The sequence below is a fragment of the Sorex fumeus genome, unplaced genomic scaffold, assembly GCF_029834395.1.
Source record: "Sorex fumeus unplaced genomic scaffold, SorFum_2.1 ptg000054l, whole genome shotgun sequence".
NCBI classification, from domain to species: domain Eukaryota; kingdom Metazoa; phylum Chordata; class Mammalia; order Eulipotyphla; family Soricidae; genus Sorex; species Sorex fumeus.
The window spans coordinates 23,306,126-23,594,483 of NW_026606111.1; the positions used below are offsets into that span (position 1 = coordinate 23,306,126).

Here is a 288,358-nt window from a genome sequence, read left to right on the forward strand (position 1 = left end):
CCTAGTGCTTTCACATGCTAGGCACATGCTCTACCACTGAGATACTGCCCTGCCCTCCCTCCAACCCACCTTTCTGATTCTCCTGATTCTTCTTTTTTTTTTTACTTTTTGGGTCACAGCTCAGCAATCACTCCTAGCTTTGACTCGGAAATTACTCCTGGCACTGCTCAGGGATATTGGGGTTAGAACCCAGGTCATCTATATGTAAGACAAGTGCTTTACCTACTATACTCTCTTTCCAATCCTAAATCACCTTCCTGATTCTTGATTTTTTTTAACCTCTGCTTTCAAGGATTTTCCCCAAGTTTGTTAAATACCCAACAAATTTCCAACTCCGATATCCAGTAACATCAGTGCTCTTCAGTGTTGAATATTTTTCCTGTTGGCTTTTATGTTTAACTAGCCAGCTCTCGTTTCCTTGTGCCTTGTTCTTTTAGCCTCTATCGTCTGAAGACCTCTGTCTGCTTTCCATCTGGATAAACACTGAGGGAATAAACAGTGAATTTTTAAGTTCTGTGCTATCCTAGCTACCTTATTCCCCACTTAGTTGGTCTGCAAAGCTCTTGTCATGTGTAGTCAGCAACTTGGGTGACCACAGAGAAAGGCAGCACAGCCCACTGCAAGCCCTGAGACCCTGTCAGACTTTTCACCGTCATCCAGCGCCTCACAGAACTTGGTGACAGCGACAAGTGCCAGTTAGCCTGAAGATTTTCCATAAGCTTTAGTCTCCAACACCTGGTCAGAAGCCAATGGTCTTGGACCATGAGGCTCTGGTTCCAAATGATTTTCTTAGGGGTCTTTGAAGAACTGGTCCTCATGGAGCCCCTCTACCCTGGCCAGGGAAGAGCTGTCAGGACGTTTTCTACCACATGACAGGAGATCCTTCACGAAACATGTTCTAACTAAATTCACTGTCAGCGCTTCCACAGAATTTTGTTTTCCACTGTTTGACGGTGAAAATGTGGCTACTCCCCTCCCCTCTCTGCTCCTCCCTCCGTTGTAAATTCCTGGTGGCAGAGGCCTTGCCTGGCTCTGCACTCCATTGCTCTCAGGTCTGCCTGAGTCTTGACTGAAAATGCCTGTACATCAGGCATGGGGTTGAGAATGCCTGAACATCACAAAAAAACGTTGGAAAACTGTGACTGAGAATGTGCAGATTCTTTCAGGTGTGGTACTTTGGGAGATTTGAAAATCAGTTTTGAAGTGTTTGGGATTTGCCTTTTTTTTTCTATTTCCTCTGCTATACTCTCTTCATTGTTGTTGTTGTCATTGTGGTGGCTGGAGCCGCCCCCAGGGCAGGCTGTGGTGCTCACAGGGTTTGTGTTTTGATCAGTTGTGGTGTTTGTGGAGGTGCTCACACACTGGGATGCTACCTCCATCACATGTGTTCCCCAGAGACTGAGCTTCTTAGCTATGACATTCACCTTTTTGAGCTGCAGTGCTCACCCACGGTGGCACCCCTGTTGTGTCACCTGCACTCAGCTGACAGCAGTGTGTGGGAAATTACTTTTGCCACTGGGGATCACAGAGAGCAGAGATGCCATGGCTCTCAGCACACATGTGACACCAGGAGTTTAAACTCATAATCAGACACATGCAAGTCAGGTTCTCTAAACCCACTGGTTGTTGCTCTCAGCTCCCTTTTTGAAGTTCATATGGCAAAGGGGTTTCTTTCTTTCTTTCTTTCTTTCTTTCTTTCTTTCTTTCTTTCTTTCTTTCTTTCTTTCTTTCTTTCTTTCCCACGTCCTGCAATACTCAGGGGTTACTTCTGGCTCTACATTCAGAAACTACTCCTGGTGCTGCTTGGGGGACTGGATGGGGAGACCTTAAATCTTGGGTTTGAGCTAGGGTTCAAACCTGGGTTATGCAAGGCAAAGCCCTAACCACTGTACTATCCCTCTTGCCTCATGTGCTGTCTTTTGACATCACAATTAGTGATTATTTAAAGGACTTTGTGTCTTCATCCTCTTGTCTTGACCCAAAGGCAGGAATTGATGTGGTAAACCTGAGTTACATGGTTTACTTCATTCTCAATGATCTTATTTCTCTGCTCCCCCTCCCCCCAAATTTCCCAGTTTTGGGGGGTTGAGATGAGGTTGGGGACATACCTGGTGATGTTCAGGGCTTACCCTTGTCTCTGTGCTCAGGGATCACTCCTGAAAATACTCAATATGACATACATATATGACACTGAGCTCAAACCCAGATTGACCACATGCAAGGCAAGTACCAGTCCCAAGCCTTCAGTGGAAATTTTTACTTTTAGGGGAAATATTCAGTCCTATTTCATCAGGAGAGGTGAATTATGAGCTAGGGAAACTTACAAAAAGAGGTAGGACATTCTGAAGAATGTGTTTGCTCTTTGAAATACATTAAATTACAGGTTTGCATTTCCTGACCAGAAATATCTGGTTTGGCTTGAGAGAAGATTAGGTGTGCCACAGTAGGATTCAAAGAAGGATTCAGTATTCAGCCTTTGGCATCTAATATTGGACTTCTGGGTCTGCAGAGAAGCATTCATTTGAAAGGCAAATTCTATGGAGGAGCCTCCCCTTAATTTTTTTATTTTTTGCTTTTTGGGTCACACCCGGAAATGCACAGGAGGTACTCCTGGTCTGCACTCAGGAATTACTCCTGGCAGTGCTCAAGGGACTATAGGGGATGCTGGGAATTGAACCTTTGTTGACCACGTGCAGGGCAAATGCCCTACCCACTGTGCTATTGCTCCAGCCCCCAAGGAGCCTCCCCTTTACGAGATGACCCAAAGCTGTTCTGGTGGTTAAGGCTAAGGCAAGGCAGGAGCAGAGTGAAGCCAACCGATGATCAAGGTAGGCAGGGTGTGTGAGAGGCAGAGAGAAGGAAGCAGGCAGTGATGGGAAAGGTGGGGACAAAAGCAAAGATGAAAGTAAAAGGCTCTGCCCGTCTCTGGAGCTCTAAGAAGATGGAGACAGCCACTGGTTGGTTATCCCTGGAGGAGAAGGAAGCCCGAGGCAGCTCCTGGCTCTTTGGTGCCAGCAGGAGCGGGGCAGGAAAGCAGTTGCGGCTGTTCTCTGAAGATGCAGAGGGGAGACAGGCTCTGGCACCCGGGGTTAAGATGAAAAAGCTGCAGAGTGAGAGGAAGGGGCAGCATCAGCAGCCAGCTGGTAGAAGTCCACTGTTCCCAGCACAGGAAACCAAACAGACCTTCCCTGTGTAGCAGAGAACCAAGCTCAAAGGAGGGTGAAGACAGTCAGAGAGGGAGAGAGAGAGAGAGAGAGAGAGAGAGAGAGAGAGAGAGAGAGAGAGAGAGAGAGAGAGAGAGAGAGAGAGTATAATGGGGAAGGCGCTTGCTTGAATCCTGCTGACCCTGGTTCGATCCCTGGCGCTGCATAGGGTCCCCTGAGCAGTGCTAGGGATCATTCCTGAGCGCAGAGCCCAGAGTATATCTTGAGCACTGCCAGTTGTGAGCTAACCTCTCCCTTGCAAAGGAAATAAAATCCTTACCTTTCTTAAGAAAAATGAGAATGTAAACTCAACCGAAGTTAGAATGAGTGAAGGCCTCTCATTTTAATTTTTTTTTTATTTTTGCTTTTTGGGTCACACCCGGCGATACACAGCAGTTATTCCTGGCTCTACACTCAGGAGTTACTCCTGGCGGTGCTCAGGGGACCATATGGGATGCTGGGAATTGAACCTGGGTCGGCCACATGCAAGGCAAACGCCCTACCCGCTGTGCTATTGCTTCAGCCCCCAGGCCTCTCATTTTAAAAATAAAATCTTTAGTGCAGTAATGTAATTTGAACTAAATTCAGATCTACTCAAAAATTAAAATAGGAAGACAATAGCACTGCAGAAATTCAGAAATGAGAGGAAAATCTCCTTGAGGTGCCCCCGAGACCACCCCCAAGATTCTGGTGTTGGCCCCACATCTGAATCATGGAGGAAGCTTTGTCAGAGGGCTCTTTCAGGTTTCTGCTGAGAATCTCTGCACATCTCTGTGGAGAGGTCCCATGAAGTGTGTACTTTTAACCACTACCCTCTCCCCAAAAATGACTCTGATTTGTAGCTGGAAGATTAATCTGTTCAGTTACTCAGGGGGTCATTTTATCACCAATTCTTCCCGGAAAGCCAATTGGGCTTTACCACACAGACTATTCCTGTCCACGGGCAGTGGGAAGCCACTTAAGGCTTGACACAGCAGGTGACTTGGTCTTAGTTGCTTCTTCTAAAGCTCATTCAGGATTTACTGAGCAGAGAAACTTTGAGAGGAGCAAGATTTGGAGTCAGGGATACACATGATGGAACACGGTGAGGATGGAGAGTAGTACATGGAGCTGAGGAGTATTTAGGAGGGGTAATTGGTTGAACCTGGTGTTGACTAGATTTCGGAAGGACTAATCAGGGACCAGAGAGATGGTACGGGGGTTCAGACACTTGCCTTGCATGCGGCTGAACCCAGTTTGATCCCTGGAACCACATTATTCTCCTCCATGAATTACCAGATACTCCCCTAGAGCCCCCAAGAACAGGGACAGGAGTAGCTGGAGTATTGTCAAGGGATACCACCCCTAAAAGAAGAAATAACCAAGGATTCTTCTGGGTTTATGGTACATGTAAGGGTATTGGTTGAGAGAGGACATGTAACATAATAATATTGACATTGCATATGTCAATATTATATAAAATATTGCATATGTATTTTTATAATTTGTCTATATATTTTCCAAAATGTGTTATTTTGGGGATAGGGAGGGTAGGAAAAGAGTATTAGCTACATCTGGTGGTGCTTACGGCTTACTCCTCACAGTTCTTGGAGGACCATATGCAATTGTTGGGTATTGAACCCAAATCGATCCAAAATATGGTATTTAAATATGCATTTCAATTTAGACATGATATAACCATTAAATTAGAAATCAATCGTCATGAGGGAAAAGCAGTAATTTTACAGTGTAAAAGCAGGCAGACAGCACCATAACTAACTGATCAGTTAGATTTATAGCACAGGAATATGTCCAGCAAATCGTGCAACCCTGGCTAAGAAACAACAATACATCTTGCCAAAAATACAGAGTCTCATTTAGTTATGAGAAAACATCCTACTAACTCGATATGAGGCTATTCTCCAAAGTAACATAGCAGTACTTTTCAAACGTGTCTGGGTCACTAAAAGGCCAGGAAAAAACTGAGAAATGACAAGTAAATACAAGATGGTATGTTGTATATGGAAAGGACATTTAGTGGTAACACTGACAAGCTGTAAATAAGTGTGAAATTCACTAATAGTTCTGCACCAATGATAGATTCCAAGGTTTGATAATTGTACTATGTTTGTGGAAGATAAAACCATCAGGCAAACGCAGGTAAAGGACTTAGGGGTTATTTCTGCACTGGGTTAGAAACTTTTCTGTACATCTAAATTGCAAAGGTAAAAGATACAAATTTTTTCCTTGTGCAACAATTAAAAATACTATTAAAAATGGTGGGAAAGATAGTACAAGAGGTTCAGTGTTCATCTTGCATGCAGCTAGTAGCCTGGTTCCATGCCAGCAACGCATGGTCCCCTGAGCACCACCTGGAGTGAACCAGGAGCACAGACACTGTGTGTTGCTCCCAAGCAACCCCCCCCCAAATATTAATAAAATACACCTTTTTAAAAAGACATGCAGCTTTAGGAATGAAAAGCTAGGTCCTTGGAATAGTGTGTATGCCAGGAAGATAATGTCTATGTAAACTAGTTTTCTAGGTGGGTCTTAATTTTTCTTTCAGGACCAGTTTGGTCTCATTCAGATTGCAAACTCTCTGTAGCTCTACTGCCTAATAGTTCAGTGGTAGAGCACTTGCCTTGCATGGGAAAGGTCCCAGGTTTGACCCCCCCCAGCACCCCAAAACAAACAAAAATCTACCACCTGGATCTTTGCTCTCAGTGGAGTTTGTGGAACTGTGGGGACAGCTGCATGTTAGGCTGCTCCCGATTGTCTCTCCTGAAACCATCCCTCCCGGGAGCCACCCTGCTGTTCTGTTTGTTCCCTTATCATATAATCCTTAATGCCTTCTTCCTGCTGTTTTGCTATGTAACAGGAGAGTGAGTGTAAAGTCAGAAGTCTAGGTGCTAGCAGGAAGGCAGTTTCAGGTTTTGCTATCTTCTGTCATGAAAGACAGTGGTGGAGTGCTGGAGAGATAGTGCAGTGGGTAGGGTGTTTGCCTTGCATGCGGCAGACCCGGGTTCGATCCCTGGCATCCCATATGGTCCCCCCAGCACTGCCAGGAGTAATTCCTGAGTGCAGAGCCAGGAGTAACCCCCAGCATCGCTGGGTGTGACCCAACAAGAAAACAAAGTGAAAAAAAAAGACAGTGGTGGGATTGGAGAGGTAGTACAGCAGTTAAGGTGCTTCCCTTGCACACAGCAGAGCCTGGTTTGATAACTCATAGCACAAGTGATCCTCTGTGCACCAAGCCAGGACCTATCTTTGAACACAGAACCAGGAGCATTGGCAGGTGCCATCCCCAAACAAAATAATCAAAAGACGAGTGGCATTGCACAGCTTTCTTTTTCTTCTTATTTTAGGGGGTGGGGGGTCACACCTGGTGATGCTTAGGGGTTCACTTCTGGCACTGTATTCAAGAATTACTCCTGGTGGTGGTGCTCAGGGGATCACATGGGATGCTAGGGATTGAATCTGAGTCTGTGGTGAGCAAGGCAAATCCCCTACCCACTGTACTATCACTCTGGCCCTGAACAACCGTCTTGGTTGAACTGGAGGGAATTTTACACTCTGAAGCCCGACCAGAACAGAGAAGGAGCTAGGAAGACCCAGATGTTTGTAGCATCTTTAGGTACATGCAGTCTCAGGGGATGGAGGGTGCAGAGACCCAGGCCCTGGGAAAGTGCCAAGTCACAGGTCCAGTGCTTGGGAAACAGAACAAGTGTCCCCTGTGCCAGTTTTCCCTGGAAGCTAGGGCGCTTATGTTTTGCTGCTGACCCTCATTTCAGGCTAACCTCACTTTGAGTCTCTCTGCAAAATGCCTGGAAGCTCTATGCTGTGCTATCAACCTAAGCCTTTGTTATGTTGGAACCAGAAAACAGTCTTCTATTTTCATTGCCCAATGAATGTAAATCATGTTCTAAATCTTCTATTACCATTAAGATCATTTGCTTGCAACCCCTAAGGTTATGTGATATTAAAACTGTCCACAAATGGCCACCAAGACATTCCTCTTGAATAGCAGAGAAAATGATAACTTTTTGAGCTGTTCACACAGCATTGAAAGGAGCCTGTTTTCCTTTGTGTCTCTCTGCCTGCAGCTTACTGTTGTATCCCAGAACTCCTGGACAAGAGTGAGGACAGGGAAGGCTCACGGTGTTATTCCAAGGACTTCATGTCAGCTGGCCTGAGTTTGAGTCAAAGTTGCAGACTCAGTAGAAGGAAGAGGGACAGCTGTGTCCTGAGAGGTGAAATGTGATACAAGCTCTGCAGCTCAAAATAGCCATATCTGATACACAGGCTATCACTTCAATTGCTCCCCTTCACCTGTCTTTCTTACTTGGCACTGCAATTCTCTAGGTGGCTATTCTCGGCTAGTGCTCATCCAGAAATTCAATTGCTTCTTTATTTCTTTATTTTACGATCAGACTTGATTTTGACATCTTTATTTATGTACAGTTTACCTACCATGAAATCCACTCATTGCAAGTGTACAATGGCTTTTCTGTAAATTTACTGGGTCGTACAAACACGACTATAAATTAGTGTTAGAGCAGTTTCATGGCCCTCATAAAATCTTTTATGTGCAATTAGTTAGGTCCTATTTTCATCCCCAACTCCATGTAACCCTTTATGTATGTTCTGTCCTTAAGGATTTACCTTTCCTGGCATTGCATAAATGAATTCATGCTGACATGGTTATTGGTGCCTGGCTTCTTTCACTTAGTATAATGGTTTTTGAGGTTCATTCACGAGATAGCGGGTCACAGTTATTTTTGAGATAATGTGTTCCTACTGCCAAAACCCCAAAATTCCTCAAAGGAATTTTTGCTACAACCACCTGCTATGTGAAAAATAGTCCTCCTGCTTTTCCGTCCCCACCCCCTACATCATTTTTCCTAACACTAACACTAGTATTAGACTAACACTAACTAAACTAACACTAACATGTGTTAGTCTGACCCTGTTTTATCACTTCTGGAAATACTCTTGAATTCATGTGGCCACGCTGATTTGCCTTTCTAGCTTGGGTTTTTGATCAGCTATTGTTTTCTTAAAGCAATTTGCCCTGGCCTCCTAGATATTAGCATCCTTGCATGCTTTATGGTTCTCTATGCCTATTAGCTCCTGAAATTATACATATATATATTTAAAATTTTTTATCAAGGCACTCTTGTTTATGGTTATTCATAGTTGAGTTTTATTTATTTTTTATTTTTTAATTTTATTTACTTATTTTTTTATTAAATTTTTTTTTAATAGTGAGACATCATGAGGTACAGTTGCAGACTTACACATTTTTGTGCTTGGGTTTCAATTATACAATGATCAAATACCCATCCCTCCACTGGTGCCCATTTCCCACCACCACGGATCCCAGTATCCCTCCCACCCCCCAGTCCCTCCATCCCACCCTGCCTCTGTGTCAGGGCATTCCCTTTTGTTCTCTCTCTTTCTCCTTTTGGGTTCTGTGGTCTGCAAAAGAGGCAATGGGTGACAATCATGTTTAGTCTATAGTCTACTTTCCGCATGGATCCTCCCAGGATGGGAGAAGCATGCAAAAAGTAGACTATAGACTACACCTAATAAAGATGTTGGGAGGATCCTCCCATAGTTGAGTTTTAGATATTCAATATTCTAACAACAGTTCAATCACCAGTGTCCCTCCACCAGTGTCCCAAGGTTCTCCCCACCGCCCCCACCCACCTTGTGAAAAAACAGTCATCCTGCTTTTCCTTCCCCCTGTGTCATTTTTTAAGTTTGGTTGTTAGAGTTTGGATCTCATGTTTTCAGTGTGTTGACTCTGTCATTTGGATATATAGCTCTATGAGCTTCTCTATGCTACCAATTTACCCTGTCCTGTTACATTTATTCTGCCTCCTACTATCCCCGACCAATTTCTTTTTCAAATTGAGACATTGTTACATGACACTAGTTTCAAATGTACATCATAACATGTGTGTGCTGTGAAACAACAATATGTTGAGTTAGCATCCATCACCTCACATAGGTGAAAATTGTTATTCTTGTAATGTGAATTTTCAAGATATACTCTTGGCAACTGTAAATCACATGGCAAAATAAAATTTAAGGGGGGGGGGAGACAGGCAAAAAGCACAAGAAAATCCTATCAAACCTTTATCAATAAGAAGTTTCTAATGTATTTTTAAAAGAAGGAAAATTACAATGATCTATATCATATCATATTCCAAACAAGCCAGATATTGCACCAAAAAATCCTACAACACCTCAAAACCCAATAGTTCAATCTCACAAATTCAAAAACTAGCAAGAAAAAGTCTTCTAGAACATAGAGAAAAATATGCATTGTGAATCAGGAATTCCAGAATTGAAGGGATTACAGGTGAGTCAATATAATTAAATATATTTCACCACATTAATAGGTCTAAGAAAACTCAGAGATTTTAATGTTATTTCAAAATATTTGGTATTTATACCTAACATTTATCAGCTTTAATAAATCCACCAAATATTTCAATAGATAATTAAACATTTTAATACTTATCTAACATTTTAAAGAGGCCATTTGGGACAGACGATGTTAACTCAATGGTTGGGCACATTGGATCTCTAGCACTGCCAAAAACAAGGATAAAAAGATTAATCATAACAGATCTCTCCAAACTGTGCTAAATTTATATGCAATCCTGAAGGATACAATGGAACACATAAAGATGCCTATGAGAAAATGGATTGGCATCATATACTCTTAAATTCTTCAAGATGATACACAATTTTTTACATGAATCACATCATAAAAATAAGACTGATCAATGGAATAGAATTCAAGTCTAGAAATATTCCAGAGCATACTTTGAAAGTTTTTACGATAAAATGCACATTTTTAATATATTGCTGTGAAACAACTTGCCACAAAGTTTGCTAAACATTATTATTTATTGCAGCTATCTGAAGGCTGGACCTTGATTACCTCTGTTCTCTGTTTAGTTCCAGCAGGCTGCCATGCAGGTGTCATTGAGGCTAACTAGGGTGCCACAGGGAAGTGACAGGAGAAAAGACAAGTGGTCTTGTGCATGGAGCACCCTTCCTCTATTCGCTGATGGAAACTCAGTTTCCCAATAATGCTGCAATGAACACGGGATTACAGATATTCCTTGGAGTTGGTATCTATCTTGGTTTGCGTTGTATTTTTTTGGTTTTTGTTTTTAATTAAATCACCATAAGATACACCGTTACAAAGTTGTTCATAATTGGGTTTCAGCTACACAGTCTTTTAACACCTGTGCCTTCACCAGCTTATATTTCCCACCACTAATGTCCCCAGTTTCCCTCCCCCCACCCTACTGTCTGCCTCTATGGCAGGCATTCTCATTCTCTCTCTCCCTCCCTCTCTCTCTCTCTCTCTCTCTCTCTGTCTCTCTCCCCGCCCCCTTTTGGGGATTATGTTTGCAATTGAGTTTTATGATAACCTTTTAGATACTGAAAGGTATATCCTTTTACCTACTTTCAGCACTCAGTTCTTGTCCAGAGTGAACATTTCCAAGTATCATTGTCATAGTGGTCCCTTCTCCATCCTAATCCCCACTTGTGGCAAGCTTTCAATCATGGGCCATGCTAAGCAGTGCTTGGAGTTACTCTTAGTTCCGTGCCTAAAGGTTGCTCTCAGAAGTGCTCAGGGACCATGTATTGCCAAGGACTGAACCCAGGCCTCTTGCATGTATCAACTATCTCTCTGGCCCAAGTTAGTATTTCTATTTCTTTTAAATAAATACCTAGAAGGGAAATTGCTGACTCATGGTTGTTCTGTTGTACTAAGAGTAACTCCAAGCACTGCTTAGCATGGCCCATGATTGAAAGCTTGCCACAAGTGGGGATTAGGATGGAGAAGGGACCACTATGACAATGATACTTGGAAATGTTCACTCTGGACAAGAACTGAGTGCTGAAAGTAGGTAAAAGGATATACCTTTCAGTATCTGAAAGGTTATCATAAAACTCAAACTTTATTATTATTTTTAAGGAATCTTCATACTGTATTCCACAGCAGTTGAACTAATTTATGTTTCTACCAACAATGGACCAGGGTTCCCTTTTCACCACATCCTTGTCAACACTTGTTATTTCTAGTCTTTTGGGCTATAGATGTTCCAACAGATGTGGGTTTCTTCATTGTGGTTTTGCCTTGTAGCTTCCTGATTAGTGATACTGAGCACTTATCTATTTTCCTAGTGACCACTTATATATCTTCACGGGAAAATGTCTATTTGGTTAATCCTCTGCCCATTTCAAATGATGTTATTTTATTTTTTGTGATCACTTGGCAGATGTAGAGTGGTTATTTTCCTCTACACTGAATTTCTCCTCACCATCCATTCCCTGTGTACCTTTGGGAAGGGTGTCACTGGGGGTAGCTCACATTCAAGGAGTGAGAAGTTATACCCTGCCTTCCCGGTAGCTAAGTCTCTCTATCAATTATATAAGATGATGCTCAGAGATTTCTCTTTTTCTATATTTATGCATCTATTTTCCCTCAGCCCCAGGAAATAGCTCTAAAATAGATGATACATTAATGAGAGAAGCTCCATCCCAATAATTATCAGAGAGATACCGGATGCAACCACCTGTGCTTTGAATAATGCCCAGAAAAAATATTTGTGAATGAGTATGTCATGTCTTAAAAGATGAGAGGAAGAGTACAATGTGTAGAGGTGACAAGAGGAATTCCAGGCAGAGGGCCAACCAAGGTGAAATATCACACACAAAAAGAACATGCCTGGTATGTCTGAGGTCAGTCAGGAAGGCTCGGGCAAGGCTTTGGCTGCATGGCTGAAACTGCGCATAGGGGACAGTCCAGGGCATGTAAACAGACTTGTGGGCTATTTTTAAGGATTTTCACTTTTCTTGGGGTGAAATAAAGAGCCAATGGAGGATTTCTTTGTTTGGAGGCCACATCCAGCAGTGCTCAGGGGTCATTACTAGTTTTATGCTCAGGATCACTCCTGGAGGTGCCAAGCAGATCACAATGTTTTGTGTGTGTGTGTGTGTTTTAATCATACCCGGTGATGCTCAGGGGTTACTCCTGACTGCACTCAGGAATCACTACTTGTGGTGCTTGGGAGACTATATGGGTTGCCGGGGATCGAACCTGGATCGACCACGTGCCAAGGCAAATGCCCTACCTGCATACTATTGCTCCAGCCCCACAGACCACACTGTTTTGATTATGGGGATTGAACCTGGGTAAACCGAGTGCATGGCAAGGTTCTTACCCTCTGTACTATGTCTCCAGCCTGCCAGGAGAAGATTTTAAGCAGACTTTTGACTTACTCCGGTTGCTATGCCACAAATTGGCTAAAAGGTCAAAGGCAGAAGCTAGAAGGTTAGAAGCTGGTTGTATTAGCCCAGGCCAGCTTGTCAGCAGGAGATGGTGACCCGGGAGGCTTGAGTTTCAGGTGTGTTCTTGCCAGTACACTAAGGCTCAGTTCCACAGGTGTAAAACTTTATGGTACTGAGAAGTCCTTCAATGAGAAAGTCTCGTGCTTTCTTTCATACTATGTTGTCATCATCTTGATATTCTTTTTTTCCCCACAGTTTTACTGAGATCTCATTGATAGATAATAGTAAGCTTTAATATGTACAATGTGATGTTTGCATAGATATATATTATGGAGTGATTGTCATGATTAGATTATTTAACATCTCCTATTTTTGCCATTTCTGTGAGTGTGGTTAGAACATTTTAGGTCTATGTCTCAGCTGTGTTCAAGAATATCTTACATTATGGCTAATATGGCTAGCTAAAGTTACATGATGTGGCCGCCGCTTGGGAGCTTTATGGAAAGCCAGGTATGAGCTGGTCGTGGTGGGGCGATTAAAACCTCATGGGAAGGGGGGCGTTCCTGACTCGTCCTTCACGCCCTATCGAGGTCACCAGTTGCCCTCCACAAGCAGCTCTCCGGCACAGCCATGGCTCCAGAGCACAGAAACCAATCTCTTAATTATCTGACTCTCAGCAGAAATACTTCCAGGGTTAATAAGTAAAATAGCAGAAATCCAAAACCACTCGGCCGCTATTGCGGCCATGCAACATCATTTAATTCTTGAACCCAGCTGTAGAGAGCAAATCATTTCACAATGCCTTTTCAGCATGTCTGATTTGGGGGTGTAAACTATAAATAATAATGGTGCATCTTTTATCGAAACAATGAATCTAGTCAAAGTAGATAGAGTGTTAACTAGAATTCATCTGCCTCACAGGCATTGGGAGGGTTGGGGGGGGTGAGGGTTTATTGGGGTTCTTCGTGGTGAAAAATAAGTATTGGTAAAGGGAAATGTGTTTGATATTTGCATGACTGAGACCTAAACCTGAAAGCTTTGTAACTTTTCCCACAGTGATTCAATAAATAAATAAATTAAAAAAAATAAAGTTACATGATGTGCACCCAACTCCAGTGAACTTACTCATCTTCACGTCTCTGGGAACTTTGACCAATATCTCCTCATCTGTGTCCACACCCCCACATGCCTGGGCTCTTGCAACTGCCCATTCTATTCTCTTTTTATATGAGTATGGTTCTCTTAGATAACATACACACATATAAGAAAGAAAACAGTTTTTTCAAGCTTTCCTTACATTGTTCCCCTGAGACCATCCTTGTTGTAATTGGCAGAATTTCCTTTTTCATAATGATTAAATAATATTTTATCACACATACACACACCCCTCTCCATTCATTTGTTGGTGATTTTCATATCTTGGCTATTGTGAATAATGCTGGAACGAAGAAGAATACAGATGTCTCATAAAGATTCTGATTTTGTTATTTTTTAGGAATGTGATTGCTGGATTACATGGTAGTTCTACTTTTAATTATTTTTAAGTTTTACAAGATGTTGATCTGATCACATGATACATTGCAATAGTTTCCATCATAGCATTAGCTAACATCTATCACATAAGTATAATTTCTTTCTTTTTTTTTTTTTTTGTGCCGAGAACACTTAAGAGAGCCTCTTAGTATCTTTGGAGCATATAATAGGGCTGTTATCTATGACTGGAATGTATATTAAATATTCACAAGCTATCATCTAGTTGCAAGTTTGTAATCTTTAACAATATCCCTCCACCCCCACCCAGGCCCTGGTCACCTCCAGACTGTCCTGTGTCTATGAGTTCAGCTTTTTCAGATTTCCCATCTAATGATATCATGCTCTATTGTTTTTTCTCTCTCTGGCTTATTTACAAAGCATAATACACTCAAGATTCATCATGCAATGGGAAGATTGCCTTCTTCACAGAACTGATACTTCACTGTATCTTTATCCGGTATATTCTTTATACAGTCATCCATTATGCACAAACAATGCAATTGTGAATATTTTATCTTGTGCTCCCATTCTGCAAGCTGTGTTTTAATTTTGTCGGTGGTTCTCTTTCCTGTACAGAAGAATCTTGACGTTTGCTGCAGTCCCACTTGTTTGTTTTCACTTTTGTTACCTTTGTATTTGGTCTCAAATTCCAAAATATCACCCTTGCAGACTGGTGTCACAGAACCAACTGGCTATGCTTTCTGCTAATTTTATGCTTTCAGGTCATTTTTTAAAGTCTTTTTTTTTTCTCATTTTGACTGCATTTTTGCGTATGATTTTAGAAAATGATTTAGCTTTATTGTTTTGCTTTCATTCTTTTCTCTCTTGAAAATTTTGATGCTTTTGTCATAAATTGGTTGACTCTACATGCATGAGTCTCTGTATTCTATTCCATTGTTGTGTGCTGTTTTCTGATGATACGAAACTATTTTAATTACCTGTTTTAATATAATTTATAATACAGCTTTAAACCAGGATGCTTGAGGTTTCTGTCTTTGCATTTTCTTTCCTTAAGAATACTTTGGTGGGGCCGGAGCAATAGCATAGCGGGTAGAGTGTTTGCCTTGCACGCAGCCGACCTGGGTTCGATCCCCGGCATCCCATATGGTTCCCCAAGCACCACCAGGAGTAATTCCTGAGTGCAGAGCCAGCAATAACCCCTGAGTATTGCTGGGTGTGACCCAAAAAGCAAAAAAGAAGGTAACACCGAATAAAGGTGTTGGGAGGATCCTCCCAGGATGGGAGAAGCATGCGGAAAGTAAACTATAGACTAAACATGATTGTCACCCATTGCCTCTTTTGCAAACCACAACACCCAATAAGAGAGAGAGAACAAAAGGGAATGCCCTGTCACAGAGGCAGGGTGGGATGGGAGGGATGAGGGGTGGGAGAGATACTGGGATCCGTGGTGGTGGGAAATGGGCACTGGTGGAGGGATGGGTATTTGATCATTGTATAATTGAAACCCAAGCACAGAAATGTGTAAGTCTGCAACTGTACCTCATGATGTCTCACTGTTAAAAAAATTTTTAATAAAAAATAAAGAACAAAAAAGAATACTTTGGCTATTCAAGGTCTTTTGTGGTTCTGTACAAATTTTAGTCTTGGGGCTAATGATCTTATTTCTGTGAAAAATACCAGTGGAATTTTCATAGAGATATGCTGAATCTATAATGCTTCTGGTAATAGATAGTTAAAATATGTATGTATGTCAATTTTGTTTTCTGCAACTTTACTGAATTTAAAAATGTTTGTTCTTATAGGTTTTTTTTTTAATAAAGTAAGGTTTTCTATATATACAATTTCATCTGCCAATAGTGACAGTTTTGCTTTTCTTTTCCAATCTGGACAACTTTCATTTCTTTTTCTTGCCCAATTTTTCTCATAATACCTTGTTGAATTAAAGTGGCATCAAACTCAAGTAGGAGGCATTTGAGGCAAGTACCTCACCTGCTGCTCTATCTTCCAGGCCCCTATTTCTCCTATTTTCATAGCTCTACAGCATCAAAAAGATTGAATCCACATGTGTGGAGTGTGTCCTCTTTTGTCCTCCTCACTGGGGCTCCTGCCCATGGGGGACAGTTTAGTGACTCTGGGCATCACCTAGGCCAGGGGCGTGGGTCTCTACACACTCCCCACTATCCCTTACCCACTACAGGCCTTTGAGCGGGCTGGCTGGCTGCTCCGCCAGCTTTTAAAAAAAATTATTTTAATGAATCACCATGAAGTATAGTTACAGAAATTTTTTATTGACTCACCATTGAGGTCCTTTTGGGTGTTATGGTTTGCAATACAGGTACTAAGTAGCCATCATGTTTGGTCCATAGTCTACTTTCAGCATGCACCTACCATCCTGAGCGAGCCCTTCAACCATCATTTACTTAGTGGTCTCTTGTCTATCCCAGCTGCCTTTTCCTCTAGCACATGAGACCAGCTTTCAAGCCGTGGAGCAATCCTCCTGGCCCTTATCTCTATTATCCTTAGGGGTTAGCCTCCTATTATGTTACTTTATATTCCACAAATGAGTGCAGTCATTCTATGTCCCTCTCTTTCTGACTCATTTCACTTAGCATGATACTCTCCATGTCCATCCACTTATATGCAAATTTTATGATTTCATCTTTTCTAACAGCTGCATAGTATTCCTTCGTGTAGATATTCCAAAGTTTCTTTAACCAGTCATCTGTTTTAGGGCACTCGGGTTTTTTTTTTTTTTTAATTAGTGAAACACCATGAGGTACAGTTGTAGATATACAAATTTTTGTGCTTGGATTTCGGTCATACCATGATCAAATACCCATCCCTCCACCACTGCCCATTTTCCACCACCAGGATAATATCCCTCCCCCCCATCCCCCCCATCCCCCCCTGCCACTGTGGCAGGGAATTCCCTTTTGTTCTCTCTCTCCTTTTGGGTGTTGTGTTCAGCAAAAGAGGCATTGAGTGGCAAACATGTTCAGTCCAGTCTACTTTCAACCTGCATCTCCCCTCCTGGGAGGATCCTCCAAATACCCTCCATTTGGTGCTCCCTTCTCTATCTGAACTGTCCTTTCCCTTAGAATACCCGGCTGGCCTCTAAGCTATGGAGTAATCCTCCTGGTGTTGATCTCAGCTATTCTTGGGTATTAATCTCATATTTTGTTATTTATTTCCCTTAGAATACCCGGCTGGCCTCTAAGCTATGGAGTAATCCTCCTGGTGTTGATCTCAGCTATTCTTGGGTATTAATCTCATATTTTGTTATTTTATATCCCCCAGATGAATGCAATCTTTCTATGTCTATCCCTCTTTCTGACTCATTTCGCTTAGCATGATACTTTCCATATTGTACCACTTGTATGTAAATTTCATGACTTCATCTTTTCTAAGAGCTACATAGTACTCCATTGTATAGATGTACCAAAGTTTCTTTAACCAGTCATCTGTTCTTGGGCACTCAGGTTTCTTCCTGTTTCTGGCTACTGTAAAGAGGGCACTCGGGTTTTTTTCCAGATTCTGGCTATTGTAAATAGTGCTGCCATAAATATACAAGTCCTGCCACCTTCTTTCCCCAGATCTCTGCCTGCTCTCCACTCAGCTCTGACCCACAGATGTTTGCCATTGTATTCCTTGCACAGTAACTTGAATTCCTCGTTTTGCAGGGTTTCTATTTGTTTGGGGGCCACACAACTTTATTTCTAGCTTACTTCTGGCTCTTTGCTCAGGGATCACTCCAGGCAGTGTTTGGGGGTCTAGATGCAGTGCCAGGGATTGAACTGGGATCAGCCACATGCAAGGTAAGTGCCTTACCCAGGTGCTATCCTTCCAACCCTGCAATCTTTGCTCTGTTGTTTAGGTGCTCCAGCCTTTCTGAGATGCGGAAGGATTCTCTCGATGTGTCATCCCAAGCAGTTGTTCCTCTTACGAGCAAAAGAGACACAGGTGTGTCTGTGTGGTCAGTTTACTGTGTCAGCTTTTCTCAATTATATTCTGAAGCTTTTCAATTTTATTCCCCCCTCCAGCACTGCATTTTAATCCATATTTTCATCTTAGCATCTATTATCATTTTTTGTCTTTTAACTTTTATACTAACTTTGTAAGCAATTAACTCACTATAATTATATGTTTTTAAATTTTCTATATGTTAAAGAATAGAAAAAATATATAAAGATTTTACACTTTCACATGTTTTCACATAGCTTATTAGCTCCCTCTTATTTTTGTTTGTTATTTGGGTCACACCCAGTGGAGCTCAGGATAAGCTACTCCTGGCTCTGCATTCAGGAATCAGTCCTGGCGGTGCTTGGGGGACCACATGGGATGCCGGGGACTGAACCTGGGTCGGCTGCATGATCTCTCCAGCTTGCATCCTTTCATTTTAACTTACAAAAAAATTCAGAAATCTTTTCCTGAGGCTGTAACTTTGAACATAAAATAAATAACAGACTTCGGTCAGAGAAATCCTGTGCAGGCACAGCTTGGGGTCTGTGTGGAATCCTAGGCAGGGAGGAAACTGCAAACAGTTTCTCAGATTGGAGACATAGTACAGTGGGTAGGGAGGAGGGAGAGGGAGAGGGGAGAAGTGAGAGGGATTCTCCTTTAATGGGGTTTAGGAACTTCCACCATCAGGGTGAGACAAGTGAGCTTTCACTATAGCTGTGAAAAGTTTCTCACACCGGCTGTGTACAAAGGCTCCTTCTTGGGAGATGCTGGTGATCCAGACTGAGGCAGGAGATGGGACAGGGCTCCTACAGCCCGTGTGGTCTTTGGAGAGCATGTTTAAGCCTCTAAAAATGTGTTCATTTGGAAGTCTGCCCCTCAGCCGATGCTGATAAGCAAAATTGCCTTTCACAACCACCAGGGACCTTTCAATTGGGCTGACTGAGCCCAGAAAAAAACCTGTTTCTCATTACTTAAAACTTTGTGGATCTTACGAACACAAACCCCTTCTCATTCAAAGGTAGCTAGCTATCTTGGCAACTCATCTCTCAGGCACAGGTCTTCAAAGCTGGGGTGCCAAATGGGCACCTACCCGTCACTACTCAGGGAGAAGCTCCTAGTTTCCTCCTGATTGTGGGTGACTGTGTCCAGAATGGGGTCGACTGTGAGATATGCCTGAGCCCACATCTACCCACTTTGGTGTGTTGCATCTCACTGGGCCAGTGTCACTCCAAGGACAAGAGTTCAGAAGCTTCCATGATTCTCTCGAACCAAGCCTATTTATTAACTTGTTACAAGACTAATGGGGCAAGTGTAAAGCTTCCAAGGTTCAGTTCCTGCCCAGCTCCTGGCCAGGGAAGTTCAGGCATTTGCCACAAGACAAGATTCATGCAGGGTTTGTAAAGTTTGGCCTGACGATGAACATGTCCACATGCTAAATACTTTGCAGTGCTGCAGCGTAATATATCATCTGCTTCCTCCCCAGAAAGGAGAGTTAATTTGGTTAATTCTTAGGGGCAGGATGAACACCCCCTCTCTCTCATCCCAACTCAGAACATGAAGGCATACACAGTGTTGCCAAGTGGCCTTATTCACTGGTATTGGGCCTCCAGATTCTTATGTCCGGTATAACTTTTGCTTTATTTTTTCCTCCTTTTTGGGTCACACCCGGCGATGCACAGTGCTCTCAGAAATTACTCCTGGCAGTGCTCGGGGCACCATATGGGATGTTGGGAATCGAACCCGGGTTGGCTGTGTGCAAGGCAAACGCCCTACCAGCTGTGCAATTGCTCTAGCCCCTGCTTTCTTTATTTTTAAAGCCCCGCCCAGCTTTCCCACTTGTTCTTTTGTGTCTTTGTAACTCTTCTAGGCATTCTAGTTATGTGGGCTGTGTGGAGGCTATAAAATTGTCTAATGAATGTGAGTTAGGCTTCGTTGGAATTTGGAATGATCAGTATCTGGGAAACCTTAGCAAAATTACCCAGAAACACAGTAGATTGTAAAGTCTGACTATATTCCAGATGTGCAGAGACTAAACTTCTGGGATTTACCTAACATAGTAAATGTAGCACGGCCCCATAATGAGACACTCAAACAGCTGTGTAACAGTTGTGGCAGTCATCCTATGCATGCAAGTCTGAGCAGTGGGTGCAGCTCTTGGGATACAGGGGGTGGGTTGGGGTGGTGGGGAGTGGGGGGAGTGGCACCTTGCAGGGAAGGCTCCCCAAGATTTAGGAAGGAGCCCCACCTCACCTTCCAAAGATTAAGGCTTAGTAAAAATACTTTCAGTTTGTGGGATCAGCCAGCCAGCCCAAAACTAGAAAGAAATTATCCCTGGAAATGGACCTTGTAATTGGAGGCTAATTATGTGCCTGGCCCTTATAAATGTATCATTTTGTTCATTCCTTATAATCACTAATTACAAACTGAGTTAAGGCTTTGAACCTGGGCCTGACTTCTCTGGAAACTGAGAAGCTTCAGCTTCCACGTTCAGCTGTTTAGGAGGAGGCCCTTGAGGTAATACAGTAGGGCTAGATTCTCTACAAACTTGAAAATGCTCCAGATTGAATGAGTTAACAACTCAGTTGTCTACACCTCAAATAATCCAGCTGATCCAGGAAAACTCAGCCCCTGGGTTGGTTTGTGCAAATGCATTTCATCTACTTTCAGCCAGGGTCATTAGCAGTTCAATGGCAGTGGGCTAATGTTAGTGTTTCTCTGGGTTGATGTGGTGTCACTCTCTGCGTTCACTGCTGGCTTACTTTTCTCCAGTGTGTTCGAGTGGCTCTCAGGCTCACTGGCAGCTCATTATATACAGTGCTCATCGAAACAAACAGTACTAGAAACCCCTCTAGAAGAGAGACCCCAAATCCGGCCTTTCAGCTGTAACTGGAATGTATCGAAATGTTTGCTAGTTAATGAGAGCTAAAGAGAGCTCCAAAGGAAGTAAATATTTGTGATTTGGAAAATAGGACTTGCTATAGGAAAGTAAAAGCTATGGCAATAGTAATCTTGTAAGCTATTCTTTAAGATGCTACAGGTTTGCTGTTTTAGCCTGTTTTCTCCCTTGAATATGGGAATTCCTTTCCTTCTACCCCCACTCACGTCTTTCTAAATTTTATTCAATTAAAAACTAGCTTGTTCAATTAAAAGAAACAAAGATATTTCATACCAAACAATTATTTTTTTGAATCACATCTGATGAAGCGAAACAAGGAAACTGTTTTCTTCTCAAATTTAATCAGCATTTCTTAAACCCCAAAGAATAGTGGTTTATATATGAGATGTTAAATAACTTAAAGGCTGGAGGATATTAGTGGCGGTTAAGACACTTGCCTTGTATGTGGCTGATGCTGGTTTGATTTCTGGCAGTACATATATTCACCTGATCACCATCAGGAGTGACCCCTGAGTAAGAGGCAGGAGTAAGCCCTGAGCACTGTCTTAGGTGGTCCAATTCTTAAAAAAAATTTTTTTCCTCCCACAGGCAGAAGTTTATGGTATGATATATCCTCACCTTAAAATTACACAAAGAGTTTGAAGGAAACAAATTTTTTTAATGTATGACTTTTCCCAGAAAGTGATATATGGGAGCTAAGAAAATAGCCGGGGAATTTCTGAGATTTCTGATTATTAGATGTCTGGATGGTTCAGTGAGGTCTTAAATTTTCTATCTTAGGAGCTCTAATTTCCAGAAATGCTTCGTAGCAAATTGACAGAGAAACAGGTGAACCAGTCAACATTTCTGAACCATCATCAAGACGCAATCCCACCCCCTGGGCCCAGATCAGCTATATCCTGATGGGGGTGGGGGTTCACATGTCAATCAGGAGCCACCTTGGCCAGCTTCACCCAGGGCTACTGCACACTTCACTGTTTAGAACTAAGCTGTGTGCAAGATGAGCTGCTCAGTTCCAGAGAAATGGTCCAGGATGAATCTCTTTCCACATCTGCCCCGGGGACAAAAAAAGTAACCAGAAATAAAGCCTCCCATTCTTAAATAGCATTTATTATTGTTGCAAAGAAGTCTTTCATGGGACAACTTTCAGGTTCATTGAAAGATATACTGGTTATGATTATAGGAGCAAGTTTCACCAAAGTGCTAGATACGGAGTATGCCTGACTAGGACTCTTAATTCAGCAATCTAATAATATTCACAAGGTACTGGCTGCCATTTAGCTATTTATCCGAACATGCCTTTATTTAAACATGTGACTGCCTGGGGTGGAGAAAGAGAAAACACCAAGGTCTCACTAAAAAGAAGCCTAGAAAAGAGAAAATTCTGGTGGCAGTTCTGGTCCCCTGCGGTCCACGGAGTGCAGGAATAGTGTTCACGTGGGTGGGTGGGGGAACCAGTTCACCTTAAACCCGGTTGGTTTCTTGGTTTTAACGGTGTGAAAGCCCTTGAGGTTTTCTGCGGCTGTGATAGGGGGCAGCGGGGGAAAATCCCTTTTATGGAATCCAGTCGATGTTCAGGCACCGAGCTATGAACGCAAACATATCGGACACTTCCTCTATGACTTTGGCTGTGGGCTTCCCGGCCCCGTGGCCCGCCTTGGTGTCCACGTGGATCAGCAGGGGGTTGCTTTGCTTCCGGCTGCGCCCCACGATGTACTGAAGGGTGGCGATGAACTTCAGGGAGTGAAGGGGGACCACGCGGTCGTCATGGTCGGCTGTGAGGAGCAGCATGGATGGGTACTGGACGTCCTCTGCGTCCGGTAGCTTCACGTTATGCAGGGGTGAATACCTGGAAGGTGACAAAGGGTTTTTTTTTTTTAATTTTAAAGTTTTTTATTTTTTTAAATGAATCATCATGGGATACAGTTACAGATTTACAAATTTTCGTGCTTACGCTTCAGTCATACAATAATCAAGTACCCATCCCTCCACCAGTGCCCATTCTCCACCACCAATGTTCTCAGTATCCCTCCCACATCCCCCTCCTTTCCACCTCCACCCCCTGGGTCTTGCTTGCTTGCTGGGTCTGGTCACCTGCTAGCTTTCAAGGTCCAGCAGAAAGAAACTGGCCCTGGCCAACAGAGAGGAAGTCAGTCAAGGCAGCACCATCCGCACTTCAAGGTAAGCTTCCGAGGAAGCTAACAAAAAGAAAGACTCATGCACTTAAACAGTGACTGAGAATGATTGAGAAAATATATGGACATTTTTTTCTTTCCTACTTTTTAGGGGGTGGGGGGCACACCCAGAACTGCTCAGGTTACTCCTGGCTCTACACTCAGGAACTACTCCTGGTGGTGCTAGGGGGACCGTATGGAATACTGGGGATTGAACCTGGGTCAGCCATGTGCAAATCAAACGGCCTACCTGCTGTATTATTGCTCCGGCCCCTCTATTAAACTCTTCACACTTTAAATACTTTATACTTTTTACCAGTTAGAACCAAAGAAGCTATTTGTACTTTTGAAAGGAAATGACCCATGCCACAAACAGAATGTAGTACTTTAGTAGCTAATTAAAAGTTTTTTTTTTTTTCAGACATAGAAGTTCTAAGTTTATGCCAACTCTCCATAAAAAGCACAGAAATGAGGGCCAGAGATGGCTCAGAAGGCTGGAGTGCATGAGTCCCTGGAGCACCTCCCCCCAAAAAACCCGAAATACCCCTATGTCTAGAACTGTCACTGTCACTGTCCTCCCGTTGTTCATCGATTTGCTTGAGCGGGCCCAGTAACGCCTCGATTTTGACAATTGTTACTGTGTTTGGCATATCAAATACGTCACGGGGAGCTTGCCAGGCTTTGCTGTGTGGGCGAGATACTCTTGGTAGCTTGCCGGGCTCTCCGAGAGGGGCGGAGGAATCAAACTCAGGTTGGCCATGTTGGTGGCGTGCAAGGCAAACGCCCTACCCGCTGTGCTATCGTTCCAGCCCATGTCTAGAACAGTGGGAAGGTTTCCGTGGCATGCCAAGAACCCAGGCTAGTCAGTGCTGAAAGAATGCCAAATGTGGGAAGGAAGGAGAAAAAAACAAACAAAAAGCACCTTGACATCTTGACATCAGAGATTCATAAACTCATCTGACCCTTTCCGGTGGGGGGAGGCGTAACTCAGCACCCCATAGGGTGTGGTATCACTCCTTTGGGTAATGCTGATGAAAATGTTGGCCACTGCCTCATTCTTATCACCCAAGTGGTGTTCGGGAATTAAATGGGGGACTTGCACAGGATTGCAATAATGCAAGGTTGTAGTCTCAAGTGCCTGATGAAGGTGGACTGTGCACAAAACAAGCTACTAGTCTATTCCTCCCGACTTCTCTGCTTAGAAGAGGAAACCCCTAAAGAACTGTTAGGAGATAAAAAAGATGCCTCATATGTATTAAGTTCAGTGGTTAACAAATCAGCACAAAGTTGGCAGTTTCAGAGAACATTCGGCTCTTGAGTCCACAATCTGGGCTGGCTCAGTTGAAGTCTTATGGGGAAACTCTAGGAAGTGGCTGGGACGGGGTGCTAGAGGTCCCTCGCCCTCTCGCATCAGAGCAGCAGTGGCTTTAACTCTGCTGCATCTCTGACTCTAGACAAAGGCTCTGCCTCAACTGTCATCACAAGACTGAACCCGTTCACATGATCCAGATGGATCTTGTTCTTTGAGAATTTGTCTGAAGCCACACCTGAAAGATTGAGGGCTCGCTCCTGGTACTGCTTGGGGTCACCACACATGTTGCTGGCAACAGAACTGGAGTTGGCTGTGTGTAAGTCTTACCTTCTGTTATCATCATCTCTCTGGCCCCAACTACTTTACCTGAGGGTCATACATGTCACAGTATCCCGGTATCACAGCCAAGTCCCTTGTCAGCAGGGCCTGGGTGTTTGAATAACTGGGGATGGGGTGGGGATCTGCAGGGCCTAGCAAGTGTTCTTATTAGTTAGAAAACAGATGGAGACAAGAAGAAGACAGGGGAGGGTTTTTTTTTGTTTGGTTTTTTGTTTTTGCTCTTTGGGTCACCCCCGGTGATGCATAGGAGTTACTCCTGGTTCACTCACTCAGGAATTATTCCTGGCGGTGCTCGGGGGACCATATAGGATGCTGGGAATCGAGCCTAGGTCAGCTGCGTGCAAGGCAAACGCCCTACTTGCTGTGCTATTGCTCCAGTCCCCAGGGGAGGTATTTTTATCTCTGCATCTTTGAGGTAAGTTCCGGTGAACCTCTGAATGCTGGGGGACACTGACTTCCTCTCTCCACTGGAAATCTGAGAATAACGTTCCTATTCCTAGTCTGTTGATTGCACTATAATACTGTAGCACTGTCCTGTTGTTCATGATTTGCTCGAGTGGGCCCAGTAACGTCTCCATTATGATACTTGTTGTTACTGTGTCTGGCATATTGAATACGTCACAGGTAGCTTGCCAGGTTTTGCCTTCTGGGCAAGATACTCTCGGTAGCTTGCCAGGCTCTTCGAGAGGGGCAGAGGAATCGAACCCGGCTCGGCTGGGCCGGCCATGTGCAAGGCAACTGCCCTACCGCTGTGCTATCGCTCCAGAGATAGCACAGTGAGTAGGGCGTTTGCCTTGCACGCGGACGACCCAGGTTTGATTCCCAGCATCCCATATGGTCCCCTGAGTACTTCCAGGAGTAATTCCTGAGTGCAGAGCCAGGAGTAACCCCTGTGCATCGTCAGGTGTGGCCCAAAAAGCAAGCAAGCAAACAAACAAACAAAACCCAATCACCCAAATAATCAAAGTCTGTTGATTAATAATGTATTTTTGTAATGTGTTAAATAAGTACAGAAAAAACACTAATGAAATGATACAGAAAATATATTTAAAGTATTTGTATATTCTATTTCCCAAATAGAATATATACAGGTCATATACACAGATCAACTGGCATATTCTATTATTTTTTGGCAGGATAGGAATGGGGTAGGGGGCTTGAATTATTCCTGGCTTGGTACTAAAATGATCATGTGTGGGGTCAGGAATCTGAGCGAGGGCTGTAACCACTACACGCAAGGTTATGACCTTGTCTCCTGTACTAACTCTATGGCCCTCAGTTATATGTTTACAGGAGAGGGGGAAAAAAAAGAGAGAGACGGGCTAGAGAGATAGTACTGTGGGCACAGCACTTGTTTTAGGTGCAGCCTACCTGGATCTGATCCCCAGTATCCCATATTTCCCCCCGAGCACCGTCGAGAGTGATCCCAGAGTGCCGAATGAGGAGTAACCCCTGAGCACTGCTGGGTGTGGCTTAAAAACCAACCAACCAACCAACCAACCAACCAACCCCGGCACATAAGGATCCATGTTGTGTGAGGGGAAACTGTGATTGCCAATATAAGCACTAAGGGGAACGGTCACCCTTCTGACTGCTCAACACTTACATCCACCATTATTGACAAAAGTGCATGCTAATTAAAATCTTACTTGATCAGCCATTCAAAGTGTTGTTTGCTGTCTGAGCACCCGTAGTCGGTGGTCCAGGCGTGGCCGATGGTGTATTTATGGAACTTCAACATGTCCATTACTCCGACTTGAGCGATAACACAACCAAAGAGGTCAGGACGCTGATTTGCACAAGCGGCTAAAATCCGGAAAAAAGAAAAAAGGGAGACGGTCCATGAGTGAAAATCAAAATGAAGCAAATAGCCCTGAGAAGCTTTTAGAATACTGTTTGCCTTTTTCCTTAAATCACACACCCTTTGGCACAACTCTTGGCCCAACCCGTGTTGGTTCTGGAATGGTATTCCTTTTCTCCCTCCCTCAGGTTACCAAAATAAAATTCCTTTGCTTCACTATTTTTTCTTCTCCTGAAATTCTTTTCTGTAAGAACAGGCCACGAGGCTGAGAAACCTGGGTGAGGTCAGGCCTCGATTGTCCGGGAGGTGTGAGAGCTCCCGCAGTTTTGCTTGTCCTGGTGTTCCTGGACCTCGGTGCTGAGGGTGTGGTAGTAGAAGGGTGATAGGAGTCAGGAGGACACAGTTCTCCTTGGGGGCTCTGCATTCGACACCCCTACCCCCCCCCCCCCCCCAATGCCTCTGCAGCAACCAAAGTGCACCTGGTGCTGCAATTCGTATCTGAAAGCCCCCAGTATCATCTAGGAAGGAAAAGCAATTAAAAATTAAAAACTGAAGCGGTCCTCACCCACTAAGAGGCCTCCGTTGGAACCTCCGTTAATAGTCAGCCTCTTGGGAGAGGTGTAGCCTTCCTTGATAAGATACTCAGCAGCTCGCTGGAAGTCATCAAAGCAGTTTTGTTTATTGGCCAAGATCCCACCTATGAGGCAACAGAGTCACAGACAGTTCATTACCCAAACAGATATAGTTTAGCCTTAATGGGGAATTGAAATGCTCACAGGGCAGAGTTCCAGCTTTTGACCAACTTCAACCAACTTCAAAACAAAGGGACTACGGGGACAGGCAAGAAAGCACCCTGACTTTAGAATTCAGTGTGTAGACCCAGAATCAGTCCCAATATCACCCATCAAGACGGTGGTTGTGTACTTCTTCCAAGCTCCTAGAACTTCCAAAGGCAAAGGGCCCAGCAGGAACAGGCTCTGTGTGGTCAAGAGTGAGAATGGGGCTGGAGCAATGCAGCACGCAGCTGACCTGGGTTTGATCCCTGGCAAATCACATGGTCCCCTGAGCACTGCCAGGAGTGATTCCTGAATGCAGAGCCAGGAGTGACCTCTGAGCATCGCTGGCTGTGGCCACCAAACAAAAATAGCAAAAAAAAAAAAAAAAAAAGAAAGAAAGAAAAAAAAGAAAAAACCACAAGGGAGAATGGAGGGACCAGAGCCTGTGGGCAAAGAGAACAGCTTCCCTGCAGGCAAGCTGAACCCAAGTCTAAACTCAGATCCTGAGTGAGCAGTGCTCAGTCCTGAGTTCTGCCTGTAGCACAGGGAAGCCACACCAACAGGAAGAAGTGTGTGGTGGTGATGGTGTGTGTGTGTGGGAGGGTGAGGTGGTGCATGTGCATGTGCGGAGTGTGTGTGTGTGTGTGTATGTGTGTGTGTGTACACGTGCGTGTATGTGCGTGCGCATTTCTGAGCAACCTGGGTTGGGCACGTGATGAGGGGCAGTCAGTCCTGCAACCTGCCCCCCACCCCCACACCCCCACACCCCCACACTCTGCTATCCCCTCCATCTTAGGCAGACCCGCTTGCTCTAATTAGATAGCGAAGATGAACCACTTCTTGCAGAAATTCAATTAAGGCTGAAGCAGTGCCACTGTGGATATTCCCCCTCCTCGTCTCAAAACAAATGTTATTAAGATTTTAATCAGAAATTATGTAGAGAATTAGAACAGCTAGGATTACTCGGTTTCCAGAAAAGCCATCATTTTGGGTCGACAACTGTATTTTTTTTTTCTAAAGAACATTAAATTTTAAACCCAATTAACAGGATGGAATTTAGATTTATCAGTGAGTCCCACATGCTGGACTCTCCCTGAAAAAGATGCACGTCGGGCTCTTTCCCTGCCTGATTCTGGAGAATGTCTACTTGTGGGTTTGAGCACAGTGTGCTTTAGCCTGAGTCGAGCCCCACTCCGCATCCCCGCCCTTCACCCTCCCAGACCACCCGATAATAAATGGATTCGCTGAGGAGGGTCCCTCTGTCTGCTCAAGGATCTCCTTCCTCACAGAGTGAGCCCTGAAGCCCGGAGAGGGTTTCATGGCGAATTGCAGAAAGTTCTCTGAGGAGGTGGCCACAGAAGCAGCAGCCCAGGCACTGAGGGCAGATGGAGCACCATCCCCCACACCTGATTCACACATGTGGAATCAGGTAAATCAAGGCAGGGCTAGATTTAGCCTCCAGATCTGGGATGCCAAGCAAACCTCCCACGGATGCAGAGATTTTTGCCGTTACTTATCCTCCTTTTGTCAGTCATCTTTAAAATAGTCACTCTCACAGGATGGTTGCAATGTGATTAAACTCTTAACATCAGCACAAAATAGAAGAGATGCATTGAATTCCATCGGCAATTCAAACAGGGCTGGGGCCAGAGAGACAGGACAGCAGGTGGGACATTTGCTTCTCATGCCGCCGGCCTCGATATCCCATAAGGTCCAGGAGCTGCCAGGAGTAACCCCTGAGAATCTCTGGGCGTGTGGCCCAAAACAAAACAAAAGCAAACATGGTGAGGGCTGCTAAATTTTCAGGACGGATGATGTGGAAGCAGTGGAGCTGGGCAAGGCAGGCAGGCCTGAGGTCCGTGTGCTGGAGAGTGCTAAGAGTCTCACGGAGCGCACGGTCTGAGGGTCTGAGGTCCACCCTAGGGCTGATGCCCGGGGGCCTTTACTCGAGCGCCAAACCCCAGGGGTCTTTGTGAAAAATATGTTTTCATATCTCTCTGGGTCTCTGTGAATTTGACTGGATGCAGTGAATCAGAACCAAGGGACACTGTGGTGGGAAGGCGACTATTTCAGATATAAAGAAAAGGACGAGATGGGCATTAAAATAAAGATTGCTGGACTGGGAAGCTGGCCCAGAGGGTTTCTACAAAGGTTATGCATGTGGGAGAGCCAGGTTCGATCCCTGGCATTGTTAGGTTCTCCAAGCACCACTGGGTATGGCCCCACCCTGTTCCAAATAAAGGTCACTGCTCTTGAAAAATGGGGGGAGAGGGGGGCGTGAAGCTGAGTGCAGAGAGGGTCTTCAGTCAACAAGATGGGCTTCGGGCAGAACAGACTATGGAGACTGTAGCACTGAAACCAGGAAAGGAAAACACGGGGTCCTTATGCTGAGACCTGCACGTGGCAGAAAGTGAGCGGCAATGTTAGAAGGTGTGACTTCTCCATGGTCTGGAGAAGAGCAGAGACAACAAACAGAGGGACGACCCCCCACACTGGAGATATCGGAAATACTTTCATTTCGAAAGAGTGTAGACAGTAATAAAAGCTGGGCGAACCCAGGAGGCCAGAAAGTCTCATCGAGATTCACATCTGTCAAGATAAAAATTTGTCCCAAGCTGCTGGGAGAGAGACAGCACAGCGGGTTGGGCGCTTTGCCTTGCACGAGCAGCCCTGGGTTAATCCCCGGCATCCCATATTGGTCCCCCAAGACTGTCAGGAGGATCCTTAAGTGCAGAGTTAGGAGTAAGCCCTGAGCACTGTTGGGTGTGGCTCAAAAGTCAATAACCAAATAACTAATAAAGTGTCCTATGTATTGCTATAGAAACATCTGATCATAGTGTACATGAATGTGAATGCGTCTGCTTCATTAAAAAAAAAAAGTAAAGATACTCGAAGTGAAACAGGAGAAGACTGGGGTGCCTTTTGTTTTTGCTTTTTGGGTCACACCTGGCATTGCAGAGGGGTTACTCCTGGCTCGTGGACTCAGAAATTACTCCTGGTGGTGCTTGGGGGGGATCATATGGGATGCTGGGAATCGAACCTAGGTTGGCCACGTTCAAGGCAAATGTCCTACGCACTGTGCTATCGCTCCAGCCCCGACTAGGTGCTTTTAGTGGTGGTGTGCAGCCTGCAATGGGTTTGGAAAGTTTCTGGCTTTTCTGTTGTTGAGCTGAGTGCTTTTCTGTTCCGAATCCCCTCCGCCCGGCGCATTCCAGCCCGACCCTGACTTTGTCATCATACTTGCGTGAAAGCCCCACGTGAACCTTTACCTTTGTGCCACGTCTCCCCATACTCGCCGCCACCTCTGATGTTGGCCACTGCAAGGACGCCCCCCAAGTGTCTCACGAAAATCAGCCTGGACACACTGGGAGGGAGCAGAGAGCAGAATACGTTACCAAGTGAGACCCACCCACTCCCCAGAAATACCCCAGGGACAGGGAGCTAACGAAGAGCTTCTCAGCAGTTTCATAGAACTTGATTAAAATGAAAAATAAATAACTTCTGATGGCTATTTATCTGCCTTGCTCACACTGGATGAATCTAAGCATTCAGTATGTCTTGTTTTTCGACATGGGTACATTGTGTACTCTCTAAATCAGGACTCTGATTCACAATCCAAGAGGAGAGGGAGGGAGAGGGGGAGGGAAGGATAAGGGCAGGAAGGGGGAGGGGGAAGAGGAGGGAGAATAAGGGAGAGACCCTCATTAAATACTGATTCCACTTCTACACAACTTTCCATACAAATGACTACTACGGGATCCAGCCTTTGTCTCAATGGAGCTGAGCTGGGCACAGCTCCTACTCATGTGCCCCTGTTTTAGTCCAGTCACTCTTAATTAATTATTCAAGTGGGAAAAACCACAAGGCACCCTACACACTTCCAAACAGATTCTGAATAGGTTTTCCAGGGTTTTTTTTTTTTTAAATTAAAAAAGACATTTGGATGTTACACTGGATAATAGAGAAAGAGAGGTGGGGGTCAGGGTCACAGAACCAGGAACTAAAAAATGAGTGCTTGGGGCTAGGGAAAGTTTTCTAGAAATAAATCTAAATCTAAAAATCTAAAGGCCCTCCCGTTGATCATCGATTTGCTCGAGCGGGCCCAGTAACGTCTCCATTGGAGACTTTGTTGTTATTGTGTCTGGCATATCGAATACTCTCGGTAGCTTGCCGGGCTCTCCGAGAGGGGCGGAGGAATCGAACTCGGGTCGGCCATGTTGGCCGCTTGTAAGGCGAACGCCCTACCCGCTGTGCTATCGCTCCATAAAAGTTAAAAAAAAAAAAAGCTTTTAGGAAAATGAGGACTTTTTTTTAAAAAAAAATCATTTCCCCCTTTAACTGGGGCTTCTGCAACTTGAAAGAGCACAGATCTCTTAAATTAGCTCTAGCATGGTTGCGGCACAGACCATGCTAGAGCTAATTTCCAACGAATGAAGACGAAGGGAGAGATGCGTCAGGCTGTCTGTGACCATGGTTAATCCCTTGGCCTCCAACATTTGCCTGCACCTCTGACAAGTCTCCTTTGAAACTAGAAGTGCATCTATCTACTGGATTCTAAGGATAAAAATGGTAGCGGGATTCTCCCTTACACATCTCTGGATGTCCAGCAGGGTAGGTTTGCTGGCTGCATAGATGGAAGAAAGGGGGCTTATAAACTACAGTGGAGCCCCCAGGAATCACTGTGGTCGGCCCCTTGGTCCCTGGGGGGCTGAAGGCAGGAGAGAACAGCATGTGAGTCTGACCAATTCACTGCATGAAGCTGCAGCTTGCACTTCATCACTGTGAGCAGTAAAAGGTACAAACGAGGACATCGTCCATGGTTTGCTCTGAGGGCTTTGGGGAGTTTGATGAACCAGTAGACTTTAATCAGAGACTCAATGGACAGAGAGGCCACACCGCAGCCTCAAACCCGCCAGGAAGGGCGTCCCTCTCCTGCTGGGGAATCTTGTCGGAGGTGCTGGGACGCCAAGGAGAAAGAACCCTTCGGGCTCGGTATGGACCAGTGTCCCATAGGGCAGGGGCAACAGGAAGCCCAGAGCACTGCTGCCATGTGGCCTATGAGCCACGGGCCCCATGCTCTCCTCACTGCCTTCTCTTCACCGTCCTACAGGAACACTCCATCAATCTTCTGAGAATACTGTCCTACGCAATGATTCCACAAGCACCGAGGTTTCTTACCAACCAGAGGTGAAATCAAACCCTTGCCAGATTTTCAAGGCAGGTCAGAGAATTTGGTTCTACAGCTGATGGCAGGGGCCCTGGTAAATACTCTGGCAAGTCTTGAACAATTAGCTGAGCTCTCTACAGACGTTAAAGCCAAGTGACAGTCTTCTGGGATCAAATGTGGGATGGCTGGTCCACTCCCCTCTCAGTTGATTCCCTGGGGACACATCCATTTCTTCCATAATGAGAAAGTGCACGCGTGAAGCTGGGAGCAGACAGCACGGGGGATGGCTCTGCTCAGGCAAGGGTTGTAAGCTGGTACTGTAGCCCGAGATTCTGTTTTAATCAACAATTCTCAAGGCAAATCCTACTTTCACTCACTGACATTAATAACTGACAGAAGATAATCTTTCTGTAAAAAGCAGCTATAGGATAAGTGTGAATTTCTGTTCCTGAACAAAAATTAACACTGTAGCACTGTCCTCCTCATCGATTTCAAGCGGGCACCAGTAATGTCTCCATTGGGAGACTTGTTGTTACTGTTTTTGGCATACCAAATATGCCACGGGGAGCTTGCCAGGCTCTACCGTGTGGGTGGGATATTCTTGGTAGCTTGCCAGGCTCTCCAAGAGGGACAGAGGAATCGAACCGAACCCATGTCGGTCGCATGCAAGGCAAACGCCCTACCTGCTGTGCTATTGCTCCAGCCCTAAAAATTAGCTGGGACTAATCACATACAACAGTTTAAAATGAAGTAAGACTGTAGGGAGCCGAAGAGACAGTATAGCGGGCAGAGTGCTTGCCTTGCACAGGGCCAATCCAGGTTCCATTCCTAGCATCTCATATGGTCCCCTGAGCCCACCAGGAGTGTTGTCTCAGCAGAGCTGGGCGTGACGCCCAAACCAAACTCATAACCATAATAAGGTTGTATATAAAAAGTCCATTTCTGGCTGAGAGTTAGGACGCTACTTTTAGACTCTAGGCTGCTGAGAAACATAATCTACAAGTGACCTTCTCTCTGCAGACAATACTATGGGCAGGGGGTTGGCAGCACATAACAAACTAACAGCGGACAGTGAAGCTTCCTTTTCTCCACACTTGAACTGACCCCCTGGGGCCTGGCAGCCTCAGCACTGGGTACTCAAAAAACCTACTCCACTGAGAACATGAGATCAACTAGAAACGATCCTCATACCCCCAACTGAGCCTGCACAGAGCTAACGCATAATCCTAACCCGCCACAGAAACAGCCAACAATAGTTAAATGAGTGAGAAAACATCATGGAGTCAGCCAGCCTCTGGTTTCACTGCAGTGGCAGGAGAAGTTCAGAAAGGCCCTCCAGTCCCAAGGCTGTCCGTGCTCACCTGTAGTTGGGAGTGATGGAAATGTTGAAGCCCCCGTAGCCGTAGAGAAAAGCAGGGTGAGAGCCATCCAATTTTATGCCCTTTTTATGCACAATGAACATGGGAATCTTGGTACCATCCTTGCTAGTATAGAAAATCTAGAACACAAAAGAAAAGTAGAAGAGTCAGGCCAGGCACTATTTTGTGAACATGCATCCTTTTTCATGGGAAAGATGCACAGGTTGTCAAGGGCTGAATGAAAACAAGGACCACTCTGAGAGTGCTTGCAATGAAATGGGTTCTGGTTTGCAGGGGGAGGATGCGGTGCCTTTGAAGATTTTCCCGGTCCAGCTTCAGCTCTTCATCTGCAGGCATGGCCCTCACAGCTGCCTCCCCAAACCCCCACCAGGCACAGAGAGAAACTGAATTTGTCCTTGACCTTTGACCATCCCCCCCCACCCCAACCCTCACACACACATACTGAGAACATCACCCCAGGTCCTTGTGTCAAAGGATCAATCCCAGATTTCACTTCTGGAGATCATGTTTCATATCTAACTTTATCTTTGAATGTTTTAAGACAACTGAGTCATGGCTATTTTTCATGTTCAACTATTCTATGGTAGCAACAGAAGGTATCTCTTCTGTTGAGAACAAGAGAAGTTAAAAAATAAATACTATTATTCCTGGTTAAACAGAAACAATTATTTTTCCAGTACTTGTAATAAAGGATCATCAAACTTCATTGAATCTGAGTGGCCTCAGGTGAGTTTGATCGGTGTTACTATATTCATCACATTTTTCTTTTTAAAGGTAAAAGAAATAGGGAGAAAAAGAATAAAAAAGTGAGAACATTAAATCCCAGTCAAGCCAAAAAAGGCACAGAACGAAAGGCTACCAAAAATTAGATGGCTTCTTCGCAAGACTGGAAATCTGGGAAGGATGCTGTTTTCCTTTGATGCTAGGTGGTATCTTCACCCCAGTGGACAGCTAAAAAGACTCAGCACAAAAGGGCCTTGCTCAACTCACATGATGGTCAAAGACATTAGCCTTTACAGACTGTATCACTCGTGTCACTAGAAGTCCACAGTCTACGCGAAGGGAGTGGTACACTGTACTGTAGACCCAGCCCCAAGCCCTTGGGAATGAGCAGTGGTGGGTGGGGAGTGGATCTGCAGAAAGGTACCGGGGCCACCGGAGTCCCCAGCAAGGCAGGCAGCTCGACGAAACTCGTTCCAGAAACAGCAATTGAAAAAGCATTTGTTTTTGAGTTGGGAAAGAAATACTGAGAGATGTAGAACAGTTAGGAGGACCGCAGAAGACACTGCTGAATTTTAAGTAACTGGAGAGAACACAGTCTTCGAGTTATTCAGTGCTGGTTAACAATACAACTGTGTACAATGAAACTGTGGAAATTCAGATTGTGGAGTTGGACGAACACATTCAAGTAACTGACTGGGGCTAATGGGCTCCAGCACGGCCTCCAGGATGACCGGGAAAAGTCGCCTCACCACCACCACTGAGACAATCACACTGAAGGAACAAAGCGTCTAGCACAACCATTTACTGTTCAAAACCCTGACAGCCACTTCAGCCCCTCAGCCCCCTGCAGCCCAGCTCAGTCCCTGCGAGGCCAGGCTCCCCTCAAGCACACATCCGCACCCGCTGCCTGTCATCACCTTGGACCCTCTTTTGCTAGCAAGCACCCAGCCCCTGGGGCATCCCTGACAATCTCTTCCTCTTCTGGTCTTGTGGTCCTCACTATCAGTCTTTCTAATTCTGAAGCTCTCCATGTGACTCCAGGCCAAGGATATCCTTCTAGAACACCACCAGGAGAAAGTCCTCCATATGCCTGTTGATACATATTCAAACTTGAAGGTGATGTGGTACAGTTGGGGAAAAGTACTCAAAAGTGAGTGTAAACTGTGAGAACGATTAATCATAACAACAAACCATCACAACAGCTCCATACAGAAAGGCTGACTCAGTTTTGAAATATGTATATTGGTAGCCCATACCATTTTCACTTACAGAATGGCAAGTGATATCAATTTTTTTTTTCAGTGCTCAGGGGGCCTGGGGTCACACCCAGTGACATTTGGCCTTATTGTATAGGTCAAATGGCTCAGCACTCGGATCCCATCCCGTACCCAGCAGTGTTAGGGAAAACATAAGCTACCAAGGAAGAGTTCAGAGCTCAGTGCCTGCAAGGCAAGTGCTCCAGCCCTTTGCGTTATCTCCCCAGCCCCTGGATACTAAATCCTAACTTGACTCTTCGGTAACAGAGCAGATTGAACCACGTCTTCTGATAATTATAGTAGGACTCCATGTGGGCCTTTCAGAAATAGACATTTTCCATCACACACTTTTTACTTCGATTCAGTTGAGACAGACTTCCTCATGAAGCCTCCCCCCCTTAAAAAAAAATTCTTCAAAGGACATTGGGGGGGGGGCATCTTCCTTCCTACGGCTTTGTACTCTCATGGCAGGGAGCAGAAGAAGTAAGCCAACAACTTGTTTGTATTTGCTTCCCACTCAAGGGCAACCCTGAGAGCTCCACCTCCGACTCTCCACGCACAGGGCCTGAGTGCAGCCAACGAGCTACAGTCTCTTGGGCTGGGCAGGAGCTCCAGTGGGAAGGACACATGCCCAGAGTTCGAGAGGACCCAAGTTCCATCCCCAGAACTGCGTGCCCCCAGCATCCAGGTGTAGCTCTGATGGACCAAGAGCACCCTTGGGCCGAGCACTCAGGGCAACTGTCCCCCAACCCTCCCAGCACCACTATGTACATTCCCCATTTACAAAAATACCTTCTCCCACCCGGGTTCTCTGCCAGAGAACAATCCCACAGGTGCTGGACAGAGCCTCCAAATATAAATCTCAGCTAATCTCCAAATTACTCTGGTGCAGGTGGATTAGGTCAACTAGCTCCCTGGCTGAATTTTGTTACTCCTACCACCATAGTTAATTTCAGCAACTGCAACCAGGTTCTACCCCCCCATCCCCCCATGATCCCTGAGAAGTCCATTAGGGTCTCAACTTCCTGTTAACCAGCATTCTGCAATTAATTTTTCTTTTGTGGCTTTTTGAGTCACATCTAGTGGTGCATGTGGTGTTGGGGAACCAAACTGGGGTTGGCTGCACGCAAGCTAAGTGCCACCTTAACCCTGTACTATCTTTCCAGCTCTCTTCAGTTGCTTTAAGACTGGCGTGAATGAGCAGCCGAGTGACCTTACAGATGCCCACGTGCTCCAGTATCAGGACTGTCGTGTTCTCCTGCACTGTCCACTGGGTGGGTGGACATTGGCAGTGCCTGCACTGAACTGGGCACTGCCCTGCATGCTGGAGATGAATCGATGAACAAGACTCAATCACTCCTTCCCTGATGGGACTGAATCTACAGAGACCCCCGCAGGCATTATCAACGCCTCGGCACAGAACTACAAGCCACCTTAGGACTCCAACTGGTCTTTATCCATCACATTTCCTTTCTTGTCTTACTTCCCAGGGTAAATCGCTCTCGTTTTTTTTTTTTTCAAAGCAATTAAAAAAAAAATCCTTACTATTATAACATCCAGGTCTTTATACTCTCTGGCTCTCTTGCCCCATCTGTACCCTGGACTGAGTCCTTTTTTTTTTTTTTTTTTTTTTGTGCAACAAATTCCCTAAGCATCTAATTCTGACCCACTCCTGGGATTAGGTTATCTGCGCTGTGGGATGCCTGAACTCCCGTCATCACAAACCATGAACACTGGAACCTGAGCTTTCCCTGCCACATGTATTCCTCGTTTTCCTTCCTGTCCTTCCCTTCCAATACCTTTCCCAAGAGTTTCCCTCACATTTTTAGCTCCCAAAGCCTTCTCGAGCGGCTGTTCACCACGGCTCCCAGCTTTCTCCACTTCCAACCCCACCCATCTGCACCCATACACCGTGTACTCAGCCGTGCTTGTCTCCATAGCGGCCATCTGTGTGGTGCTCTGAGAAAGCCTCCCTGCCAACTGCCTTCACCCTCCACAGCCCTGGGAGACAGGAGCACTCAGCTGTGATCCTAATTCTCATTGCCCGCACCCCAACTATGCAGTCTTCCAGCGACTACAACTTCCTTCGTGGTCCATTTGCTCCCTTTCTTAAGCAAATAAATAAGACTTAAAATTTTCTCACCCAGATAGGAAAAGTCCAGACATACCGCGGTGCCCAGCGTGCCCTGGTCCTCTCCCCTTTGCCTGGCGAGCAAATGTTATGCCATCTCCACAGTCTCCAACATCCATAGCTTGCACTCAGCCACCGCTATGTTTCTGTCCCCATCAGCATTCTCACCACGAGCATCCATGGATGCTTCTTTCTCCTTGCCCTTCCATTCCCCTCTCAGTCCCACCGTTGCCTGCTCTTCCCAACTGTTCCCTAAGTGCACCCGAGACACCAACTTATATCTATTCACACACAGGAGCTTTTATTAGTCAGCAGGACACAGAATTGTGCTGATATACCCTACATATCATAACCTCCTGCTCTTTCCTCACAAAACAAGACTTTTTTGTTTGTTTGTTTTTTGGGCCACACCGGCAATGCACAGGGGTTGTTCCTGGCTCTGCACTCAGGAATTACCCCTGGTGGTGCTCAGGGGACCATAAGGGATGCTGGGGATCGAACTCGGGTTGGCCGCGTGCAAGGCAAACACCCTATCTGCTGTACTATCACTCCAGCGCCAAGACTTGGTATTCTTTTGGGGGTAAAACACCCAGGTCTAGCTCATTAAACAACACCAATATCTGCCTAGCATTTCACTGTATCAATGCATACAGATGCATTATTTAGCCATCTTATAATAGCTGGATATTGAGACTCTATTATTTGTTATCAATAATGAGACCATGAATTCCCGTGTAAGAAATCTTTTCCACTCATGCTCCAATTTCTCTAGGATATATTCTTGGATTGTTAAACCAAAATATATGCACATATGAAAATTGAAAAGATTTTGAGAAACAACTCTTCTAAAACTGATCGATCTATCATCATCCCTCTAGAGAACAGGATCACCTAAGTGTCACCCAGCACTTGCTGTTAAATTGCACTTGATTTTGCTCGTCTATGAGGCAAATATTGCCATCTCATTCTGGTCTGTTTTAATTCTGTTTTTAAATTAGCAAAGACTTCCATCTATTTATTAATCATTTTGTCTTTCCCTCCTTCCGTTTCAGTTACTTTTATGATTCCTTTATGGAAACTCTTCCATCACCCAGTGGTGCTTTTTTCTGCCCTATTTTGTTTGCAATTCCTCTCAGCTGTCATTTTCCCCCTTTAGAAAGGCTACACTCTGCACTCAGGGACCCTCCAGTGTACCTGATGGAACTGGGGGAATCTCACAGCGCTGGGGGTTGAACTCAGAGTCTCACACATGCTAAGCATGTGCGTGGTTCATCACCTCAGCAAGCTCCCCGTCTCCTGCTTGCTTTTTTTTTTTTAAACTTTCTTTGTGGTATTTTGAACAGATAGACAGGACTCCCTCACTCCAAGTTATAAATATATTTGTCTCTATTTTTTATTTCAAATTTTTTACATTTCTATTTTAAATCCAAAGGGATGTATTTTTAGGTGTGATATGGAATCTTAACTACTTCTCTCCAAAAGGCCAACTATTACACACCATTTAACAACGATCCTCTCAGAAGTGCCTGTGTTGAACTGGTTTCTCCCTGTTATCCCATCTGTCCCCCCCTAGGTAGACTATTATGCTGGTTCTTTTCTTTTTTAAAGGGGAAGTAAAGGGGGAGTGGGGAACGGCACACATACAGCAATCTCAGAGCTTACTCCTGCCTCTGAGCTCAGGGATCACTCTTGGCGGGCTCAGGGGGATCATATGGGATGCCGAAGACTGAACCTCGGTTGGCTGCAAGCAAGACCAATATCCTACCTGCTCTACTATCACTCTGGACTTACTCCGGGTTCTTTTCAATTTCTTTGATTTTGAAATTCTCTGATGATGAAATCCACCATCCTAATGGATCCATTATCAATTTTTCTTCCTCTTTCCCAAATGCTGCTGGTTGGCCAAATTTTTTCTGTACTTGGTCTTTTCTCTCTGTAATTGCCCTCTGACCTCTCAGATGGTGGGACAAGTACCTTCCCGCTTCCCCGTGCCGCCCAGTGACAGTACTGAAAAGGTCACTCAGCAGCTTTGCTAAGGGCTGTGGTCTCACCCTCAGAAGCCACATGCCCCAGGCACCTCAGGGACGTGGATCCTCTTTGGCATCTTCTTCCTGCAAGCAGGAGCAGTCTTTTCCTCAGCCACCCAACAGCCAGTCCGCAGATTCTTCTGCTGTGACAAAGACCCTACCCGTCGGCAGACATCCTGCTCTTCAGTTCACCCCAAAAGAGGCCGCTTGGGCTCTCTCTCCTGGACGGGCAAAGCCACTCAGAATGTTCTATTCCACGAGTCTCAAACACAACTGGTTTCCTGACTCACTTGCTCAAGTGGAGCAGTGGCAGGAATATTAGCAGTGGCAAGCTACTCATCGTGACAGGCAAAGATTGCAGGTCGTTTCTATTTGCATAGAATACAAAAGCTGCTAGTGCTTGATGAGTAGACAGTTGCTCAAGTTTAATTCCACTGGGCTATTTTCCCTGCTATTCAAGTTTACTGTTACTAGAATATCAAGTTCCAGTTGGAAAACAAAAAGACAGACCTTTATGCCTGATAATAAAATAAAGAGGGGGTGGAGACATATATTCCACGCTTTCTGTTATTTTTTTTCCATTTTTGGGAGTATTTGGGGTCATATCTGGTGAGTGGCTCAGGGGCTGCTCCTGGCTCTGCACTCAAGAACTACTTCTGGTGATGCTTGGGGGACCATACAGGATGCTAGGGATTGAACCAGGGGTCGGCACATGCAAGGCAAATGCCCTACCCGCTGTACTATTGCTCCATTCCCCGCCCCCACCATGCTTTCTGAAGGCTCCACTGTGGGCACACCCCTTTCATGGGATAGTAAAGGTTTATTTTTGGTTTTTGGGCGGCACCTAGAAGTGTTCAGAGGTTACTCCTGGCTCTGCACTCAGGGATAACTACTGCGAAGCTTGGGGGACCACACAGGGTGCTGGGGTTGACTGTGTGCAAGATAAGTACCCTACCTCCTCTATATAGCATCAGCCCTGGGGTACTGGAAAAAAATTATTTTTTTCTTTTTGGGTCACACCCGGCGATGCACAGGGGTTACTCCTGGCTCTGCACTCAGAAATTACTCCTGGCAGTGCTCGGGGGACCATATGGGATGCTGGGAATCGAACCTGGGTGGGTGCCACATGCAAGGCAAACACCCTACCCGCTGTACTATTGCTCCAGCCCCCCAAATTTTAAGGTATCTTTGATGGCAAGAAGGACAAAGTGCTCCCAGGGTTATCTCACAGGCACCCACTTGAGTCACAGAAAAAAGCCTGACCTTCAAGGGCTAATGGCTCTGCACGGGAGCTGATGTGTCCAAGCTGTCTGTCCTCCAGCCGGCAGCAAGAGACTGTGGGGTAGATCCAGCTCAGCAGGAACTAAGATGCGGATGCTAGCAGCAGGGTCTGTCCCTGGCACAACCCTCAACAGACCACAGGCTTCCACCAGGGAATCCAAGACAAACAGATGGCACTGGAAACACCCATGCTATTGATACCACAACAGAAAATAAAACATCCTAAGTGCAATTCAAAATCTTTTATAGTGAACTGCCCAAAGGTTTGATCAAACACTGACTTTTGAAATCAGGACCAGTGTCCTTTCTGAATTAAGTTCCTCCCCCCTTTAATATGCCTCATTTTAGAAACTCCCACCATGGTGGAACATTACCACACACCTTAAATCAAGAACATTAAGCAAAATGTGCTCTAAGGAAGCCTGAGGAAGCCCAGGCTGTTTCTTTTTTACCGGGGGCAGATATGCCTGTTATGCTTTGGGGACCGTGTGGTAGCGGAAATTGAACCTGGAGCTCCAGTATGCAAAGCATGAACTGCAGCCCTTTGCATCACATTGTCTTCTTTATAGAACATAAAAAAAAAAACCAAAAAAGTTTGTTCTGAGCAGCCGCAGCCTGTGCCACCTGGTAAAGAAAGCTGGTCTCAGTTTTTTTCAATTAAGATAATGTCAAATTCTAGGAGTTTTAAATATTTCACACAGCAACAGCAGCAGCAGCAACAACAATAAACCAAGGAAGACACCTACCTAAGTAACAAAATTGAACAAACAATGTGTATGCTGGAGACAAAGTACAGGGGGTAAGATATTTGCTTTGCATGAGGCTGACCACAGAGGATCCCTGGGTGCCCCAGGAGAGAACCCTGGGCACAGAGCCAGGAGTAAGCTCTGAACACTTGCAGCAGTGGCAAAGAAAGAAAAAAAAAAGAGAAAAAGAAGATAAAAGCAGTGAAAGAATTTTATGGGAAAGATTATAAAATGTTATTGAAGAACATAAAGAAAACACAAGTGGCCAAGTGACTTTACATATCAGCACTCAATATCAAAGGTGTGAATCTTTACTCTGTAATCTTGCAATATCACTAAAACAACAACAACAACAAAACCAACCCCCCCCAAAAAAAAACCCCCAAACAATTCAGATATGAGGATGGCTTGTCACTTGGAAATCTCATCTAGCCGGTCACCCTCTCTTATTTTATAAATGACACACTGAGATCCATGAAGAACTAAGATAAGATCCCTGCCAAAAACTATTTACTTGTAGAAAACCATCACTGTTCTCCAAGCCCCTGGTCTAAGGTTTTCCTACTCTATTGCCAAGTAAATCACTCTCAGCTATTATTTCTTTAGAAATAAATTCATTGGGTATCATTATTCATTTTTTTTGCATGTAAAAACTTAACCATTAAATTATTACCTTCCTTCCCCATCCCTAAGACATTATCCCTCAGTCCCAGGGAGTCCAGGAAATAAATATTCTGCTAGAGAGATTGTGCTTTATTTGCTTTTCTGTTTTTATTATCCTCTTATGGATTTAAACATGCCACAAGCCATATTCCAAATTACAAGGAGTATATTTTTTTAAGCAAAATGAATCTGCCTTAGAATGATATTTCTCTGCACCGCCAGCAGCATTACCACCTAGAAAACAATAATAAAATCTCACTAAATTCGGATATGACATTCTACTACAATTTTTCTGGATGCCAAAAGTATTCTTTTTAAAGGCTTCACAGATAAAATTCATGGATGAAACATGAAATGCTCATATGAGAATCGTAAAGACACTCCAAGTTTTAAAGCAATCAATTAAACTTACAGCAGCTTTTAATTCTGCACACTTCAAACTATATTCTAACGATGAGCAAAGAATAGAGCTCATCAACTCCTTGAGCCCACTTCTTTAAATTAAGGAAACTAATGAGGAAAAGAGGAATAAAAATTACATTTCTATAAGTTGCAAAGAAAAAGTGCCCCAAGTGAGTGTCCCTTTCCAGAGGTATCTGGAAAAGCACCAGGCGGTTTTACACTGGAAATGTGGGGAGAGGTTTTGTTGTTGTTGGTTTTGGGATCACTTTCAGCATTACTCAGGGGCTGCTTCCAGCTCAGTGTTCAAGGAGGGGAAAAAAAATCGCTATAGGTGGTTCTAGGGATGGAACCTGGGGCTCCAACCTGTGTCTCCTGCATGGATTCTATGAGTTCTCTCCTTAGCTCTCAAAGTTGTTCTGGCACAAGGCAGTAGTCACCAAATTCATGTCCTGCTGTCTTGCCAATGTGGTCTCCATAGAGGAAATAAAGACATTGCAGCCGAGCAGGGTTCAATTCCTCCACTCCTCTCGGAGAGCCCAGCAAGCTACCGAGAGTATCTCGCCCCCACGGCAAAGCCTGGCAAGCTACCCGTGACGTATTCGATATGCCAAACACAGTAACAATAAGTCTCACGATGGAGACGTTACTGGGGCCCGCTCGAGCAAATTGATGAATAACGGGAGGACCGGTACTGTGACCGTGACCATGACCGTGACTGCTCTTACGAGGAAAAAGAGGGACAAGGCCACATTAATACAGTGAAAGAATATCCTTGCTTGCAAGAGAATGACATCAGCTGTGAAAAGATCCACAATCTCCACCAGAATTCCCTCCGAGATGCACTCATTCAACAATAGGCTCATTTTTTTTGGCTGAGAAACTCTTAAGTGGGCAATCATTTAAGCATCTAAAAAAGTCTTCAGTCCCAAAACGATCTTGCTTCGATCTGGTGTTATCTGAGGGAAAGGCCCAGATTCCCTCCCCTCCAGTAATAGATAGTAATGGATGCACGCTCTTACACTCTTAACGGAGACAAAGGCACACTGCCAAGGGCAAGCCCTTCCCAGACAGGAATGACGGTGTGTGAGAGCAACTCCTGCCTAATTTTAGAGCCTTCCAAGTTTAAAAGGAGAATGTTCGAGGAAGAGTGTCGAGCCAGAGTCCACTTGCATGGACTGGAGTAAGTGTGGCAAATGCCTCTGACTAGTAGCGGAGCAGCCCTGACATCCTACGTTCCAGGCAATCGGAGATCATGGTGAGCCGTGGCCCAGAACGGAGCGGAAGCAGAACTCAGCCTCCCCATCTTGGGGTGAACAGGCATGGAAGGGCAGCTGAGGACTTCGAGGGAGGTGCCCCTCATTTCTGTGCTGTGCTTAGGTTAAAAATACTAGCCTGGCATTAGAAGGTTTTAATACTTTTGTTTTCCAGGCATTTAACTTGGGCAGAGGGAGGAGGAGTTTCAAAGTCTCTTCTGGGCAGAAAGGACAAAGGGAGATTTCTATTCCTGATGTCAGCCAAAAAAAAAAAAAGTGCACCAAGAATCTGAGGACAGAACCAAGAGACAAGCCCATCCCTATCGATGACAGTTTCTATAAAATCAGAAAAAAATAATTAAGGTATCAGCCAGTGCCAGAAAGAGTGGAGAGCTGAAGGCACTTGCCTTCATGTGGCTAACCCTGTTTCAACTCCCAGCAACACATATGGTCCTAAGCACTACCGGGCATACACCCCTCTGCTCCCCGACCTCCCAAAATATATCAGCCAGATCCACATTTTTTCATAAACTCATTAGGAGAATTCCTTAGTCGTCAGAATCCAAGGCAGGGGCCAGAGAGATAGGACATTTGCCTAGTGTACAGCCAACCTGGGCTTGATCCCTGGCAAACAGTAACCTGAGCACTGCCAAGAGTAATTCCTGATTGCAGAACCCACTTGTAGCATCACTGGGTGTGACCCAAAAAGCCTCGAAATGAAATAGAAGAATAGAATACTACTCTACTTGATTTGTCTGAAACCCGATGCAGTTTTTACCATGGGCCAAACACTATTTAGAAGACTTTATAAACCTTCTTCCAGCTAACCTATGAGGATTAGCCATTCTTCACCACGAATATCTACAGTACTTGAGGCATCACTAGGGGAGTTTTAGTCCCAGCTGACACGTCAGGAGTGGGGGGTCAGGATTCTGCCTGGCCACTGAGCAATAAGACTCCATACCCTGCAGGCACGGTCTCCAATGAATATACCCCTAACTCTCCTCCAGGTGCTCTACCAGAAACACCCCCCCCCCCCCCAACCACACACACACAGTCACTGCACCTTCCTGGGTTTCAGTATGGGGTCATGCACTGTTTATCTTTTGAACCCAAAATGGTGCCCAGAAAGCAATAGGCACTTCAGAAAAACAAATGTGGGGGCTTGTGTTGAAGCTCAAAGGGGATGGAATTGACTCAAGGCCCCACGTCCATTCCAGACTCACATGCCCCCCACTAGCACCTCTGGGTAAAGCTGGTGGTCCCACAGCACTGCCAGGGAGGCTCCTATACAAAGTAAAATACAGGCCAGAGATATAAGACAGGGGCTACGACACTTGCAATCCATGTGGCCAACTCTGGTTTGACTCCTGGCATGGCATGTCAAACCCCCCACCCCAAGCACCTCAGGGCATGACCTTCCCAAGCAAAGAGCTTGTAGCAGCCCAAGCGCTGAACTGTCCCCACTATCCCCAAATAGAAATATAATAAATGTTAGATGAAAGTGCTCCAACCGAACCATAAGCTTCAGTAGAAGGAAAAGCACATTGTAATAATGGTAGTTTCTCAAAATGAAACAAGAGGCAGGGGCCCCAGGGATGCTCATTTGCAAAGGGCACATCCATGCAAGTGGGGTACGAGGGATATATTCCCAGCCAACCTCACCAGCAGAATAACCTCCAGAATTACCACCAAAGCTCATTCCCTGGTGAGCTCAGTGACTGAAAGCGTATGACCCCGAGCAAGGACTGAGGGTGTGAGCACCGCAAATTGGGCATGTGTGACCCATCACGGTAACAAGAAGCAGGAAGGTAGGGGTGGGATGGACCCAGATAAGGAGCCAGGATGGATTAATCCAAACAACATGGGTGATATACATGGTGATATACATCTCTAGAGAAACACAAAAAACTCAGAGATTCCACTTGCAAGATCCCAACAGCTCAGGTCCCAAAGATATTCTCAGATGCTCCGGATCAGAAACTGCAGCGTAATGTCAGCCCCAGGGTACATGCCAAGGAACAATGCACCTGCAGCATAAAAACCCAAGAGAATACTAGAATTCCCACCTCAAACCCCGATGCAAGGAAACAGCGGTCGACCACTTCATTTATGGCACCAGAAAAATAATAACAGATGTTGAAAAGTCAAACTGCCCCTGGACCGTGAGTCCACAGGACAGAACTATGCAACTTTCACAGTCTGTGGTTTGGAGCCGGTCCTTCCTTAGAAGGGTGAATGGCTAAAGAGACCAGCAGTGCATGTGCAAGCAAGCGGTCAGCGCCCCCCAATTAATGGTAGTGGAGACAAGCACCTGACAGCCCCAAAGCGTGCAGAGTTGTCCAATGACTGTTCTCCTGTTTGCACATCCAGGGGAAGTTAAGATATACCAAGACACGGGAAGGAGTAAATGAACAACAAAAAATTTTTTTTCAAAAATTGGTTTTGGGGCCCCACCTGGCAGTGCTCAGGGGCTCTTCCTGTATTGGCACTGGGGTGGGGAGGTGGGGTGGGTTACTCCTGGTGGTGGCCCAGGGGCCAGGTAGTGCTGGGGATTGAACCCAGGGCCTCCTGCATGAAGAGCCCACATTGCAATCCTTTGAGCCATCTCCCCGGGCTAATGGAATAATTTTTACTGCTGGAAAAAAAAAAAAAAAAAAAGAATGCCCGGGCTGCCAAACAGGAGCAGCGGTTCTCACAATCAGAGATTTGTACCGGTTCTGTTGGGCGCCCTTAATGCTGCTGCTCTTGCTCCCTGGGCTCCACTTCCACCTGATGACTCTCAGGTTCCACGCAGGCAGACAAATCAACCCCTTGTGTGGGGAAGAGGCAAGAGAGAAGCCCAGCTGGGATGATTTCAAGTAGCTTCCAGAGCAACTGGTGGGAAGCCCTGAGCACTGCAGGACAATTTATTACCTGATCGGGGCACATGGGGGCAGAAGTGGGGTCGTGCAGGGAAGCATGTGGTGGTGAGGGGGCACGGATGTGGTCAATGAGAAGAAACCAGAACTGAAGCATGGATGGTTCCTGAGAAGCAGCTCACCAGGGAGGGGGCGTGCCAGAGGGGAGGGGGGGATGAGGAGAAATGAAGGCGAAGGCGAAGCACATGGCACACAGTGCAGAAATACTGCTGAGAAGGCGTACACACACACACACACACACACACACACACACGCACGCACCTTTCTTGATTTATATTCCTAAGCTGACCATGAAACGTTCTATACACGTGCAGTAGAAAACCAGTAGTAAGTCTCCCCTCCACGCCTCCCCCACCCCCCAAAAAATTCTGCAATGGTTAAACATTAAATTCCTTCTTCTTTTTATTTTGATGACTACAAAATGCTTCTCAGGTTTCCTTTTTTTCTCCCTTTACAACCATGAGAGAAAGATTTAGGCAGCTAAAAGTGTGGAAAGAACAGACCTGGAATGATACACACACAGTGCATGCATGCTTTACCATCAACAGTAACACTGGGGGCTTAGAAATCTCAAGTCTCAGACACACAAAAGCCGAGGATGAATAATGTGTTTCATGGAGGCCTAGAACAACACTTGGTACCTGGGTGATGATGGATGGCCCTCAGGGATGGTGGATGGGGAAAGCGTGCTGTGGTGAGGCCACAGGGCGCGTGCAGATGGCCCAGTAACTGGCGCACGGAGCACAAACACTCATTGGGTGAATTTCCTGTCATCACTTTATGACATGGTAAGAACACTCCAAATCCAGGGCTGTCTGGAGAAATCCCACTGCAGACGGCTGGGGTAGGGATGCTCTTGTAAAGGCAGGAAGCATCCTGCATCCATGCAGAGAACAAGTGCACACACCAGGCAGAGAAAGGAATGGGGGGTGGAGGGAGAAGTTGTTGGAGATGTGAGCGCATAACAACACCAGGGAGCCGGCATGACTGCTCTACAGAGGAGGGGGGAGGAAGGGCATGGGCCAGCCTGAGGTTGGCGGTAGAGGGCAGGTCTGGCCATTCCTCCAGGCTGCTGGTCAAAGCAGCAAACAGAACCACCAGACATGCTATTTATGAAGCCTCTCACTGTTCTGGTGATGACAGCATGTAGTCACAACTTTATTCTAATTTATATCTATCTATCTATCTATCTAGTTTTTTTTGGGGGGGGGGCTGCTTCTAACTGACAGTCAAAGGACCTTGGGGATGCCCAGGGGACCAAGAGGATGCTGGAGATGGAATGAGGGACAGCTGCAAGCACCTTAAACCCTGTATTCTCTCTCCAGCTCCAGTCACCTTTTAGGGGGACAGGCAACACGTGGGTGTGCTCGGGGTACACTCTTAGCTCTGTACTCAGGGACCACTCCTGGTGGGCACCCTAGGCGGTGCCAGAAATGGAATCAGAATTGGGCACAAGCAAGGCAAGCACTCTAACCCTTTCAAGTACCTCCTTTAGACCAGGGACCTCCCTGTGTCTTATCCCAGACCCAGCCAGCTAGTCTGTGCATGGATGTACCAAGAATAGCAGATCATTTCACAGCAAGCCCGCAACCCTTTGGGGTGGGCTGGCTATACTGGGGTGCAGCCCAGGGGGGTCATCTGTGGTCAACAAGCACCCCCACTCCCAGTTGCCTGCCTGATGCCTCCAGTATCATCTTGCTCTCCCCTCTGACAGGTCCGAGGCAAGGCCCCCACAGAAATGGGAGGAGAGCCTGAGAACCATGGACAGAATTCTGAAGAGCCCCGGGGGAAGCAGATCGCTCAGATGAGGCTCTTGGATCAGCCTGCGGTCATTAGCGACTAAACCAGGCTCAGGGGGTTCCCACGGGAAGTTAGTTCTCTGTGTTCTTTAGTAAGTAGGAGAATAACATCACACACAAGAAACAGTGTGTTCGGGACACAAACTATGATGATTTTTTGCATTTGCACTGGAGAAAAGCATAAGGTCTCAGTCAGGAGGCAGAGAGCCGGTATGTGAGTACTGACAAGATCTTTTGGAGTTTCTTGTCTTAAACAAGACAATATTCTAAAGTAAGAGTGGGAGACTAACACCCCAGGATAACAGAGACAAGGGCCAGGAGGATCACTCCACAGCTTGGAAGCCGGCCTCATGCTGGGGGGAAAAGGCAGCTAAAGAAGGAACCAATAAGTGAATGATGCTTGGAGGGCTCGCTCAGGATGGGAGGTGCACGCTGAAAGTAGACTATAGACCAAACACAATGGCCACTTACTTCCTGTATTGCAAACCGTAACATCCAAAAGGAGAGAGAAAGAGGGAATACGTCTGCCACAGAGGCAGGAGGAGATGGTGTGGGTATGGCAGGAGGGATACTGGGAACACTGGTGGTGGAGAATGGGCACTGATGGAGAGACGGGTACTCAATCATTGTATGTTTGAAACTTAATCATGAAGGTTTGTAAGTCTGTAACTGTATGTCATGGCGATTCATAAAAAAAAAAAAGGACAATATTTGAAAGATGAGCATTTGCAAGACTGGAATGGAGTTCCACTGCTGGAATGCTAGGTGCTCCAGGTAAAGCAAGAGGCTGCGCAATAAGGAAGCCCCATTTCCACTAAATCGAGTCTCTCTTCTTTCATGGGGCTGGTGGGGCTGGCAGGGCATGTCCCACCTAGGCTGTTCTCTCTCCTTCCAGAACCCTCTGCTCCCTGGGGCTGAGGGGTGCCACTACAAAGGGGCTATGCAGACTCATCTCGCACCATGCACAAAAGAGCATTCAATAAGATCAGAGACCTCAGTATCAGACCTGAAGCCACAAACTGTACTGCAGCAAGCAGGTGCAGACACTGACACCTGAGGCACCTTCAATGCTGCAGCCCCACCAGCCACGCAAACAGGACCAAAGACAAATGTGACTACAGCAAACTAACAAGCTTCCGTACTGCAAAAGAAAAGACCACCAGAGGAGCGTGGAAGAAGATGACCCAGGCGCAGCAGTGACGAGAGTCAGGTGGCTGGTGGGAGGTGAGTGGGGTGGTGCAGACCGGGCCTGAAACCTGGAGAGCCCCCACAGAGACCCTCTCTGCCCTCCCAGCCATCCTGTAGCCTGCACTGGGAGGGAACAGTCTCCGCTCTCTCAGTAGGGCTCAGGCACGCTGGATCCACACAGAGAGATGTTCATGGAGCCAGAAACATTTCCTTTCCTCCCACACAGCAGTGCCAGGCCAGGGATGGCTTCCCCCTCTAGGGAATGGATCAACAAAAGCGCCCATTTATTTTCCCTTCTCTGCCACCCACTGGCCACCCACAGGGAGGGAGGGCAGAAAGCTGGGTGGCAGGTGGCGAGCCTGCAGGAAGCCCAAGAACACGTGCACAGCTGGACCCTGATGGCATAGGAGCCGACAACCTCAGGAACAATCTGATCAAGGGTAGCAGGAGGCTAACCCTCCCCCTAGAGCCCTCTCAGTGTAGGGAACGGTAATGACATCACATACCTGTTTTGAGACGGTCTCTTGGTGCCATTAATGTTTAGTCTAATGCTACTGTGTGTGTATTTATACGTACACACATACATGCTTACACATGCACATGATTATGTCTCTGTGTATACCAAAAGTACACATATGTAAGTAGATGTGGACCGGGAAATCTCCATTTAGAATATACCAAGGAGACTAGAAATGACTATTAAAATAAATAATAGTTACAGAACATCAAAAGTGAATTTCTGGGTCCTTACTTTCTCTGATTTCACACGAAGAGGATTTCTATTGCTTCCCTGTTTCCGTATTCACTAGATACTACCCAGATGTGGATACATACAGAGATAGGGAGCTTAAGAATTCAGAGGCCTGATTTGTTTTAGAAGTGGGAATGAAAAAAACAAAACCCACTCTAATTGAGTTATTATACAGAGTGCGAGGTATTTATCCTGGTAATAAAATATTCCAGGATTAGCATAGCTCTGAATTCTAATCGTGGCTGTGTTACTGACGGGGTGGCCTTTCTTAACATACTTACACTAGGGGCCAGAATGATAGTACAGTGGGTGAGGCACTTACCTGCCTTGCAAGGAGCTGACCTGGGTTTGACCCTGAGCCCCACCAGGAGTGATCCCTAAGAGCAGAGCCAGGAGTAAGCCTTGAGCACACCAGGTGTGACCCAAAACCAAGCAAAAAAGAAAAAAAATATACACCTACGGTTGTCATTTCCTCACGGGTATAGAAGAGAGCGCTCAGCTAGGTGAAAGCTTATGTACATAAATCTGGGAAGCAGAAAACTTTGCCGAGGGCCCCAAGCCCATCACTGGAAGACTGATGCAGGTTGGGGAGGGCCGAGAGGCGGTTCTGAAGTCAGGGAGCAGACCACCCCTAAGGCTCAGGCATACCCCCTCCTGCAGGCAGGCCCCATGAGCGTAGGCCGTGTTGCAGCCTTGACAGGGGACAGCACTGGAGGGCAGCCGGGAGGTGGTTCTCCAGGTAGAGCAGACCCCCGCCCAGAGTCAAACCCTGGGTGTCCTACCCTGCCAGACAGAACCACCCAGGGGTACTCTGCAACAGTTCCTCAGACTCCAGCAGTCTCATTTCTTCTTTAATTAATTCAGGAATTAATTTAATTAATTCAGGAATAGCCTATGCTCAAGTGCTTGGATGAACATTAAGCTTTCAGTGTCTTTCTCCAAGGGAGCAGAGCCTCTTTGCAGGGTGCCCCTCTCTCTGCACTGTCATTTCTGCTGTCTGAAATGATGATGTCTGAAAATGTGGTACTTCCCGAGTGGGCTGCTTCTGGTCATGATGCTGAGATGTGGTACCCGGCCACCAGGGGGCATATGGGATCCTTGGGAGGTGGAACATTTTTGCTGAAGACTTGGGAGCAAATGGCTAGTTGGTCACCAACATCCATCTACCCTTTCCCCTAATAATTAAGGCCCAATTTTAAGCTGGGAACATTTTCCTCTGGGTACAAAACATCTCTAAGCCTCCTGTGCTGGGTGTAGCCTTTCGAGTCTGACTTCTCCCAGAGGGTGAAAGAGACTGAATGGGTATTGCCACCCGGCACATCCCTGCTCAGCTTGTCTCTCTTCCTGCCTGCCTCCTGCTTGCAGGCTGGGATAGTGACGGAGCGTGGCTGGGACCCCAATAGCCTCCGAGGATAATGAGGTGGTGCTGGAAATGGAAGCCAGATGGGAGATGCTTGGATTCCTTCTGTCTTGGCCACCACTGTCCCAGGTTGGAAGACTCTCCTGCATTTCTTTTATGTGTGAGGGAAATAAATGTCTCTCTTCTTTAATCCATGGCAAGTTCTTTCCCCCCTCTTTATTTGTAGTTAAATCTAACCTGAATGAACAGCCCTTGAAATTCAGATTAAAAAAAAAATCCTTCACATAGCAGAAGATTAATACCATTAGCACAGACACTTGTCATCGATGGATGATGTGACAAAATGTTAAGTTCCAACGAGAAAGAAGTGGCTTTCTACTTTGTACTGGATAGTGGAACAGAACTTTCTTCTGATAGTGGTCTAGCTTTTCAGAAAGCTGGGACTCACTGTTAACTGTGGGTAATCAGAAATCTACAAACATCAATATCAGCAAAGCAGATTTCATGGATCTCAGAAGCCATGATTCTCAGAGCAATGAAAACATGATTTAAATCCACAAACTCAGTGCAGCTCTAGTTACATAAAATATGAAAACACTTCATATACACGTCAATTGGTCCGGCTGTCACCTCTGCTGCTGAGTTTATTTAGAACATAAACTCTGACAGTTACAGCCTTGCACTAACAATAAACCCGAGTGGTTTCCTTCAGAGAGAATCTTGCCATCCAGACTAAATCAATACTTGGTGACTTGCCAGCATCCTGGCAAAGCCAAGTGAGCAAAGTTCTCATGATGACCTGGGCTCCCTTACCTGGTGGCCCTCCACTGGGGGCAGTCCCAAGGGGACCTGGGCTGAGCTGCCTTCCCTGCCCCCAACCTCACAAGGACTCTACTGCCTCAGATCGAAGCTCAGAAGGGCTCTGCAGAGGGGTGGCAGTACCAGCCTGAGTCGGCCTGGAGCTTTCCTCCACTTTTTTTTTCCCTTTCTGGGTCATACCCAACGATACTCAGGGGTTACTCCTGGCTCTGCACTCAGGGATTAATCCTGGCGGTGCTTGGGGGACCACATGGGATCCGGGGATCAAACATGGGTCAGCTGTGTACAAGGCAAATGCTCTACCTGCTGAACTATCTTTCTGGCCCCACTTTCCCCCACTCTTATCCAGGGCAGCCCCACAGCTCTGCTCCAGAAATCTGCACAGGCCAATCCTCGCAGGAATCATGGTTCATTCCTTAAAGTGTGAGTTTTTACTGAAAGTGGGTTCCCCATATATTTTCAGATTACTACCCAGAGGTCCTTACAAACGACAACGATGTCAACGAATTGACTTATGACAGGATGGGAGCTGCAGCCACTATAGACAAGGAATGACCTTGGAAACAGACGAGCTCTTCACCTCTAGGGCTGATACAGAAAGGGGAAGAGACAAACGCGTGCCCTCTGGATCTGAATATTAAGCCTTGAGTCTTGAAGGTGTGGGTGACACAGAGCATTCTGAAGGGCAGGAATCTGTTAGGGCAACAACATATCATCCTGGAGCATGTAAGAAAGAAGATGAACGGGGCTGGAGCAATTGCCCAGCGGGTAGGGCGTTTGCCTTGCACACAACGGACCCGGGTTCGATTCCCAGCAGCCCATATGGTCCCCCAAGCATGAGATAGAAGTAATCCCTGTGCAATGCTGGGTGTGACCCAAAAAGAAAAAAAATAAAGAAGATGGAAGTTGAGGCAAGAAATCAAGAACAATGTCAAGCACTTTCCTAATCAGACGCAGTCACACAGGGACCCTTGTATAACTTTTTTTTGCCCTTCTTTTTTAAGGCTACAGCTGGCAGTGCCCAGGGTTTGGGGGAATTGGGTGGTATTGGGGATCGAGGCTAGGTTGTCAGCATGCAGCACGCATGTGCTCCAGCTGTGGGAGCTGTGTCCTTAGCTTCCAAAGCTCTTTCGGAAAATATTCCCCTTGCTCACTCTTCACTAACATGCTCTGAAGGCTTGGGGCTCCAAGAGCACGTGGCGAGATGGAGGTGCTCTAGAGACATTCTCAGTAGTTCAAAAGGCAGCCCGCCAAGGGTGTGGGTGAGTCAAGACTCAGCAAAAGTTGATGCCATGAGCTCTGCACAGAAGTTAATGAGTATTAAAACACTGATTAATATTCTGAGAGCATGTGCTCTGCCTAGCATAGCTGACATGCTGGCAATTCTTAATTACTTATCCCCCAGGTTTGAAAAGTCTAGAGCAAATTACAGAAAAATTCCCACTACTCTTCCCCCCAAGATATCCTGGTAAATGCAAAGAATGACCTAAGTTTAACTTTTTCTGTTCAGCAATATAGCCAACTGCTTCTGGGATGGGCCCGCTGGTTCTTATGCACGCCCATCCCGTTTGTGACGCTCAGGTGGGGTTATTTCTGCCCAATTATACAGAACAGGAATCGAGATGATAAAGTCTACACGACTTACAATTCTTGCTATTTTCCATGATACTGATTTAAGTTTGCTCTTACCCCATAAAACTGAGGCCTTCTTCCAATTTATTGTCTTTTACAAAATGTGGAAACTTGCTCATCGAGTTTATCCACAGCACATTCAGTTCCCTGTTCTTTTTTCTGGTCTATAAAGTTTGTCTTTCCTTTTAGAAGGAGAAAAAGTCAATCTCTCAGCTGGCTGAACAAAAATGAGATACCGAGAAACCAGAAAGGACGTTTTGCTACGCTACATTCCTTTGTAATTCTGCGTTCCACCACGGTGCAAACTCTATTTCATCCACGAGACAATTGACAAAAACGCTGAACATACAGCATACCAAGGTGCCAACTCCTTTCTTCTCAGATTTACTGTGAAATTTTGAAATGACATTGCAATGAAAAGGCAGGGTGCAGTCTCTGAGTGAAGGGTGATGATTAAATAATTCAAGAATCGGGAGCTATAGAAACACTCATCCCTCAAAGCCCTGCCAGCTTCTGCCTCTCCAGGGAGAACTTTCTCCTCCCTCTGGCTAGCCAGTGCTCTGGAATGCCAAGTTGGTCAAAGCATCATTCCTTCATCTCGAGGCTAACATCCACTGCCTGCCTGACCTTTCAGAGGGGTTATGATTCAACCCCCTTAGACTGATGACAAATTTCCCAGTGCCCTGCCTGGAAATCCCCCGCAAACAGTACCTCATGCTGCTCATTACTTTTATTTGTTGGCCAACTAAATCATATTACCACTGCCCACCCAATTACTGCCTCTGGTTTTAAATAACAGAGATGGGCCGAGGAAACGGCTCAGGAGCAGACCCCAGTCTCATCTGTATGAAATCCTGGGTTCAATTTCTGGCACTACTAAATTTAAAATAAAAAAGTAAAAATAAATGGAACAACAGCACTGTAGCACTATCCTCCCATTGTTCATTGATTTGCTCGAGCGGGCACCAGTAATGAAATGAAATAATAGTAAATAAATCATTAATAAACAATAAATAAAACAATACTGGTTACAAATGTAGAATGATTCTAGAGATAAATTATCACCCAGCATGTTATTCAAATTACATAACCCCTAATGCTCATTATTTCAATTTTTATTATTTATGATTTTCATTTACTTTCTGGTATGGTGCTGGGAATTGAACCCATCGACTTCCTTTAAAAGTCACGAAGAGCAGAGGTGCTAATCAATAACAGTGGTCCGAGTCATTTACAGTAAGAAGGAAGACTAGGTAAGATTTGTCAGCAGCAGATTTGATAATCCTAAAATGAAATTCTCCACTGTACCCCCAGACAGGCCAGAAAATAAATACTTCTTTCAGGAACTAATTTCTAAAATGAGAGTCCCGACAGATACTGGTTTTCTCCCATGGCTGGCAGTGGGGGTGCGAGATCACGGCCATGTCAGTGACAGCTCTCTTACACAGGAGGGTGACGTGGAGAGCGGTCCCCTGGGATTGACTCACAACAGGTGTATCTCTGTGCGGCCTTCTCACTTCATCAACCTTCCCAGCCCCCCATCAGGAAGACGTGTCTGGCCAGAACCAGACCACTGCAGGGAGGATCAAGCAGGGGGATCCGGGATGCAACATTTGCTTACAAATGATAATCTGCTTCACTGAATGGTAACAGCCCAGGGCAATCATCTTTTTTTCTTTTTGGAAGTAAAAACAGATTTTATTTAGAAGTTTGTAGGAAGGGGAAGGAAGGAGAGCAAAGGGAGAGAGAAGTTACGAGCTTAAGGGAGAATACGGGCTGCTCCAGAGATGGAGAGAGCCAGGGCAATCGTCTAAAAAAAAAAAAGATAAAAAAGAAAATCACACCATAGATACAGAGAAACTGGGGTCAAGCAGAATGAAAAGGGGGCCTTGATCTAAAATCTATAACTGAACACAAAATGATTTTCTTTTCTTCTTCTTCTTTTTTTTTTTCCTCAAAACAGCTGAAGTTTTTGTTGCACACTGTCACATTACTTCCCACCCAGGCACACACCCCTCCCAAGGGCCGGCTCTTACAACAGCCAGTCAGCCAACGCAGCTGAGAGTCTAATCTCAACGCAAGCACATCGGTCATGCTCACAACGCACACCAACATGTGGCTGCATGGCTTCACACCATAGGGGTTTCAAGGGATACTCGTCTTTGCTGGTGGGACATTGCAGCACATTTTCACACAATGAGAAAATGTTCTTTTAAGCAGCCACTGCAAAACATCCAAAGCAAAACATCCGACGCATTTATTTCAACAGGTCACCCTAAGACTTTCTCTCGGCATGACACAGAGCTGGACTCGATGCACAGGCTCTCTATTCTCTATGACCATGGGAGTGAGCAGAACGGCACTGGGATCCATACAGAGAAATGCGTGGAGACAGTTACTCTCTTTACGGGCCTTCCACCTACTTCTCCGTGGTACTGATAAAGGGTGTTGAACAGCCCAATGCGAGGGGAGTTTTCTCTTTGCGGAGAGCCAGGCACAAGTGAGCTGGGAGTTCTCCGACCACGGTGCCAGCAGCACCACCACCCAGGCCGGCTGCTGCTCTGCTGGGCTCTGCAGTCTCCTGGTGAGTGGGGCCAGGGCTGTGGGGTTTCTACTTTATACAAACACCTGCATCTGTCAAGTCTCCACCCTGCCCCCGCCTCCATTTCTAGATGGAAACAGTACACAGGAGAGGGTGATGAGTATCTTTGTCCTGGGGAACACTGGGAAAGCACATCCCTAGAAGAGAACAGACAAAGCCCTGCTAGTGGACATAGATGCTACTTGGGTCACTCTGGTGTGGGACATGGCCTTCCTGCCAGCACCACCTGTTCCTCCCCCTTCTTAGGAACTAATTGTTTATGGCAAGGTAAATGAGAGGAGAGTGATGTTTAAAAATATACAGCAGTGGGGGCTGAGCACTCGCAAGGCCGGAGCACAGGCTCTGCATGCTGGAGGCTGGGTTTGAGCCCCAGTCCCCGGAGGACCACGTGAATGATTCCCAAGTGCTGAGTGGGGAGGAACTCCTGAGCACCAATGGGTGTGGCTTCCCAAATTATGTGTGTGTGTGTGTGCGCGCGCACACACACACTGTGAAGTGGAGGAGGTGCATGGCGGAGATGAGGGAAGATGGGTTGAGTAGAGGAGGGTTTGTCTCTCTCAGAGGCAACTGCTCAGGTCTAAGGGGGCCATGATTGCAACTCTGAGATCAGAAGAAGAGAGAAAATAGTCAACACTTGTCCTTGATTTCTACACCCGCCCCAGCTCTGGGGACGTCCTGGCATGGATTGCAAGCAGATGATGAGGAGGCCAAAAGTTTTAGGACCCATGTTCCTATAGGTGGCAAAACGGGAAAAACATCAAAAACGACAGACCCATAGGGATTTTTCACGCTGAACACAGTAGTATGGTTCAGTAGTAATGACGGAGCTGTGAATTCATGAACTACCAGTGTCACAAAACACAGGCCAGGGGTGGCTGGAGCCCCCTGCTGAGCACCTCACCACACAACAGCTCTCCCTGAACAATAAAACAAAAAGCCAAACATTTTTTTGTTTTGTTTTGTTTTTTTTTTGGGTCACACCCGGAGATGCATAAGGGTTACTCCTAGTTCTGTACTCAGGAGTTACTCCTGGCGGTGCTCTGGGGACCATGTGGGATGGTGTGGCTAAGGACCATGTTCTGATGCTACAGACACTAATTATACAGACCACGGAGCAGCAAACTTTGCTCTCAAGAGCCAAATATGAAGCAAGCACTTGAGCCCTTATGAGCTGGACAACTGCACCCACTCTGGGAAAGCGTTATGGCAACTGTGGACCCCATAAACACCTGGATCTGGCCTGTTCTCGGTGAAACAGGAGGTCTGCTTGCCAACTCAGCATAGAACAGCGGCTGACATTCCGCTGTCCTGGTTTCTGAAAATAGAGCTTTATTTATGCTGAACAAGAGCCAGCCTACCCTTGCAACCGTTTTCAGAAGATGAAGGGGCACACCGTACGCCAATGTCCCGGTTTCCTAGAAACACTCTCAGGTGCTCTTTGTTCTAACCAGCCTATACCACCGCCACTGCCTCTTGTGGTCTGTGTGCTCCAGTGCCTACGTGACAGCACCCTGAGGCATACCTCATCCATCGAGGTCTCACTGCATTCTTTAGTGACCTTCGAGGAGCTGAAAAAACTCAACCTGGAGGAATGGTCAGCAGACACTCATCTTGTTTCGCCATGTCTGTCCATTGTCCGTCCATTCTTCTATCCATCCACCTAACCACCCATCCACCCATCCATCCACCCACCCATCCATCCATCCACCCATCCATCCATCCATCCATCCATCCATCCATCCATCCATCCGATATTTTGCAGAGTGCCAGGCAGAAATACATCTGAACCTTAGACCGAAGAGATAGACTCCCAGCATCCGAGTGAATAATTGATGTAGAACAAACCTGAATAGTTATTTTCAACACTGAAATATCTGAGCCACAGTACATCAAGCAGTGCTGCCTTGAGGGCTACTGTGTGGAGACTTTCCAGTGGGAGACTCCGGCTGCCCTTGGGAACAGTGGTCCTGGCCGGCAAGAACCAGGCCCCTCTGGACCATGAACATAACTGTCCGGCTGTGGATTTTTCCTCCTATGCTCCTGACCAGCCAGGATGGAACTTGACTTGGCCCCACCCTGTGAGTCTAATTTTCAAACCCTCACGTGATAGAGACCCAATGCTCAATACCTGGACTGTCTGGTAATCAGAAGCATCGATCCCTTTTACAGTCACTTCTCGGAAGACTCTTGGCTCCAGTTCCTCTTTGGTAAGATCACAGTGATAAATGATACCTAGAAAGAAGCATAAGTCCGACTTTAGTCTAAAGACTGACTCCACTCAAGGGGCAAGGACCACTGGAAGAGCAAGGGCAGAGCAGTGGGAGGCACACATATTGAGTTCCTCTCCTACAGAACACTCACAACCGCTCTGTACCTGGAAGTGCTTGCTCTTCATCATCCTCATCACACTGACATGCTCTCTTTTATCACCATAACCTGCGCACACATTCCAGAAGTTTCTCTGAGTGCTGAGAGAGTAGGTTTGAGAGTTCTCGTCACACACAAAAGTTATAAGAGTATGATCACTATATTAACCTGACTCACTGCAGTGACTATTACACAAAATGTTATCAAATAATGATTCTTATCAATCTAATGCTGCCTCAATTAAATAAAAAAAAGTGCAGGAAAACTTGACCTAGAGCCACTATGCACAAGAGGCGACTAAGATGGAAAACTTCAGTCCACAGTCAGCCCGGTCTCTCAGGAGCTCATGAAACCTGGCATCTGTGGACACTGAGTGAACAGCAATCAGGGAATCAAAGGAGATTGAACTGCCATTTTGATGAGCCAGCAAAAATATTTCTATTTTGTTGATATTGTTTTGGGGCCACAACTGGCAATGTTCAGAGTAACTCCTGGTTCTGTACTCAAGAATTATTCCTAGCATACTCATGAGACCATATGGGATGTTGGAGATCAAACCCGGGTTAGCTGCGTGCAATGCAAAAATGCCACCCACTGTACTATTTTTCCAGCCCAATTTATCTATTTTTAAGTTAAAGGTTTTTTGGCTTGTGCTGTGGGGTTACTCCTGGCTCTGTGCTTATCGATCCCTCCTGATGTTACTCAGGGAAGCAAAGGAATTTCTGGGGATGAACCTGAGTTGGCCGCGTGCCATTATCTGGCCCAAAGATATTTCTCAATTAAGTACCTGTTTTTTTCCAAGTGAAAGAAACGCCCAAGGATTTTCACTTTTATGACAAAAGGCCCAAAGTGAAAATTATCATTTAGCACTAAAGAAAAAAATTGGGGCCATACCCAGTGGGGCTTAGGGACTACTCCTAGTGTTGCATTTGGGGGCTGCTCGCATGCAGTACTGGGTGTGGAATTTAGGAATCTCCTTGAGCTGTCTCCCAGGCTGTTCAGAACCTATTTGGCAGAACCTGCTCTAGAGCTCACACAAATCCCAGGTATCGAGAATGGCACTGCCAAGCTCCTCCTCCTGGGGTGACTTTATAGGGATGCATATCTGTCACACCATTCCTGCTTTTACTCTAACGTTCCAGTTATTTCAGGGTTTCTGTGTTATTTGGTATGCTAATTTTAAGGGACTGGGAACGCTCAAAATTTCTCCAAATAAATGGCAGTTGCTTCTTTGCTTGAAAGAATGTCAGCTAAGGAAAGATTTCACATAAACGCTTTACTTTGGGAGAGTTGAGGGTGGGGGGAGAGGGAATCTGTAATTGTACAACAGAAACTGATTAATACACAACAAGAATCCTAGCTTATTGACCAGTAATTACCACTCCATTTCCTGAGATAAGCGCTCCTGTTCTCTAGCGCTTAAGAACTGTATCAGAGAAACAATAAGTGAGCCGAGAGTCGTTACTGTTTGAAAACAATGACACTGTGGTGGTTTATGAAAAAGGAATGAGTCATCTAGTGTGGCTGGTGTGGAAACAGCCCTCCCACAGGATACTTTAAACATATGCTGTCAAGTATATGATCCCAATGCTTGTTGGAAAACCAGAGACCAAACTGTACTCCTACAAGGCTCATTCCAGTGGATTGATCAAATATTAAGATGGTGGCTTGCTTTCTTCTCAACGACTCTGAGTATAGACTTCCCTCTGCCTGCCTTCCTACTACCTCTAGCGCCGACAAAAGTTCTATATTTCATCTTATCAACAGCATGTGACCTCAACTTCCCTCTTTACCAACTGTATCAAGGGATTAGAATAGGGAGTAAGGATAATGCTGCAAAGGAGATTGGCCCACGTGATTGATGTTTATGTTACCCTCAGATGCCTGGCAAACTCCAACTTTTTTTCTGTATAATGCAGCATCAAACTACTGTCAGGGTTTTCAGGGCAGGCCGGACCACTGAAGTGCCAAAGTGGCATCTTTTATTATTCTGAATTAAAGCGGCATATGAAAGAGCCAAGATAGGACCAAGAGTTGTGAGCTTCCCCACCGGCTAAATCAGGGGTACCTCTTCCCTGGGAGGGAGCCCGCCTATGTGGGAGGAGGGAGACACCCGATGGTCACAGACAAGGTTTTCAGGGCTTGTTTCTCCTGAGTAAATAAACCAAGTTATCCTGCACAGGGCGAGGGCCGTAATCCCAAACCTGCTTCCGGCTGTCCATTCCCCACAAGACTATGGCTTCTTTGAGTCAAGGATACAGATGTGAATGGCTTTGTTCCTATCATAGGTCCTTTCTTCAATTCTGAGTTCTGGGGGGAGCTGCCAGGGGTGGACCCCAGGTTCTCACACGGGGTCAGCTCCACAATCATAGCCCATGGATCTGACTCAGATGGAACCTGTGTCCACGGAGAATCTATTTTTTTTTCTCTTTCCAGGTTCCTCCTCTATACTACCTCTGGGCACACAATCTAATTTATAAATGCAATGAACACTGTACCTACCTAGACAAATGTAATCTTGAAGGAAAGGTATTTTGAGGGGCCCTTCCCTTAGTAATGCTGGGGCTCCTAGTGGTAGGAGACCCTGTGATGCTGGTCTGGCTCCCACCTCATCCAGTGCAGCAATGCTAAGGGACACCAAGATGTTCCTGGTGGCACTTGGGGGACCATGTGAGATAGTGATGGGACATGGGGGGGGGGGGTCACCCTATGCACAGTATGGGCTCCAGCCTTTATGTTATCTCTCTAGCCCCTACATTCACTTTAGAAGATCTTTGTTCATCACAGTATGGCTCCTAAAAACACAAAAAGCACCTGAATCCTTGAAAAAAATAGGAAGAAAAAAGAAAAAACCTTCAAACAAATAACCCGCCACCAAAAAGACTGCAGAGTATATACCGTCCTTTGAGCTTGATCCTTCATGCGTGGCCGTCGCCTGTAGTAAGGAGAGGACAAAGGAGCCTGGACACCCTGCTGAGAATCCCTTGAGCAGGTGACCTCAGGTATGCCACCAAACATGAGAATGCAAACTCCCTCACAGCTGCTTGTGTCTCTGGGAAAGCTGAGGAGGTAGATTCTAAGAGAGGGAAGAGGGCGGAGCTCAAAGACAGATGACCAGTACCTGGCTAGTTTTTTGACTTGTGCAGAAGTGGTGTACCTTGAAGGAGGCTGGGCCAAATCTGAGGGCAGCAGAGTTTACTTAATGGGTCTGATCAGTATTTTCTTTCTTTCTTCTTCTTCCTTTTGTGTGTGTGTGTGTGTGTGTGTGTGGTAAAGAGGCCTCCCAAGAGGTGCTCTGGCACCAAGCCTAGTTAATTCTCAGTCAACCAGCTCAGATGCTTAGCACGAGCTTGAGGATGTGGGGATTGCCCTGTCCAGCCCAGTCCAGCCCAGTGGTGGTTGGGGGTTGGGGGTTGGGGTGGGAGAGTGCAGAGCTGCATTGAAACACCCAACGATCCTCGGGGAACTAAGTGATGGCAGTGAGGGGCTGAACCAGGGTTGGTTGCAGGGAAAGCATGCATCTTAATCTCGGTACTTTCCTGATCAATGTTTTTTACTTATAGATGACTCTGGGTTAGCCCATGCCACATTCTTATCAAATGTGATTTGCCAACATCCCATGATGCACTGTATCCTGTCTGAAACTGGCTTGGTAAATGCAAGAAAAGGGTAGCTTGCGAAACCCAACAACAACAAAAATCCAATAAACCCGTTCACAGTTGGAGGTGCGGAGAGGAACAGACACTTCCTCAAAGACAAAGGAATGGCAATGACAAAGACAAAAGAATGGAACCCTCGTCTATTGCTGGTGGGAATGTCATCTCATTCAGCCTCTATGGAAAGAAATATGGGTATCATTAAAAAAAAGAAGAAGAAAAAAAAGGAATAGAACTTCCATATGACCCAGTGATGCTACTCTTTGGCATCTATCCCCAAAACATACAAACATTAATTTGAAAGGATATATGCACTCTTATGCTTATCACTCCACTTAGTACAACAGCCGAGCTATGGAAAGAACCCAAATGCCCAACTAGACATAAATAGACCAAAGAGTTGTGGTGGATATATACAATGGAATACTATGCAGCTCAACAAGAAACAACAGAAACATACAATTTGCAGCAACATGAATATAACTAGAGGTTATCATACTAAGTTAGTTGGGAGGAAGGGATAGATATAAGATGATTCACTCATATGTGAGACCCAAAGATCTACAGCAAGGTAGGACTATAATGGACGAACTGACCCAGACAACTGAGTTGGGATGGGGGTTTGAAAGGGAAGGAAGCCGGGGTCCTTTGGGGAGGGAGGGAGGCATTAACCTGTTGCATATTAACCCTAAGTGTTTGAGGCTTCATCAGTGAATTGCCCCTTTTCCTTTCACAGAGAAACCTACAGTGCTCTTGAGCGCATCCCAAATCACCTGAGTTTATCTTTAACCTTTCCTTTGTGCTTTTACAATTTCCCAAGTCAGACTCTGAACTTTGTATTTGTTTTAATTACTTGCTTTCCTATTTCCCTACAGCCTTTTCATATTTTACTACAGAGCAATGTTCTTCGCTTAAACACAGAAAGACCATAAATGCTATGCTCATAATATTTGGGAGCTGACTGGCTCTAAAATATATCTATTCCTGGGCATCCATCATAATTACTTCAGTTGCCATAGTTCCTAACACCTGACAAAGGGAGGTCCTATTGTGGGACTGGAATGGACCCTGGGCAAGCGGCAAAGCTAACCTGGCAGCAAAATGGGGCAGTCTAGAAAGCATAAAGACATGTTCTTGATGCAGGTCATTATGATTTAAGAGACCGGACCCCCATGGGGAAGGACAGGGTGAACCGGCTGAGGGCTTACTCTAGGATTTACGGTAAAAACCTTGCTTGCCTTGGAGGCAGAGAACTAAGTTTTGGAACCTATATCTCTTAAAAGGTGTTTATCAAAATAACTGCAAGTATTAATAAGAAGGAAACTTAACTATTTAGCATGTACAACTAAAGGGAAAGAGAATATCAATATAGAGGTTGCTGGGAGACAGAGTACCTCCTTGAGTTAATCCCCACAAGAGAATTGCCTCCAAAATGCCTTACCTTTGTGAATGATCAATCACATCTAGGTCCTATACCTTACCCCCCTTCAGATGTCCTATATGTATGCTAGCAGCTCTGCATTAAATGGGCCACTTTCACTATCAGTCTGTGGTCCCCTGTCAATTTGTTCCTCTGCTGGGGAGAACTGGGGAGGACAGGGAGGCAGCTTTCACCCACTGAACGCACTCACCACACACCCCACACTTTTGTGAACTCACAGTACGCTGGTGATGGATGTGGTATCAGAATCACGTCCACGAGAAACCACCAATAACAGTACTGTCAATCACAGAACCCCAATCATCAGGAAAAAATTAAATTAAAAAAAAAAAGCTGTACTGGGAGTAAATATCCTAGAATCATAAATCAGAGAGAACTGCGCTATTCTTTTTTTTTTTTTTGAGGGCAGTGGGTATGTCCTTTGGTGATTTCTAAGGGTAAAAAAAATTCTCTCTCTCTCTCCCGCCCCCCCCCCCCCCCACCTCACTGTGCCAGTCCCGAGTAGTATTTCATAGTCTGACACGGAATCCATCATCTCACACTAGGACAATGAGCCCTTTCTTCCCAGAATGAGCTGCTTCCTGAAATAAATGGCCATGCGGGGTCACTGAAGGAAGTTTACAGACCTCTGGAGACTCTGGCCTGTATGAAGTACAGGTGAGTCACCCCTAATCTGTGCTCCTCTTCGCCCTTCACCCATTTAAAAACTGCTGAAGCTAATGACACTTCCCAGAGTGAACCTTCTGGAACAAGTGCAAGCTTGGAAAATACACGTGTGTGTGTGTGTGTGTGTGTGTGTGTGTTCCCACAGCAGGGGGGTGGGGGGGTTGAGTTCAGCTCTCAGGAGAACATGTTTTCCTCCGCTACAGCCTACCAGCTGCCGCTGTGTTCCGGGCTCTGGGGGATGAGAGGTGAGGCTCTGGTCACTTGGATATGGGGTCCAAGACCTGCAAGATCCTGATCCCCCACTCTAGACCTGGTTTTCACATTCTGGGGCACATCCCACACCCCGCCAACAACCTGCTCCCGGAAAGGCCTGTGGGAAGAGCGTACCCTCTCAGATCTGGGTACAGAACATCACTCATTTGGCTTTTATAACCTTGACAGCAACCTGTTGTGAGGATAAATCCTTATAGATTGCCTATGCTGTGAGTCTGAGATGCAAACAAATAAACAGACATAAAACCTCAAAGTGGATGACACATCACTGTGTGGCCAAACCCCCAGGAAGCCGACGCAGGAAGCCACTAGCTCACCCTGCTCTGGCTTCATATGCCAAGAACCAAATTGCGAGACTCACCAGGGTTCTATGGGGAGTTAGAAAAAAAAAGAAACAAGGGCAGAAACTGACTCAGCCAGATTGCCTTTAGGACAAGGTTTTCCTGGTCACCTGCAAACTGCCAACCATGCTCACTGGGACCTGGGACCAAAGAGCACGCACACATGGTCAGCCCCAACAAAAAGATACTAAAAAGAGAACTGGAGAACTACTTTCACTCTGGGTCATACATATGAAACCAGACCATTAAATGCACAACTTCATTTTGCAAGTTTTCCCCCCAAGTAATACATTTTTAAATATATGGGATGAGAGGCCAGGTACCCAGGTACCTTCACCCCCAGGGCTGGGGGCCTCAATAGCTGTACTTGCTCAGGAGGACTATGTGGTACTAGGAATTGAACCCAGTTCAGCTGGGCGCTACAACTGCTGCATCATCTCCCAGGCCCTAGAAAACAATTTTTACAAGTCAAATGGGACTTAACAGGCTTGTGCTTTTAGGCATCTATCTGCACTGTGGACACAGAGGTCAAAGACTGCATCCAAAGTTAGGCTAAGGTTTTGTAATCAACCTACACAAGACACCATCTGGTTGGTCCCCAGAGCAGAGGTTCAGAACACAGGAGTAAAGGCAGTTTCAGGCGTTCACATTCCTCTGGTTAACCGAGAATCTGTCTGATGGGTTTTATTCCTGGGGAGGGAATTCTGGACGCAAGGTAATTCTGTGCTTTTCAGTAACACAGATTCATGTGTCCATGTCTCAAAGGAAAACCTGAAAGAATGAATTTTCACCCTGCACGGAGCCGGGACTCTCACCTGGAGATAAGAAGGACGTGAACTGGTAGAAGATCTCAGTGTCCTTCTTCTGCCCACTGTAGCCCACAATGCTGCCCACCTCGAGCGGGAAGGACTTGAGGAGCGTGCCGGTGGCCAGGTCATGCAGCTGCAGCGTGTTCTTCACATCGTGGAGGTAGCACAGCACCAGAAAGTTGGACCTGACACACGCCACCCATTCTGAAAAGAAGAGCAAAGCCTCATGTGGCTCTGGAAGACAAATCCCAGGGAATGAAGAGTTTCTGAGCCAGGGGCTGTGCTGGTGGCCGTAAAAAACTGGCAAAGGGATTAACCGTGGTCATTCTCAAGGCATGCAGCCAGCTTCTAGTCTACCCTTTTAATGCAGGATAGCTATTGCCCTGTCCAGAGGAAACAGGATTCTCAGTGGTGGGCTAGGGTGCTTTGGTGATGTTGGTTACACAAAGCGGGTGGCGCAGATAACCCCACTCCCTGCCTGCTTTGCAGCTAACAGCTCCCTCCAGGAGATGCAGAGGGGAAACAGCCATCAACAAACCCTGAGTCATACCAGGTGGCCCGCAGGCCTGGACTCAGAGATGTTCAGACTTTTACTTGGCATACAGCAAAATACATTGGGGTACTACAAAAGGGCTCTTGAGCAAAGCTTGAAAAACGAACCAGGACAGAAATTTGTTCAGCCCTTCTCAGAGGGGGGGAAAATATATATATTACTGTGTACCTCACTCCGAGAAATCCCTTACTATAAACAAACAGAAAGCACCCCCTAACTGCACTCAAGGTATCAGTCCCTGGGGGGAAAGATTGGGTGAGACACCACCAAGGCCATGAGATGACGTTGGACACACGGAAGCAGAGAAATGCAGGAGTGTACATAAAGGAGAACATGATGCCAAACCCAGGGAGGCTCTGCCTTCCATCGGGTGCATTGGGCGTGGCAGTGTGACTTGGTGGGGTGCTGTTCAGACCACGACAGCTCTGGCAGAAAATGGCGACTCAAGGAATGAAGGTCAGATCTGGAATGAGGAGAGAAAGAATATAGGAACCGCAGAGCGGAAGGGAGCAAGAGACTGATACACAGAAAATCATGCTCAAGAAGCAAAAGACACATGTGATGCTGGGGACACAGTTTAAATTACTCTCTGGAGCATCTGTGGGTGTAGTTCTTATCAGAGTTGCCATTGTGAGGCAGCTCTTGGGACTTTAGAGTGACATACAGGATAACATGAGTGAAGCCGCGTGTCTGCCTGACTGCCGGCCCGAGGTGGGGGGGGGGGAGAGTAAGGGAGGTGGGAGTGTCAAGAAGAGGGAGAGTGGAAACAAGGGTCAGGAGGACTTGTCCACGGTAGGAAGCTTGTGACAAGAGGTGGTGGGGGAAGGCAATTAGGATAAAGAAGGGACAACTATGAAAACGATACTTGGAAATGATCACTCTGGAGAAGAACCGAATGATCACTCAGGTAAAGGGTTAAACATGATAACCTTTCAGTATCTGTATCACAAATCAAAATACCCAAAAGGAGAGAGGGATTGAAAGACAGGGTAGAGGGGTAGAGGGAGAGAGGGGAGAGAAGAGAGAGGTGAGGTAGAAAGAGGGGGGAGAGAAGAGAAAGGGGGAGGGGGGAGAGAGAGAGAGAGAGAGAGAGAGAGAGAGAGAGAGAGAGAGAGAGAGAGAGAGAAGTGCCTACCATAGAGACAGGCTGGGGCAGGGGGGTTGGTGGGAGGGAAACTGGAGACACTGATGGTGGGAAATGGTCCGTAGTGAAGGGAGGGTTGTTGGGACATTGAAGAACTGAAAACCAATTATGAACTTTGTAACTATGTATCTTACAGTGAGTCAATTAAAAGTAAATAAATAACTAAATAAATAAATAAGACACAAAAGCACGCCCAAAAAAGGTGGGGGCGGGGGAGAGAAGACCTGAACGAGTGTCAGTGGCACTGGAGATAAGGTCTGGAAAAGGAGAGTGAGATGTGGAAGATCTGTTCTCAAGAAGAAAAGCCCCAGGATGTGGTGCTGTGGGGGTCGGGAAGGAGGTGGAGGTGCAGGGTCACAATCCTGCCTCCCGGGCTAGGCACAGGCCGCTCAGAGGCAGAGATGGCAGGGCCGAGGCTGTGGGTGAGGCAGGACTGGTCTTAAGATCTTAAGATCTATCAGACCAGGGCCTCTTGACAGGGCTACTCATTATAACCCAAGAAACCAGCAGCTCAACCTTCTAAATGTTACCAGTTACCAACAAGAACAAGACATTGGCCAGAGGGAACTTTGGGATCACAGGGGGACCTTGGTCTTATTTGGTTTTCCTCAAGGGAGGTTATAAAGAACTCTTTCATCTAAAAGTGATTTGATCCCCGTTCAGGAGCATTTTCAAAATCCCTGAATCAAGCGATATAGTTCATGTGGCCTTAATGTTTCATAGCAAGTATGGGGCAGCGGGCGGAGGAGAAAGTAAATCATTTCCTCTCAAGGAATAATCAATCCGTGTTAACTACAAATGCGTCAGAATTATAGAACAGACAACGTGAATGAGAAAAGGACAAGGTGATTTACAGACTGTCTTTTAATAAAAGCTCTGACTTTATAGCTGTACTTTATGACTCATCTTGCGTTTTTATTCTCAATAGGGCACGCTGTGCTAATGATATATGGCAAATTCAATGGTGCTTCCCTTTGAATTGATGAGTTCCACGGAATATTGAAGGTTTTCCCCTTTGCAGTCTCGAGAACTTATAAACTTTCAGAAGCAAGGTTATAAAAATATATTAACCCCCTTCCCCAAATCTCTGAACACCGATTTGCATTTCATTAGATCCACAAATGAGAGAGGATGTCACCTTAAGGCTTAGTTAAAACTGCATTGGTTTTCAAAGTCAGATATGGCTCTTAACTGCCTTGGGACATATGCACATCTCTGAGGGTTAGCGATCTCTGTTTCAAAGTACCTCACCCCTGAAAAACACGGAGGGCATCCGTGAGTCTGGTGCCTTGAAATTGTTTTCAGATGCACCAATGCATGAGGCCCATCCATATGCAACGCAAACAGGATCCATAAGAGCGGCTGTTGCCATCTGGGGAAGAGAGGTTCCATTCCTGTCTTGGTCTGGCCAGGAGCACTCAAGCCAGAGTCATGGAGTAACAGATCCTTTGCTTGAAGATGTGATGGAAATGGCTCCCAAACCAGGAACTGCAGTCTATGGTCAATTGTGGGTCCCTTATACAAGTGTAAATGAGGATCAGAGAGTGTACAGATGGCCTGGAGCAAAACAATGAGTGAGAATTCCTTGCAAAGAGCACATTGGGGTGGAATCCAAGCACTGAAAACTGGAGAGATGCACGGAACTGATGTAGGCAGGTAGGCAGGGAGGAAAGTCCCCCTCCCAGGCAATGGCAGTAAATTTCCTGGGTAGTAGTAGCTTTGGAGTTGTGAAGGTCAACCTTGCAGAAAACAGGAACTAAGGCCTAAGAAGACCATCACCTGGTGCCTGCAACAGACCCAGAAAAGCTCCAGCAGAAACAAAAGGCCAGGAAAGGTATTTCAAAGAAGACCATCACTGCTCTTTAGCCCTCGGCAACCTCCTTAGAAAAGGACTTTAACTTAGGTAGAGGCCCCAAGTCAGGGCAGGTTGGAGAAACCCTTCTTGAAAAAAGGAAGGGCACACATATATTGCCCAAGCCCATGTGCTGCTTGTGCCCACATGGCTGAGCACATGTCTTGCCCGCGTCTCCCCTCCTGAGATGTGTACTTTCATGTCTAATGCTGGGGTGTATATAGGAGCTCTCTCCACCCTCGGAGAAGTTCAGGTTCTCTGGAGCACATTACTCCCCACTCTCTCCCACTTTCTCTTCCTCCTTCCCTTCAAAACCTCCAAATAAAATCTGTCACTGTTTGTCTACTCCTGAAATTCTTTTCTATGAGGCGAGACAAGAACCCAGTAGCCCTGGGTCCTGGTTTGCAGAGGCGGATGGGGAGTAAGTGACTATCTTTCTCCTCCCCGCTTCATGCAAGTCACCTGTGGGACCCACCGACTTCAGAATGAACACCAAGAAGGCAGAAGAAGGGCTGATTGAGCACGTTAAAGGAGGAGCCTGAAACGGTCAACTGTCGGAAGATCTGAGAGGCATGATTTGCAGGAAAAAGTGGGCACGAGATACTGGGTCCTGTCCAGTGCACTACAGATGACTTCGGGACAAAGAAGGTGTCGTAGGACAGTCAGATGTCCAAAGACTGAAGAGTATCCCAAGCTGATACCTAGAGAAGCGCCTCCTCCAAGGGCTGAGCAGGCGTGCCCCAAGACACAGTCTGCAGAATCAGCTGGAATCCCTGTCCATCTTCCTCCTCATCCAAGGCCACTCTCCCCTTGGGCCAGTGGAGAAAAGAGCCCTTTACATTCGAGGATGTGAGACAGACCTGTCTCCTATACAGTTGTACTTTGATTCATTTAACAAAAACAAAAATCTGTCTAAGGATTGGGACCGCAGAGACAGTACAGAGGTGAAGGTGCCTGTCATGTGCATGGCTGACCCAATTTCGATCCCTGACACCCCACACGGTCCCCTGAGCAGCGCCAAGAGTGAACCCCGAACACAGAGCTGGGAGTAAATTACTGAGCACGGCTGACTGTGGCCCCCAAACCAAAAGAGTTATCTACAAAAGGCACTATTCTGAGATGAGCCACTCTGTATATCTCAAAAGGCATCATTTCCCCAGTTCTGCACCTCACAACTGGTACCCGGACTCGCCACTGCTTTTAGCTCCAGCCAGCCCAGCCAACAGAGAAACTCTTCCTAGGCTTGATGGTACTGAAGGCTCCTTTGTGAGCTTTAGTCCCATCAAACCCTGGCAATAAATAATTGATGAAGTAGCATTTCATTTTTAGAAAAAGCACAGAGGAAATGAATAAAAGGGGCCGTAAAGGGACGCAGCAGTGCTGCTGATAAGGGAAGTCAGGGAGGTTCTCAGGAGGCTAAAGCAGCTCAGTGCACTCTGTGGCCACAGCAATGGATTTCAATTAAATTTGACAATGGCCTATTCTCTTTGCTAATAAGGACTGAGCATTCACTCCAAGATCTGTAATAGTAGGTAAAATGCAAACAAAGCTGAGAGTTAAGGCTTCTGCATCTAAATGGTTTGAAATTCTAAATGGGAATGATTATCACTAGATAATAACTACACAAAGACCACTGATTAAAAAAAAAAAAAGGCAATACCTTTTCAAGGCTGGATTCACAAGCCTTCACAACTTGTACAGGGGCCCTGATCTAAAACTTCAATCACAAAAGCTGTCATGTGATAGCTAGCTGCTGTGTTTCAGCACCACGATCACAAGCAGCCCCATGTTGGGCTTCCACCCAAGACATATGCCCCCCACTTTCGAGCGGCATGTCAATCTCACCCAAGACATCTTTCTCGTGCTCAGGAACGAGCACTTTCCACTTGGACTCCTCAGGGTCCGTGAAGTCGATGTTGATGAGGCGATAGTTGGGAGAGTGGAGATTGGTCTTGAAGGTGAACACCGTCCCCTCGTTGGTCACATAGTCATATTCTCCTTCAAAGTTGTCGATCAGTTTAACCCACTTCAGGATTCCTGGGGAGAGACCAAGCACCTCAAGTCACATCTATGGCACTGAAAACAGTAGTGGTGTGTGTGTTGGGAAGAAAGGGCACGTCTCTTCTACTTAGGGCACCTGAGTCAGATGCAGTACCTGGAAGATCTAAAGCAAGAAAAAGTGAGACAAAGTACAAGTAGATTTTAAGGGTTTATTTTTGTATGTATTTTGCTTGCTTCAAGATAAATTTTGAAGGTATTTAAGACTCAGCATCGACAGAAAGTGTCAGGTGCAGAAATTGAAGGTGTCGAATTAAATTTATGTTGAGTGAAAGGAAGAACATGTTCTTGGTTCTTTTGTCTTAAACATTCCTTGGAAATGTTAAAGTGCTCACTATCAGTATTTAATTGGTTCACTAAATTTAGAATATTGAAGGGAGAAAAAGAACAGGGCTAGAAAGATTGTACAATCGGTAGGAGAGAGTACTGTGGCAAGTCTGTAGCATAGTGCCAACCCTGGTTTGATCCCTGGCACTGCATGTGGTCCCCTGAGCTCTACCAGGAGTGATCCCTGAGCACAGGAATAAAGTCCTGACCATTACTGAGTGTGGCCCCAAAACCAAAATCAAACTCAAGACAAGCACCACAAACAGCATTTCAGAGGTTTTATAAATTAAAAAAGTTCTAGATTTTTTTAAAAACTTTAACAAGTTTCACAATGGAGAAATTACTGGGCCCACTCAAGCAAATCAATGAATAAGGGAGGATAGTGCTATAGTACAAGGTTTTCTAAACCAGCATTCCTCAACCATTGGTCCAGAGGTACAGAAGGCTGAAACTCGCTGTTCTAATGCAGTGGAGGTGCTGGTTTTCAGATCAAAAAGTTTTAAGAGGGCTAGAGCTGCTGTAGTATAGCAGGCAGGGTGCTTGCCTTGTACATGGGAGACCTGGATTCAATCCCTAGCACCCATATAATTCCCTGAGCCCACCAGAAATGATTCCTGAGCACAGGGCCAGGAGTAAGCCCTGAGCACAGCCTGGTGTGTTCCCTACCCCCCTTCACTGCGGAAGAAAACTGTTTCAAACTACTGAAAATCAATGCCAGATCTTAGCTATCCAACTATCTTCTACCTTCAATTTCACAGTGAAATTGCTACAATAATTTAGAGTTCATTTATATTTCTTGAATCTTTCAAAGCAATTTACATTCATTATCTCATTCATCTCCATAGCATATATAATTTGATACTGAATTATTATAATTTGTTGTTGAATTAAATTTATCAGAGAAAATGATAAATAATCCCCTGCCAGAAAGGTTTCGATTAGATATAACTGGATTAAAACCCCAGTCTTAACCACTATTCAAGTTGTGTGACCTTGAACAATCTCTAAGTCTCATTTTCTTTAATATAAACTAGGAATACGCAAAGGCAAAATTATTTTAAAATGAAAACTTGAAGTCATGCACCCCAAACCCAACAAACATTATTTTAAAATAAACAACTGAAATTAATGCAAATAATAAAATTAGCAGCAAAAAGTCCATGACTTTCTTACATATTAGCAATAGTCAGAAAACAAGGAGAATGGGCTTCACTTATATACAAAATTAATAAAATACTTTGCATTCTGCTTAGCAAAAAATGTGCAACTTACATGAAAAAGAAAAAGTATTTTCTAACTAGAACAACACCTGAATAACTCCAGACATATCAAAATCCCTAGCAAAGAAAGCTCAATATTTCATAAATGCAAATAATCCCAGAGGAAATCAACAAACTGAACACAGTTCAAATAGATATCCAACTGAAATATTTCAGGGAATTTGGCAACATCACTCTAAAGTTCATCTGCAAGAACAGCCGCACAGAGACAGTTAATTATATTTCTGACATTTCTAACGGCATCACTGAACATGACCCGAAGATGCTCTGCTCTGAACATGACCCCTACCCTCCAGAGGGCAATTAACTTGATGTGGATGGTAATCATTGTTTTTATTTTGCTGTTCTTTTTCTATTTTAATATGTATACACAAACATGAATCTTGCCTCATGTATAAATTTTGTACATAATAAATGATGTATAAATTTTGTACATGAGATTATATGACACATTTGCTTTTGTATCTTGACTTCTTTCACCTGACAGTATGTGTGTGAAGAGACTGTTTATCCTCTGTTATTTGCTGCAGGTTGTTTACTTGCCTAAATCTTCTTGTGCTCAAAGAACATAATGTATGATTTCAATCTTTGAAAATTTGTTGAAAACTAGTACATGGCCTAATTATTTTTTTAAAGGACTTTTAAATGTTCTGGTATATGTCTAAAAAGAATGCGTACTCTGTAGTCTTTGATTTAACTAAGTCTGTTAAGTCATTTGTGAATCATTTTGCTCAAATCAATGACCTTAAGAATTTGCGGGGGGGGGGGGCATTTTTCTCTCTCAATCACGAAAATGGTTTGTTAAAATTTTCTTTGTAGATTTACCTATTTCTATTGATTTATTGTACTTCTGACTTGTTTGGGGGTCATTCCAGGGGGTGCTAAAGACTTACTCCTGCACCTGTGCTCAGGAATCACTCTTGGGGGTGCTTGGAGTATCAGGTGCTGGGGCTAAAATTCAGGCCAGGTACATGCAAGGCAAGCGCCCTACCCACTGGACTCTCTCTTCATCCCCCAATTTGTTGTATTTTTGATGATTTTTACCTTTGTAATTTGAGGGGTTTTTTTGGGGGGGAGGGGAGAAAGAGGGGCACACCTGGAAGTGCTTAGGGCTTACTGCTGATTCGATGCTCATCCCTGATGAGGCTCAGAGGACCGTGTGTTGGCGATCAAACCCAGGTCAACCACATGCAAGGCAACTGCCCTACCTGTTGTCCTGTTTCTCTAGCCTCCTACTCTTTGTACTTTGAAATTGTGCTGCTAGATGTGAACAAATTAAAAATCATTGTGAGCAAAACAGAACCTCTAGTACTGCTTTTTTGCTTTAAAGTTTACTTTGATATTAAAGATAGCTGTATTATTTTCATGGTGATACTATGAGTCAGTTGCGTTCAGCAGATGGCTTGTCCCAATTATGAGTTCTTCATTTTCTGGAAAGATCTCTTCTTTTCCAGGATGCTTAACTACTCTTTATATACTTTCCATCCTTTGGGTGAACTGCTTGCTAGTTGATTACTTTACGTCTGCATTCTATTCTATGTCACGATTTCTCTCTTCAACTATCTTGTTCAACCTAATGCATTCATAACATTAATGATGTTTGTTTTAATTTTTAAGTTCTATTTCATCCTTTTACTTCTACTTGGCCATGCTTTATAATATCCTATTTCTTCCACTTTTGGAGAATGGTATACTGCTGCATCCGATCTCGCTGGGGGTGGCTACCCCCAATTCAGTGCTCTTGGAGGTGCTGGGATAAAATTAGGGATGGATCCTGGGGTTCCAGCCTTGAAGACACATACATACCAACCCATTGAGCTATCTCCCTACCCCCAATATCCTCTTTTTTGCTAATGCTGTCAAGTTTCTCATTTATTTTTAAAAGCAGCATCATATATTATTATTTATTTTGGAATTATTTTACATTAAGGGATATGATGATTCTATTCCGCTATATCTCATGTTGGTGAACTATTTTGGGGATTTGTGACTGTTTTATGAAATTTCATTGCGAACAACTGACTTTTCTTGAAATATTATCTGTATTTTGGAAAGCCAGGATGAAGTGATAATCTTCCAGAGGAAAAAAAAAATGCTGTTATTTGTTCTTGGCTGCAACCAACCTGAACAAACTTTTAGGTTTTTGATGAAAGGATTTTTGAACCTCCAGGAACCATGGAGAAAACCAGGTTCAGGAGTTGGTGAGATGGTAAAGGGGGCAGGGTGGTTGCTTGGCATGTGGCTACCTGGGTTTGATCCTAGACACTCCATGGCGACTCCTGATATTTGCCAAGAGTGATCCCTGAGTGCAGACCCAAGAGTAAGCCCTGAGCACAGTCTAGTGTGGCATAAAAAAAAATCATAAAAAAGAAAAGAAAAATGAAATCTGGGGCATGAGGTAGTCAGTCTGGCTTAGCTAAATTCATGTCCTTGAGGACTGCCCTCCTTCAAAACACGCACACACACACACACACACACACACACACACACCACGGCAAGGTAGAGATAGATTTCCTCACTAAACCCTCTTCTGCCAGTTTGGCTTAGCTAAATTCATGTCCTTGGGGGACTCTCTCTCTCTCTCTCTCTCTCTCTCTCTCTCTCTCTCTCACACACACACACACACACACACACACACACGGTATGGTAGAGATAGACAGATTTCCTCACTAAACCCTCTTCTGCCATATCCCAAGCCACCACTGGTCGGTTCACTTCTCAATCACTCTGAGTATGAGAGCATCTCTCATGAGTCTCTCCACTACAGAGAAACAAGCTTTATTTCCATCCTCAGAACCCTCAGTGATAATGAAAAGAGAGCTCAGTTCCTAGGGTCCTGCACACACCTTCCCAAGAGGTTCAGAACAGGCCGTTCTCCAGAACGTTCCAATAGGCCTTGTTCAGAACAGGTATTCCCAAGACAGGCCAGTCTGGCACACAGAATGTTCTATACTCAGGGCAATCAAGGCCCTAGAGAAACTTTTGCTTCCCTCTTAATTATCTAGAAGGCTTTAAATTGGGGATTTGCCCATGATGGGACTTATTACTGGAAATGGCTTTTTATGACCTTTCTGTACTGCAGGGTAAATAACAATGGAACATCTGTCCTTTCATATGAATTAACCTCTTTCTCCTTTACACTCTAGGACTCAACCCCGTTTGTGAGACTGGAATGATAATCATCCCTCTCTTTCTGTCCTTAAACCTCTTCAGTCTATGTGGGTTCCCAGATGTAAGTCAGTATTTTCTCTCATTAATTTGTCTGATGTGAATTTGATTTTTCCCACCAGTCTGAATAGACTCAAGAGTGATAGGGGAAAATACTCTTTTCTCAAAATCTCTATGGTTTCTTTTTTGGTGTACTGAGTAGCTATATATTTAGCAAGATGCTTTATAAATTATTTTCAACCTTTTCATTATGTCAGTGGGGAGGTTATTCAGAGCATCTAACCTGCCAAACTCCCACAAATTACATTTAATTTTCACAAAAGGTTGAATTCTGTATCTAACTTACATTTTTTTTCCAGTGACAAAATGCCAACCTCAAATGCAGATGATGTACTCAAAAGTAACTGCATCTTAGTTTACGTAAAACACAGAAAGGAAAACAAGATGATTTCTTAGGTGAATAACAATAGAAGAAGAAAAAAATATATATAACTAGCACTGTGAAATTTGCAGAAAATAGTAAGGTACATTTGTTTATAGTACAGATACAACATAATGTTCTACACGATGACATTTGTGGACACAGAATCTTGGGTCAGTGAAATGTCAGATTTCCTTAAATGTTTCCCTATAATAAAGCATTTCCAGACGGAAAACCTTTACTTCTCAAAGGTCTGAAAAGGTCGTGTAGTCATTGCAGTGGTATTTATGATGACAATAAGCCCCACACTAAAAAGTCACTGGCATTTTCCTACTATGGAAAAATAGTAGTTATTTCCTTCAGTACTTCTGCATGATCAAGTAAGACTGAAAAGGGAGCTCATTTGTTTAAAATAATACAGCACCAATGACCACCACAACAGCAATGAAGTTTGTGGTCATTATCTCCTACTGGATTCCAAAGTCTTAGTCATAATGTTAGTCATAAATTTAGGAAAGCAGAAGGATTTACACAAATCCGGCTGTAAACTCTGAAAGACAACTCAAAATACAGGTGCTCATAAGACAGTGTTTTTAAACAGAAGCTCACATAATCCTTTTGCTCTTCTGAAACTCTTGTCCTTAGGGCTACTTCACAGCATAATTCAAGAAAAAAAAAAGGTTCTTCATTTGAACAAAGGTTATTTGTTCAGTTTTGCTATTCACAAGTGAGATCACTATTGATTTAAATAGAAACCAAGAAAAGTAGTTTTTAAAAAGGGTCATAAACTTGCTAACCAGCTCCTTCTTTTTTGCCCACTTTCTGTAAGTGGCATTATTCATGCTGCAGCCAACAGAATTCAATTCCAAATTTCTCTATATTAATGTTAAAATTACTTTTTATACATCACCTCTTGGTAGAGCGAAATGATTTCTTGAGTGAAAATTAGCTTACAATACATCATGGTGTGTGCTACCTCTCAAGTCTCAGGAAAAATCAATGGTATTGATTGGTATTGATGGTACTTTCTCAGGAAAAAAAATCAATGATATGAACTATGTCTCATGGAAAATGTTTTACAAGCACTCTAACAAACAGACCTAAGCAGTACTTTCATACTTTACGAAGTCTGTAAAGACGGTTGGGTACTACCAACACACAAATACAAAGTGGGTAGTCTGAGACTAAGGGAAGAAGAAAAACTCCTGTTCTTATGGGCCTGACACCCTCTCAGTATCTCACGGTGATGGTTGACTGAAACTTTACATGGCATGGGGAGGGTATGGACTTACCAGTAAGCTCGAGTGGTAAAGTAGAGCTCAAGTAGAGTCATGCTTGGCATCTCTGAGGTCTTGGCACTCTGAGGTGCCATCTCTGATCACTGGCACCAAGACCAAACAAGTAAATGGGATTAGGAAAACCCACTGGTCTCACCAGCTTTGGTTTCCTGAGAATAAAACTAACCTTATTCTAGAAGTTTCTGAAAAGACAGAATGGAACAGAGATCTTCCCTGACTAATAAAGATGCCATGTCCTCATGGCATAAACTCATTGCTATCAAATATATTGAAGTAAAAATGTATTTAAGACAGTCAACCTTCTGGATATCATAGCTCAAAATATACTATAATAGCTTATAGTTAGGGAAATTTGTGATTATGTCATAATTTACTGAATACTTACTTAGAGTGAAAAAAAAACAATATAGTATCATACCTGAGTCTGGGAAAAGATCAAAACTCAAATCTATGGATTCTTCTGAATATACATTGCTTTTGCAACACCATAAAGTCCTAAGTTGGGAATTGTCAGTACCTATATAGCTGAGAACCTGGCCAGAGGAAATGCTGATTAGTCACTACAACCAAAACCTCCAAATTCTTCAATGACATAAACAAGTTAAATGTGCCATCTGAACAGGCACGATAGAAAATGAAATATCCATCTCTCCCAGCATATATCCATTTTCCTAACAGCTCTAATAATAATTTCAAAATGATGAAAATTGCTATGGGCTGCAGCGATAGCACAATGGGTAGGGCATTTGCCTTGCACGCAGCCAGCATGGCCGACCCGAGTTTGATTTCTCCGCCCCTCTCAGAGAGCCCAGCAAGCTACCGAGAGTATCTCACCCACATGGCAAAGCCTGGCAAGCTACCTGTGACGTATTCAATATGCCAAACACAGTAACAACAAGTCTCACGATAGAGACGTTACTGGGACCGCTCAAGCAAATCGATGAACAACGGGAGGACCGTGACCGTGAAAATTGCTATTTGAATCACTTATACTTTACCTCAATTCATGTTCTTAAAAAAAAAAAAAAAAGACCTTTATTTTGGGGGATGGGTTCACCAGGCCAGAGGGTTCAATGCTTATACGCAGAATTCCCCCTCAAAATCAATACTGCAGCAGGTACCAAGAAACTCGTGACCATCTGCTTTGCATTAGCCAGAAATGGATAGATAAAGACTCTGAATGTCTGACAAATACCAACTTTCATCATTACATGTAAAACGCAGTGAAGATTAATTTCTTAGGCAGAACAAGGCAACATTTTTTTAATGACACAAAAGTAAAATTAAAATGAAGACACAATGAGTACTGATAACTTCATTAATCTCTGATAACTTCATTAATCTGAAATGGTCCAATTTGGGGCCAGGGAGACAGCTCTAAGGGCTAGTAGGCATACTGTGCAAAGTTTGGGGCTGATTTCCATACAGTCCTCTGAGCACTGAAATGAGTCCTTAACTCCACGCTGGGAGCAGAACTTGAACTCCTTGAGATGTGGCCTAAAGTCCGATGATATTTACACAATAAAATAAATGATCCGATCTTACAGAGAAAAACAGAGAAAGGTTAAGTGAAAGTCTGGATGAAGAATAGGATAAGCAGACATTTCCTTTCAGAAATCCGTATGTCTGCCACATGAACTCTCCCCCCAAAACTCCTTCATAAAGGCTGTGACATGAGCAAAAAACAATGGTGTTTAGGCGTTTTCCAGTCTGGCTTTGCTGAAGTAGAACAGTTACTAATGGCATTGACACAATGTTTCACCTAAAAATTGCTTCCTCCGGGCTGGAGTGATAGCTTAGCCCGCAGGGCGTTTGCCTTGCATGTGGTCCACCCAGGTTCAATTCCCAGCATCCCATATGGTTCCCTGAGCACTGCCAGGGGTAATTCCTGAGTGCAGAGCTAGGAGAACCCCCTGTGCGTTGCTGGGTGTGACCCAAAAAGAAAAAAAAATTGCTCCTGTGATTTTTTTTTTTTGCTGCTGACAATTTTATAAAATAAGGAGCAAAATAACTCTGATCTTGTATAGAAAACCAAAGAATCAAAGAGAAAAGGGAACCAAAAAAAAGAACACAGAAAGGAGAGGGAGGTATTACAGAGTTTTCGAACTCTGAGATGTCCGAACTCTGCACCTGCATATGTGTCCTAAGCTACAGTCCCTGTGACATGCCCTGGACATGTGTGCTGAAAATGTCACTCACATCTCCTGCTTAGCAGTCAGCTAAGTCAGCTTAGGGAAGAAACAACTGGTGTTCCTCATTCCTAACCCCAACACAATCCCTGGCACAGCGTGGGCATTAATGCCTGTCTGTGTCAGAATCAAATATGACATGTGCAGACTCCTACAATTCAGACTGGACTTTATGTCTATATGTTGAGGGGGTCAAGCGATAGGTAGGGCATTTGCCTTGCACATGGATGATATGGGTTCGATTGCTGGCATTGTATATGGTCTCCTGAGAACCTCCAGGAGTAATTCACAAGCTCAGAATCAGGAGTAAACCCTAAGTACTGCTGGGTCTCTCTCTCCCTTTCCCCACTCCCCCCGCTCCCCGCCCCAGAATGTCTGTATGTTGATAATATAAAGAAGTAACCAATCTAAATTATAAAGCCGTGAGTAGCCTTCTTTTTCCCAGTATCTGGAATAAATATAAAATACTTGGAAATATACCACACAAAGTATAATTAGAACCATCACTTATATATTTATTCATGGTATAAGCAAATTTTCAAGAATTTGTAAGGGTCCATACTCTTAAGAAAAAGAAACATCTGAGGTCAGATATTTAACTGTAATATAAAAAATATGAAGTTATTTTACATTTGCCTACCCCTAGCAACTTTCCACAGAATCAAAATAAATTATTTACATCAAACCTGAGAAAATAGCTTCCTAATGTAATTATAAAGAAATGGTTTTGATGTAAAAATGCCAGAAAATATAGTTCAGAAAATCCAGACATAAATCAGTTTCTTGCAAGGTTCAAGATGATTAATTTCAACTCATCCGTAGGCATGAATCGCCTTAAAATCACAGGAATCAAGACTCAGCTGTCTCTCCTACTGCAGAATGAGTAAAATGCCGTGCCAGTTGGCATCTTTAAGGCTACCTTGATACCTCTCTTCACTTTTGATGTTAACAAGAAACAGAAAAAGGAAGTAGAAATTATCTGCTCATACAGCCTTCGAGATTGGAGAAATGATGTACCTGATCCAACATGATGAGAGTCTAATAAAGGACAAAAATCTAATTAGAAAAAAAAAACTTAGGAAGCTGGAGGGATAGAGCTTCAAAATGCTCACAAGCCAATGATCCGTTTCAGAGGAAAAATGACTTATCAAGCGGGGCCACTTGAGTCCGAGATCCAGAGAGAGGGAGAAGTCATTCAAGAGGAGCCGGTGTCCACCAACAATTCGGCTTTAGAGAAAAAGATCATCCTGACTCTTGCTAACATAGAAATGTGTTTATCCAGGCTTCTCGCCATAGGTGTCAAGACCATGGCAATAGGGAGAGAGGTTGGGGCTGAAGTCCAAAGAGAGAAAAGGCAGTTATAGGACTCAGAGCCCGTGGGGAGAAACAGAAAAGTGAGTATGAAGGTGGGAAAATTTGTGCAAAACGGAGGAAATTCTTGATGAAGGTGGGCAAGATTGTGAGGTATTATCTGGGAAACAGGGCAAGCGGGAAGAATCAAGTCAGATATGGAGGGTGATCAAACTCCAAAAATGTGGGATTCTTTCTAAAATGCCCCCTTGGGATTCTGGCTACCATCGGGGTGTGGAAGAAGCAGCAGAGTTGAGAGGGGAGCTCAGAGGAGCTCAGACAGTTAGTATCGGTCAGGCATGGTTCGAAATGTGGGGCATTCCACGGAGAGCAAGACGGGCAAGGTCTGGCTCTTAGGTAGCTCACAAATCCTCAGACGACGTGGTTTTGTGTGAAGAGCAAAAAAAAGAAATCAAAATAGGAAAAGGTAGCACAAGGGTGAATCAGAAAGGGACAGGTATGAGCCAAAAGCTTGAGGAAGCATGGAGCTTCTAGGCTAGACACCCCTCCACTCCCGAAGAAAGGAGACACTCGGAATATGGTTTGTGGCAATGAGTGGAGAAGGGGGTTCAACAGGCAATGGAGAGCACCCGCTCTGCTGTTTTAAACACTCTGATTATCAGATTCACCCCTAAGGTCAGGATGATAGGATGATAGGTCAGCTGAGTGCTGTTTTTCCACAGACGTAGATGAAGGCCGTCAGGGAAATGGACAGTTTAGAGAGAAGGCAGCAGAAGAGAACTGGATTCACTGCAGCTCTTGGGGAAAAGGTTATAACCATCAGTTTGTAAGACTGTTCTTACTGTTCTCAAGAAAAATGCAAACGATAGAGAAGAGTTCTTCACAAAGAAGCAGAAGGTAACAAGGCAGGGAAGGTTCTGGGTGTGAGCACAAAGCAAGCAGCTTGCCAGCAAGTCAGAGAGGGGGGGGGGGACCTTGAAGTTTGCATTTTGCACTCAATGAGCAACCAATCCAATCCAATCTCAGAACGAGCTCTTCACTCTCCAAGGTCGAGCATTTCTGGGCAGGAAGGAAAGAAAGCTCAGTGGACTGGAGTAGATGCTGTGTGCAGGAGGCAGGATTTGATCCCTAGCATCACACACACAGCCAGGAATGATCTCTAAGCATTGAGGTACATCCAATAAGAAACAAACAAAAAAGAGTCTAATATGTTTGCATCATGCTTTTATGCAGTTTTATTCTCTATACTTTTACTTTATTTTTTGGTTGTGGGGGCCACACCCACTGGTGCTCAGGGCTTACTCCTGGCTCTGTACTCAGAGATCACTCCTCATGGTGCTCGGGGGACCCTGTGTACTGCTCTGTAGGCCATCGATTTCTAATGATTTATTGTATTTCTGACTTGTTTTGGGCCACAAATGGGGTACTAAGGGCTTACTTCTGGCTCTGTGCTCAGGCGTGATATCACTCCTAGGATACTTGGGGTGGGGGGATTCCATATGAGGCACTGGAGTTCAAATACAGGTTGACTACATTCAAGGCAAATGCTCTACCCACTGTACTCTTTTTCTGGCCCCAGTTTTGTTGTATTTCTGCTGATTACTGCTCCTAGTACTTTGGGGTTTCATTTGGGTGTGTGTGTGGGGGGGGGGGAGAGCACACCCAGGATTGCTCAGGGCTTACTCTTGGCTCTGTGCTCAGGGATCACTTGACTCGATATGGTGCCAGGTAGGCCAGGTACAAGGCAAACACCTTAACCAGTGTACCTGCACTGTCTTTTCCTATTAAATTGCCACTGGCCATTCTTTTGTGTTTCTCATTTAACAAAATACACATGGACAGACCGTCTTCTTGAGAGACAAAGACAGGAAGGTTAGAAAGCATCATCTGAAGTGAAATTAGTTTCCCAGACAGGTAATTTAGCAGTGCTCTAAAAATAATTTACAGATGTAAAAAAAAAAATTGTTAATTCCCTCTGCCTTTAGGATAAAAAAAGATTAAAATAATAGCAAAAAGGCTTTCAAAGCGGGCAATAAATTTCAGAAATACAAAATTACAGATTTCATAACTTTGGAATTAATTTTCAGATACTAGATATTCAGATTTACTACTAATATTTAAGGTAACTAGCATGGTAAGTTAAAAGTTAATTGAATCTTCCCCTTAGTTTAAAAAAGAATAACAAAAATTGAGAATCAGGGAAGGAAAGAGAAGAAAAAAAGGATCCTGGACATCTGAAAGCCTGGAATTTTCCCTTATGAACCTGTAAAACAAGAACATTCACCTCATTTTCTCCCAGCAGAGGTTACATATCTACTTATGTTTTCTCGAATGAAAAAAACCTTCTTGATTATGAATTTAATTTTGCAGGAGACAGGTCATCATCACTATCTGTATTTAGAGAAGCTTTGATATTAAAGAGAAATATTTCGTTAGGGCATTTGAATCAACTTTTCGATGTTTACTAAAACAAAGTCTGGTTATTCCAAATATTACTCCTATCTATCAATAATGAGAAAAAGAAAGGAACACTCAAAGAATCGAATCTATGCCAGAAACTCTACTCAGCCCTTCCCTTTGTATTTTTACTACTTTTTTGCAATTACCCATGAAGTAGATATAATTTTCCTATCTGTAAACATAGAACAAAGAAGAGGGGGGGGAAAAAAACTCCATTATGGTTACAAGTTATTTATTTATTTTTTTGCTTTTTGGGTCACACCCGGTGACGCACAGAGGTTACTCCTGGCTCATGCACTCAGGAATTACTCCTGGCGGTGCTTGGGGGACCATATGGGATGTTGGAAATCGAACATGGGTGAGCTGTGTGCAAGGCAAATGCCCTATCTGCTGTGCTATCGCTCCAACCCAGGTTACAAGTTATTAAATGGTGATTTTGAGCTTAAAACATACATCTCTAATTTGAAAGTCTTAAGGCTATCATACCAATATATTCAATTCTAGTAGGGATCATTTAACATTGTTTACTTTGGGGGCTACGGTTGCAGTGAAAACTTGAGTTCAGAGAGATAAACAGCAGTGAATCCTGAAAGACAGCAACTTGCTGGAGATCTCTCCGGACCCTGTACTGAGCCAATTCCACCAGGGCACCTCAGATGGAGAGGGTGTGCCCTCTCTACCCGCTACAGATGAAATCCCGGTGGCCACAAGCTTCCAGAAGCAAAACCCGGGTAAGTGGGATCAGGGACTAAGACTCCGGACCACATGGCGACAGCAGAGACAGGTCATCCCTTCCCATCTCCCTGCCCACTTGGGGTCCTGGCTATCATGCCTACGAACTGCCTCTGGGAGCCATCTCAGCACATCAATGGTCTTGATCCAGAGACTCCCAAATGAATCTCAAAATGGATTAGCTCCTTACAGAGATGTCTCTGGGCCCCAACGACTTAAAATTTCAGAACTCTAGAAATGTGATACCACAAAAGCGGGTGCGCAACCTCTCATAATATTCATAATAAGCAATAGAAAATAAATTATCTAGCACCTTCCCCTGGCAGGCAGGCTTAAATGGGGGTGGGAAAATTTGAAATAATGGTGGTGGAATTGGTGCTGAAATATTGAATATAATCAATTAATATGAACAATCTTATAAAATGAAAAAACAAACAAACTTGGGTTTAATCCCTGGCACTGTGGGGTAAAAAATATCCTTCAACGGCTCAATCTTCCATTGTAAATAAATATACTTATTCAGTGTCTTCATCAGTTAAGCTTATACACTTAAACAATCTGAACGTTCTTCAATCTTGTTTGGCACAACTTACTTTTGAAGGTCAGAGTGGAACTGATTTCCATTTAATCCTTTTTAGTCCATCACTATAACTACCAAATGCTCAAAGCACTGGCAGAATCCCAGGATGATCAGTTCACTGAACAGCCACCTCGTTTAGACTATTCAACAAATTCCAGTAAAGCCATGACTTAGGTGAGAATGAAAAGACTTGTACACGCTGTTCCTCTCGGTGTGGTCTATCCATGAGCTCATGGGGATGGTTTGTCTTGTCTTTTCTTTTCAAATTGTAGGCACCATGATTTACAATACAGTTAAAGGTAAGGTTTCATGCATATAACTTACCTACCCCCGGAGTTTCCTCCCCACTCCCCACCACAATAAGCTGAGTTCAATAGATGAGTTCTCAGGTTCTCTTGCCTTTGGGCCATTTATTATGCCTTGATTGTGTTTCTTTATAATAGATGGTTTCCTTGATAAGTGAACTGGGTTAAGTGACTGTTCCCAGCTTTACCTACCAAACAGTAGGTGTTACTATGATGCTATTTTTGTTGTGGATGGTTATTTTTACCACACCTGGCAGAGGTTAAGGCTTACTCCTGATTCTGTGCTAGAGGATCATTCCTGGTAGAGCTTGGGGACCATATGTGGTGCTGGGGCTCTAACCTGGGTCGATCACAAGGCAAACATCTTAAGCCTTGTGCTATGTTCCCCGCCCACACTATGATGATTTTAGGCAGATGCCTGAGGAGCTCACCTTAGAAAATCTGGATGGGCCTAAGTTACTCAGCAGAAAAACCTGGCAGAACTGAGGCTTCCCAGAGAAAAAATCCATGCAGTGCACAGTAGCTTTAGCATGTTCTTCCTGAAGACCTCCGCTACGATTTCACATAAATCTGGCCCGTCTTGCAACCACAGAAGCCAATTCCTGCCAATAAACCCCTTGACTGATGATCTCTTACTGGTTCTGCTTCTCCAATTAAAACTTGACAGGTGCTGTCACAAACACCAATATCTCACCAACAGAAAATACCTAAGAACGACCTGAACAATAATTGAGGGGTTTGATACAACCCAGAGACAAGAGTTTCACATAAAGTTACTAGACACATAGCTGTCAAGCACACTGATGGAGGACTTTAGTTTAGATCATGACAAAATGATCTTAAAGTTTCCCTGGAAAATTTTTTTAAAAGACAGAATAATTTGTACAAAAAATAAGAAGTAGGTAGCATCTGCCCGGTACATTATCTCTCCTGGATTCTCAACTAAAGCTACATAAAACCAGCCAATGAGCCAGCAAGTGGACTAGTTGAGGGAGCTAACTCAGTGGAATGTAGGACCTAGCTGTAGAGCTGACCCATAGGGATGCATCACACTAGGAGGAGGCCCCAGGGGGCTCCCCTTATCCTTCATATTTGCTACCCGGCACTGCTCAGAATTCTGTTTTCAGAGGCGTATTGTACCTCAGTACTCTTCCTTTGGGAATCCCAATATCTAGGTATCACTGTGATAACTTTATTTGCTAACACTGCAATAAAGGGGAAGGGTAAAGGGAAGTGTGTGTGTGGGCAGGGGAGTTGAGGAGGAGATGAGGGGTGGGGGCACAAACTATAAGATTAATCCAGAGGTCAGAAAACAAGCAAAAGGTTTCCTTGAGTTCTGCCCACACATTAAAGTTTCAAAGTATTACTATCCATTACTTAAGGGATATGGCAACGGCATTTAGCATATGAATTATTAGGTGCATGGAATTTTCTTCTATATATCAGGAGTAGCTTTAAGCAATTTGCATTTAAAAATCTGTCAACATGTCTTTTTATAACAAGCTTACCTAATAACTTAAAGACATAATGAAGTAATAAATAGAAAGTGAAAGCAGCATTCTCTGGAGAAAGAACACTGTGACTGGAATATTTAATAAAACAGAAAAAGGCAAAGTCCTTTCACTGTTTTAGCTTCACAAAGAAATACTGTGAAGGAAGGCTGGCCCTTCCTTTAGATTGGAGCCATTTCTTAAGAAGGGTCACCCTTGGCGGTGCTGGGATATCTAGTGCCAGGGATCAAATCCAGGGATTGAATTTTAAACACTCTTAGAGCCAAGTGAACAATTTGTGATCACGTTTTATTCCTATCAGAGAAAGTGTAATTGATGTGATTATGCGATTTTCTGGATATCAAAATACTAGGGTATTTTTGGCTTTGTAAACAGGGAGAGGAGCTTTATTTAAAAAAAAAACTATATTTACCATTAGAACATTAGGATAAGAACTGCTGTAAAAATGGAATTTAGTATCTAAGAAGGTAATTAATGATGGAGATTGTCAAAGAACCTTAAAATGATTCCATGCTGAACCCATATACACAAAAAAATCTACATATTTTCTTTTCTAAAGTTATACAGATTAGATACCAATAATACTATAATCTATAATAGAAATGCACTAAATACAGCACATTTGTCAACCACTTCTAAAATGTATTTATTATTAACTACACCAAAACATGGTATACTTGATTCATTTTCATATTAAACGAAACATGATATAGTTCTTTACTGGCTTTATCTGGGTGCCAGAATATTTCTGAGCGTTTGGTGGGGGTGGGTGTCTTGAGAATTTTCAGCATTTTCACTGTTAATAATGCTTCATGCTGATGTTGGTATGACACAGAAGATGCTAGAAGAGAATTAGCATTTAAAATAGGCTTTCTTTAGAATTTGTAACTGGCTGGTTCTAGGCTTCAGAAACAGTATCAGGCTCTCTTTGATCGTGTGTCTCAGCAGTGAGGCACTGTCATAGATGGATTTTCACTGGTCTGATCTTGCCAGCCTATTTCCACCAGACAATGCTCACACTTCCCAGACCAAAGGAGCAGCTTCTTCTAATACTTTTTATCTTCAATGCACACAGGCATATGCAAAATATAGAACTGATCTCAATCCAAAGAAAAAATGGTAAAGCCCAAAAATTGTTTCATTCAATTCCTGGTCGTTTTTATGGAATACTACTAGGAAAAAAAAAAATTCCTCATGACCTGAGATGATGGGGTTGAATGACAGAAGGTTTCTTGGGAAATCAATTAGAAGACAGAGATAATTGCTTTTTAATGGAGCTTCCTGGCATAATTATCTGTGTTTGGAAGATAACTTACCAGTAATGCCATTGGATTCCTGCTGTAGGTCACAGTACCAGAGTCGGTTTACTGGATCACATCCCTCTCGTATTGATAACAAGACATAGCGACCATCATCAGATAACTGCGAAGAAAAACAGTACAAGAGATTGAACAAATATGTATATAACTGATAAAATATATATATATAAAGCCATATATAATTATATTTATATATTCATGTATATTTTTGTATATGTGTATTTAGGTGGACCAGACTCAATGGTGCTCAGGGCTTATACTTGGCTCTGTGCTCAAGGGTCAATCACTCCTGCAGAGGTCTGGGGGACCACATGGAGTACCAGGGATCAAACCTGGGCATCAGGCATGTGTAAAGCAAGTGTCCATCTTGTTCAACCATCTCTCCAGCCCCCAGAATATATTTTTTCTTTTCTTTCTTCTTGGGTCACACCTGGTGATGCACAGGGGTTTACTCCTGGCTCTGCACTCAGGAATTACTCCTGGCAGTGCTCTGGGATGGGATGCTGGGAATCAAACCCAGGTTGGCTGTGTGCAAGGCAAACACACTACCTGCTGTGCTATCGGTCCAGCTCTTTGGAATATATTTCTTATGAGAGCACTTTTATTAAGTGTAATAGTAAGTAAAAAAAAAAATCAAGGTTACACTCCAAAATACAGTCTTGATCCCAAAAGTTAAAACTGAATTTTGAAAGTTATCGGGAAAAAAAAAAGATGAACATCAATACTAACTTACTTTACTCTTCATCAGGGGTTTATTTTAACAAAACATAAGGAAATATTTATGCAGAAAATATCAGTAGATAAAAGAATGTCATGACTCAATGTGATTTTATTTCAAGACTATTTTTTAACTAAAAATATGTGCAATCTGCCATTCTGAATACTAATATCCCTAACTTAAGTTTCCTGATGGGTTATGAATTTTTATATGTTGTAATTAAGAAAAATGGGTGTGGAAGCAAAAACAGTCATGGTGGTTACACTGGCCACATTAGCAAGTTTCTATCATAAGGTCTGCTTTCAATTACCTGTACCCAAGATGTCAGCAATTTAAAAAAAAAAGTATACCTTTATGCATTTCTTTTATAGTTCTATGTAGAAGTATATATGTGTGTGTGTGTGTGTGTGTGTGTATGTGTGTGTGTATATATATTTTTTTTGGGGGGGGTGGGGTAGCTTTGGGCCACACCAGGTGATGTTCAAAGGTCAGTCCTCGCTCTGCACTCAGGAATCACTCCTGGTAGTGCTTGGGGGCCCATATGAGATACCGGGGATTGAACCTTGGTCAGCAGCATGCAAAGCAAGCACCTACTCACTTCAGTATCTCTCCAAGTCCCTAAGTGGAAGATCTTAGGTAGCAGAAAGAATCTTAACAATAGCATTGAAACAAACTAGTATGGTTTTGAAATCCCAAAATTTTTTTGTTGGTGGTTTTTGTTTTTTTAGGGGGGCCATACTCAGAGGTGTTCAGGGCTTACCCTGTCTCTGTACTCAGTGATTACTCCTGACAGGACTCAGGGGACCCTGTGTGGTAATAGGGAATGAACTTGGGTTAGCCACATACAAGGCAAGTGCCCAAACCACGGTACTACTGCTCCAGTCCCCCAAATTCTTTATACATGACCTTTCACAATTCTCAAGATTAATAAACACTAAATTAGGTTCATTTACTCTGTCTTACCTACTGCAGAGAATTCCAAATCTAGGAATATACCACAGTCAACTGATCCATTTTCCTACCCAAAACATTTATATTTCAATTTTCTTCTATTCTAGGCAACACTGTAAAAATTCTTGAATAAGGGCCAGAGAAACAGTAGAGTGGGTAGGGCATTTGCCTTGCACACAGCTGACCCAGGTACAAGTCCCAGCATTCCATATGGTGGCCTCCAGCCCGACCAGGAGTAATCCCTGAGCACAGAGCCGGGAGTCAGCAGTCCTGAGCAATGCCAGGTGTAGCCCCCAACCCCAAAACAAAATAAAGCAAAACAAAAAAATCTTAAACATGTTTGTTTGTGGCTTCCAACACAAAATGAACCTCTGCTGGTTTGCCCTGCAGACTTCGGGCTTGCCAAGCCTCTATAATCACATTAGCCAAGTCCCCTCTTCCTCTCATCTTCCCTCCACTTCCCTCCTTTGGTTTTGTTTCCTGAGGAAAGGATCTCTAGTCCGAAAGCCAGTGCAGTCACTGGCCCATCCCTCTCACAGAGCACAGTCCTGCTATGGCTATCAACTAACATCCATGAACAGCTGCTTTATATATTTTATTGAGTTTTCTAATCGTTTATAACAGAGGGCGAGGCAAATGCCATGAAGAATGTCACGGTCAAAATCAAGTCTGTCATTTGTACTTTTAATTGGTATACATTTATACTTTAGATCGTATACTTACATTCTTACATTCATACGTATTTACATTCTGGAGGACATATCATGGAATATGACTAAAATACATAAATGCAAGAATTAAAACTGTAATGAAGTGGGGCTAACTTAAAATACCAATGATTAATAAAAAAGATTTGTCAATTATGAACAACTTTGCAACTATGTACCTCAAGTTCATTTAAAATTTTTTTAAATTTTAAAATAAATAAAAATAAATGAGATATGCTGAAACATTTCCCTGTCTCCTTCAGCAGAATATTTCTAGTGTTTTCATTTCCTATTGCAATAGTATTTCTATGAACTATCTGCAGTCTTTGGGATATACTTTCTGTAGAGGTAAAACTGTCAAAGAGAACAATCACTTTGATTTGCTGCACTGCTCTTACCAAGCCTACAACACTGATTTCTGGCAGTATAATATGAGATCCTGCTACAGGCCATCAATTTTGCTTTCTTTTTTTTATTGCAGTAACTTTGGTTTACAAGATTGTAAGTTTTAGGAGTCAGGTTTATACCTCCTCAAATATGTTACCACACAACACCCATCACCAAAGTACCAGTGACTGTTCACCACGGTCTACTGGAACCTCTCTAGCCTAGCCTGCCCCCTGCCTGGCAAACTCTGGCAACCTCTGTTCTGCTCCAAGCGTTTGGTTGAGTTCTGTCTCTTCCTTTGCTCTGTTTCTTTATAATACATAAAACGGGAATCACTATTTGTCTATTTTCCTGAATACTTATACTTCATTCAGCATAATTCCTTCCAGTTCAGTCATTCTGCAAATGCCAAGAGTTTGTCATATTCTTTTAATAGCTGTATTCCAAGCAATACACACAACACACCTTAATCCAATTATCTGGTGTTGGGTACTTGGCTTGGCTACTGTAAATAAATCTGCAATGAACACCGAAATGCATCTTTTTAAATTTATGTTTCTATGCTCATAGGATACCTAGATATAAAACTGCTGGACCTATGATGGATCTATTTTTAGTATTTTGAATAATTTTCACACCTATTTTCAACCCAGGTTGGGCTAATTGACATTCCCACCAACTGTTATGAGGGTTCCTTTTTATTCACATCCTTGATTCTGATCTTTCTCATCCAAGGCATTTTTAAAGGTGATTTTAATTCTCCTTCGCTGATAAAAAAGTAATGAATGTATTTTTTGTGTGTTTTTGTTGAAGTCTTTATTCTATGTTTCCTCTTTGGAACAGTGTCTATTTAAGCTAAAATGGCAGTGGTCTGCACATAGAATAGTTTGGATTTTATTTACTAGCAGCAACTTTTTAATTTGTAGGAATTAGATGTCAGTTTTCTTAAAATGTCCATCCAGTTTCCATCTATAGCTTTGTTTCTGTAAACCAGCCGTTTGTTAATTATACTTCTTTGCATGTATAAATTAATCACAACAGGTATGCATCCCTGAAAACCCATGATTTTAAAATAATTAATGCCAAATGAATGTTATTATGCTAACATCTTCCTCAAAAAATGATTATTTTAAAGCAGAAAGATAATTTATACTTGGGAAACATAAGTGAGATTCTACATTAAGTTATAGTTTTAGAAAGTTCTGTTTAATTTAGTAGGTCCTTATAGGTGACACTTTTTTCTGAATTCTGAAGTAGGTTCCTTTCCCAAAAATGAATTAAACTTTGTTGTGAGAGTTTATGACACAAAATACACATAACAGCGAATAGCCCAAGAGCATTCAATTTATCTTTTTCTGTATCCCTTACTGTCCTTTCTGTTTTGGAGAAAATATTGCTTTGGAGAAAATCTCATATATATCATAGATTTCTATTAATTCTTTGTCCCTTTCTCATCCTCAATGTATTTCTACATCACCATGATGTTTTACTCTGGTAAATGGATATATGCCTTGATTTAGTTTTAAAAAGCCAATTTAATACTATTTTCTTTTTAATAACAGTGACTGCTCATATGCCAACCTTCACATTTTAAATTTTAAATATTCTACCTACCTTATTTTCCCCTTTCCTCTTAGTTCTATACTGATATATATATGTATGTATATATATATGTATGTATATATATATGTATGTACATACATATATATATTTTTAATTTTCTGGTTTTAGATTCACACTCGCAGTGCTCAGGGCCAATTCCCAGTTTTATGCTTAAGGATAACTCCTGGCAGTGCTCAAGGACCAGCCATGTATGCAGTGCTGATGAGGGAGGGCTGAACCAGGGTCACCCACATGCAAAACACGTTCCCTAACCCCTATAATATCTCTTTAGCTCCTTGATGTAATTTTTTAATGAAACTGTTCCCTTAAGCAGTCTGGAAATTGTATGATCTAGTCTGTTTGACCTGTTTCTTACGCTATTCAGAAACACACACACACACACACACACACACACACACACACACACATACATACATAAAGCTAGAAGGCCAACACCTAGAACTTTAATTCTACGTATATATTTATTTTGTTTTGTTTGAGGGCCACACCAGGAAGGGCTACTACTCACTCGAGCTCTAGAGTTAATCTTTGTAATATGATGCTGGAGATTCAAACCAGGGTCATACGGATGCAATGCAAGCCCTTGACCTACTCTACTATATCTCCAGATTTCTACCTAGCTATTTTTAAACCCCTTCTATTAAGAATATAATTAGAAAGGACCAGAGGAGACAGCTCAATGGACTGGAGCTCAAGCTTTGCATGCAGGAGTCCCAGGTTCGATCTCAGGCACAACCTGGTCCCTCCGACCCCCATCCCCCACCCCCAGCAACACAGGGAGATGCTTAGCACGGAGCCAGGAGGAGATCATTAGCACTGGTGTGGCCCAAAACAAAACAAAGAAGAGAACGATCATTACAATTACAATTCTGTTAAACGGAACGCAGTCTCATTAATACTTCATATTTTTGTGCTCTTGTCCTTTAAAAACAGAATCTTTACAGCTTAGTGCTTAAAGTAAGGTTACACCTATCACAGAATGATAGTTAATTCAGTTGTGGTGAAGACAGAGCAGTAAAATTCCATGGCAGGGGTCCACCGAACCTCTAGTGACAACTGTCACAAGCACATCTATCTAATGACTTTTTTCTCAGCATTTCTGGCTGGACTAACAGTTGGAGCAGTTTATATTTAATCTCAGGCAGGAAGTCCCAAGGTTACAATGCTGTTAGGCTGCCAATTAAGCCAGTCATTTTCGATATAACTCTCTTCATCACAGCAGAGAGACTTTATATAGCCACTAAACAAATTTGCTTAACTGCCAACAACTGAATCCTCAAAAATCTCAAATTTCAAGAACATTTAAGCCATTGTCACCAAAATATACAGAACAGAAAAGTTCATCTTCCACTCAAACCTAAGTAATAATACATATAATTTCGTCCTGGCCACCCACTGGAGATTATTGGGAACCAGACAAAAATCCAGCTGACGAGGGCACTTGAATCTCTACAGAATAAAGTGAGTTTCCTCAAATCTGGGTAAAAGGAACAGAGAGAAACAGGACAGCAAAGGACCACGAAAAGCGTGAAGTTCCATCTCATAAAATGCTGTTGTCTTTTTCTTTAAAAGAATATCTAACAATAACTGTATTCTCTGGAAGTAATAGATCTATTATTTTTTGGTTTATTTCTTTCATTTGGGAGCCATGGGCAGCCTTGCTCAGGGATCACTCCTAATTATACAATAAATCTGATTTAAAATCACTGGCTTTTTACAAGATCACAATTACTGTTAATCTGACCAATCATGAAATAAGTAGTTCTTAAATCCATGCTTTTCACAGATTTCTTCTATGTCTATATTTTTCTACCCAAATTTCTTCATGTTAAAAATTAATGTAAGTCCACCATTCATGTAACTATGAACACAAACAAAATTCTATAAAATTTTTAAGTGAAAACCCACATTTGCCAATACTTAATCAAACTGCATGCCAAACTGTGTAAGTCGCAATCAAAGTTAAAACCTTTTACTCTTCTTATTACTGTCAATACAATTTTAAGTATTTCCCTAAGTGACTTTGATGGTCTAATTCTGTGAAATCATTTGCTGAATTATAGAGCACTGATTAAATATCATTAGAAAATGTTAATTAAGGAAGAAGATAGTAATTAACATTTGTATTACTTTAGAGGAAAGATGTACACACAACGTGGTATTCCACAGATGGGCTAAATAACATTTGGTAATTATCTGGTACTGAGATTTCCATTTCCCGTTACTGGATAAGCCTTGGTAAACTGAATAACAAAACCAAAGGCTAACTATCTCCCCTTTACTCCTGAGCATGTAGGAGATCAGAAATTGTTACTGTCACCAAAGGTGGTTGGATTTATTTATTTATATATGTCTCTTAGGGTCAGTCACACCCAGAGATGCTCAGGGGTTACTCCTGGCTCTGCACTCAGGAATTATTCCAGGTGGTGCTCTAGGGATCTTGGAATGCCAGGGATTGAAATGTGGGTCAGCCGCCTGCAAGGCCAATGCCCTACCCGCTGTGCTATGGCTCCAGCCCCAATGGTGGTTGTTTGGCTTTAACAGTAAATTTCCTTCCATTCCTTGCTAAGGATGTTTAGTCAAGCAACATTACTGACAAGTCGTCTTGCTGCTGAACTACATTCTAGAACATAGAGACCACCAGGACAGGGCTTCAAGAGTTCATGTTAGATGGGTGAGAGAGCCAGGGACAAAGCTAGAGAGTTGAACATGAACAGCGAGGAGAATGGAGTATGAAGAAAGTTCAAAGAAAGCATGTAACGGGGAGAGATGTGAGAAGGGATCTGAAAATGCTTTGAGGAAAATTAGTACCGAAATAATTCTGAAAAGGGGGAAGGGGGCGTGGACAGAGAGGAGAGCGAGCAATGCCTTGCTCCGTTGCACCTGCAACCATGGTTCAAATCCCGGTACCACATACCCCTTGGGTACTACAGGTCTGACTCCTGAGCACTGCTTCACGTGGGACCTCCGTCACTACCCCCAATAAAGGAGGGTAGGAAGAGGTTGACTAGACGTGCCATAAGGACAGACGTCAGAGAGTCTAGGGCACTCTGGTGTTAGTGAAGGTGCAGTGACTTTGAACAAAACCCCTATGTTAACACTACACGATACTGAGTATTAAAAATAAAGGCTATCCTGAGAATCTCTCCACACACAGCTGAAGTCCGAAAGGAAATTTTTAACAAGATTATCCACAAACTCCAAAGGAAAGCAGCAGTGCTTGAACTTTTCCACTCTTACACCCACAGTGTTAACAATAGGTACCTGGCTGAGAGCCACGGGGGGGCACACACCTGAGTCTAACCTGTCATCCTGAAGGCCACATGTCACGGAGGCACCTCAGCGCAGCGCTGGGACTTTATGACAAACGCAGCCTGGGCAGGTGGGTACTGGGAGCCCACAACACCCCGCCACACAGCCCAGGGGCCACACTTTCTTCCCTCCCTCTTCCGTGCAGCCACTAGCTCCACATCAGCCTCAACTGCTCTCACACTCCGTGAGGACAGTGGCCAGCACCTCCGAGGAGCTTCTCAAGGGACCAAAGAGGCCTCTTCACAACTCTGCTTCCTCCTCTGCTGCCCTCACTCCCCCAAACAGGCAGAGGCTCCGAAACAACTCCCATTCAACCCCAGAGAAGAGGACCTGGCAGATATCACGAGCACTCTGTGAAGTGAACACACCAGGAAGTGAACACACGCAGCGCACAGCTACCACGCTTTCCCACTCGGTCTCCTGGTAGCCCAACAAGCAGAACGCATCTCCCTGCCTTCATGTCGTGTCGACAAGACTCGAAGCGAGAGCCAACAAAGGGAGAGGCAGGGCCCAAGAGAGGCAGCCCTCAACCTGCAGAGAGGGCTTCACGCCTCTTGTTTTAGGGCCTCATAGAACTTGGCTTTAGGACTGTGCATCAGCCAAGCTGTGAACTCTCAACCTCCCTCATGCTTTACCTCTGAGAATCTGGGTAGAGGAGGAGTCCCCTCCGGCAAGTAAAGAGAGGGGAAAGAAGTCATCTGTGGTCTCTCATCATGGAGAATTTTATCTTATTAGGAGAATACATTTATCAAATGTTGTGTGTATATATATATATATATATATATATATATATATATATACACACAGACATAGACACACACAGAGACAGACAGACACACACACACACACAGGAGCAATATCCAGGTCCAAGCTGTGCTAGAATTTTAACCTGGGGGTGGGGAGGGGGGTTCCCACATGCAAACCAGAGCTCCAGCCCTCTGAACCATCTCCCTAGCTTCTATTTGAAGAGGGCAACCAATACAAGCTGCCATACTCATCTGACAGGCCAAAGAGTAAAGGTGCTTTCATAAAAAACATAATTTTATTAATTCATCAAGAGACACTTCGGTTTTGGAAAACATTGTATTGTGGGGCGGGGGGGAGCCTCCCAAGGGGGGTGCTGGGGGGGCCTAGATCCACTGCCAGGCAACCAGGCCAGCATTTTCATGTTAGTGTCCTAGGAAGTGGTGCTGCTTGGTCCCTGCGATGCCAGGAACACCCAGAGGTGCTCAGGGACCTCAGGACACATCTAGCAATGCTTGGGAGGCTGTGCGGTGCCAGATGGAACCTGGGCCCAGTGAGCACTAAGCAGGCACCCCAATGGTTATCCTCTCTCTCTCTCTCTCTCTTAGCCCCTGTGTTACGTTTTATTCATATGTGCTAGCTACTTGACCAAGCACATTTGGAAAAACAAAGCCTTGAACCCTGAGTCATATATTACAAAAACGAAAACAAAAAAACTAAACACCCAGGAGTCAGAGAGATAATACAGAGGGTGAGACATTTGCCTCACACAAAAAGGATCCAGATTCAATCCACAACCCCATATAGACCCCCAAGCCTCACCAAGAGTGATACCTGAGCATAGAGTCAGGAAAAAGGGCAGTTGGGTGTGACCACAAAAACAAAAATTAAATTAAAATAGATAGCCAGGAACTAGAACACAACCTCCAGCAAATTATTATTTTATTTTTTGACTTTTGGGGTCATATCCAGCAATACTCAGGGGTTACTCTGGCCTGCATTCAGGAGTTATTCCTGTTGGTATTCGACGGACCATATGGTATGCTCAGGATCAAGCCCAGGTCAGCGACGTGCAAGGAAAACCCCCTACCCACTGTACTAGGGCTCTAGCCCCCCAAATGGCTGTATTAGGGCTCTAGCCCCAAAGTGTCCTCAGGTGAGAAGGTGATCCATTCACACCCGAGTCTGGGTTATGTTCTATGTGCACCAGAAAACATCACGCCCTATCATAGGCTCATTTTCAACGAGAAAACTATAGAAATCTGGGAAATAGAAGTTATGTGTCAATATTAGCAGCTTCTCTGGAGGATGAAATGAGCTCTTTGCATTTTATTTTAAACAAACCTATATTTCATTATTAGCGCTAGTAGTATAAAAATGTTCCGTTGATGAATGTGGCTCTTCTCAGTCTCAGTACTACATAATAAGAACAGCTGGGCTTTCTAGATAACTCAGATAAACTCATTTTTCTTCATGCACCTCATGTTGAAGAGGAAATTAACAGATCACTTATTAATGCTTCGAGCCCTAAATCATTTATATATAAAATTGTCTTTCAAAACAAGGGATACTTGGGACACAGTGGGTAGAGCATTTGCCTTGCATTCAGTTGAGCTGGGTTCAATCCCTGGCATCCCATATGGTCCCCGGAGTCCACCAGGAGTGATCCCTGAGCACTGAATCAGGAGTAGCCCTGGGTGTGGTTCAAACATCTCTTCCCACCCCCACCCCTTCCCTGCCTTAAGAATCTTCTGTTTAGTGCCAGAGAATTCATAAAGGGGTAAAGCACATGCTGTGTATGTGGCTGACCCGGTTTGATCACCAACACATGATCCCCCCCCCAAACACTGTCAGGCGTAGCTCTAAGCACCAGCACAAGATCTGAGCATTAATGTGAGGATGGGCCACAAAGGCTGATAAATGCCTGCAAAGGCCTCTTGGGGACGCTTCCCTTCCCCAACCCCCCAAATACACAACAGATAGTACGGTTTATTTGCTCCCTTACAGAGCAATAACACAGGTGAAGGGGGAAAAAAGGATGGACCAGCAAATCAATGTCACTACAAAAAAAAAAAAAAAGCCAACCAAATTCCACAGGAGTTGCTCCCTGCAGGCAGCACAGCTTGTGAAGCTTTGCTAACTGTTCAAGCCTTCAGCAGGTTTTTACGGTGTGCTTTGTTGTTGCTTGTTTTGTTTGGGGGCTACCCTGGCAGTACTTGGGGCTTCTTCCTGGCTCTGTGCTCGGGATCACATTATGCAGCACTGGGCCAGCCATGTGCAAATGCAAGCAACTTTAAGCTCAGTACTATCCCTCCGGCCCTCCTGGGCATGCCGCCAAGGCCCCACCCACCCGTACCCTACCAGCACAGAGGATGTGTTCCTTCCCCGCAGTGCTGCTGACAGCATGTGAACACGGAGCCTTGGCCACACAGTCCAGTATGAGCCAGCTCAGAGAGGGACGCTCACTGACCCGCCTGTGCTGAACAGAGGACCCCAATCTCAGGGAGTCAGTAGAAAGAGCAGAACAACCAGAACAGCACAAGATGACAGCGAAAGAAACAGCAGCTGCCGCCTCAGCTGGACTCCTGAGGTCAAGAAAATATAGGACAACAGAGGCTTGAAAATGCCACATAAACCAAACATGCTGAGGATTCCTCTCGGAGTCCCCAAGTCTCCATGCATTACCCAGAAAGACTTCCATAAGGCTGGAGATACAGTACAGGGGCTAGGGCACTACTTGCCTTGCACTTGGCCGACTCTGGTTCGAGCCCTGGTATCACATATGATTCCTGGAGCACTGCCAGAAACAATCCCTAAGCCAGGAGTAAGCCATGAGCATCACTAGGTACTGACTGTCCCCAAACCAAACAGAAAGAGCCCTACATAGAGGAGGTGCCTGGCATGCCCGAGACCCTGGCACTGCACGCCCCTGCTTCCCAGTCCTGCTGTGATATAGTTCACGTAGCCCCCCAAGCATCACCAACTGGGATCTCCCAAAATAAAAGAGGTTGCTACGGCAGAGGAGGTTCCATGAGTCAAGGCCAGGGGTCACCCATGTCTAATGCCAACAACCACTCTACCCAACCATAGGGGTGGGTCCAAGGCAAGGCCACTGCATGGACCCTGGGCACAGCCAGGAGCAACCCCCAAGCATTGAGCCAAAGCAGCTGCTGAGCACAGCCAGGATGGCGTCCCCTTACCAGGCAAACAGAAATTATTTTATATGAATATATAAATATAGGTTTCAATTACTAGGGACTCCAAGGAGCATCTAAGAAATGAATGACGGAGATAAGCAGTAAATATCAAGATTAGGATTATCTCCAGAAGAAGAAAACTTTAAGAAAGAGGTGAAAAAGAATGAGGTTCCTAGTATAGGGATTTGGCAAGATCTTCTCAAGCGGCTGAGCATTTTCTCCTTAACCCTTTCTAAAGGGACCTGATTTATTTCCACAATTTTCATTCAAGAGCACCCTCTGCTGGGAAAGAACCTCAAACTGCAGTCACTTCTATATGCTTTTCAAATCACTTTTTTTTTTCCTTTTTGGGTCACACCCAGCAATACACCGGGGTTGCTCCTGGCTCTGCAATCAGGAATTACCCCTGGCATACTCAGAGGACCATATGGGATGCTGGGAATCGAACCCGGGTTGGCCGTATGCAAGGCAAACACCCTTCTGCTGTGCTATTGCTCTAGCCCCTCAAAACACTTTTGTTTTGTTTTTGGTCCCAAACAAGCATCTTATAAGTGGACCGACCACTTCTCCACCCAGGAGTCTAAATTGAATCACAGCAGACTGCAGTTTCCCCTCTGAGCCAAATCGGGTACTTAGTTCCTGTTACCCCCAGGGCAGGGGGTGCTACAGCTCCCTGTCCTCTGCTGGGGGACCAGAGAGGAGGCAGACACAGGCCTGGGCGGCCAGGGGAGCAGGGCAGAGGGGAACACAGCCCTGCCCTTCCAGGAGGAACATGCTCACAGGCCAAGGGGCACCAGGGAGGGAGCTGGCCTCAGGTCAGCTGGGGAGCCCCCATATTCAGCAGAATTGAGGGGCAACAGAGAGCGGCGTCCATCTCCAGGGAACCCTGCAGGTCAGCCAAGGCCTTTATAACCCACACGAGGGAGCCACAGGGTACAGAGCTGCTGGGAATGGAGGGGATCTCACCACCCAAGATGCCAGAAAGGAGGTGGCAGCCAGGGGACACGGTGTACAGCTGCAAGTGGGCAAGAATCCTGTTCCCCTCATCCACGGCTCCTCCCTGCTGGTGGGTTTGCCCTCGACGTGTATTTCTCACACACTTATCCTCGATGACTCCTTTGATTCCGTAATTTTTTTTTGGTCACACCCAGCAACACTCAGGGGTTACTCCTGGCCCTGCACTTACTCCTGGCAGTGTTTGGGGGACCATACTGGATGCTGGGGGTTGAACCCGGGTCAGTCGCGTGCAAGGCAAATGCTCTACCCTTTGTACTATCGCTCTGGCACCTGATTCCGTAATTCTTTTACCAGGGTTTCCTCCTATCCTAGTTTTTTTCCATAACCAAGACTTCTATCTACTATGGATTTAGGCAGGGTGTGCTTATACGCGTTCCTCCCTCCCTTTTTTTTTATACCTTCATGTAAATGGAGCAGCTAGGGAGATAATTAGCTACTAAAATTTTTCTTCTCTGAATGCTTGCCCATGTTATATTTCTCTTCTGTGTGCAGGGAGGAGTTGATGGGGAGAACAAGAAAATATGTTTTAATAGTAAAATTTTAGACCCTTTGGAGTATTCATAAATAAAAAGCAAGCTTTCCTGAAGAAATCTTTAGCTTTCAAATAACTGGATTTCGATAGACCTATCTTCAGCAAGGTAAAAATGAGGTTGATACAATAACAAAGGCTGCGAGTAATTTATATTAATACCTCCAGTACAGCAATACCTCCTCCTTGCCCGACGCAACTCAACACTGTGACTAAGCAAAAGCAGGTAACCAGGGATGCTGGTCTCTCACTGGAAAGGGCTCTGGGGGTCAGACTTCATGAAGCCCACAGCTGCAGTCTGATCCCCCCAAACCATTCGCCCTCCCTACCATTCCTCCTCCTTCAAACATTGCTCTGCTTTGTACCCTCCCTCACAGGCTGCTTTGCCGTTCCCAGATTGCTCCATAAATGGAAGCAAAAACCACGGACTCTCTCTCCTCTGTCTTCTTTCACTGAGCCTGAGTATTTTGCGATTCATCCCCGTTGCAGCGTATATTATTAATAATGCATTCCTTTTCATTCCCACAGTTTTACTTCTTCACCAACACACACAATTTGCTCATTCATGAACTTGTTCATGGTTAACTGTTATCATCAGGAGGGTGACCAGGAACCGAGCCATTCTGAAACTGCATATCCCAAGTTTTTGTAAGGGGAGAGTAAATAATAGTAATAATATTAATAATAATAATAAACAAACCCAAAAAACAAGTCACCCAGAAACAAACAACATGCTCCAGGGTGAGACAGAGATTCACATCCTCGCCTGCCCCCCGCCCCCCACTAGTGTGCCAAATGCTCACCCAATTCACTCTGACTGTCCATGTAAAAGCATGTCCACTAGAGAAATAAATGGGTTTGGGTTGCAGCCTAATCACTGACAATCTGGTCTGGATCGTACCCACTTCGTAATAGGTCTCATCCCTCCACTATCTGGAAAGCTGTGGGTTCCACTGGGTCAAAGTCCTGGAGAGAGACACTGTCCTAGAGCAGACTCCTGCTATACCTTAACAGACAGCTCAAGGCAAGAGCGACCTGTCCTACCGAGGCAGAGGGCTGAGTGTGGGAAGGAGGTGAGTCTGCAGGAACCTGGCTGGCAGGAGAGAGAGGGTCAGCAGTACTCCGGACCCAGCCGCTCGGCCTGGCTTCCTGCCGTGCTCTGCCATGACAAACCTTTCCATCCAGCCTCTCTGCTCTCATACCAGAGCTACCCTCTTTTCACCGGGAGGCGGCAGTGGCCCTCCCAGGTGGTGCTCTAGAGAGACAGGGGTACTGGGGAAGTGGGGTGAGTCCCCCCAAGGCAATGATCACCAGCCAATAAGGTCTACAAGGGCTCAGGGACGCGATGATGTTCGGGAATCCATGGTGCAGGCCACATCTGGGTGCTGGACGCCTCCCTGGCCATACCAGGAGTAAGCCCTGGGCACAACAAGGTGTGGCCCCCAAAACAAACACACACTCACACACATACACCATGACCACACCAAAAAAAAAAAAAAGAGTGAAAAAAAGAAGTTTGTCTTGACTCAGAAACGGCACACAGGGGCTGGAGCGATAGCACAGCGGATAAGGCATTTGCCTTGCACGCAGCAGACCCGGGTTCAATTCTCAGCATCCCATATGTTCCCTGAGCACCGTCAGGAGTAATTCCTGAATGCAGAACCAGGAGTAACCCCTGTGTATGGCATGACACCCCCTACCCCGAAAAAAAAAAAAAAGAGGATCTGGAGCTATAGCACAGCAGGGTGGGCGTTTGCCTTGCACACAGCCAACCTGGGTTTGATTCCCAGCATCCCATATGGTTCCCTGAGCACTGCCAAGGATAATTCCTGAGTGCAGAGCCAGAAGTAACCCCTGTGCATCACCGGGTGTGACCCAAAAAGCAAAAGAAAAAAAAAAACAGAAACAACACAGTTGACCCTGAATGTGCCTGATCTCATCAGAAATGGCACACATGGCAGACTGAGGCAGAAAAAGGATGCTGCTCACCTACCCTGAGCAATGGGCGGGTAATTCTGTGATGAGACTCACCAAGCATCAGGAAGACAGCGAAAGGGAAATCTCCACCCATTGTGATTAACTGGGATCACGGGTTTTCTGATTCTCTGCATTATTCACTAGCCAGGGCCCTGATCCAACAGAAAGTGCTGCGGGAATCCCTCTCTCCTTTGCTAATGTGCCTCCGGGTCTTCTGAGGCCTTGTTTTTCATCAAGCCACTATTGCTTTGGTGGAAGCAAATCCGCACTGCCTCGTGTACTACTCTTCTCGTAAAAAGTCACTGTACTGTTTCTGAGACCACCTTCCTTTCGGGCACAGGGAGATCTTCCACATGCGCTAGGACCTCCCGTGCCCAGGAAGCAGTGCCATGGGTCTGCACTTGGAAATTGATCACCATCGCAGGCATTTCATTTTGTCTGCAATGGAGTGATCACTGTCTTCTTAAGGTTGTGGTGGTGATTATTCTATTAGACAACTCAGGGTCAATCCCTGGCGCCGCATACACTGAGCTCCTAAATGCCTGCAAGGTATCATTCCTGAGCAGAGCCAGGAGTAAGCCCTGAGCACAGCTGGGTTTGTCCCATTAATTTTTACTTAAAAAATAATGAGGAAGATTACATAAAGGTAAGTGACATAAAAGTGGACACCTGGTAAGTGAGCAGTGCAAGGATGACCTGATCTGCTGTAATCTGCATTTCTTTACAGCTGCCAAGTTTACAGGCTGGAATATACACCTGTGAAATGCATACCTGATATAGCTCTGGGTGGTTAAAAAAACTGGCTGTTCATAGCAGCCTTATCACAGACTTTCCCGAAGGTTGCAATATCAGTCCCTTAGGGTGTGCTGGAATAATCCAAGAAGACAGGGGTGTGTGTGTACTTACTGTGGGTTTAAAGGTAAATTTGGGGGTGTGTACTAATATATTTTTTTCCTGAAAAGGGGGAAGGGGAAGGTACACCAAATAAATTTGGAAACCTCTGGTTAGACATAATAATGCCAAGGAAACACCCACATGTCCATCAGAGGTGAAATCATTTATATACATATATATACAGTCTGTGCACACAACAAAATATTATTCAGCTATTAAAAAAAGGGAATTCTGATATCTGCTATAACATGGATAAGCCTTGCAGACATTATACTGAAATAAAAAGTCACAAAATAAACTACTATTTATGACATTTTTATGAAGTAACTAAAGGAGTCAAATCCATTGAAACTGGAGGAGGTGATTACCAAGACCTGGTGTGGTTCATGGGTGGAGAAGGAAGTACTAGCTCGATTAGTTTCAGTTTTGCAAGAAGAGAACTTCCTGCAGATGGAGTAGAGATGGCGGTATAAAACTGAGATTGGGCCTACTGCCACTCAATTCTATATTTTTAAAATAACCAAAACAGTATATTTTATGCTACATACATTTTACCACTTAAAAGTAAAAATCTTTTTGAAAAATGTGCTTCAGTCAAATGCTAATGAATTCTGAGTATGGTAATAACAGGTGTATCCTCCTGTTAAAATTGGGTTCTTGAGGCAGTTATGCCAAAATATATTGATGTATTAATAAGCTAGCATTTAGTTTAGTATTTTATGGTACCAAGTACTTGTACTTTGATTAATATAGATCTAATACAATACAATTATTTCTGAGGTAAACAATTTCTCTAGGACAGCATGTTTTTTAATTTATGAACACTCCAAAGGTTATAATATTTTATTATTAAAATATATTTTTATTCTCCTACTGACACAAAACAAACTAATTTTTTTTAATGCTGGCAGCGTAATTATCTAAATGTTTCACATGCATGAGAATTATTGGGGCTATGGTGCTGCCAGCAGGTCAATCTGTACCTGTGAAATTGATCCCCAACACCAACTGATCCCTTGAACACCACAGAAATCTCAAACAAAAATAAAAAAGGAGTCCTATTCTGTCCTGCTCATCTCTCAGAGAATTTTCTTCTCTCAGAAAAGTCCAATGAGCTGAAAAGTTTCTAGTCTTCACTGAAAATGTGATCAATAGTCTATGTATATAAGAACACGGTTTCCCTTCTTAAAAAAATTATTAGAACTCAGAAATGGTAAACTGTCAAATTCTTATTCCAAGCACCTTCAAGTTTCCTCACAGATGATTCTCAAAATACAGCATAAAGTCTTGGCCGGTAACCATAAAGATTCGTCACTACAATGTTTGTTTTGGTCAAGGCCCCCAAGAAATTGATGATCTAGAAGATGGGAAACTATCTAAAAGATACACATTAAAAAAAATACACATTTTAGTGTAAAAACAGGTGAACAACTGAAAAAAGAGAAAAAGAAACTCATGCCTACTTCCCCCATTTTCACTGGTACACACTGAAGGAACACTTTTGAAAGGATACTTTCCTCAAGTCTTGAGAAACACTATTGCAAATTGCAAACTGTTGATATATATTTTACCTTGTTTATCTAGATTCACATTAAGTATTAGATGTGATGACCCCCAAAAATCTAAATAGAGGACTTTTGAATACTGCATCTGTATCAAACAAGATTCAATTCAAAGACATCTACCCTCCATGAAGATAATCACATAAGGAGATTATTTATAAGGACAATCAGTGAGAGACTGTCTCATGGGTAAATGCCATACCTCGGCTCCACCCATCCACTTAGGTTCGTCAGGAAACTCGGCACACAAAATATCTTCTGACTGATCAGTCCCCAGGACATGGTAGTAGAGCTTTTGGTGGAGATTTGTAGATGTCTCTGTGCCTGCAAGACATAAAAATGTAGAACTGCAGTTGGTGACTTTGTTTTTCATTTTTGTTTTTGGATCACACCAGCGGTGCCCAGGGGTTACTACTGGCTCTGCACTCAGGAATCATTCCTGGCTGTGCTCAGAAGATCATCTAGGATTCCGGGGATCAACCCCAGATCAGCAATGTGCAAGACAAACACCTGACCCACTGTGTTATCACCCTGGTATCCAGGGTTGGTGTTTTTTTTTTTAAAAAAAATCTCTTCCAGTCGTGTCATACAATGCTAATTAAAAAGTTATGTGTCTGTTTGCAGGATACAGGCTAATATACAAAAGCCATTCACTCTCCTATACAATGTTCCCCATACTCTCTCTCTACTTTTGAGCATTATGGTTTGCAATACAGACACTGAGAGGTCATCATGTTTGTTCCATTATCTACTTTCTGCACACATCTCCCATCCCAACTGATTCCTCCAGCCATCGTTTTCTTAGTGATCCCTTCTCTATTCCATCTGCCTTCTCCCCTCTGCTCATGAGGCAGGCTTCCAGATATGGGGCAATCCTCCTGGTCCTTGTATCTAATGTCCTTGGGTGTCAGCTTCATAGTATGTTATTCTATACTCCACAAATGAGTGCAGTCCTTCTGTCTGTCCCTCTCTTTCTGACTCAAAAAAAATTTTTTTTTAGAAAAAGACTGTACAAGATGAAGATCACAAACACTGGTAATGTAACAGGTGAATAGGATACTTAGAAACAGACCTACATAAATTCCAATTATCTCTGACAAAGAAGGCAAGTCAACAGAGAAAAGATAGTTAAGTACAACTCTACAAAACTTCCAGAAGAAAACCCCTGAAAAAGAAAATCTAGAGACCTTTAGTTTGGTGATGCCATTTTAGATACAACACTGAAGAAGCCATGTGCTGTAAAAAGAAAAAAGAAGAAGCTGGACTTCATTAAAATTTCTAATCTGCAAGACACTGTACAGAGAACACAAAGCCACATCACAGACTTGGAGAAAATGTTTTCAGAAGTTGTATCTGATAAAATATTGCTACCCAAAACCTACAAAAGAAACTCTTAAAACACAACAAAACAAAGGTAGGAACGTGATGGCAAAATAGCGAGAACCGGTCTCTGCATCCTCCTGCTTTCATGGCAAAAAGTTGGATTAACTCCAGAAAAGGACCCCAAATTCTTATGAACAAGGGGCAGAGCTGAGAGAAAGACTGGAGACAGATGCTTTTGCCAGGAGAGGAACTCCCAGCACAGAGCACCAAGCTGCCATCGAGAAGAGAATTTCTACGATGCAAAACTTTCTCTGGGAACAGGGATGACTGATTTCCTAGTGTCCCCCATTCTATAGTCATATCCATACAACACTAGAACAGGAAGCAAGAAACTAAACCAGGCACTGAGGAACATACAGGTATCATCCTGGTGACCCCTCAAAGCCTCCCTGCTGGGCGCCATGTGAACAACTCATCAGCCCAGTCACCAGCAGGCACTGGCGGACTCAACTTGCCAAAGATTGCTGGTAAGAGGCGATACGAGATCTCGCTACTCAGAAACAAGCTACCTCAAACAAGTTGCCTTGGTGGGCTCGAACCACACCGGTGGAACAGCTCAGCTCCAGCAACCCCAGGCTAAAACCTGAGGCTTGAGACATTTGCTTCCACTAGCAAAGACATCTAGCCCCTCTTGGTTTTATTCTGATTGCCAGTAAGCAGACAGCACCCCTAAAGCAGAAAGTAGGCCATGGGCCACCCCTGAGGAAGAGTCAGCAAGGGGAGACAATGTGCGTGCTGTGAACTCCTGCTCAGCCCCTGAAGGCTCGCACTGTAACCAAAGGCCCATCCGTCCCTCATGCCCACCTCACACAAAGTTGTCTCAGTCACAACCAAGCCTGACTGAGCACAGAAGGGCAAGCTGGGGCTGCCAAGCACTAGCAACTTTGAATGCCTCACTGCCACTCTGGTCCTCTCCATCCTGGTGTGTGGGTACCTCTGGGCATGTCTAACTTGCTTAAACTTGGCACATAACTAGTTGTCACTGGGCACCCATGACTGCACCCAACTGTTTTCCAGGTCTGTTTAAACTTGGCCTTCGGAAGTCCTGAAGCATTCTGGGCTCAAAATACTGTTCTTGGCTTACTGGACCTTGGTGCACAGGTGTCCCTGGGAACTTGCAATTTTGTAGTACCCAGCTTACTCACGGGCCTGTTCAAAATCCAGCACTGGGTACCTGTAACAGCATGCCCTAGTTACCAGCCAGCCTGCTCAGGCCTGGTTCACATGAACATTTCATCATTTGTAATACTGACCCAGAACACTCCCAAGTTTGACTGAATCTCAGGAGGGCCCAGAGACTGCCAAGCACTGGCCCACTTGATTGCCATAGGAAAGACAAAGGTGACCCTGGGCATCCATAAGCTGCAACTTTGGGTCACTGCCCACATGTCCTCCAATCTGGTGCATAGAAACTTCTGAAGACCAATAATTTTGAGTCTTTGGTTGCAGCACAGACCCTGCCAAATGTAGACCTGCTGATGTCCAACAACAAGACGCTGCTCAGGTCCGCTTGAACTGAGCACTTAAAGGCTGGACACCCTCACTGTAGTCAAAAAGTCCATCTTGCAAATTCCTGAGCCTGTCGAAGAGCTTTCCCAACACAGCACCTCAAGCCAGGAGCAGAAAGCAGAAAAAGTCTCTTCAGGAAATGGTGTTCATAATATTAGACAGATGTTAACCCAAAATAGGTGAAAGATTTAAGAGGTAAAATTTGCTCCATGATACGGATTTAGGAGGTATCTCCTGATTCAGCCCCACTGACAAGGGAAACAAAAGCAAAAATAAATAGGGTGACATCAAACTAGAATACTTTTATACTAGGAAAGTAACATGGGGTTGGTGAGAGAAAATACCCACAAACCATACAACTGATAAAGTCCTAAAATACAAGTTATAATATGAGTATGCAGAATACAATAACCAAAAAACAACTACCGCATCACAAACTGGGGAGAAAAACTGAACGGACACTTCAATTGAACAGACATACAGATGGTCAGCGGGATGTGACAAAATAACCTTTGTCACCGTTTATCAGGGAAATGTAAATCAGAGCAATGAAATTAATCCCAAGATCAGTAAGATCAGTAATAGGGCAGAAATAAGTATCTTAAAGGCAGAAACAGAAAGCAGAGTCCTCATTCACCATTGGTGGGAACAAAAGCAACTTCAGTGTCTGTGGAGAACAGTATGGAAAACGTCTCAAAAAGTTAAAAACAGAACTACTTTGTGATTCAGAAATCCCACTCCTATGTATCTATTTCAAGAATATAAAAACACCAATTTGAAAAGATATGCACATACCCATGTTCACTGCAGTGCTATTATAATAATCAAGATCTAGAAATAACCCAAATGTTCCCAACAGATGAGTAGGTAAAGGCTATAGAGGGTGTGTGTGTGTGTGTGTGTGTGTGTGTGTGTGTGTGTGTTTACACACATACATACTGAAATACTTAGAAATGAAGAAATCTCAGAGGTTGGAGAGATAGTACAGGGTTAAGGTGCTTGCCTTACATATGGCCAACCCGGGTCCAATTCCCAGTATCCCTTATGGTCTCCGAAGCCTTGCCAGGAGTGACCTCTGAGTTTAGAGGTCACTCCTGGCAAGGTGTGGCCCCAAAACCAAAAATAAAAAAAAAATTCAAAAAAATCATGCCTTCTGATACAATACAAAACTAGTTATGCCAAGTGAAATAAATCAGAAAGAGAAAGACAAATACTGGATAGTATTGCTCACCTGTGATATATAAGGAAATGAAGCAAGGGAATCGACATTGTACTCTGAAAACAAACCCTCAGACTCTGACCACTGATTTGGGGCTTAGATGGGGGAGGGTTGGTGAAAGGGTCTGGGAGACAAGTAGATAGATACTTTTCTGATGCGATGAATTTGTTAAAGCACATAAACATTAACACTATTGTGTTATCTCAATAAAGAATTAATAACAAAACTACCAAAAAAATAAATGAAAACCAACCCAAACAATCCAGTACTAAAAAATGAGTGCTCGCAGCTTACACTGGTTCAATCCCTGGCACTGCAGATGGTTTTTTGGATCAGTGCCAGAGAGTCACATCTAAGCACAGAATCAGAACAGTCCCCAAACACCACTGGTGTGGCCCCCAAGCCCTACCAAAATGAAAATAGAGTCAAAGACTTGATAGACACCTCACCAAAGAAGTTACATAGATGGCTTCTATAGATGTTCTTTACATGTCATCTCGAAAATGTGAGCTGAAGCAGTGAAACATCACATTTAGTGATATTATCACATCCATTAGACAGTGCAAACTCTACAACACTGACATTACAAAATGTTTGCAAGAATGTGAAGCAATAGAACGCTCATTTGTTGCTGAAAGAAATGCAGAATATGGTAGCGCCACTTTAAGAGAAAATTTGGTCATTTATTCTAACACTAAACTCGCCGCTACTATATTCTGTAGCAAGGTGCACCTTGCTACCTGTCCCCAGAAGATGAAAACCTGTGTCTACACAAAAGCCTGCATTTATATGTTTAGAGGAGCCTCATTCACAATTTCCAAAGGTAGAAGGAGCAACCAAGATGTCTTGTACCCTATATCTTAGATATGTGGTATATCAGACAATGGAATATAATTCAGTGCTTAAAGGAAATGAACCACTGAATCATGAAAAAAAAAAATTGGAGGAAACACCATGCTAATGAGGTCAATCTGAAAAGATTTTATAACATCTAATTCCAAATATTATTACCCTTTAGAAAATATTAAGCTGTGGAGAGAGTAAAAATCTTTAGTAGTTGCCAAGGGTCAGGGTCAGATAGATGAATAGATAGAATACAGAGGATTAATAAGGTGGTAAAAAATTCTCCACATGGTACCACAGTGATACATGCATGCCATTGTGTGTGCCCATGAAACATTACACCACCAAGATGAATCCCCATGTAAACTATAGACATGCATGACATGTCGACAGGGGTTCTCTTTACCTCTCTGGTGGGGTTTTTATTTTGCTAACGAAGGCAGGAGGGCAGGGGACACATGGGAAATTCACTTTCCACTCAATCTTGGCCGTGAACCTAAAACTTCTTTAATACATATTTGTTGATTTCAGAGATTGTTATGTGATACTATTTTTAAATGAAATATACCAAACTTTCAGCACAACATAGAAAAATGTTCCCCCCCCCAGCACACACACATACACACACACACACACACACACACACACACACACACACACAAACAAAGACAATACTATAGTACTTAAAAAGATGATACTTCACAGACTTCAATGTTCTTGGCCAGGAATTTGGAAAGAAGCTTAAAAGCCGAACCACTTAGCTTCATTCCTAAAGACTTTTGTCACCTAACCGGAGAGATTGTCAAAAGCCCAAGAGCCTCTCAATAAAGGTGGAGTAAATTCCCTGCTGGGAGTACATGTTGGCTTTAATTACACATTAATTACTAATCATTACTACTGTTGCCACCGAAAGCTGAGGGTGAAAAAAAGATCCCACATTTTTCACCATTAACTTAATAACATTGTTCTCTAGCAGCAAATGCCTAGTCATCTACTTTTTTGGACACCTGAACTTGGAAAGAGCCAATGTTTTCTAACTTAGAGCACTCTTCCCAGAGGCAGTTCATCAGGTATTCAGAGCAGAGAGGTTTTACTTTAACCAACATCCTTGAAAAAAAGTAAACCCTACTTTGAGCTCTTTTTGTACTCAAAAGTTTTGCAATATCTAATCAGAAGTCAACAAAAAGCTTTCAAATGTAACCGGAAGAGATTTTTCAAAAGTGCTGTCCCTCTCGTCCCTATTCAACTGGGAGGACACCGAAGAAACAAACACAAAGAAAATGTATCTAAAAATGACACCGGAACAGCAAGACATAGAAAGGGGACAGCTCACGCTAGACAAAAGCACTGAAACAGCTGCGCTTCTCACCCCCCTCTTGGCTGGCCAGCTTGGAGCCAAAACTTTACACCTGAACTCTGATTCTCTAACAGAGGGACTGCAAAGCCCACCCGAGAAGACCAAGCAAAAGAACTTGAAAATGCAGCATGCTGTTTGGAAATGCGGGGGTGCCATCATAAAGGTGCTCCTGCCGCTGCTGCTCCAAGAAAGAACAAAATCATGGAAAATCTACAGCAACCTGGGTGGAAGTGGAGGGGATCATGCCGAGAGACGTCAGGCAGAATGAAAGGGACAGATACCGAGTGAGCTCTCTCATTTGTGGGACTTCAAGGATACACAGCGAGAAAGTGACAAAGATCCAAAGACAACACAATGGGGGAACTGGCACACACAACTGAGATCAAGGCGGCTGAGAAGGATGTGGGGTGAAAGGAAGGGAAGGAAGAAGGCTACACTGGTGACGTGTGTGGTGTCAGAATTATGTCCAGGAGAATCCATTAATCATAGTATTGTAAGCCAAAAGTGAATACATAATCACACTGATCACTTGACATCCCGTTACTCATTGATTTGCTCAGTGGGCCCGAGTAACATCTCCATTCATCCCTGTCGAGTGATAGTGTAGCCCAATGGCATCTGCTTGCTCCAGGAACACAAAGAGCCTCAAACCATTCATCCAGGATCTTGAGGAAGAAGTCTGACCATCTTGTAGGTGGGCAGACACGAGATCTTTTGACGTCTTGTGGAATCCAGTCGGTAATAGCTCTAATGGAATGAACATCTCCAAATGCAGCAGTTATGTGTACCTAGGTCGAGAACTCAACATGACGGAAGGACCTGGCATATGAGCTGCGCAGGACGAAAAAAGCAGCGTAGAATGCCTTCAAGAGTGTCGAAGAAATAGCTAAGAGGATGAAGAACCTACAGCTCTGGGCACATCTCTTAGATTCGACTGGTCCACTTTCTGCACTAACATACGCCTCAGAGACCTGGGCCCTATGAAAACAGCATGAGAACACTATTCGGGTCTCCCAAAGAGGAATCGAAAGAGCTATGCTTGGAGTATCACGCTTCACTCAAGTGAGAGAATGAATCCGGAGATCCAACCTCCATCGACGATGGAGAATCAGGGACACTGTCTCCTTTGCCAAGGCGTCGAAAATCAGATGGGTTGGACACAGAATGCTATTTGGAGACGACCGCTGGACTAGAGCCATTACATAAATAATAAGCGCAAAAAAAAAAAGATACTGCTGCTTTGGTATTAGCAAACAGCTTATACCCAGGCAAGGCAGATGAGATGGGACTTGATCCCTCCTATCTGGCAAGATGAGCAGAACAGGGGCAAAGCAAGAAGGAACATTGTGCAATAGAAGAGGAGAAACTAAGAGGTGGCAGGACCATAAACAATGCCATAGATCCATGACCTTGATTTCTACTCTTCCCACTTCATAACTGGTTTGATGTTCTCCAACTCAAAGAGCTGCTGGGTTTTCAATAGTATTTGCACTTCTGGCACAATTTCATTATGTGATTTGGTAATTTAAAAAAAAAATAGTGTCAAGATAAACGCGGCCAACAAGTGATCTGAAACAGAAGAAAAGTCTAACCAGAAGAAAAGAAGTGATCACTGACCAATGAAAATGTTCTCTCTCAAATCTAAAATGACTGATCATCATCAAATAAGTTGGTTTGGAGAAAAAAAAAAGAAAAGAAAAATTCATCCCCAATGAAACCTTGGAAGATATATAATACACTGGTGAGAGACAGACTGCAGTTAACAGCTCCAAATTTTCTCAGTTTTCTCATCTTCCTACCTCTGGAATAAGGGCTGGGTTCTATTACTTCCTTCAGCCAACAGGAAGTAACTAAGTAATCTTGACCCAGTACCAAGCCCAGGTTCACAGAGGTTGTACCCGTCAGCTCTATGTCTCCATATCCTGCTGTCTTGAACAAATTGGGGCCAACATGCCAGTGGGTAAGACACTCTATGAAGCAAAGTCAAGGTCACAGGCATGTGAATGAGCTAAGTTGAGATCAGCCGATCATTCTATAACTGATCAGAGATATGAACACTTCAACTACATAAAAGAAATTTGCTGGGTGTTCCATAGACTCACAAAGACAAATAATTATTATTCTGAGTCACTGATCTACAACCATGCTGGATTCAGTGTCTTTTTGACGTAAACTGGTTCTAGACCAATCTGTAGGATTTAACGCCAAGTGTTAACACCAAGTGAAGAAGTCGTAATTCTACTGTGCCTTTTCTCTATTTTCTAACTTCTATTCCACCAAAAACGTTCCCTCACAAGTCAGCTTACCATCACTTTTTCCATCCTGTTGGGGATAGGAGTTGTAGAACATTCCCTTCCCATCATGGGTCCAGGCCATACAGCTGAACTTGACTCTTTCAAGCACATCTGGAAGCTCTTTGGCACCATCAACTTTCATGAACTTGATAGTCACCCAATCAGAGCCACTGGAACTTAGACCATAGGCAAAATATTCACCATCTTCGCTGAAGGCATAGCCTGTGGAACACAAGGGAAATTGCAGAACAAACATGAGCATACAATGCCTCACCTAAGCTCGTCTCTCTTTCTCTCTCTCTCTCTCTCTCTCTCTCTCTCTCTCTCTCTCTCCTGACAAAGCTAAAGTTCTCTCTCACACCTGGAAGCAGAATATGGCAACAGAAGGAGCTAGAAAACTGGCAAGGGAGAAACTCAGGGGCTGATTCCAGCTCCTATGGGAGTTTGTCTTCTGATTAGGTAAGTTTCCTAGCCTGTTGAGTGTTTTCATCTATAAAATGAAGTATATGATCATCTGACTGCAGGCATGCTTCCACTCTTTAATTTCTATAATCCCAAAGGCAGTTCAGTTAAAAGCAGGGCTCCCTCTGGGATTTGCAGGATACTTGACTCATACACTAACAGGAAGATGGGGAAAACCACTGCTTTAGGAGTAAGGAATGATTATTTACATACACAAACACAGAACAAGTCTGGAGTCATCAGGTGATGCTTGAAACATATTCACTCTATTTGAAACCATTCTACATCCTCTTTTTCTGAACACTGCTGACACTCAAGGATTAATGTCTACACTATCTGAACACCATCATATCAAGTAAGTTCTAAGGGTTTGAAAAAAAAAGGTTCACATGATAGTGTAAATTCCAGACTGACAAGGAAATTCAAAATATGTATATATATATATTTTTTTTTCCCCTTTTTCTTTCTCTCTCCTTTTCTCTTTTCTTTTCCGGGACCAGAAGTACTCAGGAGCTATTCCCAGCTGTTGCTCTAGGGTTGCTCGAGGCAGTGTTGGGGCATCATATGTGGTATCAGGGACCAAAACAGGGCCTCCTACATGCAAACTTGTTTTCAGCCCGCTGGCTAACTTGTCTCTTTGGCCCTTGCACCTAATTCCTTATTGCCATGACAGATGGAATGATCTAGCCACTAATGGAATGTTTACTGACAAATATTGATGAGTTTATATTGGTTTTCCTACATTTTTGTTGAGCCACACCCAGAGGTGCTCAGGTCTTACTCCTGGCTCAGTGGTCAAGGATCAATCCTGATAGGGCTCAGGGTGCCAGCGAGCAAACCTGGGCTTACCACATGCAAGGCAAGCATCTGACCTGGTATTACTATTTGTTCCGGTTTTGATAATTATTACAAATTAGTAAGTATAAAATAATAGGACAGCAGCATTTGATACCAGACACTGATAAGAGAGATTTCCTCTAGTAAAGTTTGCTAAATTCTAGGGGCAGGGGAAGGTGTTTGAAATTATTCTAAAATACCCACTATTTTCAGAAGATCTGAACTTTATTTTTTTCCTATTAATGGAAAATAACCTTAAAACTTTATCAAAGCCCACTTAAAATTTCTGTAATATATTCAGGGTTATATGTAAATACATACCGGCAAGAAGTCTAAATGGTCACAGGGAAAAAAATATTCACTTTTTATATAACTCACGTTATATAAATGTCTTCCCGTTGTTCATCAATTTGCTCAAGTGGGCCCAGTAATGTCTCCACTGTAAGACTTGTTGTTACTATGTCTGGCATATCGAATATGTCAAGGGTAGCTTGCCAGGCTTTACCATGCAGGTGAGATACTCTCGGTAGCTTACTGGGCTCTCAGAGAGGGGCAGAGGAATCAAAGCCGGGGTGGCCAGGTCAGCTGCATGCAAAGCAAATGCTCTACCTGTTGTGCTATCTCTCCAGCCCAAATAATATAATAAATAAATAAATGAAAGAACAGAGAAAAACATGAGACCCTGTTTTCAAAATAGAAATCTCCTGGGTGAATTGCAAGATTAACCTTAGTTGAAACTAAATGAATTCCTATGCAGGTTCTATTACTGCAGAAAACCAGTGTATTAAGCTCATTTATAACTCCAAGCTCAAATTCATAGAGGAACACTCGTAAACGGGCTGGCATCTTACTTTCAAGACTTAGTCTAAGGAACTGTCATTTACCAACTGCTTGGGAAGAGGAAGAGGAATCCCTTAGGACTGGATGATTTAATCAAAGACCCTTTTGCACTAAACTGTTGGGATATTTTTTTTGTCCTTCTCTTGGTGCCAGGAATTGAATCCAGATTTGCCCATGTGCAAGGCACATGCCATTTAACCCAGCCTTCGCCCTGAACCCCTGCATGGCTTTAGTTCCCCTGGGAAGGTGAATCCCCACCTGCTAGGTTACAGAACTCTGCCCTTCAGATTGCTCAGCTCTGCACCTGTGCTTTTCCTGCAACACACTAAATAAATAAATAAATCTGAACTTTGGTTTTTTTTCTATCAATGGAAAATAATAGAAAATTATAGATAATAATGCTGCAGGAGAAATGCTGCGCTAACACTGGTGGGAGATGATTCTCAGGGCAGGCGATGACTATACCAGAGGATCACAGAACAGCCATGTTTCTCATGAATTTCATCAGTCTTTCCCAAGCAGGCAGTAACCACCAGAGGAGGGGTGCTGGATCCACCCTGGGGGCTGAGTGTCGGAACAACCCTGAGGGGGGGGTGACAGTCTAACTGGGAGCACTTTCTATTCGTTCTCCTATAAACAGATTTCCAAGATCCAGGAGGGTGTCAGGTAATGTCTGTGTGTGCGTGTGTGTGTGTGTATATATACATATATATATATATATATATACACACACACATATATATATAATTTTTTTTTTTTCTGAAAACAAGATGGGAGTTTGGGCACATCAATCCTCCCAGGGTAACATTTGGAGGAGGGAGGGAATATCTTGTGGTGTTCTGGGAAACATGTGGTGTCGGAGATCAAAGTGGGATCTCTTGCAATGCAAAGCATGTGCCCCAGCCCAATGAGCTCACTTTCGAGGCCCTGGTATGATAATCTTTAGGGCCGGCGGATGAGGTTATCTTGGGGGCAAAGCTATTTAAGTAAGAGACATACAGTGATGGCAGGCAAACGTCTCTGTTCAGTTTTAAACGTGTATCTTCAGGGAACTGAGAACCAGCTGTCCAATTTCTACAATACTGAATTCTCCCCCCCCCCCCCCCTTATCTCTTAATTCTAACACACTGGCCATAATCTAAATTTTAAGGCTCTTATCACTGCCCTCCCCAAGGGCAGAGAGCTGATAACTAGTCCTTCCAATTTTGAGTTGCTAGATTGGAACACTTCTTGTCTGTGTTTTAATGTCTCACCAGATGATTCAAGTTTTTCTATCAGTGCTAGCTTGCAGAGTTAGCATCGGCGAAGACGGTTCGACTTCCAGGGCCCAGAAACCTGGAGAGCTAATTTGGGTCCAGTGTGAATTACACTCCAGTGAGGCTTCATACCATCCCAAGAATGTGCTACCTGTATGATCTAAAAATACTGTGCGGAGCGAGCTTCCCTGCCAGGGTGGGTGCAGCTGCGCCTCAGAACTGTCCCCACAATGGTGCGTGCCCACTGTCTGGAGCTCCTCAGGTGGGAGGCCTCCACGCACTCCGTACTGCTGCCGCCGACCCCGGGACCTCACCTCGCAGCGCCACCGTGCCATCATCAGAGAGCGTGTTGGGGTCCAGGAACACTCGGGCTTCCCCCTCTAAGGAATCCTGTACGTATAATACTCGCTGGTTCTGCAACCCTGTGTTGTAAAAATAGAAATACCTGGAGGACAGAGAAGGCTTCTGTTTAGTTAGGGGGTTTTCGATTTGTAGAAAAGAAACTAAATACACAGTGTGCAAAGAACTAAATACACAGAGACAAGCGAAAGAAACACAGCAATACAAAGGTTCGACGGCAAACAGGCCAGGCCGGGAGCACAGGCCGCAGCTAGAGCATGCCCCCTGAACTGCTTTAGGTATTCAAACCATGGCCTGTCATTCTGGACACGGTACCAATATTAACATCTGTATTATTATTCACAGAAGTATGTTAAGCTGCAGTAAGTATATTGATCTATTTTCACTTGTTCATATTAAAACACACACAGACAGCTAAACAGAGGCAAAGACTGCTTTACAGGTGAAAGTTATGATTACTATTCCAAGAAAGTATAACATTTGGATGTCACAGCAAAATGAAAATTAAGGATTAGTTGGATCGAACCTTGTATGAAACACAGAAATTCATTAATATAAGAATCCAGTGACGTCTGTATACACATCTATGATTTTAATTGCCCAGTGTTGCTGGGCAGTGGGGGAGGCACTAGGGTCACCTGGGGGTGGTGACCAAGTCAGGGGGCCAAGTGATGCGTGGGATTGAACCTGGGGCCCCATGCACCAAGTTCTGTGTTCTATCTTCTCAGCCACATCCCTGATCCATAAAGATTGTCTTATTGACCTGTGTGCTTTTATGCCTTTGAGCAGTAAACTATATAAGCTGTAGTGACTTTTTCTTTTCAGTAAACAGAGCAGATTTTCTAAAATGAAATGCTTCCCTAGCCAGCTTACTGAAACCAGGATCTGTAAGCCAACACCCCTCCCCCACCACACACACACACACACACACACACACACACACACACACACACACCCTTTTCCCCTTTTTTTTCCATTTTGGGTCACACTGGTGATGCTCAGGGGTTATTCCTGGCTCTGCATGCAGGAATGAATCCTGTCGGTGCTTGGGGAACCATATGGGTTGCCAGGGATCAAACTCAAGTCGACCACATACAAGGCAAAAGCCCTACCCCCTGTACTATACTTTTCCAACCCACGTCTAACATTCCAAAGTAAATTTAGGACAGTGACTCCACTGAAACTGAGAAAAAGAACTAGGGAACATACTTACGTGGGTGAAAAAAGTAGAATAAGAGGGATGAATAATTAGGTGTTGCCTCTTGGCCCATTTCAATTCTTACAAGAAATGCATGTAACAAAAATTCAAGTAGTATAAGCCAAAGATAATTAATCTTATTGGCAAAGAAATCTCTCCTGTCATCTATAAATCCTATCTCTCAAATTACTAAGCCATAGGAGAACAAGAATTTCCAGTAATCTAGAGTTCTTCTTATGATAAAGCTCTCCTACTTTTCTTAATCCTGACTTGAAGAATTTGGACAGTACCAACAGTCAATAAAGTATCACTTTTATATTCGAGCACAGGACGAAATTGGTTTCAAAGAATTCAACTAACAAATTAAGTTCCTGAGGATTTATCTTTACTAATTTTTAGAAATACTCAGAGCAAGAAAGAGAAAGGAAAATTAAGAAATGAAAACAAGCTCACATACCGCTTTCCTTTCTTGAAATGGCAACTGTACTTGGGGTAGTCATAGAGCTCAGTCATTCTCTCTTTGTAAAGGCCTCGGATAGGACACTGCTCAAGGAATGGCACCGTGATCTTGTTCTGGGCCTCCACAAAAGCCTAAAAAAGAACATGACAATGGGAAAAGCAAATCAAACATGAAACGTCCTCCCTCGAATGTTAGCCAGTCACACAGATCCTCCTCAACAATAAGCAATCTCAACTCACTTCAAAGTCAGTCTTACCAAGCAACGCAGTTTTATTAGCTTAGCTTTACTGACCTGAGACTCGAGAATGCTACGAGTCTGTCCAAAAGCTGAGACCATTTTCTCACTGCTCCCAGCAGGCACGGTCCACAAACACTCATATATCAGGGCAACTTCACCTGATGCCCACCCTTCTTTCTCTCTGCCCCTGTCTGCTGAAGTCAAAGAATCAAAGTTGGTGCTATAGGGCGCAAGAGCATGTGTTTTGTTTAAGACTTAATTTTCTAATGCCTACTACATGGTCAATTCCAGGGAACTCTGCAAAAACCTGAAAACTAAAAAAACAAAATTGAAAAAAATTGCAAATGGGTTGCACTGAACAAGAATTTCAAATACAGTTTATAGGAAGATGGCTTGCAAGACAGGCCAGAGATGGCTTAAAAGAAGTCAGGGACTCTGCAACAAAGCCGAGCAAGGAGTTGTTTGTTTTTGTTTCACACTGGATGGGATGTGTCTAACTACCCAGCGCTGATAACTAAGCAGTTAGAATATTTACAACAACCACTATAAAAAGTTGGCCTCATAAAAATCCACATGTACCTATTTGGAAGAAATAAAACAAGAATAAATGTGTTGGGCTCTAAATTCAATGGGAGGTTTAATCAGAGATCTGTGAGCAGATTAATTTCTTAGGAGAAAACTTCAGGAAACAACAACAAAACGTATTTTGAACAGCAGACAAAAACACAATGATGATGCGAGCCTACTCTTGGAAGGATCAGTTAAGGTCTAAGGGCCCATTCTAGCTTGAAAAGATCTTCTAATGAGCTCTCCTACACAAACCACCCACCTCACACCAGAGCACCAAAAAGAAAGCAGTTCTAAAAACTCATTAACATTTGGAATGCGCTTGAAAAACTGGAGAGAAAGCGTGCAAGGGACTAGGGCCAGCTCTGCTAAGAGCTCACTCCTGGCTTTACAACTGAGGGATCACTCTTGGCAGGGCTGAGGAGACCACCTGGGGTGCTGCGGCTCAAACCAGGGTCAGCCACAAGTGAGCCCAAAGCCCTCCCTGCTCTGACCCCTACACAACAATTTTTGCAAGTAGACCAAGTCAAGAAAAATGATACTCGACTCTGCTTATTTTTATTTAGACACAAAATATTCATCCTCCGGTGTTTTGGAAACTTAAGAAAGGAGCCATCACTTATCCCGGGAGGTACCTTACATGCAGCCAGACAAGAGGTTAGAGTTCTCCAGGGAGGGAGACACTTATTCCAAGGAGGGCAGCCTGAGAGGCCCCCGCCCCCCCCCCCCCCATAGGGGTTTTCAGTTGTGGTGAGAGGGCGCAGCCCTGCAAAGATGGGGACCAGCAGCAGCAAATGCCAGGCCCTGGGGCAGGGGAGCCCGAGGGCGTGAAAGATAAGAGGGTCAGCAAGGCCCGAGAGAGCAAGGGAGGATACAGCAGTCACGCACAGAGGCACAGAGATGTGGGTAGGAGCGAGACCACCTACAGGCCACCTGCGAGACCACGTAGCACCACCTGGGACCCATGAGGTCTGGCCTGCTCTAAGATAATGCAAACCAGGGGGGAATTCCCCGGGTGTAGTGATGTGCGTTAAGAAAGCATTTAAGACATTTTAGCTCCTTGAACACTGATTTTGCTGTGTTGTTAATTTGAGTCGGGAGAATGCAAGCCAGTCTTTTAAGTATTGCTCTATTTAAAGTTAGGGACTAACGTTGGTGGGTGGGAGGTGACAAATTTGGATGTACCACCCTAGAATTCTTCAGGAGCACTATTACGCCTGCTGCAGTGGTTGTATGGACATTTTTTAAGAAGAGGCAGTGTGTCTAGTTTTAGCAGAAAATGGACATTTTAAGGAGGAAAGCTGATGTATCTGTTTTAGCGGAGGGGGGGGAGGGGAGGGGGGCAGGGGGCACACCCAACAATGTGTTTCTTTGAGCTGAAGCCCCGATGGTCATGTAGCAGCTGGGATTGTACTGTGTATGAGAAGAGCTCTGCTGCCTCCTCTGAGCATAGATGGGGGGAGGGGGGCAGACATATCTGCAGGGTACCTCCCCCCACCCCCACCCCTGCACATGACTGCTGTATCCTCCCTTGCTCTCTCTGGGTCTTGCTGACCCTCTGATCTTTTTTTAAGAAGGGAAGAAGGCACACCAAGAGATGCTCAAGGCTTATTCCTGACTGCCATCAATCACTCCTGGTGATGCTCAGGGATTGAACCTGGGTTGGCAACAAGCAAGGCAAGTGACTAAACCCCTTCCGGGGGGTTCAGGAAGTCCTAGTTGTCTGGCCCATGAAAACTCAAATCCGTTTTTATGACGGGGATGGCAAACTTTCTGTGCAGGGCTTTTGTGAGTTTTGGGATTCCATTATATGCCAGTCATATTTCTTATCATTTAACCTCGAAAATAGCTACCTGGCCATTTTTATGGATTTAATCATCTAGCTTCTTGGTCTGAAAATTAGGACAAATCTGTGGAAAAGGGAGAACATGAATAAGGATAGAGGAAAAACATGAGAGGAGTAAAGCCTATAGAGCACTTGCATGTGGCCACCCTGAGTTCGATCCCCAGCATCCCATTTGGTCCCCGAGCATTGCCAGGAGTAATTCCATGTTTGCAGAGCCAGGAGTGACCCATGAGCACCACCAGATGTGGCCAAAAAAAAAAAAAGAGATGACCAGGAGGAAGGGGGACCTAGGAAGTGGCCCAAAAGGTACATGCCTTGCATGCACAAGACCCGAGTTTGATTGGTGCCCAGCTGAACACTGCAGGGTGTGGTTCTGGTTTCCTCTACACAGCTAGACCCAGCAATTAACCATTAGGACAGGCACTTCCCAGGGCTCCCAAACACAGGGGAGGCCCCAAATGAATAAAATAGAAAACTAAAAATGTGTGTCGGGAGGAGAGATGGCACCAGGGACGTGGCTCAACCACAGAGCACTTTGCCATGCAGCTGTCTCCAACAGTTTGTGGGTTCAATCTCCAGTAGCACATAAAAGGAAGTCACGGTCACGGTCCTCCCGGAGTTCATCGATTTGCTCGAGCGGGCCCAGTAACGTCTCCATCATGAGACTTGTTACTGTGTTTGGCATATCAAATACGTCATGGGTAGCTTGCCAGGCTCTGCCATGCGGGCGAGATACTCTCGGTAGCTTGCCGGGCTCTCCGGGAGGGGTGGAGAAATTGAACTCGGATCGGCCATGTTGGCCGCTTGTAAGGCAAATGCCCTACCACTGTGCTATCGCTCCAGCCCAGCACATAAAAGATAAGCAGAAAGGGGACGGAGAGAGCACAGCAGGTCATATACTATCTAGGTAGTATAGATTGTAAAGCTCTTGCCGTGCACGCGGACATCCCAAGTTCTATCCTCAGCACCCCAGATGGTCTCCTGAGTGATCAGGAGTTATTCCTGAGCACCGCTGGGTGTGGCCCAAACACCAAAAGGAAAAAGAGAAAGAGATACACAGAGGGACCTGTAGGTGGGACCCACTCAGCCACGGAAATGACCTCCCTCCACTCTTGTCCAGGACCAGTAAAGTATATGCATACTGCAAGTCACATCCCACACACTTTGGGGACTTTCTGCTGCCAATGATACACGTAGGTGTAAGCAGTAATTAAATAATGTAACTAGCTACATTTGGATTACTAAGTACATGTAGATGTGGATGATTTACTAAAGCACCCATCAAGGCCTGGTGGGAAAGCAGGCTGACCGGAGGGAACAGCGCCTCCTGGAGGCCAGTGAACGAAACACCCGTGAGCTGGTCTGAGGTTTGTTCTCACCACACAGGCAGTGGCTGGCTCTTAGCTCTGCATTCGGGAATGTTCTGGCATAAACCCGGAGACAAGTGTTCACTGCCTGAGTATGCTGGGTGCTGCCAGGCAGGGACCACGCCAAGGTACCTCTTGTCCAGATGAGGTGCTCCAGACTCAGACACAAAGGTGGGGTCTAGAGAGTGGCTGTGATCCCATCAGTAAGTCTGGGAATGTTCTTCTGTCTCGCTCAACTTTGGGTGTTTCTAGGTACTGATAGTCGGCACGACCATGTGTCTGAGGGAACGTTACGAACTACGCCAACCTCTTCCTACACCCTTACTAGAAAGTAACCCTGCTTACACCGTCAGGAAGACAGTCTTGACAACAATTCCCTACAGGCGGAGGGTAATGAAGAGAACCCACTCAAGAGACCAAAACCTTCCTTCAGGAACAGGCCCTGGAAGGTAGATGTGATCTCATCCTCGGGGGCAATAAGGACTGTGTGAGCCTACGAGAGGCAAGGCCCCTCCTTTCCTGCCACAGGTGACAGGGTGGGATGGGACGCAAACCGTCAGAGAAAGGCAGATGAGCTGCACTGCACTGTAGCACTGTCCTCCTGTTGTTCATCGATTTGCTCGAGCGGGGGCCCAGTAACGTCTCCATTGTGAGACTTGTTGTTACTGTGTTTGGCATACTGAATACGTCATGGGTAGCTTGCCAAGCTTTGCAGATGAGCTAAGAGGCAAAAAGGGGAAGTTTCCAGAAATATCACACACACACACACACACACACACACACACACGCACTCGCGCGCTTCTGGATCCAGTCCAGACCCTAGTCTTCAATTATGTGAGCTACTTAGCTCCTTTCTTTGGGAGCTCGGCAGAGCTGGGCTGCGGGCCCCCTCATCCAGACTTCTAATCCAGTTCTTCCAAATGACCTTCGGTCGGATGAATAAGCAGAGGCTGGTGGGGCAGGAGAGTGGGAAGAGGAGGAAGTGAAAGGCAACTTACCCGAGGGCAGGCCGGGCAGGCCGGGGAAGGAAAGGCTATGTACTCTAAAGGTGGTCTATCAGGAAGTGAGGAACTGGGGGGTGGGGGGAGGAATAAACTATATCTTCAAACAAAAATTGTATTCAAACCATAGAAAATAAAAATAATGAGCTAGAGGGGAAAGAAAATTTACGCCGGGGTGGGGGGGGGCGGGGGGCGGTGTATTGGGGATGGAACTCCCAGCAGTCCACAGTTCATAAGTTTTAGTCCTGGTTCTGTACTCATGAGCAACCCCTGGTGGTCCTTGTAGGACATTTTGTGATATTGTGGATCAAATGTGTGTGGGGGTGGGGGGGACTGAATGCCAGGTTAAGTGACTTCCCCCAGAACTAGAAAATTAAGAGGGTAACAACTGATCAGGTGGCCGGGGAATGAATTCAAGGCTCCTCCGTGCTCAGCCCTTTGAGGTATTTCCCTGGCCTCCCAGAACTATTGCATTTAAGAAGAACAAAAACATCCAAACATCTTTCCAAAGCTAATGAAGAAAACAGGAGAAATATCACGGATAGTCAAAATTAGAAATGTTAAAAAGCATACGCCCACGGACATAAAGAATAAAGTCATGGTAAGAAATATTCCACATCATTCCAAGCTAGCGAATTTCAAGATCTCAATGACCCGGACAATTTTCTAGAAAGTGCAAACTAAAATTGATCCAAATGCAAGGTGTGACTAAAATAATAACCTCTAGAGGAACTAGAGGAAGAGAGCCCAAGAATTAATTGTAGTAAGGGAATTCAGCCCATAAAGTTCTAAAGATGAAGTCTTTCAAATTACTAGGGAGATCATTTCCAAGCCATTGAAACTCCTCAATTATAAATGCAATCACAATCACTCATTAAACATCCACTGTATCTACCACTTTGTTGCATGGTTCAAAAACCCCTGGCTTGAGTTTCACCACAGTCACACAACGGTTTTCTCCAAATTATAAATCAGAAAATGATAGCTTAGAGACTTAGAAAAAAAAAAACCACCAACTAATGTCTCACATTGTGTAAAACTGTGAAGATTCCAGAGGATTCAAACCTGTTTTTCTACTTCTAAAGCTGCTCATTAAATGATAATTATTCGCTACTGCCTTCCCATTAACAAACAGGTTCCAAGATCTGTAACAGTTCTCATTAGTGGCTGGGTGTGTATGGGTGGGGGGCACAGAGGAAGAGGCTGGAAGACTAGAGGTAAGAGGGGGTTGAGAGAGAAAAGGGTAGGGAAAAAAAAATTCTGGATGGAGAGACAAGTCAGAAAGCAACACCATATGCAGCTCAGTGGCAGTGAGCATCACCAACCAGAACAGAACAGGGACAAGGTCAAGGAGAAGGTGTGAGATTTTACAGAGCTCCAGAGAATGTGGACCAGCAAAGAGCTCACTTTCAAAGGTCAGCTCGTCCCAGAATATAGGAGAGTCCTCAAGTCTTTGTGATGACACGGGTCTTGGTTTCCCCCAGTGAGGTGTCCCTCCAATGAACAAATATACTATTAACAACAGGGAGGTATCTATTAGAATTTACTTCCTTGAAAGGAGATGCCTTCTAAGTTAAAGGTCTGATTTTGTCTCTGAGCACACCTAAGCATTCTCTTAGGGCATTTTTTCTCCAGCTTTCTGGGTAAATCTTAAGATTTATCAGTTGAGGTACTTAAAAAGCAGGTTTCTACTGAAACAAGGTGCTTCAAAATTAGAGGCTGAGGGTCAAAGAGAGAATACAGCAGGGAAGGCACTTGCTTTGCACATGGTCGGTCCCAGCTGGACCCCTGAGTATCACAGGGTGTGGTCCAACTACACCCCCCATCCAAAAAACATAAAAGTTGAGCAATTATTTTTTTTTAACAAGTGTCACTGTATATGTTATGACCAAGTTTTCCCTGGACATGGCATAAAGGGGTGCTGAAAGGATTTCAGATACCTAAGTAAGAGAAAGCAGAGAGGCTGGGGAAAGTCTGAGAAGTTATTTAAGTTCCTTCTTTATTCTCTAACGAGTGTTTTCCTAAAGACACCACCCTTTGTTGCCAGTATTTGTTGCGCAGAATCGGTACATCAGACGTTTCCAAACTGGTTTGGCCAACTGCCTCTTATTCAGTGAAAATAAAACTTCTCATCAGCCCCCATAGAACATAGAATCTACCTTCTCTAAACTAACAGAAAAATGTAACCCAAGGCTACTACTGTTTGGCCCTGGATTTTTCCAGCACCCCTTCAGGGTAGACTGCTCACTTTGGGGAGCACTGCTACTGATCATCAAAGCAGAGCAGAGTAACTAGTTACTGGGAAAACCAAGTGGTGAACGAACACTATCACCTCCCCTTTTTTGTGGGAGAGTGGGCGGGGGGGGGGGGGGGGTAAGAGGACATCTCAGTGACCAGGCGTTACTCCTGGCTCTGCGCTCAGGAATTACTTCTAGTGGTGCTCGGGGGACAGGATTTGAACCTGCGACAGCTGCATGCAAGGCAAATGCCCTACTACCTGTACCATTGCTCTAGCACCCGCCTGCTCCTTGGCGTCAGAGCTGTAACTAAGGTGTGGCTCAAGTTTTCTTTAGGCTCTGGCCCCTGAGAACTGCCCAGAGGCTGGCTATGTCACAGCTTTCTCAAGTCTCCCGTCCTCCTGGGTTAGAATGCAAATCCCCCTCTGCCTTGCTGAAGACGCAGTATGCCTTCCTCGATAACCCAGACCCAACTGTACCAGATGTTTCTACCTCGGGGCACACAGAAACTAAGGGCAGGAAGAGAACATTGATGGCTAAGGAAGACAGTGAACCAACGGCACCTGCAGCAGTCAGCATCCCTTCGGTCTCCATGGCACCCTCTCCTAGTGGCCCTTCAGTCCACAGCATCATCACCTCCATCCCATCAGTTCCCAGCTTGGCTTCCACAGCCTTGTCGAGAGTCAGGGAAAGGGTGGAGATGCTCTGCCCCAGAGTTCCCACATCCTTGAGATGATCATCCCATCTACAGAGTGGAAGGAAGTTGTTCTCGAAGCACCTACATTTCAGTGTGGTTTATGAGCTGTATGTTTATCAACTATACTGAAGCAGCTTTTCATAAGCAATGTGAACATGAAAGATTTTAGCAGGCTTGGGGTTTGAGATAATAACGTGGTAAAATATTTACCTAAAGCACTCCCTATTTCCACTACAGAGGAGCCAACTGTGATTCTCAAGCAGGGCTTATACATGGAACCCTAATGAATGGCTGGAAGGGTGAGTTCCAGGCCAGCTTCACCAGTAGGGTGGAGATGACATCAATTAAAAAGGGACGCTACCACTTAGCTTTGAGATCATCTGTGACCCAGTTTAAAGCACTGTACTTCGAACAATGAAAGCCATTTAGAAGTCAGAATTACGAGGGGGCTGAAGAAATGTGCGGGGGGGGGGGGGGTGGTTGTCGCAGGTCCTAAATACAGAGATTGTGTCTTTTTCTTCGAAACCAGAAATTCAGGGCTGTGGAAGATAGCTGAATGGGAGAGTCCATGCCTTGCACATTTAAGGTCCTGCATCCATCACCGCCAGCAAGAGAGGATGCATGGCCAGGAACTGACAGTGTGGGGGCATAAAAGGAGAGAAGGAGGGAGGGAGGGAGGGAGGGAGGGAGGGAGGGAGGGAGGGAGGGAGGAAGGGAGGGAGGGAGAGAGGGAGGGAGGGAGGAAGAGAGGGAGGGAGGGAGGGAGGGAGGGAGGGAGGAAGGAAGGAAGGAAGGAAGGAAGGAAGGAAGGAAGGAAGGAGGAACCTGGACTTCAATTGGAAAGCTGTTTAGTTTTATACTGAAAATGAAGAGAATCCTTGAAGTCCCCCTTTCCAGCGGACAGCAGGAGAGTACAGGCGGCAGCTCCCCATCTCGGCAGGCACTGCCCGTTGTGCCGAGTGCTCACAGGCTGGGCTCTGCTTCATCAGACAAGTCCTTAGGGGCATGCTTTCCTGTGGGCTGTCACTAAATCCTGGGTGCTCAAAGAGGGGGAAGAGGATTATACTCATCAACGAGGAGAATGACCCTCAGCTGAGATGATGGCTAGGACCCTCAAACAGGAAAGCAGAGGGCTGCGAGTCTTGCTTGAGTCTTGCTTTGCGCTTTGACCCATAAGTCCCACCTGCCCAACCCTCCGATGAGGAACACCCAGAAATGCCTATGGGCTCCTGGGACAAAGCTCAGCCATACGCACAGCCAAGGGTGGTCCTCAAGTCTTCGAAGATCAGAGAAAGATCAGAGAATGGAACTGGTTCCCAGCACTCCCGGGTCCTGCCCCGCTGGGGACCCCCGCTGGCCGCTGCAGGTCCTGGGAGGAAGTATCCCCTGCGGGATATCGCCCGTTCACAGGTTCCTCTGCAAGCTGGCTGAGGAGAGCACCGTGCAGAGAGCACTCCGCCAGGGCAGGGCAGGGCAGTCACGGAAATGCTTCAAACTACACAGGCTCACAGCTCCCCTTCAAGCACAAAAGCCCAGTTCCCAGGGACGCAAAAGGGAACAGATTCCAGGTGGAAAGAGGAAGCAACTCCGGACACAGCCATGAGCAGCTCAGCAGCTCTCTAAGAACCCAGGCTACAGAAATACCCTGGAGATGTTCTTCCAGCTGCCAGGCCTGCTGGCCAAGAAAGGAAACAAGGCTGAGGCTAGGACCGGGTGACACTCAGGACATCTGTTCCTGTCAGGGTAATGGTGACATCTGACTGATGCCACAGGGTGTGGGGAGGGCTGGGAGGACAAACGTCCTAAGAGAAGAAAATCGAGCTGTACACTCCTTTTATTCTTTTTTGGAAACACAAAGTAATTTTACTTTACCGTTTTAGTGGGGGAGGGGTGTCAGTCTGAGCCACGTCTGGCTACTCAGGTACTCCTGGCTCTGTGCTCAGGGATCTCAGGGATCACTCCTAGCAGAGCTGGGGAGAAGGGGGGATGGAGGGAAGGAGAGGAAGGACTGCATTCTGTATTCAGTGCTGGGGACTGAACCCAGGTTGTGCAAAATCAACAAGCCCCTGAACTATCTCTCGGGGCTCACTCGACTTTTGTAGGAGTGAATGGATATAAACAAAAACACACTTGGGGGCTGCTTCTGTCAGAATCCTCTTCTCAAGGACCCATACAGGAAGGAAGTGGTGCTGTAGTTAGTTCCTTTTGCCCAGGACAGCACTACAGAAGGGAAAAGAATTAGGCGGTGGCGACATGCAGCTAATAACTCCGTACGTGATTACCCCCCCTTCAACTAGTTAACAATTTCTAAGAGACCAGGCTGTATTTCTCAAACAACTTCTGAAAAATGCAAGGCTGAAGACATGTCAGATGGTAGGAGAGATGGAGACTTCTCAAGCAGTTAGTTCTAGAACTTGTGCTGCCAGTCACAGAGAAAGGTGGGGGCGGGGGGGAAACCCCTGTTCTTTAAAGTGACCAGAGAGTGAGACATCTCCTTAGCAAAGAAAATTATTAACACACTCTAGTATCCAGGGCAGTGCCCCTGGCCAGCAAGCACACACAGACACACACAGAAGTTTCTGGAATTCCCTGCATGTGCGTAAAGAACAAGCTGTGATTTTCCTTAGAAGTCTCTAAACTGGGGGCAGAACGATTGTACATCGGGCAGGGTGTTTGCCTTGCACGTGGCTGATTTGGGTTCGATCCCCGGCATCCCACATGGTTCCCAAATACCACTGGGAATAATTCCTGAGTGCAGAACCAGCAGTAACCCCTGAGCACTGGCCAGGTGTGACCCAAAACAAGTTTCTGAATAGAAAAGTTAACCTAATCCAAAAAACGGGGAGAAGAAATGAACAGAATTTTCCTCAAAGAAGATGTACTCGGGCGAGAGCAATAGTACAGTGGGTGGGGCATTTGCCTTGCACACAGCCGACCTGGGTTCGATTCCCAGCGTCCCATATGGTCCCCCCAAGCACTGCCAGGAGTAATTCCTGAGTCCTGACTGCATAAGCCAGGAGTAACCTCTGTGCTTCGCTGAGTGTGACACAAAAAGAAAGAAAAAAAAAAGAAGATGTACTGATAGCCATACATATGGGGAAAAAAAGAAATGCCCTAGGTCACTTACATCAAGGAAATGCATATCAAAACATGAGCTAGATCTCACGCCAGTGAGACTGGCATACACTGGAGCACTGCCTCCCACTGTTCATCAATTTGCTTGAGCGGGCACCAGTAATGACTCCATTGTGAGACTTGTTACTGTTTTCGGCACATCAAATACGCCACGGGGAGCATGCCAGGCTCTGCCGTGCAGGTAGGATACTCTCGGTAGCCTGCCGGGCTCTCCGAGAGGAGCAGAGGAATTGAACCTGGGTCAGCCGTGTGCAAGGCAAACACCATACCCGCTGTGCTATCGCTCCAGGCCCTATTAAAAAAAAATCATCCAAATTCCTAACTGCAGCACTATTTACAAGAGCCAAAATCTGGAAACAACCCCAGTGTTCAAGAAACAACCCAATGTTCATGATTGGATAAAGAAACAATGGCACAGATACACTACCACTCACCTAGGATAAATGGAAAAACCATGCTATTTTCTGCTACATGAATGGAAGTGAAGAGTATCATGCCAAGTGATGTCAGCCAGGAGAGGGAATGGTCTCTCTCAATGGGGGATGGATAGAAGCACAGTATGGGAATAAGGAACAAATGGCCAGATGCAACAGAGAACTGGTTTTACAGAACTGAGCTTACCATGGCAGCGGAACTACAGGGTCAGGAGGCAGAGAGATTTCAGAAGGGACACTGAGTGGAGGAAAGCAGTCACTCAGGTGGAGGGTGTAGAATTTAAACATTGTGTGCATGCCTAGAACCCTACCGTTAACGATACTGTAATGCATGGTGACTAAAATTCTAAGAACGCTGCTGGTGAAGAGGATGGTCTTCACTGAGGGGAGACGGGACTAGAGGAAGGTGGTCCAGCTCCATCAAGGGGGCATTTATGGACGGGCCAAAGAGAGAGAGATGGGAAGATCCCAGAGACGATCCCAGTGGGGCCCATCTCCAGGGGCCAACAGACAGAATACAGAAGGCAAAGAAAGACAGTGTGGGCCGTGGGGTTCACCTGTTGGTCATGGGAAACAGGTGCACTTGAGAACATTTCAGAAAAGTGAAGAGGGATGGAGTCGGCTGCATGCATGCTAATGTCAGGGTGGGGTCAGAGTCTTGTTATTAGGGGACTTCTCCAGTGCTCATGGAGTTAAAACACGGCGGTCTAATCAGCTTCCTTAGAGTCCCCTCCTGGGGATGGAGCCTTAGCACAGCAGGTAGGGCCTTTGCCTTGCACACAGCCGACCTGGGTTCAATTCCCAGCATCCCATATGGTCCCCCAAGCACTGCCAGGAGTAATTCCTGAGTGCAGAGCCAGGTGTAATCCCTGAGCATTGCCGGGGTTGACCCAAACAACAACAACCAAAAAAAAAAAAAAAAGAAAAGAAAAGTTCCCTCCTGACCTGCAAAGAGCAAGTTGGAAATGCCTGTTGAGAGGGAAGAAAGGGGCGCCTGTAGGGACCTGTTAGTTAGATTCTCCCATCACTTTTAATGACACCCTACCTCCGCCTCTGGCACCTTATGTCAAAAACTGCCAAGGTTTCCCTGGTGACCTACTTAGACTGGTGAGACTGCACCCTGGTTCACACCCTTCGAGAGAACTTGCAGCAGGGAAGGGACAGAGCGACAGTACGGTGGGTAGGGCACTTGCCTTGCCTGACACCAACCTGTATTTGGTCCTCAGCATCCCTTGTGTTCCCCTGGAGCCCATCAGGAATCAGCCCTAAGCATCACAAGGAGTACCCATCCCCCACTCCCTCCCAAAAATGACTAGACACGGTCCCAGGTTTGATCCCTGGCATCTCATATAGACTCCAACCCCCATCTGGAGTGCTCCTTGAGCACAGAGCCACAGGTGAGCACTGAGCACTGCTGGGTGTCCCCCTCCCCTGTCAAAATAAAAAGAAAGAAAAGTGTGCATTATACTGGGTCAGAGAGAGAACAAAGATTAAGGCAAGTGTCTTGCATGCAGCTGACCCTGTTCAAACCCTGGCATCACGTGGTGTTCCTCCCTCCCCACCCCCCCACACACAGACATACCTCACTCCCTCCCCAAGCACTGCTAGGTATAATCCTGGAGACCCAGGTCATAATCCTAGCACTGTAGGGCCCAAGCAGCACCGCATCCTCTATCCCCACACTGAATTGATGGCCCAATTTGCTGAGTATCAGCAGTAGCCCCCCAGACCCCTAAGCACTGCGTGGGAAGGCAACCCGCCCCGTAACAAGAGTCTATTGTAGCACTGTAGCACTGTCCTCCCGTTGTTATTTGCTCGAGCAGGCACGAGTAACATCTCCATTGTGAGACAGAAGATATCTGAAGTGCTTCAAACCCAGAGCTTCCCATTTCTGTTTAGTTTCTGTGTCCACACAAACTCTCCGAGAATAATTTTAACAAATGTAGGGTGAGATGTGAGAGTCCGGACCCTTCGGAGCACTGTGATCAGGCGACCTTGATTCACTTCATATTCCACCCTGAGGACTTTTGCATGTTTGTAATTAATCTTTAGAGTCTATTTCAGGAGAGTGGCAGGGGGTCCAGGAGGAATGAGGCCACATTCAGAGTTTACTCCTGGCTCTGCGCTCAGGAATCACTCTGGCAGTGCTCAGAGCTCCCTATGTGGTGCTGGGATTAGAACTGAGAGTGGTCACATGCAAGGCAAACGCCTGACTGCTGTACCATCTCCCCAAACCACCACCCTGTAAATTTTTTTTTCTTGCTCCAGACATTCTTGTCAATCATCAAATTCTTCTCAGTTCTACCTTCAAATTACACTCATAGGGGACAGAGAGATAGTACAGCAGGTAGGGCACTTGCCAATGCACAGGGTCGACCTGGATTCAATCCTGGCATCCCATATGGTCCTCTGAGCACTGCCAGGAATAATTCCTAAATGCAGAGCCAGGAGTAACCCTTGAGTATTTCTGGATGTGGGCCAAAAAACAAATTAAAAAAAAAATACACTCATAACTGGGGCCCCCTTTCATGCCTGCCACCTCTACTGTCATCTTCCATCTGGGCTGGCCTTTCCATGGTTCTAGAGTATCTCTCACTCCTGGCATGCTCTGGGCCCACTAGGGTCAGACAGAGCAGGATGAAGATCAGTGCTGGGGATCAAACTCAGGTTCTCAGACAAGCTAGACATGTGACCTGTACCATATGCTCATATACTATACCCATCTATCCCACCCCACAATGCCACTCTGTTTTGGGACCACACCTGGTGCGGTTATTCCTGGCAGGCTCGGAGGACCACACAGGGTGCAGGGGGCTGAACTCAGGTCCGCTGCATGCAAGACAAATGCCATGCAAACACCCTACCTGCTATAGTATCATTCCCCTCCACTACCATCTCCTCCCCCCACCAGAACACTACTTTTACCTTAACAGTCTTTCCCTCTAAGGCAGCCAGGGTGATCAAACACTTAAATGTGACTGTGTTATTTCCAACATTACTTGCCTTCAATATATAATCTCTGCAACTCCTATCCAGCCCTGATGCCTTCAGACTCACCTACCCAGTCAAGTTCAACCGCTCAATTGTTCCTTATCTCTTCTTGCTGCCACCTTCTTCATCATCTTTTTTTTTTCCTTTTGAGGCATCATGATTCACAAAGTTATTCATAGTTGAGTTTGGGGAACTCAATGTTCCACACCAATCCCTTCACCAGTGTCCCCTTCCCGCTAACAATGTCCCTTTCCCTCCAATCACCCAGCTGGCCTACACAGCATGCACCTTTTTTTCCATCTATAGGCCTTTATTTTAATAGATCATCTTCTGCTTCCTCAAGAAAAGTCACCATGTTCTCCTTAAAACTGCACTTTTGTATCAAGTAAAGTTTCTTTTAATTTTTCAGTTATAACTAATACCCCCCTCCCCAAAGAGCACATTGCTAGACCTTATTTTGAAGTAACATTATTTTTCCTGTAGTCTTATAAGGTCTTCCTCTATCTCAAGTATTTGCTTTCTTTATTGTTACTATCAGGCAGGATTAAGTTCCATGATTAATGCAGAATACAAGTGCTTCTGACTGCATGTTTATTTTCTACCTACTCACTTTATTGTACTCATTAATTCTAATTTTCACTTATTTCCCTTATGTCATCTAGTCATATAATTTATAATTAGTGATGAATTTTTCTCCTCAAAATTTAGTTTATGTTCTACTGAACTGTTCAAAGTTCAAAGGTTTGCAAACATATTAAAGAAGTACTGACAGGGACATTTTAGCCTAGTACTTTAAACTGCTTTGAATGATCGCTGCCATCACACTAAAGCTATGTTATTTCTACTGTAGGTCTTGGATTTTCTTTAAATTCTTTTTTAACATTAGGATAATCAAAGAGCTTTAATCTATTAATGGTGACCCATTCTAAATTCTTGTGATAAATTCTGATATTTTTTTAAAATGACTGCTGACTTTGTAATCTTTACAACTGTATTCACAAGAAAGACTAGTCCTAAATTCATTGCAAACACGGCAGCTACCAGTCACCTATGCCTAACTAAGTGCCTGAACATGGCTGATCTAAACTGATGCATGCTAAAAGTATAAAATACAGACCTGATTTTAGAAAAAAAATAAGGTAAATATATTAAAGATAATTTACGTTAATTATATGAAATAGCAATATTTTGAGCACACTTTATTAAGCAAAATATAGTACAATTCCACCTGCTTCTTTTTACTTTTTTTCAATGTGGCTACTGAAAAATTATGAAGCAGATATACATTATCTACTGAGCAGTCCTGACAAACTGTTTCATCTCTCTCTCTCAATTAGTTTTATCTCAGACTCAACTGAGTTGTGTAGATTCCTGCATCTGCTATAAAACAAGTCATGCTGGCTTTGATAGCTTGAAAGGATTTACCCAGATTCAACGCCCCACAACTGTTTCTGAGAATTTTTTAAGTTACAAATCTGTTTTCATACTATGTAAAGGATAAAGTCTTAAGTGCTGGGGAGTCAGAAATGGATGACCTACATTAGATGTTAGGCTGTAAGCTTTCAAACGTATCTGGCCTACCACACTTCATTTTCAGAAATCTCTCTGTGCCCCTCTGGAATCTACCTTCTTTAAGTGAACAAACAGAAAATGGTCCCGATCACACCTGAGGTTACTCCCACATCCCTGCCCTGGATCATTCCTGTACCAGGTGTGTGGGTGCAGGTGTGGGTGTTGGGGGGGGGGGGGCAAGAGGGTAGCATCACAGGATCACAGGCTCTGGGAATCACCACGCTAGACAAAAATCAAAGACCTCCCAATGGCAACATTTCAGATCTCGGTGTAAAAGAGTTGCCAAAGGTCCTCCCTTCCTGACTAGTTTTCACCTGGAAAGGTAACCACAGCTTTGTTTTCTGTTTTGGAAGCTAGGTGAAGAGTCTCCCCTCTTTAAGACTAACACACCCCTATATATGTGCTAAAGCCACCAGAAGGAAATATCTTTGTCGCTCTCATTAGAGAATCACACTGAGAGCAGAATCTGAACCCCCAGATGCCACATGACAGCAGAGCCTTGTCAGCGGCAAGCCTGAGGACAGAGCAATGGAGAGTGTGGCAGTTGCGGGCGGGGGGGGGGGGGGGGGGGTGGGGGGAGGGAGGGGCTGAGGGGCCGAACAGTCAGTCAGCAGGGGAGTGGGGGGCCAGCTCACATTCACTTTACGTTCACTTTACAACAAGGTCTCCTGAGAGGTGAGACAGGAATATATCCTTCCTTCAGCCTGCAACTCAAAGCTACTATTATAGTTTTTTTGTTTTTTCTTATTTTTTTTTTTAATTTGGGGGCTGGAGCAATAGCGCAGTAGGTAGGGTGTTTGCCTTGCATACAGCCCACCCAGGTTCGATTCCCAGCATCCCATATGGTCCCCCGAGCACCGCCAGGAATAATTCCTGAGTGCATGAGCCATGAATAACCCCTGAGCATCTCCGGGTGTGACCCAAAAACCAAAAAAAAAAAAAAAAAGTGAAGTTGATAACAACTTGGGTTACACTCCTGGCTCCAAGTTTAGTGGTCTTAAACCTATGAGTTCCTCACTTTCTTCATCTGTACAACAATGATCATAAGATCTCATTTAGAGTTTGAGAACTGAATAGGAGGGTATCTAAAGCTACCAGAAAGTGCCTGGCACACAGTTTTAGCCTTCAAGAGAAGCTTTCCAATACCAACGAAAATAAGAGTCTATACTCCAGTATCATTAGCTTCTGACAAACACCGAGTGCAAGATCATTAATTAGCAAAGTCTCATCCACTAATAAGTGGCTTGGCATCCAGAAATCTAGTCATTATCAATTAAGGAACAGCAAGGAGTATAATCGTTAACACATAAAAAGGCACCCTGGCACTCTGACATTGCCGAATCACTCAATTATCATCAAAGGTGGACTAAGTCCAGGTTGTACCCGATACTTCAGACAACACAATCATCACAGACGGTACCTGCAGCCAGTTTCCAAGAGCTGCAGGGGAACTCCATGCCTCCCCTGGTGCTTTCCCTCCATCCCAGATTCCAAAGCTGCCTGTGCCTCTCTAAGCCCAGAACATCCCTCTCTCCACTTGGCCTATAAGGACATTTATGGCAGAGCCAGAGCCCCACCCCTGCCCCTCCCAGCCTTCCCTGCCACTCTACAGCCCCCGTCTGCTCCCAAAGGTAACTAAATGCTTCTCACTTGAGTATCTTGACTCACCTTTCTCCACAACTCAGTATTTTTAAAAAAAGAAAAACGAAAACCCAAAATGCTGATGTTCTCACCAATTTATCTTTCCTGAAGGAAATTAGAGGGAAAAAAAGAAAATGAATAGACAGGAGATCTCCAAAAGGCGAAACTGAGTATAGACGCGTTGAAGAGCCACGACAACGGACAAAGGAGGAGAAATTCTTAGAAAGAACTGGTGAGGGGTAAGGAAAAGGCAGCAAGCAAATATGTCGAAACAAAGGAAGAGGGACATGACCTGGATTTATCTGAGCAGAAGAACCTCTTTTTTGCCTCTCGTTTCTCCTCTTCCGGAGAGCACTGTGCCTGAGCCCTTCGCCCCATTCCTTTCCTTATCAGTTCTTTCCCAAGCATGGGGAAGGAATGAAATCTGCCAATACTATTGATTAGGGAGTCTGGGATGAGGGTTGTGGGATTAGTGGGAAAGGGACAAGCCCAATTCCTTTGGTCAGGTCCACAGGAGGAGAGAACACTTTCCTGGCTCATCGGAACTGCGCTGTAAACCTGAGCTAGTTATTCTGGAGGCAGAGTGGGAGGGATGGAGGCAACAGACACAAGACAGGGGAGGAGCTAAGTCACAGGCACGAGAAACCATTAGAATCCATGTAAGTTCTCTTTTTCTAAAAAAGATAAAAAAAAAAAATAGAGGGGCTAGAGTGATAGCATAGAGGGTAGGGTGTTTGCCTTACACGCGGCCAACCTAGGTTCAATTCCCAGCATCCCATATGGTCCCCCAGCACCGCCAGGAGTAATTCCTGAGTGCAGCCAGGAGTAACCCCCTGAGCATTGCCGGGTGTGACCCAAAAAGCCAAAACAAAAAAATAAAAATAAAAATAGATAAAAAAATTTTTAATTTTTTTCAACAGGCTCCTCAAGCAGTTGAGGTACACGTCTATCATGATGACTGTATCAAAACCTATATGCATGTTCTTTAACATGTATTAATATCTAAACATGATTATAAAGAGTCAAGGAACTTGACAAGATCAAAGGAACAAAAATCCCTCAATCAAATGAATTTAGCTGACCACATACTACGTTTTTAAATCACGACCCTCACAATATTAAGTCCTGAACACTTCAAAGAGGAAAAAAAAACTGAGGGCCATGGCACATAAACATAACTTCATTCACGAAATGAGACTTTGGTTAAGATGTAATGTTTCTCTAAAAGAACAGGAAAGCTTTATGTTTGCAGATCGGGCAGAAAATTCTGCCTACACCTCTTTATTTCTATACAAGACCATTCTTATCATTTGTTTTATATTTGCTGCATTAAAATTATTAAGCAATCGAAGACCAGCATTTAGTTCAAACCTGTATTTGTTTAACATGTAGGAATTTCTTCCCTTTGCAAAAAAAATGTTTCAGGCATTTTCTTCCCCTTCACACGACTTTTCTCCTAAGTTTTTAATTTCCTTTAGTTAAAAAAAAAAAAAATCAGGGCTGGAGTGATAGCACAGCAGGTAGGGCGTTTGCCTTGCATGCGACCCGACCCTGGTTTGATTCCCAGCACCCCATATTGTCCCCCGAGCATGGCCAGGAGTAATTCCTGAGTGAATGAACCAGGAGTAACCCCTGTGCATCGCTGGGTGTGACCCAAAAAAGCAAACAAATAAATAAATAAAATATTAAAAAAAAAAAATCAATTGTTTTTCTTTCTAACATTTTCAGTTCAAATATACCATAAATGTCACTGAAAACAGTTATGTGATCTTCTCTGAACAGCAACTACCATCACAACAACAAAGAAACGCTTTCCTCTTTTCCCCATGAATCATCTGACATAAAATGGTGGCAACCCTCAGCAGCATATCAAGGAGGAGAAGCGAGAGGTCTGGAAGTAGAGAGCAAGGTGCTGCTACCCGGCCTTATCTCGGATTCCAAGCCCCAAATACCTTTGTCTGCTCACTGTCAGGGTCTTCGAGCCATGCGTAAGGGTCAGGGATCTTATGCCCATGGTAATCCTGTACCTGCAGAAGACAGAATGTGGTATCAGATCGTTAGCATTCCACTCCTGAACATGATGAAGAAATAGAAAAAGGATAAGTCGGGGCCAGAGTGATAGTACAGCGGGTAGGGTGTTTGCCTTGCACGCAGCCGACCTGGGTTCGATTCCCAGCATCCCAGATGGTCCCCCAAGCACCGCCAGGAGTAATTCTTGAGTGCGGAGCCAGAAGTAACCCCTGAGCATCACTGGGTGTGACTCGAAAAGAAAAAAAAAAAAAGGAAGAAAGAAAAAAGGATAGTTAAAAAAAAAAATTTGACACACTGGCACATCTGTTCCAAGTGCCCCCAGAACCAAAGCTGGCCAGATTTCAGAGGAGTCAAAGCACCATCGATGAGAAAAAATGTTTTCACTGGAGATCTGAGAAGACAGAGAAAGACTGCCAGGGCGGAGCAGAGCACAACACAGGGGCTGCCTGTGCAGGATCCACCATGCATGTGCTCAGCTTTCCAGTCTTGCCAGTGATCAGAAAATCACCTGAGAGTACACAGAGACCATTTTTTTTACCTTTCAGTCTAAGCTGCCTTCAGGCAAGCTGCTAACATGTAGCATAAAAATTCTAACTGACATCAGCTGAAATAGCAGATAAACGATGCCAGAACCTTTCTTCCCCTTTGTATATTCACTGTTCCTTTTTAGTTGGGGAGGAGGGAGGATGGGACACTCAGTGATGTTCAGGGCTTATTCCGGGCTCTTCTGCACTCAGAGATCACTCCTGACAGGTCTTGAGGACCATATGGGGGTGCCAGGGATTGAGTCCAGGTCAGCTACATGCAAAGCAAGTGTCCTATCCACTGTATTATCTCTTCAGCCCCTCTCTTTCACTGTTTCATGGGGCCAGGTGTGCCCCTCCAAAAAATAAAAAATAAAAAATAAATAAAACGAGGTATTTAGACATCACCCAGATTATCCTGATATTCAAGAAATAAGCCTACAGTCTTCACATGGGAGCTGAGCGAAAATCAGATCCCATGAGGCACCAGCATCAAAACCAACCAGAGATCTCTGAAAAGCACCAACTCCCACACCTGGCCTAGGAGACAGTCTGAAAGACCAAGTGGGAACTAACATTCCCCAGTGACTGTGCTTAAAGAAATTACCCAAAGAAAAAAATCATTACAAGACCTTTCCACTCAAAGGGCCGGAGAGACAGTACAGCAGGTAGAGCATTTGCCTTGCCATCCTTGTCATCCCATATGGTTGTTCCCCTGAGCACCACCAGTGGTAATTCCTAAGTGCACTAACCTAACCCCTGAGCATCACCAGGTGTGGTCAAAAAAAAAAAAAAAGACCTCTCCACTCCATATTATCAGCATTAATCTCATTAAGTGAAACCCCACTGATATGGTCTTTCCAATCAACTCTGTAAATTAGGGTCAGGGAAATGGCTCAAAGGGCCAGACCACACACTGCACATGGGACCATTCCCAGCATTCCCAGGCCCACAGGGTCCCCCAAGCAAGTGGGGACAGCCTCCAGGGACCGCCTGGGGAGTGGTGACCTCCTCCATTAAGGCTTCTCATGTAAAGTGACTAGGAGGATGATTTGCATCTGGGCTAAAGTTTCACTTTTTTGGGGGGGGGGAGGGGAGAAGGAAGATGTTTGGGTCACATCCAGTTATGCTGCTCCGGGCTCATTCTCAGTTCTGCACTCAGGAATCACTTGCAGCAGTGCTTAGGGGACCCTATGGGTGCTGGGGATGGAACCCAGGTTGGTGCATGAAAAGCAAATGCCCTACCTGCTGCACTATAAGCTCCGTCAGCTGAAGTTTCAGTGACTCCTTGTTCTATAATACCGGAAGGCACAAGCTCTTCTCTAAGAACAGTCAGCATGCACCTGGAGAAAGGAAGCCCCAGGTGCTGTTTCTAGTGCTGGGGAAAACACCAGTGTGAGTCCGGTCTCACTGAAAACCAGGTTCAAAGGACCAGGCTTTGCAAGGACCTTGCAGCTGCCTCATCCGCAGGCAGTTTCATGGACTCTTGGGGAATGGCACAACTGGAAAAATGAGAAGCTAACTCTGCAACACCCAGGAACTGGTCTCACTCGAAACAACTGAGACAAACAGAAGGTGGCGAAGACCAGGCTGAAAATGCTCCTGAGGAATCCTCATAAGATAACATTCTTTCCATCCTTCCTCAAAAAACCTTCCTGAATCCTGTTTGATTGCTGTCACTGACTGAAAGCTTTCTATCATTTTTTCTCATCTGCAAGTCTTTTGCATTTTGCACACTTTGAAGTGGTATAAAATATGCTCCAAATAACCACCTCTTCCTGAACACACACACACAAAAATTAGAAAATGTTTCAAGTCACAAAGTCTCTCCCAATCCAACCTTTTCAGGGGCATGAGATGGCAAAAAAAAAAAAGCGGGACCTCGTCTCTGTCTGAGCCAGGGCAGGGACTGAAAACAATTCCAATAATTTGTTCCCAAATACTCCTTGGAAGGGATGGATCAGATGCTTTTACAAATGTTCCTTGATGATGATGTTACTAAAACTCAGACACATCCAGAGACTTAGTGGAAAAGATGAACTGAAATGCTAGTTTCATGACTAAGTGAAGGTGTTGCCAAGCGCCAGACCCAAAGCCACGAACATGTATTGAATATTCACACTGTTGTCCTGATGCTTGGAAGCCCTGCGAGACTGGATGAAACCCACGCACTGGCAGGATACAATTCAGAGAGGCTAATCCAGATAAAGACCCCTCTTTTGCTGTTTACCCAACGATCACGGTTAGCTAGCAAGCACAGTACCAGAGACTTCAGACACATCTCATCAGTTCCTCGAGGTAAGGTTATTACTAACATTTCTGCCAGACAAGGAGATTGAAGCTAGAGAGAGAGCGCGATTTGCAAACACAGATGATTAGTAACAGAAAATCTGTGATCCACCCTAAGCCGACCTCAAGCCCAAGGACTTAACTTCTGGTTCACAAGCTGGGCCAGGTGGCCCAGCCTGAGATCCCAGCTGGACCTCCACATGCTTCCCCTCCCCGGGTGGTTTACTCTGAGGGAAATGCCACCCCCTCTGAACCAGCATCACTGCCCAGACTGCATTTTAAGCCAGGACTAGAAAGGAATTCCAGGACAATCTTCAATCAATTCCAAGGGCCAATGTTTCTTTCACAAAACAGAAGCTTAGGGAGCTGGAGCACAGTGGGTAGGGCATTTGCCTTGCATGCGGCCGACCGGGGTTCGATTCCCAGCATCCCATATGGTCCCCCAGCACCACCAGTAGTAGTTCCTGAGTACAGAGCCTGGAGCAACCCCTGATCATTGCCGGTGTGACCCAAAAGGCAAAATACAAGACAAAAAACAAAACACGGAAGCCTATAAATGGGTTGGTCTTTGCCACATCCCCAAAACTCAAGCTGTGTAGTATCTGATGCTCTCATGGGTTATCAACCTACAAATAAGCCCTCATGGCCCCCAAGTCTCTTTAAAACTAGAATTCAAATAAGGCACTGTTGACAATTCATCTTTTGCCTGTAGTGACTTTCAGGAAAGAGGGAGACTTAAGCCTGTGGCATGCAGGCCCACCACACCTGGCCCCGCTTTTCTTCATTTCCGGTCCCCCATGCCAGCTAACCCACCCAAATTGCTCTAGACACAGTGGCCTTCCTGCCATCCTGCAAGCAAATGAGAATCCAATTCCACCCAGTCCAGGCCTGCTTAACTAATGGCTTTATTTCTGTGACAGAGCAGCCAGGAATACACTTTTTACCTTAACCAAATGGTCAACTTCCAAGTTCAATTCACCTATCCTCTATTCCCTTGGATATAAATTAATCCCATTCAGTAAATTCTCCTATCATCCAACAGACACCTTAGATTCTCTGTCTTGCTTTGAGGCCACACCTGGTGGTGCTTAGGGCTTACTCCTAAACCTGCACTCAGCGATCACGCTTCATGGGCTCGGTGGGCCTTATGGGTTGCCAGGGATTGAATCCAGGTCAACCACACGCAAGCCAAGCGCCCCACCCATTGTATTATCTCTGCAATCCAGACAGATTCTTTTAACCTGTATTGCCAGGTCTGAATTTCCTGACAGCAGCATCTCTGGAGATGGATAATGGCAGGGTCCAAGAAGTATCATGGTTTGCAAATTTTGGCTCCAGAGGGAAGGGCTATATCAACCAGGCTAGCAAGGTCCTGTTTGGGAGACAGCGAGTCCAGGGCAGAAAGCTGCTCCCAGCTATGGGGAATCTCCAAGATCTGCTGCAGAGACATACCCCTCCTAAAAATCTAGGCTACAATTTGAAAAGAGGCCTAAAGCCAGGGTTGAGCATCAGGAACCGAGAGTGGAAATAGAGAGCCCATGATGTAGGCTATCAGGGCTGTGGTAATAAGTATAATAAGTATAATAAGGATCCCAAGGGCTCAGTCCAGCAAAGACTGTCCTGTGGCCCTGAGGCTTATAGTTCTCATGATTTCTTGAGTGAGTATTAGGAAGGAACTAGAGTATTAAAATTCACAGTATACCTCTCCGAGTTCATGGCTCATCATCCCGATGACACATTCATAAAAATCTTCACTCAACCCCTTCAGGATTTATAAAACAGACGAGTGAACTACAGGACTTTGGTACCCAGAGGAGAGAAAAAAACCGAAGCAGAAAGCATCCCCCTCACCCACCATACCCCGGCTCCCCAAATCTAAAACTGAACTTATCATACCACAGAATAATTTCTATTTTTACCTAGCCTGAAAATTCACAGATCCTCAAGTACCCAAAGAGACACTTAACCTCCTCCTGTGATCAAAGTCTGGTGCTCTGCAGACCTGGAGCATTGGAGGAATGAAGGACTGAGGCTAGAGGGTCTTACTGAAGAAGCCAGAAGGTGGAGCTGAGCTAAGCCAGCTCTAAAATTTTATCACTGTCACTGTATCACTGTCATCCTGTTGTTCATAGATTTACTCAAGCGGGTGCCAGTAAGGTATCTATTTGTCCCAGCCCTGAGATTTTAGCAGCCTCCCCTTACTTGTCTTTCCCAATGACTGGAGGCTCTTTCAGGGTCAGGGGAATGAGACCTGTTATAGTTACTGGTTTTGGCATATTGAATATGCCATGGAGAGCTTGCCAGGCTCTGCCCATGTGGGCGGGATACTCTTGGTAGCTTGCCAGGCTCTCCGAGGCATATGCCTTCTAAAATTTCATACATGGGAAAATACCCTAGGACAGGTATTTCAAAGGGTCAAAGGGCATCCAGATACAGGATGACACAACCGGAACTAGCTTTCCAGTCTCCACTAGGCAGGATCACCTTCCACCCAGGTACAAAGAAACCACGATTTTAACCACAAGTAGCAGTTGCAGACGCTATTAGATGAATGCAAAAAAGCAGCAAATAGACCAAGAAACCCCAGTGGCCAGATGGCCCTGGGATGGTCCCAGAGTGCCACCGTGTCCCTTCAGTCTTAATGCTGAAGCCTTCAACCCCCCCTTTACTAGAAAGAAAGGTGAGCTTTCAAGTACAGACTTTTTGGCATAAGCTGGGTCAAACCCAACACACACACCTATGTTACACAAAAATATTTTCATTCTGATTTTCTAAGCAATCTGAGAAATTTGGCTGGTCCTAAGAGAATCATGCCCACAACATTTGGATTCATTCCAGCTCTTAACACGCCAAATGAATTTTTCCACACTTAAAAAAAAAAAAGGGTGTTTGCCCAGAATCCTGCCCACCAGATCTCCACGGTTACTTGCTGTTCTCCTACAACTTAAGATAAATGGTGGCACAAATCTGCAAGAAAGGTCATTCCTCTGCCTTCTAAAGCCTCCTATTAAGAGGCATCAAGGAACCTCCCCCGGGCTTCCGTGTGTTTGGGGAAAACTTGGGACGGCTTGGGTCACGCCGAGGAGGGGTCTCGGCTCCACCTACCCCCATGGCCAGGTTGGTCCTGGCATCTTCCCTACGGGGGGGGGGGGCGCTCCCCTCCAAGCCCAACACCGGATGTAGGGACTGGGGTGGCTCCCCCAGGTACACACCTTTTCCGAATGCAATGAATGAACTTGCACTCTAAAGCGTTTAAAAAAAAAATTAACCATGTGTTAAGTTGCAAAAGTTTGCTTTTGTCTCTCCCTGGGTTGCTTCCCGGGCACGCGGGCTCCTGCCACGCTATGTCAGCCAGGAGCCCGAAGAGAAAGAAAAAAAGAAAACGCTCCGTGAGCCCACTCCTTTCTGCACGCGCGCTCCTCCCCGGGGCGTGTGCCCCGGCGGACCCCGCGGGCTCTCGGCGGCAGCGGCGGCGGCGGCGGCCACGCGTGGCCCAGGCTCGGCCGCCGGCAAGAAAAGCCGGGAGGCGGCGGCCACGGAGGTGGGGGTGGGGGGGTGGTCTCGGGCGGCGGCGCGGGAGGAGCCCCGCGCCCCCCCTCCCCCAGCCCGCTTCTCCCAAACAAAGGCCGAGGAGGAGGAGGAGGAGGGGAGGGACGCCGGGGGGTGGGGGGTGGGGGAGCGCGCTCGGGCGGGCGGCTGGGCGGGGGGGGGGGGGGCGCAGGCGGCCAAGGTGGGGAGCGGGCGCGGGGCGGCGGCCGAGCACGCGGCGCCCACCCGGCGAGGTGGCGCCGGAGGGCGGTGGCGAGGGCTGGCAGGGCTGCTACTCACGGAGCTCTCGTCGCGGTACACGTCGGGGTACTGGAAGGACAGCATGGCCAGGGGCGGACCGTGCGGGGCGCGGGTTCCCGGGGCAGACGCGAGCGGGCCGGGCTGGGCGCGGGGAGCGGCGGCGGCGGGCGCGGAGCTGAGCGGGCGGCCGGGGCTGGGCACGAGCTGCTCGGCGGCGCGGCCGTGCTGGAAGCAGGAAGCAGCTGTCGGCGCGGGCCGAGAGCCCCTCCTCGGCGGGCGGGCCCAGCAGCGGCGGCGGCAGCAGCAAGAGGGAGCGGGGCTCCGTCTGCGGCGGAGCAACCTGGCTGGACAGCTCCCTCTGCAGTAGCGCCGGAGTGCAGCAACCTCCGGGCACCGCGCACCCCGCGCGCTCGCTCCCCCGGCGCAGAGCTCTGCAAGCCGGGGCGCGACTCCGCCCGCACCCCCCTGGGCCACGGCCCGCTGCACCCCGGAGCGCCGGCGCCGCCGCTGGGAGCCTCGGGCTGGCTCGGGGCCGCAGCCGGGTCCGTAACCGTGGGCCCGAGACCGCCGCCGACGGGCCCCTCTGCTGCCGGGCGGGACCTCGCCGAGCTCAGGCGGGACAAGCTCAGAGGTCGACTCGCACAGCCTCCCTCCCTGCCACCCCACCCCCCACCCCGATCCCCGCCGGCGTCTGCTGGCCTCCTTCTTGCCCCCTCGACCGCCACCCGAGCCTCCCTCCAGGAGGATCCGCTGCAGAATTTGCCTACTTAGGGGCGAAAGGGGAAATTTCATCTGCCCTTTCTTCTTGCCTTGGGGGAGCAAACCGCCGAACTTCGGCGAGGTCAGGGGGAGGAGATCCAATTCACTTGCACTAGAGCCAAAGGGAAGGACGGTTTATTTGGAACCAGAGCTAAGAATGAAACGGTCCGGGGTCTCTAGGAGAGGAAGGACCTCAAATAAACAAAATCCTGTCTTTTTTTTTTTAATTTTTATTTATTTATTTTTTACCTTATTTCGGAAGAGAGCGTTTTTAGAACTGGTCAAATCTGGGTAAATTAAGAAATTATCTAGATCCTAAGAAATCACCCAAATCTGGGTGATCTTTTTGTTCAGTTGGGGACCACGCCCTGCTGGAGCTCAGGGACTACTTTTTTTTTTTTTTTTTTTTTTGCTTTTTGGGTCACATCCATGCACAGGAGTCACTCCTGGTTCTGCACTCAGGAGTTACTCCTGGCGGTGCTCAGGGGACCATATAGGATGCTGGGAATTGAACCTGGGTCGGCCACGTGCAAGGAAAACGTCCTACCTGCTGTGCTATTTCCCTGCTGTGCTATTTCTCCAGCCCCTCAGGGGTTACTTTTGACTTGGTTCTGTTCTGGGGTTCTAGCTTCAAACCTGTATCTCCACTAGTGGTTCTTTCTTTGAGTTATTGTTTCTAGAGAGCACCCTAAATCTGAATCACGGTCACGGTCTTCCCGTTGTTCATCGATTTGCTCGAGCGGGCCCAGTAACGTCTCCATTGGAGACTTTGTTATTACTGTATTTGGCATATCGAATACATCACGGGGAGCTTGCCAGGCTCTGCCGTGTGGGCGAGATTTTTTTTAAGTTTTGGGTCACACCCTGCCAATGATCAGGTGCCATGTAGATTGGTGGGGGAGGAGGTTTTAAGGCTTAGGGGTCCACTGTGATCAACACCAGCCTCCAGCATACATGCAACTATTCCTTCTGAACTATTCCTGCACTCTGTGTTTTTTTTCTGGGGCCACACCTGGTGGTGCTCAGGGTTTGCTCCTAGCTCTGCACTCAGGAATCACTCCTTGAGCTGCTCTGGGAACCATATGGGTCCTGGGGATCCCACCCAGGTGTGCCACACTGTGCAGGGCAAGCGTCCTATCCACTGTCTATCTGTCTAACCTCTCTTTGAGCTATTTCTACCTGCACCCTGTACCCCAGTCCTAATCTACATTATTGAATAGTAAATTTCTCTCCACTCTTGCAAGGTCACCATTAACCTTACTTCTAAGTAGACAACTGAAGAAAACTTGCTCTCGGCATCTATGTGAATGAACGTTATTGGGGAGGTTGATCCCACACTTAGGAATCAGTTGCCCCTTCTCCAGCAACTAATGTGGAGGCAAACATTAGTTTGCCACACTCTAACTTTCAGGACAAAGGAGTTTAAGACGGCCAAGATCCACTGCTGGCTGCCCCAGACTTGGAGGGAAGAGAATAATGGATGCTGCTGAGCTGGAAGAAAACAAACTCATCTCCTTTCCTTCCACCTCTTCTGGGTATTGGGCACTTGTGAGATTATGTAAAAGCATTGGGGAATTCATAAGCCAACCAGGATCAATAAATGCACCCTTAGCTGAGATATATACCAGTTTGGGAGTGAACTCTAAAGGAACATAGGAAATCATGTGGGGGGAATTCTGTGGATCCTACCAGTTCTTTCATTTCTCCCCTACCAACTGCTGTCTCCAGAGGCGTATGGGGTGGGGGGAGGAATATTACACAGGATGTTGACCTCAACCTTAGATTTCCTCATTTCTGCCCTGGGGGGAGGCCTGATCCAGTCTTCCTTCCTGAGTCATTGGAGAAAAGTTTTATAGCCCCACTGATCCATCTGCACTATAGGGTGAGACCTGGATATGACCTCTGTGTTTTGTATTTCTGGTTTCTTCAAAGTCCTTGGAGGAAAGACTCCATCCTTTATATCCTGAATCCCAAGTGGACATAAGCTCATGTTTTCATGTCTTTTGTAATAGCCTCCCAACCCCACACCTCACCTATAGTTGATTATCTCTTTACATAGTGGGATATTTGAGAATTGGGTTTCATGTGTGTTCCCAGAACCTCCTTCTTGGGCAACCTGAGACTGCCCTGTTCTAGAAGCACCCACTTACCAATGCACACTTAGCACAAAAAAATGTTTGAGGGCCAGAGCGATAGTACAGCAGATAGGCCTTGTACATGACCCATCAAGGTTTGATCCCTGCCATCCATATGGTCCCTCGAGCCTGCCAGGAGTGACCTCTGAGCACAGAGCCAAAACTAAGCCCTGAGCACTGTGTGGTCCCCAAACCAAAACAAAACAAGTGTTCAGGGTCTCACATGCTATGGTGCGACATTCCTGGTACCAGCCCTCACCCTGTCTTCCCTGCCTGTCACCTGCCCTGGGGACTGCCAGGTCACTGTCACTGTCATTGTCCTCCCGTTGTTCATCGATTTTTTTTTTTTGCTCTAGCAGGCCCAGTAACGTCTCCATCATGAGACTTGTTACTGTGTTTGGCATATTGAATACGCCACGGGTAGCTTACCAGGATTTGCCGTGCGGGCGAGATACTCTCGGTAGCTTGCCGGGCTCTCTGAGAGGGGCGGAGGAATCGAACCTGGCTTGGCCAGGCCAGCTGCGTGCAAGGCAAACGCCCTACCTCTGTGCTATTCTACCGCACAATTCTGCCATTTTGTGGGAGTTCTTCTGTGGGGACAAGTTAAGCTACTCCAGTGGTGCTCAGGGTTTACTCGTGGCTCTGTGCTCAGGGATCATTCGTAGAGGAACTCTAGGGACCATATGCAGTGCCGGGGATCAAACTTGGGTCAGATACATACAAAACAATAATAGACTATAATAGTGTTAATCCCTCTGACACATGGTGGGAATTCTAAAGAAAAGCCGGGAACACTTTACCTACCAGATAACCTAACAACAGCTATAATGATAGTTGATGTATAAAACAAGCATGCTATTCTCTTTCTGGACTTGGTACTATTTCTTTGACTTTGAAAGTCCTTGTGTCCTCATTCTTAGAGCTACAATGAGAGAATTGGATTAAGTGGGATTCTTCAAGACTGGTCCTGTTCCCCTGTGGGTCCTTGAGTTATGTGTGTAAAATGCGCATGTGCGCATGCGCGCGCGCACACACGCGCACACACACACACACACACACACAAAACTCCTGATGTTTATGAAGTTATGTATTTAACAGCTTTTGAAGATAGTTAGGGCTGGAGCAATAGCACAGCGGGTAGGGCGTTTGCCTTGCACGAGGCTGACCCGGTTTCAATTCCTCCATCTCTCTCGGAGAGCCCAGCAAGCTACCGAGAGTATCCTGCCACACAGCAGAGCCTGGCAAGCCCCCCATAGAGTATTTGATATGCCAAAACCAGTAACAGCAAGTCTCACAATGAAGATGTTACTGGTGCCCACTCGAGCAAATCGATGAACAATGGGAGGACAGTGCTACAGTGCTACAGTGCTATGAAAGTAGTTTGGAGTTCCCAGATATTCAGTGTCCAATCTCATGCTGGTACCCTACTGGTTCCTCGGTACACTGCTTTTGGTCCACAATGGTCTCTTGCTGGTTCTGTCTCTTATCCATGGGTCCTGTGTCCCTGGGTGCCCAGTAGTCTGTGACTGACACTCTCTGCTCTGCCTGTCCTAGGCTAGTGCCTCCTGCTCTGGGTCCCTTTGGCCCTTCATTATTCTCTGGCCACCTGCTTGTGAGTGACAACTGCTTTTCCTGTCACCTGCCTAGGCACACAGGAGGGGTCAGATGGATGTCTGTCCATCTAGGTTCACTAGCCAAGAGTCAAAGAAGCTCATGGAGGTGAGACTTTAAATGATCAATTAACTAGATTACCTGACACCTTTCCTCCTCCTCCACTTCCCCATTAACTGATTCAAAGAATCCGATGATTCTTTAGTTCTCTGGTTCTAGGTGATCACCTAAGTGGAGAGGTAGGAAACTCAAAACTAATGCTAGAATTCAGAATGAAATGCCTAGGGCCAAGGAGATAGCACAGAGGTTAGATGCCTCAATTTTTCCTGGCCACTCTACATCGCCCCTCCCCCAGCCCCACCACTGTCAGGCCCGAAAGACCACCAGCACTACTAGGATGACTCTGGTGGCCCCTGTTAGTAAAGAGCCCTACCAGGGCCTACATAGGCACTGAACCACCAGCACTGGGTGGGAGTGATTCCCAGGGCTTCACTGAGCCATGTAGAGCCTGCCCCAATAAAGGAGTGAAATGACCCTGAGTGAGTACAGCCATGCCTCCGGGCAGTGATATGGCTCCTGAAGGACTTTTCCGTTCAGTGTTCAAACCATCCATGAGGGATGGCTTAGAAACCACGGTTCAGCTTCTGTCAGTGCTAAATTTATGGATTTGACCTTTGCAAGAACTGTAACTCTTTCCCTCTAATGTCCTTCTCTCAATTCTGCCATGTGTTAAAAAGGGTTTGTGAAGTGGGTAGAATTACAGCTGTGAAACCTAGATCTTTGCCATCTCCTTTCCTCCTCAGCATCCCCACTGATAGGGCTGAATTCAATCCAGATTAAAAAAAAAAATCTTGTGCAGACGAATAGATCAAAAATGAAGCTGAAAGTTATGCTCATAAAATATAAAGGCTTTGACTTTCTAGGAAAAGTCCCCTTAGAACACAGCTAGATGCCAACTCCATGTCTCATATCGCTCACATCTCTCAGTGGGAAGACTCTGCAACCCAAGTATTTGCATTGGAGGGCAGGGGTTTAGGGCATTACCTGACAGGATTTAGGGCTTATTTCTGACTCTGTGCTTGAGGATCATGCCTGGTGGTGCTCATGGCAGGGAATTGTATGGGTGTCTGGGGATCAAATTCAGGTTAGCCGTATGCAAGACAAGCACATTAACTCCTGTGCTATCTCTCTGGCCTATCTGCATTGTGGCGGTGGGAGTGGGAAGGACACATAGGGGTTCTCAGTGCTTACTCCTGACTCTGCCCTCAAAGATCACTCCTGGCAGTGCTCAGGAGACCATATGGGATACAGGAATCAAACCTGGGTCAGCCACATGGAAGGTAAATACCCTTACCTCTATACTTTCTCTCTGCCTTCTACATCTGCATTTTTTAAGGTGGGTGCCTAAATACCCTTGGCATTGAAGAGACAGAGAGACGGGGGGGGGGGGGGGGGAGGAGGAACTTCTACATCTGCATTTTTTTTTTATGTAAGAGTACTGCTATTTATTCAGCCACTGATTAGCTGATTGAATTGGGCATGAACTCCACCTTACTTTTTTTTCATTTTTTATAATTTTATTTATTGAATCACTGTGAGAGCAGTTACAAAGCTTTCAGATTTAAGTCTCAGTCATACAATGAAACGCCTGTACCTTCACTAGTGCCCATTCTCCACCCCCCCCCCAAAACCCCAGTATAACCCCATCTCACCCTCCCTCTACCTGTGGGGCAGATGATTTCCACATTATTCTCTCTCTACTTTGATTACAATCAATATTTTGACACCAGACCCACCATTATTATTTGGGATTTTACCCCAACACTCCCACTACTGCAGCCATGCGACATCATATGATATTCATAGCCAGCAATAGAAAACAAGTTGTCTATGGTTGCCTTTTCAGTACATCTGCATTTTTTAAGGTGGGTGCCTAAATACCCTTTGTATTGATGGAATAGAGAGACAGAGAGATAGATACAGAGAGGTGGAGGGGGAGGGAGGGAGGGAGGGAGAGGGAGAGAGAGAGAGAGAGAGAGAGAGAGGGAGAGAGAGAGAGAGATATTAGGCTCCAGTTACTGCCTAGGCAATGTTGAGAACTGTAGAGCTATGACAGCAAAAATACAGAGCACTTTGCAGGAGGGTCTTCACAGTCATGCAATTCTTCTGAGTCCTTCAGGGAGGGAAATACCTCATTGGCTACTGAAAATCAGGTGTATGACCTGACTTGTGAAGGTGGAGTTAGAAGAAAGAAAGACTTTCTAGTCAAGAAAGAAACCACTGCCAAGTAGCAAATGCAACTGGGAAGAGATTTCTAGGGTATGGAGCTTTGACCTGGGGGACAGGGTGGTTAAAGCCAAATACAAGACTTCACACATTGGAGTGGGAGGCAGGAAACTACTAGATATAACTGGAACTGGAACAGCTTACTGCCATTTTGGTGACCTCTGATAACCTTGAAGATAGGTGCTCCACTGGATTCTAGTTGCTATAGTAATGAAATCACCAGAAGGCATCATTGTGTTGACTTTGAGAACCTTGTTGATAGACACAATATCAGATCTTTCTTCTTAGTAACAGACACGAAGGAAAAATTTCCAAGCTGCCCTCAACCCAATCTCAGTTAACTGGGGAACAGAGAGACCTTGGCTTAAGGATCAAACAGACTGAGACTTTCTGAGTCTATGTGGGACTGTTAGCAAGCAAAAGCCCTAGAGCAAAAACAGAATCCTGTGGCACATTTGACACAGGGGGGCTGTTGTCTCTGGTCTCCTGTTTGGCTCCAGAGCTTCTACTCTGTGGCTGAGGGTCCAGCCCCTCTGAAGTCCACTTCATTCCATTTCTCCAGTCATGCCCATGCCAGATAGGGAACTGTCTGTCCCTGACACACTGAATCACCCCAACTGACTTCAGGCTCTCTTGATCTCGATGCACGGGTTCCTAAAGGCACTTGCAATCTTGAATCCCAGGTGGTTTGTTCAAACTTGAGACCCAACTGCCATTGGACACTCAAGGCTGTGCATGCCTGGTTAGCCCTTCAGGTGCTGAAACTTGGTACATAGCTTCCCCCTACCAAGCTCAGGCTTGAACTCCAGGTCTTCCCTGTACAGACCCGCTAGCACTTAGTACACAGGTATTCCTGGCACTTGCAATCTTGTAGCCAGGCTTTCCACTTGCTTGCCCAAACTTGGCACAAAGTGGCACTGAGGAGTTCTGATTACATACTCTGGGTCACTAGCCAGGTCTGTGGATCTCAAGTGCACCCAGACCCTGGCAGTCTCAAAGCCTAGGTTGCTACCTGAGTTGTTTGAACTTGACACACAGTGCCCTGTGCACTCACAAGCACCCACTCCTGGGTTCCACACTATCCAAATTTAGTGCATAAATATTCTCAAGGCACCCACAATTTTGGACATCTGACTGCATGCCAGGCTCACTCATTGTTGCTGTTCTAGGCCTTTCCAAAGAGCAGCAACTTTATAAGACAAGACACTCCCCAGCTTCATTTATCCTGGGCACTACAATTGCTGCAAAGCATGTACAAAAGCAATTTTCTCCCTTGGTCATGCAGTTTGACTTGGTGTTCCAGCTGCTTCTGGACCCCAATTGCTGCCCAGTTCTGCTGGACTTTGACACTATAGCTGCTGCTGGACCTGAGCTACTATGAACCCTGGATGAGGTCCAGTCTGGCTTGACTATTGAAAATCTTGCCTAGATGCTGGGGGTATGACTCAGCTGTTTAATATACACATCTCTTATGTGTGAGGTCCTGGTTTAACCCCTGACACCAAGAAAGATAGGAGAAAAAAAACTAAACTAAGATTACCTGCAAAACCCCCCTAAGTCCAGATGGTGTTACTAACGAGTATACAGCCTTCCAAGACTATCATCACCATCTAAACTCTCCCAAACAAATGTGAATTCCTCCAGTTTTTATGAGACCATTGTTAGCTGATACTAAAAGCAGACATCACTAAAAAACAAAACTACAGGGACAGAGAGACAGCATAAAGGGTAAGGAGCTTGCTGAGGAAGTAGGTGACCCAAGTTTGATCTGTGGTTCCACATTTGGTTCCTGAGCACTGCCAGGAGTGATCCCTGAGCAAAGAAACAGGAGTTTCTTGAGCACCAACTGGTTGGTCCAAAAACAACAACCAAAACTACATTGTGAGGGAAATGTTTTAAGTGACTGGAGTGCATGCAGTGCATACAGGTTGCCTTAGGTTCAATCCCTTGTACCATAAGACCTCCCAAACATGGTACTGAATGTGACCCCAAATTAAAATTAATCAATAATAAAGAAAAGTAATCATCAAAATGTATCATTTATAAAACTGTAGATCAACATTCCAAAGAGACAGATGCAAAGATCCTCAGTAAAACTTAGCAAATCAAATGCGATTTGATACTTTAAGAGAAATATACATCACAGTTAAATAGGATTCATTTCAGGTATGCAATGCTGGCTTGATATATGTAAATCAATTAATATAAGATACCGTATCAACAAAGGGGAAGATAGAAATCATATGATCATATCAATAGAGACATAGAAAGCTTTGACAAGATTCAAAATGTTTTAAAATAAAAACTAAACCAAGTGGTGTTAAAAGGAACATATCGCATCATAATAAAGGTTAACTACAATATATCAACAGCTAACTTACATTTTTTCCCTATAATCAGATATAATTAAAGGAAGTCCACTCTCATCATTACTATTCAAATAATTTGGGAAATGCTAATCAGACCACTTGGATAAGAAAATAAAATAAAGGATGTAAATTTAAAAAGAGGCAAATCTGTGACTTTCTGAAAAAACATGACATTATCATGTCATAAAATGGGAAACCATAAAATCCCACACCAAAACTATGTGAAATAATAATACAGCATAATAATACAGCAATGTGACTGGCTACAAAATCAAAATACAAAAACATGCTGCATTTCCAAAACTCAGAGTTAAAATAGACCAATGGGTAGGCACTTGCCCTGCAAATGACCAACCTGGGTTCAATCCTCAGTATTTCATATGGTCCCCTGAGCACCACCAAGAGTAATTCCTGAATACAGAGCCAGGAATAATCCCAGAGTGTCGCCCCCAAACAAAGAAAAATGATGAATTTCCCTATGCAAACATCAAACTATAAGACAAGTAAATCAAGAAAATAATTACACACACAAACTCAGCATGGAAGTTATGACATGTTTACTTTAAGCTGGTAGGGTGTTTGCCTTGCACATGGCCAACCTGGGTTCGATTCCTCTGTCCCTCCTGGAGAGCCCGGCAAGCTACTGAGAGTATCCCGCCCACACAGCAGAGCCTGGCAAGCTCCCCGTGGCGCATTCAATATGCCAAAACCAGTAACGAGTCTCACAATGGAGACGTTACTGGTGTCCGCTTGAGCAAATTGATGAACAACAGGAGGACAGTGCTACAGAGCTACAGTGCTATCTTCCATGGGACTGGAGAGATGGTACAACTATATGGCTTTTGCCTTGCATGTGACTGGCCCCAGTTAGACGCAAGCTCCCCATCCCCCGCCGCCCCCAGAACCTATTATGATTCACTGAATCTTGCTAAAAGTGATGCCTGAGCACAGAGCCAGCGGTAAGGCCTGAGCACCTCAGCTGTGGCCTCCTCCCAAAATTTAATTTCAAAAAATCAATTTAAAATCAACTGGGCAGTGATTCTGAGGTTTTTCTGGCCATGCTTGCATTTGTTGCCTTTCTTAGGTGGAAAGGGTCATGAGTGGGAATATTTAAGCAGTCTTGCTCTAGTACATAAGATCTGAAAACAGTCTGTAACGGAAGTCTTTGTTATTTAGCACCCTCAGAACTCCAGAAATGTTCTCTTGGTCCTTGCCTGAGACTCTCACCTGATTTCTGACTGAATCTGCAGCTCTGAGGTGCCTCTCGGGGCTGAACTCTCTGCAAGGTTCAGGGTGCACAATGTACAGATAAGAAGGGATGGCAGCTGGAAGACAAAGAAAAGGTCTGCCAGGGGACCCCTCGTCAAGGAAAGGGGTCATTCACATTCTCATCAGCCCAGTCCCTCCACCTCCATGCCGAGTCCAGCATCCCTGGGACACCCGAATCCTCAGAGTTCTCTACTTGTAAAAACTCTGCCTCTCACTGCCCTGACTTTTCCCCTGTGCTAGTTCTGTTGACCTTTTTAAGTTCTGTTGGAACTTTTGTAACTCTGGGACGTGACTTGTGGTTTTCCGAATAAATTCAGATGAAGTAGTACCTCTGACCTGCATGCTCACTTTTCTCTGCCCTGTTCAGAACTTCTCCTATCCTCTGGAGTTACTGAGTGGTAAATGTGCTCTTCTTTGGATGAGTACCCTAGTCACTCTCCTGGGCCCCTAGGCAAACATCTTAATCTTATACTATCTCCCCAACCCCACAGCCATTCCATTTCCCCAATTTACTACACTTTCTCTTATGTGGATATTTCTCATATTCAATTAGTTAATCCTGGGGAAGTAAATCTGTAATCAAGATCACTGTGTTCATTTTATTTATAATTGAAGTTTAACTATTTCACTACACCCCAAAGCAGTAGAAAGCCTCTCATAAGTAATCTTTTCTACCCACAACATATCTGGAGAAAGCAGTCTGTAAAACCTTGACTTTGACCAAATCCTTAGAACCGTCTCAGGTGTTTTAAGTTCTCTCACTAAGAGCTCAAATCCCATTTACAGGCAGGTGACACCAGAGCACCTCAGAGAGGGGTATATTGAGTTTCCCTCAACACCCCAAGCAAAACCCCGGCAGCCAAAACTCTCCAGAACCCAACCACTGCCATGCCCAAGGCCACTCCCCACATGCCTTGGACAAGCCTCACGCAGGAGGGAGCTAGCAGAAAAACCCAGTTATGTGGGCCCCATGACTGAGAACTCCAAGCCCACTTGGATCAGGATTGGGCCTCCTCCCCTCCCCCAGCTCCCCAGTTTTTCAGTAGCTTGGCAGTCGTACCCACAAACTGCCCCCCAGTGCCATGTAATCTCATCAATGGCCAAGATCCAGAGACCAAACTAAACCTCCCGGAAGAGAGCACCGCAGAATGTCCTGGAGCGACCTCTTATACCCTAGCCCACTTACATACCAAAAGTAGCACACATTTGTTTGGTTTTAACATACTTGCTTGTATTCTCTTATATATAGTCTCAAATGGCTCCAGGATGAAATACAACAACCTTCACACACTTCCCTCTTATTGTGGTGGGAAAATTCTCGGTGGTGGGATTGGTGTTTGACCATTATCTCTAAAAAACTATTGCAAAATACCTTATGAAAATAAAATATATAAAAATTTTAAAGGTAGGTGACAGAATTTCCAGCTCTATACCAGCTTTACCATTTTTCTAACCTTTTTGTGGAGGTAAAGAGGAATCACTTTATTATTTTTATAAAAGTATTACATGGAGGGGCCAGAGTGATAGGCACTTACCTTGTATTCAGCCAACCCAGGTTTGATCCCTGGCATCCCAAATGGCCCCCTGAGAACCACCACGAGTAATTTCTCTGTGCAGTCAGGAATGACCCTTGAGCATCACCCAGTGTGGCCCAGAAAACAAACAAACAGTATTACATGGAGACTTATCTTGTCTCAGCAATAAGACTGACTAAATAAGTCCAACTAAAAAAAAAAACAAATTTTATTGCATGGTTATACTCCCAGGAATACTTTGTTCATTTTTTCCAAACAGGCTGGCCATTAAAAAATATGAACCAAAAACATCAGAGAAGCAATAAGGTCACAAGATAAAGAACCCCAAAGGGAACCATTGACTTTGCATTCTGTGCCAATAGTACCCTCTGGACTAATACAGAACACATTTCAGAAAGGCTGCCTAGAAATTCAGTGACTATGTCTTAGCCATCTATCACTGAAATCCTCTGGGGGAAAGCATGCTAACGCAGACCCAGAGGCTTTCTACTGATTAAGTCAACTGCAGTTTAACTTACAAAGATGATGCAAGAAAATGACATTGGCTTCTGGGCTATTAGCATCAAACAGTATGTTCACACTTCTTTGCTATCCTGTATGTTGCAAGGGGCTACCAGCTTTAAAATAGCACTATCATTTCCTAAATTTCATTGTCAAATGGCTAGGTTCTATCAATAGAAAAAAAGCAATGAGGAGGTGCAAAAGGAAGGTTTTTTCTGCTGAAGCGTTGGCATTGGCCAGTACCTAGATCAGTCACTCCAGGCAACAGCAGAAGCTGCAGTGTGATCAGCAGTAGCAAAACTTGGATCTCCAAGGTGACAGCAGCAAATCCAGCAATTTCAAAGCAACCAGAGTCAGTCTTTCAGGTTGATGGAGTGTTGGAGTAAGTGGGGGCTGTGTCCCTAGGTTGCAGTGGGAGTTCTCTGACATCGGTGCTGTGCAGTCTCAGAAGATGGGCATGCAGGGGACTTGCATGGCACTGAAGTTTTTCTTTTTCAACCTTAGAAGAAACAGTAGCTGCCCAATTTCCAGGTAATATATATATTTTTAGTTTTGCTTTTTGGGTCACATCTGATGATGCTCAGGGGTTATGCTTGGCTCTACATTCAGGAATTACTTCTGCTGGTACTCTGGATGGGATGCTAGGGATCAATCCTAATTCAGCTGTGTGCAAGGCAAATGCCCTATCCACTGTACTATCACTCTGGCCCCTAATATCATATTTTTTAAAAAATTATCAAACTATCCCACTAGTTCAACACATTTCTTATATTAAATTCCCTGCTTGAAACATTTAGCACTTTTCAATGTATAATTTTTCAAACCGTAAATAAGAGTCAAAAAAGGAATAACAAGAAACAATATTTAGACCTTACTGAGGGTTTTAAGTATAGAAGTCAAAGACATAATATAGAATTCCAAGATACGGATTGTTTCAAGTAAAACAAGTTGGGAGTGGAGAACTTTTCAATGGGCACGTGTTTTGCCTGCAGGAGACTTGAGTTCCTTCCCTGGCACTACATATGATCCCCTGAATAGCACAAGGTTTAAGCCTCCCCTCTCCATCCCCCGGCCCCCATCCCTGCAGCCCTTACCCTAAGCACTGAGCACTGCAGGTGTATCCCACTCCACACCCCATCAAAAAATAATTTGCCAAATAATAACTTGCAAAAAGTTTTAAAGGAGCTAAAATATCTGAAAATAAGCTAAAATATTTGGAAATAAAATATCTGGAAATAAGTATGGGAAAAATATAAGTAAGCTTGACCATAGTAAATAAGAATATTTTCCAGAAAGAAATGAAGCAAAACCCCTAGATATTTAGAGAAGACAAAAGGGCCATATTTGTGCGTTGCTATATTTAATATTTCACTCAAGTGAAAGAAAAAATCCGGAGTTCCGACATCCGTCGACGATCCGTCGATGATCAAGAATCAGGGATGCTGTCTCATTTGCCAAGGTGTCAAAAATCAGATGGGCTGGTCACGTAATGAGATTTAAAGATGACCGCTGAACTAGAGCTGTTACTGACTGGATTCCATGGGATGTCAAAAGACCACTTGGCTGCCCACCTACCAGATGGTCAGACTTCTTCGTGAAGATCATGAACGATTGGTTTGAGGCTCTTCATGATCCCAGAGCGAACAGATGCCATTGGGCTACACTAGCACGCAACAGGGACAAATGGAGACGTTACTGGAGCCCGCTCGAGCAAATCGACGACTAACGGGAAGTTAAGTGATTAAATGATTAAGTGATATTTAATATTGAAAAGATAGATACCAGTACTAAATGTTAGAAAGATACCAATTCTTATACAATGCTGGTCAGAACATAAATTGGTAAATATATTAACTACAAATATTCTAAAATTTAAAGAATTGTGACAGAACAAATATATAATCAGATCTAGAGTTTTAATTTTCAGTAATTAGAAAATAAATGATCACTATAAAATTTTAAATAATGATTGACAAGCAAGATGCACTAATTTTTATCTAGCAACTGCAAACTATACTTTTAAAGTACAAATTAAATTTTCAAAGTACTGGAAAATAACTAGCATACCAGAAAATAATCAGTATTCTCAAAATACTAGAAAATAATAGAAAAATGTAATATGTTTAGAAATTAGAAATAAACTTCTAAATATCCATGGATCAAAGGAAAAAAATCATATAAATTGGAAAATGTTGGAAACTAAACAGAAATGAAAAATAAAAGCTTTTGACTAGTAGGGAAGGTAGATATATATTTTAAAAATTGGGGGCCATATCTGGCAGTGCTCACGGTTTAAAAATCATCTCTGGTGATTTTAGGGAACCGTATGGGGTGACAAGAATCAAACCTGGGTTGGGTGGATGCAAGGCAAGTGCCCTACCTGATGTACTATCTTTCCAGCCCCCAGGTGAAGTATAGTTTGGAAGAAATCTGTAGGCTGAAATGCTTCTAAAATAAAATACAAAAATTAATGGGTTAATAAATAATGCATCTATTTTGGGGGGTGGCACCACCCAAACAAGCTTAAGAGGTCTGGATTCTGCTTCAGTGGTAATTGATCAATAGGACCAGTTGGGCCTCCAGGCTAAATTCAGAAGTGCTCTGGGGGAGGAGGGGTTATTGTACCACCAACAGGTCAACCTGTGCCTGCAAAGCGAGTGCATCAGCAGCCTGATGGTGACTTCAGGCTTCCTGATATCCCAAAATTGCTGCAGCACCTTTGGCTGAACCCCAATAACTTGGGGCCAAGTTTACTAAGAAATTAAATGGCCAAAAAGTTAGGTATGTGGAAGTCACGCCCACAAACTACCTCCAGCTCAGCTATACAAGCTCGCTTATTGGCCTTAATTTCAGAGACCTATAAATAAATAAATAGGTTCAGAGACCTATAAATAAACCTATAAATAAATAAATGAAAGAGATTTAAAAAAAAAACCCGCAGTTAACTCAGACCTGCACATGGTTGAGCATTGGTTCTACCCATTTACCAGGGTAAATTGGAGAAGGGCAGGTTGACCTGGTGCCTGCCCAAGCAGAGCCCCTGGCAGCCTCTTGCTTCCACAATCCAAAATCACGGCCATACCCCCCAACCTGACTCCACCATCTCAGGACGGACCTCACCAAGATAGAATTTGCTAAAAATCCGGGTTTGCGGGTTTTGTGACTGAAATCTCCAGGCTTCTTCAGGGTTGGGTTGGGCTACCTCTCTCCTACCTCTGGTACTTCTGGAATCCTCGGCTGTCGCATCCACACCCCAAAGCGGCCACCCAGTTGAAAAGCTACTCCAGCCTTACTGTCCTGATAAAAATACCGAATGCCCTGAACAAACATCACGACCTTTTAGCACCTGTATTGCAAACCATAATGCACAATAGGAAAAGTAGAGAGAGAGCAAGAAGAAAAGTGCCTCCCATAGAGTGAGTTTGGTGGTGGGAGGTGGAGGGATGGTGGTGGGGAAATAAGGGTGGGAAGTGTACACTCGTGGAGGGATGGGTGTTGGATAATTGTGTGTAATTGTGTGACCAAAACCCAACTATGAACAGCTTTGTAATGGTCTATCTCATGGATATTTATTTTAAAAAAATTTTTTTAAAAAAAGTGATGTGGAGTTCATGCCCAATTCAATCAGCTTAATCAGTGACTGAATAAATAGCAATACTCCTAGCGATAGCACAGTGGTAGGGCGTTTGCCTTGCATGCAGCCAACATGGCCGACTTGAGTTCGATTCCTCCACCTCTCTCGGAGAGCCCGGCAAGCTACCGAGAGTATCTCGCCCGCAGGGCAGAGCCTGGCAAGCTACCCGTGATGTACTCGATATGCCAAACACAGTAACAACAAGTCTCATGATGGAGACATTACTGGGCCTGCTCGAGTAAATCGATGAACAACGGGAGGACCGTGACCATGACTCCTACATTAAATAAAGTACAAAAAAATAAAATATGTACTCTGGGGTTGAACATATTGGGATAGAACTTGGCTTTGAGAGTGCAAGTCTCCAGTCCATTGAGCATCTCTTTGATACTAAAATCAATTATTTATTTATATATTTATTTATTTTTTAATGTAGGAGTATTGCTAATTATTCAGCCATTGATTAAAGGTAAAGGTAAAGGTAAAGGCCCTCCCGTTGATCGTCGATTTGCTCGAGCGGGCCCAGTAACGTCTCCATTGGAGACTTTGTTGTTACTGTGTCTGGCATATCGAATACATCAGGGGAGCTTGCCAGGCTCTGCCGTGCGGATACTCTCAGTAGCTTGCTGGGCTCTCCGAGAGGGGCGGAGGAATCGAACTCGGGTCGGCCATGTTGGCCGCTTGTAAGGCGAACACCCTACCCGCTGTGCTATCGCTCCAGCCCTAGGCTGATTGAATTGGGCATGAACTACACCTTACTTTTTTTTCATTCTTATTTATAATTTTATTTATTGAATCACCATGAGAGCAGTTACAAAGCTTTCGGGCTTAAGTCTCGGTCATACAATGAAACAACCATACCTTCACCAGTGCCCATTCTCCACCACCAAAAACCCCAGTATACCCCCCATCCCACACCCTCCCCCTACCTGTGGGGCAGATGATTTCCACATTACTCTCTCTCTACTTTGATTACAATCAATATTTTGACACCAGACTCACCATTATTTGGGATTTTACCCCAACACTCAGATCTGCTGAAAAGGCAACCGTAGACAACTTGTTTTCTATTGCTGGTTATGAATAACATATGATGTTGTGGGGCCGCAGTAGTGGCCAGGCAATTTTGGAATTCTGAAATTTTAACAATTTAATCTGAAGGGATTTCTGCCCAAACCTGCTGAGTTCCGAGATTTGTTCCTGAGTCTCTGGGATCATGGATGTTAAGCAACTTGGTCAGGAGCCAGAGAGGCCGTTTGTGGGAGGTGACTCAGGGTCTTTTTGGGGTGGAGAGGAAAGGACTGGCTACACCCCCATCCCATGAGCCCCCACGTGTCTCGTCACTGTGGGCCCAAACCTGACTGTCCAATGGCCTTTGGAGGATGGCTGCCACCGAGCCGCCAAGAAGAAGCAGGTGGAGGAACAGCACCTTTTCCCCACTAGGGTGGCCCAGTGCCGGTAACCTACTGTGGGGATTGGACTCACTTCTGTCAAAAGCCACTAGGTTCCGAGATTTGTTTCTGAGTCTCTTGGATCATGACCATTAAGCAGTTTGATCAGGAACCAGAGAGGTCTTGCCTCCAATTATATAGCTGGGCCAGAGGTGGTTTGTGGCTGTGTCTCCCACATACCTAACTTTTGACCATTTACTTTCTTGGTAAACTTGACCCCAACGTGTTGGGGTCTGGCCAAAGGCACAGCAGCAATTTTGGGTTATCTACAAGTCTGAAGGCACCATCAGGCTGCTGATGTACTCTCCTCACAGGTACAGATTGACCTGCTGGCAGCACCATACCACCAATACTAACATCTATTTTTTAAAGAAATAAAAAATAATCCCCTTTAATAAAAAAGAAATAATAATGGGGGTACTCGTGATACAAAGATATTGACAGTATCAAAGAGCCAAATTGTTTTTTTTTAATTTTTATTAGTGAAACACCATGAGGTACAGTTGTAGACTTACAAATTTTTGTGCTTGGGTTTCTATTATACAATTATCAAATACTCATCCCTCCACCAGTGCCCATTTTCCGTCACCATGGATCCCAGTATCCCTTCCACCCCATCTCCCCCATCCCACCCTGCCTCTGTAGAGCCAAAATTTTGTTCACTGGAAAGGTTAATAAAATAGGTAATACTTTGCTGAAAGACTTTTATTTGAACCAAAAGAAAATGGGAAAATAAATAAAAACAGATGATATCAGACAGAGTTATGGATGATGCAGACAAAGAAGACATTATAAGCAATTTTATTCCAATAATTTTGAAATTTGGAACGAATTGGGAAATATTTTTGTTAAGATGTCTTTTGAACACTGACATAAAAGAAAACAGAATTAATCTGTAATTTAAAATAGATTATTAACTTAAAAAATACAAGCATATATATTTTCAGTTTACCAAACGTCCAAGGAAATTGTTATCACTATCTCACACAAAGTAGTCAGAATAGAAAAAAAGAGACACTAGTACTCAGGTCATTTAATTATGTTCACATAACCTTAATATAAAAGCATGGTTAGAACAAAATGAGAAAAGATCATTATAATAGCTAATATAAAATTTAAAATATATTTGTTCCCAAATAGCAATGCGCAGAAAGGACAATTACTTATGTCTGGAACCAAAAGAAGCAGGAATAAGAAGCCCTTTTAACCAGTCTTTTTGCTGGTTAAAAAATGGATATACTGGGGCCAGAGAGATAGTACAAGGAGTTAAGAGAGTTGTACTGATCACAGTCGATATATCCCTATTTAATCCCTGGCCCCTAATATGGTTCGCTGAGCACCATCCTGGGACACAGAACCAGGAGTAAGCCTTGAGTAGAGCTATGTGTGGCCCAATAACCCACTCTTAAACCACACCCCCAATGGATATATAAAGTCCATTGCATTCTTATATACACTAAATGATGCCAAAATAATTTGATTTAACATGGAAGGTAAAACTAAAATTGAGCTTATGTTGCATGCTATACATAAAAATGGATTCAATGTATATTAAAGACTTAATCATGAAAGAAGGAGCAATTTTTTAGTAGATAAAATAGCAAAATTTGCTCATAGTTTCAGAATGATAAAGATATATTACATAAAAACTTTAACCATAAGGGAAAAGAGTTATAATTTTGACTGCCGTAAAATTAAGGACCTTTGTTCATCAAAACACATCATGAAGAGAGAGGATAAGTATATATTGATGATAATTCTTCAGCATACCTGATTATTAAAATCTAGTTTGGGGGCTGGACAGTGTCACAGTATGGGTAGGGCTTTTCCTCACTCACTGTGGACCTGTGTGTAATCCCTGGCACCCTACATGTCTCCCAGGCCTGCCAGAGGTGATGCCTGAACTCAGAGATAGGAGTAGGTGTGGCTAAGTGTGGTCTCCCAAAAATCTAGTTTGTAAAATATAGTTTTTACTAAGTTATTTTTGGTTTTGAGCCACACCATTAGTATTCAGAGCTTACTCCTGGATCTTAACTCAAGGATATCCCTTGGCAGGTTTCAGGGCACCAAACGAGCTTCAGGAGACAGAACTGAGCATGGCTGTATGCAAGGCAAGAAGAGCCTTACCTACTGTACGATCACTCTGCCCCCAGTGGAGAATAAAGTCTGGGAATATGGGAAGTCAGCAGAAAACACAAGACTAGTGGTTATGGACAAAAAGATTTATATAGCATCTTCAGGGGCTGCAGACTGGATTTCAATCCTCAGCATCCCATATGATCCAATGAGCACCACCAGCAGTAATTCCTGAGTGCAGAGCCAGGAGTAACGCCTGAGCATTGCTGGCTGTGGATCCCAAAAATCTTCATAAAAGAAGAAATCCAAATGGCCACTAAACACATGGAAAGGTAGCTTCACTATAGTAATCAGAGAAATGCAGATAAAAACAACTAGAGTGCAAAAAAAAAATCAATTCTGAAAAAGATCAAATGTAGGAAGGAGAGAATGTAGAGCAAGGGCAACACTGCTCATGTATTACATGGGAAGTTTGGATTAGTATAAATAACTCTGGTAAACCATTTTGTTCAACCCAGAAAAATATTCATATCCTCAACTGGCAATTCCACTGTTCTCTATTCTTAGCAGATATTTACATAATTGTGACCCAGCGTAGAGTATACACATACAGGAGTGGTAATAAGGGTTGGGGAGAAAGCTCATGTGGTAAAGTACATGCTTGACATCTATAAGGCCCCAGGTTTGATCACTGGCACTGCACCACTTGGTGTGGCCCCATTGGCCTTGTTCCCAATACCTCTGGCTATGGCCCCTATAAAAATTAAAGAATATTTTGTCAGCGATTTTATATTAGTAGTGCTAGGACTCCAGGCAAAATAAATGAACTGTTCAGGTTTTTAATACAGATTCAATCAAGAAACTGTGGTGTATACACACATTGTATTATACGATTCATATGACTTTTTTTTGCTTTTTAGGTCATATGATTTTAAAATAAAACTATAATATTGCTTGGGCATCAACAAAAGAAAAAGAAAACAAACTGAATTTGACAGGATTATTGAACTCAGTCTAACATTCATCGATTTCAAGAAAGCCTTTGATTCTGTTGAGACTGAAGCGTTCATTGAAGCCCTAGCCAAACATGGCATTCAAACTCAGTACATCAGGATCCTCCGTGAGCTGTATTACAGATTCACTACCAGGATCTCAACATTCTGCAAGGAAGTGATCATCAACATAGAGAGGGGTTAGGCAGGGTGATTTCACTGAAACTCTTCAGTGCCACACTCGAGAACATCATGCGATGATTGGAATGGGAAGAATTGGGAGTGAAGATGACAGTCGGCAACTATTTCATCTCCACTTCACTGATGACATCGTTCTAATAACACCAAACATTAGCCAAGTGGCACAAATGCTGGCCGACTTCCACCGTGAGTGTGGAAATGTTGGACTGCAGCTGAATCTCACAAAGACAATGTTCATGAAAAACTAACTAGTCCCTGACGTTCCATTTGCTCTCAATGAAATGAACATTTCCGAATGCAGCAGCTATGTGTACCTGGGTCAAGAACTCAACATGATGAATGACTTGGCATCAGAACTGCGCAGGAGGAAGAGAGCAGTGTGGAACGTCTTCAAGAGCATCAAAGAAGTTGTTAAGAGGACGAAGAACCTCCGGCTCCAGGCACATCTTTTCGACTCTATTGTTTTTCCTGCACTAACATATGCCTCATGGCATGGCAGAGTCTGGCAAGTTCCCTGTGGCATATTTGATATGCCAAAACCCAGTAACAATGATGGGTCTCATTCCCTTGACCCTGAAAAAGCCTTCAATGTGGCACTTGCTAAAATCTCAGGGCTAGGATGAATGGAGATGTTACTGGTGCCTGCTCAAGGAAATCAATGAACAATGAGATGACATTGATACGGTGATACAGTGAACATACGCCTCAGAGACATGTGCCCTATGAAAATAGGATGAGAATGCTATTTGGGTCTTCCGAAGAGGAATCGAAAGAGCTATGCTTGGAGTATCGCGCTTCACTCAAGTGAGAGAAGGAATCTGGAGTTCCGACCTCCATCGATGATCGAGGATAAGGGATGCTGCCTTGTTTACCAAGGCATCAAAAATCAAATGGGCCAGACATGTAATGCGATTTGGAGACGACCTCTAGCCTAAAGTCGTTACCGACTGGATTCCATGGAACATCAAAAGAACACCTCACTGCCCGCCTACGAGATGGTCAAACTTCTTTGTCAAGACCCTGAATGAATGGTTTGATGTCTTCATGTTCCTGGAACGAGCAGAGCGAGCAGTGTAGCCATTGGGCTACACTAGCACTCAACGGAGACAAATGGAGAAGTTGCTGGTGCCCGATTGAGCAAATCGATCAGTAACAGGATGACAAATGATACATGTGATATTGAACTTTGGGCTCGATGATTCTGTAAAAAAAGAGAGGAAAATTCTCCATAAAGCACTTTAAAAAGGCAAGAAGAAAAAATTTTGATTTCCCCAATGTTTTTGGTAGAAGTAGCAGTTAGGTAAATAACTGCTTTTAGTTAAGAAAATCAAGATGTCCTAATCCTTATGATACGAGTGTCCTTATATGTGTGTGCATTCTTTACAAGTGTAATCCTCAGACAGTACTTATGGTTTTTCCTCCTTAATGTCCACCCAGTTAAAAGCCAAAGAGGAAATAAAGCATTTAAACGCATGACTAACTGATCTTGCATTTTCTGGCATAGCCTGGTATCAGGGCATAAGCAACCCAAGACTACCCTGTAGGCTTGCTTTTCTACTTTGTAAGCTCCTGGAGGAAATCTTGTCTCGAGGGACTCTGCTAAGCCATCTCCAACTCACGTTTCTTTGGGACTTTGAGGACCAGAGACTGCCTGATATGTTTTGTAGCAGACAGAAGGAAAATACAGAGCTGGCCTCAGACGCAATGAATGGGTTCCTTCAGGTTGAAGAGGTGAACAATGCTTTTAGTGACACCCTGGAACCAAGATCAAAGACTCCGGTTAAGAATCTGAAGGCTGTCAAACCAAAGAGGTGCCAAAGCTAGGACATCAAAGTTAGGAAAGGAGACCTTTAGTGTGGGGTCAGGAAAAACCAGAGCCGGTGTGAATCATGAGATGGGAAATAAAAAAGGATGCAGAGAGTGTTGGGAGGGTCCCGGAGGAGGCCCTAGGGGAGTGGTTACTGCTTATTTTGCGCTTTCCAGACTGGCTGTTACTTATAAGGGCCCATAAGAGAGCAGAGGATGGGTGAGCAGCAGAGATAAAACATTGAAAAGTAGCCCCCACAGTCCCCCCTTTTATAAGCAAAGAGAGTGTGACAGTCTTCCTAGAAGAAAACAATGGAGCTGTCACCTGGCAGCTCTGTAAGTCTGTGTTTACTTTCCTTTGGGAGCATTAGCTGCTGTCTTAGGAGGCTTTGGGACTTAATCTAATAACCAAGAATTCCAGCGTCCCCACTCAAAATTTGCTGTTCTCTGAGCTAAAGAGACAGAGGCCTTGGGTGCTCCCTGGACCTCTTTCCATAGCTTAGACTGGATTCTGGACTCAAGGCAAACCCTACATAGTAACTATAAGTCACGCGTCCTTATTTATTTCTTTATTTATTGCCTATCTAGGGGGCAAATTAACTTTTATTTTCCAGGGAAGTGGGCACACTCAGCAGTACTCAGGCCTTATTCTTGGCTCTGTGCTCAGGGATCATTCCTGGCAATGATCAGGGTACCATATGCAGTGCCAAAGATTAAGGGATTGAACCAGTACGCAAGGAAAATACATGAAAGTGTGCAAGTACAATAATCCCTGTACTATCCCGCAGGCCCAAGTCCTTAGAAACAAAATAAAACAAACCAACCAGCCAAACTAATGACATGGAGTCCAACTGATAAAAGGAGACAATATCTTCATCCTCTCTTCACTGGGGCAAGGAGGATAATCCCTCCTTCATGTGACTCACAGTGAATATGGCCAAAGGGTTTTTTTTTTTTTTAAATTTCCTGTGCCATCATCTGCCAAGTTCATGTATAAAAGCTGTGTGCAGGAGAGTGAAGTGTCAAGATCTCACCTGAGAAAGAAGAATGTGAGATACTTGTGGACTCCTGAATGATTGTCTGGAGCCCAGTTTATTCTGGTCCTTTACTCCTCTCTGGCATTAGAAACAGGCCAATGCTTACTGGTTCATTTTCTTTGGAGTGAAGCACGCACCAATTCCTAATAGTCACATTTGTCAAATAAGAAGTATATAGACTCACTCCTATTGTTTTTTAGAGATCTTATCAAAGCAGACAGTTTTATAAGCATTCCCCTGCTATTCACAGGCTCTGGCTTTAAACTTGCACCTGTCAAACTCTCTTAGGCCTATGTATTAGATTTCAACATTCACTGTTCTGCCCTCTGCTGGCCTAATGCAGATTTGGTGGCTCTCCTTTAATTCCCCTGAAATATTAGACTTCTGATGAGAGCGCTTTACTCTAAATCAACTATATGATCAGTTCCAATTTCCCCTGGATCCTTTACCTCATCTGATAAAGTTTCCATTTGTTACACAGCTTGGAGATGCTCATGATATTGTACAGTTCTGACAAATTTTGCATGAGGTTCTCAGAAAGGCAGGCTTTCCTTCTTAAGGCTGTTCATCGGCTCAGGACTCAATCTCTTCAGCATATTTTCCTCTAAGTTCAAGCTCTAAGTATTCTCCTATTTTCTTACCACTGATCCCATTTTAAATACTTCTTAATATTCTAACTGTGGAATTAGACCTTCTTCTCTGAGATGCTATATGCTGGATGCTTACAGTGATATTTGATTAAAACCATTCCCATGAAAACACATGTATACCACCTACAACTGTCAAGGGCTCTCATCCTGAGTATGCAACCCAAAACTGACTATCCCTGACCTCTGGAAAGAATGAACAGGTATTGAAAAAAATAGTCATTATTAAAATATATCTCATCACAACACAGTATTAAGAATTAACAAGACATGTTATTAAGAATTTATATGGAAATCTGACTTGCCATAATAATTAAAAACCTGAGCAAGAATATGAATTTATTAGATCCCTTCTTGACTTTCCTAGGCCTAATTTTGGGAAATCCAATCTCTTTTGTATCTCTATCTCTGTATCTCTCTCTCTCTCTCTCTCTCTCTCTCTCTCCCTCTCTCCCTCAGATCCCTTCTTGACCTTCCTAGGCCTAATTTTGGGGGATACATTCTCTTTTTATCTCTCTCTCTGTGTACATTTCCACCATAAAAACCAACTTTTCCCATAGGTTTTTACACATTTATGAATTATTGATCAGGGTTTTATTTGATGGCCTATAGGATTTGATGATCCACTAATACACTAACATCAACATCTTAGTCTTATTTCTAAATGTTACCTAATCTGGTATTACTCTGTTTTCCTTAAGTTTTTTTTTTTTGCTTTCATTTTTTTTTTGGTTATCAGAAATATTCATTCCTCATATCTAATTGTTTTAGTTGTTACATCAATCTTTTTGGAATTTTCTCAGTTTTCATTCATGACAAATTTTACTTCTTATGCCTATTATTAAGTTTATCTTGAAAATGAATAAAAGGGGGCTGGAGATAGTACATCACATCGTATACTTGCCTTGCATGCAGATGATTCATATTTGATCCCTGGTACTGCATATGGCCCTCTGAGCTCTACCAGGAGTGATCCCTGAACACAAAGCCGAGTAATCCCTGAGCACAGCTAGATAAGCAACCCCCCCCCCCCAAATAAAAAGAATGAAAGTAATTTTAAAAATAAAATGCAAATACTGGGTCAGGTATCAAAATTTTATCTAGTTTTATGTAACAATGCATAACTCTCAAATAAGAATCATTTTCTTTTTTGGGAGGGTGGAACACTCAAGGATCACTTCTGGCAGTGCTCAGAGGACCAACGGAGTACTGGGGATTGAACTAAGGTCAGATGCATGCAAGGCAACTACCCTACTCTCTGCATTATTACTTTGACCCTATTAAGACAGATACTTAATAGCCAATTATAAGTAGTATCCATGCACCAGGGAGAAAATTAAACAATAAAAAATTAAAATCACATAAAACATATTGTTTACTCAAACGTTACATGATACTTTTATAATTGGGATTTTTTTTTGCTTACCCAGCAATTCTCAGGGGTTACTCCTGGCTTTGCACTCAGGAATTACTCCTGGCAGTGCTTGGGGGACCATATGGGATGCCGAGGATCAAACCCAGGTGGGCTGCGTGCAAGGCAAACGCCCTACTCATTGTACTCTCGCTCCGCCCCTATAATTGGGATCTTGAAGGGTACTTCAGGAGTAAGTTTTCCATTTATAACTGTATTTTTATGTACATTTAATATCTACCATGTTCTAGGTAGCATGCAAGGAGCTGGAGATTCAGAAGTACATATGCCAAACACAGTTTATGTTCTCCTGAAGCCTAAGAGGGTGACTGCTATAGGCCTATAAAATCTACAGCGTCAAGTTCTGAAAAGTCTCCTTAGTTTTAAAGGATGGAAAGGGGTTCCCTGAGGGAATGATTTTTTTTCCCCCAGGACAGAGTAGAATTGGTGAGTGGAGGTAAGCAGTGGGGAAGGTGGGCTGTGTTCTACAAAGCCCCAGGCTGAGACTGCAGCTGTTTTTTTTGTTTGTTTTGTTTTGTTTTGCCTTTTTGGGTCACACCCGGGGTCGCACAGGGGTTACTTCTGTCTCATGCACTCAGGCATTACTCCTGGCATTGCTCGGGGGATCAAATGAGATGCTGGGAATCAAACTCGGGTCGTCCGTGTGCAAGGTAAACACCCTACCCACTGTGCTCTCAACTCCAGCCCAGCTGTGTGGTTTTTATGCAGCTGCCAGTGTCATTACCGGCAACTAAAGAGGGAAAGAGCAACTATGAGTGGATGGGTTATAAGGGCCAGGTCTCACAGTAGTCCATAAAGCCTCTTCTCAGATTCTATTCATCACGGAACCCAGTCACAATGCCACAGTACCTGCAATTACCCAGAAAATGGACCCTAACCCCCCATGCCAGGAAGGAGAGGCTTGAGGGCACAGCTGGTGTCTCTGCCATGGGAATGGTAGAATGAAGCTCAGAACCTTTGGTTACACTTTTCCCTACAGCCCTTTGTCTGTTTGACTCTAATTCTTTCCTAGTGCACATCTTCCTTCAGTTCCTAAGTCCCACAAGTAAAGGATTTAGGCCTAATTGGATGGTTGGTCTCAGCTCTGTAATACCAGATTCTCCTAAACTACTATTAGATGCTTCAATCACTTGCCTCCAATTCTTTACCCCCCTAGGCTGTTTGCTTCTCCAGCTCAGTCTGTTTTAAGGAAAGAATTTAATCTGCTGGTCATTGGGGAGTAACCAGAAACGCTGGTTGGTGAATCAGTAGGTGGCACTCTGTGTCAGCAAGACACCCATTCCAAAGCAACACACACACACATCATAAACTCAAGGACAGAGTCACGCTCAGAATACAACACTGGCTCACTTGACCTACTTCCTCAAGCCTAAACTTTCAAAAAGAGCAACCACACCCAGACTGACCAGGGGATCATTAAAAACAGGGATGTCAACATGCTTTGAACTCTCTGCCAACCCAAATATTTCCTCTGAGTGACTGCTTTCTTCACATTGTACTCAGGAAGGGCAAAGAAGTTCGACCTGTCTGGGTTGGAGAGCTCTGTGAAATGCTTTCCTCGGGGGCTTCTCTCTGGGAGGTATAGAGAAAGGTGTGTGTGTTGTTTTAATGGGAGTTGGAGCTCCTACTTTCAGAATTACTGATTAGCCCTACTTGCTGTTAGGAAATCCCAGGGCTCTTGGTTAAAGGTCTCATTGTTTGCTCCTTTCTTTCTTTCACCTGTGTCAACCTGTAAGAGATCTTTTCACTCTATGAAAAGATCTGTTTTTTTTTACTCTGTTTTCTGGGTCATTTTCATAACACTGTTAAGGAATAGGTGAAAATGTAAAATTTGAAGGTACTATTCCTCAGGCCTTGACATTTGCAGAGGAAGAGGAATGGAAACTTGGCTGATAAGAAATTTGCTCTTTGTTTATGGTCCTAGGGTTGACTCCTCAGTGTTTAAAACCAGATTATTTCAAAACTAGATACCAGTGCTGGTGGTTCCTAGAGGCCACCATGAGTATGATAAAATGAGGAGTAGCTGGAAAAGGGAAACTGCACATTAGACTTTTTAGATCTCTCTTTACTAATTATGCAAGTGTCCGAATTGCAGGTAAAGAATTCATCTACCGAGCCAGAGAGGTTGTACAGCAAGTAGAGCACTTGCCTTGCATGCTGCTTATCTGGGTTCAATCTCTGGCACTGAGTATGGGCCACTGAACCCTGCCAAGAGTAATCCCTGAGCACAGAGCCAGGAAGCCTGGAGCACTGCAGGGTGTGGCCCAAAAACCAAAAAAAGAAAAAAAAATCATCTATCTACTTTAAAGCCAGCCGCAGTATCATATGAAAGATTACTATTTTGATACTGCCTAAAAGCATCACATAGCTATTTTTGACAATTTGATTCTTAGTCATATTTCAAATTGAGCTAGCCCTATGAATAAAACTTATGTCATCAGTGATGCTCATCTTTCATTTTTAGTTTATTTTTAGACATTTCCGTAAAATCTCTCTTCCAAGAAACCCTCATTCAGTCACTTCTACTTGACTCATTGTTTGCTCCTATATTACATTCCTATTCCAGATGTAGCGAGTCCAATGATCTTCCAGTTAATGGTGCGATAATAAACAATCTCCAGACCCAGTGACTTAAATCAACAAAAATGTATCTCTCTTCCCTCATGCTCCATATTCGGTGTGGACTCTCTTCACATAGAGGCTCTGAGATACCTGGTTCAGATTGACAGTCTCCAATCTAATATGTATTCCATTATCACCATGTTAGAATGAAGAGACTATACACACTGTCTTTGAAAACTTCTCTCTGGAAGTGGTGTGCCATTTCTGATCACATTTGATTGACCAAATGAGGTCACCTAATCATAATTAATTACAAGTCAAAAAAGAAGCAAAGGATAGGTTAAATGAATAATGAATATCTTCAATTTGAATATGACTTACAATTATAAAATACTGTTTTAAATAACTCAGGGAGGAAATAAGGATAGGTTAGTATATATTTTTTTAATTATCACCCCAGTGAGAATGGTATGTATGAAAAGGGCCAGAAACATCCCTAGTGCTGGCAGGGATGTAAAGAATATGGTACCCTTACTCATTGTTGATAGAAATGTAAATTTATTTGGCCTTTATGGAAAACTATATGAAGATTTTTCGAAAACATAGAACTACCACATGAGACAGCAATTCTACTTTAACATGTCTATCCCAAGAACGCAAAAACAATTCAGAACGGTATATGCACACTTAAAGATCATTCATATGGCATATTTAATTACTACACCAAGTGTCTATAAACAACCGAGGTGCCTAAAACATATGAGTAGTTAAAGACCTTAAGGAATATATACACAATGGGATACTACTCAGTGCTAAGAATTGTTGAAATCTTTCATTTTACACATTAGGAATGGAATATAAGGTGTCATGTTAAACAGTAAGTCGGAAGGAGAAACACAAATACAGGATGATCTTACTCATGTGGTATATAAAGAAACAAAGCAAGGAAATAGAAATAGAGAGTATCCAAAGAAAACAAACACTTAGATTCTGATGACAGAACTAAACTCTGTGTGTGCATGTGTGTGTGTGTGTGTGTGTGTGTGTGTGTGCGAGTGTGCGCGAGGAGATTAGGGGATATACAGGAAGGGTCCTATGGGAAGTGGTGGAGGAATACCGGCACTTTGGTGGTGGGTGTGGTATGGTGACGTTGTTCCCCTAGAGTTTATAAACATTTACACTCTTGTAAATCAGTGTTACCTCAATAAAAAGAAAAATAACAAATTTCTCATTTTATATATATAGAAATCATGGCTTAGAAAGATTGAACAATCAATTTCATGTCAAACACATTTCTTTTTTCATTTTTTAAAATAATTTTTGCTTTTGCATTCTTTAGATTGTTTTCTCATTTTATTGAGGTTCTGTGATTTACAATACTTTTTTTTTCTTTTTTGGGTCTCACCCAGTGCTGCACAAGGGTTCTTCCTGGCTCTGCAATCAGGAATTATTCCTGGTGGTGCTCAGGGGACCATATGGGATGCTGGGATTTCAACCCGGGTTGGCCGCGTGCAAGACAAATGCCCTACTAGCTGTGCTATCACTTCAGCCCCTCTTTCATTTTGGGGGGCCACATCCGGTGATGCTCAGGGGTTTCTCCTATTCTGCACTCAGGAATTATCCCTGGCAGTTCTTGGGATGTCAGGGATCAAACTTGGGTTGGCTGTGTGCAAGGCAAGCACTCTACATATTCATTCTACTAGCGCCCTTACCACTGTTTTACTGCTCTGGCCCACAAACACATTTCTTTTTGGTTTGGTTATTATTATTTTCAAGTGTTCATTGCTATTGATTATCTCTTATTGTTTAACATTATTTTTGTAGCATTTGAATAAAGTGCCAATGCTGTGGTATGAGCCTGGTGCTTTGAGTAGCCAAAATCCAACATTTCTTTAGTTCTGTTACTATTAGCAACGGAGAGAATTCCAAGGCCTCTGAAATCTGTCATTTAATTCTAGGTATCTCAGGGAGATACTCTGTGCTAACAAAGTGGTCAGCCCAGTGCCATGTGTCTTTTATCTTTGTCCCAACTCTCTGGAGTGACAGTCCTGCTTCTGTTAAAGGAATTTATGACCCACCAGTAAGGATATCGGGGTCTTTGAGGTAGGCTAAGGCCTCAGAGGAACCATTTCCTTTTGCTTAGGAAGCCAGAAATTTATGTATCCCATGTGTGTGAAGGCTCTGTTATTTGATTTTTTTTTATGTGATCCTCAGGGGGACATGGGGCGACTGCTGGCAGTACTTGGCTTACTGGTTGACAGTTTGGTGTGAGGACATAAGGATGAGGTGCTGCTCAGATGCTGAGATGCTGGGGACCACCAGAGTCACACTATGTTGTGTTCAGGGCCACAAAAGGATCCAACTGGACTCGGTACATAACCCCTGTGCTTTTCCTCTTTGACTTTTTGTTGACTTGTTTCACCTTTTTCTCTTTCATACTCAGACGCTTATCTGTATCCACTCTATGATATACTGTCAACATTTGGGGCCATACTTATGAGTTTCAAGTCTTCTCTCACAAATTTTTTTCTCTCTTGAGTCTCAATTCTTCTCTCATGAAGTGGAACAGTTTACCAGAAGACCCTTCTTCAGTTACTTGTGTAAATGAACTCCTAGTGAGTGTATCTGATCCATCTTCCAGACATACTCATAATTGAGTATCCTATCAAAAGCACTGAGTATAATATGGTTCCTCCATAATATGGTACAACCATTTCTAGTCCATTTATTGAATTGTAGCACATCTTCATTGTCAAGTGTGTGCAAAGAGCACCACTCTAAGTACTCTGCCACATACACAAACGAAAAGAACTTGTGTAAGAAATGAACACTGAACTCCAAGGCCCAAATCTATATTCTCATCTCAGGTTGATTCCCATTTGGGTGAACTTGGCATCATCACTTAGTATTTATGAGATTCTTTTTTTCTATTCAGAAAATAAAAAAGGTCTGAAGGATGACTTTCTAAAGACTTTTTCGTCTATGGACATTTGTGATTTGTGGAGAAAGCTGCTTATTATTTGAGGTTATTGTCAACAGGTGGCAGCAAAATCCCAATTTTAAATGAGTTAAGCTAAGGCTAATTGTCACTGATGTCTCAGATTTCCATAAAACATTTATTAATTTGGTTCAATTTCGATTTGTCAAGTAAATGAAAGTTCTGTATTTAAAGACTGCAGTATGAATAAAATATTCACTATGTATGTAGTAAAATGAATTTAAAAGCATGACTTAACAAATGAATATGTTTTATAGACTATTGAACTTAATACTTTTATCCATTTCAACACTTTTCAACATGGTTGTTCCTAAAGTCTTCCTTAGGGTAAAAAGCTGCTATGCTAAATTATATTCCAAATAAATATTTATATACTTCCTCAGCACAGTACTCAACAGGCCTGGAGGCTCCTCCTGGGCATTCTTGGCCAACGGTTTAGTGTAAGGACCTGATTAGGTGGTGCTGGTTTGGGCAAGCAGTGCTTGGGATTACTTGGACCACCCCAGCAGTGCTTGGGGTTCTACAGGGGTACATGTTGTTATTCCAGAAACCATGTAGTGCCAGGGATTGAAATAAGGCTAGTCCCCTGTACTATCTCTTGAGTCTCTATATTTTTAATTTAGATATGGAAAGAAGGCTTGGTGGTTAATTTTTGTACATTGTACAATTTTGGCATTTTTGTATTAAATATTTTTTTGAAAGTTGATAAATATAGAAACACATTATCACTGTATCACTACCATTCTGTTGTTCATTGATTTCCTTGAGCAGGCACCAGTAATGTCTCCTTCGTCCTAGCCCTGAGATTTTATTTATTTTTATTATTTTTTTTAATGTAGGAGTACTTCTATTTATTCAGCCACTGATTAGCTGATTGAATTGGGCATGAACTCCACCTTACTTTTTTTTTTATAATTTTATTTATTGAATCACCATGAGAGCAGTTATAAGATTTCAGATTTAAGTCTCGGTCATACAACGAAACACTCATACCTTCACCAGTGCCATTCTCCACCACCAAAAACCCCAGTAAATCCCCATCTCACGCCCTCCCCCTACCTGTGGGGCAGATGATTTCTACATTACTCAATCTCTACTTTGATTACATTCAATAGTTTGACACCAGACCCACCCTTATTATTTGGGATTTTACCCCAACACTCAGATCTGCTGAAAAGGCAACAGTAGACAATTTGTTTTCTATTGCTGGTTATGAATAACATATGATGTTGTGTGGCTGCAGTAGAGGCCGCATGATTTTGAAATTCCGAAATTTTAACATGTAAATCTGGAGGGATTTTTGCCAAAACCTGCTGGGTTCTGAGATTTGTTCCTGAGTCTCTGGAATCATGGCCGTTAAGCAGCTTGATCAGGAACCAGAAAGGCCATTCATGGATGGCAACTCGGGGTCTCATTGGGATGGGGAGGAAAGGCCCTGAGATTTTAGAAAGTGTCACATTTGAGGCTCTTTCAAGGTCAGGAGAATGAGACTCATCATTGTTACTGGTTTTTGGCATATTGAATATGCCACAGGGAGTTTGCCAGACTCTGCTGTGTGGGCAGTATACTTTTGGTAGCCTGCCAGTTTCTCCAGAGTAAGAACTAGATAATAAGATGTCATGCAGCTGCGAATGTGGCCATGTGCTTCCGGGAGCTGGGTTTTATAGTCTCTGGGTCTTGGCCATTGATGGAATTACACGGCGCTGGGGACAGTTGGTGGGTGTAAGGCCTACATACTGGAAGATGGGGGATCTGTGTGGAGGAGGAAACACATTATATTATTATATTTTATGTTTTATCATTACTCAAATTTTATTAAAATCAATTCCCAAGAACTAGTAACACGTAGCCTTATTTATTTATTATTTTTTTGCTGATTTGACTAGTTTGAAGTTAGTGGACTATTTATAGAACATTTTACAAGCCAAAGTTTTGTTATAGCAAACTAGAGTGCTAATTTTATTTATTTTATTTTTTATTTTATTTTATTTTATTTTGCTTTTTGGGTCACACCCGACGATGCACAAGGATTACTCCTGGCTCTGCACTCAGGAATTACTCCTGGCAGTGCTCAGGGGACCATATGGGATGCTGGGAATCGAACCCGGATCGGCCGCATGCAAGGCAAACGCCCTACCCGCTGTGCTATCTCTCCAGCCTCAGAGTGCTAATTTTAAATTGCATATGGTTAAAGTGTTATACAAGTGTGTTTATATCATTTTAAACTTCATCCAATATCATTAATAAAACAGTGAATTGGATAAAAAAAAAAGCTATGAAAAAGACCTGAAGGTAGAAGCTGTATTGCAGGCAGTCTCTTAAAGGAACTGATCATTTAATACTGTGAATAGTTAGGTAATATGCTGCTTAATGAGAACTAAAGAGAGGGTATGCAAACTATAGTCTCGAATCCTTCCTGAATTACAGACTTGGGTGTTCAGTTGCCTTCATGGTAATCTCTACCTAGGCAGAGTGTGGACAAAAAAAGGATTAGCATGAACAAAAGAGAATTTTATGTGAACATTATCTTCAAGTGATTTAGATAATCCGGTCTCTTGATTGGAAAATGGGAAACACCATTTCTTAGTATTGTTTGTATCTTTGTAAAATAGTTTATATTAAAAAAAATACATTAGTTTAAAATCAGTTCTTAAGTCAACCAGCAAGAGCAGAACAAACAATAGAGAAAGAGTAAGAATCAAAATAAGACCACAAAGTATAATTCTTTATTAGCAATACATGATTTATACAACATTCTAAACAATATCCCTAAACTTTTATTAAAGTGCACTGTTCTCGAATGAGTCACAAAATCCTAGTTTATAGTTGAAGAAATTTAATGATGGGCCCAAAACTCTCAGTTCTCCAAAGCTTACATTTTTTTCCTGTATCCAAACTCGCATGACTTCGATCTAGGTACCATGTTCCTCTATTTTCAGAGAGTATGTAAACTCATGTCTGTAGCTGTACTGCCCAACAAGACATTTACTAACTACATGTGTCTCTTAAATGTAAATCAAATATAATGAAAATATACTTTTTCTAGTCACACTAGCCACATTTTAAGTGCTCACCCTCAACTGACTGCTTGTTCTAGTCAAACTCACTGGAACAAAGCAGGTAGAATAATATCAAATATAGATATAGATATATCAAATAATATTGAGATAGGGTTGGGCCACACCCAGCAGTGCTCAGGACTTACTCCAGGCATTATATTCAGGTACCATTCCTGCTTGTGGTGCATGGGGGACCATATGTGGGTGGTGCCAGGTATCATACCTGGGTCAGTCACAGGTAAGGCAAGCACCTTAAACCCAGGAGCTTAACTATTTCTTGGTTCAGCATATGATATTTTTATCATTATAAAAGTTTTTCTGAATAGCATTAGTCCAGGATATATAATACTATGGGTATTCTGTGCATGTTTGGTTAAGCATTAGTCCAGGATATATAATACTATGGGTATTCTGTGCATGTTTGGTTATCATATTTCCGAAAATGTCAAATTTTTACAAATGTTAAGTATAAATTTTGCACTGGAAGAAAATCGAAGATTGATTTTGACATTGCTCTCTTCAACAGGTGATTCATCTTCGTGTAGAAAAGTTGATGATATAATAATCATTTGGCTGGAGTGTCACAAAAATAAAACATGTTATCTTTGAAGAAAATGTACTGTTTTTTTTCCTTAAAAGGAACGGTGAGGGCTGGAGCGATTGCATAGTGGTAGGGCGCTTGCCTTGCATGCGATTGTCCCTGCATCCCATATGCTCCCCCAAGCACTGCCAGGAGTAATTCCTGAGTGCATGAGCCAGAAGTAACCCCTGTGCATCGCTGGGTGTGACCCCAAAAGAAAAATAAATAAAAGGAACAATGAAATCTTTTTCTATGTAAATTTGCATTACCTTGGGGCTGGAGCGATAACACAGTGGGTAGGGTGGGTAGGGCGTTTGCCTTGCACTCGGCCCACCAGGATGACCAGAGTTCAATTCCTCTGCCTTCACTTCCTCCCCCTTCACTTCCTCCCCCCATCTCGGAGAGCCTGGCAAGCTACAGAAAGTATCTCGCCAGCACAGCAAAGCCTGGCAAGCTACCCGTGATGTATTCTATTTGCAAAACACAGTAACAACAAGTCTCACAATGTTACTGGGACTGCTTGAACAAATCTATGAACAATGTGAGGACAGTGACAGTGACAGATGTAGTACTGGCAAACATATTCAGACAGATTCTGTAGTTGACACTGTACAATTATTTTTCCATGACACTTAATAATTGCTGACTAAAATTTTTATTTGTTTGAAATGTCAAATTTAATCTTTTAAATGATTCCAACAATCTTTCATTATTAAAATTTGGTATTCAGAATACTGGGATGAAAGTGAAGAAATGTTATCTTTCTAGTATGGATTAATTCAACTCCTGAGCAGAAATGTTATATTATCTAGGAACTTCACTTGAGCAGCTTTATGTTCCTGCATCAATAGAAATGTAAGAATTTGAAAAAATTGCAGGACATACAGAATTAGAAAGGAATATATGAAGCAATGTATCAAAATCAGCATGTAAACCAATATAAAGTGAGACCTTTCATTTTAAGTGTAGATTTTGACTCATGCCTAGATTAGTTTCTTTTTTTATTTGTTTGTTTTTGGATCACACGTGATGCACAGGGGTTACTCCTGGCTCACGCACTCAGAAATTACTCCTGGCGGTGCTTGGGGGGACCATATGGGATGTTGGGAATTGAACCCGGGTTGGCCACATGCAAGGCAAACACCCTAGGGGGTTGAAGTTTCTGTTCTAAGCAATACTATCAGCTATGGCCATGCAAGTTGTACAATGGACAATAAGCACAGTCTAGAATATGACATCAATTAAGGCACTTTGATACATCAACAGAGACCTTCAGTCATCCCAAGAAATGGTAGAAGAGTAAATAATGATTATTTTCTGAAGTTAGCGTCTAACATTCCTTAGGAGTCATTGATGTTGACATCTTCCTCTCTCTATGATATGTTCCTGCATATAAATTGAAACTTGCTCAGACTTTTGAGCAAATAGAAATTTAGATACATCTCTGTTGAAACTTCAGGGTTATAGAGCAGTATTAAAGCACAGAATAAAGAAATACAAATGAAATACAAACTAAATAAAATACAAATGAAATCAAGAAATATATATGTATTTAGCTTAAGTTTCTGGGAAAATTTAAACAATTATACCAAATTTTTGCTAACCTCTCCTTCCTCATACTTGTTAACTCTGCTGTATTGGTGGATCTTTCAGTGTCAGGGGAATGAGACCCATTGCATTTACTGGTTTTGGCATATCGAATACACCACAGATATCTTGCCAGACTCTGCCGTGCAGGCAGGATACTCTTGGTAGCTTACCAGGCTTTCCGTGAGGGATAGAGGCTTTTAGGGTGGTTTCTAATCGCCGTTGTAGGTATTCCCATGGTTCAAACCATATTTGAACTCTATCAAATATGGTGCAGTAATTTTGGAACATGGCTGTTAAGTCATTTATGGTGTGTCGCACAGGAAGGAGAGGCTGGTAAAATCTCAAGCCCAACTAGGCTGCCAAAATGAAGGATAAAAATGACTGTCTGTACTTTCAATGCACATATGCTGGCATCAGATGCATCCATCGAGGATTTGATAGTGCAAGTGTGAAAGGTCAAGTATGACATCATTGATCTGACCTAGACATCAAGAAGGCCTCAATCACATCATGCCGTTTTTGACATTGGAGAAGAACTGTTCCTCGGAACATGCAACAAAACAGGCGTCGGTGGTGTCGGTGTCCTTGTCAACACGAACTTGGCCATGAGCATTGATTCATTTGAATGCCTAACAACCTGAATTGGATGATTACACTTGAATAGATGTGGCTCACTGCTGGTGGTTCCTATATTTGTTGTCTACACACCAACATCCAATTATGAAGAAGGAGAAATTGAGAAGTTCTACATGGAGCTGAAAAAGTTCTATAAAGAAGACCACGCCTTCTACAAGATCATTGTTGGTGATTTTAATGCCAAGATAGGACCGAAAAGATCAGCTGAAGAACTCCACATCAGGACCCAAGGTGTAGAATGGAACGAATAGTGAGAGAGACTGTTTGAGTTCATCATATTGGCCAAGACCATCTATGGTAACTCACAGTTCCAGAAGGCTGAATCTAACCATTGGACATGGGAGTCTCCCGATGGAAGGTTCCACAATGAAATTCACCACACCATATTCAATCGACGGTTTTGCCTGATCGATGTCGCTGTTGTCCCAAAATTCCAAATGGGATAGGACCACTGTCTCCTATGTGCAAACTTCTACTTCATGGAGCGGGGAGAAAGGGCTGCAAAGTTTAAGAAGAGAACTCCCAGAACGACCACCAACTGGGAGCTCTTTGGCACTATTGCAGCAACATGGGAGGATGCCGTCTTTGACAACATTGACAAGGAAAACGATCGATTGGTTCAGCACCTCCATGATTGTGTGAGGAACACTGAGAGAGAGATACTGAGAGAGAGAGATAGCCACAAAAACTGTCTTCAAAAACTCCTTGTCAAAGTGGCTTGGCGTAAGCCTCAGGCAACTGCAAGTGAACATCTAAGCTTGAAAAGCAGTGCAGAGAAGCAGCCAAAGAAGACCTCAAAGAGAGAAGAGCAGGAGTGTTGGCAGATGCAACAGAAGCTGGGAAAAGCATTCACAACGCCCGCCTATCCTTTGCCAACTACAAGACCAAGATGACTGCCCTCCGATGTCCTGATGGATCTATTACATCTTCCAGAAGGGAAATGGAGAAGAATATCCATGAATTCTATTCAGATCTCTTCGATAGCCACATCCACCTGCTCACATATCAAATTCTGCAGGATGGATATGTCGTTCCCAGCATTCTCCCTTCCAAAATCCAATACGCCATTTCGTCGGTAAAGAAGATAACAGCACCTGACCCAGACAAGGTCAAACCTGAACACCTGAAGAACTCATTAATACACTGGCTTGTCTCTTCACATGCTACCTGTCTGAAAGTAAGGTTCCATCCCAATGGAAAACCAGCAGGATTGTACTACTGCACAAGAAGGGAGACATCCATGACATTGGCAAATATTGCCTGATCTGCCTGTTGTCTGTCGTCTACAAGCTGTTCACTGGAGTCATCCTGAATAGGATTGGCAGAACACTAGATGAAGGACAATCATGCAAGCAAGCCGGATTCCAAAAAGGATTCAGCACGATCAACCATATCCACACAATAACCAAGCTCATTGAGGTTTTTCGGGAGTTCAAGATGCCATTCTGTCTAACGTTCATTGATTTAAAGAAGGCCTTTGATTCTGTTGAGATGAAAGCAGTCATCGAAGCCCTAGCCCAACAGAGCGTTCAAACTCAATACATCAGGATCCTCCATGAGCTGTATTATGGATTCACCACCAGTATCTCAATATTCTGCAAGGAAGTGATCATCCATGTCAAGAGAGGGATTTGGCAGGGTGATACCATTTCACCAAAACTCTTCAGTGCCACCCTCAAGAACATCATGTGATTACTGGAATGGGAAGGAATGGGATTGAAGATAGACAGTCAGCAAGTACACCACCTCCACTTTGCTGATGATATTGTCTAATAACACCAAATATTAGCCAAGTGGCACAAATGCTGGTCGACTTTGACCATGAATGTGGAAAGGTCAGGCTATAGCTGAATCTCACGAAGACAATGTTTATGAGAAACAGACTCGTTCTTGATGCTCCCTTCACTCTCAACAGAACGAACACCTCTGAGTGCAACAGTTATGTGTACCTAGGTCAAGAAGTCAACATAAAAAATGACCTGGCACCTGAGTTGCGCAGGAGGAAGAGAGCAGCTTGGAACACTTTCAAGAACGTAGAAGAAATAGCTAAGAGGATAAAGAATCTCTGGCTCCGGGCACATCTCTTCGATTCCACTGTTCTTCCTGCATTAACATACATCGCAGAGACCTGGGCCCTATGAAAACAGGATGAGAATGCTAGTTGGGTCTACCAAAGAGGAATTGAAAGAGCTATTCTTGGAGTATCACGCTTCACTCAAATGAGAAAGAATCTGGAGTTCCGACCTCCATTGATGGTCAAGAATCAGGGACGCTGTCTCATGCTAACGCATCGAAAATCAGATGGGCTGGACTCATAATGAGATTTGGAGATGACTGCTGGACTAGAGCCGTTACTGACTGGATTCCATGAGATGTCAAAAGATCGCGTGGCCACCCACCTACGAGATGGTCAGACTTCTTTGTCAATACCTTGAATGATTGGTTTGAGGCTCTTCGTGTTCCTAGAGTGAGCAGACGCTATTGGGCTACACTAGCATGTGACAGGGACGAATGGAGACATTACTGGCGCCCACTCGAGCAAATCGATCATTAACGGGATGCCAAGTGATCAAGTGATCAAAATGTTTGCCTATGAGCTTGAATTTTTCCTTTGAAATTAAGTAATCAAAAGCAAGGGCAAAAGATAGCACAGGGGCTAAGTTGTTTGTCTCAAATGGGACCCGACCCTTGTTGAATTTCTGGCACCATATATGTTCCCCCACCCAGCACCACCAGGAGTGATCCATACACATACACACATAGATAGGAGAAAAATGAAATTAACAAAGGGCCCCAAGTTGGGATGTAGCCTCTAGAGAGTAGAGGAGAATGGACAACTCTAAGATGGAGTTACGGCAAGGGCAGATTTTGATCAGATTGGTAGGTGGCTGAGATATCGACTATTTGCTGCTGGAGTGATAATATAGCAGGCAAAGTGCTTGCCTGGCATGTGACTGACCAGGGCTTGATATCTGGCACCACGTATGGCTCCTCAGCAACACCAGGAGTGATCCCTGAGCACAGAAACAAGAGCAAGCTCTGAGCACAGATGGGTGTAGGCCTCCCCACCCTCCCAAAAGTAAAATGAATAACTAGATTACTTAAGGTCAGTGGTATTTTATCTTCATAGTTTGAGCACATGGGGACTGGGTTTGCTTTCTTACGAGCTCATTCATAAAATAAAGGGCTTAGTACATTTCCAAGATTTCTTCTATCTTTAAATATGTACTTTTGTTTTATTCAAATATACTAAAATTGTATGTCATTCAAGAATAATTTTACATTAATATTGATGCACAAATAATAATCTAAGACAACCAGTGCTTTCATTTTTGAAGTCCTTCATAGCTAGCATTGATATTTTAAATGACCCCTTGTTTATCATTAATTTTATTTGCTATTTTAAATTAAGTCTTCACTTTTAGACTACTTTTAAATTTTCAGAAAAGTCACAAAGCAGTACTGTGAGTTCTCATGTGCATTATTCCTTATTTCCCTGTTATTAAAATATTTTGTGCTGATTTTAATACTTTAACGTCCACACTTATTAATATTTGCTTAGCCTTTGTTTATGTCCCTTTTTGTTCCAGAAAAGGTCTCATCCAGGATATTACATTATATTTAGTTGCCACGTCTTCTTAGGCAGCTCTCAGTTGTAATAGTTATCTCTGAGTACTTTGTTTTTGATGACTTACTGAAATACTCTTAAGGTATTTTATTCCATGTCCCTCAATTTGTATTTGACTGGCCTCTCTCTCTTAAATGTAAAAGTACTGCTATTTATTCAGCCATTGATTAAGTTGATTGAATTGGGCATAAACTCCACATTACTTTAAAAAAATTTTTTTAATTGAATATCCATGAGATAGATCATTGCAAAGCTGTTCATAAATGGATTTCAGTCATACAATGACCAGCACCTGTCCCTCCACTAGTGTACATTTCCCACCACCAATGCCCCCTGTTTCCCCACCACCATCCCACAAAACCCCATCCTCCTACCCCCAGCCTCCCTCTATGGGAGACACTTTCCTTCTTGCTCTCTTTCTCCTTTTCCTTTTGTGCATTATGGTTTGCAGTACAAGTGCTAAAAGGTCATGATGTTTGTTCAGGGCATTCAGTATTTTTATTGGTACAGTAAGACTGGAGTAGCTTTACAACTGGGTGGCCACTATGGGGTATGGATGTGACTGCCAAGGCTTCTGGAAGTACAGGGAGGTGGGGGAGAGGAACCTGAGGAAGCCTGGAGATTTCAGTCACAAAATCCACATACCCGGATTTTCAGCATATTCTATCTTGTTGAGGTCCAACCTGAGACAGTGATATCAAGCTGGAGGCATGGCGGCAATTTTGGATTGTGAAAGCAAGAGGCTGCTGGGGGCTCTGTTTGGGTGGGCACGGGCCAACCTGCCCCCCATTCAATTTACCTTGGTCTGTTCAGTCATGTGTGGGTCCGAGCTTAACTGCAGCTTTTGATATATTTTGAGATTTATTTATGGGTCTCTGAAGCAAGACCAGTAGTAGAACTTACATGGTGGTTTTGGAGTTGGTTCGTGGGGGTGACTGCCAGTACCTCCATGAGTAGTGGGAAGTGGGGGGAGGTAGCCCATGCCATCTCTGAGAAAGCCTGGAGATTTCAGTCACAAAACCCGCGTACCTGGATTTTCAGCAGATTCTATCTTAGTGAGATCTGTCCCCGAGGTGGTGGAGTCAGGCTGGAGGTATGGTGGCGATTTTGGATTGTAGAAGCAAGTAGCTACCAGAGACTCTCCTAGGGTGGGCACCAGGCCAACCTGCCCCCTCCAATTTACCCCAGACTTTTCAGCTGTGCACAGGTACAAAAGTAACTGCAGCTTTTGATCTCTTTCTAGATTTATCTATGGGTTCCTGAAATAAGGCCAATAAATGAGCCTATATAGGTGAGTTGGAGATGGTTTGTGGGCACGGCTACCACATACCTAACTTTTATCCATTTAATTTCTTGGTATACTTGGCCCAAAGTTATTGGGGTTTGGCTAAAGGCACTGTGGCAATTGGGGTGTATCAGGAAGCCTGAAGGCACCATCAGGTGGTTGATGCACTCATCCTGCAGGTACAAGCTGACCTGTTAGCGGTACCATACCCTTGACTTTCTCTTGATTCAACTGGAATGTGGGGCTTTTGAGAGAAAGACCACAGAGATTAATCATCTGTCTCATCAAGTTGCCTCAAAGTAGCTATTGAACTTGACCATCAAGAGGCAATGCTTATGGGAGTCTCAGCTGTCCATTCTGTACCAAAAAGATAGTCACAGTGCAGTTCACACTCAAGTGGAGGAAAGATTTTACTCATCTTCAAATCACTTCAAATAGAACTTTAGAGTAAGATCTCTTTTGTGTTTAGTCACAGTTACGAGACTATCAGGTAAGTTTGACAACTGGCAGTTTCATAGTTTTAGCGATAGCACAAGCGGGTAGGGCGTTTGCCTTGCACCTGGCCAACCCGGGGTCGATTCCTCTGCCCCTCTCAGAGAGCCCGGCAAGCTACCGAGAGTATCTCGCCTGCACGGCAAAGCCTGGCAAGCTACCCGTGATGTATTTGATACGCCAAAAACAGTAACAACAAGTCTCACAATGTTACTGGGCCCGCTCGAGCAAATTGATGAACAACGGAGGAGAGTACTACAGTGCTACAGAACAAACAACAAAATTGCTGCATCAGGAGAGGTTGTCTGGTGAAATCAATTTATGCTTTAAAGGAGTTGGAAAACAGATTTTTTTCAAAATTATTCTAGCAAAGGGTTGGGATGATCTGCATCAATGGCATTTACAGCATTTTTGTAAATTCCAGCTATGCGATTTTTTGCGGGGATTGTAGGGAAGCTGGGGGGGGTGGCTGGGGTCAGGTGGGGAGGGGTGTTGTGGGGTGGCGATAGGGGTGGGGAAAGGGCGAGGGAAGGAGCATACTGGGTAGTGCTAAGGGCTTACTCCTGGTTCTGTGTTCAGGGGTCACTTCTGGAGTGACTCTGGGACCAAATATGGTGCCAGGGTTCAAAGTTTATCTACCACATGCAAGGCAATTGCCTAACCCACTGTACTATCTGGCCCACTATGTGAATGTTAACATTTATGTTACGTTAATAATAGATTTTTAAAGTGTGAATCTTCTTGCCAAAACCAAAGCATTTTAAGTCTATTATCCTTGTTCTTAAGTTACAAAATGAATATATATTTTCTTTTTTTCTTTTTTTTAAATTTATTTATTGAATCACTGTGGGAAAGGTTACAAAGCTTTCAGGTTTAGGTCTCAGTCATGCAAATATCAAACACATTTCCCTTTACCAATACTTATTTTTTACCATGAAGAACCCCAATAAAACCTCACCCCCCACCCCTCCCAGTCCCTGTGAGGCAGATGAATTCTAGTTAACACTCTATCTGCTTTGATTAGATTCACTGTTTCAATAAAAGATTCACCACTATTATTTAGAGTTTACCCTCCCCAAATCAGACATGCTGAAAAAGCATTGTGAAGTGATTTGCTTTCTACAGCTGGGTTCAAGAATTAAATGTTGGTTTTGGATTTCTGCTATTTTACCTATTAACCCTGGAAGTATTTCTACTGAAAGTCAGATAGTTAAGAAATTGGTTTCTATGTTCTGGAGTCGTGGCCGTGCTGGAGAGCCGCTCGTGGGGGGCAACTGGTGGCCTCGGTAGGGCGTGAAGGGCGGACTGAAACGCCCCCCTTCCCATGAGGTTTTAGTCGCCCCCACACCCCCGGCTCATACCTGCTGTCCACAAGGCTCCCATGTGGCCGCCATCTTTCTTTCCAGAGAGGAGAGGGCGAATGGGGCAACACCCTTTCCCCTCCGGACAGACCTGATGGCCTGGATTAACGCATAGTCCGTTCACTTTTCTGCTCCAAGCTGCTGGGTTCTGCATTAAGTCTTTGTGCTTCTGGGGCTGTGGCCGTGCTGGAGAGCCTCTCATGGGGGGCAACTGGTGGCCTGGGTAGGGCGTGAAAGACGGACCGGAATGCCCCCCTTCCCATGAGGTTTTAGTCGCCCCCACACCCCCGGCTCATACCTGCTGTCCACAAGGCTCCCATGCGGCCGCCATCCTTCTTTCCAGAGAAGAAAGGGCGAATGGGGCAACACCCTTTCCCCTCCGGACAGACATGATGGCCTGGATTAACGCATAGTCCGTTCACTTTTCTGCTCCAAGCTGCTGGGTTCTGCATTAAGTCCTTGTGTGTCTGGGGCTGTGGCCGTGCTCCAAACTTAACTCTGATTTTCAGGGAGAAAGGTTGGGTGGTTTACTTCCCATTGATCACTTTGTATATAGAGAGATGTCGCGCGGCCACTTATGCGGCCGCGCGGTTTTGAGAAAAAGTCCTAGTTCCCGCATACTCGAGCTGTGCTTGTAGAGGCTTCTGGTCACCGGGGTTCCATCTGGGGGAGGCGGGATGCAGTACCTACCCCATCTGGGACTTCCCGGTGATCTCTGCTCTTTTTGGAAGCTGTTTTTCTTTTTTTTTTTTCCTCCGGGATCTGTGGTTCCCGCCCTCCATGTGGTCCTTCTCTTTGGCTATATGTTGTCACAAAATGAATATATATTTTCAATATAAAATTGGGCTGGAGTGATAGCTCAGTGGGTAGGGCATCTGCCTTGCACGCAGCCGACCCAGGTCCGATTCCCCAACCCCTCTCAGAGAGCCTGGGCAAGCTACCGAGAGTATCTCATCTGCACAGCAAAACCTGGCAAGCTACCTGTGATGTATTCAATATGCCAAAAACAGTAATAACAAGTCTCACAATTTGTTGTGAGACGTTACTGGTGCCCGCTCGAGCAAATATATGAACAACAGGAGGACATTGCTACAGGGCTAATATAAAATTAAAGCAAAACAGAAATAAGTATATAAAAGTCAAAGTCTTCCTTAATTCTACATATGGTTGAATTTACTGTTACTAACTGTTACATTCTTTTTGGTCTCTAATAAAAGAAGCTGGTTCTGTTTTAGTAAAGAAATCCTATTGTAACATACTATACAAAATTAGAGAAGAAAAAGATTTGCTTAAAATTTGACTTTGTTTATTTGTTACGTATTTTAGCAAATATTTATTAAATGCCAACTATATGATAGGTGAAAGCTAGGAGAGGGTATAAATAATGGAAAAACAAAAATAAAAACAATTTTTTTCTCTGTGTAAAAGAAAAATCATCTGTTAAACACAGAATTTTGAAAAACTGATTTGTTGTTGCTTAATAACATGTTTGCCCTACTCGCAGTGTATCTATTAATCACATTAGTATATTAATGCCTAAACCATTTTTCTAAAACTTCTTTGCCAGTAATAATAAAATAAAACATATCAAAAATCCACTTGGCAACAAATTACTAAACTCAAATTAATTTAAATGTAAATCACTTATGATTAAATCATTCACTTAATAATAGATATAAATAGTCACTTATTTATTTTTGGTATTTTATTGGGCTGAAGCGATAGCACAGTGGGAAGGGCGTTTGCCTGCATGCTGCTGATCTGGGCGACCGGGGTTCGATTCCTCTGCCCCTCTCGGAGAGCCCGGCAAGTTACTGAGAGTATCTCGCCTGCAAGGCAAAGCCTGGCAAGCTACTCGTGACTTATTCAATATGCCAAACACAGTAACAAGTCTCACAATGGAGATATTACTAGGCTTGCTTGAGTAAATCGATAAACAATGGGAGACAGTGCTACAGTGCTACAGGTATTTTATTAGGAAATTCTAAAAGGCAAAACCCCTTACAGAATCCATTTCAATTATTTGTGGACTCTTTTAATTTGTATAAATTATTCTATTATTCTTGTCTTTAGAATGAACAAACTTTTATGTTTTTAGTTTTTTACAAATATATTTTTCACATTCACTTCACACTTTTTTCTTGTTTTTTTCTAATATTTATAGTATTAAATTTTTATATTTGTCCCTATAGCTAACATTTAGATTGCCTCCAGTCTGGAGTAGTTTGTATAATGTTTGTATAATGCTGCTTTAGAGGCATATCCTGTTATTTAGAGATGTTTTCTAATATTATTATTTTCTTCTCGTGAATTGTTTTCTTAAGATATGTTTCCTAAAATAGGATAGGTTGTTTGGCATCTGATATATATTGTGAAGTTGTTTTCTTAAAAAATACAACCTATTCATAAAAACTTACAATAATAATGTACAAAAGGCTTTTACTGAACCCATGCCAATAGTATAATGATGAAATTCCATTAATGCTATTCAACAAAACTCAGATAGATTTATTTTATTGGTAAGTCTTTGAATTTATTTAGAAATCTCTCTTTACAAATGTAAGACATATGACATCAATCCATAGATTATTACTTCATGTCAAGACTTTCATAAAGAGCAAAAACCCACTGCAGGTCACCTGACATCTTCCATTGAGATTATTCTTGTTTTCTTCTGCTCACCATCTCTCCTGTCCTTTTCCTCGCCCCTTCCTTGCCATGTATCCATTATTATTATTATTATTATTACAAATTTAATTCTGAACTGCTTAAACTAGAACCAAATCAATTCAGTTGAAAATAGGGTACTGAATGCCAATGTCATACTTCCTTAAAGGGTCTTGGACTATCTTAGTAGTCTTTAAGTTTCTGGATATCTGTGGGGAAAAGAATGCTGCCATCTTCCAACCCAAAAATCATACCTAATGAAAATTAATGATCTTTGGATGGAGAGGATCTCCCACAGAATCTGCCTTTTCTCAGAGAACACACGTAGGGTCTTTGTTGTTGCTCATAAAGAGAAACTAATACAAAGGGAATAAGTAGTTCATAATATATTAATCTATATTTTCCACAATGAAGAAAGAAATACTGCTTACTAAGATATAAACAACATGAGCTCAGATTACTTGGGACAGTCCATAACTATTAAAATACAAGAAGCCTCTTTTATCAATGAGTTTTCTAAAGAGAGCCCTAACATGAATCCCCTAAGTCTTGCTGTCTGAACTTCGACAATTATGTGAAATAAGGCACAAAGAAGGGGTTATCGATAATAATAATTTGTCAGTGGGAATGTTCTCTACCTTTCTATGTGTCTTGGGCCCTTCAAATGGCACCATTGTTTCCTTAGACAAAGCTGACCAGGCAAACCTCTCAGGAATCTTTGTTGCCTTCCTTGAAAAACACTTAAAACAAACAAGCCCCTTTCTCTTCCCATAGACAGTACAAGCAATATTAATGGTCATCTACCTGTGATAAGCACAACAGTCTCATTTTACCTGACTTGAAAGGGTCATCTGTACTGTCAAGCCCAATTAACTTGTCTTACTCTCACACAAAGAAAAAGGGTTACCGAAAGGCCACATTTTGCCCTATCTCTTGGCCACTTTAGTACAATGGCCTGATCAAAGGCCATCAAAGCATCAGCCAATAAAGAAAGACATTGCTACGTTAGGACACTGGCATAGAGTCACACATGGAAGCTTGTGGATTCTTACTGAAATGTTCTGATGCCAAGACTTGGCTTTATATGTGTCATGGCTTCTTGGAGGTTCAGAGAGGTCATGGGCCACTTCCCAGTTTTTTAAGAGGGTTATAAATCACTGCAGTATATTTTAATGTTTGTGGCTAAAAATTGATGCTTTTAATACAAAAGCAATGTAATATAACTTGGGTTTTCATAAGTTAATTATAGGTCTCATATTAAAGATTTCTTATAACATGCATTACAGGTGGGATACCTGTGATGGCACAGATGCCTGAGTTTGAGTGATGAACACCTTCTGTCAATCAAATACTTCCTTTAGAAAAAGAGTCAAAACTTCACATTTGAACCCCAAGTAAATGGAAAACCTGAGATAAGTTATATACGACATTATGAGATAAGTCCCATATGTGAATATTTCAAACAGGGTACAAAACTCAATTTTCTAGTCTGGTCCACAAGAGTCAGTGCTAAAAATTGATTTCACACTTGACTATCTATTGGTATATTTGGTTTTGTCACATAGTTATGCATTTATATAAATAAACCCACGTTATATGTTTATAATGCTAGTAAGAAACAAACAAAATTACATATATATATATTTTCTGTTTCTAGGGAGGCTTGTGTCTAAGTCATCTTAGATGCTTAGTTACATATGAATGCCAGGATGGTTCTTGCTTCCTTCAATGGTTCATTTTGATGTTTATACATTTGAAAAAGTAAATAAGTCTATATTATTTGATCTGGAAAAGGGAGGATTTGGCAGGGTTTCCAGATGTTCCATATGGATGGGGTTCTCTGGTAATTCTGCTTTTAAAAGAAAAGTCCCCACTACCCCCCACGCACACACACACACATATGCAGTCATCCAAATGTACTAATATACACAGTGTGTGAGTCCCGATAAGACAACATAAAGTATTTGTTAGCTCAAATATTCTAAAAATATGCATCATATTCACCAGGCTTAGATCCAGCAAACCCCAAAACAATAAATACTGAAAAGGGTTTTCAGTATCTAAACCTTCTCTGTATAAAACGGAAAGAATTTACATTTCTACTAAGAATAAGTAGATTTAAATTAGATCGTGCCAGGAATATACTCTGTCCAGTAGAACAGTTAAACTTCCATATACAGTACAAAAAAAAGTGGTGCTGTATCTTTTGTTGGAATGAAGATCTTAAAAATAAAATCAAGATAATTTTCTTTGATGTAAGTAATTTTATCTTTACTCTTACAAAAATAAAGAAAATGATTTTCAAGATCTCTTGGGGTTTTGAAATATAATGTACTGCACAAATAAAATTAAATTTATTGTTACTGAAATCTTCCTAATATCTTTCCCCTTTACAACCTCACCCCACCATTTTCTTTGTGTTTTTTTTTTCACTTTTTCTTTCTGATGGTCCCACTCAATTGGATAGGCTAAGTCATTGCTTGGAATTTAAAAGTATGACTGAAGATAGGGTGGAGCCAAATGGTGAAAAGGGGAAAAATTTGAAGGTAGGACTCCTCAATAGAAACCACATCAAAACCAGAATTAGAGAATTCTTTTAAGAAATTTCACCTAAGAACCCAGTTATAATCTCTGGGAGATTTTCCACTGCAGGACAAGGAAGAGTGGCTGACTTTGAAAACTAAGGAGAGTTTTGCCAGAGTCCTGGCAGAAAAACCTCAAACCTCACTGATTACAGGCACCACTTACCACGCCTCCCTCCCCATCCCCCCAGGAAAGGAACTCTGCTGTGAAATTACAAGTGTCTGTGGTATTAGAGATGCAGGACAGGAGAGTGCTGAGGAGTCTGACTGTGGCTATGTATAGTGGAAGAATATGAAGACTCATGCTGCATGAACTCTTAACTGCTTGAGAACAGAATTCAGCGGCAAATCTGTAAGGTAGAAACAGATTTGCCACTGAATTCTGTTCAGGGAAACAGGGTAAGATCTGAGGAACCCAGGTTACCCAGACACAAAATTATTTTTTCACATCATTAAATTTGGAAGTAAGTGACAGAGAACAGGAGGCTTCTGTTAGAGTTAGCACCAGGCATTATCTCCATTGCCTCTGATGGGCTGACTGGGGCCACCATTTCTGAGGTGAACCCCACTTATTCCGGGTCAATAGCAGAAAAAACTAGCAGCTGATAGGTACTAAGTGAGGTCAAGGAACTCAGTTCTTCCACAGTCTCCTATTGCCTGCTAGCAAATAGTTTGTAGCACTGTATCACTGTCCTCTTATTATTCATTGATTTACTCGAGCGGGCACCAGTAACATCTTCGTTGTGAGACTTGTCACTGTTTTTGGCATAGCGAATAAGTCACGGGGAGCTTGCCAGGTTCTGCCATGTGGGCGGGATACTCTCCGGTAGCTTGCTGGGCTCTCCAAGAGAGGCAGAGGAATTGACCCCGGGTTGGCCGCGTGCAAGGCAAACATCATACCTGCTGTGCTATCACTCCAGCCCAGCAAATAGCTATGTTTTACGAATCATTTTCAGCTACATGACATGGATATTCAATCTCAGAGGGCAAGTGAGGTGCCGGGTGCCAGCTGTATAAAGTCTGGGTCACCACAAACATACCTGTACACACAGATCTGTGTGAACATAAGGCAAGTGGAGCCTGACAGCCTCTGGCAATATAGAGCTCTAACCAAATCCTCCAATATAAGTGCTCAGATGAGGGGGTATTTGTGATGTACAGTCTGTCTTCCCAGGAAGCCACGATGATGATCCATAGTCATTTCCCAGGTCCATCAGACTTTGACTTCATATTTGCTTCCCAATACCATCAACTCTGGGACAGAGTCTGTGTCTACTAGACCTTTGCATTGTAGCTGTTACATACCTGAGACCATAAATACCCTGTAGGCATTAGATACATAATCTCAGAACCACAAGTACATATTCAATTCTGTGAATGTGAATACCTGATTGTTGCTTCAGTCAGCTCATACTTGGATCTTTACCCCTAATCTTGAAGCAACCAAGAATGGTGAAGAAACAGATATTTTCACCTTCATTAATGAATGGGACAAAAGCTCCAGTAGTTCTTCAAATACACCAGGACATTCTAAATTCCCTGAGGAAGAATTCCAAGTAATAGTTCTATTGAGGTGAAGTGAACTAAAGAAATAAGTGGAAGTAACCATCAACCAGTGCACCTTTGGAGAAAGTATGAAAATACTTCAAATAAAAAAAGCTAAGGAGTACTACAGCTGAGCTAAAAAATCCACAATTTGGAACTCATGATAGAATGGCAGATTCTAAAATAGGAGTAGTTTCCTCTAGGAAAAAGATGAAAGCTAGTTGGAACCATGCAAAAAATGAAGAGAAAAATATTAGCACTATAGCACTGTTCTCCCGTTGTTTATCGATTTGCTCGATCGGGCACCAGTAACGTCTCCATTGTGGGACTTGTTGTTACTGTTTTTGGCATATCGAATAAACCACAGGGAGCTTGCCAGGCTCTGCTGTGTGGGCGGGATACTCTCTGTAGCTTGCCAGGTTCTTTGAGAGGGACGGAGGAATCGAATCTTGTCGGCTGTGTGCAAGGCACGAAAATGTCCACTGTTTTACTTGTGCCTTTTGAATTTTGAAAGATATAAATGTACCAACTCCTTGTTAAAAATGAATTTAATTCTGAAGATACCATTAGGTAAAATGCAATGTCAGGAAAAGTTTACTATTAGTCTGATCAACCTACTTTTCTTCTTCCAGCTAATCTGAGAACTAAATTTAGTGGACAACTTCCCATTTTGGAAGAGTTTTGTATTTTGGTTTTGGCAGCTCAGCCAGCAGTGCTCAGGGTTTACTAATGACTCTGTGCTCATAGATCACTCCTGGCAGTACTTAGAGGGGACATATGACCATCTGTGGTGCCGGGAATCAAACAGGTCGATTGTGTGCAAGATAGCACCTGTTTTACTATCTCCACCCTGCCCCCCCCCCGGAGCTTTGGAAGTTTTTAAATATTTTTATAATATATAAATACATGTGGCGTACTCAATATGCCAAAAACCAGTAACAATAATGGATCTCATTCTCCTGACTCTGAAAGAGCCTTGAGTATGACACTTTTTAAAATCTCAGGGCTAGGACGAAGGAGATGTTACTGGTGCCTGCTCGAGGAAATCAGTGAACAACAGGATGACCATGACCGTGATATTTTATATAATTTAAAATAATAAGTTTATTATTTTTATAATAAAATAATTTTTATTTAGTGTTAGTTGATGTTTTAATGTTATATATACACTCGAGTCATCCTGAATAGGATTAGCAGAACACTAGATGAAGGACAACCATGTGAACAAGCTGGATTCCGAAAAGGATTCAGTACCATCGACCATATCCACACAATAACCAAGCTCATTGAGGTATCTCGGGAGTTCAAGATGCCGCTCTGTCTAACGTTCATTGATTTAAAGAAGGCCTTTGATTTTGTTGAGACGGAAGCGGTCATGGAAGCCCTAGCCAATCAGGGCGTACAAACTCAATACATCAGGATCCTTCGTGAGCTCTATTGTGGATTCACTACCAAGATCTCACCATTCTACAAAGAAGTAATCATCCATATCAAGAGAGGGGTTCGGCAGGGTGATACCATTTCACCAAAACTCTTCAGTGCCACCCTCGAGAACATCATGCGACGACTAGAATGGGAAGGAATGGGAGTGAAGATAGATGGTCGGCAACTACACCACCTCCGCTTTGCTGATGACATCGTTTTAATAACACCAAACATCAGCCAAGCGGCACAAATGCTTGCGGACTTTGACCGTGAGTGTGGAAAGGTTGGACTACAGCTGAATCTTACGAAGACAATGTTTATGAGAAACAGCCTTGTTCCTGACGCTCCATTCACTCTCAACGGAACCACCATCTCCGAATGCAACAGTTATATATACTTAGGTCGAGAAATCAACATGATGAATGACCTGGCACCTGAGTTACGCAGGAGGAAGAGAGCGGCTTGGAATGCCTTCAAGAGCATTGAAGAAATAACTAAAAGGACAAAGAACCTCCAACTACGAGCACATCTCTTTGATTCCACTATTCTTCCTGCATTAACATATGCCTCAGAGACCTGGACCCTACGAAAACAGGATGAGAACACTATTCGGGTCTCTCAAAGAGGAATCGAAAGAACTATGCTTGGAATATCACGATTCACTCAAATGAGAGATAGAATCCGGAGTTCTGATCTTCGTCAACGCTCAAGAATCAGAGACGCTGTCTCATTTGCCAAGACATCAAAAATCAGATGGGCTGGACATGTAATGAGGTTTACAGACAACCGCTGGACTAGAGCCATTACTGATTGGATTCCACGAGACATCAAAAGATCACGTGGACGCCCACCTATAAGATGGTCAGACTTCTTCGTCAAGACCCTAAATGATCGGTTTGAGGCTCTACATGTTCCTAAAACGAACAGATACCATTGGGCTACGCTAGCACGCAACCGGGATGAATGGAGACGTTACTGGCACCCGCTCGAATAAATCGATGAATAACGGGGATTAAGTGATTAAGTGATAAGTGATATATATATAATAAGTTATATATATACACATATATAAACAATATATATGATACACACATATTTTTATTTGGGAGTGGGGACTGGAGCCATGCCTGGAGATGCTCAGGTTTACTCTTAACTCTATGCTTTGGAGTTGCTCCTGAAGGACAATGAGTTGTCAAGGGTTGAACACAGACCTCCTACATGTAAACCATGCACTCCAGCCCACCAAGCTATTTCTGTGGCTCCTGTTTCATTCTGTTTATGTTTCTGGATCATACTTGGTAGTGCTCAGGAATCACTCTGGTTGGTACTTGGGGGATGGATTATATCTGGTGCCAGAAGAATTTATTTGGGGTGAGCTGCATATAAAGCAAGTTCCTAAACCTTGCACAATCTCTCTGACTCTGTTTCATAATTTATTAACTGATTTATTTATTAACATAATTTATTGACTGATTTAGCTTTTGAGGTGACACCTGCAGTGCTCAGGGGCTACTCCTGACTTTGCATTCAGGAATTACTCACAGTAGCTTGTAATTACTGGCAGTGCTCATAGTATCAAATGGGATGCAAGGGATTGAACCCGGTAGACAGCATGCAAAGCAAGCACCTTACCTGCTATACTATTGCACTGACCCGTTTTATTTATTTTTTCTTTTTTTGATTTTTGGGTCACACGCAGCAATGCTTGGAGTTACTCCTGGTTCTGCACTCAGGAATTACTCCTGACGGTGCTTGGGGGATCTTATGGGATAGTTCTGCGGATAGAACCTGGGTTGACCACATGCAAGGCAAATGCCCTACCCACTGTACTATTTCCATGGTCCTTTGTTTCATAAATTTTTAATGCAAGATTTCCTAAAACATTTAAGTTAAAAAAATTAAAATTACAAATAACTGATATTATTTTTCTTCATCAAAAATTCTTTTATTCTATACTTAAACACAGCATACCTGAGCGATTTATTTGGCTACATTTTATGTAGTACCTCTGAGACTTTCAGAATTATGATTTGATCCTGTCCTTCATCTAGTGTTCTGCCTATCCTATTCAGGATGACTCGAGTGAACAGGTTGTAGATGACAGACAATAGGCAGATTGGGCGATAGTTGCCAATGTCGTGGATGTCTCCCTTCTTGTACAGTAGTACAGTCCTGCTGGTTTTCCATTGGGACCGAACCTTGCATTCAGACAGGTAGCGTGTGAAGAGCCGAGCCAGTGTATTGATGAGTACTGACAGCAGGTTCTTCAGGAGTTCAGGTCTGACCTTCTCTGGGCCAGGTGCTGTTCGTTGCTTTACTGATGAAATCGTGTGTCGGATTTTGGAAGGGAGAACATTGGGAACGACATATCCATCCCGTGGAATTTGGTATGTGGGCAGGTGGACATGGCTATCGAAGAGATCTGAGTAGAAGTCACAGATAATCTTCTCCATTGCCCTTCTGGAAGATGTGATAGATCCATCAGGATGTCGGAGGGTAGTCATCTTAGTCTTGTAGTTGGCGAAGGACAGGCGGGCATTGTGAATGCTTTTCCCGGCTTCTGCCACATCTACCAGCACTTCTGCTCTTCTCTTTGAGGTCTTGATCGTATCTCTGCACTGCTTTGAGAGCTCGAATGTTCGCTTGAGAGCAAGCTGGGTTCCGCAAAGGATTCAGCACCATTGACCATATCCACACGATAGTCAAGCTCATTGAGGTTTATTGGGAGTTCAAGCCCTAGACTATCAGGGCATTCAAACTCAATACATCAGGATCCTCCATGAACTGTATTACGGATTCACTACTAGGATCTAACCATTCTACAAAGAAGTAATCATCGATGTCAAGAGAGGGGTTTGGCAGGATGATACCATCTCACCGAAACTCTTCAGTGCCACCCTCGAGAACATCATGCGACGACTGGAATGGGAAGGAATGGGAGTGAAGATAGATGGTCGGCAACTACACCACCTCCGCTTTGCTGATGACATTGTTCTAATAACACCAAACATTAACCAAGCGGTACAAATGCTGGCTGACTTCGACCGTGAGTGTGAAAAGGTCGGACTACAGCTGAATCTTACAAAGACAATGTTTATGAGAAATGGACTCATTCCTGACGCTCCATTCGCTCTCAACGGAACGACCAACTCCGAATGCAACAGTTATGTGTACCTAGGTCTAGAAGTCAACATGATGAATGACCTGGCACCTGAGTTGTGCAGGAAGAAGAAAGTGGCTTGGAACGCCTTCAAGACCATGGAAGAAATAGCTAAGAGGATGAAGAACCTCTAGCTCTGGGCACATCTCTTTGATTCCACTGTTCTTCCTGCATTAACATATGCCTCAGTGACCTGGGCCCTACGCAAACAGGATGAGAACGCTATTTGGGTCTCCCAAAGAGGAATTGAAAGAGCTATGCTTGGATTATCACGTTTCACTCAAATGAGAGAAAGAATCCGGAGTTCTGACCTCCAGCGACAATCAAGAATCAGGGACACTGTCTCGTTTGCCAAGCCGTCAAAAATCAGATGGGCTGGACACGTAATGAGATTTAGAGACGACCGCTGGACTAGAGCCATTACTGACTGGATTCCACGGGACGTCAAAAGACCATGTGGCCGCCCACCTACAAGATGGTCAGACTTCTTCATCAAGATCATGAATGATCTGTTTGAGGCTCTTCGCGTTCCTAGAACAAACAGACGCCACTGGGCTACACTAGCACGCAACAGGGACAAATGGAGATGTTACTGGCGCCCGCTCGAGCAAATCGACGATTAACGGGAAGTCAAGTGAAGTGATATTTCAAGTGATTTGATCCTGAATTTTTCTCTTTCAGTTGTACTTCAAAACATTCAGAGAATGCAAGACCTTCATAACACCCACCCAATGAATTATGTAGAAAACAAAACTTTTTTATCCACAAAATCACAATGAGTAACAAGTTCTCATTTAATAACAGACCATTCTAAAGGAAAACATTTAAGAGAATCATTCTTAAATTGTAATATCCAATTATCTTTTGAAAAAATAAATGAGAGGCCAGAGAGCTAGTGCAGGAGGAAAGTGCCCTAGGTGATGCACTTCCCCTCTGTGGTGCTCACACAAGCGTACACAAGCGTACACACATCTTCAGTGAGGACAGTGTCATTTTCAGTATTTCTGAAAATATGTCAATTTGTTTCCTTCTATAGGAACTTTATATAAAGGGCCAAAGAGAAAGTTTAAAAAGCTGGAACATATGTAAGCCCTGGGTTTGATCCCTGCCAGGCCTTCCAAATACCATTGGTTATAACCTTGGTGGTCCTCAAAACCACGGGGAGGTTTCCTGCTTCCAAAAGAAATAATATTTTTATTAATAACACATTCTACATAAAATTCTAATATCAGGAAATCAATATATAAGTCCCACCTATTCACTGTAGAGCCAGATTTTGACAAGTAGTTTCTGAGGCCGAGAACGTGGCTCAGGGGTATGAGACCCTGAATTTGATCCCCGACATCAAGAAATAAAAATTAAAAAAAATAGTACAGGGGCTAAGACTCTTGCCTTGCATGTGGCTGATTTTGATTTAATCCTTGGCATTACATCTGGTCTGCTGAGCACTACCAGGAGTGATTCCTGAGCACAGAACTAGAAGTAATCCCTAAGAATTGTCAGGTGTGGCCCCAAAACAACACCAAACAAAACAAAATAAAAATAGCTGTCAAGTGATCTAATATAGATCTAATATAGATCTAATCTAAGACTTTCAAGGCAACTGCTTTTAATTGCTTTTTATAACAAAGCACATCCTAAATTTTAAATGAAGTTTGCCATTTTGGTCCGTTTCCCTTGAGTTGTATAGAGAAATGGTGCTTATTCCCCCCTCTGAGATAGAATGGCAGAGTCTAAAATAGGAGTAGTTCTTTCTAGGACAAGGATGAAAGCTAGTTGGAATCATGCAAAAAATTAAGAGAAAAATATTAAAAATAAAAAAGAATAATTTATGAGGTATCATTAAGCAGAACAAAATTTGCATATTAGGAGTTCCAGTAGGAGAAAAAAAAAAGACAGGTTGATGAACTAATAGCCAAAATCTCCAAATCTCTGAGGCTTGATACATATATTGTGATCTGAAAAGCACAAGAGTTACAAACAAAATTAACTCAAACAGAAGAATATCAAGAAGGACTGTAATTAAAATGATGACATTATAACTTTCATGGTACATGCATGTTCAGAGTAAAAGTGCAAAACAAATAGGCAAATGTCAGCCTAAAAATGTAGGGAAGGTCATACTGGTACAAGCAAAACAGACTTCAAGGTAAGTGGAGTAATGAGATAGGTATGGTACTTACATATTAATTATGGCACTAATGCACCAAAGGGACTTGATATTTATTAATACAGATACACCAAATGAGGGGACATAAAAGTTCTTAAATCAATTATTAATAGACATGAGGAGATACAGTTATGATAATACATCAGTAGTTGAAGACTTTTAACACCCCAATTCTGTCCCTGGAAAATCAACTAGATAGAAAATAGATCTACAAATATGAGCAATTAATGAAGAATTGGAAGAGACAGAATTATTAAATCTGTACAGGAATCATCACTAGAAAAATTGAATATTCATTTTCTTCAGTGCACAAGGAACATTCTACTTGATAGGCTAAATGTCGGACACAAAATGTGTGTCCATAAAGTTACAACAATAGAAATAATATAGTTTAATGTAATGATAATAATATAGTTTTTATACAGACCACGCTACTTTGAAGAGAGAAATCTTCCATGCCTTGTTCTTTTATTTATTTTATTGAGATTCTATGATATGCAATACTGTTAATAATGATTTCTTGTGCACATAATTCCAACACCACAGCCATTATCAATATACCTTCCTCTCTTCCTGAATATCCCTCCATTTTACCTCCAAACCAATTAGTTGTGCGGATCAGTTCTCCCCTTGCATTGCCTTTGGCCCTTTAAAGTTATCTTATAATCTTATATTGTCTTTCAGTCCTGCTATGATGGAAGAAATTAGCTATGAAAAAGAAACATGAAGAAAATGCAAATATTGAGAGACTAAACATAATACCACTTGATCAAGGAGGAAATCAAAGCATAAATTAAAAGATTCCTGAAAAGAAATGAGAATAAAAACACAAGCTATCAGAACCTATTTGGCACAGCAAAAACTGTACTATAAATAAGGAAATAAAAAAACCCCTCAAGTGTAGAACCTGACCTCACATCTTAAGAAATAGAAACAAACAGCAACAATAAAAAAATAACATTCAAAACCCAAAGTATGTAGTAGAAGAAATAAAGATTAAGGCAAAAATAAATCATATTCTAAGTCAAGAAAAGAATACAAAAAGTTTACAAAACCAAGTGTTAATTTATTTTCGTTTTTTATTTTATACACTAGGACTTACAATACTGCTGCTGGAAAAATTTCATAGACACAATGTTTCAGTCTCCTGCCCCCTGGGCCTGGCTGTTCCTCGCCGGGGCCCCTTGGAGGGGAGCGGGTTGAGCTTTCCTCCCCGCCCCGACCAGGGCTCTGGCAGCCAAAGACCTCCAGGACCAGCCACCACCATGCTGAGACCACTCTCCGCACACATGAAGGTACCGGCAGAGGGACATAGCCATGTGGGTTCCGGGGCCGAGATCTCCAAGGCTACTCGGATTGGAGTCGAGCATCCTCCACCCAGATCCTCCAAATTCCAGTAGGCGGGGGTCACACCCACCAACCAGCCTCCTGGCGCTGTGTAATCCCATCAGCGGCCAAGACTCTGAGACTATAAAAACCAGCTCCCGGAACCGCGCGGCTGCATTTGCGGCCGCGCGACATCTTATTATGACATCTCATTCCTACTTTGACAAACTGGCAGGCTCCCGAATGTAGCCTGCCCACACGGCAGAGTCTGGCAAACTCCCAGTGGCGTACCCAACATGCCAAATACCAGTAACAATGATGGGTCTCATTCTCCTAAAGAGCCTTGAATATAATCTCAGGGCTAGGATGAAGGAGACGTTACTGGGGCCTGCTCGAGGCAATCGACGAATAACAGGATGATCTGTGATCACAGATCTGTGATCTGTGAATGTTTCAATAGCACATCCTCCACTGTAGTGTCCACTTCCTTCCACTGCCATTGTCCCAGGAACCTGCTCTACCCCCATGGCATATTCCTAATCATCTGTCACTGCAGTAAGCTCAATTCTATAGATCAGTTCTCAGGATCTGTTGTCTTTGGCTGTATTAAAAAAGATAAACTATACTGACAAATCTTTGGCTAGACTCTTGAGGGCAAAAGAGAAAACTTAATAAAATCATACAAGTAATTTACACCATAAGCTTGAGAATTTAAAAGAAATGAATAAAGTTTTAGAACCAAATTACCTCTAAAGATTGAATAAGGAAAAAATAGAAAACCTAAAAAGACCAAGTATAAGAAAATTAATTAATCGCCTGGTCACCCCAAATAAAACCCTAGGTACAAACAGATTTACTAGAGTTATACCAAAGCTTCAAAGAGGATAAATTACCTATCCTTCTCAAACTCTTTCAGAAAATAAAGGAGGCAGGAATTATTTCTAACAGTTAATATGAGGACAGCATCACCTTAATATTCAAAACAGACAGAAACATTACCAAAAAATTACATTTTAATATCCTTAATAAAAATAAACTCAAAAATCCTCAACAAAATCTTAGTAAATGGATTAAAATAATACATCAGAAGGATCATATACTATCATCAAGCAGAATTTATTCTGAGTATGAAAGGATGGATCAAAATACATAAATCAATTAATGTAATATGCCACATCAACAAATGAAATGTAAAAATCATGATTGAATCATGTTTTGAGAATTTTTTACAAGAATTGACAGCACTTCATGATAAAACTGTTAACAAAATGGGAACATAAAGAACTTACTTCATTATTATAAGGGCCACGTACAACTAATCCACAGTTAACGTCATAGTCAGTGGTGAAAAGCTGAAATCCTCCTTAAGATTAGACTCAAGGGAAGAGTAATCACTTTCACCACAATATTGTAATTATCTATAGAATTAGGCAAAAAAAGAAGTTTCTTTTTGAAACTTCAAATACCTAGGAATCAGCTTAAAAAGGAAGTAAACGACTGATACATTGAAAACTATAAGTCTCCTTAAAAGAAACGAAGAAGACACAAGGAAATAGAAAATATTTCATATTCATGTATTGGAAGAATTAACATTGTTAAAAGACTGTCCTACACAAAGCATCATGTATGTAAATGCAATCCCAGTCAAAATCCCAATGGTATTTTCCTTGAACGCAAAAAAATCACTGTATCACTGTCATCCCATTGTTCATTGATTTACTCGAGCGGGCGCCAGTTATGTCTCTATTTGTCCCAATCCTGAGATTTTAGCAGCCTCTTCTTACTCATCTTTCCCAATGCTGCTGCATTGGAGGCTCTTTCAGGGTCAGGGGAATGAGACCCATTATTTATTTGAATGCAAAAAAAATTAAAAAATAAAGAATCATTGTTAGGATCAGAAACAATGGGAAGGGTGCCTGACTTGCATATTGCTGACCTAGGTTTGATCTCCAGCCTCAATTATGTTTGCTGAGCACTGTGAGAAGTGTTCCCTGACTGCGGAGTGAGGAGTAAACCCTAAAGAACACTAGATGTTTTCCCCTCCCACCAAAAGAATGACTGTTTGTGGGGATGTGGTTAAAAATAAATCTCTTTGGAATACAGTACAGAGATCTAAGAAAAATAAAAATAGAATGACTCTATAACCCAATGGTTCATTGCCTTGGCATCTATCCCTAGAACACAAAGAAGTAATTTGAGAAGATTATGCACATCTATATTCATTGCTGTTATATTTATAAAAACTTTGGTCTGGAACCCAATGTCCAACAATAAATAACGGAATAAAGAAATGGTGTCATAAACCATTAAACCCTTAGACCAGAGGAATAGAATTGAGAGTTCAGTAAATAAAACCTCAGATGTGCAGACAATCAATTTATGAACAAAGAGTTAGATACACTAAATGGAGGAAGAAAAGCTTCCTCAACAAATGGTGTTTATATATGTAGGTATGTATGTGTATATATAATGGAATGCTACTTGGGATGATAAACGATGACTCTTGTCTTTATGACTAGAGGATGTCACTTTAAGTGAAATAATTCAGAGGGAGGATAAATGCTGGATAATTTAATTCATATGAAATGAAATATGAACGAAAAATAAACAACAAAGTCTCCAATGGAGACATTACTGGGCCCGCTCGAGCAAATCGACGATCAACGGGAGTGCCTTTACCTTTACCTTTTAATCTTAGTAGATTTATTTTATCAAGGAGATATTTATGAGTAAAATAATTAGTAAAGTAAAGTAAAGTAAAGGCCCTCCCGTTGATCATTGATTTGCTCGAGCGGGCCCAGTAAAGTCTCCATTGGAGACTTTGTTGTTACTGTGTCTGGCATATCGAATACTCTCGGTAGCTTGCCGGGCTCTCCGAGAGGGGCGGAGGAATCGAACTCGTGTCCGCCATGTTGGCTGCGTGCAAGGCAAACGCCCTACCGCTGTGCTATCGCTCCAGCCCAAGTAAAAGAATTAGTGGATGTTAAATAGTTGGTATTGACAATGTATTTGGTACCACTATTCACTCTAGTGAGCAGGATTATGCCCCCTCCGTAAAATGTCCACATCGTAACTCCTAAATAAAGAGAAATTATGGCTGCAGGTGGAATTAAGACTTTCAATCTGCAAGTGTTCTCATCACTGAAAGAGGCAGTAGATTGGGTCCAAGTGGCAGATAATGAATGAATCAACTTCCACTAGTTTTGGAAAGAAATTCATACAGTTTCTAGAAGCTGTAAAAGTTAGTAAATGAATTCTCTCTGGGAGCCATTAAAAAGAAAGGGATGCAGCCCTGCCACATTTTGATTTTAGTCCAGTGAGATTTCTGCTGGACTTCTTCAGAACTGTGAGGCAACAAAGTTTTCATTGTTCTTTTGTTGTTGTTTTGTCTGGGTCCTCCCAGTGGTGCTTAGAGCTCACTTCTGACTCTGTGTTCAGGACTTACTTCCAGCTCTGTGTTCGGGAATCACTCTCAGCAGGGTTCAGGGGACCATATGTGGCACACAGATCCAATCTGGTTTGAATGCATGCAAAGCAAGAACTTTTTCTTTTCTTTTTTAAAACTTTCTTTTTATTTATTTAATTAAAAATATATCACTGTGAGATACAGTTACAACCTTTCATGATTAAGTTTCAGTTGTGAAATGATCAAACACCCATGCCTCCATCAGTGTTCATTTTCCACCACTAATGTTCCCAGTATCCCTCCTACCACTCCCACCCCAACTCACCCCCTGCCTCTGCAGCAGGCACCTACCTTTTTACTCTCTCTCGACTTTTGGGCATTATGATTTGCAATTTAGATACTAAGAGGTCATTATGTTCGGTCCTTAGTCTACTTTCAGCATGCATCTCCCATCCCAAGCGATCCCTTCCAACCATCATTTACTTAGTGGTCCCTTCTCCATCCCAGCTGCTTTTCCCTTAGCACATGAGGCAGGCTTCCAAACCATGGAACAATCCTTCTGGCCCTTTTCTCTACTGTCCTTGGGTGTTAGTCTCATATTATGTTCATTTATATTCCAAAAATGAGGCAAAAAATTTACTTTCTGTACTATCTCCCAGCCCCAATTTTACCGTTTCACTCCACTAAATTTGCGGTGAATTGTCCTTGTAGTAATTGAAAACTCATACCCACTCTAAAATTCCAAGTGACATTCTTCTTGTAACACCAAATAGCCCATAAGAGAAGAAAAACCATGGCATGGTCAATTAGTAAACCTTTACAGTACAACATGATCTATTCATTGGTAGCAATGCAAAATATGTGTAACTCTGTTCTTATACCCTAAATGGAGATCCTGATCAACGGGCCAGTAAGCTGTATTTCTCCCTCCCTCCTCCTGCAAAACCCCTTCACTGGCCCCTAAATTTTTCCATTTTGTCCAGAGCACAAGGGATAGAGGCTTTTACATGCTTGGCAGGTTTTGATATGAGAAACCAGAGTTCGCTCACATCTCAGTGAAAGTGCTTTGGCTTCAACTGGGTTTCTTTATTTCGAATTTAAGACTGGGGATGTAAGTGAGAGATTTCTTTCAAACAATCATTCTAATTTAAGCAAAAATGCAAACAATGCATCCCAAATACTCAAAACCTGTAGTCTAAGATGAAAAGGAAATGGCAATTTGGACCAGTTACCAGTTTAGAAGTTATTTTTGCTATGCTATTTTTGCTATACTATTTGATGTTTTGCAGTTATGTTCACTGAACTCATGACTATTCAACTTGAGGACTAAAAGTTATCCCTGTAGACAGCATAAAGATTTCATTCACCAAATCATTCCTTAGTTTCTTTTCCTATAAAACCATAAAATAATTTTAAGACTTAGCATAAGAAACGAGTTAGAAATACTTTCGTCTACTCTCTAGTCTCACTAAATGCTACATCTTATTAAACTTTTATAGTACTTTTGGTACTACGATAGTTAATATGTATGTCAATCATTGAATCCAAACTTTCAATGTTATAATGAGAAAAAAATAAGCAAATGTGATCAAGGAAATTATTTTGGATGATTAGCTCTTGGTGCAACTGGAATTTAAATCCAGGACTCAAGAACTTTATTACCCTCATTCTTAGCTGTGGTTGCCCATTCCTTGGGAAGAAATACCCTTCACATGCTCCAGTTTTACACGTAGCCATAGAAGCGGTCCTTTTCATTCCTTTTTCTCCACCTATTCCAATCCTATCTACCACTCAAAGCCCATTCTTGCTTTAATTCTGTGGTCAAAATACACAGCGTCATATCCTTTGTCACACTAGCACAATCTTTTGCACATAGGAGGCAGCTGTGGGGTAGTGGAAATCCCCTGGCCCTTGTCTCAAAGAAAAGAACTTGAGTATCTCCCTTCCTATTTACTAGCCATGTGGCATGAAATTCAATGAAAGTAAAACAAAGCAGAGAAAAATAAATAATGCTCATCTCACAAAAGTAGTACTGAGATAAAACCGCCCATTGTTCGTAAGTCATTTGTAAATTAAAGTACAGCCAAATATGAGAGAAAGAAGGACTATTTAAATATACTTTACATTGCCATCTTGGTTAGTTAGTTCTGAGTTGACTGAACTGCAGTTAATTTTATACAAGAGTACAAGAGTACATTATCATGCCTTTAAGGAAGGCTGTGAGGGCAGGATTGTTTTTCAAGAGAAGACTGAAGTGAGTTTTCAAAACAAACTCCAAGTGTTTTCTCAATAGACAACTGTGAGCAACTCCACAGAGTCTCTGGTCTCAAATTAGAGCAAAAAGGGATTTGGTCCAGACATAAGGAAATGCTTCATGAATATAAGACTGTGAAACCTATTATTAAGGAAGATTGTGGAGACAAATAACAGCCACAAATAAGTTACTTCATGCTGCCAAATTGACCAAGGAGAAAAAGAAACATGTTTATTTTTCAAAATGTGGATGTTCTGAAACAATTAAATATCTTTTCTCTCTAAATTGACATATTTTTGGTCTGGATGGCACTATAAATTCAATTTGAGAGAGATTTAAAATATGGCATCACTTCTGAGGAAGAAAACAAAATGAAGAAACTATTAAAAATAGAACTATTCAAAAGAACATATTCAAGGACTACTATAAAAGGTTACTCAAACATCATAAAATCTCTAAGAAATGGCCTCAATAAAATGAAAGTCATCCCATATTTCTCTCTTCTCTTTCCCCCTCAGATGACTTTACTGTTCCCCACCTTTGGCCCCTGTGACAATTAATCTGTGTATCTGAGCAATCACCTCTATTCTGTTAAAAATGGGGGCCAGGATATCCTGCTTGGCAGAAAAAAAAGGGTAGGTGACAGGAAGCAGGGCACTCGAAAACCTTTATGGATGTTGCATAGGACAGGTGGAAACCCTAATTCTTTGACAGGCATCACTTCAGCGGAGCTGTACTTTGTGTCTTTCCAAAGGATGAGACAGTTTCTGTGACGACTGCATATTGACAGCAAGTGTAACCTGACTCTAGTTAAAGGTCACTGACTGTGCTCTACTCTTTACAATAAGCTTATCAGAGCCATCTCCTGAAATAATAGTTACTTCCAGCTCTCCTTCATCTTCTTCACTCTGCCCCTCACTCTCCTCCCCCAGCTCAGTCCGCCCTCTCTGGCGCGTATCCTTCAGCAAGGTTCTCTCTTTTCTTGGGCTTTTCCTGTTGCCATCACAAAGCGCTCAATGTCCGTATGGAGTATCTTCATCTAACCTTGAGTCAAAGGCCAGGCTTGTCAGGGGGAAAAAAATCCCTAATTTGTACATTTTCCTTACAAAAAGGAGAAGGTATAGTTTTTAGATGAATGCTAAAATGCTCTATGTTGAAGTAAATGTCAAGACTAAGCAATGCTGTTTCCTAATTTCCTTAAAAAAGCTGATAGTGAAAAATGTTTCAACCACTATGTGGTCTGCCGTGTAGACAATGTTTCTTTGTATAGAAGTGTAATAGATTCATGAATTGGTTTCCCCGAAAATAAAATTATTTAATAAATGCCTCTATTGATTTTGTCAAATGTCACCACTGTGCTAGGTTTTAAGACATGTTGGTCACTTGTTAGGTTGAAAAGCTGTGTTCTAAAGTCCAACATTATTAGGGAAATAAAAATGATCTGTCTTATTTTGTAGCAGACATTACTGGTTGATTATTAAGCTTATTGGTACAAAGAATCACTCAAATCTCCAATAAAACATTCTAGAGTTGTTTTTCTTTTCTGGATGGTACCTAATGTGCCTGTTCAGAGTTTATGTGCAACTTATTCCAGTTTCTTTACATATTGTCTCTGGTACTCAGGGGGATTTGTTTTTTGAATTATCTTTGGAAGAAGCAATGCATAATAAATCAGAATTGTCCAGAGAACACTGAAGACTTACCATAACAGAGAGGTCTGTATCATCTAGTCCAAGAACTCTCTCTGGCCATGTTGCCACTGTCTTTCTGCCTGTCCCGCTGTATTTCAGTCACACCAGCCTTCTTTCTTAAACTTGCTGCCTAAGCCTCTACTCAGAACCTTTGTCTTTCATGTTTCCTTTGCTTGGCATTCCCAGGAACACACTCACTGATCTCCCTCCTTCCTGCCTTTGAGTCTTTGTTCAGATTTTTCTTCCTCAAAAAAACCTCCATCATCAAACTATGAGAGCTCTCCTGCCACACACTCTCATACTTGATTTTATTTATTTTATATATTTCCCCCCTCAATTAATAGATATGTCTTCAGTGCTTCATTTGGTTTCTGGCACTGGTAGAGACTGAATAAACATAAAGTAATAAATGAATAGATGGGAGATCAATGTAATGGAGAGAGTAGAGAGTAGAGTAATTCATATTACTGTACTGCAATTTCTTTGTCATATGCTGGTTAATTTTAATCCTATTTTCCTTAGTCCTCAAACTCCGCATTTCTCCCTTTTATTCAGTGTCATGTGCTCCCTTTGATGGCTTTGATCTTTTCTACTAGTAGCACTGTAGCACTGTCCTCCTGTTGTTCATTGGTTTCATCGAGCAGCCACCAGTAACATCTTCATTGTGAGACTTGTTGTTACTGTTTTGGCATATCGAATACACCACAAGGAGCTTGCCAGGCCCTGCCATGCAGGCGGGATACTCTCGGTAGCTTGCCAGGCTCTTTGAGAGGGACGAAGGAATCGAACCCGGGTTGACCATGTGCAAGGCAAACACCATACTCACTGTGCTATTGCTCCAGCCCCTTCTACTAGTAGGCTAGTAAAACAAAGCCAGGTGGCATTGGCTTTCCCAGTGAGTGATAAATTAAGCACCTTCTTGGTTATGTCTGTTTAAAAATTACAGAAATACTAATTTCAAAAAAAAACTTAAACACAAATGAGGCAATTCATTTTCACAAATATTCCTCTGAAGCAAGAAATCAGAATCAAACTTAAAGCCATCCTTTTGCTGAACTCACATGTAAGAAAATTTAAATAGGAGCAGGGCCATAAAATGGTTTCATGATATCTGTGAGAGAATTCTGAAACACTCCCAAGTTCTGCATAAGGCTATTCCTAATTCTTTAGAATATTCAGCTACCATGATTCCTGAGAAATAATCAGAAATCTAGATAATTTTGATTAAGTGCCTCTCATGTATTTCATACACTGACTTGGACATTCAAAACTTCACTTAGACCCATCAAAGAGTTCCCATTTGTTATGCACAACTGGAGGAACCTAGAGTTTACATCTAGTACTTCAGGACTTTTAAGATTCCATAATAGTAAGAGCTGCCACTTGAATGATTTCTTACTATGTATTAGTTACTACAGAGCCTAAGATGTTATAGCAACCCCCCTCCACAAAACAAAACAAAACCAACAACAACAAAGCCTATTAAAAAGTACCTCAAATAAGAGAAAAGCCATTTGTTAATAATAAAAAGTCCATTAAAAAGTGCCTTAATAAGAGAAAAGTCAGTTATTTATATGCAACAGTCCCAAGTTGTGGTAGCTAGGCTGGAAGAGCAGCATTTCCCCACAAAATCACATTGCCAAAAGGAACGCTGCACTGTGAAGTCATCCAGAAACCAGACTGGCGGGTTGGTTTTGACAACATCAACACATTCATTCATATCTAGACTGGGGGCAACTGGTTCAAATGTCAGCTGTGTATGTGTCATTATATGCACAGATAAAGTTGGAAGGAGTTAGTTTACTAAGAATAAACGGATAATGGATCCTATGAGATACTGGCATATTTCTTACCAAACTAGATTATTGATCTATTTTCAGCCTGAGGAGTAAGTCCTCAGGTTGATATAAGAGAAATTCATACTCCCAATCCCCAAATGTTTTGAACAATTATTCTAAGTTGAAAGAATTTTCCACGGTATGAAAAAATATCTCTTCATGAGAAAAAAAATGATAGGCCATTCTTCCAGTTTTTCCTGCAGTTAGAGGTCAAGTCTATGACGAGATCCTGACAATATTTATAGGACTTTGATTCAAAGACATGCAGCATCATGTGAAGAAACTTTGAAGAAGGCAGCTGGCAGCAAAGACATCTGATTTGACAACAGTCAGGCCACTGGTTCTGGTGTCAGCTATTTACAAATAGATAACTCAGAAGAGGAAGCTTGACCTCTGTTTCTGGCCAATTAAGAGAGTTTCCTTCCCAATTTCTGACTTGGTTTGGGTTTCTTTAGCTTTGGACCATGTAATCAGAGCACAAATAGAAACTGTATGTTTATGAGTCCCCCCAGGCTCTTCCTAGAGGTAAGGGTTCTAACTAACTTGGGACAGGGATTTTGGTTAACTTTGTAATTGGTTGTGTCTTGGCAATGGCTTTTGTGGGATAAAAATTCTACTTGTAGCTTAGTTATTATGAATAGTGAGTCAATTCAGGACTTTAAATGAGGTTTATTATCTTTGGAGATTAAGGCAGTAGTTTTTGAGCAAGTGAAAAAAATAGATTTTGCTTAATTAAAGGGCTTCACTGGATTATGTTCTTCATTGTCAGAAAGCCCTGCTGGTGGCTGTTATTTCCTCTGTCAAACTTCCTCTCATCCCTTAGGTTTGCACATATGACAATTAAAAGGGCTATTCCAACCACTGCCACCCACACCTCTTGCCCATAAGCACCTACTGAATAGAATTTTTTTTTAAAAAAAACAACAGCTCCTGAATAATCTGGATGGGAACAATTAGGACCTCTTTTTACATGCCTACTTTTTGTCTCTTTATAACATATATTTGCTATTACTTTTGAATATTCCCTACATTAGAGTCATAGGCCAGTCTCATAACTAGACTCAAGTAATCAGGCATAAGAAGCATAATATATATTTAATATATATGGAGCGATAGCACAGCAGTAGGGCGTTTGCCTTGTGTGCAGCCAGCCCGGCAGAGCTGGGTTCGATTTCTCCGCCCCTCTCGGAGAGCCCAGCAAGCTACTGAGAGTATCTCGCCTGCACGGTAAAGCCTGGCAAGCTACCCGTGACATATTCAATATGCCAAACACAGTAACAACAAGTCTAAAATGAAGATGTAACTGGGCCCACTCGAGCAAATTGATGAACAACGAGAGGACAATTGAAATGAAAAAGATTAAAAATGACTGCATTCATCTGTGGGATATAAAAAATAGTATGAGACTATTACCCAAGGCCAGAGAAAACAGGGGTCAGGAGCACTCAACAATGGTTGGAAATTACCACAAGTATGTGTGGGGTGTAGGATAGTTAAGATAGAGGAGTGTCCATTATGACAACAATAGTTGGAAATGATGACTATGGGCAAGAACTGAGTGTGAAGTAGTTAAAGAGATATACATGATAACCTTTCAGTATCTGTATTGCAAACCATAATGCTCAAAATGACAGAGAGAGAGAGAGAGAGAGAGAGAGAAGAGAGAAAAGAAAGATGCCTACCATAGAGCAGTCTGGGGGGGCGGGTCGGAATTGGGGATGGGTGGGAAGGAAACTGGGGACATTGGTTCTGAGAAATGCACACTGATGGAGGTATGGGTGCTGGAACATTGTATACTTGAAACCCAATAATGAACAGCTTTGTAATGCTCTATCTCATGGTGATTCAATTAAAAATTAAAATGAATATATATGTATATATAACAAATGCCCTTCATTCACTGCTGGTGGGAATGTTGTCTGGTCCAAATGGAAAGCAGTGTGGATGATAGTAAACTCAGAACTGAGCTCCTATATGAGGCAGCAATTCTACTTTTGGGTGTCTATTTCTGGGACAGAAAAACATTCATTCAAAAGAACATATGCACAGCATTATTCATCGAAGGAATGTAACCTGCCCACACGGCAGAGTCTGTAAAACTCCCTGTGGCATACCCAATATGCCAAATACCAGTAAAAATGATGGGTCTCATTCTCCTAACCCTGAAAAAGCCTTGAATATGGCACTTTTTAAAAATCTCAGGGCTAGGACAAAGGATATGTTACTGGGGCCTGCTCGAGGCAATCGACGAACAACAGGATAATCATGATCGTGATTGTGATTCATCGAAGAACTCAGTACAATAGCTAATATTTGGAATAAACCTAGATCTCAAATGACAGGTAAATAGATCATGAGGATGTGGTATAAATACACAAAATGGAATACTACACAGCTGTAAGGATTTATGAAATCACAAAATGCCATGGCAACATGGATGGAACTTGAAGACATCATATTAAATGTAGTAAGCCAGAAGAAGGACAAACACGTGATGAAATCATTCACCTGTGGTATTTAGAGTAATAATCATGAGGGAATTCAGTGTCCTAAAGTGGGGAGGATCTGATTAACCTTGGCCCCAGAGTACATGGAGGAGAAGTAAAGAAGAAGTGGAGGGGATAGAGAAACAAGACAGTTGAGAAGCAATGAGGGCCAGGTCAGGAGATTAGGGTACAAAAGTGATGTTAAGGCATGATAGAGCCAAATATCAAAACCCAGAGTCAACACCACTGAAATAAAACGACCCAAACTTTATCAACTGAACTTAGAAGGGATCCTGTCAAGAGGGCAGGATTATGACAGGGTGTGTGAGAGAACCTGGAAACATTTGTGGAGGGAAATTGACACTAGTGGTGGGATTGGTACTGCAATATTGTAGTATGTCTAAAACTCAACTGTGAATAACTTTGTAAATCATGGTGCTTTAATTAAAAAATGTGGAAAAATTTTTTAAGTTAAAGATTAATTAAAAATTGGAATAAACCTACATCTCCAATCTTAGTCCCTACTGAGCTAAAGGTCTTAGGGACTGTTGGGTTTCAGAAGTCTGAAACTGAGCAGACTACAAAAAGACCAAACAGGAACATTTATAGGAAGAATGCATAAATTTATAGGAATTATACATGGATTATGGAAATTACAGGAAGAATATACAGATTTATTTATTTATTGATTGATTGATTGTTTGCTTTTTGAGTCACACCCAGTAATACACAGGGGTCACTCCTGGCTTTGCACTTAGGAATTACCCCTGGCGGTGCTCAGGGGACCATGTGAAATGTTGGCAATTGAACCCGGGTTGGCCATGTGCAAGGCAAGAGCCCTACCAGCTGTGCTCCAGCCCCAGATACATAGATTTATTGCTCCAGCCCCAGATACATAGATTTAATGTGCAAACTTTTACCAGAATTCAAGATGAGATCACTTTAGGGCTTTAAGTTATTTCACTATAAATCTGCTTTACTCTTTCTTTCTCCCTACCTCTCTCGCTCCTTCTCAGAGTCTGTATGAGAGAAACATTTCCAACTCCACATGAAAACCTCTTTCAAGTGCTCTGCCATCACCCTTCTTTTCTAAACACATGTAGCACCTGACGTGGGCTTTCTTTCAAGCCGTTGAAAGATATTTATACAGAAAGAATTCTCCAGTGACCATGGATGTTACCTCACATTACTTTTCAAACAGAGCTCCAGGGTGTTATTACCAATTGTCTAAATATGAGTATTTCTCTATAAATTCCTCTTTTATGCCCTTTAAACATGTTCAGGTAGCTATGGAGCATCCTGCAAGAATGTTGTTTTAGATTCAATATTTATACTTTCTTGAGCTATACGAGGTGATCTTAAATCTCCATTACTCTCTTGATAAGAGCAGGGTTTCATCAAATCTTATTTAACTTACATAAGTTCAGTGGGATCTTTATTGCATGAAACAATAACAACAAAGATGAGGATGGTAGAAACATTTATCCTTCTCTTTTGCATTTGTTCCCACATGATCCATAGTTATCATTACCATTCTAGGGAAATGGAACCTAGAGAAAACATACACGCTTAGAACATTTTTTACCATTAGGTCAAAATCACACTCCAAGGGATGTGACTTTCCCTGACAGTTACAAGATAATTCAAGAAAAAGCACATTGAAGAAGACCCCTTACGAAGAAGAGATTAAGCATTGTTAGCCTCTTGCAACTTTAGCAACTACTTTATTAGAGATATGTCTAAGCTTTTACCTGGACCACTAGTATTGTCATTTCATTGTTTGTTCCAGAGAGCACATCTGCTGCTATCTTGTTCATACAGGATCTATCATTCACTATCCTGACTACATCCTAGGTTTTCATACAACATTAATGAGAAGAAATAGATTTTGCCAAAAGGAGAGAGCTACAAATCAAACTACTAGGATTAGAATCAGGTTTATAGTGACTCCATTTATATTAAGATAATATAAAGACATAAAACATAGAATTGGAACATTAAGCTCTATAACCCTTTCTTCTTATAATTTCCAAATTTAGCACTTAGCAAAACTACATGGGTTAACCAAGAAACATACATGTACACACAACTACATGAACATTGTATAAAAGTGTACAGATAGAAACTGACAAATGAGTCTTAGAACCGAGCAGTTCACCCAGAGATGCCTCTGGACCTTGCACCAGGCTGATTTCACTGGGATGCCTCAGACATGAGCGGGTGTCCTCACTTCACCTGCCCCATATAAATACCAGTGGTCACAAACCCTCAGAACCCAATAAAAAACCCAGGTACATGGGACTAGTGACTGCAAACTCCAGGCTTCAAGGGTTCTGGCATGGGCCACCCCTTCCCATCTCTCTGCCCCTTCAGGGTCCTGGCTGAACACCCATGAACTGCCTCCAGGTGACATTGAAGTGCATTAACAACCATGATCCAGAGACTCACAAATGAATCTCAGAACCGAGCAACTTCACTGAAGAGATATCTCTAGACCCCAATTATTTAAAATTTTCAAATTCCGGGAACGCGTGGCCACTTTCGTGACCACACAACATCTCATGCTATTCATAACAAGCAATACAAAATAAATTACCTAGTATCTGCCTGTAGAGCAGGCTTGAGTGGTGGTCGGAAAATTAAAAATAATGGTGGTGGGAAGGTGGTGTAATTTTTATAAAAATATATTTATGACCGAAAAAACCAAGGACCTTGCATAATCAAGGAGAAGACTTTTTGTACTACTTACTTTGCTATCACATGCAAATAAATAAATGAATAAATAATTAAATTTTTACATGCCCATTAAACCATCTAAAACTTTACAGCCGTTTGTTAAACATAGAGGCATGTGTGAGGGTGGAGGATTCCCTGGATTTTGTGATGGTATCTAGAACTAGAGTACCTGTTATATGAGTCTTTTGCTGGCCACTTGCTGTTTATCATTTCTAAAGTTTTCTGAGTATAGAATCTTCTCATATTAATACAACTGTTACTATTATGATTTTTTCATGATAATAACAAAACAAAAGTAACAGCATGTTGGGTTCTTTAGAGTCTAGTCAATTTATTTCTTATTAAAATACTGACACATGACCATTACTTTTTTTTGTTGTTGTTGTTGGTGGGCACACCTGTCAATACTCAGGGATTACTCCTGGCTCTGCTCTCAGGAATTACTCCTGGTGGTGCTCAGGCACCATATGGGATGCCAGGGATCAAGTCCAAGTTGGCCACAGGCAAGCAAAAACCCCACATGTTGTACTATCACTCTGCCTCCCCCTTTTGTTTTTTTATTACTTTTATAACCCAAGCACCAAACATGATCTTACAAAGATTTTACCGGACTCATACTATTTCCTTTCAATTATTTAGTAGATGGAAAAAATGAGTACAAAGAAAAAAATCACTTCTTGAGTCAAGAATTCCTGTCTGTGTGATTTATTTCACGGATTTTCATAATTAGTAAATAAGAATAATGGAAACACACATAAAAAACCCCCAAAAGATAGTTTTTAAGAAAGTAAGGTATATTCCTAGGCATTACTGGTTGCAGTCCTCGAGGTCACTGAGCATCATTGGGATGGTTCTGTTCCCTATTCTCCCCCTGTTGCCACTGCCCACCCCAGCACTGCCCAGTGATTAGGGTAACTCACTGTACCCAGCACACTACCAGCACATTCAGCTGCAGTCAGCTTGGCTGAGAATCTCTGGGAACCTCCTCTCCACCCAAAGTAAGGTGTCCAGTCCAATTTCAAGGTGTCTTTTTTATATTTCAAGAAAAGTAATTCCTATTTTTTAAAATGATTTTAAGGACAATCCTGAGGTTTATCTGTCCTAGATAGGTTGTTTTAACCATAAGTTAAATCCAAAACAGAATATAGATGTATCTCCAAGTGTTTTAAAAGGGGAGAAATTAAAAAATACACAGAAATAGGCATTTAAAAAATTACTGGAGGTGCTGGAGGGCACCACTTAAATTACTGTGCTCAAGAACAGATAGCCAACAGGCCAAATTACCCAATCCTATCCAATACTATTCAAAAATAGTATTAGAAGTCCAGGACTATTAGGCAAGAATAAGAAGTGAAATGTGACAGCTACCTGAACATGCAAAACAGAAGTAAAATGGGTCACCATTTTCAGATAACATGAAAAGAAAACTAAAGACTACATCAAAGAATGTTAGAACTGAGAATTCAGTAAGTTGCAGAATATGAAATCAATATCCCAAAACTGTTGCATTTTATATACAAATAATGAAAGACTAGAGAAATTTAGGAAACAATTGTGTTTATAATTGCATCAAAAATAAAATACCTGACAATACACTCCATAAGGGAATATATAATAAAACTAAGACATTGATAAAAAAAAATTGAAGATACAATTAGAAGGAAATATTTTCTGTACTCATGAATTGGAAGAAAATATTATTAAAAAGTTTACTACCAAAGCGATCTGCAGATTAAATGAAATTTTTATCAAAATTCTAATGGACATTTTCAAGCAATAGACAAACAATCTTAAACTTCATATGGAAAAGTCCCTGAATAGCCAAAGCAATTTTGAGAAAGAACCAAGCTGAATGAATCATAGATCCTGGTTTAAAACTTATTATAGGTAGAGTACACCAAACATGATGTTAACTACATAAAAGTAGACTCATAGCTTCACGCCCTACTGAGGCCACGAGTTGCCCCCGACGAGCAGCTCTCTGGCTGGCCATGGCCCCAGAGGCACACAACCCATCTCATAATTATCAAGCTTTTGGGAGAAATCCCTCCAGACTTAATTAGTGCAATATCAGAAATCCAAAATCGCTCTGCCGCTATCGCAGCCATGAGACATCATATGGTCTTCATAACCAGCAATAGACAACAAATTATTTCACAATGCCTTTTCAGCAGTTCTTATTGTTGGGGGGAAATTTCAAATAATAATGGTGCATCTTTTGTCGAAATAATGAATATAATCAAAGTAGAGAGAGAGAGTTAAGTAGAAATCATCTGCCTCACAGGCATCCGGAGGGGTGGAAAGGTGGGTATATTGGGGTTCTTGGTGGTGAAAAATATGCACTAGTGAAGGGATGGGTGTTTGATCATTGTATGATCGAGACTTAAACCTGAAAGCTTTATCACTTTTCTTACGGCGATTCAATAAATAAATTTTTTAAAAAGTAGACACATAGATGAATTAAAGAGTGTCCACAAATAAACTCATGAATATTTTTTAATTTTTAAATTTTTATTTTTTTATGGAATGGGAAGTTTATTCACCCAATATACTTCCTTTTTTAAATTTAATTGAATCACCGGGAGAACAGTTACAAAGCTTTCAGGTTTAAGTCTCTGTCGTAGAATGATCAAACACTCATCCCTTCACCAGAGCACATGATTCACCACCAAGAACCCCAGTATACTCCCCATCCCACCCTTCCCCCTGCCTGTGTGGCAGATGATTTTTCACTTTACTCTCTCTTTACCTTGATTGCATTTAATTTTTCGACAGACAACCCACTATTATGATTTGGAATTTTCCTCCAACTATCAGACCTCCTAAAAAGGCATCATTAGATAATTTGTTTTCTATTGCTGATAATGAAGAGCATACGATGTCATGCGGCCACTGTTGCAGCTGTTGTTGGATTTCTGGTATTTAAGTAATTAAGTTCAAAGGGATTTCTGCCAGAAGCCACTGGGTTCCCAGATTGGTTTGTGTGCCTCTGGGATCATGGCTGTTTGGGAATGGAAGAACCCTTCATGGGCGGCAACTCGGGGTCTGGTCCAGGCGGGGAAGGGGGGGTGGGGAAGGGTTGGTTCCACCCCCTATCCTGAGAAGCCCTGCATTCTCCGTCACTGCAAACCTGTACCCCTCTGTCTGATAGGCTCTGAAAGATGGTGGTCACCATGCTGCCGTGGAGAGGGAAAAAGTGGAGGATCAAAACCCTTCCCCCTCCCCCCAGGGGTGGCACGGGGCCATAGCTTAGTTCACAGTCCAGAGGCATTTCTGCCAGAAGTTGCTGGGTTCCCAGATTGGGTTCCCAGATTTGTGTGCCTCTGGGATCATGGCCAATCGGGAGCCAAACCCATGAATTTTTTAGTTCGGCAAGCTACCGAGAATATCTCTCCCGCACGGCAGAGCCTGGCAAGCTCCCCGTGACGTATTCGATATGCCAGACACAGTAACAACAAAGTCTCCAATGGAGACGTTACTGGGCCCGCTCGAGCAAATCGATGAACAACGGGAAGGCCTTTACTTTTTTATTATTATAATTTTATTGATTCACTGTGAGATACACAGTTACAAAGTTGATCATGATTGGGTTTCAGTTATACAGTGTTACAACACCCAACCTTCTTCACCAGTGTACATTTACCACCACCAATGTCTCCAGTTTCCCTCCCACCAACCCTGCACCCCAACCTGTCTCTAAGGCAGGCACTGCTCTCTCTCTTTCTCTTGCTTGCTCTCTCGCTCTCGCTCTTACTCTCACTCTCACTCTCACTCTCACTCTCACTCTCACTCTCACTCTCACTTTCTTTCTCTCCTCTCGCTCCCTTCCTCCCTCCCTCTGCTCTGGGCATTATGGTTTGGAATACAGATACGGAAAGATTATCCTATATATACTTTTACCTACTTTCAGCATTCGGTTCTTGCCAAACAATCATTGTCATAGAGCCCCTTCTCTATCCTAACTGCCCTCCTGCGCCCACCCTCTCCCACTTGTGGCAAGCTTCCAACCATGGACCAGTCCTCCCCCTCTCAGCCCTTATTTCTACTATCTTGTGAACTGATGAATTTATAGTCAATTAACTTATGATAGAAGAGCCAAAAATCGCATAATTGGGAATGGATAGATACACTTAAAAAAAGAAGTTGGATTCACAATCTTATACCATATGTAAAAATTCCTAATTCCAAATAGATAAAAAGGCTAGAAAATAACCATAAATCTACTAGAAGAAAATGTAAGTGGTAGGCCCATTAGCATTAGCCAATACGTTTTCAGAACTGACATTAAATCAAAAGCAACAAAAGCAAAAGACAAAAACAAAACCCCCCCAAAACCCAAAACCTTCTGTTCAAAAAAGAAAGCTATCAACAAATTGAATAGAAAAACCTATCAAAGGAAAGAAAATGTTTGCAGTACTTTTTAAATAAAGATTAATAGATAAGGGGGCTGGATTGATAGCACAGCAGGTAGGGCGTTTGCCTTGCATGTGGCCAAACTGGGTTCAATCCCCAGCATCCCATATAGTCGCCAAGCACCACCAGGAATAATTCCTGAGTGCAGAGCCAGGAGTAACCCCTGAGCAACGCTGGGTGTGGCCCCGCAAAAAAAGCAAAAAAAAAAATCAATAAGTAAATATATACGAAGAACTCATACATTTTAGTAACAATAAAATAAAAATTTATACTGTTGGTTGAAGAGAAACTGGGAAACTAGATCAAAGGGCTGGAGTGCATGCCTTCCACACTTAAGGCTTGATCTTAAGGATTTTAAGGCGTGATCCCTACCATCACATGGCCTCCTTAGCACTGACAGGTGTTCGCCATAACCTCCAGAACCTCAGGGATGACCCCTCGCCCCAGAAAAACAAAACAAAAATGGGCATTTTGAAAACAATGCACAGATATCTAACACATAACTGAAATGATGCTCAGTACCACTCATCATAAGAAAATATAAACCAAAATCATAGGGTCCAGGGAAATGGTTTAAAACACTGAAGCTTAAACTTTAAATACAAGTCAGAATTTGATCCTGGCACTACATGATCCCTGGAGCACTATTCTGGGAGTAGCCACTGAATCACTAAGACTGACCTGAAAAAAAAGGCAAGCCAGAAACACAATGAGGTATCACCTCATACTTGATAGAATGGAAATTCCTCAAAAAATAATTTTAAAATAGAAATTCTGTACAATCCTGCAATTCTACTTCTGGATATTTATATGAAGAAAATTAAGAAAAATACTAAGTCAAAAAGACATATGACTTGGAGGCCAGCCACACGTGCTAGGGGAAAAGGAAGCTCAGCTAGAGAAGAGAGCACCAAATAAAGGGTGTTGTGAGGATCCTCCCAGGGTGGGAGAAGCATGCTGAGAGTAGACTATAGACCAAACATGATTGCCACTCAATGCCTCTCTTGCAAAACACAGGACCCAAAAGAAGAGCGAGAGAACAAGGGGAAATGCCTTGCCATAGAGGCAGGATGGGATGGGGGAATGGGGGGTGGGAGGGATGCTGGGACCCGTGGTGGTGGAGGATGGGCGCTGGTGGAGGGATGGTTACTTGATCATTGTATAACTGAAACCCAAGCACAAAAATTTGTAATTCTATAACTGTACCTCATGGTGTTTCACTAATAAAAAAATTTTAAAAAAGACATATTTACATATATATTCACAACAACAACATATTTTTATTTATAGTAACCAAGATATGGAAAAATCTATTAATTGCACAAGTTGTGTATTTTTATTTAGTGTGGACTAAATAATAACAAAAAAATCAGAAAAGAAAATCCCCTAAAATTCATAGATACTGAGATTGATGTTTGTCAGAGGCAAAACAGAGGAAAGGACAAATGGGTGAAGTTGGCCAAATACTTATAGTTGAGAATAAGTTCTGAGGGTATGTTGTTCAGCATATTGATTCTAAATCTTTGTACTTTATAACACATTTAAGAGTTTCCTTAAGAGTTCTCCTCAGGAGAAAATAAAATTTCAACTGTATTGTGATCAATGTTAGACCCAGTGGTGATCATTTTTAGTATAAAAAAGTATAAAATTTTTATATATCTGAAATATAATCTGATAGTATGGTGTAAGTCAACTATTTAGACAAAACCAACAAATGGTCATGACTTGGGTGACTTCTCCATACTCTGCTCTCAACAGCTTTGTTTGTTTGCAGGGAAAAAATTAAAACTACAAAATTACAGATGACTTCTACCAACTTTTTAAAAAAATTTTATTAGTGAGACACTATGAGGTACAGTTGTAGACTTACAAATTTTTGTGCTTGGGTTTCAATTATACAATGATCAAATACCCATCTCTCCACCAGTGCCCATTTCCCACCACCACAGATCCAAGTATCCCTCCCACCCCCATCCCCCCCATCCCACCCTGTTTCTGTGGCATTCCCCTCTGTTCTCTCTCTCCTTTTGGGTGTTGTGGTTTGCAAAAGAGGCACTGAGTGGCAATCATGTTTGGTCTATAGTCTACTTTCAGCATGCTTCTCCCATCCTGGGAGGATCCTCCCAACACCCTTTACTTGGTGCTCCCTTCTCTATCTGAGCTCCCTTTTCCCCTAGCATGTGTGGTTGGCCTCCAAGCCATGGAGCAAAATTCCTGGTATTAATCTCGGCCATTCTTGGGTCTACCAACATTTTATGAGAAAAAGAAATAATTTCAAAGTGTTATTAAGAGCAAGAGTTCAAGATTTAAGAACTCATAGTGTAAGTCTTGGTGGTTAAGAGGTTTTTCTGGTTTGTTTGCTTGCTTTTTATGGACTGCATGCAAGGCAAATGCCCTCTCTATTGTACTATCTCTCCAACCCCTTGATGATTCAATTTTAAATCCTGGGATGATGGTGGTGAGGTTTTGAATGTCAGGTAACACGAATACAGATCATTCTCTTCATCTGTGAGCTTTAAAAACAAGAGGCACTAAAGTTTGGAATAACTGCTGTGCCCATTCAGTTTTCAATTTAGAGAATGATGAAACCAATTAAAAAATAACACTAAAGCATACATATATAATAAACTTTACTTTTCCATATATATATTTTTTTTATATAATGTTGCCACTAGGGAGAGAAGCAAAGAAAGAATTATTGAACCTTTTTTATTCTACAGATTCCCAAACCAGCAATTTTGGTGACCTTTAAATGAATCTGAAGGAACTTAAGATAACTACCTTTATTTTAGACTGGAAAGTACCCTTAGCACATTCTAGTAGGTAGTGAGAGGGTGCCGATTGTGTGCAGCTTCATGTAAGGCGAAATTGAAAGCTGGCTCTAAAATAACCCATTTTACAAAATTCAGAAGCTTAAATATAATGCTATAATAACAAAACATTTCCTCATTTTCTATTAACATATCTTTTTAGTATCATGGTACCTATATCACACTGCTTCCTCACTAGTATACTGTGTACTCATGTACTCTGCATTCTTCCTGCAATCCAAGGCAAGCAGTTACTATGTTTTTAGTTGACATTGTTTGAACTGTCATGACTGTTAAGAGATTCAGGTGAGGACAGGTGTAGGCAGGGAGGGAATCAACATGCATATGTAAATTTTGCCATCTCTACCTGTTCTTGCTTCAGGACTCTCTGAAGCAAGATGGCAATTAAGGTAAACCTCACAGTCCACCTGGTGCTCGGGCATCCGTTGTTCTCAAAGCGGTTTGTTTCTGACGGTTAGAGCTGCTGGATCAACACTTATATTTTTCTCATAATGACTCAGATCTTTATGTTATGTTGCTGTAGGGTAAAACCGATGACAAATATTAAGACATGATGGTGCAGAGCTAGAAAGAGTGAACGTGACAACTAACACTAACTTTCGGAAGTAGTATCTGAATGTTCAAGCTCTTCAAGTCTCATGACAGCCTCTGCCAAATCTAAGATACTACAGAACACATTCCTTAAGCTTCTGACATTTTCCCCAATGATCATTATGTTGGTGAGATAATAGAACTCAAATTTTATAACAAAAGTTTTGATTTCTGGAGTGTCTATGTTCTGGGACAATAGTGGCAATAAACTTTACTTTTTACTTATTTTTTATTTTGGTATTTGGACCCAAAATACCTAGCAGTATTCAGGGATTACTCTTGGCTCTGCATTCAGGGATCAGTATTGTGAGCTCTGGGGATCATTCGTGATGCTGGGGACTAAACATGGGTCATTCACATACAAAACAATTGCCTTAACTGCTATTCTATTGCTCTAACCCCTGAAATAAATTTTAAGTATGGATGGCACTGTAATTAACTGCTCATATCTATTGAGACTTATTGCTCAGGTTTTGCCTTAGAGGTTTATGTAGAATTCTGTGAGATTGGCACAATTATTATTTTTTTCCCCACTACTTCTCATGGCAGGGACTTGAACTCAGTGACTCACACATGTTCTCAACTCCTAGGCTACATTCCCAGTCTGGCAATAATACTATTATTCTCATAATAGGTAACTGCTATTATAAATGGTAACTGCTTTGTTGAAGGTCTCAGAGTAGTGATGTCATCAGAATATAGATCCCACTCTGGGAAATCAGATTCCTTTTGGGCCCTCTCTTAATGTTATTATTCTCATTCTGGCAAACTAGCCTCAAAATGTTAGATCTGGTAGGGACTGTAGAAATTATGGAATAAAAGAGAGGAAAAGGCCCTCCCGTTGATCGTCGATTTGCTCGAGCGGGCCCAGTAACGTCTCCATTGGAGACTTTGTTGTTACTGTGTCTGGCATATCGAATACTCTCGGTAGCTTGCCAGGCTCTCCGAGAGGGGCGGAGGAATCGAACTCGGGTCGGCCATGTTGGCCGCTTGTAAGGCGAACGCCCTACCGTTGTGCTATCGCTCCACTTTCAGGGATCATTTCTATAGTTTTTTACTAGAGAAGTTTCTCTGAATGTGTAGAGCAAAAGAGAGGAAAAAGAAGCTGAAATAACATTAAATGGCTTTAGGAGGACTCATATCTAGAGCATGGCAAAACCGAGACTAGAACCAGTGTTATTTTTTCTATTAATTCACACTTTTTTCTGCACATGGTTTTTTTCATTGTGGTTGCATCACTGTCTTATCCACTTCCTTCCTTGCTAACTGTTCTCCTCCCTCTTTCTGTCTCCTCTGTTATTACCAGATTTAAGCACGGAATATCCTCTGCCTAGAAGATTGGGAATGAATCTGAGTGGCCTCCAGACTGCTTCTTTTCAATCAAAGAGAAATGAGAACAAAAGTAATTAGTAATTATAAGGTCTACCTTTCAAAAAAATTGACTATTCCTCTGTCATTTCCTAAATGTTGCCAAATTTTTCCTTTGTAATTGTTGTTGTTTTAAAAACAACTTTAAAAATTATTCTTGCTCAATACTCCTTTGTAATTAGATGCAGTTATTAAAACAGATTTCATACCAAGGCTGGATCTTTTTGGTATTGTGCTATATAAGCTACACTTCTCTGCAGTTGTTCAGAATTTACCCAGACTGAGGTTAACACACTGTTTGGCATGTTTTCTTTTCTTTGTATTCTTCTCTTTTCTTAGTATGGAAGTATGGGAAAGCACCTTATTTCACTTGAGCAAAATTTGGGTAGCAATGTCCCTATTAATTCCAGCATTTGTTCCCATTAATTTGCTCTCTGTCACTGACAATTATTCTGTATTTTCCAGAGCTTTTGGCTGTCACATTTAAATAGCATGTTTTCCTTTGTGGTTTCTTGAACTCAACTTAATATATTTTTTAAATTATTTTTTTATTTTTTTAATTTCAATAGAATTGTATTATTTACTTTTTAATCATTTTTTTATTAGTGAAACACCATGAGGTACAGTTATAGACTTATAAATTTTTGTGCTTGGGTTTCAGTTATACAATGATCAAGTACCCACCCCTCCACCAGTGCCATCCTCCCCCACCACGGGACCCAGCATCCCTCCCACCCCCCATCCCCTACCCCCCGTCCCACCCTGCCTCTGTGGCAGGGCATTCCCCCTTGTTCTCTCTCTCTTCTTTTGGGTACTGTGTTTTACAAGAGAGGCATTGAGTGGCAATCATGTTTGGTCTATAGACTACTTTTAGCATGTCTCTCCCACCCTGGGAGGGTCCTCACAACACCCTTTATTTGGTGTTCTCTTCTCTATCTGAGCTTCCTTTTCACCTAGCACATGTGACTGGCCTTCAAGTCACGGAGCAAAATTCCTGGTACTAATCTCAGCCATTGCTGGGTGTTAGTCTCCCATTTTGTTGCTTTATGTTCCCCAGATGAATGCAATCTTTCTGTGTCTATCCTGCTCTTTCTGACTCATTTTGCTTAACATGATACTTTCCATGTAGTACCACTTGTATGTAAATTTCATAACTTCATCTTTTCTAACAGCTACATAGTACTCCATTGTGTAAATGTACCAAAGTTTCTTTAACCCGTCATCTGTTCTCGGGCACTCAGGTTTTTTCCAAATTCTGGCTATTGTAAAGAGTGTTGCAATGAACAAACAATTGCAGATGTCACTTCGACTATACCTTTTTGCCTCTCTGGGATATATTCCCAGGAGTGCTATAGTTGGGTCAAATGGGAGGTCAAATTCTAATTTTTTGAGAATCGTCCATACTGTTTTCCAAAAGGGTTGGACCAGCCGGCATTCCCACCAGCAGTGAAGGAGGGTCCCTTTCTCACCACATCGGCGCCAGCACTGGTTGCTTTTGTTCTTGTGGATGTGGGTCAGTCTCTGTGGTGTGAAATGATATCTCATTGTTGTTTTGATCTGCATCTCTCTGATGATTAGTGATGTAGAGCATTTTCTCATGTGCCTTTTTGCCATTCGAATTTCTTCTTTGCGAAAGTTTCTGTTCATTTCCTCGCCCCATTTTTTGATGGGGTTGGGTGATTTCTTCTTGTGTAGTTTAACCAGTACCTTGTATATCCTTGATATCAACCCCTTGTCGGATGTGTATTTGGTGAATATTCTTTCCCATTCTGTAGGCTGTCTTTGTATTTTGGTCACTGTTTCTTTTGAGGTGAAGAAGTTTCTTAGTTTAAGATAGTCCCATTTGTCTATCTCTGTTTTCACTTGCTCGGCCAGTGGTGTGACATCTTTGAAGATACCATTAACTTCAATATCATGGAGAGTTTTGCCAACTTTGTCTTCAATAAACATTATGGATTCTGGTCTGATGTTGAGGTCATAAATCCATTTCGATCTTACTTTTGTGCATGGCGTTAGGCAGAGATCTGAGCCCACTTTTTTGCATGTAGCCGTCCAGTTTTGCCAGCACAATTTATTAAAGAGGCTTTTCCTGCTCCATTTCACTTTTTTTGCCCCCTTATCGAAGATTAGATGATTATATGTTTGGGAGAAGATGCCAGTATATTCAACTCTGTTCCATTGGTCTGCAGCTCTGCCTTTGTTCCAGTACCATGCTGTTTTGATTATTACTGCTTTGTAGTAGAACTTGAAGTTAGGTAGGTTGATTTCTCCCATTTTCTTTTCCCCAAGAATTGCTTTAACTATTCATGGGGGCTTATTGTTCCATATAAATTTCAGGAGTGTTTGCTCCATTTCTTTGAAGAATGTCATGGGTATCCTTATAGGGATTGCATTGAATTTGTACAGTGCCTTGGGAAGTATTGCCATTTCGACAATGTTGATTCTCCCCACAGATAAACAGGGGATATTTTTCCATTTCCTCGTGTCCTCTTTTATTTCCTGAAGTAGAGTTTTGTAGTTTTCTTTGTACAGGTCCTTTACTTCCTTAGTTAAGGTGATTCCTAGGTACTTGATTTTCTGGGGGCACAATTGTGAATGGGATTGTTTTCTTCATGTCACTTTCTTCTCTTTCACTATTTGCATATAGGAAAGCCATGGATTTTTGGGTATTGATTTTATAGCCTGCCACTTTACTATACAAGCCTATTGTTTCTAGGAGTTTCTTGGTAGAGGTTTTCGGGTTCTCTAAGTATACTATCATATCATCTGCGAATAGTGAGAGCTTGATTTCTTCCTTTCCTACCTGGATGCTTTTAATATCTTTTTCTTGCCTAATCGCTATTGCAAGTACTTCCAGTACTATATTGAACAGCAGTGGAGAGAGTGGGCATCCTTGTCTCGTCCCTGACCATAGGGGTAAGGCTCTCAGTTTTTCCCCATTGAGGATGATGTTTGCTCTAGGTTTGTGGTAGATGGCTTTAACTATATTGAGGAAAGTCCCCTCTATCGCCATTTTGGCAAGGGTTTTCATCATGAATGGGTGCTGGATCTTGCCAAATGCTTTCTCTGCATCCATTGATATGATCATATGATTTTTATCTTTTCTTTTGTTGATATGATGGATTATGTTGATTGATTTCTGAATGTTGAACCATCCTTGCATCCCTGGGATGAATCCTACTTGGTCATGATGTATGATCTTTTTGATGAGTTGTTGAATTCTATTGGCTAGTATTTTGTTGAGAATCTTCGCATCTGTGTTCATCAGGGATATTGGCCTGTAATTTTCTTTTCTTGTGGTGTCTTTGTTTCCTTTTGGTATTAGAGAGATATGGGCTTCATAGAAACTGTTTGGGAGAGTTTCCGTTTTTTCAATTTCCTGGAAAAGCTTGAGAAGAACTGGCAATAAGTCCTCTTTAAATGTTTGGAAAAATTCGCTAGTAAATCCATCTGGACCTGGGCTGTTGTTTTTGGGAAGACTTTTGATTACAGTTTCAATTTCCTTGATGTGAATAGGTCTATTCAGGTACTCTATATCTTCTTGCTTCAGCTTTGGGAGATGATAGGAATCCAGGAATTTATCCATTTCTTCTAGGTTCTCTTGTTTCGTGGCATACAGACTTTCAAAGTTGTCTCTGATGATCTCTTGAATTTCTTTAGTTTCGGTTGTGATATTCCCATTCTTATTTCTGATTCGATTTATTAAGGCTCTCTCTCTCTGTTTCTTTGTGAGTGTTGCTAGTGGTTTATCTATCTTATTTATTTTCTCGAAGAACCAGCTCTTGGTTTCATTGATCTTTCGGATTGTTTCTTTGTTTTCCATGTCGTTGATTTCTGCTCTAAGTTTTATGATCTCTTTCCTTCTGCCTGATTTATGCTCTTTCTGTTGATCCTTTTCTAAGGTCTTGAGCTGTGAGGTCAAGTTGTTTATGTGCATCGTTTCTACAGACCTAAGATATGCTTGCAGAGCTATAAATTTTCCCCTTAATACAGCTTTCGCTGCATCCCATAAGTTCTGGTAGTTTGTGTCTTCATTCTCATTTGTTTCCAGGTATCTTTTGATTTCGTCCTTGACTTCGTTCCTGACCCACTCGTTGTTCAGCATCGAGTTGTTTAATTTCCAGGTGTTTGATTTCATTCTCCATGTCAGTGTGTGATTCACGTCTATCCTCAGTGCACCATGGTCTGAAAAGATGGCTGATACTATTTCTATCTTCCTGATTCTGTTGAGGTATGTTTTGTGTCCTAGCACATGGTCTATTTTGGAAAATGTTCCTTGAGCACTGGAGAAGAATGTGTATTCTTTCTTTTTGGGGTGTAAAGCCCTGTATAGGTCTATAAGCCCTTTCTCTTCTGTTTCTTCTTTCAAAGCCAATAATTCCTTGCTGCGTTTTGTTCTTGTTGATCTATCCAGAGTTGATAAGGCGATGTTGAAGTCTCCAAGTACTATTGTGTTGGTAGCGATGTCCTCCTTAAAATCTGTTAGCAGTTGTTTTAGATATTTAGCTGTTCCATCATTAGGTGCTTATACATTTAAGAGTGTGATTTCTTCCTGTTGTACGTATCCCTTGATGAAGAGAAAATAGCCTTCACTGTCCCTTCTAAACTTTTTCAACGTGAAATTAATGTTGTCGGATACTAGTATGGCCACCCCAGCTTTTTTGAAGGAGATGTTTGCTTGCAGGATTGTTTTCCATCCTTTGACTTTGAGTCTGTGTTTGTTCTGACTGTTGAGATGAGTTTCTTGTAGGCAGCAGAATGTTGGGTTCTGTCTCTGTATCCATTTTGCCACTCTGTGTCTCTTAAATGGTGAATTTAGACCGTTGACATTGAGAGAGAGTATGGTTATGGGGTTTTGTGTCATTTTTCTGTGCGGGTGTGGTGTGGTTGTAGCGTTTGTCTTGTCTTATAGTAGCTCCTTTAGCCCTTGCTTAGGTTTGGTTTTGAGTCTATGAAGTTCCTGAGCTGCTGTTTATCTAGAAAATAGTGCAGCTTTCCATCTATTTGGAGTGAGAGTTTAGCCGGATAGAGTATTCTTGGTGAAGCATTCATTTCAGTGAGTTTTTTGACTATATCTCACCACTGCCTTCGGGCTTGTAGGGTTTCCTCTGATAGGTCTGCTGTGAATCTAAGGGGTGCTCCTTTGTATGTGATTTCCATCTTTGCCCTTGCTGCTTGCAGTATTGTGTCTCTATCGGCAGCATCGATCATTCTAACTATGATATGTCTTGGAGTGTTTTTGTTGGGGTTTTTTTTTAGCTGGCACCCTTCGGGCTCCTTGAACCTGAATGGCTGCATTATGGAGCTCTGGGAATTTTTCAGCAATGATATGTTTGACGGTGTTTTTTTCGTTGGGATTGTTTCCCTGAGCTTCAGGTAGTCCCATGATTCTAATGTTGTTCCTCTTGGAATCATTGCTAGGACTCTGATTCTCTGTAGAGCTATTTTGAGGTCCCTTGCCACTGTTTGTTGTTGTGTGTTGGCTTGGTGCAGCTGATCTTCCAGCTCACTGATTCTCTCTTCAGCTGCAGTCATTCTATTTTTTTTTTTATTTATTGAATCACTGTGGGAAAGGTTACAAAGCTTTCAGGTTTATGTCTCAGTCATGCAAATATCAAACACATTTCCCTTTACCAATACTTATTTTTTACCATGAAGAACCCCAATAAAACCCCACCCCCCACCCCTCCCCGTCCCTGTGAGGCAGATGAATTCTAGTTAACACTCTATCTGCTTTGATTAGATTCATTGTTTCAATAAAAGATTCACCACTATTATTTAGAGTTTACCCCCCCCCCCCCAAATCAGACATGCTGAAAAAGCATTGTGAAGTGATTTGCTTTCTACAGCTGGGTTCAAGAATTAAATGTTGGTTTTGGATTTCTGCTGTTTTACCTATTGACCCTGGAAGTATTTCTACTGAAAGTCAGATAGTTAAGAAATTGGTTTCTGTGTTCTGGAGTCGTGGCCGTGCTGGAGAGCCGCTCGCGGGGGGACCGGTGGCCTCGGTAGGGCGTGAAGGGCGGAGCGAAACGCCCCCCTTCCCATGAGGTTTTAATCGCCCCCACACTCCCGGCTCATACCTGCTGTCCACAAGGCTCCCATGTGGCCGCCATCTTTCTTTCCAGAGAGGAGAGGGCGAATGGGGCAACACCCTTTCCCCTCCGGCAGACTTGATGGGCTGGATCAACGCATAGTCCGTTCACTTTTCTGCTCCAAGCTGCTGGGTTCTGCATTAAGTCCTTGTGCTTCTGGGGCCATGGTCGTGCTGGAGAGCCGCTCGTGGGGGGCGACTGGTGACCTCAGTAGGGCGTGAAGGACGGACCGGAACGCCCCCCGACCCATGAGGTTTTAGTCGCCCCCACTCTCCCGGCTCATACCTGCTGTCCACAAGGCTCCCATGTGGCCGCCATCTTTCTTTCCAGAGGGAGGAGGGCGGAAGGGAGCAACACCCTTTCCCCTCTGGGCAGAAATGATTGCCTGGATCAACGCATAGTCCTTTCACTTTTCTGCTCCAAGCTGCTGGGTTCTGCATTAGGTCATTGTGCTTCTGGGGCTGTGGCCGTGCTGGAGAGCCGCTCGAGGGGGCAACTGGTGGCCTCGGTAGGGCGTGAAGGGCGGAGCGAAACGCCCCCCTTCCCATGAGGTTTTAGTCGCCCCCACACTCCCGGCTCATACCTGCTGTCCACAAGGCTCCCATGTGGCCGCCATCTTTCTTTCCAGAGAGGAGAGGGTGAATGGGGCAACACCCTTTCCCCTCCGGCAGACTTGATGGCCTGGATCAATGCATAGTCCGTTCACTTTTCTGCTCCAAGCTGCTGGGTTCTGCATTAAGTCCTTGTGCTTCTGGGGCCGTGGCTGTGCTGGAGAGCCGCTCGTGGGGGGCAACTGGTGACCTCGGTAGGGCGTGAAGGATGGACCGGAACGCCCCCCTTCCCATGAGGTTTTAGTAGCCCCCACACCCCCGGCTCATACCTGCTGTCCACAAGGCTCCCATGTGGCCGCCATCTTTCTTTCCAGAGAGAGGAGGGCGGAAGGGAGCAACAAACACCCTTTCCCCTCTGGGCAGAAATGATTGCCTGGATTAACGCATAATCCTTTCACTTTTCTGCTCCAAGATGCTGGGTTCTGCATTAAGCCCTTGTGCTTCTGGGGCTGTGGCCGTGCTGGAGAGCCGCTCGTGGGGGGCAACTGGTGACCTCGGTAGGGCGTGAAGGACGGACCGGAATGCCCCCCTTCCCATGAGGTTTTAGTCGCCCCCACACTCCCGGCTCATACCTGCTGTCCACAAGGCTCCCATGTGGCGGTCATTCTATTTTTAAGAGAAGAAACTGAGTTTCTCATTTCATCTACGGAATCTTTTAATCGTGACATTTCTGCTCTCATTTCTTTGCGTAATTTGTTGATTTTTTCTGTGGTGTTTCTGGCTGTCTGTCTGACTGTTTCATTGAGTTGATTGAACATCTTCATGACTTCGTATCTGAATTCTATGTCAGAGAGTTTCCTTAGGTGAGCTGTATTGACAGAATGTTCTAGATTGTTTTCATTGTCCTCCACTTGTGGTGGGGATTTTCTTTGTTTCTTCATATTGCTGAGTAGGCTGGGTACTAGATTCCTTGGGAACTAGGTTCCTTAGAATGGGTAAACAACCTGTGGCTGCGTTAGTGGCCGCTGGCCGGAAAATAGGCCACGCCCACTTCTGAAGCCATGCCCACTTGTAAAGAGGCCACGCCTCTACGGAAACCTGGGTTTGGGATGAGATGGGTGCCGCATGAGGAGTGAAGAGGGGAGGGCAGATGCTCAGAGCTGCTTTTCTCCAGGTGTCTGCGGGGTCACCTGAGGTCCTGAAGGGAGAGATGGAATTCCCAGGGCCATGCACCGGCGGCTGAGCTGACCTGGGTTTTTAATAAAAAATTTTTTAATAGTGAGACATCATGAGGTACAGTTGCAGACTTACACATTTCTGTGCTTGGGTTTCAATTATACAATGATCAAATACCCATCCCTCCACTGGTGCCCATTTCCCACCATCACGGATCCCAGTATCCCTCACGCCCTCCATCCCCCCATCCCACACTGCCTCTGTGGCAGGGCATTCCCTTTTGTTCTCTCTCTCTTATTGGGTTCAACTTAATATTTTTAAGGTTTATCCATGTTATTTCAACTATAGAAACTCTATTATTAACTCATATTAACTCTAGAATTAATATGTTCATTAGGGCATCACTCAAGAAATACATGCCGAGTCTCTAATATTGTAAATTTGTTCATAACAATGAGACAACTATGGATTAAAAAAGACAAATCTCGGGGCTGGAGCGATAGTACAGTGGGTGGGGCATTTGCCTTGAATGTGGCCGACTGGGTTCAATACCCAGCATCCCATATGGTTCCCCGAGTACCCCCAGGAGTAATTCCTGAGTGCATGAGCCAGGAGTAACCCCTGTGCAACGCCTGGTGTGACCCCAAAAGAAAAACAATAAAAGACAAATCTCTTTTGGAGCATGCAGTTTAGCAGAGAGAGAGAGAGAGAGAGAGAGAGAGAGAGAGAGAGAAATTAAGAATTTTCTATATGTGCACTAATGGTACAATTGTATTAGAGGCAAATTATAAGCAGGAATTATGTATGCAAAAAGTCTTGGAAAGTTTTAGATACACTTTTTGTTTCTACTTTTGGTCACCCTTTGTAGTACTAAATGCTTTCTCCTGGCTCCGCACTCGGGGATCACACCTGATGGGGATCAGTGGATCACAGGTGATGATGTTGGAGATGAACCTGCATTCCCCGTGAGCAAGGCAAGTGTCCACTAGCTCTCCTATCACTCTGGCCCCTGAAGTTATTTTATTTATTTTTTTTAAGAAAAAATATTTTCTTGGAAAATTGGGTTGAAAAATGTGGTTTTTGAGTATTAGAAGGAGGTGGAAGACTAGGCAGAAGGCAAAGGAGCCAGGATTTAATTCAGTGGATCAGAAATCTATTCTCTTTTTCCTTCAAGATAAATTGCCCTTATTCCTAGTTAGTGTCAAGGCAGCTACCTCTACACTAGAATCAATATATATATATATATATATATATATATATGTATATCTGCAGCATCTCTTTCCTCTTCTCCATTATCTCCCTTTCTATGAAATCATTCCCATTAGAAATGAACTTCTCCAGCTTTCTAAAAATTATCCTTTTCTCATCCCTATTTTCCCTTCAATGCTCTGTTTATAGCAAAATTCTCCCCGAAGATTGTCTATATTATTTCCAATGGCTTGTCTTCTATTTTTAAAATCTTCTCTTCTTAATCAAAGTTTATTTCCAACCACTTCCTTATATGTTTGTACAGTCATTAAGGGCCTTCTCAGACCTTATTTGAATAATTAGCAACATTGCAAAATAAAAAGCGATTTCCTATAATCATTTATGTTTTTACTTGATTTTCAGAGCACATCGCCTTTTAGGTCACCTTCACTCATCATCTCCATTATTAATTCACCTTTGTTTTTAAAATATCTAAATGTTGGATTGTCTTGTAGTTTTGTCCTTAAGATCTCTCCTCTTCTCCACACTTATCATCTAGTCTCATGACTCTACTACTCATCCACGTGCTTCTGTTGACCTACAATAAACATAAATTGCCCTATTATCTCCTCAAAATCCAAATTTATGTCTACTCACTCAACAATTGGTATCTCAAATTCACTTCATCCAAAGTGAACTGTCCTTTATCAGATTACTACTAATTTCTCTCCCTTTTCCTCTTTTAAACTTTGAACTTCCTTTTAGTCAAATAAAAAACCTCAGCATAACCCTCACCTCCTTTCTTTTTCTTTCACTGTAAATTCAGTCAATCAGTTAGTACTACTTACTCTACCTTTAAGATAAACCCAAACTTTTGGGAAAAAAATATGAAGACGTTTTTCAAAAAACTAGAAATTAAGTTTCCAAATGACTTAGCAATTCCACTTCTGGGTCCTTACACCAGGATCCAAAAACTATTCAGAGAATATATTTGCAGTCCTGTGTTCACTGAAGCACTATTCACAATATAGCCACAATCTTGGAAACAACCAAGAACAAACTGGATAAAGAAACTATGATACATACATTGGAATATTACTGGTTGTAAGAAAAATAAAATAAAATAATTTACTGTTATATGGCTAGAGCTGGAGAGCATTACACTGAGTGAAGTTGGAAGGGAAGGGGCAGACACAGAATGATCTCTCTCATGATGGATAAAAAGAGACATAGTAGGAAATAACAAACCCACAAAGGCAACAGAAAGTGAGAACTTGTGTTCAGTAGGAGGCTTACCAAAGGCAATGGTGGTGGGGGAGGGTCCCTGGGACAATGGTGGGGGAAAGTGGACATTTGGTGGGAGGGCATGGTGCTAAGATAGTTTATGTATGAAACCCTACTAATAGTTTGTAAACCATGATGCCTTAAAAAAAAGAGAGAGAGAGAGCCCATACTATAGGCTCAGGCCACTCTTCTCCGACAGCTTCCTTTGTCCAAGCTACTCTTATCATTTTCATGGACTGCTGCCATAGCATTTAAACTGGTCTTCTTATAATAGTATGTCTATAGTTGGGACTTGACTGATAAATGTTGAATAAATGATTAATATAGTGGATGCTTAGAAATATTACTAGCCACTAAGGACAGCATTATGATAGAAGTGGACATTTTCCCAAACATAATTTAATTTAGTCATCAGTGCAATATTAGGGATATTATTACTATTATCAATTAACATAAAAATAAAATTTCAAGAAATTGAATAATAACAAAGTTTACATAGCTGAATTGTCATGATTCAAGTTCAGAGCTATTTGTTTCTAAAGTCTTGCTTTTTCCCTGACTCTGAACTGCTGACTGGCTTAAGATGTTTTTCTAGATAAGATGATGGAAAATCAAGTGAAACTAGCTTGAATTACATAAAAGGTATCATAGAAGAATGCAGTTGACAATAATAATAATATTTGACAATAATAATATCACAAAATAACAAAATGGTTTGCAGAAGTCAGAATCATTCTAGAAAGAGTGGAGATGGGAACTGGGGAAAAGAAACTTCTAGGCACAGAGACAGAGAAAGAGAGAAACAGCCAGAGAGACAGAGGCAGAGAGATTAAGAGGATTTGGGGGGAATATTGACAGAGAAGTATGATGATCACCAGCAGTCCCAGATTGAGATTCAAGCCCATCCTTATGGGTGACTTGAGTGCTCCCCTACCCATGTCTATCTGATCTCTTCAAATATTATTGTCAACTGCTTTATCATGCTTCATAGTAAGCAAAGCGTAGAGAAAGAAAAGCAAACCACCATAATGGCTTTAGAATATAGCCTCATCAAGAGGCACAGCATTGGTCTGGGTGATACACAACTAGTATCTGACTCTGAAAGAAGACAAAGGGGAAGGTCTGCCCCATCTTCCCTGCCTCTATTCATCATGACTCACATTGTTAGAGAGCACTGTGTTTACTCAAATTATCTTTTAAATTATTGATTAAAATAATAATTATCAAGGTTTAAAGGACGTGCACATAAAACTTCCTAAATGAGAATAATGCACAACCAATTTCTAAATGCTTTATGGAGAATGGTGATGATATATTTTATTATCAAAATTGATCCCCTCTCAAGACTGATAGAATCTACCAGTGCCATAAAAATACAACAGAATCAACTTGTTGTATTTTAACTTGTTATCAATGTTAATGTGATAATATTATATGTATTGTTACTATAACATGTGAAGTTAATATATGTTAATGGTAGATATTAACATGAGTTTATTGTCTAGTTTCTTTAAGGTCATGTTATGCATAGGGTAATTGCAATGGTATCCCCTATTTTTTCTTTCATATTCTTGTTCAAATAAAAGTATATTGGGGCTGGAGCGATAGTAGAGTGGGTAGGACATTTGCCTTGCACGCGGCCGACCCAAGTTCTATTCCCAGCATCCCACATGGTCTCCTGAGTACCGCCAGGAGTAATTCCTGAGTGCAGAGCCAGGAGTAACCCCAGTGCATCACCGGGTGTGACCCAAAAATAAAAAAAAAAGAAAGAAAAAAAAAGTGTACCAAGTTTCTCAACATGTAAAATGGATGACTTATCTTTTTTCGAGATTATTTTGAGGGGTGGGGGGCACAGTTCCTTATTTTCCCCTCTCTACAAAGTTTTTCTAAGTACTCTCAGAAGAATTTCCTCTGGAAAAAATTTGAATAGCACTGATGAAGTGGAAGTGCTCTGTCCTGGCCAGACAGTTATCCTTTATTATTTTCCACTAATAAAAAATGGGAATAAAAGTACTTGCCCATTGCAAAATTCAGGTGATGGTTGTCAGGCTCAAAAGATATAATGGGAGCTCAAAATATAACGTGTAGGGTGCTTGTCTTGCATATGGCTAAACAGGTTTGATTCATGATCCCTGGCACCCCAGTGATACGGGTACCCCAATGTAGTCCTTTGAACCCTGCCAGGAGTGATCTTTGAGCATAGAGCCAGGAATAAGCTCTAAGCACGGCTGGATGACCACACTCTTCCTTCTAGCCCCCAGAGAAAAAAACCCCAAGCTCCAAATAAAAAAAAGATATAATGAATATAAGTGATTATATAAATTAGAGCCGGCAAGCTACTGAGAGTATCTCGCCTGCATGGTAGAGCTTGGCAAGCTACCAGTGATGTACTCGATATGCCAAACACAGTAACAACAAGTCTCATGATGGAGACGATACTGGGCCCGCTCGAGCAAATAGATGAACAATGGGAGGACCGTGATAAATTAGTGTATACCTTGTACTTATAGATTAATAAATATTTGTTGACATGGATGAACACTTAATCAGGGAAACAGAAAAAAAATAACTGCAAGTCTCCTTTTTAAAAGATTTTGTAGAGAGTGCCAGAGCAATAGAACAGTGGGTAGGGAATTTGCCTTGCACATGATTGACCCAGGTTCAATTCCCAGCATTTTTATATAGTCCCCAAAATAATGCCAGGAGTGATTCCTGAATGTATAGGCAGGAGTAATCCCTGAGCATCACTGAATGTGATCCAAAAACAAACAACAACAACAAAAAAGTTTTGTAGGCTTAGTAGTGTTGAGTTAGAGTCACATAGGGATATTAAAATAGATTATTTTTGCAGTAGTTAAACATGACTGTCAGTTTCACTAGACATTCGATTATTTAATAAAATGATCTATTAATGGGTGTCTTAGATGTCTGTGGAACATAAGAAAAGAGTCAAGACTATAATATAAAGATAAATTATGTGAGCAGCAATGATAAATCCCACAAGTTCATAGTAAAATATCACTTGATTTAATTGGTATCACCATCAGTCAGACAGCTGATTAATCTAGGAACAGGGTGTAAATCCTATGACATGAAAAGTGGGACTTCAGAATATTAATCCACTTTAACCTGTTGTTAAGAAAGGAAATGAATATATTGTATTTCCACTTGCCAAATGCATCAATTAGACCTATGCTTTCATAAATTATTTTGTGAAGTGAATAATTTTTCTCTTCAGCAGTTTCGAGTTATTGGTTAAATGGTGTCACATAAACTCTAGAATAAAGTTACATAAAGAACTTAGGAAAATAAATCAATCAGGGCGAGTGAGGGAATTTATTGTACTCTAAGACTTTGCTTTAAGAAAGACTTTACTGGGGGCTAGAGTGATAGCACAGTGGGTGGGGTGTTTGCCTTGCATGCAGCCAACCCGGGTTGTTTCCCAGCATTCCATATGCTCCCGCGAGCACCTCCAGGAGTGATTCCTGAGTGTATGAGCCAGGAGTAACCCCTGTGCATTGCTGGGTGTGACCTAAAAAAAAAAAAGGACTTTACTGTACTGGCACAAATGACGGCTTTCTGTTTGAAGATCCTCAGTTGGAGGAGGTATGCAACAGATACTGAAAGAAACCAACACACTGTACATATATTTATTTTATAATGTATTCTCTTTACACTAGGAACTGCACCTCTTTTTGTGTTTGAGTCTTCCCTAATGTATCATACCTCGTTCCCAGGAGATAAGTGAGGGGAAAAAACATGTCCCTCTCATTAATCACTATAATTTCACTTTAATTTTCCTAGTAAAATTTGTATTTTAAAACAACTACAACTGGGGAAACCCCTAAAATCAATAAACATACACCGTTTCTGTAGGTCACCTTTCAGAAAAATCTTCAAAACCCCATCTCTGTGTGTGTGTGTGTGTGTGTATGTGTTTGTGTGTCTCTGTGTGCGTCTGTGTGTGTCTGTGTCTGTGTCTGTGTGTGAGTTGGCTCTGGAATGTGCCATTTTTCCTCCTCTTCTTCAGGTACTGCCTTTTCCATCAATAGTCACAGTTTTTTTTTTTCAAGCTTCAAAAAGTTTATTTAATGAATTGTTTTTTTTTATATTTGACAAAATTACCAGTAGTAATTTCTTTTTTTTTATTTTTCTAGCATTTTTTTAAATTAATTTATTTATTTATTGAATCACCATGGGAAAGGTTACAAAGCTTTCAGGTTTAGGTCTCAGCCATGCAAATATCAAGCACATTTCCCTTTACCAAAACTTATTTTTTACCATGAAGAACCCCAACAAAACCCCATCCCCCACCCCTCCCAGTCCCTGTGGGGCAGATGAATTCTAGTTAACACTCTATCTGCTTTGATTAGATTCATTGTTTCAATAAAAGATTCACCACTATTATTTAGAGTTTACCCCCCCCCCCCCCCCGAATCAGACATGCTGACAAAGCATTGTGAAGTGATTTGCTTTCTACAGCTGGGTTCAAGAACTACATGTTGGTTTTGGATTTCTGCTATTTTACCCATTGACCCTGGAAGTATTTCCACTGAAAGTCAGATAGCCAAGAAATTGGTTTCTGTGCTCTGGAGTCGTGGCCGTGCTGGAGAGCCGCTACTGGGGGGCAACTGGTGGCCTTGGTAGGGCGTGAAGGGCGGACCGAAACGCCCCCCCTTCCCATGAGGTTTTAGTCGCCCCCAGTCCCCCGGTTCATACCTGCTGTCCACAAGGCTCCCATGCGGCCGCCATCTTTCTTTCCAGAGAGGAGAAGGCGACTGGGGCAACACCCTTTCCCCTCCAGACAGACCCGATGGCCTGGATTAACGCATAGTCCGTTCACTTTTCTGCTCCAAGCTGCCGGGTTCTGCATTAAGTCCTTGTGCTTCTGGGGCCGTGGCCGTGCTGGAGAGCCGCTCGCGGGGGGCAACTGGTGACCTCGGTAGGGTGTGAAGGACGGACCGGAACACCCCCCTTCCCATGAGGTTTTAGTCGCCCCCACATCCCCGGCTCATACCTGCTGTCCACAAGGCTCCCATGCGGCCGCCATCTTTCTTTCCAGAGAGGAGAAGGCGACTGGGGCAACACCCTTTCCCCTCCGGACAGACCTGATGGCCTGGATTAACGCATAGTCCGTTCACTTTTCTGCTCCAAGCTGCCAGGTTCTGCATTAAGTCCTTGTGCTTCTGGGGCCGTGGCCGTGCTGGAGAGCCGCTCGCGGGGGGCAACTGGTGACCTCGGTAGGGTGTGAAGGACGGACCGGAACGCCCCCCTTCCCATGAGGTTTTAGTCGCCCCCACACCCCCGGCTCATACCTGCTGTCCACAAGGCTCCCATGTGGCCGCCATCTTTCTTTCCAATTAGTCACAGTTTTGTGGAAAGCTGTTTGTTTTTCTCCTGAAGCCCATTTATGCCACTGACAACAACAATGGTTTTTTAGGCTCAGAATGTAAGAGCAGAAGGAGCAGCCACAGTTCTACAATGGCAACCAGGGTGTTTTTGCACCTCAGGCAGTTTGTGAGAAAATATTTTCATTTTTATTTTTACGATTGCTTTGCTCATTCACTCACAAATCACACCTAACTTTAGTTCAGAGAGAACAAATAGACTTAAGGGCATATACAAGTTGGGTTCTTGGAAAAGTTAAAAAAATAAGTTCTCTTACAGGATAAGCTTTTGCTACAATTATGACTTCCTATCAGACTAGATCAATAAATATTTACTCACAGCTCTCTTGATTGAGAGATTATTTTGAAATAAATTTCAATGAATGAAAGTATATTTTTTTTCTCATAAAAGTTCCAGAATGTTCAGACTTTAGCTAGAAATCTCTGTTTGGTGGCAGAAAATGCCACCTGTTAGGCAAGTGACTTTTTTCTCCAGGGAATAATTGACTTCTGAAGTTATTTACAATTAGGAAGGCTCTGTTAACAAACGCAAACCTTAGATTGTATTTTAGGCAGCCCAAAAGGGTCAGATTCGAGATTGTTGGCCATTCCAGTGAAGTCTGTGCATGAATTGGCAATGTTTACTTTCCATAGCAGCTCTTTGAATTTACTAAATTTTATTACCTCAATATCTACAACAATTCTTATTGCCTTCCTTTATTATTATTTTTGAATAGTTCTGAATCCTTCCTTACCTTTTCTCAATTCCTTGGTTTATGTTTTTCTTTATGTTTGATACTTCCGTCCCTCTCCGAGAGCCCAGTAAGCTACCAAGAGTATCCCACCTACATGGCAGAGCCTGGAAAGCTCCCCATGATGTAACTGATATGCCCCAAACAGTAACAAGTCTCACAATGGAGACATTACTGGTGCCCGCTTGAACAAATAGGTGAACAATGGGAGGATGGTGCTACAGGACGGTGCTATTTTTTTCTTTAAAATTTTCTTTAATTCTAATACTGACAATAAAATTTCATTAAAATTTGGAAAGATATTTAGAAAATGCAGAGGCTATTAAAACCAGCAAGTTGAAAAAAAATCAGAGCAATCAGAAAAACAATTTGATCTAAGATAACAATCTTAATTTTTTCCAAGTCATTGGAAAGATCTAGATTTCTGGACTATGTTATCCTCCCACTTCCCTGCCCCCTCATGCCTACCCCAAGACTAATTCAATCTATAAGTGGTTGTAAAACAGCAATCTTTCTCTAGAAATACAGACTTTTCACATGGTTCACTTCACTCTCTGCATTCCTGTTTTACTCAGGATAGGGGCATAACAAATTCATCTTTTTCATTCCCAGCATCTCATATCATGCTCGAGACAAACTGGAAGCTCAGTAACAGGGCACATCACTTCCACTATTTGATATGTCTCTCACTGTCACTGTCACTGTCCTCCCATTGATCATCGATTTGCTCAAGTGGGCTCAGTAACGTCTCCATTGGAGACTTTGTTGTTACTGTGTTTGGCATATCGAATACATCACGGGGAGCTTGCCAGGCTCTGCGGTGTGGGCGAGATACTCTCGGTAGCTTGCCTGGCTCTCCAAGAGGGGCGGAGGAATCAAACTTGGGTCGGCCATGTTGGCTGCGTGCAAGGCAAACGCCCTATTGCTGTGCTATTGCTCCAGTCCATGTCTCTCACATACTCATTATGTGAGTATGTGAGAGATATATGATTTATGAGTATATGATATGGCTCATTATATACCTTCCTACCTTGATAAAGCTCTTTAAGGGAACAATTATATCCTATTATTTTGAACATATTATAGTGACTAAGTAGAATTTAGCACTTACAGGCTTTAAAAAAACATACTTAATTGCAAGCAAATGAACGGAATGACATCAACCTGGTTTTCAAAAGAAGTACGGTGGGTAATGGCAATGACACCCAAATATGTCCCTGTTCTACTCCTGAAAACCTGTAAATTTGACTCTTTTGACAAAAAGGAACTTTACATGATTAAGTTAAAGATTCTGAATGGGGGAGATATGATTCAGATAGGCCCGAGCTAATCACAATGGTCCTTATTAGAGTGACTTAGGGGCATTCAGAGCTGGCGGTGGTGATGTGGGTTCAAATGCAGAGAAATGAGAGATGAACACACAAGAGGGAAGAGGACACAAACCCAGAACTACAGGTGGCCATAAGATATTTTAAAAGGCAAGGGAACAGATTTTTCTTCAGCACCTCCAGGAGGTACCAGTCCTTGACATACATTGACTTCAGCCTAGTAAAATGATTTTGAACTTCTAACTTCAAGAATTCTAAAAGAGTGGATTGTGCTATTTTAAGTCATGGGATTTGTGATGCTTTGTTATAGAAGAATCACAGGAGACTGATATAAGTACCATAAAGGCAATTCCTGCAAACTGAAAAAAAAAGGTAAACCAATACCACATACTAGGCAAATGCAGTGAATAACAGAATTAGAAGAACCTTTGGTTATCCTTACTGATCACTTGAACTGAGGCGAAAGGGTTAGTCTGTTGAGTAAATGGTGGATTTGTTTGTCCAGGATGTTTTTTTAGACCTCTAGGAACAGGAACATTTTATTTTAATTTGTTTCTCTCAGACTGGCAGAAGATAAAATTCTACTTGCTATTTATTTATGTGAAACATATAATTAATTTTTTGGGACTTTGCCCAAACAGAAGAAAAAAGTTGAACAGTGTAGTGGGTAGACAGACAACTTCACCTGCAACCTTTCTAATACAGATTTGAATCTGGAGATACAAATAGGAGCAAACAAGCAAAACAATGCAATAAACAGACGGTTTTGGAGACAAATGTCTTGTTTTCTTTAAGCCAATTCACTACTGCTGTGGTCTAGGCTTGGCTTCAATTCTACTTTTTAATTCCACAATTTGTGGCATGTGTGTATATATCTGTATATGTATATCTGTGTGTGTATATGTGTGTGTGCGCGCGCATGCGTGCATGACAGTGTGTTATTCATCTGAACTAAGCTTACCCTTGGCTTATGAAACATGCGAATTGGAAAGCTGTTCTAAAGAATGAGCTCCCTCCTGGAGGGCTTCCCAAAGCTCAGCCTGCTTTAATTACTTAACCAAGAAGTTTTCAATGAACTGTTTTGAACCTGGCATTCACAATACATTAGCCTTGTACTAAGCGATAGCTTTATGACAGGAAGCTTTGTTAGCTGGACCACCCGGGGAATGTAGTTTGAATAGAATATGGCTGTCCATCGACGTAAGAATGTGGGCTCCTCTGGACATGCCCCACCTGGGTTTCTTTAGCTATCCCCAGCTCTTGTTCATTTCCCAGGCGATTCAAGGTGTTGAACTTAATTCACAGAGCTTTGCACCAATAGCTTCATTTGTGGTTCCCTCCTAGTCTCTGGTTTTACCAAGAACCTATTCCCTGGTAGTGTAAAAGGTGCTCAAAGGCTGTGAAGATTATGCATTCAAATACATGATAGCTGAGTTATCACAGAACTGCTTTTATACAACAACTACAGAATGGTTTTGCCAGTGAACTCTTTGGGATGTCACAAAATACTCCACTTCAGTTTTGATTGAATATGCCATCCCCACAGGATTGAAAAAAAGGGTATCATTTAGTGAATAAGAATATGGCTCAGGAATTGCTTTAGCTATTCATGGGGGCTTATTGTTCCATATAAATTTCAGGAGTGTTTGCTCCATTTCTTTGAAGAATGTCATGGGTATCCTTATAGGGATTGCATTGAATTTATACAATGCTTTCGGTAGTATTGCTATTTTGACAATGTTAAGTCTCCCAACCCATGAGCAGGGGATATCTTTCCATTTCCTCATGTCCTCTTTTATTTCCTGAAGTAGCGTTTTGTAGTTTTCTTTGTACAGGTCCTTTACTTCCTTAGTTAAGCTGATTCCTAGGTACTTGATTTTCTGGGGCACAATTGTGAACGGGATTGTTTTTTTCATGTTGCTTTCTTCTCTCTCACTGTTTGCGTATAGGAAAACCATGGACTTTTGGGTATTGATTTTATAACCTGCAACTTTACTATACGGGTCTATAGTGGTACAATATGGAAAGTATCATGCTAAGCGAAATGAGTCAGAAAGAGAGGGATAGACATAGAAAGATTGCATTCATCTGGGGGATATAAAGTAACAAAGTATGAGATTAATACCCAAGAATAGCTGAGATCAGCACCAGGAGGATTACTCCATAACTTAGAGGCCAGCCGGGTATCCTAGAGGAAAGGGCAGTTCAGATAGAGAAGGGAGCACCAAATAAAGGGTGTTTGGAGGATCCTCCCAAGAGGGGAGATGCATGTCGAAAGTAGACTATGGACTGAACATGTTTGCCACTCAATGCCTCTTTTGCAGACCACAACACCCAAAAGGAGAGAGAGAACACAGGGGATTGCCCTGCCACAGAGAGAGGGGGGGATGGGGGGATGGGGGTGGGGGGATATTATCCATGGTGTTGGAAAATGGGCACTGGTGGAGGGATGGGTATCTGATCATTGTATAATCGAAACCCAAGCACAAAAAATTGTAAATCTACAACTGTAAAAAAAAAGAAAGAAAGAAACAAACAAAAATAAATAAATAAAAAGGAATTAAAAAAAAAAAGAATATGGCTCAGTAGTAAAGCTTAGGCCATGCATGTGTGAGGTGCTAGATTCAATGCCCGGTACTAAAAAAGAAAAGTTATCTAGGTTAAAAGAATCAAACTCACTAAACATAATTTCTCTTTTTGAGTAATATGTCTATAATATCTACCCATTTGTTGAATAGTGTTTCAAACAAGTCAGTTGTCATATACTGTCTGATCACATTGCAAAATACATGATTTTCTGGTTTTGAATCTCCTTGCCTCCTAATTATATGGTAGATCCAGGGGGTAGAGCACATAGACCAGATTTTACTTTTATTTCTTTGGTCACAGTTCAAGTGCAAATCCATGATTGCAGATGGACCAATCAAATAAATTTTAGATTTTGGCTAGGAATGTTGGAACAAAGGGATCTGCTTTTTTCAACCTAGACGAATGTTGTTCCTAACCTGCTGGCAGTCATTTGTGGTCAATATTATGAAATGGGACTTGGAAATGGAGAACAAAAAAAAACCTCGTTCTTAGAGACATTGTTAGGATCCTGAATCACAACTTCTTGGCAGCTATTAAAGTCAATTATTTAAGTCAGAAAAGTCCTTTATTGCTTTAGTTCATTTTGACTCGGGGGCTTTACTCATTTGTAATAGAAGGAATAAAAGTTGTTACAATGACAACTTTATACCGACACTAATACTGAAAATTCAGAAAGTGTTCAAATTTACTGGTTGCATGATGTCTATAAAAGTACTTATATTAATGGGTCATAAAGTCCTTAAATGCAAATACTCTCAGAAATCAGATTTGGAACCCTGGATATTGTCAGGATTCCTCAGAATAAGAACTCTTTTCATTTATTTCAAAATATGATTTTATTTAATGGTAGGTAGTATGTGAAAATGATTAGTTAAAATATTTGGCCCTGCTATTTCATGTCATTTCCATTTTCTTCATCACGTATATTGGATATGGAATATTAAATGATTTCATGCTATACAATTCAAGCTAGGAAAAAGTAAAAAATGCATTTATATGTATACATGAGTATTCCTGTGAAGAATAACTTAATATATATATATATTATTAGTGAAACACCATGAGGTACGGTTGTAGACTTACAAACTTTTGTGCTTGGGTTTCAGTTATACAATGATTGAGTACCCATCCCTACACCAGTGCCCATTCTCCACCACCAATGATCCCAGTAGCCCTCCCACCCACCCCCACCTCATACCCACCACCCCGCCCCACCTCTATGGCAGGGCATTCCCTTTTGCTCTCTCTTTCCTTTAGGGTATTGTGGTTTGCAATAGAGGTATTGAGTGGCCATTGTGTTTGGTCTATAGTCTACTTTCAGCACGCATTTCACATTCTGAGCGAGTCCTCCAAACATCCTTTACTTGGTGTTCCCTTCTCTATTTGAGCTGCCTTCTCTCCCAGCATGTGCTGCCGGCTTCCAAGTTGTGGAGCAGATCTCCTGGTACTTATCTCAACTATTCTTGGGTGTTCGACTCCCATTCTGTTACTTTATATTCCCCAGATGAGTGCATCTTTCTATGTCTGTTCCTCTCTTTATGGCTCGTTTCACTTAGCATGATACTTTCCATATAGAACCACTTGTATGTAAACTTCATGACTTCATCTTTTCTAACAGCTGCATAGTATTCAATTGTGTAGATGTACCAAAGTTTTTTTTAACCAGTCATCTGTTCTCGGGCACTCGGGTTTTTTCCAAATTTTGGCTATTGTGAACAATGAAGCAATGAACATAGAAGTGCAGATGCCATTTCGACTGTACTTTTTTGCCTCTATGGGATATATTCTCAGGAGTGGTATTGCTGGGCCAAATGGAAGCTTAATTTCTAATTTTTTGAAAATCGTCCATACTGTTGTTCAAAAGGGCTGAACCAGTCAGCAAGAATAACTTAATATTCAGAATAATGGCGATTAAAATAGTTTATAAAATCTTAATAAACTTTTTTTGTTATTTCCTATTGAATATTCACCAAATTAGGTTTAGTTTTAAGCACTAAAGTTATAACTTGGAAGCTTTTATATTTACCTTGTAAGGATCTGAAATTTTCAGCTCTTTTTTTTAAGTGAGATGTTTATTTTACCTTCCTTTCACAGGTAATTAACAAAGGCCTTAAAACTAACAGGCAGTTGTTGCAATACTAACTTCTAAAAAACAGATTATACTTCATATTAAAATTTCTAGTAGATAGGATAACAAAAAATTAAAATGAATATGAATAAATGATAGCATAATTGTGCAGTGATAAAATGCTTTTAGATGCTGATTAATATTTTGTTAACTAAATATCTAAATAACTAAAAATCAGTTATGTTAATGAGAAAATTGTTTTATTTAAAAATTTATTTATGCCTTGGTTTTAACGCTGTACTTTGTCTATACTTTGTTTGTATGCTGGAGTGATAGCACAGTGGTAGGGCGTTTGCCTTGCGCACAGCCAGCCCGGCCGAGCCAGGTTCGATTCCTCTGCCCCTCTCGGAGAGCCTGGCAGGCTACCGAGAGTATTCAGTATGCCAAACACAGTAACAAGAAGTCTCACAATGGAGACGTTACTGGGCCCGCTTGAGCAAATCGATGAACAATGGGAGGACAGTGACAGTGACATGCTTCTTCAATGTCTTTCTTCTCTTTTCATTCCACTAATTTGTTTATTTGTAACTTATGAACTGGGCACATTTTTGGAAGGCCACATCTGACAATGGGGTTACTCCTGACTCTGCGCTCATGAGTAACTCCTGGAGATGCTCATGGGACCATATGGGATGCTGGGGCTAGAACCTGGGTCAGCCGTAAGCAAGGCAAGTGTCTTACCCACTGTACTATTGCTTTGGATCCAGGAAACGGGCACTTTCTTTTTTCTTTTTGGGTCACACTTGGTGATGCACAGGGGTTACTCCTGGCTCTTCACTTAGGAATTACCCCTGGCGTTGCTCAGAGAACCATATGGGATGCTGGAAACGGAACCCAGGTTGGCTGCATGCAAAGCAAATGCCCTACCTGCTGTGCTATCACTCCAGCCCCGAACTGGGCACTTTTACACTTAAAAAGTGTTTGAATTTTCAGTAACTTTTACTTATCTCAACACATACAATTTACAGTATCAACTTCCAGGTACTTTTCCTTGCTACAATTTCTATAAATGAAATATATTTTTATCTCTATCATGTTTATTTTTAAATTTAATTTTTTCTTTTTGGGTCACATCCAGCTGTGCACAGAGGTTACTCTTGGCTCGTGCACTCAGGAATTACTCTTGACAGTGATCGGGGACAGTATGGGATGCGGGGAATTGAACTCGGGTCGATGGCATGCAAGGCAAATGCACTACCCACTGCGCTATTGCTCCAGCCCCTGTATCATGTTTAGAATCACCATTTCCCTTTTTTAGTGTTGGGGATTGGACCCAAGACCTTACATACACAAGACAAGTGCTCTGTCATTGAATTCTATGCCTAGTGAGAATCACTCTTGTCTGAAACAAAAATATAACCAACAAGTTAACTGACTGAACCACATTATATAAACATTATGCACTAAATTATGCTTCTCCCTTCCACTACACACTCCTAACTTAACAATCCTCCTCTGTCCCCCCAAATAAACAACTCCCAAAATTTAGCCTCTAATACTTAATACTTCAGAATGCAATATTTTGAAATAGTATGCCCTGCCTTTTTTTTCCTTTTTGTTTTTGGGGTCACACCTCACTGGTCAGAGTTTACTCCTGGCTCTGTGCTCAGGTATCACTCCTAGAGGTGTTGGGAACCATATGGGTTTCCAGGGATCAACCTCAGATTGGCTGCCTGCAAAGCAAGGGCCCTGACTGCTATGCTATTATTTCCCTGGTCCTGGAAATGGGGTTTCAACAGAGGGTCAAAAATGAAGTCATTAGGGTAGCGCTAAACTATTATCATTGGTCTCATTATAAAAAAGTAAAGTGTCTGCTGAGATGATTACAGAGAGATTATGTAAAGACATACAAGGAAAAGATGGTTATGGAATGAAATGGTGCATGTATGAGACAGAGATACCCAGGAGAGCTGACTGCACTAGAATCTAGAAGAGGCAAAGAAAATTTTTCCTTAGATTTTTCAGTGTGGCATAGATAGACTATAGTTTGATTTTAGCTTTCAGAATATCAAGATAAAATATTTCCATTGTTTGAGTTAATCTAGTTTTTGGTATTTTATTATGGCTGCCCTACTGGCAGTGCTTTACCAGTTCACAAATGCAAGATAGATGCTAAGTAAATTTTTCTTTTTTCTTTCTTTTTTCTTTTCTTTTTTCTTTTTGGGTGACACCCAGTGATGCACAGGGGTTACTCCTGGCTCTGCACTCAGGAATTATTCCTGGTGTTACTTGGGAGACCATATGGGATTCTGGGAATCGAACCTGGGTTGGCCATGTCCAAGGCAAATGCCCGGCCCACTGTACTATCACTCCAGCCCAGTAAATATTTATTTCTGAAGGTATTAAATAGGAGAAATAGAAAACTCCTTCTTAGTGTTTCTTCACAAAGACTGTCACTGTCCTCCCGTTGTTCATCAATTTGCTCGAGTGGGCCCAGTAACGTCTCCATCATGAGACGTTACTGTGTTTGCCATGTTGAATATGCCACGGGTAGCTTGCCAGGCTTTGCCGAACAGGCGAGATACTCTTGGTAGCTTGCTAGGCTCTCCGAGAGGGGTGGAGGAATCAAACTCGGGTTGGCCATGTTGACTGAGTGCAAGGTAAATGCCCTACCTGCGATTCTATTGCTCCAGCCCCTTCACAAAGGCAAGGAGTAGATTTCTGATGACTATTTTCTTTTGGAAACACTATTCACAGTTAAGTGTTTTGTGAAAATGCAAGATGGGTTTCCTAAGGTGATTTTTAGCCTAATGCATATTTAAATGGTTCTCAGTGTAATCAAAAGATATGAATCACTTCACTTAACTTCCCGCTAGTCGTCAATTTGCTCGAGCAGGCGCCAGTAACGTCTCCATTTGTCCCTGTCACATGCTAGTGTAGCCCAATGGCATCTGTTCGCTCTGGGAACATGAAGAGACTCAAACCGATCGTTCATGATCTTGATGAAGAAGTCTGACCATCTGGTAGGTGGGCGGCCATGCGGTCTTTTGACAACCCATGGAATCCAGTCGGTAACAGCTCTAGTCCAGCAGTTGTCTTTAAATCTCATTACGTGACCAGCCCATCTGATTTTTGACACCTTGGCAAATGAGACAGTGGCCCTGATTCTTGATCGTCGATGGATGTCGGAACTCCGGATTTTTTCTCTCATTTGAGTGAAACGTGATATTCCAAGCATAGCTCTTTAAATTCTTCTTTGGGAGACCTGAATAGCGTTCTCATTCTGTTTGTGTAGGGCCCAGATCTCTGAGGCATATGTTAATGCAGGAAGAATAGTGGAATCAAAGAGATGTGCCTGGAGCCGGAGGTTCTTCGTCCTCTTAGCTATTTCTTTGACGTTCTTGAAAGCGATCCAAGCTGCTCTCTTCCTCCTGCACAGCTCGGGTACCAGGTCATTTGTCATGTTGACTTCTCGACCTAGGTACACATAGCTGTTGCATTTGGAGATGGTTGTTCCATTGAGAGTGAATGGAGCACCAGGAACAAGGCGGTTTCTCATAAACATTGTCTTTGTAAGATTCAGCTGTAGTCCTACCTTTCCACACTTACGGTCAAAGTTCGCCAGCATTTGTGCCGCTTGGCTGATATTTGGTGTTATTAAAACAATGTTATCAGCAAAGCGGAGATGGTGTAGTTGCCAACCATCTATCTTCACTCAATTTCCTTCCCATTCCAGTCATCGCATGATGTTCTCGAGGGTGGCACTGAAGAGTTTCGGTGAAATGGTATCACCCTGCCGAACCCCTCTCTTGACATCAATGATTACTTCTTTGTAGAATGGTGAGATCCTGGTAGTGAATCCGCAATACAGCTAACAGAGGATCTTGATGTATTGGGCTTGAATGCCCTGATTGGCTAGGGCTTCAATGACCGCTTCTGTCTCAACAGAATCAAAGGCCTTCTTTAAATCAATGAACGTTAAACAGAGCGGCATCTTGAACTCCCGAGAAACCTCAATGAGCTTGGTTATCGTGTGGATATGGTCGATGGTGCTGAATCCTTTGCGGGACCCAGCTTGCTCACATGGGTGTCCTTCATCTAGTGTTCTGCCAATCCTATTTAGGATGACTCGAGTGAACAACTTGTAGAAGACAGACAATAGGCAGATCGGGCGATAGTTGCCAATGTCATGGATGTCTCCCTTCTTGAACAGTAGTACGGTCCTGCTGGTTTTCCACTGGGATGGAACCTTTCATTCAGACAAGTAGCGTATGAAGAGCCGAGCCAGTGTACTGATGAGTACTGACAGCAGGTTCTTCAGGTGTTCAGGTCTGACCTTGTCTGGGCCGGGTTCTGTTCGTTTCTTTACTGATGAAATGGTGTGTCGGATTTCGGAAGGGAGAACGTTGGGAATGACATATCCATCCTGTGGAATTTGGTATGTCGGCAAGAGGACATGGCTATCGAAGAGATTTGAGTAGAAGTCATGGATAATCTTCTCCATTGCCATTCTGGAGGATGTGATGGATCCATCAGGACGTCAGAGGGCAGTCATCTTGGTCTTGTAGTTGGCGAAGGATAGGCAGGTGTTACGAATACTTTTCCCGGCTTCTGACGCATCTACCAGAGCTTCTGCTCTTCTCTCTTTGAGGTCTTCCTTGATCACATCTCTGCACTGATTTGCGAACTCGGACATTAGCTTGTGGTTGCCTGAGGCATGCGCCAAACCACGTTGGCGAATAAGCTCAAGAGTTTTCGAAGACAGGTGTTTTTTTGTGGCTATCTCTCTCGGCGTTCCTTGCACAATCATGGAGGTGCTGAACCAGTCGATCTTATTCCTCGTCAATGTTGTCAACAATGGCATCTTCCCATGTTGCCACAATAGTGCCAAAGAGTTCCCAGTTGGTAGTCGTTCTGGGAGTTCTCTTTTTGAACTTTGCAGCCCTTTCTCCCTGCTCTGTGAAGTAGAATTTTGCATGAAGGAGACGGTGCTCTGATCCCGTTTGGAATTTTGGGACAACAGCGACATCGTCAGGCAAAACCGTCGATTGAATATGATGTGGTCTATTTCGTTGTGGAATCATCCACCGGGAGACTCCCATGTCCAATGTTTAGATTCTGCCTTCTGGAACTGTGAGTTACCATGAATGGTCTTGGTCGACATGATGAACTCAGACAGTCTCTCACCCTGTTCATTCCATTCTAGGCCATGGGTTCCAATGTGATGTTCTTCAGCTTATCTTCTCGGTCCTATCTTGGCATTAAAATCCCCCACAATGATCTTGTAGAAGGTGTGGTCTTTATAGAACTTCTCCAGCTCCATGTAGAACTTCTCGATTTCTCTTTCATCATAATGAGATGTTGGTGCGTAGACAACAAAGATAGAAACTGCAGGCAGTGAGCCACATCTATTCAAATATAAACGTCCGATTCGGGTTGTTAGGCATTCGAATGAATCAATGCTCATGGCCAAGTTTGTGTTGACAAGGACACCGACACCTCTGACACCTCTTTTATCGCATGTTCCGAGGAACAATTCTTCTCCAGTGTCAAAAATGGCATGGTGAGATTTGTGCCTTCTTGTCTCGGTCAGACCAATGATGTCATACTTGATAATTCACGCTTGTACCATCAGGTCCTCGATGGATGCAACTGATGCCAGCGTACGTGCATTGAAAGTACAGACGATCATTTTTGTCTTCCTTTGTTGTGGCAGCCTAGTTCAGCCTTGAGATTTTATCGGCCTCTCCTTTCTCATCCTTCTCAGTGCTGCCATGTCGGTGAAGCCTTCAGGGTCAGGTGAATGAGACCCATTGTAGTTACTGGTTTTGGCATATCAAATACACAACGGATAGCTTGCCAGGCTTTTCCGTGTGGGCGGAATACTCTCGGTAGCTTGCCAGTCTTTCCAAGAGGGATAGAGGCTTTTGGGGCGACCTCTAATTGCCCTCGTAGGTGTTACCATATTTGAACCCTATCAAATATGTTACGGCAATTCCGGAAGATGGGTATTTAGTGTCTTAGGATGTGTCACGCGGCCGCTTTGTGGCCGCATGGGTCCAAAAAGCATCCTGGAGTGTGGCAGCAGCTGGGTATTGGAGGTAGTGTCAGTAGTGGAGGTCTGCCAGTGGGGTATTTATCTGGTCCCGGTAGGGGTAGGGTGGGTCTTCTGTGTCCAATCCGATCCCTGGGTCTCTAGTGGTTGGTAGAAGCAGACAGGGAAGGGTAGGGTGGGGCTCCTGATTAGAATCCCTTTGTCACCTGTGGTTGGTGAGAGCAAGCAGAGAATCTCTGTCCCTGGGTCCGTTGAGCCTGGAGTCCAAGGTCTCAGAGAGTTCCGCTTATCTTGTTCTGTGGGTCTTCGGTCGTGCGTGAGTCTTGGCTGGAGCTGCCACGCGGGTCCAGAAAGCGTCCTGGAGTGTGGCGGTGCTGGGTAGTGAAGGTAGTGTCAGTAGTGGAGGTCTCACATTTTAATGGGCATAGAACCTAAAACTATGTTTATAGAAAAATATTAAATTTTATGTATTTCAGTGTTAAGAGACACTGCATTAGACTTAGAACTAAAATTTTCTTTTTTTTAACCACTTTTTAAAAAATTTTTTAAAAAAATTTTTATTAGTGAAACATCATGAGGTACGGTTGTGGACTTGCAATTTTTTTTTGCTTAGGTTTCAGTTATACAATGATTGGGCTCCACCAGTGCCCACTCTCCACCCCTAGTGCTCCCAGTATCCCTCCCACCCTGACATCCCCCCCATCCCACCCCGCCCCTCCTTTCTCATCCTGTTGGCAGGGTATTCCCTTTTAGAACTAAAATTTTCTTAGATTAATAAATTTAACTATTGAAATTATATACATCTAGTTCCAAATTTTCAATCAAAACAACTTTTGTTTGGTTCAGAATAATAAATGTCATCAAATTTAAAATGGGAATTTGGCATATAATTGAGATAAATTAAGTTATCCAAATATATATGTATATAGCACTGCTCTGTAGAACCCTTCTCCCGTTGTTTATCGATTTGTTTGAGTGGGCCCAGTAACGTTTCCATTGTGAGACCTTGTTGTTACTGTGTTTAGCATATCGAATAGGTCACAGGGATTTTGTCAGGCTTTGCCGTGTGGGCAAGATAACTCTCAGTAGCTTCCCGGGCTCTCCAAGAGGGGCGGAGGAATCGAGCTCGGGTCAGCCACATGCAAGGCAAATGCCCTACCCGCTGTGCCATCACTCCAGCCATCACTCTAGCACTGGGCACTGTAGCACTGTCCTCCCATTGTTCATCAATTTGCTCAAGCGGGCACCAGTAACATCTCCATTGTGATTTACTTGTTGTTACTGTTTTTGGCAGCCTGGAGCAATAGCACAGTGGGTAGGGCATTTGCCTTGCAAGTGGCCAAAATGGCCAACCCGAGTTTGATTCCTCCACCCCTCTCAGAGAGCCTAGCAAGCTACTAAGAGCATCTCGCCTGCAAGGCAAAGCCTGGCAAGCTACCCGTGATGTCTTCGATATGCCAAACACAGTAACAATTATCACAATGGAGATGTTACTGGGCCCGCTTGAGCAAATCAGTGAACAACGGGAGGTCAGTTGACAGTGACTGTTTTGGGCATATAAAATACCTCATGGGTAGCTTGCCAGGCTTTGCCATGTGGGTGGGATATTCTCGGTAGCTTGCTAGGCTCTCCCAGAGGGACAGAGGAATTGAATCTGCGTTGGCCACATGCAAGGCAAACACCCTACTTGCTGTGCTATTGCTTATATATATATATATATATATATATATATATATATATATATATATAAAGTTGCCCAAAATAAATTTTGGAAAATACTCTGTGCCATTTTTTTATCTATTCTTACTTTTAATAAGCACTATAGTAATGATTGCAACAATATGGCTACAGATACAGAATAGCTTTTCTTCATTAACTTTAAAGCATTGACATTACTTGTTATCAACTCAATACAACATTTTAGCATCCTTCCCAAGTATCATGTGAAAAGATATCAATCAATATTTGTTAAAAAATCTAGACTGAGGCTTGGTAATTAATAATAACATATGCTCCCTTAAAAATAGAGGTAAAGAGTAAAAGTATAGAATGGGAACCTTGACCTTAACAAGATACAACTGATATTTATATCTGCTGTTGAATTGACCAAGACTTACCAACTCAAGATCCATTTATTTTATATGTGCAACTTTTTTGTTTGTTCCTTCCTGAACTTGTTTAAACTAACACTGTTTTTTCTTTGTATTACTTTTCTAGAAGTTATCTACTGACAAAAATACACAGCTAGAACTCAGTTCAAATTACTGGATTCTTTTCAGTGTCTCTTTTTATTTTCTTTACTGTTTTCATGCAAGTTGCAATAGTGGAAACACAATTTATTCTAATTTTAAAAATAAATGTGCAATTTAATACTAGAAAACATGGTTTTGGTATTGTTTGTATATTTTTCTGTATTTGGTCTAGCTATATTTTTTTTCTCTGAAGGAAGTCCAAAGGCCAAGAATATTTTGTAAGATGAATTTAGAACTGATAGAAAATGTGATAAGTCTGTTTCCTTTAAAATTGACACAAACCTAAACCAATCTTTGTCAATTGGAAAGCTATCAATTTGAAAAAAATACTCACCAGATGTATCCTTCTGCCTCAAAGAACTTAAGAATTAATACTTAACTCATCACATTTAGCCATTATGAAAACCTATGAGAAAAATAAGAGTGAAAGTTATGTAGGATTAAACTAAATGCATACCAGCAGATTTAGCAATTTGAGATGTATCCCAAAATCAATTAGAAATTAATTGACCTTTGGAGAAAGGAATATAATTATCTGCAATTGAGAACTATCTGTGTGCTCAGACATTTGTAATTTTGTACTTGTAATTCTGTAAAATGAGGATAAAGTTCTGAAAAGGTCTACCCCTCTGCTTTGTTTCATGGCTGGCTCTCCAATGTACACTGCAGTGGAGGAGAGCTATTACCTGCTAGCTAGTGTACAGTGGTGTGTTCGCTGGTTGGTGGTATGGCTCACCTCCAAGACACATTTCATGAGATGGCCTTGTTATTTTTATATATATGTCTCAACCTATATCAGACTTTCAATGTGAGTACAATCAAAGGCAACTATAGATCTTTCTCTTTCTCCTTCCTAACCCTTCCTTCTCCTCCTCCACCTCCTCCTCCTCCTCCTGTTCTTGGTCCATTTTTTTTTCTAAATTGAATTCATGAGCATTCTAATTGTCTTAGGGGTTATCCAGGTCTTACACTGTACCTTGACAATGCTCGAGGAACTCCTGACTCTTTAATTTAGAAAGTATAAGGATCTACATTGATTTCTGAGCTCCTTGCCTTTTGGAGAAAACATGAAAAACTTTTATTTCAAGGATGTCTGTGCCTTTTAACTGACTGGCAGACTTGCCCCAGGTGTGTCTGAGAAATCCTGGAAGGGGCATGGGTATTTGATTATTTGATACCCTTAAGTCAGATGAATGCTCTTGTTTTCACTAACTTTCACTTTTCTATACATATTTCTGAAAGCTTTTCTTCGTTTCTTTCTTTCAAAAATTGGCTGCGTCAGACATGCCCTGACTGCTTTAGCATTACCTATCTGTCTGGTGAAGGAGTGCTGGAAACTTCACATTTAAACAGCACCTCCAAAAGTTAATGATGTGGTGCTGAAAGGAGGCTGGCACAAAGCCAAGTCTGGGGCTTCAAGGCTCAGGTGGGAAGGTCAGTTTTGTCCTGAGGGGGGAAACACACACACACACACACACACACACACACACACACACACACACACACTGAAAGGGAAAAACACATCAAATTCAGATGTAATATTTAAAATACTTCCTTCTTAATTTCAAAGTAACTGCTCTGGTATCCAGAGAACTCCTAATGGTTAAAATTATTAACTTAAAAACCATTTTGCTTTAGTTTAGACAAAAACCTCTAAGTGGCCTACTTTCATTTTCGTCTGGTTGAACAGTTTGTGGTTATAATATTTAAAATAACCTTTTCAAATGATCTTGGTAAGGGAGTAAGGAAGTTAAAAAAAAAAGCTCACCAAACCTCAATTTCTGAAACATTTTTTCCTGAAAATCTCTAATCTTCTAATAAGGACTGGAAAATGATTGATTACAATTGTTTCTTAAACTCTTAGAAGTAATAGAAAGTCAGGAAAATGCAAGTTTAAAAAAAATGATTTCTTTGATTGGCTACTAATTTTGTTTTTCATGAATTAAAAAAAAAGCTACGCTTGTCTAAAGTGGAAAGAACAGAGGGTGAGACTTTATAACTCAGAAGAAAATCTTCGTAGACAGAGGTCTACCTGCCAGTAGACAGAGGGTTACTTCTAGGCGAAGTGAGTGCTGTAGTTGTCCCTGAAAATGCACTTATACAATGAGGTGTTTGGTTGGGAGGTGAAGGCTAGGACAGAAAGATTAATATACCAACTTTTCTTCACAACCGAGTCATTTGTTAAATAAAATCTATGGGAAAGCTGATGCCATAAAAGAAGTTAGATAGCATTACTGTGGCATTATCACCCTTGTTATCCTTGAACTCTGGAGACTTTAATGCTTGTCAAATAAGCAGTATTTAAACAAACTCCTCTACAAACCAAAAGAAGTCCTGGAAAGTTTATTTAATACTCACTACAAACATTAAGTGGCATAAAAATTCGACTTTCTTAACTTAATATTGATAACACTCAAGTGTGCTGGATGACTCTTTTTTGTCCTAAACTTAAAGATTCTTTTTTCTACTTTTCTGCAGATCACTTAGTTTTTACTAAATCATTTCCACTAAATGATTGCCACAGCTTTAGCATTTTGAGTATAAAGCATGTTGTTCAGTGTGTGCCGACGGGAACTGGCCACTGGGCACTCTGGGCCATGGATGAAGGATGTGTATGTTACACTGAAGGATTCACAGTGCTTCCTGTGCCATCACATAACTCCAAAATGTGTATGGCAGCTTCTTGAATTCTCTGTCCCAAAAGTTACTCTTAAAAAACACCAAGGCTGCATCCTGCTTTGTGATACATTGCAATAGTTTGCTATTTGACTTTTCTAAAAACAGATTTTTAGGAAGCCTGAAATCACTTGTGAGTGATTAAAGTGTGGCTGTTTGTTTATGTGTAGATACCTAAGTTGTGAATATGTAGGTTCCTGTATATTCTTATGGGCTATGTCTCCTTGGAGAAATGATAAAAGTCATCCTGGCCCCTATGTATATTTTTTGTACACATGCAGACACATCCACAAGTTGTATATCTTGTGATGAGTCCCTGAAACTTGTTCATGGATGCCTACAATTCACAGGCTAGAGTTTGATTGGGATAGATTCACCTTGCATCTTTAGAAGTTGCCTGCATTTTATTGGTCTTCTTGCTAAGGAAGCCAGGAATCCTTAAAAAATACACACACACACACACACACACCAAAAAACAGAGATTCCTTGAGAATGCAGTGGTAACAATGAATCAAAAACCAAAATTAAAAACCTAATAATTCCAAAGATCCAGTTCTTTGAGGAAAATCTATATTATGAGTTGTTTTTACAGTTGCTGAAATTTTCTAAATCAGCAAGGTTCATGTTCTTTCCTTCCCTTTGCTGCCTAATCACCTACTTCTACCTTTCTCTTCACCAACCCCGATACTCCCAACATGACACTTTCTTATCTGTTCTGTTTTGAAGTAGTGATACGATTGCTAATGCATGTCTAATCTGGTTGTGAAACCAGATTTCTTTCCTTCGAAGTATACATTTTTTTTGCCTCACAGAACAGTGTCCCCTTTCTTTTCGAAAGATGTCTCTAAGAACACATTCTGCAAGAAATATTTCTCTGTCCCAAATTTGCTATAATGCAGTGCATTGACTCATTTCACACGTAAGATATTATTTACACTACGTATTCATCAATACCAACCAGTTCACTCTTTACTAGGTAAGGAGCTAAGTAAAAACCAGTTTCCCACTTCCCTCCCTATATAGCACCACGTCCTTATCTAGACACCCTAAAACAGCAGGAACTGTGAGGCCCTCTGGACTCTTACCTGAAGCAATCTCTTGGCAGGCTCCCATTAAGGGACTCTTCTTAAATTGTAATTCTCCAATTTTCCACTAGTTGGGGCTCTTTGCAAAGAAAAGAAAACTCAGGGTCTCAAAACATCTGTGCACTGTATCTTTAAGCTATTTTGAGTCTCTAAAAATAAGCTTGTTAATTTCATTCTGGTCCCAATATACCAATCAGGAGGTTGTAGTATACTGTCATATCAGTTGTACTTGCTTTTCTTACCTTGCTAGAGTGATCTAAGCCTTTTGATATGATTTGCAGTGTTCCAGCTTACCCAACACATCTATTACAGAATTAGAAATTAGAAATGCATCAATAGAACATTTGGTACATAAGTAGCAAGATCATATTTTTTGCAAGCTTTTTTTTCTAGGCAGGGAAGTAACTAATTAGCTTTCAAATAAGTGGCACAAAATCATACACTAATGAGGCACTTAATAAATGTGGTATGGTTTGTGTATCATACCTAAGGACCAGAGTCTGAACTGGACAAGACTATTCAGAATCATTTCTCTAAGAAAAATCCTTGGGAAATCTCTCTCTCTCTCTCTCTCTCTCTCTCTCTCTCTCTCTCTCTCTCTCTCTCTCTCTCTCTCTCTCTCCCTTAACCTGTGTCAGGTTTGAAAGATCACCTTAGCTAGTCAAAAGCAATCAAGATCTCCCTGTGCTTTGCTTATACTTGCATTTTGTTTTCAGTTTGTTTATCCTGTCTCTCTCCACCTCCCCGGAGATCCTTTGGCAAATCAGATAAACAATGCCTTTTTCTTGCTTAAGGCAGAGAGTCCAATCGAATACAATGGGAGGCCAGACTTGGCTGAAATGTAGGCTGCAGGTGTTCTCAGCATTGTGGTCATCTAAACCAGATGCTGGCAACATGAAGCACCTGCTTCCCTTCTCTGTCTACACTTCGAAGACAACCATTCCTGAGTAGACAAGGCCAAAGAACCAGGCTGTAGCACAAACCACAACATCCTCTGACAAAGTGAGTTACCCTAGACATAGTTTTATAAAACTCCCCTTACCTTCTTAACACATAATTTTTGATTTGTTTACACTCCTTTCCCTGATCCAATACCACCATCCTCTGAAGACACACAAACACACATATACATGCACAACAAAAATGTCTGCTAGATGCATGAGAGGCATCTTACTTTCTCTCTGGATTATGTTATATAAAAAGACAAAACTGGCCACAGGCAAGAGAGTGATCATTTTTATGGTCTGGTAATAACGAGACAGATGCCAAAGGCCTTGCATAGTCTCAGATTTTATGAACATTTCTACAGGTGTCGTAAATCAGAACAATCCAGAAAGAAGATGAAATTCTCTATCCTGAATGTTGAACATTAAATAAGAGATTAGGGAGAAACCGGTGCCTCCAAGGAGGAAACTATGCTGTGAGCACTGACCGCCAGAGAGGCTGGTTTTGGTATTTTTATTAAGAAGATTCTCAACTATATTACTTCAGTTCTCAATATTAGTAATAAATTGACTGGCGGCATGTGTACACATGTTGAAACCCTTCATAGGAAATACAAACCCATCTAGTCCTGTTCTACTGTTCATATTTTTATTTTCAATTTGTCACAAGTGTCCTTCTGAAATGGAGCTTTGCATTTATACAAAGGGATCTATTTCTGTTTATGTGCTTACACGACATTCCTGAAAGTCTACAAAGAAGGCTTTGGCTTGAGAATTGAAGCCCTAACCCTCTCTGCTCTGGAAGTTTCCATGTAAGATCCTGAGAGAGAAGGCTGAGAGCCGAGCTTTTACTAGGCTTGTGTGTTCAACCCACACTTCCTCCCTCCAAGAGCAACTTTCCTCCTGTCTGTGAGTGTCTACTGATATCAGAACTGAAGGAAGCTTTCTGAGTGTGTTCCCTGGAGCTCTGTAATTCACACACATTTATTTTTTTCTGTGGCTGCATGCTTAAATTAATGCTCTGAAGGCAAGAATAATTTTTTAAATGAATGATATGGGGATAGGTTTATGGGCAAAGGAGGGAAAGAGGTGGGGTGGGAAGAGAATAGTATGAATGAGGGATGTGTGGTATTTGGTAAAACTGAATTGAAATAAACCAAAAGTCACAACATATTGCTGAACAACAACAATAGTGAAACTTCATTCGAAGCCCACTTCCCCCCACCCCCTCTCAAGGAGAGGCACCCAGAGAGCAAAACCGGGTAAAGAGAGGTTCGGGTATGGAGAATGAGAACTAAAGATAGTACTGATGTGTGCTGCAGTAGAGTTTGAAATCCACTTGGAGGTAGCTAATGGAGCAGAGGGGGTTGCCTAGATGAAGATGAATATGAAAATAGAGATTACAACAAGAGATAAACAATACATCTTTTATTTGATATCATTGGAACTGTTTTCACTTATCTGCATGACGCTCTCTTTTGTGCCTCTTAATTTGTCCTTGAAGTTCTGTATCTAATCATTAGCTGAGCAACCAATAATTCTCCCTCAGTCCCCCACCCCTTTTTACAACCAACTTTAATCTTTCGACTCAGTGAAAAACATGTTTCCCCTATCATAACTGGTTTAACAAAAATTCTCTTTCAAGTTTAGATTGCTCAGATACAATGGTTTTCCTGCAGCTTCATGCTAGAGAAAGGAATTTACATTAGAAAAGAGAGATTTATGATAGCATTGAATTTCCATTTGAATATGGAGAGTTAATAACATGCATATGTTTTTTTATTATTATTATTTTAAGGTTTAAGCTATGCCATAGGCAAAAGGAAAGCTGGAAACTGCAGGGCTGGCAGTGCTCAATGAATAATTTAATCTGGATTTCATTCACAAACAGCAGCTCACTCCTAGGGAAAGGTCCAGTGCGTTTCCCCAGATCGGAACTGGAGTAAGTGCCAGGATTTCCTGATTTGTTTACATTTCTCAAAAAACTTTTTTCCCCCCTGGACTAGGACAGAATTAGACTTCCTCTTCCACTTTTGGCTCCTTCCAAGCTATTCTTGCTCAAGGTATTCTCTCCCCTTTCCCTGCATTCTTCTTTGTTGAAGTCTCAGCTGGGTTCTTTTGTCTCACAAAAACACCCAGGAGGCAATGAAAGATGTTGTCGGAAGAGTAATGGCCATCAAGTCAACAATAAGCCCACCACAGACGGTTTTTCCTGGACACCTCGGGGTTTGAGCAAGCTTCCCAGTGAAAATCTCTGCTTCTGTCACTCAACAAGACTTGGAGAGGGTTCTGAGAGGCCAAGTGTGATACATCAAGTGAACTGTCTAAGTTCTTAGGTTCTAAAAGGAGGAACTCAAATCATCTCTATTCACACTGACTCAACTGTGACTGGTCACTCCTAGGGCACAGTGTCAGCCAGATCTAAGCAGACATGCAGGGTTCCTCATCCGCGGCGGCCAGGCAGCTGGGACTGGTGGCCAGGGGCTCTCTCTTCCATCCTGTTCTCCCATCCTCTTTGCTCTGTTTGGTTTCACTTTCACCATCTTGACCACCTAAAATCTATAATTGTGACAAAAGCTTGCTTTGAAAGTGGACTCAATTCATTTGTTTATAAATGTTTGGCAATATGGGATTTGTTCTTTTCCTTAGGAAGGGAGATGTGGTCAGTCCAAAATCTGCATATATGAAAAGCAAATAGTTTGTTAGGGGCCCACAAAGGCAAACAAGTCAGAAAATCAGATGCCACTGGCAGGACAGGCACCTTAAAACAGACGAGTAACTCCTTTGTTGGGTGACATTTCCTTTTCTTTTCACCCTTGTTTCTTAGAGCTTAAAGGTTTCTTGATTTCATCAGTTGTCACTTCTGTTTTGAAACATGTCTGCTGTTCTGACCCCAGGGATGGTTTTGAAAACTTGTCTGGAAGCAACTCTAGTCTCTGTTTTGGAAACCTTTCTCTCTGCCTTGTGTGAGGGCAGTCGTGTCATTTGTCCTTTCGCCTTTCCTGAGAGTCCAACCCAACTCTCCATGAGCAAGCAGATAACTTGACATGACTGTGAAGCCCTGTGTCTGAGCAGCATCCCAGAGTTATTTGTACAGAAGAAGTGTTAGAAAAATAAATTACTCTATCATTTAACATTTATGATATCAGGGAAGTCTTTGAAGCAAAATGTTTTCTAGATTCTTCTGACATCATATTGTAACGAGGGGGAAATATTTTTAAAAGAAGACCCAAGTCAGGTATATGTTTTTCCTTATCCATCTGTGGTTGTGTCCATAGACGTACCTGTACATACAGACATAAGAGCACACAGATCCCTCTGATACTCCTGGGTTATCTGATGATGAATATTTGAGCACCTTTTCTGAATCTTATACTAAAGTAGCTGAGTCATAAATCAAGACAATATTTAGATATTCTTAAATGTCTTTTCACAGCATTCATTTACTCATTCCAGTGACTGGCAAGTCTCTAATTTTAGAAGACTTAAATTAGGTTCTCACCTGTGACATGCTATAGAATAAGACTGAACAAATGACAATGTTTTCACTGAAAACAACATACATGTACACACAAATCTAAACACACATTAAGATACATCCAACAAACTAAATTGCAAAAGTTTCAAAGAACATTAGCACATTTAGAGACATCAGAAGATATATTCCCATCCCTCCCCCCACCTCCCACCCAAAGAGTTGTAAGCGAATGTTAAAAAAGAAACTGAGGGGGTTAACCTTTTGATGAGGTTTAACCTATTTGATGATTTGGTCTTGTTCTTCAATGCTGCTTTGAGGTTATGTGACATGATCACTGACAAGAATATGTGAAACACATATTTCAAAATCACATCATGTCTTCACCAGGGTATAGAAAAAATATAGAGAAAAATATCAATATTAAGTTGAATATAAGATATATCTTTGGAAAGGAGAAGAGATGGAGCAAACAAAGGATGATGAAAAAAACAACAGATTTAGAACACTTAGGATTAAAAACTAAAATATAACTTTGTTTTAATCATATGTAAAGGATATGAATTCAATGGAAGAAAATGATATTTATTAATTTTTGCATTAAAACACTACTGAGGTATAAATGACATATAAAATGGTACCTACTTAATATTTGAACTCCATACATTTGGAAAACAATGATACACTGATCCCTTTTATGTAATGAATGTAGGACCACAGATACCAGTATTTTTTTTATTATAGTTTCTACAATATAGAAAGTTCTTAAGTCTAAGAACTTGAGAGAAAAATAAAACAAGCAGCTTAGGTGAGAAGGTTTTCCTTACATTTATGAATAGAATAAGCATTATGTATGGCCTTTTTCTAGTAAGGTCATTCTCTGTATGGTCTCTGTATGGCCTTTCTCTAGTAAGGCCATTCTCTGTATCTTTTCTCTAATAGGCATTCTTTAGCCCTTGGGAATAATAATGTCAGCTCTCTCTTGAAAGGGGTCTTTTGGCCCCTTACAGATTTTTGAGAGTTATGTGACTTTAAGTGGCTGGGGAAACTTTACTGAAATAATTTTAAAACAAGATTTTTGTTTTCTAAAAACATTTAAAATTACTTATTTATTTATATTATATTTGGGGCCATACCCGCTGGTGCTCAGTGGTTACTCCTGGTTCTTCACTCAGAAATTACTCTTAATGGTCCTTGCGGGGGGCCACAGGGGATGCTGGGAAATGAAGCCTAGGTCGGGTTTGTACAAGGCAAAAGCTCTACCTGCTGTACTCTGCTGGCCCTTGGTTGTTTTTTGTGTCAGAGATTAAACCCTGGACCTTACACAAGGCAAATGGTCTGCCACTGAGCTCTATTCTCAGCTCCCCTGATATGTTTTTGCATTGGACTCCAGTGCTAACTTTGTTTCCTGCAAAGAGGAAATAAGAGATGACTCCACGAAAGTTCCATTCTTCAAGACCCCAGGCTGTCTGAAGATGGGATGAATTTCAAAGTGGCAAAGCATGGGATCAGTCTGGTCCTGGTAGACTGCAGGCTCATCAGAGTCTTTTACTAAAGTATTTTTCCTCTCATGCAAATGGTACAATTACAATACAGAAAAAGTACAGAGAAAGAGATTGCAAAGATACATGTTTCCTAGAAATAAGTGTGTTTCTATCTTCTACCATATTCTTTCTTCTTTTTTTTTTAAATTAGTGAAATACCATGAGGTACAGTTGTAGACTTACAAGTATTTGTGCTTGGGTTTCAGTTATACAATGATCAAATACCCATCTCACCACCAGTGCCCATTCTCCACCCCCACCAATCCCAGTATCCCTCCCACCCCCCATCCGCCACCCCACCCTGACTCTGTGGTAGGGCACTCCCTTTTGTTCTCTCTCTCCTTTTGGGTGCTGTGGTTTGCAGAAGAGGCATTGTTTGGCAATCATGTTTGGTCTATAGTCTACTTTCAGCATGCATCTCCCATCCTGGGCGGATCTTCCCAGCACCCTTTATTTGGTGCTCCCTTCTCTATCTGAGCTGCCTTTACCCCCAGAGTGTGTGGCTGGCCTCAAAGCCATGGAGTGAACCTCCTGGTATTTATCACAGCTGTTCTTGGGTGTTAGTCTCTTATTTTGTTACTTTATGTTACCCCAGATGAATGCAATCTTTCTATTTCTATCCCTCTCTTTCTGGCTCATTACGCTTAGCATGATATTTTCCACAATCTGCCATTTTCTTTCTTTCTTTCTTTCTTTCTTTCTTTCTTTCTTTCTTTCTTTCTTTCTTTCCTTTTTGGGTCACACCCAGTGATGCTCAGGAGTTACTCCCAGCTCTGCACTTAGGAATTACTCCTGGCGGTGCTCCGGGGACCATATGGGATGCTGGGAATCGAACACAGGTTGACCGCATGCAAGGTGATAGCACAGCGGGTAGGGAGTTTGCCTTGCATGCTGCCGACCCAGGTTTGATTACTCCGTTCCTCTCGGAGAGCACGGCAAACTACTGAGAGTATCCTGTCCACATGGCAGAGCTTGGCAAGCTCCCCGTGTCGTATTCAATATGCTAAAAACAGTAACAACAAGTCTCATAATGGAGACTTAACTGGTGTCTGCTCAAGCAAATCGTTGAACAATGGGAGGACAGTGCTACAGTGCTATCATATTCTAAGTCTCACAAGCGCAAAGCCAATGCATATTCAACAAAATGTAAAACTACAGTAGTTTCCAATCCAGGGGACCAAAAAAAGTCACTTTTTAAGTAAACTTTTGTGGTTGCTGTTACAGTGGTGATGCTAGGATTGCACACTTGACTGTGTTGCCAAGGATTGCACCCAGTGATGTGGGACTCACATATTGTGATGTGGACCTGAACTTGGGATCTAACTCAAGGCCTCTCACACATGCAAGACAGGTGTTCTAGAAATAAGCACATTCCCATGCCCTATAAATATTTTCTTTTGATAATTGTCACACTTCCATGACCACAAATGTATATGTGGTATACAGTAGATGAATGTTGATTCCAGATATATTTAAATGATTTCATATAATTTATCAATTTTTTTTGTAAAAAAGAGACCTTTGTTACCACATATTTGCACTTCAAAAAATCAAGGTGAAAACTTTTTGTTACAAATGAAAGAATGAGATTCTTAAACTTGACTAGATATAAAACAAGCTTTAAAGCTTAAAGGTATATTGAGAAAAAAACAGGATTAATAAATCTAAACACATCATCCACATTTGTCATTATCTAATAAAGATGTATTTAGGTAAAAAAAATAATGAAAACCCCATGATGGAGAGACAATAAAGATAGTTCTGGTTATCTGGATGATGGGCAAAAGGCAAATATTTGAGGGCATTCTATTCCTATCTTTTGTTCATTTTTGTTGCTGGAATTTCATATTCATTTCTACTTGTTGGATGATTACACTAAATGAGAGCAGAGACGGGAAGGCAGCATTGACTCAACTCCTTCCTGCTCAAACTCTGGGGCAGACAAATTTGGTGTATTGGCTGCTTGTTGCTTTGCCATCTTGCAGTTAAGGGATTTCGATGGCTGCTAGTAATTGAAGATGCAGCATCACACACTGAGGCAGTTACTGACATAGGTGTTTCATCACTTTGATTTTCTTTATCCTCCTCATTGTCATACTTTCTAGGCTGTCTTGGGCCAGAAAGCCCCCCCTGGAATGACTGTTTCAAAGCCCGTATGTCTTGCGTCTCTCTATCTACCCTATTCTCTGGCCTACTCCCTGGCTGTTGGATCTTCATTACTTATGCATGCACAGTAACCTCAGGAAATTGTGATCCACATGGAATTGTCAGCAGGTGCTACGAGGTCCAATATCTTTGGGGGAGAGTTCTGTCCTTCCGTCATCTCCCCACTCATTATGCTTCTGTGCCAATTTCATGCAGTGACAGTGATTGCATGTGACACAGAGAACATTCATTTGATTTTGATGTGATCAGCTGTATGTTGGCTATGATGGACTTGAATGTCACAAGAGCCAGTAGCCTTTCTTTACATCCTGCTATACAGATACATCATCCTTGATGATGTGCCTTTGATGAAACCATCTCTGTTCCTTACATGGAACGTTTTACTGTTCCCCAAATATACATTGCCATGGCCTTGTTTCTATTGGCAGGCATCGAGCTGGAACACCACTGTTGCTGCTGCTCCAGCGTAGGACTTGGTGTTGCTGCTCATTGCTGCAGTGAGAATGACTGGAGTCAGTGATGGAACTGTGAGGGGCTCTGACTTCTTGCTCTCTGAAGAGTAAATTTTTGTTTGGTACCTGTCTCCACAAGGCCTTGAGAGTCTTTATCCAATAACCAGTTGGGTTCTTCACATCCTTGGGGAAGGCACTTATCTGCAGCCATGGAGATTTCCAAAGATAGCTGAGGGAGAGGTGATGACTGAAATCATAGATTCTGTGGAATTTAATCTGTAAGAGACCGACAAAAGTCTGCAGAAACATGAGCAGTGGACAGCAGGCGATGATGGGAGGGGTAACAACATAGAGGTTGTTAGCTAATTTAGTGGACTGCCCTGTAGATCTGGGTCCTCTTTACATGTCATTTCCTCCTCCTATAATCAGTCTGTGGTGGGGTTGGATGCAAAGTTGGGGCTGAGTGGGCAGGGTCTATATCTAGGAGAGGCCAATAACAGCAGCTGATACCCATTGAAGAAACCTGGAAAAGTATTGGTTTACCAGCATGAGGATTGGAATGATCTGATGAACATCTCTTTCCCACACTCAGTGGAGAGTGAAAAGGCCTCTTTTTCAGAGAAAGGAAAGCTTTGACACATGGGGAGGATGTTGTCATTCCAGGCCACTTTGTGATTCACTGGCAAACAAGATGAAATCACCCAGTTTCCAACTGTGGGATCCAGATGGGTCTTGGAATTTTTTAACCAATGGCAGAATGGTCTTCATTATTTCCTTTATCCCATTCTTATACCTTGGATTCCCTTTCCCAGCCCTTAAGCTTGATTGACTTTGCCCCCCCCAGTCCCCCCCACCCCCCACAGATAGAAAGGGACCTTTTCTCGGACAAAGTCCACACCTACCACACCCAACCCCCTTGAAGGTCTTGTTATCTCTCCTTGGAGTATGATTTAGTACCACATGACACAAAGATATGATAACCTGAACTCTATTACTTTGGAAAAGACTGCAGAGCAAAAAAAAAAAAGCTTGTTGGAATAGCTCTGTTGATTATAGCTGTGAGGTGTTATCTTGGATGATGATGGAAAATAACCCAGAGCCAAGAGTTGTTTTGGATGGCCAAAATGAATTAAAAAATAGATGAAGATCTGCGCACGTGTTAAGAAAATCCTCAAAGATAGGACAACTGTCAAGGTTGCACTTCTTAGCAGCTGTCACTTACTTTTTGTTTTCTGCTTCATCAGCTCTATAATCCTGCAAGTTTCATTATTAGGATTTCCTGCTACACTCTTAGTTTTCAGTTACAGATTGACTAGGGACCGCCAGTAGGGCTGCTCTATTGATGTTTGCTGGTAGATTATCCTTGCAAAAGTCACAGTTGTGAGGGTTTTTTTTTAATATTGTAAAGGTAATGAGGAATGGCAAGTCAAACACGTTCCAAGGCCTCCTCTCTTGTGATGGTCCGACAACTACGAACAACACTGAAACACAGCCTCATTTCATAACAACCCTTCCTGTTTAAAATAGCAAAGCAAACCACCACACGAGCAGAAAACCCTGCTCTTGGGTGAACTGACCAAGCCTGAGAGTTCAGATACTGCCTTTCAGAATCCTGACTGACACCCAGTTCAAGGATTCCTTTTCTCTTTTCTCCATGTGGATTGGAACTCCTTTTGTAAGGGCTTATGATTTATTGTCTAAAATTGGAACTGGGACAAAGCAGGGTGAAAGGAAGTCTCCAAAACAATAGCACTGAAATTCTCCCAGGGCTCTTTCAATTGTGAGAATTCAGAGCACCTGAGTCGCTCCACTGTGCTTCCAGTTCAAGACTTGATAGGGTGGCAGCATGCCGAAGTGCTGTATTTTTGAATCCCAGTTGAAGGAGGTGGCCCCCTTTGATGAAATAAAAATGGATAGGGAATTTTTTTCTTATTCAAAAAATTCTACAATTTCCCAGGGATTAAAAAAAACCAGGCCAGGCAAGTTCTGTTTATAAGCAAAAATAAGAACCCAGATTCTAGTCTTCAGTCCCAAGCCACAGGGACATGTATTGAACACTGAAGGTGTGCCAGGTTCTAAGCAACTTGTATTACACACACTGAATCATTTCATCTTCACAAAGATCTCAGGGGTATGGGATCTGTTACTATTCGTCTATTACAGATAGAAAGATAACAAGATAAAATAATCTGCCTAGAGTCACATGACTCCTGAGTGGCAAAATTAGGATTTGAATCATGAGCAGTCTCATTCATTGTCAGATTCTAAACTCTCTGAACCACTAGTATCAGTATTAGTCTCCTAAAAAAGTAACTTGCCTAGATTAAAGCATGGTAGTTCCCAAGAATCTAATAAGGACTAATTTGTCATTCAAAAGAGTTTGGCCTATTCATTTAAGATGAATCTACGTACCTTTTTCTGAATAATGAGGCAGTCAGATAGGATGAGCCCTACAAAAATCTTGCAACATAACTGCTATTCCCAATTCTCTCTAATTTTATTCCCTGTCTGCTTCTTTCTAAAAATGAGTGATGTGAGTGACGTGGCTTATATATATATATATATATGTGTGTGTGTGTGTGTGTGTGTGTGTGTGTGTGTAATTTTTTTTTCTTGGCAGGCCTCTGTAAGTTTCCAGTTTCATTTCAACCACCTCCTAAACTTCACTGCTGAATTCAGGTCTTTAGCACATCAGATAACTACACTGGACTCTCCTCTACCTAAACTAACTCTTCATTTGGATTTCTCTTGCCTCATGACAGTAATATCCAGTTACCCTGACTCTGAAGTTCAAGTTAAGTTTTATTTCCCTCTTTCTTACAGAGAACCCCTTCCTCAGCCCCCTTCCTCGAAGAGTTAATCATCCAATCCTAATTTTGAAGAAACATCCCCTCCCATCTTTGCCCTTTTGGTCTCTTCTATTCAGATTAACCCTCTTTATCTTTCCTCATCTGCATCTCTGTTTGCAGCTGCCACAAAGTTCTTTGTCTTTGCAAGTGGGTAAGTTTGCAGAATATATACATTCTCCACCTGCCAGCAACTCTACAGCTCCCACTCAACCTAGGTGGAAAAAGTCTTTTTTTCCCTTTTTTTTAATTTTTAATTTTTTAATTTTTTTTGTAATGGATCCCCATGAGGTGCAGTTACAGACTTACAAACTTTCGTGGTTATGTTTCAGTCATACAATGCTCAGTACTATCCCTCCACCAGTGCCCATTCTTCACCACCAATGATCCCAGTGCCCCACCTCCACCCCCACTTCATTCCCCCCCTCACCTTATCTCCCCCACCCCACCCCGCTTCTGTGGCAGAGCACACCCTTTTGCTCTCTCTCTCTCTCTCTCTCTCTCTCTCATTTTGGGTGTTGTGATTTTGCAATAGAGGTATTGAGTGGCCATCGTGTTCGGTCTATAGTCTATTTTCAGAACGCATCTCCCATCCCTAGCGGGCCCTCCAAGCACCCTTTACTTGGTGGTCCCCTATCTATCTGAATTGCCTTTTCCTGGGAAAGGCCATTTGTGATGAGCTAATGGTACAGTGTTTCTCCAAGTGGCAGACACTGACTCCCTGGCTAAATGATCCAGGTCAGCAGTAGCCTCTGGTGCAATGGGGCACAGAGGCACTTTCTGTTTGTTCCCTCAAGGAAGGTTGATTTCCAGAGGATGCTGAATGCTCTTATTTTCTGGAAAAAAAGGGTGGGGGGGGGGCAGTAGGCCAATGAAGTTTAGATCTTCAGATCCAACCTTCAGATCCAAGTTCAGGTTCTATATTTCTGCTTCTATCCCAAAGAATCAAAGAATTTTAGTCCTGGTCTTGGTCCCTGAGTTTCTATCACATTTTTGTTTCCTGAGTTCTTAGTAATGTCCCACTGCAAACAAACTCTCTTCAATCTGCTTCCTAGGTGAATTTCAATACTAAAATTTTTGATAGCGTGTTGATTTCTTACAACTAGAATCATGCTTTTAGAAAATTTTTGAATTGTGTTTGCCAAATTTGTTGAGGATAGGCTTATATTAAATTTTCACCCTTGAATTAGCTTAGATTACTTATTTCCTTTATGATGGACTGTTGTGTGTGGCAGAGATAACATCTTCATACTATTATAGTAGCTAATTATGGATTAGATTGTGTTCATAGAACAGCTCATAGCTAACTTTACTGTTTGTGCTATTATTAAAATATTAAACAATTTGTTTATATTTCATCTCTTTTTAGAGATTTTTCTCTTTTAAGACATAGTAGTTCTTCAATTGTCTTATGTGCAAAGACATTTAACAGTGTCCTTTGTATAAACTCCAATTGAAAATTTGTATTTCCTATGCTTTTGTCCTCCTGTGTCTAAGGAACTCATGGTGTCCTGGCTTGTGGGCATTTTTTTTGCTCCAATCAGTAATTTTTCCTGACTTCAGACTGATGGGGTCACTTTTATATAATCTGGCCCCCAAACTCCCCCCATTGAGACTCCAATTTCTTCAAAGATGCTTTGTTTTAAACACTAACATGCTTCTGTGTAAACTGGAATATTGAAATTCACTCATTCAACATCAATGAACATTGTTGGTACTTGTCTCTTCCTAGAAACACAACATTCATGGAGAATGACAACTCTGCTCTCATGGCACTCATTGTCACACTGTGGTGAGTGGATAACTGAAGAAGCCTGAGAATGTGAGAGAGGAAAAGAGGTTGAAGAAAATGGAATGGTTACTGAGCTGGCAGAAGGAGAGGAAGAAGATGGTTCAGGTAGAAAGATGGCTCAGGGAATGCCTCCCAGAAGAATCATGAATAGGGAGAATATTGAGAAGAATATAGGGAGGAGATGTGTGAAACCATCTAAGAGAAAAACCACCAGGAATTTGCTGGTGAAAAAAGCCATTCATGGCCACCAGCCTGACTTGCTCCAAAAGCATGCCAACAGATCTGAGCCCCAAAGAAAGAACGTCATCAAAATACAAAACAAGCCTGGAACTCAGAAGGGGCTTTGAAGATTGGACACCTTGCTGCTGTGTGACCCAAAAGCAGGGTGTATGTTTGTGTGTGTGTGTGTGTGTGTGTGTGTGCGTGCACGTGTGTGCGTGTGTATGTGGGTGTTGTTTAAAATTAAAGAAATCGTGATTTACAAAGTTATTCATAGTTGAATTTTCAACATGCAATATTTTAGCACTCATCCTAGCACCATTAACTTCCCTCCACCAATTTCCCAGATTCCCTACCATATCAATCCCACCCTCACCCCACCTTGCCACCCCCAGCCTGAACTTCTTGACAGACACCTTTTAGTAGCAGTTTTGTAGGATTTTCACTGTGATTGGCCAGCTGCCTGGTCTTTAGGCCAGAACTATTACCAGATTGGCACCTCTTTTCTGCCATTTGAATCTGATTCATTGCCCCCACTCATATGTAGCCATGCCTCACTTGTATGACAGAAAACACATGGTTTCTTGGTTCCATGCACTGATCTGCTCACAGTGGGCAATACCTAAGGAGAGACGCTCATTGTTCCTGTCCTCTGAAGTCCTTTTCCCACATCAGTTTTTTTTCTGGGATGGTTCCAAAGTGATATTGGCGAGACCCGGGGTATAGATTTCCAAGCCTGCTCGGATTGGGACTGGGGCCTCCTCCACCCAGATCCCCCATCTTCCAGTATGTAGGCATTACACCCACCAACTGCCCCCGGCACTGTGTAATCCCATCAACGGCCAAGACCCAGAGACTATAAAACTCAGCTCCTGGAAGCTGGACATCTTATATCCAGCTGAACTAGACATCTTATTATCTAGTTCTTACTCTGAAGAACCTGGTAGGCTACCAAAAGTATCCTGCCCACACAGCAGAGTCTGGCAAACTCCCCGTGGCTTATTCAATATGCCAAAAACCACTAACAATGATGGGTCTCATTCTCCTGATCCTGAAAGAGCCTCAAATGTGGCACTTTTTAAAATCTCAGGGCTAGGACGAAGGAGACGTTACTGGGGCCTGCTCAAGGCAATCGATGAACAACAGGATGACAGTGATACAGTGATTGGCTGAAAAAAATAGCCTTTTCTAACTATGTCTTGTTGTGTGTTGAGTCAAACACTTATAGTATGAATCACACTTTACAGTATGAATTTGAACACAAAATACTGTTTTGTTCTTTGTTTTTAGTTTTTAGGGCCACACTTGGCAGAGATCAGGGTTTATTTACTTCTGGCTCTGTGTTCAGGAATCACTTCTGGTGCTGCTAAGATAAACATATGGGGTGCTAAGGATCAAACTGCAGTTGGCTACATGCAGGCAAGCATCTTAGCAGCTGTAATATATAGCCAGCCTCTGAAGATACAATATAAGACTGTAAGAACATATAGTGGGAAATACCCAACATTATTCACATGCTCCTTTTTATTGTTCTTTAAATTCTCCTTACAGAATGTATGCCTTTGAAAGCAGGAACTCTGACTGGTACAGATTTCTTTGGCTCAAAACTTAACAGCTTTTCCTCCCCCAATAGTCAAGTTTGATTTGGAAAATGTACTACTTGTAGTGTCATCATTTTTTTTTTGTGCTATGTGAACTTTATTATATAGTAAAGCTGTTACATCAAGGAGTGTCATCATTACTGTCATGAAGATTAAGAATATTTGTTAACGGGGGTATGGTGCCACTAGCGGGTCAATCTGTACCTGTGAGGTGAGTGCATCAGCAGCCTGATGGCAACATCAGACTTTCAGATACTCCAAAATTGCTGCTGTGCCTTTGGCCAGACCCCAAAAACTTGGGGCAAAGTTTACCAAGAAAGTAAATAGCCAAAAGTTAGGTATGTGGGAGACACACCCACAAACCACCTCCGGCTCAGCTATATAATTGGAGGCATGGCCTCTCTGGTTCCTGATCACCTGCTTAATGGCCATGTTCCCAGAGACTCAGAAACAAATCTCAGAACCCAAAGGCTTTTGGCAGAAATGCATCCTGTTCCTGCAGTAGGTTACTGGCGCTGGGCAACTCCAGGTGGGAATAGGTTTCGTGCCTTGGCCTGTTCCCCCTGGCAGCCTGGTGACCACCATCCTCCAGAGGCCACTGGACAGTCAGGTTTGGGCCTGCAGTGATGAGACACACAGGGCCTCACCACATGGGGGTGGAGCCGACTCTTTCTCCCCATCCCAACGAGACCCCAAGTAGCTGCCTACAAATGGCCTCTCTGGCTCCTGATCAAGCCATTTAATTGCCATGATACTGGAGACTCAGAAACAAATCTTGAAACCCAGCGGCTTTTGGCAGAAATGCATCTAAACTGCATACAAGGTGGCCGCTGGCTCAGAGCTTATTGGAAAGCCAGTTATGAGCCAGCGGTGAAGGGGCAACTGCAGTCTCATGGGAAGGGGGGCGGTACCAGCTCGTGCTTCATGTCCTACTGAGGTCACGAGTTGCCCCTCACAAGCGGCTCTCTGGCACGGCTATGGCTCCAGATGCAAAAGGACTTAATCCAGAGCCCGGAAGCTTGCAGCAGAAAAGTGAATGGACCATGCGTTAAACTACGGCACCATGCAACCCTGGGAGGGAAAGGGTGTTGCTCCCTTCCGCCTTTTTCCATCCTGGCAGCAAGGTAGCCACCACCTCAGAGCTTATTGGAAAGCCAGGTATGAACTGGCGGTGATGGGGCAACTGCAGTCTCATGGGAAGGGGGATGGTACCGACTTGTCCTTCACGCCCTACTGAGGCCATGAGTTGCCCCCCACAAGTGGCTCTCTGGCATGGCCATGGCTCCAGAGGCAAAAGGACTTAGTCCAGAGCCCAGCAGCTTGCAGAAGAAAAGTGAATGGACCATGTGTTAAACTATGGTGCCATGCCTCCCCAGAAGGGAAAGGGTGTTGCTCCTTTCCGCCTTTTTCCCCCCGGCAGCAAGGTGGCCACCGCCTCAGAGCTTATAGGAAAGCCAGGTTCGAGCCAGCGGTGAAGGGGCAACTGCAGTCTCATGGGAAGGGAGGGTGGTACTGGCACCTCCTTCACACTCTACCAAGGTCACGAGTTACCCCCCACGAGTGGCTCTCAGGCACGGCCATAACACCAGACACACAGAGACCAATCTTGTAATTATTTGGCTCTTTGCAGAAATTCAAAATTGCGTGGCCACTATCACAGCCATGTGACATTATATGATTCTCTTAACCAGCTATAGAAAACAAAGTATTTCACAGTGCCTTTTCAGCAATTCTGATTGTTTGGGGGAAAATTCTAAGCAATAATGGTGCATCTTTTATTGAAATAGTGAATGTAACCAATGTAGAGAAGAGTTAAGTAGAAATCATCTGCCTCACAGGCATTTGGAGGGGTGGGAGGGGGAGTATACTGGGGTTCTTGGTGGTGAAAAATGAGTACTGTTGAAGGGAAAGGTGTTTGATCATTGTATGACCGAGACTTAAACCTGAAAGCTTAGTAACTTTTCCCACAGTGATTCAATAAATAAATATAAAAATAAAAAATTAAAAAAATGTAAGGTGGAGTTCATGCCCAATTCAATCAGCTAATCAGTGACTGAATAAATAGCAGACTCCTACAAAATTTTTTTAAAAAAGAATATTTGTAAAGAGGTCCAGAGGATAATTCACTGACAAAGTATCCTCCATGCAAGCTTAAGGCTGCAAGCTCTACCCCCAGTGTCATTTCATTTGTTCCAAGAAATATCTAAAGAAGTGAGCCCTAAACAAGCATGTGGGTGAACACTGCAAATAAAGTATGTGGTTTCTGGCAAGCATCACAGCTGAACTTGCAAGTACTACCACCAAAAGCTCAAGCACCACAAATATATGCATGCACAGACCCCGCCATATCCCAACCCCTGTCATTACAACAGCAGCAGACAAGACAGACAGGGATAAAGAAAGTGTTTGGGAGCACATAAAATGATGAAATGATGCCCAACACACAGTACGTTCTAGGGAAGTTATAATGCTATGATGGTTATTGTAGTTGTGTGACTGGATACAAATATGTTTAAACAATTGTTGTTGAATAGAATTTTTTCCTCAAGTTTTCCAGTTCTAAAACTTGATATTCACTTGAATGAACACCTGAAAAAAATTTCAGTAAGACACATATTGTTTGGCTCTTGAGTAACACCCCCAGTGGGATACTTGTAGGCAGTGGAGGCTTTGTGATGATGGTGATAATTTTTTAATGTATGTTGTGGTTGATAATGGGAAAACTATACTTTTGCAATTCATAATTTTTCAGACTTTTGAATGCATAAACAGTGATAACACTTTTTTTTCCCAAACTGTGCCCATGAGAAGTGAATGTCATTAAGGATGTGAATACATGGAAATTCTCATACAGAAGAGTGTCTGTGTCAGAATAACCTCTTCAGAAAATGTTAGGAAAGTAAAAGATATACATATTATATGATCCAGAAATTCTACCCCAGAGAAACCCCCAAGCAAACATATACAAAGAGGCTTATTCAAAATATTCATGGGAGTTTTGATTGTCAAAATAGAAGTTGAAGAAATCCAAATGTTTATTAACAGAAAAGATAAATATATTATGATAGAATCATAAAGAACCATTAAAATAAGTTCATTACAAATACATATATCAATGTGAATACATCTAAAACATAATGTTTGGGAAAGAAACAGGGGATGTTGATAAAGGGAAGTGGACACTGGTGAAAAGACTGATGTTGTAACATTGCATGTCTGAAACCTAATTGTGAATAACTTTGTAATTCATGGTGACTAAATAATTAAAAAAGCACATAATGTTTCATAAAAAACACATATAAACCTAATACTGAATGATATCCTTAAGATAATGGTAAAGATATAGTTATGGATATGAACACACAATATAAAAGTATAAGAAAATGTATGTGAAACACCAAATTTTGAATAGTGTTTGATTCTTGGGAGGCTTGTAGAATGAGTGTGGGATTAAGAAAAGAGATAAAAAGGACTTTCAATTGATGATTGAATGTCTTTGTGTCTTAAAAGGATCTGAAGAAAAGGGGAAAGAAATAGATATTATGGGACAAGTTATTAAAGCAGGATGCAAACAGCAGTGCTAATTATTATGTTACACTTGTAATAATTAAAAAGAAGATGTAGCTATTAAATAAACCTTGATACAGCATTTGAAAGAAAACAGGTAATTTAAGTCATTAGTGAAGTGACTCTCTAAAACCTAAGTTTTGGTACTTATCTTGATGTTCATTTAGGAAAGATATCTGGATTTGGGTTTTGATACTGAGTATCAATAACTAAAATAAATAATAAGGAGAATAACTAGGATGATGGGCTTTGAAAATAGTTTCTCATTATTATATACTGGATATATAGACAGACATATTTAATTTTCTAGAATATCCATTTTCGTGCTTATACAATTATTTAAATATTTCACATAAAAAAGCATAAAAAATTGTATGCTTATACATTCGTTTAAATATTTCACATGGTTATTTTGTCTTCCCAACTGATCAGAACCAGAATCTTGGTGATTAAACTTTAAGTCTAGAATTTTTCCTGTAGATAACATGATTCTTTTTTGTTCAATAAATGTATTTTAAGGGGATGAGTAAATAATTACAACTGTAGTATATCAATTTCTTTTTTTAGTCAGAAATACGTGCAAATAGGCATATGAAAAAGTGTTCCATATCGCTAATCATAAGAGAATGCAAATCAAAGTGATAAACAGATATCTATTACCACGTATCAGTAAGAATGATCCACTCCAAAAAGTCCAAAACAACCAGTGTTGACAGGGATGCGGTGAGAAAGGAATCCTCATTTACACTGTTGTTAGGAATGAATGTCATCTGGCTCAGACTCTATGGAAAACATTGTGGAGACTTCCCCAAAAGTTAAAAATAGAACTACCATATGAAACTTTGATTCCATTTCTTACCATCTATCTCAAGAACAAAAAGGCATAAATTCAAAAAAGATCTATGCACATCCACATTCATTGCAATAACCAATATGTGGAAGCAACTCAAATGCCCAACAACGGATGAGTGGATAAAGAAATGTGATCTTTCTCTCTCTTCTTACATATATAAATATATAAATATATACACACATATAGTATGCATATATACATACCATGAATACATACTATATCACACTGTATATACACATGTGTGTGTATAGATACATTTACAATGTATCTACTGAACCATAATAAATATGAAATCTTATTTTTTTGTTGCAACTTGGATGGAACCAGAAGGTGTCATGTTAAATTATATGTCAGAGAAAAAAAAGTAAGTCAATCTCACTCATATGTGATAAATAAAGAAATAAGACAAAAGAATTTTTAGTGCCCAGTGAAAATAAACCCTTGGACTCTGACAATAGAATTAACGTAACCAAGTTGTAGGTGGTGAGTGGGGAGTGAGTGTGAGGGACTGGGGGGAATGGAAGTAAGTGGAGAATTAAAAGGACTTAAGGGAAGGAGTGGAGGGTCTTTGGCACTAAATTGGCAGTGGAAGTTCAGTAACTGTACATCAAGCATTGACATTAACACTATTGCAACCAATACCTCAAAATAACAGTACCAGAAAAAAAATGTAGGCATTCATCTTAGTATGGAAATAGTAACTTATTAAAGAATTTGACTTTTCTCTTGGCAAAAGGACAAGCAGTATTCATCCCCCCAATATGGAGTTATCCCAGTTTGCAGAGCACTACGCAAACCAAAGAACATAACTGGTGGCTTCTGCCATTGGTCAGACAAATACACAATGTGGTTCGTTCTGGAGGAGGAAGCCAGCCTCCCAGCCAGCTAGCACTCATGATGTGGTCCCTGTTTTCCTCTGGTTAATGTCTCATCCTGGAAACACACACCTGCCCTGCTTCCTTCTAGCAGGATTAACACTTGTCATTCTCAGAGGTGAAAGTTAGAGAGGAATATTCAGAACCCAATACTCAGTGAGTTCTCAGAGATGACAGGGAAAGTTTGAGGATACAGGCAAATTTTTCAATAATGTGGATAAAAGCAATCTTTTTTTTTCTTTCTGAGTCCAGCTTTAAGGTTCTCTAGTTCCACCAGATATAAAGCCAAGCCTTTGTAGTGTGTTTTGATTTTTTCCCCCTTTTTTGCTTTTTTTTGATGTGAGCTGGCATCTTTCATGAAAGATAAAGGCATCAATTAACTATTCTAGAAACCCCAAGGATAAAAGCTATTGTTGTGAATGGGAGTGAGGCACGCACATGGTATCAAGTAAGGGCCTGGGCCTGGAAACAGACTGCTGCCAAGGAAAACAGATGTCTGTCTCCTTTAAGGAGCCAAATTATGTGTATATTAGCTATTGCTAATCTTCTGATTGACTGGAGGATGATGGTATTGAGATTGATGGGTTAATTTGGGTTGAGTGTAATTGTTACTATTATCATTGTCACAATAAACTTTAAAATGAATTCAACCAACTAGTAACAAACAACAAACAACAACAAAAGAGCAGCCCGGTAGTTCTTCTAACGAAAACGAATATATTGAATCCAGAAATGACAAAGGGTCAGACTGACTCTCCTACTCTGTGCTGTAACGGTAACCAGCCAGATGTGGGTAGGGGAGGAATTCCCCCACTGAACAATGACTAAGAACGACTAACTCACAATCATAGGATGCATGAAACAATGATGAATTGTATATTCCAAGTCTATAAGAGACAATCAAATGGTCACTTTCTTGCTAGTAGAATATACTTAGCAAAGCAGTGACAGAAAAATCTGTCTGGGGGGTTTGCACACTGTTTTTCCTGTTTTCCTGACATGGTCATAAATAAGAAGAAGTGCAGATGCTCAAATTCTCTCCTTGATCACATGACCATGTTTCATTATTTTATTAGGTTGTTCTGATTGTTTCTTTCATGTTGTTTTTAAAATCCCTTGCACATGCTGTCCTCGGAAACTTTGAATTCCTTCCTTCTTTTTTCTCTTTCTCTTTCTGCTTCCTCCTTCACCTCTCTATTTCGCCCTCTCTTCCTCTTCTTTCTTCCCTCACCCCTTCTCTTTGGAATTTATTATTCCTAGGGTGGTTGAAAAAGAAAGATACTAGAATTAGGTCTGGATTATTATCAGCCAGAATTTAGAGAAGCAGGAAAAAAGTAAAGAGCGCCAGATAGAAATATATCCTGGTAAAGTCCTGTTGCTTTGTCCACTACGTGTAAGGTTGCAAGGGACAATGCCCCCACTCTCTGGATTCTTGTGAGGTTGAATCCATAACAAAAATTGTATCCAATGATTTGGCAAAAGAAAAGTCAAGTTGATAATGAGCATGTGTGTGTGTGTGTGTTGCAAAGATGATACAGACACCTCCTCAGTTTGGAAGAGGGACATTTGAATTTCAAACTAGGGAATGAAGTAAAGGAGGATAGGTGCCCAGGAGAGAGGTCAGAGGTTTTCACGTGATCAGGAGAGAGGATGACTTCATATGACAAAGTATTGCTTCTGAGTTTATGCCCTGTCTTAAGATAGGGTTTTGTAGGATAACACTCTTTTGTCCTTCCTCAGGTAGCTTAGGTTTGTCAGGTCACACCCATCTAAGAACACTGAACTTGTATTGTAAGCAATGTCCTTTCTATGTGGACACAGGAAGACAGTTAATATTAATATTTCTAGCAATGTCATTCTGTATGAGCACAGTAAGAGATATAAATTTAGTTTGGTTCTTCTTGAGAACATCTCACTATACATTTCGCAGTCCTCAGGCCAGGTTAATCTTCCTAGCTCCAGCAGGGTCCTAGTCTCATCGTTACTTACTTTTGGATCATGACAGCATTTGTCCATGATCATGCCCTCAACTTATAGTTGAGTATCGTGGCTCTTTGGCCTGGCCCATTTCAATGCCAGGGTAGCTCACTGCTTGCCCTGGGTCCATTCAGTCCCTCGTCGGGACCCTGCTTTTGGGGTGCTAGGAACTAAGGGCAACAGAGTCAAGAAATCAGATGCCCAGGAGTAAATATTATTCAGAGTCAATCAACTCCCAAGTTACAAAGCATAATATTAACTGTCTTCCTGTGTCCACACAGAAAGGACATTGCTTACAATACAAGTTCAGTGTTTTTAGATGGGTGTGACCTGACAAACCTAAGCTACCTGAGGAAGGACAAAAGAGTGTTATCCTACAGGGTTTTTCTGATAATAAAAAAAAGCCCATGTTCTAGGTATTCTGTATTCTTTAAAGAATATGTACAGTTTCCCTTCTTCCCACAGAACCTCAATAAACCTTAGGCACCCATAGGATATCTTGGATAAAACCCAAGTGACCCTATTTGTTTTGTCTTTTGTTTGTCTGGGACCCTTACACTGCAGTGCTTAGGGCTTACTCCTGGCTCTGCACTCAGGCGTTCCTCCTGGCAGGGACTTGGGAAACCCAGATACAACCTGGATCAGTCAAGTGTCATATTTCTATACTATCTTTCCCGCATGGCTAAGGGACATTTTTAAAGGAGGAAGACCCCATTCTCCTCAACTAGCCAGTTTTGTCAAGTTTGGTCCGTCCTGATTTTCCTACTGAGGGGCATATCCAGAAATAGAGTAACTTGAAGGCTAAATACCTTCTCCATGACTAACTTGGTCAGTAGAACCCCTGAACAAAAGAAGTCAGTCTTGAAGTTCAGGTTTACTCTCCTGGGTTCTATTTGATAAGAAAAGCAGTGATGAATACAAAATTTGACTTAAACTTGACCACATTTCTGATCAGAGCCCCACTGCCTATTCCTAGGGTTTTGAGGAATGGGCATAGAAAGGGATCTGTGGCTGAGAGATGACAAAGTTATTGGAATCCCAGGGGGCTTTGCAGTAATTCTGTTTTGTGTATCAGCTCTTCTGGCAAAGTCCTCCACAACTCTGTATTTTACCTCAAGCACTTTTCACTGTTTAAACAGAAGCGCCTTACTCTCCTAAAAATCTTACAAGTTTTATCGTCAGGAAAAGAGAATGTCCACAATTCCGTCCATTTTGTTTTGTTTTGAGGTCACACCTGGCATGAGGGATCATATGGTGATGGGAATCAAGCCCAGGACACCTCAAGCATGAAAGGCAAGTTCTCTACCTCTGAGCCATATTCTCCACCCCGTGTTCATGTCTTGCACTTCCCAGTGGTCCAAGGTAGAGTACTGTCACTGTCACTGTTACCCTGTTGTTCATTGATTTGCTCGAGCGGGCTCGGTAACACAGTGAGACTTGTTACTGTGTTTGGCAAATCGAATACGTCACGGGTAGTTTGCCAGGCTTTGCCATGCGGGCGAGATACTCTTGGTAGCTTGCCAGACTCTCTGAGAGGGGTGGAGAAATCAAACTCAGGTCAGCTATGTTGACTGCGTGCAAGTCAAATGTCCTACCTGCTGTGTTATCACTCCAGCCCCAAGGTAGAGTACACAAGCTCCCAAACACCTAGGTATTTCCAGATTTTGGATGGGGGTCTGCCTGGGTGTCACACATCTGGATTGTTGAAAACATCAGGATGTTTGGCACC

General features: G+C 42.8%; 1 protein-coding gene across 1 annotated transcript; it reads right to left on the reverse strand.

The window, feature by feature from the left end:
• Window positions 1–21,944: 21,944 nt before the first annotated feature.
• On the reverse strand, window positions 21,945–147,793 carry PREP (prolyl endopeptidase). The gene is made up of 15 exons (XM_056125017.1): window positions 147,451–147,793; window positions 140,731–140,805; window positions 121,050–121,183; window positions 119,349–119,479; window positions 115,652–115,861; window positions 107,237–107,358; window positions 89,414–89,519; window positions 72,303–72,494; window positions 66,915–67,112; window positions 59,484–59,587; window positions 33,784–33,920; window positions 30,525–30,619; window positions 27,045–27,176; window positions 26,328–26,484; window positions 21,945–22,702 (listed from the first exon to the last, which is right to left on the reverse strand). The coding sequence occupies exons 1-15, from the start codon at window positions 147,493–147,495 to the stop codon at window positions 22,408–22,410; spliced, it is 2,133 nt and encodes a 710-aa protein (XP_055980992.1). The 5' UTR covers window positions 147,496–147,793; the 3' UTR covers window positions 21,945–22,407.
• Window positions 147,794–288,358: the final 140,565 nt, after the last annotated feature.

Coding starts and splice junctions, on each gene's coding strand:
- PREP (XM_056125017.1), bottom strand. CDS start 147,495: ATGCTGTCCTTCCAGTACCCCGACGTGTACCGCGACGAGAGCTCC. Junction 140,806..147,450: donor TGTACCGCGACGAGAGCTCC/GTGAGTAGCAGC, acceptor TGTCTTCTGCAG/GTACAGGATTACCATGGGCA. Junction 30,620..33,783: donor TCCATCACTCCCAACTACAG/GTGAGCACGGAC, acceptor GCTCCCTCCCAG/TGTGTCCAGGCTGATTTTCG.